Raw genomic sequence first — 288358 nt, forward strand, 5'->3', positions numbered from 1 at the left:
TGAGAAATACCAGAGGAAATATGAAACTCTCTAGCACAGAAATGTAAAATGTTACTGTAAAGCAGTAACATTTTAGCAACTGGAAAGCTGCTAAAGTGATAACAATGTACATAAAGTGAAATGGACAGGAAACTGACTAACAAACTGGCTAAGGTACTAGAAAAGATAATAAGAAATTAGTTAAGCACCTTATAAGAGGGATATACTGTATAAGAGACGATCAGTATGTGTTTAGAGATGGTTAATCTTGTCTCACTAATCTCCCTAGTTTTATGATGGTGAAGGAAACAGGAGAGAGAAGGTTGGGTAGAATAATCTTCTTTGACTGTTAGAAAGCATCCAACACAGTGCCACATAGAAGGCTACTATACTGATTAAAAAAGCAGGCAGAGGTAGCAAGGAAATTACTCAAGTATATACAGAAGGTTATGGTAAGAGGGGTGTTGAAGTGAGCATAGAGGAGGAATGAAATTCCTGAAGAATATACACAAAACACAACTCCAGAAAAAAGAAGCTGCAGACATAGTTTGAGGAGAAAGATCTCGGAGTGAGCACTACATCCAGCACACCCTCACATGTATGGTACATATGATCCTCATAATTTCAGCAACATACACTAACCTTAGAATTGCTGTGAAGAACCTGAAGATTCATTCATTTGGGATTTAATACATAATGTATGTTAGGCCCAGCTTGTTGCAGCACCAGTATGGAACCTGCACCTGATCAAGCACTTAGAGAAACTACAGAAGTTCCAGAGGTTTGCAATGAGACTGGGTTTAGGAGAGACATGAACTATAAGGAAAACTTTTAGAAATTCAACCCAAGTGCACTATAAAATATGAAGACCCAGGGACAAATGATCATATACAAAATACTCAAAGGTTTAAACAGTGAAAAGAGACAGGCTGAGATATGGAGCCAGGGTACATAGACAGCCACTACAGATGCAGATGAGTGATTGGAATGTTACGATATATACTTTTTCACTCTTAAGTTGGTAAATGGAATGCACTAGAAGTGGTGGAGGCAAACACTACATACAGTTGCAAGAGTAAATAGGACTGGGATATAAAAGCAAGGAATCAATAAGCTGGTCAATAAGACTTGAGAAGCAGGGATAGCAATTATGACTGGACCCCTACAAATATATCTACATGGGTAGAACTAAGCAAGTACATACCTGGCCACCTAACAAACACTGGCTATTAGCACAAATGAACTTGGATGGAGAAAATAAAGCATTAGACATGAAAATTACTGTAGATTTCTGCCTACAACTGTGGCCCTCTTCAGCTGTAGGCCAAAATACACAGTAAACTTCATATCTTCTTTCATTTTCTTCACATGGGTTTATCTGTAGCATTGACCAATGTGCATTACACTGTGTACTGTTTAATAATAAACCATTAGGATCAAATAAAAAAAACTTAGGAAAAGCTGAAACACAGCACAGTGCAAGCCACCCACACTGATCAGATGACTCAAAGACAGCAAACCTGATACTGGTATGACTCCTAAAATAGTAGTAACACAACTGCAAACAAATCACAAGACACATGGCCTGCGAGTTTTAAGACTCACCTGCCATGGGTTCAAGCCCCACCCTTTCTGTCATCTGATACTAGTATTTAGGAAAGGTGACAGGCAGGAAATCATATACTACAAACTCCTATCACTGAGTGTAACATGCAAGATGCAGGAAAAGATCTTAAGGTAAAAACAACTTCTAGAACATAAAGAAAGTAATCCTCACATACTGCCAGCATGGCTTCAGAAATGAAAGGTCATGCCTTACTAAACTTTTAGAAAGAGTTAAGGCAGAAAAGGGAAAGATGGTTGGAGTGTATGTTCATAAACTAAAGCAGTTTTTTATACGATACTACATTAAGAACTCTTAGTAAATTGGAGAAGCAAGCTTAGGTAAAAAAAAAAAAAAAAAAAAAAAGTATTAACATCAATAATGAAATGCTTTAACAACAGAAGACAATCACTATAAGGAATGAAACATCATGATGGGAGTTCCACAGGTATTGATGTTGGGGCCTATGTTGTTCCTGGCATATATATAAATGACCTGGTTACAGGAGTTAACTCTTACATTTTCATGTCTGCAAATAATGGAAAAATAAGGACAATTCAAACTGAAGAGTACAAATGAAAGATACAAGAGGAGCCAAATAGACATAAGGAATGGTCAAATAACTTGCTACTGGAATTTAACCTGAGAAAATGCAGGTTATGAATTTGAGAAATGGAAAAACAAAATACAAAGACACTGTAACATCTGGAGGGAAGGGAAGGAAACTCACAGAAGCAGATTAAGAAAATGACCTTGTAAAAACCATTACTTAAAGACCTTTCCCCAAGACACACACGAAAAAAAGAACATCAGCAGCACAGGCTATGATTGCATTCAGGAATCTAGGCAACACACAATTTACCTCATGTAACTCATTCTTAAGTACAGTGGTCCCTGGAGTTACAGTGGGTTAGAGTTACAATTTACCCTCATAGAGGAATTTTGTTTTGAGACGAGATTTAAAATTGGAGATACGATAATTGTACGATGGTATGACTGTTGTAGGTAGCATCCTGGGGAACAAGATTAACCTAAGTTGCCCAAAATGCTCTGCATAACCAGAGGCTTTCCTGTATTATGTAGTATGCCAATGTCAGCTAGGTCTGTAATAGTTGCATCATGTACTTGTAGAAATATGATTATTATGTTAGGTAAAAGGACACAAGCACAACTAATGTGACATTTTATTGTGGCAACGTTTCGCTCTCCAGAAGCTTTGTTAAGCCGTTACAGCTTGACAAAGCTCGTGGAGAGGAAAATGTTACCACAATAAAATGTCACATTAGTTGCACTTGTGTCCTTTTACCTAACATATTATCAGTAATTCTACCGACATTAATAATATTATGCCTGACACCACAGCTAGGTGCACACATTCACATCTCCCCTGTCGGGGCTCATAGGTTCGAACCTAAAACATTAACGCATACACATTATTATTATCAATATTTTTATTATTTTTTTTAACAAGTCAGCCGTCTCCCACCGAGGCAGGGTGACCCAAAAAGAAAATACTTTCATCATTCAACACTTTCACCTCATTCACACATAATCACTGTTTTTGCAGAGGTGCTCAGAATACAACAGTTTAGAAGCATATACATATAAAGATACACAACATATCCCTCAAAACTGCCAATATTCCAAACCCCTCTTTTAAAGTGCAGGCATTGTACTTCCCATTTCCAGGACTCAAGTCCGGCTATATAAAAATTTCCCTGAATCCCTTCACTAAATATTACCCTGCTCACACTCCAACAGCTCGTCAAGTCCCAAATACCATTTGTCTCCAATCACTACTATCTAACACGCTCACACACGCTTGCTGGAAGTGCAAGCCCCTTGCCCACAAAACCTCCTTTACCCTCTCCCTCCAACCTTTTCGAGGACGACCCCTACCCCACCTTCCTTCCCCTACAGATTTATACGCTCTCCATGTCATTCATTATTATTATGGCTGGCATGCGTGAGCGAGCCTCAGTCAACAAGCTATGTGATAGCATGCCTCTTGTGCAGCATTTGAGCCAATACAAGCAACAGTTCTTGTGTAGGTGGGCCTTTGCCAACCAGCAATGTGGTAGCTTGCCTCTTGGGCAGCATTTGAGTCAATAGGAGTGCAAGTTCTTGTGTGGGTGTGCCTTTGCCAACCAGCAATGTGGTAGCTTGTCTCTTGGAGAGCCTCGAGAACCAATAGGAGTGGAGGTCGATGAAGGTAGCTTAGCAGCCAGTCAGCAATGGAGTAAATGTCTCTATGGTAGACTCTCAGCCAACAGCAGAGTTTGTACTAGTTTGATTGTTTACTCTTCAGTTTGAAGCCACCACAGCTGTTTCATGCAATAACACTAGATCATTTACCCTTCATAACTGCATTTGTGTTATACTAAACCATGTTTTGCTTTAACCAAGTCATTATGCCCCCTAAAGTGCTCAGTAAACAGGCCATTTCTCTGCAGATCAAGCAAGAAATTAGCTCACTGGTGAGTGTGTGTGGCTTTTTACATTCGACCATCTATACTATTATACCTGGAGGGAGTTCCAGGGGTCGACGCTCCCACGGCCTGGTCCATGACCAGGTCTAAAGTGGTTGACAAATCTAAGCTAGTAGAATAAAGGCAGAGATATTATCATAGAGATGGAAAGATTGTTGTTAGTGTGGATAAGAGAGAAGCAGATGAAGGAAGATACAGTGCCTGCAAGTTATATTTGAGCATGCATGTCCAAGGTACTGTAAAAGTCACACTTCCAGGGTTGGAACGAATTACCATAAAACTATGTATTTTAAGGTTGAGGCATGATATGTCTCTTGGAACAGATTAATATCGTAATTCCAGAGACCACCATATACAGTGCCAGTTAGAAGCCCCCGCTCAGTAAAACAAAAATTGAAACTTGAGTACAATAAAAATGTACATAATTAAACTAAGCGCTAAACTCGAAAGGGTCATACAGCAAGGTGGGATGTGCTAGAGAAGGAATATATGATGGTAAGAGACTAATGTAGGGTAGGAGTGTGCAAGAGGTAGGGTTAGCAGGGGTAGAGGAGAGTGGTAGAGGGAAAATATAATCAAAGTTGATGTAATAAGTGTATTTTTGTTAAAAAGTCAAAGAGGGAGTCTGCGTCAAAGGAGACACTTTTAGTGAGGAAGTGTGTTAGGGCGGTGAAGACACTGAAAGCAAATTCTAAGTTCTGTGTGCATGCTGATAAACAGGACAATCGGTTAAGAGATGGTGAACTGATAAAGTAACTTGTCGGTTTTCTCAGAGTTGTGCTGAGCATTTTTCCATGAGATACCTGTGAATGAGATGGGTGTCCAATATGTAGGCAGGAGTGTAGTCTCCTAAACATGACAATGATGATAAGATAGCCAGACCCCCCAAACATGGTTTGACAATGTAATTTATTGTGGCTGAACTCAGATCACTATCGTTGCCATCAGTTGCGAACTTGTCTAGAGATAACTACAAAATAATATGAGAATGGAATACCTCTGTATGAAATGAGGTGGTCAAGAACTAGTACTGGCTGAGCAGCGGAGTCTGAGTGTTCGTTGTACCAAACATGTGTGTGTCCAGGGCCCCAGCAGAAAAACGACATCTTCATGTTACTAGAAATGTAGCATAACCAGTTACGTATATACATAGAGTGACGGAATGAAGGGAGTAATATTTCTGGATAGCCTGCAATGCACTACAGGAGTATGAAACTACTATAACTGATGAAGGAAGCATTGATGCAATACATACACTAGCCATGAGGACTGCATATAACTCAGCTGTGAAAATACTGACCAAGTCTAAAAAATGACCTCATACTCGGTCCAGAAAAACTGCTACATATCTGACACCTTCAGAGGGCTGCAATGGCATAAGAATGAGACAAAGTGATTAAGAGTGAGTGTGAAGCTATAGTAGATAACTTAGCTATCATGCATGGAAGTAGGGAAGAACAGACACGTATCACTGGAACTTCCCTAGGGGGTTGAGGTAAATAAGATGCTGGATGAACATACTGTGATAAGCCTAGAGAGAGTGAATATGGGACGATAAGATGTGTTGTAAAGAGAGGCAGCGATTAACCCTTTCACTGTCCGGACCCCTGATCTGAAACTTGTCCACAGTGTCCAAGAATTTTCAAAAAAACATTTTGTTATTTTTCTCATGAAATGGTAGATAATCTTTTTCTGAAGGTAATAAAACAAAAAGTACGAAATTTGATCGAAAACTGACGAAATTACACTTTTGTGAATTGTGCTGTGTCAGCGATATTTACACATCAGTGATTTTTCCCACCGAGTCTTATTTTAGGTCAATTACATTGTTCCAGGTGACCAAATTCTTAGCTATTTCGCTAGTATGTCTTCCATTTTATCGAATGAGCACAAGAAATTGCCCAATTAACTATTTCAACAACCCAATAAGTGATCAGAAATTGGTAATCTGGCCAATTTCACACAAATATCAAAATATTCCAATTTCAACACAGGGTTCAGAATAAAAAATGCAGGCATTCCTGGCACTAACATCACATTTCCTCTGTTCATTAGTTATGTTTCCAGGCTTTACACATGAATGCCATTTTGATTATTCATTCACACAAAAAATAGAAGGCTTACTGTTATGCAATATTGTAATAATTGTATAAATAATATCAGCGCAACTGTGACACACATTAGACCCCCCACTTGATGTGTACTGGATGTGTGACATGATTTGCTTACTCTTGAACATCGGCAAAATTGAACATTTCCACTACTTTGAGCTCAATTTCAAGGTACAGTGGACCCCCTCCTAATGATCAGCTCCCAACTCGACCAATTATGTAAGTGTATTTTTGTAAGTGCTTTTGTAGGTGTATTTTTGGGGGTCTGAAACGGACTAATCTAATTCACAATATTCCTTATGGGAACAAATTCGGTCTATAATGGCACCCAAACAGACTTCTGGATTAAAATAATATCGTTAGGCGGGGGTCCACTGTATTTTCAGTCCTAAAACCAATCAAAATCATCTCTATTTCTGTATTATTTCTTCCATTCTATCAAATAAAACCAAGAAATTGAGAATGCAACCATAAAACCCATATGAAAATACACCTCAAAGTTGCTTTTTTTAAACCAAAAACATGGTAGCAGGTTTTCTCATTATGCATTGCATGCTGCAGGATTTTTTTTATTTGGAGCACACTTACCACACTGACCCATTCTCTCATATCTAGGCTCAAATTTACCACTCGCAGCTTATCTGAGTGAGCTGAGCTCATCAAGTGGTACTACGGCACAGTCAGCAAAAGTGTTAAACAGAGAAGTTCTACTAGCATCTGTTACCATCCTATATGCAGACAGATCATGAAGCTCATGAGAACAGACAAAAGATTGGAGACAATGGGCATTACACTGACCTTGCAAAGATGAAACATTCGCCTCTGCATATAAGAACAAAAAGCACCTAGACACAAACGTAACTCTTGATAATGAATGACATCAGGTTAGAAAGAGTAGTGGAAGAGGCTGCAAAATACAGATGGCTGCCATAATCCAATTTAGACATGATTAGAGTGAAATGAAAACGAAGGAGAGTTCGTCTATCAGGCCCCCAAGAAAGATCAGCAAGAATTTTAGAGGTTCAGCTGGCTATGGCAAGCTGCTTTTCAGGAAGTCATGTTAGGTTTCCAGGACATCCAGTGATCAAATAGAAGGCTGAGAAATTTGACTGTGTCTTGCTCAGGGATACAGGAACCATACAGGTATAATGCTGTATTAGGAACAACAGGTTATCTTGTAAAAGTAATCTGATGTGTTTTAGTAGCAGAAAATTTAAACCCATGAGAGATACTTCAGTGGGAATCTTGGTTGACAGCATTCTATAGAAAGGCTGCTACCAGGTGATAGTTATCGCCTGCACAAGTTACAGCAAAATCATCGACAAAGTGACGACCAAATATCGGATGGGAGAACAGAGGCAGTCATTGATAGCAAATAGAAAAAGGATGGCACTAAGAACACAACCTTGAGCGACACCAGCCTGGCCAAAGATCAGGGAAAAACGTATCATTAACCCAGACACAGAAGTCTCTCTCCGACAAGAAATTCTTAAGGAAAAGCAGCAAATTGCCTTGAAGGCAGTCTGAGCCTGGGCCAAGATGTTAAAACACCAGGTAGTGTCATACGCTTTTTTGAGATAAGAAAAAGACTGCAATAACCAAGCATTTATTAGCAAAGGCATTACAAACAGGAACATAAGCAGAGTAAGGGGTTGATAGTGGTATGCCCCTATGAAAGCCAAAGTGATGCAGGGAAAGACAATTATGCATTTCCAAATAGGTTAGGTAAGGTCTGTCAAAAAACAGGACAAGCATTTCCTGACACCGATCATAGTCAGATGATGACCTGCCGTTGGAGCTTTTGATCATCTGACTGAGGCCTTCCATTGACTTACTGGTCCACCCCTTTAGAAATTATGGTTATACTTATAACCATTTAGTATTTCCAAATACCACCCCAAATGTTTGTTTACCATGCATTCTAACAACTTAATTTACATATTGCACTAAGAGCAATTTGTCTATAGTGAGAGGTATCATGGCCCAAAGTACCTGGCTTATGAAAGGGCAGAACAATGGCAGTTTTCTAGTGAAGAGAAGAACCCCTTAAGATCAAACAAGATTGAAGAGACGTAAGAGGATGATGAGCATCATAGGATATACCGTATTTCATGGATTAGACGCATTTTTTTTCCCATAAAATGTCTCCAAAAACCACCCTGCATCCTATAAACTGAAGGTCAGTGATGGGAGCTATAAGTTTGGGGTGTGGGGTGGGCTGTAGCTCTCCCAGTTATGTCCAATGCCAAGCCACTGAAACTAAAACAAGTCTTATAAGCCGCGAAATACGGTAAATGTTGAAGCACACAATTATGGATGCCATCAGGCCCAGCTGCAGACAATCGGCAAGTGGAAAGTGCTGACTCAAGTTCATGAAGCATGAAAAGCACATTATAAGATTCCTCTATGCTAGAAATAAAATCTAAAGATCCCAACTCTCTGGCAGTTTTGGAAGGAAGAAATGAAAAGAATAGATGAAGACCTTGAGACATACAAACATGATGATGTCCAATTTCTGCAGCAACCTCAGCAGGGTCTGCTGTACTGATGCCGGCAACTAAGAACAGGAGCTGGGTCTGGAGAGTACTTGCCACTCAATTTCCATACTTTCTTCTAAACTGCTCTCATAAAAATAATTGAATTGACAGCAGAAATATAATCTTGCCAACAAGTACACTTTGCCTCCTGAATTATATGATGGGCAACTGCCCTCATTCTGTGGTTCTGTTGCAGTGGTAGTGACCCCACACAGCATGTCTCAGTTTTACTGCATGAACACAAGCAGGAATCCACCAGGGTACACATTTCTGAAAATGTCTACTTGAGGTTATGCAGGACTGCAAGTGAGGCTGCGGTTAAAACAATGACGTAAATATTGGTAACAGTTCATCTGAGGAAGATGAAGGAGAATCCTAAAAACAAAAAGGCATGGCATGAGTAAAAGGTCAATGAACACAGTCATGTAGATCTGGTATTGCACTACAGAAGAAGAGCAAACAGAAAGATCTATGCAAGAAAGAGTACGAGTCCATAGGCTGAAATGAGTAGGAGTGCTGGTATTTAAAACAGAACAGCAAAAATATGAGGGAATATGATCAAGACATACAAAATACTATAGGGCATAGATATAGCAGACAACAGTAGCAACTATATGGAATAAGCTGACCAATGACAAAGTAGAGCAAACTCCATATTGAAGGTTAAAAATAACTGATAGTGCTCAATCATATCAGCTGAAAATTAAGAGATAGGACCAAGAGTTGGAGCCTGCTCTGCTTCCTCCCCCCCCCCCCACTCCAGGCTCAAATAGGAAATTTCAATTAGACAATTGCATACACAAACACACACACACAGTGTGGAAAGGAGGTTTTAAAATTTGATTCTTGCTAGGAGTTCTGGTGACTCAATCTCCCAACTGCCTTAGCCAAGTAGTGAGAGTCACTACTCTGATACTCTCGTCATGCCATCTAGGTTATGAGTCGTCGTCCTTTTTTTTTTTTTTTTAAAGCCACTGTGGATGGGTCCCCCCAACAACAGTAGCAGTACAGAAATGCTGTGCCTGACTCACGAAATCGTAATGACATAATTGCAAACAAACCATACCACGGGGTTCAAACCCCACCCGTGGTATGGTTTTTTTTTATGCTGTGCCTGATTAAGAAGTTAGTAACCTTTCCTTTCAGGTTTACCACCTCCCCTTCAATATAAACTGCAAAATCTCAAAAAGATCCAAAGGTCTGCAGCGTGAGTAGTACCAAAACTAAGAGCAATGTATTGAGGAGAGGTTAAAGTAACTGAAGCTTATTAAGAAAGAGGAACTAAGATAGATATGATTGGGACATAAAAGGGGTTGACAGGGCTGATAAGAAAAATTGAATTAGGAAGACCAAGATCAAAAGGACACGGATGGAAGTTGAAGACACAGACGAGTCATAAGTATACAAAGAGGTATTTCTTGAGTAGCAAGGTAGTTGAAAAGCGGATTTACTTACATGAGGTTGTGGTTGAAGCAATCTCAATACACAGCTTCAAAAGTAGATGTAATAAGGCCAAAGAGGGTAGGTGGCACCAGGAGTTAAGCCTTGGCCTTTGTAAACAATAGAGTATTGTTATGTACATGTGTAAGTGCAGGTGCTTGCACATATGTACTCACACACACAACACATACAAAGTACTCAGGGAAACTGATTGGGCAGTTAGGAACAGGACATTTGAGAGGCAAGAAATGGGAGCTCAAGGATACAGCTGGAAGTTAACCCTTTTACTCTCCAGACCCCCAAAATTAATATTGCCCTCAGTGTTTATAAGCCAATTCCAATGCTCCATTCGACCAAACTCTTGGCTATTTCTAAAATAACAAAAAGGCACAATACCGTGACTGGAACGATACACAAATAACCCGCACATAAAAGACAGAAGCTTACGACGACGTTTCGGTGTGACTTTGTCAATGGTCCAAGTCGGACCGAAACGTCGTCGTAAGCTTCTGTCTTTTATGTGCGGGTTATTTGTGTATCTTGGCTATTTCACTAGTATGCTTTTTTTTCTATCGAATGAGCACAAAAAATTATCAGAATCCTATAAAGTTAATGGAAGTTAGTAATTTGGCCAATTTTACTCAAAATTAAAAATTTCTAATTTGAAAATAGAGTCCAAGATAAACACTAGATATTCCAGGCACTAAAACAACATTTCCTCTGTTTATTAATCACATCTTCAGGCCTCTCCACTTGCCTTCCATTTTGAATTAATCACCACATAAAAAATTGAATATTTACCCTACTTCTCAAATAATAAAATATAACAAAGAATGATTGGTCATGATTTATGGTGTTCTAATAATTGAATCAGACCTATTAAAAACCTATAAAGCAGACCAGGAGATGTAGGGGAACCTTACCTGTCCTCAGGAAAATTGGTAAATTCAAATATTTCTGCTATTTTGAGCTAGATTTCAAGCTACTTTTGGTCCTGAAACCAGCCAAAATCATTCTATTTCAGTAGTATACCTTCCATTCAATCATCTGATACCAAAAAATATCCAGTTAAACCATCTTAGAAAATGCCTGAAACTTACTGTTTTAAACCAAACACAAGGTCAGAATTTTGCTTTTCCCATCATGGGGTAGGATTTTTTTTTTATACTCTGCACACTCACTGGAAAGACCCATTCTCTCACATCTAGGCCAAAATTTACTGCTTTCAGCTTATCTGAGGGAGTTGTGCTCAAAACAGATCTACACAAGGGATCCTGGCATCAATAATGTAGATCTACATGATGGCTAACGAAAGACTTACAAGACAGATGAGCCACAAGGATGTCAGGTAGTATTTCTTCAGTCTCTGGGTAGATGGAAAGTAGAATGCTCTTGGTGAGGAAGCAGTTGAGGCAGTTTTCACATATAGTTTTAAGAATGGGGAAGAGTAACTAGTGGAGTTATGCAAGGATCGTTATTAGGACCTGTACTGTTTCTGGTTTATGTGAAAGATATTCCAGATGGAAATGATTCGGATATGTCCCAGTTTGATAACTGATGTGCAGAATCAAAATAGACGAGGAAAAGCTCCGAAGAGATCTGGACAAACTGCAAGAGTGGTCAGATAAGCGGCTGCTTGAATTCAACCCTAGTAAATGCAAGGTAATGAAGATTGAGGAAGAAAAAAAAAAATGCTGCAGAAACTGGGTACAGACCATGGGGGACAGAGGCTGCAGACTTTAACTCGATACACTGCCAGAGGCTCACATCAGCTGAATAATCTCTGTTGCCAATGTTTGTTTGTCAAATCTAAGAGTAGCTTTCAGAAATCTTAATCATTCTGGGTCCTTTAAACAACATACATCAGTCCCATCTTGGGGTATGCAGTACTAGTATGGAATCCACACTTCAAAAAAGCACGTTAAGAAACTCGATAAAGTGCAGAAGTATGCAACAGGGACTTATTCCTGAGGTAAAAGCATGATCTATGAGGAGAGGGTAATGGTACTGGGACTAAAGACAATGGAGGGCATAGGAAATCAAGGAGAACATGATAACATACAAAATACAAAATACTCAAAAGAATTGATAAGGTAGACAGGGATAGGTTCTTTGGGAGGTGAGAAACAGGAACTCGGGACAGTGCTGGAAGTTAAAAGTCACAGATGAGCCACAGAGTTATTAGGAAGTATTTATTCAGTCTCAAAGTAGTTGGAAAGTTGAATGATCTTGACAAGAAAGTGGTGGAGGCAGGCCCCATACATAGTTTTAATATCAGATATTATAGACCCCATGAGACTAAGAGGGAGTGCATCTGAAGAGTGGCAAGTAAAGAGGCAGGGCCAGGATCTGAAAATAGACCTCTACAACCAAACAGGCAAGCATGCACACACACGTGCGTGCATTCACAAACTTACACCTACACTCACATACACTCTCTCACACACTCACACATGCACTCTCTCTCTCTCTCTCACACACACACACACACACACACACACACACACAAAGCACTTTCTCACACAAGCACTCTCACACACACACAAGCACTTTCTCACACTCACACATGCACTTATACACACACACACTTGCTCACTCACTCACATACACACATTTAGGCAGGGCCAGGAGCTGTGATTTGACCCCCCCACAACCACAAACAGGTGAAAACACACACACACACACTGTAATGTTTACATGTTATCACTCCACAATGATGCCAGGTTTGTTTAATGTTCTTGCAGTCTCACAGGAAAACAAAAGCTTACAAGTTTTGTCTATTTCAAAACATTTTTAAGGGAATGTCTAGTTTTTGTTGACCTGTGAGCTTATAAAACTTTGTACAGTATACTGTTTATAATAAAGGGTACACATAAGATATGAGCTACATGGCAATATAAATTAGATTCAATCAAAGAATTCAGTCAAACTTTATAAAGTACCTTCTGTCTAATATCTTAGGCACAGAAGTTATAACATTAAAAAACTAAAAAAATGCAAGTTTCACACTATACTCATTCAATGATGGTGCTAATCAAACCTGTTTGACAGTGAAATTAATGCTAGAACTCCCTTAGTATCCAGCACTCCAGACACTTGCATAAAAAGCGTAATTATCATCACTCCTGTAGATATCAAACTTAACCATGTGCTAGAGATTTTTTTTTAATTTTTGGTTTAATGCCAAAAAATTGTTGGGAACATGCAATAACGTCTGCCACAAGTCTAGTTGCAATTCTAGACAAGAGTGGACACCACATTAACAGGATTCCAGTGAAAAATAAATCCAATTGAAAATGCCTGACTAGTCTTGCAGAAACATTAGCTAGAGGCAATAAGACAAGTCCCATCTGCCAAGTGCAATTGGATTATAACAGTAATAAATAATAGGACTTTCAATGCATGCAACAAGTTAAAAAGGCTGCCAAAAACAGTAAAGGGAAAGTCTGGTAAAGCTCTGCATGTTATAAATAAAAATTATAACAATTTAACTCCATTTTATTACTTCCAATAGACTATAAACTCACCGAACCAAGATAAGTATATCACGATGCTTGAACTACCCAGTTAAAGAAAAAAAAAAAAAGGAAAAAAAACATGTCCACTTTCCTTCTACCATTTTTTTTTTTTGTCTAAACAATGCATCAGTAAGTGGCTATACGACTGGCAGGCTGTTCCCCTAAATGGTTTCCAATAGGTTGACAAGGGTTTGGAGCTCAATATAATAAATTCTTCTATAATTCTTCCTCTTCATTTATACACGATATAAAATTCTCCATTTACTGCTATTAGAGATCTGAAATGAAGAAACAATAATTAAAACCACATGGCTAATACCTTAAAGAAAAAACATGGAATCTTTAATATAATTATTTTAAAATAAAGTAATTCAATTCCAATTAGCCAAATATATCTACGCACCATTTATCCAATAGTGCAACTCACAATAAATAGCAGGGTGGCAGTCTGCTGTAAGCACTGTTAACCTTATGTCACTCCATACACTCTACCATGACACCCACTCATGTGCTGCAGCCTCCTGCATAGCCATTCTAGTTTCATTCTTCCACATTCTCCTATTTCTTTTCCCAAGTTAAGCACATTTAGTGTTATTCTAAATAAACCAAACTCTTCTGCTGTCTTACCAATACAAGTGTCATCACTTCAACAGTAATAGCATGTTCTATACCAGTCCTTTCTTCATCTCTCTTCTCTACCTTGTTTCCAAACCAAGACCTAACTAACTGCCCTATCTATAAAAATATTAAACCACCACACAGTGACACTGATGTATCCTCTACCCATTTCGACACAATTTCACATGATCCCATTAATTTTGTTATTAGTTATCAAATATTGTTGCAAGTTTGAAAATACAGGTAATATCTATTTTCAGTTTCTCAATCATTTCCACATCTATTTTTTGTTAATGTACAGGCCATCTTCCACCGAGGCAGGGTGACCCAGAAAAGAACAAACAAAACCTTTTCTTCTTTCTACATTTAGTAATTTATGCAGGGAATGGGATTACTAGCCCCCCTTTCTCCCAGCATTTTAGTCACCTCTTATGACATGCATACGGAAGAAGAATTCTCCACTTCCCCATGGATTTCTCTTTTTTTTTTTTTGTTTTGGTAAATACTTAATTGTACATTGTGTTATTAACATTGCATCAGATAAATACAGTATCAAAATATTACTTCATTATGTTCAATCTTGGCATATTTGCCATAAAAAAATTCTTCAGATAATCCTTCAATACCTTACCCTCCATGCTATGAAGCATGTTGCACTACATTTATTTAGTTGTAAGGGACATACAGCACCTACAGAATGGAAGATAATCAGATCTGATCCAAAGAAGGGAAGGGTAGTTTCAATTCCTTGAATGAGGAGCCCTTCACCATTACTGCTTCATACAGGAGGGCCCTGCTTATACAACAAGTTATGTTCCAGACTACTGCTGTAAGTGAAACAGACCTTTTTTTATTTTCAAATGCATATAAAAGCCTGATAACATGTTTATTAAGTGAGCAACAGAGCTAAGTCTTAAAAAAAAATTATGCTTATTCACCATCATTCACTCCATCACTGTCTTGCCAGAAGGGTGCTTTACACTACAGTTTTTAAACTGCAACATTAACACCCCTCCTTCAGAGTGCAGGCACTGTACTTCCCATCTCCAGGACTCAAGTCCGGCCTGCCGGTTTCCCTGAATCCCTTCATAAATGTTACTTTGCTCACACTCCAACAGCACGTCAAGTATTAAAAAACCATTTGTCTCCATTCACTCCTATCAAACACGCTCACGCATGCCTGCTGGAAGTCCAAGCCCCTCGCACACAAAACCTCCTTTACCCCCTCCCTCCAACCCTTCCTAGGCCGACCCCTACCCCGCCTTCCTTCCACTACAGACTGATACACTCTTGAAGTCATTCTGTTTCGCTCCATTCTCTCTACATGTCCGAACCACCTCAACAACCCTTCCTCAGCCCTCTGGACAACAGTTTTGGTAATCCCGCACCTCCTCCTAACTTCCAAACTACGAATTCTCTGCATTATATTCACACCACACATTGCCCTCAGACATGACATCTCCACTGCCTCCAGCCTTCTCCTCGCTGCAACATTCATCACCCACGCTTCACACCCATATAAGAGCGTTGGTAAAACTATACTCTCATACATTCCCCTCTTTGCCTCCAAGGACAAAGTTCTTTGTCTCCACAGACTCCTAAGTGCACCACTCACTCTTTTTCCCTCATCAATTCTATGATTCACCTCATCTTTCATAGACCCATCCGCTGACACGTCCACTCCCAAATATCTGAATACGTTCACCTCCTCCATACTCTCTCCCTCCAATCTGATATTCAATCTTTCATCACCTAATCTTTTTGTTATCCTCATAACCTTACTCTTTCCTGTATTCACCTTTAATTTTCTTCTTTTGCACACCCTACCAAATTCATCCACCAATCTCTGCAACTTCTCTTCAGAATCTCCCAAGAGCACAGTGTCATCGGCAAAGAGCAGCTGTGACAACTCCCACTTTGTGTGTGATTCTTTATCTTTTAACTCCACGCCTCTTGCCAAGACCCTCGCATTTACTTCTCTTACAACCCCATCTATAAATATATTAAACAACCACGGTGACATCACACATCCTTGTCTAAGGCCTACTTTTACTGGGAAAAAATTTCCCTCTTTCCTACATACTCTAACTTGAGCCTCACTATCCTCGTAAAAACTCTTCACTGCTTTCAGTAACCTACCTCCTACACCATACACTTGCAACATCTGCCACATTGCCCCCCTATCCACCCTGTCATACGCCTTTTCCAAATCCATGAATGCCACAAAGACCTCTTTAGCCTTATCTAAATACTGTTCACTTATATGTTTCACTGTAAACACCTGGTCCACACACCCCCTACCTTTCCTAAAGCCTCCTTGTTCATCTGCTATCCTATTCTCCGTCTTACTCTTAATTCTTTCAATTATAACTCTACCATACACTTTACCAGGTACACTCAGCAGACTTATCCCCCTATAATTTTTGCACTCTCTTTTATCCCCTTTGCCTTTATACAAAGGAACTATGCATGCTCTCTGCCAATCCCTAGGTACCTTACCCTCTTCCATACATTTATTAAATAATTGCACCAACCACTCCAAAACTATATCCCCACCTGCTTTTAACATTTCTATCTTTATCCCATCAATCCCGGCTGCCTTACCCCCTTTCATTTTACCTACTGCCTCACGAACTTCCCCCACACTCACAACTGGCTCTTCCTCACTCCTACAAGATGTTATTCCTCCTTGCCCTATACACGAAATCACAGCTTCCCTATCTTCATCAACATTTAACAATTCCTCAAAATATTCCTTCCATCTTCCCAATACCTCTACCTCTCCATTTAATAACTCTCCTCTCCTATTTTTAACTGACAAATCCATTTGTTCTCTAGGCTTTCTTAACTTGTTAATCTCACTCCAAAACTTTTTCTTATTTTCAACAAAATTTGTTGATAACATCTCACCCACTCTCTCATTTGCTCTCTTTTTACATTGCTTCACCACTCTCTTAACTTCTCTCTTTTTCTCCATATACTCTTCCCTCCTTGCATCACTTCTACTTTGTAAAAACTTCTCATATGCTAACTTTTTCTCCCTTACTACTCTCTTTACATCATCATTCCACCAATCGCTCCTCTTCCCTCCTGCACCCACTTTCCTGTAACCACAAACTTCTGCTGAACACTCTAACACTACATTTTTAAACCTACCCCATACCTCTTCGACCCCATTGCCTATGCTCTCATTAGCCCATCTATCCTCCAATAGCTGTTTATATCTTACCCTAACTGCCTCCTCTTTTAGTTTATAAACCTTCACCTCTCTCTTCCCTGATGCTTCTATTCTCCTTGTATCCCATCTACCTTTTACTCTCAGTGTAGCTACAACTAGAAAGTGATCTGATATATCTGTGGCCCCTCTATAAACATGTACATCCTGAAGTCTACTCAACAGTCTTTTATCTACCAATACATAATCCAACAAACTACTGTCATTTCGCCCTACATCATATCGTGTATACTTATTTATCCTCTTTTTCTTAAAATATGTATTACCTATAACTAAACCCCTTTCTATACAAAGTTCAATCAAAGGGCTCCCATTATCATTTACACCTGGCACCCCAAACTTACCTACCACACCCTCTCTAAAAGTTTCTCCTACTTTAGCATTCAAGTCCCCTACCACAATTACTCTCTCACTTGGTTCAAAGGCTCCTATACATTCACTTAACATCTCCCAAAATCTCTCTCTCTCCTCTGCATTCCTCTCTTCTCCAGGTGCATACACGCTTATTATGACCCACTTCTCGCATCCAACCTTTACTTTAATCCACATAATTCTTGAATTTACACATTCATATTCTCTTTTCTCCTTCCATAACTGATCATTTAACATTACTGCTACCCCTTCCTTTGCTCTAACTCTCTCAGATACTCCAGATTTAATCCCATTTATTTCCCCCCACTGAAACTCTCCTACCCCCTTCAGCTTTGTTTCGCTTAGGGCCAGGACATCCAACTTCTTTTCATTCATAACATCAGCAATCATCTGTTTCTTGTCATCCGCACTACATCCACGCACAGTACACAAATTACTTACCCTAAAATATTTTCATCCTTAGCGTATAGTGAGTGGTGAATATATTTATTGTAGGAAGTCTGAATAAATGAAGAATGGGTGTAAATGAGAACTTTTACATTAGCAAAACACTGTAAAACAAAACACCGTACAGTAGGGCCTGCTTGTATTTTGGACATTAATATTATCCCTTCTCTTTTCTATTTATCTCTGAATTTGACACTAGCTCAATGTCATTTTCACTCCATTTCTGCTGTTTCTCACTAGCCTCTTGATTAACTACTAGGGTGTGCCAAAGTATCGGTATCAGTGGGTATCGACTAATTTTTATGGCACTTGATATCAACTTAAAACTGGGTATCTGTATTGACCTGGAATTGAATATCAGTATAAGTCTAAAACTGGGAATTGGTATCAGGCTAAAACTGGGTATGGGTACCAGCCTAGAACTCAGTATTGGTATCAGTCTCAAATTTTGCATTAGTATTGGTAAAACTTTCCATCCCTAGTAACCACATCATAATATTGTATTGACCAGTAATTTCCTCTGTCACAACTATAGCATTATTTATAAATCATTTAAAACCTTACATTATTTCCATAATAGTATTACAGTTAAAGTAATTATATATTCTCGAGAAAAGGGACTCGTCTAGTTATAGCAGGTATTGGACATGTTTTTAAAATGATGCTTAACCATGTGTCTTGCATTTAAGTCCTCACTAAACTCAAATGGATAAAAATACTTAAGATATACTGAATGCTAATGAACTACACAAAAAACATCAAATATCTTGCCGTTTCTTTTCCTCCTCACACCCAAAATAATAAAGAGGTTCTACCTTTTCCTGCTAAGAATTCTGTGAAATAAATATGCTTGGTATAAGGATTCAGTAGTAATGATTGCTTCATTCATGAAAAGCATAGTAGTATGTGGAATTTTGTAAAATGTTTGAATATGTTCCTTCAAAACTTAAAACTTTCAAATCATTAATAATGTCTTCATATTGTGCTGAGGCTACTCCTTAATGAATTTTCCCAAAGGAAATAAGGCATTGTTATAACCGAATATGTTATGTATATTTTCAGTTACACACATGAAAATATAGGTGCACTTATAGCAAGATGGCTACTGAGTTAATAAATAATGTATTTCCTTTTTTTGATCACACTACACATTGAAATGGCTCATGTTGATAAAATATAAAAAAAAAAAAATACATTTGGGTATGGCAACAGGCCACACTACAAGATTAAAGCAACTCTCTAAAGTGTTCATAGGTAACAGTATACTGTGTCTTTATTAAAATCATACAATTATGCTTAAACAGCTTTAATATTGCTATCAAAGGTTCTGTAAAACTCAACCCTAATTGCTAACATCATGAACCCAAATTTTAATGTAAAAGTTGCCATTATTTTGAAGCAAACCATTGTTTGCCTTAATCGTAATCCATCCATAAGCAGATCCCCATATATGCCAACTTGCTCAGGAAATTCTTATACAGTGGACCCTCGACCAACGTTGGCATCGTCTAACGTTAAATCCGACTAGCGATACATTTTAATGTAAAAATTTTGCCTCGACTAGCGCTAAAAAACCCAACCAACGCTATTCGTTCCGTTCGAGACGCGTCCACTTGTGGCCTGAGGGCGCCTCACTTAGTTCCGTGGGTGCCAGTGTTTACAAGCCAGCCAGCCACCGTGGTCCCATCCAAACATTCAATCGGAACATTTCATATTATCACAGCGTTTGTAGTGATTGCACCTGCAAAATAAGTCACCATGGGCCCCAAGAAAGCTTCTAGTGCCAACCCTACAGCAAAAAGGGTGAGAATTACTATGGATATGAAGAAAGAGATCATTGCTAAGTATGAAGGTGGAGTGAGTGTCTCCGAGCTGGCCAGGTTCTACACAAAACCCAAATCAACCATCGCTACTATTGTGGGCAAGAAAACGGCAATCAGGGAAGCTGTTCTTGCCAAAGGTGCAACTATGTTTTCGAAACTGAGATCGCAAGTGATGGAAGATGTTGACTGTTATTGGTGTGGATAAACGAAAAACAGATAGCAGGAGATAGCATCTCTCAAGCGATCGTATGTGAAAAGGCTAGGAAGTTGCATGACGATTTAATTAAAAAATGCCAGCAACTAGTGGTGATGTGAGTGAATTTAAGGCCAGCAAAGGTTGGTTTGAGAGATTTAAGAATCGTAGTGGCATACATAGTGTGATAAGGCATGGTGAGGCTGCCAGTTCGGACCACAAAGCGGCTGAAAAATATGTGCAGGAATTCAAGGAGTACATAGACAGTGAAGGACTGAAACCTGAACAAGTGTTTAATTGTGACGAAACAGGCCTGTTTTGGAAGAAAATGCCAAGCAGGACCTACATTACTCAGGAGGAAAAGGCACTCCCAGGACATAAGCCTATGGAAGACAGGCTTACTCTGTTGATGTGTGCCAATGCTAGTGGTGAGTGCAAAGTGAAGCCTTTATTGGTGTATCACTCTGAAACTCCCAGTGTGTTCAGGAAAAACAATGTCCTTAAGGCTAATCTGTGTGTGCTGTGGAGGGCAAACAGTAAGGCATGGGTCACTAGGGACTTTTTCTATGACTGGTTACACCATGCATTTGCCCCCAATGTGAAAAATTACCTCCTGGAAAATAAGTTGGACCTTAAGTGCCTCCTGGTATTAGACAATGCTCCTGGTCATCCTTCAGACTTGGCAGAGCGACTTTCTGCGGACATGAGCTTCATTAAGGTGAAGTTTTTGCCTCTTAATACCACTCCTCTCCTGCAGCCCATAGACCAGCAGGTCATTGCAAACTTCAAGAAACTGTACACAAAAGCTGTTTGAAAGGTGCTTTGTAGTGACCTCAGAAACTCAACTGACTCTAAGAGAGTTTTGGAGAGATCACTTTAGCATCCTCAATTGTGTAAACATTATAGGTAAGGCTTGGGAGGAAGTGATTAAGAGGACCTTGAACTCTGCTTGGAAAAAGCTGTGGCCAGAATGTGTAAACAACAAAAGGGATTTTGAAGGGTTTGAGGCTAACCCTGGGAATCCTATGCCAGTTGAGGAATCCATTGTGGCATTGGGGAAGTCCTTGGGGTTAGAGGTTATCGGGGAGGATGTGGAAGAGTTGGTGGAGGAGGACAATGAAGAACTAACCACTGATGAGCTGCTAGATCATCTTCAACAGCAAGAGGCCACACCTGAGGAAACTGCTTCAGAGGAGGGGATAGAGAAAGTGAAGAAGTTGCCTACTTCAAAGATTAAGGAAATGTGTGCAATGTGGCTTAAAGTGCAAACCTTTTTTGATGAAAATCACCCTGACACAGCTACTGCAAGCCGTGTTGGCAACCTGTACACTGACAATGTTGTGAAACACTTTAGGAATGTCATAAAGGAACGGGAGGTACAGGCCTCTAAGGACAGATATGTTGTGCGACAGAGGTCCAGTGACTCTGAAGCTGGTCCTAGTGGCATTAAAAGAAGAAGGGAAGTAACCCCGGAAAAGGACTTGCCACCTCAAGTCCTAATGGAAGGGGATTCCCCTTCTAAACACTAACACCATCAACACTCTCCCCTCCTCCCATCCCATCAATCATCACCAGATCTTCAATAAAGGTAAGTGTCATGTAACTGTGCATGTCTTCTTCAGTTTGTGTGTATTAAAATTAATATTTCATGTGGTAAAAATTTTTTTTTTTCAGTACTTTGGGGTGTCAGGAATGGATTAATTTGATTTCCATTACGTATTTCTTATGGGGAAAATTAACTTGACTGACGATAATTTCGATTAACGATGAGCTCTCAGGAACAGATTAATATTGTTGGTCAAGGGTCCACTGTATATAGGATCCTAAAAAGCTGACTGCTGTTTGTGACTGAAACTAAAGATTTAAAACTCTAGGCCACTACTTTGATGCTAAACTTGACGTAAGAATCCTCAAAGAATACCAACCATGTTGACTGAGTGTTGGTACTTACATAATCCTAGGAATCATGACCTTTATGTCAGCAGATTATAAAAGCAGTCGACCTTGGTACAAAAATTATTTTGTTAACAACAAAGCTAAAATTTTAGAGCAGAAGCTTACTGTCTTCATTATTATATTCATGGGGAGCACAAAACCTACAGGGATCATACAGTGCCTGCAGAATGAGAAGCAATAGGATTCAATCTAAGGAAAGGGAGGGTAGCTCCAATTCTAAAGAGCAAGTCCTTCACCTACATGATTATTATTATTATAATCAAAAAAGAAGCGCTAAGCCACAAGGACTATACAGCTTCACCTACATGAAAGAACCTCCCTTTACGGAATTTTATCTTAGTACAGTGGACCCCCGCATAACGATTACCTCCGAATGCGACCAATTATGTAAGTGTATTTATGTAAGTGCGTTTGTACGTGTATGTTTGGGGGTCTGAAATGGACTAATCTACTTCACAATATTTCTTATGGGAACAAATTCGGTCAGTACTGGCACCTGAACACACTTCTGGAGTGAAAAAATATCGTTAACCGGGGGTCCACTGTATATCGTATCCATGGGGAAACACTAAACCAGTAAGAGTCATACCACCACCTGGGGAATGGCTGGCACATTTATCATCCAATTATTATAATCAAGGGAAAGTGTGAAACCCTCAGGGGACATACTTCATCTGAGGTTTTATCTGAGGAATAGCACAGTAACTCCAATTCCTTGGACCAAAAGTCCTTCACCAATATCAATGTTAAGTAAATGGACACAGATGCAAATAATGTAACATTTTATTGTGGCAACCTCCTTGAAGAAGTCTGCAGTATTAACTGACCTCAATCATATTCCCTATGAGCCTTTTTGGACTAATGGGATATAAATGCAGAGCATGATTCTGGACAACTTGGTTCAATGAAGGTATTCCTGGTGTTGCTTTACACATCCAAGTTGAAGTCAAAGTAGGTGCCTGTGTCTTCATACAATGCACAGCTTTGGATAATAAGTGATTTAATAACAGTAGTTTCTGAACTGAAAGAATAATTAAGAGCTCTTGTGTGTAAAAAAATGTGCTTCTTTAACCCCTTGACTGTTTTGGTCGTATATATATGTCTTACGAGCCACCGTATTTGACGTATCTATACGCATAAATTCTAGCGGCTTCAAATCAAGCAGAAGGGTGGTAGGCCTACATGAGAGAGAATGGGTCCGAGTGGTGGGTGTGCACCCTGTGCACTTTTTTTTCAACTACACTTTTTTCACTTTTTTTCAACTACACTTTTTACACTTTTTTTCAATCTGGGACTCAGTGGTGTATTGTGGGAACGCCATCTTGGTAGTCCATTTTCACCATGCCTCGCGGTAAGTACTTCACTCCTCAGCGGATTGGAGGTCTTTTGTTCCGAAGTGATAGCTCTAACAGCGATGTAAGTGTCAGTGAAAGTGAATTCCATGGTTTTCAAGTGGGTGTGACCGAAAACAGTGCCCAGGATAACATAATTAGTGATGAAAACCCAGATGACCCACGACCTTCCACCTCTGGTGCTGGGCCGGCTCATTCACATTCACCTGTACCAGGACGAAAGAAGAAACTATCTGCCCATGTACAAGACTCGGATGTGAGCAGTGAAAGTGATAGTGATAGTGATTTCAAAGCTATTGAAAGCAGTTCTAGTTGCGACAGTGAGGGTGAATATTCCCCAGTGAAGTGGCAGTATATACGACGCAGCATGCAGTCTGGTAGTGTGTCATATGCTGTTCCAAGGGGAAGGAGTAAATCTCGGAGCACATCCTGTGGCCCTACACCACGAACTGATAGTGAAGATGACAATATTGTTATGATGGGTATGAATGATGTGAGTGAGGCAGCAGGTGGTGGTGGCGATAGTGATGGTGGCATGAGTCATGTGGCACCAGCAGTGGGCCACGCTACTACCGATGCTGCTGACTCTGCACAACCACAACTAGCCTCACCCAACCCGACACTCCCACAACATCCACAACCACAACTATGTTTCAATATCCAGAACCCACCAGCTGACCACATCTGGGATTGGCAGCAAGGTGACGAGTTTGTTCCCAGTCCCCATGACTTTGATGAAACACAAAGTGGAATACGGCCATCATGTACACTTGGGAACAATGCCTCTGAACTGGAATTATTATTATTATTATTTTTTATTATCACACTGGCCGATTCCCACCAAGGCAGGGTGGCCTGAAAAAGAAAAACTTTCACCATCATTCACTCCATCACTGTCTTGCCAGAAGGGTGCGTTACACTAAAGTTTTTAAACTGCAACATTAGCACCCCTCCTTCAGAGTGCAGGCACTGTACTTCCCATCTCCAGGACTCAAGTCCGGCCTGCCGGTTTCCCTGAACCCCTTCATAAATGTTGTTTTGCTCACACTCCAACAGCACGTCAAGTATTAAAAACCATTTGTCTCCATTCACTCCTATCAAACATGCTCACGCATGCCTGCTGGAAGTCCAAGCCCCTCGCACACAAAGCCTCCTTTACCCCCTCCCTCCAACCTTTCCTAGGCCGATCCCTACCCCGCCTTCCTTCCACTACAGACTGATACACTCTTGAAGTCACTCTGTTTTGCTCCATTCTCTCTACATGTCCGAACCACCTCAACAACCCTTCCTCAGCCCTCTGGACAACAGTTTTGGTAATCCCGCACCTCCTCCTAACTTCCAAACTACGAATTCTCTGCATTATATTCACACCACACATTGCCCTCAGACATGACATCTCCGCTGCCTCCAGCCTTCTCCTCGCTGCAACATTCATCACCCATGCTTCGCACCCATATAAGAGCGTTTGTAAAACTATACTCTCATACATTCCCCTCTTTGCCTCCAAGGACAAAGTTCTTTGTCTCCACAGTCTCCTAAGTGCACCACTCACCCTTTTCCCCTCATCAATTCTATGATTCACCTCATCTTTCATAGACCCATCCGCTGACACGTCCACTCCCAAATATCTGAATACATTCACCTCCTCCATGCTTTCAGTTATTCTTCGATGAACCCCTGATGGACATTATTGTCAGGGAAAGCAATACATACTGTGAGTACACCATGGCAAACACAATTCTTTCACCAAGATCACGCCTACATCAGTGGAAGGACACAACTCTGGCAGAGATGTATCTGTTCTTTGCCACAATAATGCTTATGCCACATGTGTATAAGCAGTGTCAACACATACTGGTGGACAGACCACCTGATTTCAACCCCAGCTTTCAGTGACATCATACCAGTGAACAGATTTGTGCTACTGTTATGTATGCTACACTTTTCAGACAAAACAAGGCCTGACAGAAGTGACAGGTTATATAAGATCATAAATATGTTTATGTACCCGAAATAAAAGTGCTGTATTTTTATCCCTTCAGGAAGCTTGTTATTGATGAGTCTTTGATTTTGTTCAAAGGAAGAGTCTCATTCAAGTAGTTCATACCAAGCAAGAGGAAACACTTTGGTATAAAGTTATTTGTACTGTGCGATTGGAAAAGTGGTCTGGTTTTGGATATAATTGTGTACACTGGCAGTAAAACATTGCAAGATACCAGGAAGTTACTGGGTATCTCTGGTGATGTGGTTAGAACAATGATGGAACCATATCTTGGTGGTAAGAGGCATATTTTATATACTGACAACTGGTACACAAGCCCTTTACTCGGTGATGTCTTGTGAGTGAACATGACAGATGTGTGTGGCACAGTGCGTGGAAATCATAAGCATATGCCTAGGTTCGACACTGGCACCCGTAGATTTGATGTTCAGGCGTTTGCTGCCAATGACATCATGGCATTTCAGTGGCATGACAAACATGATGTCACACTGATGACATCAGTTCACCAACATGAAATGGTAGACAGTGGCAAGCAGAATAGAGACCAATGAACCCATTGTAAAACCTGCAGTTGTGATGGATTACAACCTCAATATGCAGTTAGTGGACAAATGTGACATGCAGATTGGGTTTGCTGATTGTGTTCGCAAGAGTTATAAGTGGTACATAAAACTCTTTTTCCATCTTCTTGACATTTCCGTGCTGAATGCTTATAATATATATAAGTTGAAGACCAATAACAGACCCAAATATGGTGAATTTTGTTTGTCGGTCATCAGACAATTAATATTCAAGTACACAAATAACCCGCACATAAAAGAGAGAAGCTCACGACGACGTTTCGGTCCGACTTGGACCGTTATTTGTGTATCGTTCCAGTCACGATATTGTGCCTTTTTTTGTTAAATATTCAAGTACCAAGGAACAACACTTTCGACAGACCAGCGCCCACGAAATTATCAACACATGTCCTCTCGTCTGAGGCCTGGTGATCACTACCCCATACCACTGCCTGCTACTGCTCTCAAGAAAAATACTCAGAAGAGGTGTTTTGTCTGTGGACATACCACAAAACGCCCACAAAAATGCAGAGACACTCGTTTTATGTGCGAGGAGTGTAAAACACCATTGTGCTTATACCCATGTTTCAAAGAATTCCACAAGCTGCAGCAGTTCTAGAAAAGTGTCCAGTGATTGTAGAACAACCATAATAAACATTTTTTATATTGATTGTTTGTGTAAACAAGTTTTGTAAACATTATGATGCCACTAGTGTTTTTGCTATAATTGTGTTACATTCAACGAGTGTATAGATGAACATTGCATCATACTTTGGTCTCACAGGCCACAAAAGTTATGTGAAAAAAATAAAATAGAGAAAAAAACAAGAAACCTTTGAATAAAAGTAAACAAGTTTACCGGGTGAGCGGCAGTCGCCGCTGATGCCATATGCGACTCATTTTCTGCAAACTTCACACCTCAATATCTCGGTAAGTACTGATGGCAAAAAAAAATTTTTTTTTTGACTAAAACAATCAGAGGAATAATCTTAACATTTTCATAAGAAATTTTTTTTTTTTTCAAATATTTTGCGACACCAGGAGACACTTCAGGATTGGGGCTTGCGACAGTCAAAGGATTAAGAAACTGTTAATCTCACACATTATTTCCAATAAACTTTTACACACACAAAAAAAAAAAAAGCTAAACAAAGGAAAGAAGTACTCTTAAACAAGCTTTAATTACTTTAAGAATAGTAATTCACAAATTTTGTTGCATTATTATCCCACTTTCAACAACAACCTGAGGGATGCAAAAGTCTCTTCAGAGATGGCAAAGATAAATTTAACTTTGCATCCCTAGAATCTCTGAAGTTGAAGTATGCAGAAACATTTCTAGAAAATTAAGTTTTTCGCAAGCATTGTCAGCTGAGAAAGATACTGTAACTTTTTCTGTTAAAGTATACAAATTCAGAGCACAGGATAAAATTCAAATTTTATCCTTGACAAAGAGAACTTGTCACTCATTAAATAGCCAGAAAACACATTTGCATAGCAAATACTGTCTCCATCCACATACGTGTTAGGTGGCGCATTGACGAGTAGTGCGGTCAAGATTTGCGGAAATGAAGTTTGACCTCATCGTCAGGAGTGGTCAAGGCCAAGATGCATATCTACCACTTCACAGGCGCCTGTGCTAAGGACATCACCCTAAGCCAAGTAGAGCAGGAGAAATAGCTGAAAGACAAAAATAAAAACTTCCCCACTATGACTGTGGAAAGTTAGCAAATGATCAGCTGAAAGGGAATATTAATACTGTAGTACTGTGTATCTTAGCTATTTATCATTATTATATTCAAGGAAAAGTGCTGAAACCATAGAGGTCATATAATGCCATTAGCTATTAAGTTCCTATCTCAACCAGCTATTTACCACATTGGCTTAAAATTGGTCAGGATGATTATAAAAACTATCTTCAGTATCAAACACTGACACTGTAATGGACAACCAAGTGTATGTACAGACCAAATGCTTAGCACAAATAAACCAATTGATGGGATAATTCGAGTGATTACTTGCCAAAGCAGAGGATGAACATGTTCCATTTCCATTTATCCGTCTACCTGTATTAACTGCTAATCTACACTCACCCAACTGCTTATGATAAATAAAAACACTATTAATTATAATACAGTAAACCCTTGATTTAACATACTATTTATTTTATTAACACATCGGCCAATTCCCACCAAGGCAGGGTGGCCTGAAAAAGAAAAAGTTTCATCATCATTCACTCCATCACTGTCTTGCCAGAGGGGTGCTTTACACTACAGTTATAAAACTGCAGCATTAGCACCCCTCCTTCAGAGTGTAGACACTGTACTTTCCATCTCCAGGACTCAAGTCTGGCCTGCCGGTTTCCCTGAATCCCTTCATAAATGTTACTTTGCTCACACTCCAACAGCACATCAAGTATTAAAAACCATTTGTCTCCATTCACTCCTATCAAATACGCTCATGCATGATTTCTGGAAGTCCAAGTCCCTCGCACACAAAACCTCCTTTATCCCCTCCCTCCAACCCTTCCTAGGCCGACTCCTACCCTGCCTTCCCTCCTCTACAGATTTATACACTCTCTAAATCATTCTGTTTTGTTCCATTCTCTCTACATGTCTGAACCACCTCAACAACCCCTCCTCAGCCCTCTGGATAATAGTTTTGGTAATCCCACACCTTGTAATCTGCAAACTATGAATTCTCTGCATTATATTCACACCACACATTGCCCTCAGACATGACATCTCCACTGACTCCAGCCTTCTCCTCGTTGCAACATTCATCACCCATGCTTCAAACCCATACAAGTGTTGGTACAACTATACTCTCATATTCCCCTCTTTGCTTTCATGGACAAAGTTGTCTCCACAGACTCCTAAGTGCACCACTCACCCTTTTTCCCTCATCAGTTCTGTGATTCACCTCATCCTTCATAGACCCATCTGCTGACATGTCCACTCCCAAATATCCGAATACATTCACCCCCTCCATATTCTCTCCCTCCAATCTGATATCCAATCTTTCGTCACCTAATCTTTTTATCCTCATAACCTTACTATTTCCTATATTCACTTTTAATTTTCTTCTTTTACATACCCTACCAAATTCATCCACCAACCTCTGCAACTTCTCTTCAGAAACTCCAAAATACTGTGTTATCAGCAAAGAGCAACTGTGACAATTCCCACTTTATGTGTGATTCTTTATCTTTTAACTCCACACCTCTTGCCAAGACCCTAGCATTCACTTCTCTTACAATCCCATCTATAAATATATTGAACAACCACGGTGACATCACACATCCTTGTCTAAGGCCTACTTTTACTGGGAAATAATCTCCCTCTCTCCTACATACTCTAACCTGAGCCTCACTATCCTCGTAAAAACTCTTCACTGCTTTCAGTAACCTACCTCCTATACCATACACCTGCAACATCTGCCACATTGCCTCCCTATCCACCCTGTCATATGCCTTTTGTAAATCCATAAATGCCACAAAAACCTCTTTACTCTTATCTAAATACTGTTCACCTATATGTTTCACTGTAAACACTTGGTCCACACACCCCTACCTTTCCCAAAGCCTCCTTGTTCATCTGCTATCCTACTCTGTCTTACTCTTAATTCTTTCAACAATAACTAACATACACTTTACCAGGTATACTCAACAGACTTATTCCCCTATAATTTTTGCACTCTCTTTTATCCCCTTTGCCTTTATACAAAGGAACTATGCATGCTCTCTGCCAATCCCTAGGTACCTTACCCTCTTCCATACTAATAAGAGGAAAAGCATGGCTAGTAATAGCAACTGTAGTAGAGATGAGATTGTTTTGCTGCAAATGTAACAGCAAAAAAGTTGTAACCAACAGCTCTGTTCACTTTCTCAGTCAAATGACCCAGCAAAATTTTTCCATATTCCCGAAGTCCATTAAACTGTGGGGTTACCATAAAACTACACAAATAAAAATCTTAAATCTTGTTCTCGTAAAAAAAATGATGACAAGACACTAAGTAGAGCTTCACTAATTACTGTACTTTTAATTAAGGAGCAACAAAGTAGAATGCCAGCCGGAGGGTGTAAAAAAAAAAAAAAAAATATCAAACAAATTTATCCCCATCTTACATCCATGGAGACCCTAAGAGAAAAAGACACATTTAATAATCACCCTCTTCCAATCATAACCAGTAGACAGACATCAATCACTGGAAATCCCCAGTTTCCCCCTCCCTCCATGATTATTATAACATTCATGTTAGAGTGTTCAGCAGAAGTTTGTGGTTACAGGAAAGTGGGTGTGGGAGGGAAGAGGAGCGATTGGTGGAATGATGATGTAAAGAGAGTAGTAAGGGAGAAAAAGTTAGCATATGAGAAGTTTTTACAAAGTAGAAGTGATGCAAGGAAGGAAGAGTATATGGAGAAAAAGAGAGAGGTTAAGAGAGTGGTGAAGCAATGTAAACAGAGAGCAAATGAGAGAGTGGGTGAGATGTTATCAACAAATTTTGTTGAAAATAAGAAAAAGTTTTGGAGTGAGATTAACAAGTTAAGGAAGCCTAGAGAACAAATGGATTTGTCAGTTAAAAATAGGAGAGGAGAGTTATTAAATGGAGAGTTAGAGGTATTGGGAAGATGGAGGGAATATTTTGAGGAATTGTTAAATGTTGATGAAGATAGGGAAGCTGTGATTTTGTGTATAGGACAAGGAGGAATAACATCTTGTAGGAGTGAGGAAGAGCCAGTTGTGAGTGTGGGGGAAGTTCATGAGGCAGTAGGTAAAATGAAAGGGGGTAAGGCAGCCGGGATTGATGGGATAAAGATAGAAATGTTAAAAGCAGATGGGGATATAGTTTTGGAGTGGTTGGTGCAATTATTTAATAAATGTATGGAAGAGGGTAAGGTACCTAGGGATTGGCAGAGAGCATGCATAGTTCCTTTGTATAAAGGCAAAGGGGATAAAAGAGAGTGTAAAAATTATAGGGGGATAAGTCTGCTGAGTATACCTGGTAAAGTGTATGGTAGAGTTATTATTGAAAGAATTAAGAGTAAGACGGAGAATAGGATAGCAAATGAACAAGGAGGCTTTAGGAACGGTAGGGGGTGTGTGGACCAGGTGTTTACAGTGAAACATATAAGTGAACAGTATTTAGGTAAGGCTAAAGAGGTCTTTGTGGCATTTATGGATTTGGAAAAGGCGTATGACAAGGTGGATAGGGGGGCGATGTGGCAGATGTTGCAAGTGTATGGTGTAGGAGGTAGGTTACTGAAAGCAGTGAAGAGTTTTTACGAGGATAGTGAGGCTCAAGTTAGAGTATGTAGGAAAGAGGGAAATTTTTTCCCAGTAAAAGTAGGCCTTAGACAAGGATGTGTGATGTCACCGTGGTTGTTTAATATATTTATAGATGGGGTTGTAAGAGAAGTAAATGCGAGGGTCTTGGCAAGAGGCGTGGAGTTAAAAGATAAAGAATCACACAAAGTGGGAGTTGTCACAGCTGCTCTTTGCTGATGACACTGTGCTCTTGGGAGATTCTGAAGAGAAGTTGCAGAGATTGGTGGATGAATTTGGTAGGGTGTGCAAAAGAAGAAAATTAAAGGTGAATACAGGAAAGAGTAAGGTTATGAGGATAACAAAAAGATTAGGTGATGAAAGATTGAATATCAGATTGGAGGGAGAGAGTATGGAGGAGATGAATGTATTCAGATATTTGGGAGTGGACGTGTCAGCGGATGGGTCTATGAAAGATGAGGTGAATCATAGAATTGATGAGGGGAAAAGAGTGAGTGGTGCACTTAGGAGTCTGTGGAGACAAAGAACTTTGTCCTTGGAGGCAAAGAGGGGAATGTATGAGAGTATAGTTTTACCAACGCTCTTATATGGGTGTGAAGCATGGGTGATGAATGTTGCAGCGAGGAGAAAGCTGGAGGCAGTGGAGATGTCATGTCTGAGGGCAATGTGTGGTGTGAATATAATGCAGAGAATTTGTAGTTTGGAAGTTAGGAGGAGGTGCGGGATTACCAAAACTGTTGTCCAGAGGGCTGAGGAAGGGTTGTTGAGGTGGTTCGGACATGTAGAGAGAATGGAGCGAAACAGAATGACTTCAAGAGTGTATCAGTCTGTAGTGGAAGGAAGGCAGGGTAGGGGTCGGCCTAGGAAAGGTTGGAGAGAGGGGGTAAAGGAGGTTTTGTGTGCGAGGGACTTGGACTTCCAGCAGGCATGCGTGAGCGTGTTTGATAGGAGTGAATGGAGACAAATGGTTTTTAATACTTGACGTGCTGTTGGAGTGTGAGCAAAGTAACATTTATGAAGGGGTTCAGGGAAACCGGCAGGCCGGACTTGAGTCCTGGAGATGGGAAGTACAGTGCCTGCACTCTGAAGGAGGGGTGTTAATGTTGCAGTTTAAAAACTGTAGTGTAAAGCACCCTTCTGGCAAGACAGTGATGGAGTGAATGATGGTGAAAGTTTTTCTTTTTCGGGCCACCCTGCCTTGGTGGGAATCGGCCAGTGTGATAATAATAATAAAAAAATCATGGGGAAGCACTAAACCCACAGGGCTCACACAGCACCTGGGTGTAATGGGAAGAATTCAGGTTCAATATAAGAATGAAAGGGCAGGTCCAAAACCTTGAATCAAGAGCCCTTCAGGAATCAAGGAACCTCCTTTGAGGGGGGGTTATCCCCCCCCCAAAAAAAAAAAAAAGAGCAGAGCCAATGGCCTCCCAAATTCTACATCCCCAATAGGAAGACAAAGAATACTGAGAGCCCTCCTCTTCTCTTCTCTCCTCTCCAAGAAAATGGTCTGAGCCACTGATTACTGCCAACTGCCACCACCTCTCAACAGCAGTACATATGTACTGTCCCCAGAAATCACTGTGGTGTTACTTTCTAATCACACACTTCTGACCAGTTTTGAGAGCTTTTCTACCCTCACAGTTATTCTTTTTCAGCTGATTAACCTGCTACACCAGGCTGTTGATGCTAATAGCCAGCAGACCCACATACCATAACAACCTTGCTGATCAGGCACTTGTAAGATACAGTTGCCCAGTTTCCAATTTAAAATTTCTACTTTAGCTCTAGCAATATTTTTTGTATCTGCTGGTAACAGACTGAGGTCTTGGACTATGTATATTGGCACACCTCAGTATCACATCAATTAAAAGATATTCTATAGCGGTAAAGTACATACTGTCATACATATCCATGGCACAACTTGACATACTTCATTACCATTCCAGAATAAAACAGCATCACACCCAGCAATACCACCTCTACATGCAGTGACAACTCACCAATAATGACCATCCCCAAAATTAGATATAGAGTAGGCAGACAGACGCATCAATTAAAGTACTGCATACAAACAGATGGAGAAGGAGAAAGATGTAACGAACAGACTGTAGACCACTTATCCAAGTAGATGCAGGCTGCAGTGAAGTATGGACAAGGACCCAAGAATGTGGAATACCATGGCACACAAGATGCACACTTTCATTAACCCTTTGACTGTTTTCGACATATAAATACGTCTTACGAGCCAATGTTTCTGACGTATATATACTCAATAATTCTAGCGGCTTCAAATCAAGCGGGAGAAAGCTGGTAGGCCCACATGTGAGAGAATGGGTCTGTGTGGTCAGTGTGCACCACATAAAAAAAATCCTGCAGCACACATTGCGTAATGAGAAAAAAAAAAAAAACGTTTTTTTTGGAATAAAACGCCGACTTTGAGGTGTATTTTCGTATAGTATTTATCGTTGTATTCGCGTTTTCATGGTCTTAGGTGATAAAATGGAAAACATATTACAGAATTAGAGATGATTTTCATTACTTTGACAATGAAAACTACCTTGAAACTGAGCTCAAAATAGCGGAAATGTTCGATTTTTACCAATGTTCACGAGTAAATAAATCACACCACACGTCCAATACACGTCAACTGGGGAGTCTAATATTCTTTCACTAGTGCACTGATATTATTTATACCATTTTTACAATAATGCAGTAGTCTGCATAACAGTAAATTTTGTATTTTTTTGTATGAATAAAAAATCAAAATAGAAAGCAATAATAATATAAGAGGGGCCTAGAGATGTGACTAATGAACAGAGCATATGTTATTTTAGTGCCACGAATGTCTACCTTGTTTATTCTGGACCCTATTTTGAAATTGGCATCTTTTTTAGTTTGCATGAAATTGGCCAAATTGCCAATTTCTGACCACCATATTGGGTAGTCCAAATTAGTAAATGGGAGGTTTCTTGTACTCAGCTGATAGATAAAATGGAGTTCTAAAGAAATAGCTATGAGTTTGGTCAACTGGAACAATGAAATTGGCTGAAAATAAGGCTCAAAGTCGGCGAAATCGCCGATACGCATATGTCGCCGAGACCGCTAACTTCACGGGAGCATAATTCCATGAGTTTTCGACCAAATTTCGAACTTTTGGTGTCATTACCATCAGGAAAAGATTCTCTATCATTTCATAAGAAATTTTTTTTTTTTTTTTTTTTCAAAAATTGAGCGACATAGAATGACAGTTTCAGAAAGCGGCCTGAAACAGTCAAAGGGTTAAAAGTTTCATCAGGAAAATAACAATAAATGCATTAAGATGTAGCCTGCGATGAGACAGAAAACAGCAAAGTGCATTTTGGTTCTAGAAGATGCACAATTTTGGTTCTTGTAAACAAGACTCATAATTTTGGTTCTTGCAAACATGACGCACAATTTTGGCTCTTGCAAACATGACGCACAATTTTGGCTCTTGCCAACAAGACGCACAATTTTGGCTCTTGCCAACAAGACGCACAATTTTGGCTCTTGCCAACAAGACGCACAATTTTGGCTCTTGCCAACAAGAGGCACAATTTTGGCTCTTGCCAACAAGAGGCACAATTTTGGCTCTTGCCAACAAGAGGCACAATTTTGGCTCTTGCCAACAAGAGGCACAATTTTGGCTCTTGCCAACAAGAGGCACAATTTTGGCTCTTGCCAACAAGAGGCACAATTTTGGCTCTTGCCAACAAGAGGCACAATTTTGGCTCTTGCCAACAAGAGGCACAATTTTGGTTCTTGCCAACAAGAGGCACAATTTTGGTTCTTGCCAACAAGAGGCACAATTTTGGTTCTTGCCAACAAGAGGCACAATTTTGGTTCTTGCCAACAAGAGGCACAATTTTGGTTCTTGCCAACAAGAGGCACAATTTTGGTTCTTGCCAACAAGAGGCACAATTTTGGTTCTTGCCAACAAGAGGCACAATTTTGGTTCTTGCCAACAAGAGGCACAATTTTGGTTCTTGCCAACAAGAGGCACAATTTTGGTTCTTGCCAACAAGAGGCACAATTTTGGTTCTTGCCAACAAGAGGCACAATTTTGGTTCTTGCCAACAAGAGGCACAATTTTGGTTCTTGCCAACAAGAGGCACAATTTTGGTTCTTGCCAACAAGAGGCACAATTTTGGTTCTTGCCAACAAGAGGCACAATTTTGGTTCTTGCCAACAAGAGGCACAATTTTGGTTCTTGCCAACAAGAGGCACAATTTTGGTTCTTGCCAACAAGAGGCACAATTTTGGTTCTTGCCAACAAGAGGCACAATTTTGGTTCTTGCCAACAAGAGGCACAATTTTGGTTCTTGCCAACAAGAGGCACAATTTTGGTTCTTGCCAACAAGAGGCACAATTTTGGTTCTTGCCAACAAGAGGCACAATTTTGGTTCTTGCCAACAAGAGGCACAATTTTGGTTCTTGCCAACAAGAGGCACAATTTTGGTTCTTGCCAACAAGAGGCACAATTTTGGTTCTTGCCAACAAGAGGCACAATTTTGGTTCTTGCCAACAAGAGGCACAATTTTGGTTCTTGCCAACAAGAGGCACAATTTTGGTTCTTGCCAACAAGAGGCACAATTTTGGTTCTTGCCAACAAGAGGCACAATTTTGGTTCTTGCCAACAAGAGGCACAATTTTGGTTCTTGCCAACAAGAGGCACAATTTTGGTTCTTGCCAACAAGAGGCACAATTTTGGTTCTTGCCAACAAGAGGCACAATTTTGGTTCTTGCCAACAAGAGGCACAATTTTGGTTCTTGCCAACAAGAGGCACAATTTTGGTTCTTGCCAACAAGAGGCACAATTTTGGTTCTTGCCAACAAGAGGCACAATTTTGGTTCTTGCCAACAAGAGGCACAATTTTGGTTCTTGCCAACAAGAGGCACAATTTTGGTTCTTGCCAACAAGAGGCACAATTTTGGTTCTTGCCAACAAGAGGCACAATTTTGGTTCTTGCCAACAAGAGGCACAATTTTGGTTCTTGCCAACAAGAGGCACAATTTTGGTTCTTGCCAACAAGAGGCACAATTTTGGTTCTTGCCAACAAGAGGCACAATTTTGGTTCTTGCCAACAAGAGGCACAATTTTGGCTCTTGCCAACAAGAGGCACAATTTTGGCTCTTGCCAACAAGAGGCACAATTTTGGCTCTTGCCAACAAGAGGCACAATTTTGGCTCTTGCCAACAAGAGGCACAATTTTGGCTCTTGCCAACAAGAGGCACAATTTTGGCTCTTGCCAACAAGAGGCACAATTTTGGCTCTTGCCAACAAGATGCACAATTTTGGCTCTTGCCAACAAGATGCACAATTTTGGTTCTTGCCAACAAGATGCACAATTTTGGCTCTTGCCAACAAGATGCACAATTTTGGTTCTTGCCAACAAGATGCACAATTTTGGTTCTTGCCAACAAGATGCACAATTTTGGTTCTTGCCAACAAGATGCACAATTTTGGTTCTTGCCAACAAGATGCACAATTTTGGTTCTTGCCAACAAGATGCACAATTTTGGTTCTTGCCAACAAGATGCACAATTTTGGTTCTTGCCAACAAGATGCACAATTTTGGTTCTTGCCAACAAGATGCACAATTTTGGTTCTTGCCAACAAGATGCACAATTTTGGTTCTTGCCAACAAGATGCACAATTTTGGTTCTTGCCAACAAGATGCACAATTTTGGTTCTTGCCAACAAGATGCACAATTTTGGTTCTTGCCAACAAGATGCACAATTTTGGTTCTTGCCAACAAGATGCACAATTTTGGTTCTTGCCAACAAGATGCACAATTTTGGTTCTTGCCAACAAGATGCACAATTTTGGTTCTTGCCAACAAGATGCACAATTTTGGTTCTTGCCAACAAGATGCACAATTTTGGTTCTTGCCAACAAGATGCACAATTTTGGTTCTTGCCAACAAGATGCACAATTTTGGTTCTTGCCAACAAGACGTACAATAGGTGTTGTCTCTTCAGTAAGTACACAGATGACTTCAGTAGTTTCAGGAGAGACAAGGCACAGAGAGCATGGCAGCTGAGGGAGATGTAGTTGGGTAAAAAAAAAAAGGGTAGAGGTGTCTTGGCAGGCAGAAATTTCTGGAGGGACAGGTGAGGGAGCAACTGTACTTGGGGGTGGCTGAACCTCCACAACAGTATCAGATGCATTTCAAAGTAAAGATTTAGACTTAGAGATAGGAAAGGATAATGTTTAGGAATGTCTTGTGGTTTGGGGGTTGAAGGAGACTTGGACGTAAATGACGTCAATTTAGAAAGGAGGGGGCATGGAGACATAGAAACATGCGAGTGGGAAGGTGAAGTAGGGACAGCAAGAGTTAATGAGGTTGGAACCTCAGAGCATGATGAGGGAGTGCCTTACTAATGCTTTGGTCAGAAAAATAGTAGAAGTTGGAGTGTAAAGAATTTTGTCCAAGAAGACTTTGAAACCAAGCGTAAGGTGATAAATTGCTTAGTTGGATGTTTCTTAGAAGCGTGAGAGGAAACTGAAATAGGGTCATCAGTGACCTGTTGAGGTCATTTGGACGGAAGGTTAGAGGCAGGCCATCCCGAGTTAGGTGTATGATCCGAAAATCAATGCAATGTATGTGGAGAATCCGGGATCATAGTCAAAGCCACAAGGAGGTCAGAAGTGTCTAAGTTGGAACTGCGGTACCAGAGGAGAGTAATGAAACGTTACCCGGAGAAGGTACCGGGTTGTAGGGGATGCTGCAGGAAAGGGTCTGGGAGGAGGCAGGTCATGGGTATGGGTCTTCATGATAAGTTTCCCCCTCTATTTAAAACATAGGGAAGGGAAAAAACAGGAAGGGGGTGGGCAGAGAGAGCAAGCTCTCAAGAGGAATGAAAGGAATCATATATCCCCCTCTGTGCCTAAAAGGGCCCTTATTGCAACCAGTAGTGCAGATGCGGTGTGTAACTACTGCCCTACCCTACCCTTCATGCCGGTAAACCAGCAATCCTGGATAACAACCTCACATCTAGGTCACCTCGGTGGACAAGAGAGAGGGCAGCCAGAAACCTGCCACAAAGTCATACCTCCTCCAGCCAGCACCTCCCGGAACCTACAGGCACCCTTCAGAGATACACCCATAACCTGGAGGACACCGTAAGCCATATCCCCCCCCCCCCGCAGAAATCTGGAGGGGGATCAGAACATCCCCAGATCCAAATTTCACGTCAACCACCACCACCAAGGACCTCAACGGAATGGGACGGACAACGACACCCTTTCCCCAACCTAGAAACTAGAATTTTGGAGGGGCAGACCCCAAAGGCCAAAAGCAGGAAAGGAAGGAGAGGGGAGGGATGGAGAAAGGAGGCATGGGAAAGGAGGCATGGGAAAGGAGGCATGGGAAAGGAGGCATGGGAAAGGAGGCATGGGAAAGGAGGCATGGGAAAGGGAAAGGAGGAGTTGGGGGTATTTAGGCTTAGTTGGAGAAGTCCATTATTATTATTATAATCAAAAAGAAGCGCTAAGCCACAAGGGCTATACAGCACTGCAGGGTAGGGAAGGAAGCAAGGGAATTGGATGGCAGAAGGGAGGGGGGATGATCAGCAGGTTACAGAAAACAGCGGGGCAGGGGATAGTACGGGGGTAGAGGGTAGCAAGAGATTGAAGTAGAAAGGGCTGAAGGTATCAGAATTTGTGAAGTAAGTCAGTCGTTGTCAAAAAGTCAATGAGAGAGTCCGGATGAAAGGTGGGTCCATCAGCGAGAAGGGAAGGTAAAGAGAGAGCAGCGGAGCGAAGATGACGACAGAGGTAAATTCTGCGTGCTCGTTGATAAAGTGGGCAGTCCAACAGAATGTGGCTGACTGATAATGGAGCTTGGCAATTCTCACAGAGAGGAGCAAGACGCCTCTCCATGAGATATCCACGAGTAAGACGAGTATGGCCAATGCGAAGACGGGAGAGAGTAGTCTCCCAACCTCGACACTGGTGATAAGAAGACGGCCAGTAACCTATACTCGGTTTAATAGACTGAAGTTTGTTGCCGAGCATAGTAGACCAACGTTGTTGCCAACGGGTGTGAAGGTGGGAAGATATTGCAGCAAAATAGTCCGTAAATGGAATACCTCTATAAGAAACTGGCAGGTCATGTACTGCTGACCGCGCAGCAGTGTCTGCCTGTTCATTGCCCTGTACGTCAACATGACCAGGGACCCAACAAAAAACAATATCTTTATGCTTGGTAAAGATGCGGCATAGCCAAAGTTGGATACGGAGGACTAAGGGGTGAGGTGTATCAAATTTTTGTATAGCCTGTAAAGCACTAAGGGAGTCTGAGACAACCACAAATGATGACACAGGCATAGATGCAATACGGATAAGTGCTGTAAGGATGGCATATAATTCAGCAGTAAAAATACTAGCCGAAGATAGTAAATGCCCTTGTACGACGCTGTCCGGAAACACTGCTGTGAATCCTACGCCGTCAGAAGACTTAGAGCCATCTGTGTACACAGCAATGGCATGAGAATGAGAGTGAAAGTGGTCAAGAAAAAGAGAGCGGGAAGCGACCGTAGACAGTTGGGCTTTCGAGCAAGGGAGGGAGAAAGAACAGACTCGAACAGCTGGAACTTCCCAGGGGGGTAGGGAAAAGTGAGATGCTACATGTACACCTGGTTTGCGGAAAGGGAGAACAATGGCGGATTTCCACAGCTGAGGAAGAACTCCTTGTGACCAAATAAGATTGTAAAGGCGTAATAGGACTGCAAGGGCTGACTGATGTAAATGTTGTAGCATACGAATATGAATGTCGTCGGGCCCAGCTGCCGATGATCGACAAGCTGAGAGTGTTGCCTCCAGTTCTTGAAGTGTAAAAGGCACATTATACTGTTCTTCTCTGAGAGAAGAAAAGTCCAAGGGTGCTAACTCTCTGGCAGACTTTGAGGAAAGAAATGAGGGGCATAGATGGAGTCCCTGAGAAATACGGACCAGATGATTGCCAATTTCATTGGCAACATCTAGTGGGTTTGCTATATCAACACCGGCAACCCGCAGAACAGGAGCCGGGTCAGGAGAATATTTACCACTCAGTTTTCGTACTTTTTTCCAGACTGCGCTCATAGAGGAAGCAGAGGTGATGGTGGAGACAATCTCGCCAGCAAGTGCATTTAGCGTCACGGATGACACGGCGAACGATCGCACGCTTCTGTTTAAAATCACGGAGTCGCTCTGTGGTTCTATTGTACCGGTACCTGCCCCATGCAGCGCGTTTCAAACGTACTGCACGAGCACAAGCAGGAGACCACCAAGGCACGCATTTCTGAGAATGCCTGCCCGAAGTTTGGGGTATAGAATGAGAAGCTGCGGTGAAAACGGAGGACAAGAAGAGGTGTAAAAGCTCATCGATGGAGGACGAAGAAGGAACCTCTTTAAAAACAGTTAGGTGTGAGTAAAGGTTCCAATTTGCCCGATTAAATTGCCAGCGTGGGGTGCGAAGAGGTGGCGAATATGAAGGGGAAGTAAGAATGATTGGGAAATGATCACTGTCATGTAAGTCCGGGAGAACAGACCAAGTGAAGTCTAATGCAGCGGAGGAAGAGCAAACTGAGAGATCAATGCAAGAGAGAGTATGAGTCCGAGGATCAAAATGGGTGTGAGTACCTGTATTTAAAACATGGAGGGGGTGGGTGGCAAGAAAAGCCTCTAACTGAATTCCACAGGAATCACAGTGAGACCCCCCCCCAGAGGAAATGGTGGGCATTAAAATCACCAAGTAACAGAATCGGTGGTGGTAATGACGAAACAAGGAAGGCAAAATCCGGAATAGATAATGCCCGAGAAGGAGAGAGATATAAAGAACAGAGCGTATACCACCTATGTAAGTGGATACGGGCTGCTGTGTAATGCAGCGAAGTATGAACAAATAGCTGATGGTACGGAATATCAGTGCGGAGAAGAAGGGCACTTTCATTAAAGGTCCCATCAGGAAAAGGATCTGAAGAATACAATAAATTATAGCCTGAGAAGTGAGAAATAACAGCAGAGTGTAATTTTGGTTCCTGTAAGCAAACACCAACAGGGGCAAACTGGGAACGTAACATCTGAAGCTCACCCCGATTACCCCTGAGGCCGCGTATATTCCACTGTAAATAGGCCATGAATGGCAATGATAAAGATACTTGAAATCCACAGGTAAGGGTTCCTACGGACTAGAAGGGTTAGAAAAGTCCACATGCGGAGGCAGTGGAAAATGTTCAAGCAGCGAAGGAACGGTGCGCTGTGAAGAAAGGAGTTGCGCAGATGGAGCAGAGGAGAGAGAAAGAGCGGAAGGTGGATCAGTGTCCATTGATGGTTTAGTCTCTGCAATATATTCAGAGATTGCTTCAAGTGTTTCGGAATTCAGAGATGTCGTATGGGAGATAATATTGGGAATGGTAGGGGGAGGATGAGTAAAGAGTGGAACTGTATTGGACTGTACCAAGGTAGGGGGGGGGCGAAAGGGTGGAGGGAACTGGAGAAGCGTGGCAGGGGACAGAAGAGGCAGGAACCTGGGAGGTGGCAGAAGAAGAAGAAACTTGGGAGGGAACAGGGGAGGAAGGTACATTACGAGGAGGAGGGTGAACCTCTGCACTTGTAACCGAGTCAGTGAGAGGGGAAGAACTAGGGACAGAGACAGGGAGGGCAAAATGAGGAGGTGGAAGATGGGTAGGAGGTGTTACCGGACCTTTTTTTGACTTTTGAGAAGTAGAGGGACGATTGGGAGGAGGTGTCGTACGAGGTCTCGTCGATACTGAGGTTTGTGAGAGAGAACTCGAAGAAGCGAGATTAGACTGAGGCGTTGAAGTAGGGACGTCTGAGCCGAGGACAGCAAAAGGATTAGATACAGGAGTGATTATGGGAGAGGTAACCACAGAGGTGGATGTAGAAGATGGGATACTAGAAGTGGGGGGACGTTTTGAAACACGGGAATAAGAAACACGTGGGAGTCTCCCTTGGAGGCGGAGATGAGAAACTGCCATGGCATAAGGGAGACCTTCTGTCTCTTTGAGGTAACGGATTTCCCGCTCGTTTAAATAGACCTGACAACGGCGAGAGTACGAAGGGTGAGCCTCATGACAGTTAAGGCAAGAGGGAGATCGATTGCAAGACGTATTAGAATGGTCATCGGCACCACAGACTGGGCATTCGGCGATAGATCTGGAATATTTCGCTGGATGGCCAAATCGCCAGCAATTTCTACACTGTTGTGGTGTAGGGATCACCTTTCGAACTTGTAACCGATGTCCTGCTATATAAACTGAGGATGGGAGTTCTCGGCTGTCAAGAGTTAAACGAGCCACATTGCTAGGGTATCGTCTCCGCCCACGGGCAGGAAGAACGTAAGTGTCTACCTTGAGGATTGGGAGATCTTGGAGTTCCAGCTGTTCTAGAATGTCAGTGCCACATGTCTGGAAATTTTGTTGAACTATGGTATGGGGCAGAATGACGGTACCACTACAAGAATTGAGGGAATGATGTTTTTCAAGAGTGACAGGAACAGTATCGATATGGGAAAGACGAGAGAGCTCATGAGCCTGGGTAGCATTCTGTATGGTAATGATGCGCGTACCACTCTTAAGAGCATGAAAAGAAATATCTTTACCAACATGGCGTTGGAGTGCCTTGCCAATACTATGGTCAGAAAGATAGGCAGTAGAGGAAGTTGGTCGTAAAGTGAAGAATTTAGTCCACTGTTCAGTCTGAAACTGAGCGTGGAAAGGTAGTGAAGGACGTGTCGATCGTTTCTGAGAAGAACGAGAAGGTGGAGAAGTATCATCAGCAGGTAATTGTCGTTGGCGTTTAGGCATGGGACCAGAGTTGGTCCGACGTGGAATGGGTCGGCGATTTGAAAATTGCCGCACCGTAGAGGGAGAGGCCGGAAGCAGTCAGAGGAGAGCGAAGGTCCGATAAATCGAAGGAGTCAGTCGAGGCCTCAGTACCTGAAGCGGGTGAGGAAACAGCACCGGCAATAGGTACAGAGGCATGAGGAATGTCTGAAGAGTGGTCCAAAGACGAGGCGGGGTCAGAACGGGGTGCGGTATCAAGAAGGGGCCCGGGGGTACCAGGTTCATGGACTAGGGCTGCCATGGTTAGGTTACTTCTTTCTTTTTGTTTTTAAGAAAAAAAAAGAAAGAAAAGAAAAGAAAAATAAAAAAAAGATAAAAAAAAGGGGGGACCGGGGAGGGATAGGTCCTAGGAGGAATGAAAGGGCCAGAAATCTCCCTCCGCGCCCAAGAGGACCTCAGCACCGCAAGTAGCGCAGATGCAGCATGGAACCCGTGCCATACCCTACCCATCATGCTAGTAAACTAACAATCCGGGATAGCAACCTCACATCTGCCGAGCTACCTCGGTGGACAAAAGAGAGGGCGGCCGGATATCCGCCACAAAGCATACCTCCTTCGGCCACCACCCCCGGAATCCGAAAGGTGGCTTCCAGAGATACACTCGTCGCCCGAAAGACACCCAAAGCTACTCCGGGATACCGGAGAGGGATCGGGACATCCCCAGGCGATCCAGATTCCACGGCAAACTACGCCACCGCTAAGAACCTCAACGGAATGGGATGGACCCTGGTATCCTTTCTCCTACCTAGGAACTAGCGCGCCTGTGGGAGAAATCCCAAAGGACAAAAAGAGGAAGGGCAAAAGGGAGGAGTGGGGAGGAGGAGGAGGAAAGGAAAAAGGGGAGGATGGGATAGGGGAGGGGAGATTGGGGGGTAATTAGGTTCGGTCTGAGGAAGAAGACCGATAGGTCTAATTCCTCAGACCAAGAGCCTCTTCACCATGCCAAGGAGCCCCCCTTGAAGAGGTGGAGAAGTCCAAAAGGTCCAATTCCTCAGACCGAAAGCCTCTTTGCCTCGGCAAGAAGCCCCCCCTCAATGATGCTTATTACTCGGAAAGCCCCAGTGCATTTAAACAACTAAGTATCCAAGGACAGGTTGGGTATTCTGGCATCTTGGAACAAATTACCATAGAGCCATGCATTTTAGGGTTTGAGTTTCAATAGTTTTGAATTACGATACATCTTCCAGAACAGATTCAAATCATTACTTGAGGGACCACTGTATTTATGCATTTAGCTAAGGATGACTGTTCTGTGGGTTTTCCTTGTTTAAGATTAGCTTTATCAAGGTCCATTTTTGAACTCGACTCAACCTCTCTCTCTCTCTCTCTCTCTCCCTACCCCCCTCTCTCTCTACCTCAGATATGCTGATGTGGTCTCACTTGTCTCACAGGTTAAAGAATCTGAAGACTGCTGCAAAGGGGTAAAGATTAAGTGGTAGGTATACTGGGGGTTGTTAAAGAAAGAGGTAGCTGTGAGGGGACTGTTTTGAGAGATGAAGTTTGTACAAGTAGTACTGACTCTGGGAATGGTAGGAGAGGAGTGCAAGGAAGCGTGCATTTCCACGACAGTCCTAAATATACAATGGGTCAGTCTGGAGTAGTCAAAGAATATACATACAAGAACTGTAGGAAAGAGGTCCTGGGGTAGAATTTTCTCTAGGCCTTTGAGGTTGTGGTGAGTGCTATAGAAGTGGCTAGATAAGACTTTGTAGCCCGGGATGTAGTGAAAGTGACAAAGGGTTTAGAAGTAGGCAAATTGGAGATAAGAACTTCATAATAGTTATACACAGGAAAGAAGGGGCATCAGTAGGCAATGAAGGGTGTCGTGTTGTCCTTGAGTAAGAGACGCATGGTGTTTTAGCTTGCTGATGTAGCCATGTCACAGCTTAACCCTTTGAGGGTTTTGGTCGTACTAGTACGTCTTACGCGTAGGGGTTTTTGACGTACTAGTACTCATAAATTCTAGCGGCCTCAAATCTAGTGGGAGAAAGCTGGTAGGCCTTCACATGAAAGAATGGGTCTATGTGGTCAGTGTGCACAGTCTAAAAAAAAATCCTGCAGCACACAGTGCATAATGAGAAAAAAAAAACTGACCATTTTTTTTTTAATAAATCGGCGACTTTGCAGTGTATTTTCGTATGGTATTTATTGTTGTATTCTAGTTTTCTTGGTCTCATTTTATAGAATGGAAGACATATTACAGAAATTGAGATGATTTTGACTGGTTTTACAATGAAAGGTGCCTTGAAATTGAGCTCAAAGTAGCAGAAATGTTCGATTTTTACCAAACTTCAAAAGTAAACAAATCGTGCCAAGCGTGCAATACACGTCAACTGGTGAGTCTAATATTCTTTCACAAGTGCACCAATAATATTTATACCATTTTTTACACTAATGCAGTAGTCTGCATAACAGTAAATCTTATATTTTTTGTGAAAATAAAAATTCAAAGTGGAAAGCAAAAGAATATAAGAGGGGCCTTGAGACGTGACTAATGACTAGAGGAAATGTCATTTTAGTGCCAGGAATGTCATTCTTGTTTATTCTGGACCCTATTCGGAAATTGGCATCTTTTGAAATTTGTGTGAAATTGGCAAAATTGCTAAATTCTGACCACTGTACTGGATAGTTGAATTTCATAAATGGGTGGTTTCTTGCACTCATTCGATAGAAAAAATGGAGTTCTAGCGAAATATTCATGTTTTTTGTCGACTAGTACGGTGAAATTGGCCGAAAATGGGGCTCAAAGTGGGCAAAATCGCCGATGCGTAAACATCGCCGAGACCGCTAACTTTGCGAGAGCATAATTCCGTAAGTTTTCTATCAAATTTCAAACTTTTGGTGTCTTTATGATCGGGAAAAGATTCTCTATCTTTTCATAAGAGAAAATAATTTTTTTTTTTTTTTAAATTTGGCCGACCCTGAGAACGAGTTTCGGAGAGGGCCTGTCAACCCTCAAAGGGTTAATGGTATGATAAGCTTTCTTTCTCTCAAATATTGCATCTCTTACAGGAAAACTGCATACTGACAAGAAAATGTGGGTTATGTTAATGTAGTTTATGCAAGATGAGAAGCAACTGCAAGATGGATTACTATGATACAGCTCTCCACAGACTGGGCATGCTTTGTGATAGACAATACTTTGCTAGAGACCCATAGCACAAACACAAAGTGATGACCAGCTGTATAGATTGAGGTCTGAAGTACAATGTGATCAAGTGCTAATTTCACTTTGATCAGATGTCTTCTCCCTCAGATAGGTAAGAACTTACTTCTCCACCTTTGTGACTGGAAGCTGTTGGACTTTCAAGTTGTATTTGGATATCTGAGGCACAATAAAATCTTTTACCGTCTCTCATGCGTGCGTGCGTGTATGAGTGTGTGGGGAAAGGGGGTGGGGGGAGAATAACATCAGTCCCACAGTCCACATTGAGGGTGGCATGTCAGGATGTATGAAATTCAGTGTTGCCAACAGCATTAAGGTGTAACAGTTTCTCAGCCTGGTTAATGTCATTCCCTTTAAAAAGTGCAATGTGCATAATCAATGTATGGAAATAGAAGTCTTGGGTGATGGATGTCAAAAGTTCTTGTCCAATGTGAATCTTTCAGTCATTTTGCTCTCGTGTAGATCTATATCACTGATGCCAGCATTGCTCTTGTAAAGCTGTTTTCAGCTCAGCTCCCTCAAATAAGCTGTGAGCACTAAATTACGACCTAGACATGAGAGAATGGGTCTGTATGGAGAGCATGCAAAGTATAAATAAAAATTCTGCCCCCCCCCCCCAAAGTAAAAGAAGCGAAAGGCAAGCCTCTGAACTTGTGCTTGGTTTAACCTTTCAACAACATCCAACATACCTGTACACAGGTAATGTCAATGTGTCAAACATACTGCCACTTGTCCAAATTTTTGACCTCAGTACAACCCTCTGGGTCTTCCTCAATCTTTTCATACCTCTGAAAAAAACTAAGGCCAGGCAGGTTCTCACAGTGCATCATGGTTAGCTACAAAAGTGATGACTATCAGATGAGCTAGTACACCTAACTAGCATAAGAATACAATGAAATCAGGACCTATTATTCCACTACCAGCTTCTCTACCAGTAAACAGGGTGTGAAACTGGCACATTTATTCCATATTTACTACAATTTTATGTATGTAAATTAACCCAGTAAAGCCAAACAATGTTACTTATTTTCAGGTTTTGATGAAACAATTGTAATATCATAATATTTTCTTATATTTTATGGTAGCCTTGAAGAAACACAGGTGTTATGGACATAGAAATTACATTATATTTATATAACCCACGATATTCCCTCAAACTTAATTTGCTTTTTGTTTTTTAACAAACAGGCCATCTCCCACCTAGGCAGGATGAACTGATATAGAAACTTTTTCTCCTTTTTACATTTAGTAATTTATGCACAGGAGAAGGGGTTATTAAACCCATGCTCACGACATTTTAGTTGCCTCTTATGACAGATGACTTACGGAGGAAGGATTCTTCTCAACCCCATGGAGCTCAACTTAAATATAAAGAATTAACCTAGGATACCCAAATACTGTACACAATATTCAAACAATGACTTATTTACATGTTTTGAGGAGTATTACACCTTGAATATCATGTGTATTCATTGTACATAATAGTTTTAGAACATCAAAGCAGTAAATAGAAAAAAAATTATTTCACTAATTTATACTGTATATTCCAAATGGAGCAATGCCGGGCTAACATTTCCCTATGTTTGAATTACTAAAACATCTTTAAACACATCTACCATCATAAACTATTGTACATGGTGTTGAACATTAAAAAAAATGAATAAAAAAATCATAATTTGGCATCAATAAATTGCAAAATGAAAATATTGCTGGCACATTTATGCTGCTGTTGCTGAGTGATCATTTTTTCGCAAACTTCAACACACGATAAAATCTTAAATTTATCAGAGTCCACTCTTTAATATTATTCATATCATAAAAATTTTTTTTTTATCTTACCCAAAAGAAATTTTTTCCAGGGAATCCCACACTTAAGATTGTTTCTTGATAGAATGAAAAACACTACTAAATTAGAGATGATTTAGGGCAGTTTCAGACCAGAAGCAGGTTTATATAGATCTCAAAGTAGCAGAAATATTAAATTTCTGACGATTTTCTCAAGGAAGGACAGCCCCCCCCCAAGCCCTCCTCAGACTGTCTTACGAGTTTTTCTTAGGTCATCTTCAAATATTGAGATGCCCTAAATCATGACCAATAATTCCTGGTTATATTTTATTAATCTGAGAAATATGTAAAATTTAGATTTTTTTGAGACTGGGTTTAAAATGGAGGGCAAGTGTAATATAGGAGACGCATAAGGACATGATTAGAGAACAGAGGAAAAGTTGTTTTAGTGACTGGAATGCCTAGTATTCAAATATTTTGTACCTGTTAAATTTGAATTTTAAAATGCATAAATTGGTCAAATTACCAGTTTCTGTGCATAACACTGGCTAGTTCTGATAGTTGAATGGTCATACCAGCAAAATAAACCAGAATTGGGTCAAATTGAGCATTAGCTTAAAATAAGACTTGGTCTGCAAAAAATCAATGATGCTTAAATTGCACCCAAACCTCCAAGTATTTTGTTACTAGACAGTAATCTTAGCACCTATATATACCCCGTATGAATTGTGTAAACTATTTTGTATGAAATGAATAAATAACAAATATAATTATAAATCATCATAAAAATTCATTGGTACTTAGCACCAGTAGGTTAATTTGCTTGTTCACCACTCGGTAATAACATTTTTACCCACTTCAAACAATCCTGATATTAAGGGAACATTATCAGATATAAAAAGCAAAAGTAAAATACAGTAGTTTGTTTTAGGCAAGAGTCTAGCACTATTTGAAAATTTCATTTGGCACCCCTGCCAGCCAGCTGCATCTGTGGTAAACAACTGCAGAATGAAAAATCAAAACCCATATTTACATGTAATGACTCAGGCTTAACATAACGTTATTACCATGGATACTATATCTTTTTTCCCAAAATTTAGCCAGTCAGAGCATTGTCTTTGCTCTAAAATGCAGTATGTAATTCTGCGTTTTCCATCATATTTTACATTTTTTTGGTGTAATTACCTTCAGAAATTGATTCTCTACCAGTCTAAATTTTTTAAAATTGGACAGTCAGCACTTTTAGAATTTAACCTTTTTAAAAAACTGTCGGTCCCATAATTTTTTTTTTTTTTTTCAACAAGTTGGTCGTCTCCCACCGAGGCAGGGTGACCCAAAAAAGAAAGAAAATCCCCAAAAAGAAAATACTTTCATCATCATTCAACACTTTCACCACACTCACACATTATCACTGCTTTTGCAGAGGTGCTCAGAATACAACAGTTTAGAAGCATACACATATATAGATACACAACATATCCCTCCAAACTGCCAATATTATTAATATTACACCAAAATTCTAGTGGCTTCAAATCTTGCAGAAGAAAGATGGCAAGCCTACATATGAGAGAATGGGTCTGAGTGGTCAGTGTGTGCAGTATAAAAAAAAATCCTGCAGCATGCAGAGCACGAGAAAAAAAATCCGTGTTTCTGGCTTAAAATAACGACTTTGCTGTGTATTTTCATATGGTTTTTATGGCTATTCTTGTTTCCTTGGTCTCATTTGATAGAATTGAAGATATAATACAGAAATAGACAATTTTGATTGATTTAACAATGAAAAGTACCTTGAAATTGAGCTCAAATTAGTACAAATGTTCAATTTTTGCCGATGTTCAAGAGTAAACAAATGATGTCACTGTCCAATACGTGTCCAACTGGCCAGTCTAATATGCAGTCACAAGTGGGTTGACATTATTTATACATTACAATACTGCAGTAGTCTGCATAACAGTAAATCTTCTGTTTTTTTTGTGTAAATAAAAATTCAAAATGGAAAGCAAGTGTAATATAAGAGGGGACTGGAGATGTGACTAATGAACAGAAAATGTTATTTTAGTGCCAGGAATGTCTGCATTGTTTATTCTGGACCCAATTTTGAAATTGGCATCTTTTGAAATTTGTGTGAAATTGGCCAAATTGCCAATTTCTGACCACTTTATTAGGTAGTTGAAATCAGTAAATGGGCGGTTTCTTGTACTCAATCGATAGAACAAATGGAGTTCAAGTGAAAGAGCTAAGAGTGGTTGACTAGAACAATGGAATTGGCTGAAAATAGGGCTCAAAGTGGGCGAAATTGCCAATGCATATAAATCGCCGAGACCACTAACTTCACGAGGGCGTAATTCCGTAAGTTTTCCATCAAATTTCATTCTTTTGGTGTCATTACCATCGGGAAAAGATTCTCTATCACATCATAAGAATTTTTTTTTTTTTTAATTCTTCGACATGAGAGCAAGTTTGTAAGCAGAGGTCTCGTCAGTGAAAGGGTTAACTTCACCTTGGAATATGGACCTGTTCAGGGTAGGAGAAATATCAGAACTGGAACAAATACAAAGATCATTTACAGTCTGCCCAGAGCCAATAAAGCATTTAAATTACTGGGAATGCCTTAAAGTCTTCAATATGTACTCACTGGAGCAGAGGAGAGAGATGCATAATATATACCTGTTAAGTACTTGGAGGGCCTCGTCTCAAATCTGCATTCTGTCATAATATACTGGAGCAAGAGATATGGGAGGAAGTGCAAACAAACCCAGTGAAAGGCAGGGGGGGGGGCAATAAGACAAACACTCAATATCTGTGGCCCCAGACTATTCAACATCCTACCAGACACTGCTGGAACAAGCGTACAAGTCTTCAAGAAGAAACTGGACAAATGTCTTGACCAAGTGCCAGATCAACCAGGCTGTGATGGATATGTGGGTCAGTGGGCCACCAGCAGCAACAGTCTGGTTGACCAGGAAAACACCAGACAAGCCTGGCCCATAGCTGGGCTCTAGAAGTAAAAAAAACAAAAAAAAAAAAAAAAAAAAACTCTTGATATTCATCTAAAGGTAAAGGACCCCTACCCCTACTTCCCTTCATCCCAGATTTCTACACCCTTCCAATCATCATACTTTCCTTCATCCTCTCTAAATGTCTAAACCACCTTAACCCCTTCTCAGCCCTTTGAATAATATCTTTAGTAACTACACACCACCTATATATTTATTTTTAGTGGATGAAGTTTCCATGGTCTTGAATGCACCAGAGGACAATCAGAATGCAGATGTAATATTGACAGACTGTGAAAGCCTTTGACAAGTGCAATCATGGTGCAATAACACAATATAAGCACTAAAGGAACTTGAAAAGTTGGCACATCTAACTCTTTCATACACACCATCCATACCAACACCCGCCACACACACACTACCCATCCCAGCACCCGCCATGCACTCCCCAACCCCCATAAGATTGGAGGAGGGAAGAACAGAGGGAGAAAGAGAATATAAAGGGACCCATTCACTGAATATGATATTTTCAATTTATTTCATTAATGGAACTGGATATGGAATATTATTGCACCTGGAGAAAGGAAGGTAATCAGGTTTGATCTGAGGAGAGGTTAGCTTTAATTCCTTGGATCAAAATCCCTTCAACAGCATCAAGGTAATTCTTGGATGGGACTGTAATGTATAACAAATTTAACAGAGCACTTAATTAGCTACTGTGACAAACTGATCTAATCAGTAAGTAGCAAGGACTCAATATTTCCAAACTATTGGAGAGGCCTAAGAACCTACAGTAATGCCTATTTCTCATGGATATAACTGCCTCAGTTACATAAGCACTTCCTTGACACAGCAATATTGCAAACTAACAATAAAAAGCAAAACATGGACATCTGAAAAACAATGATTTGTAGTCACTTAAATTTGAAATTATGACACTGGGATTTGATGTGCTGTTGGAGTGAGGGTAGGGTAACATTTACAAAGGATTTCAGGGAAACTAGTTAATTAACTGAACATAGTCCTAGAGATGAGAAATACAAAAACTGAACTATGAAGAATGGACAGTGTGAAAGGTCATTTGAATTCACATCCATGCACTATTATTATTATAATAAAAAAGAAGCGCTAAACCACAAGGGCTATACAGCGCTGCAGGGTAGGGAAGGAAGCGAGGGTATTGGATGGCAGAAGGGAGGACGGATGATCAGTAGGTTAAAGAAAACAGCGGGGCAGGGGATAGTACGGGGGTAGAGGGTAGCAAGAGATTGAAGTAGAAAGGGCTGAAGGTATCAGAATTTATGAAGCAAGTCAGTTGTTGTCAAAAAGTCAATGAGAGAGTCTGGATGAAAGGTGGGTCCATCAGCGAGAAGGGAAGGTAAAGAGAGAGCAGCAGAGCGAAGATGACGACGGAGGTAAATTCTGAGTGCTCGTTGATAAAGTGGGCAGTCCAACAGAATGTGGCTGACTGATAATGGAACTTGGCAATTCTCACAGAGAGGAGCAGGGCACCTCTCCACGAGATATCCATGAGTAAGACAAGTATGGCCAATGCGAAGACAGGAGAGAGTAGTCTCCCAACCTCGACGCTGGTGATAAGAAGACGGCCAGTAACCTATACTCGGTTTAATAGATTGAAGTTTGTTGCCGAGCATAGTAGACCAACGTTGTTGCCAACGGGTGTGAAGTTGGGAAGATATTGCAGCAAAATAGTCCATAAATGGAATACCTCTACATGAAACTGGTAGGTCATGTACTGCTGACCGCGCAGCAGTGTCTGCCTGTTCATTGCCCTGTACGTCAACATGACCAGGGACCCAACAAAAAACAATATCTTTATGCTTGGTAAAGATACGGCGTAGCCAAAGTTGGATACGGAGGACTAAGGGGTGAGGTGTATCAAATTTCTGTATAGCCTGTAAAGCACTAAGGGAGTCTGAGACAACCACAAATGATGACACAGGCATAGATGCAATACAGATAAGTGCTGTAAGGATGGCATACAATTCAGCAGTAAAAATACTAGCCGAAGATAGTAAATGCCCTTGTAAAACGCTGTCTGGAAACACTGCTGCGAATCCTACACAGCAATGGCATGAGAATGAGAGTGAAAGTGGTCAAGAAAAAGAGCGGGAAGCGGCCGTAGACAGTTGGGCTTTCGAGCAAGGGAGAGAGAAAGAACAGACTCGAACAGCTGGAACTTCCCAGGGGGGTAGGGAAAAGTGAGATGCTACATGTACATAGAAAGGTGGTAATTGAAGAGAAGACAAGAGCGAATGAAGGCGAAGAGAGAAGGGACGGAGTAAACAGGGGCGGCGAACAAATAAAGAATGTCTACTAATATCAGTGACCATTCTATAAATGGAAGGATTGCGGAGATCATGAGAGCGTACATAGTAGCGAAGGCAATGGGCATCACGGCAATCGGATAAGGATGGAACGTTCGCTTCTGCATAGAGGCTCTCGACAGGGGAAGAGCGAAAAGCACCAAGGCATAAACGTAATCCTTGGTGATGAATGGGGTTAAGGCTAGAGAGAGTAGCAGGAGATGCCGCTGAATAGATCTGGTCACCATAATCAAGTTTCAATAAGATAAGGGTGGAATGTAGGCGAAGGAGGGTTCAACGATCAGCTCCCCATGAAAGATGAGCAAGGGTTTTATGAAGGTTCAGCCGGCTGTGACAAGTTGCCTTCAGAGAGGTAATGTGAGGTTTCCAGGATAACCTACGATCAAAGAGGAGGCCCAGAAACTTGACTATCACGTTCAGGGATACGGGAGCCATAGAGGTACAAAGGACGATTGGAGATGACAGAGCGTCTAGTGAAAGTAATTTGGTGGGTTTTAGTGCTGGAAAATTTAAACCCACGTGTGGTGGCCCAATTGGAAACACGGTCGACTGCATGCTGGAGAGAAACTGTAATAAGGTAACAGTCAGCGCCTGCACAGGCAATAGCGAAGTCATCAACATAGAGTGATGACCAAATATTTAATGGAAGACTAGAGGCCAAATCATTAATAGCAAGGAGAAAAAGTGTTGTGCTCAGAACACATCCCTGGGGGACACCTTCAGCTTGGATAAAGTCCAGGGAGAGCACATTATTAACCCGAACACGGAAATGCCTGTCAGTTAAAAAGTTCTTAAGGAAGGATGGTAGATTGCCTCGAAGGCCTAAGGAGTGGGCTTGGGCTAAAATATTATACCTCCAAGTTGTGTCATATGCCTTCTCAAGGTCAAAAAATATGGCAATAACTGAGTGGTTATTCGCAAAGGCATTATGAACATACGTATCCAAGCGTAGTAAGGGGTCTATGGTAGAACGTCCCTTACGAAAGCCATATTGACGAGTGGAGAGACTGTCGTGTCTCTCTAAATACCACACTAAACGTCTATTTACTAGGCGTTCCATCACTTTGCAAACTGCACTGGTAAGAGCAATGGGACGATAGTGGGAGGTTTCATGTCCCGTAGTGCCTGGTTTGCGGAAAGGGAGAACAATGGCGGATTTCCACAGCTGTGGAAGAACTCCTTGTGACCAAATAAGATTGTAAAGGCGTAATAGGACTGCAAGGGTTGACTGATGTAAATGTTGTAGCATACGAATATGAATGTCGTCGGGCCCAGCTGCCGATGATCGGCAAGCTGAGTGTTGCCTCCAGTTCTTGAAGTGTAAAAGGCACATTATACTGTTCTTCTCTGAGAGAAGAAAAGTCCAAGGGTGCTAACTCTCTGGCAGACTTTGAGGAAAGAAATGAGGGGCATAGATGGAGTCCCTGAGAAATACGGACCAGATGATTGCCAATTTCATTGGCAACATCTAGTGGGTTTGCTATATCAACACCAGCAACCCACAGAACAGGAGCCGGGTCAGGAGAATATTTACCACTCAGTTTTCGTACTTTTTTCCAGACTGCACTCAGAGGAAGCAGAGGTGATGGTGGAGACAATCTCGCCAGCACGTGCGTTTAGCATCATGGATGACACGGCGAGCGATCGCACGCTTCTGCTTAAAATCAAGAAGTCTCTGTGGTTCTATTGTACCGGTACCTGCCCCATGCAGCGCGTTTCAAACGTACTGCACGAGCACAAGCAGGAGACCACCAAGGCACGCATTTCTGAGAATGCCTGCCCGAAGTTTGGGGTATAGAACGAGAAGCTGCGGTTAAAACGGAGGACGAGAAGAGGTGTAAAAGCTCATCGATGGAGGACGAAGAAGGAACCTCTCTAAAAACAATTAGGTGTGAGTAAAGGTTCCAATTTGACTGATCAAATTGCCAGCGTGGGATGCGAAGAGGTGGTGAATATGAAGGGGAAGTAAGAATGATTAGGAAATGATCGCTGTCATGTAAGTCCGGAAGAACAGACCAAGTGAAGTCTAATGCGGCGGAAGAAGAGCAAACTGAGAGATCGATGCAAGAGAGAGTGCGAGTCCGAGGATCAAAATGGGTGAGAGTGCCTGTATTTAAAACATGGAGGGGGTGGGTGGCAAGAAAAGCCTCTAACTGAATGCCACGGGAATCACAGTGAGACCCCCCCCCCAGAGGAAATGGTGGGCATTAAAATCACCAAGTAACAGAATCAGTGGTGGTAATGACGAAACAAGAAAGGCAATATCCGGAATAGATAATGCCCGAGAAGGAGAGAGATATAAAGAACAGAGCGTATACCACCTATGCAAGTGGATACGGGCTGCTGTGTAATGCAGCGAAGTACGAACAAATAGCTGATGGTACGGAATATCAGTGCGCAGAAGGGCACTTTCATTAAAGGTCCCATCAGGAAAAGGATCGGAAGAATACAATAAATTATAGCCTGAGATGGGAGAGATAACAGCAGAGTGTAATTTTGGTTCCTGTAAGCAAACACCAACAGGGGAAAACTGCGAGAGTAACATCTGAAGCTCACCCCGATTACCCCTGAGGCCGCGTATATTCCACTGTAAATAGGCCATGATTGGCAATGATAAAGATACCTGAAATCCGCAGGTAAGGGTTCCTACGGACTAGAGGGGTTAGAAAATTCCACATGCGGAGGCAGTGGAAAACGTTCAAGCAGTGAAGGAACGGTGCGCTGTGAAGAAAGGAGTTGCGCAGATGGAGTAGAGGAGAGAGAAGGAGCGGAGGGTGGATCAGTGTCCATTGATGGTTTGGTCTCTGCAATATATTCAGAGATTGCTTCAAGTGTTTCAGAATTCAGAGACGTCGTATGGGAGACAATATTTGAAATGGTAGGGGGAGGATGAGTAAAGATTGGGACTGTAATGGACTGTACCAAGGTAGGGGGGGGGGGAGCGGAAGGGTGGAGGGAACTGGAGAAGCGTGGAAGGGGACAGAAGAGGCAGAAACCTGGGAGGTGGCAGAAGAGGAAGAAACTTGGGAGGGAACAGGGGAGGAAGGTACAGTACGAGGAGGAGGGTGAACCTCTACACTTGTAACAGAGCCAGTGAGAGGGGGAGAACCAGGTACAGAGACAGGGAAGGGAAAATGAGGAGGTGGAAGATGGGTAGGAGGTGTTAACGGACCTTTTTTTGACTTTTGAGAAGTAGAGGGACGATTGGGAGGAGGTGTCATACGAGATCTCGTCGCTACTGAGGCTTGTGAGAGAACACAAAGAAGCAAGATCAGACTGAGACGTTGAAGTAGGGACGTCTGAGCCGAGGACAGCAAAAGAATTAGCTACAGGAGTGACTATGGGAGAGTTAACCACAGAGGTGGGTGCAGAAGATGGGATACCAGAAGTGGGGGGACGTTTTGAAACACGGGAATAAGAAACACGAGGTGGTCTCCCTTGGAGGCGGAGATGAGAAACTGCCATGGCATAAGGGAGACCTTCTGCCTCTTTGAGGTAACGGATTTCCCGCTCGTTTAAGTAGACTTGACAACGGCGAGAGTACGAAGGGCGAGCCTCATGACAATTAAGGCAAGAGGGAGGTCGATTGCAAGACGTATTAGAATGGTCATCAGCACCACAGACTGGGCATTCGGCGATAGATCTGCAATATTTCGCTGGATGGCCAAATCGCCAGCAATTTCTACACTGTTGCGGTGTAGGGATCACCTTTCGAACTTGTAACCGATGTCCTGCTACATAAACTGAGGATGGGAGTTCACGGCTGTCAAAAGTTAAACGAGCCACATTGCTAGGGTATCGTCTCCGCCCGCGGGCAGGAAGAACGTAAGTGTCTACCTTGAGGATTGGGAGATCTTGGAGTTCCAGCTGTTCAAGAATGTCAGTGCCACATGTCTGGAAATTTTGTTGAACTATGGTATGGGGAAGAATGACGGTACCACTACAAGAATTGAGGGAATGATGCTTTTCAATAGTTACAGGAACAGTATCGATATGGGAAAGACGAGAAAGCTCATGAGCCTGGGTAGCATTCTGTACGGTGACTATGCGCGTACCGCTCTTAAGAGCATGAAAAGAAATATCTTTACCAACATGGTGTAGGAGTGCCTTGCCAATACTGTGGTCAGAAAGATAGGCAGTAGAGGAAGTCGGTCGTAAAGTGAAGAATTTAGTCCACTGTGCAGTCTGAAACTGAGCGTGGAAAGGTAGTGAAGGACGTGTCGATCTTTTCTGAGAAGAACGAGAAGGTGGAGAAGTATCATCAGCAGGTAATTGTCGTTGTCGTTTAGGCGTGGGACCAGAGTTGGTCCAACGTGGAACGGGCCGGCAATTCGAAAATTGCCGCACCGTAGAGGGAGAGGCCGGAAGCATAGTCAGAGGAGAGCGAAGGTCAGATAAATCGAAGGAGTCAGTCGAGGCCTCAGTACCTGAAGCGGGTGAGGAAACAGCACCGGCAAGAGGTACAGAGGCATGAGGAGTGTCCGAAGAGTGGTCCAAAGACGAGGCGGGGTCAGAACGGGGTGCGTTATCAAGAAGGGGCCCGGGGGTAGCAGGTTCATGAACTAGGGCTGCCATGGTTAGGTTACTTCTTTCTTTTTGTTTTTAAGAAAAAAAAAGAAAGAAAAGAAAATAAAAATAAAAAAAAGAATAAAAAAAGGGGGGACCGGGGAGGGATAGTTCCTAGGAGGAATGAAAGGGCCAGAAATCTCCCTCAGCGCCCAAGAGGACCTCAGCACCGCAAGTAGCGCAGATGCAGCATGGAACCCGTGCCATACCCTACCCATCCCATCATGCCAGTAAACCGGCAATCCGGGATAGCAACCTCACATCTGCCGAGCTACCTCGGTGGACAAAAGAGAGGGCGGCCGGAAATCCGCCACAAAGCATACCTCCTTCGGCCACCACCCCCGGAATCCGAAAGGTAGCTTCCAGAGATACACCCGTCGTCCGAGAGACACCCAAAGCCACCCTCCGGGATACCGGAGAGGGATCAGGATATCCCCAGGCAATCCAGATTCCATGGCAAACTACGCCACCGCCAAGAACCTCAACGGAATGGGATGGACCCCGGTACCCTTTCCCCTACCTAGGAACTAGCGTGCCTGTGGGAAAAAAAAAAAAAAAAAAAAAAAAAAAAAAAAAAAAAAAAAAAAAAAAAAAAAAAAAAAAAACAAAAAAAAAAGGAAGGGCAAAAGAGAGGGGTGGGGAGGAGGAGGAGGAAAGGAAAAAGGGGAGGATGGGATAGGGAACGGGGGATTGGGGGGTAATTAGGTTCGGTCTGAGGAAGTAGACAGATAGGTCTAATTCCTCAGACCAAGAGCCTCTTCACCACACCAAGGAGCCCCCCTTGAAGAGGCATCCATGCACTTCTGGCTAGACAGCTACTGAATAAAAAAAAAATGGCAAATGCATTTCCAGGGGGGGGGGTCTACCTTGGTGGAAGACTGGCAGTGAGGTTAACAATATAAACAATTCTACTAAATGTAACCCTTTCAGGGTCCGTGCCGTAGCTCTACGACTTTATGTTGAGGGTCCAAACCGTAGATCTACACCATGAGCTCAGCTCACTCTCATAAGCTGTGAGCGGTAAATTTGGGCCTAGATATGAGAGAATACATTATGTGGTGTATGTGCACCACATAAAACAAATCCTGCAGCACACAATGAATAATGAGAGAAAAAAAAAAGAAATTTCGATTAAAACCACAAATTTGCAGTGTTCTGTCGTATGTTTTTTTATAGTTGTATTTGTGATTTCTTCGTCTCACTTGATACAATGGAAGATATATTACAGAAATAGAGATGATTTTGATTGGTTTTAGTACTGGAAATGGCTTGAAACTGAGCTCAAAGTAGCGGAAATGTTAAATTTTTGCTGATGTTCAATGACCTCACACGTCTAATACATGCCTGTTGGCGAGTCTAATATACACTCACAAATGTGGTGATATTATTTATACAATTATTACAATATTGCATAACAGTAAATCTTCTATTTCTTGGTTTGAATAAAAATTCATCATGTGAATAAAAAATCAAAATTGAATTCATTTGTAAAGCCTGAAAACGTAACTAATGAACAGAGGAAATGTTAGTTTAGTGCCAGGAATGCCTGCATTGTTTATTCTGGACCCTATTTTGAAATTGGAATATTTTGAACTTTGCATTAAATTAGCCAAATTACCAATTTCCGATCACCATTTTGTAGTTGAAACAGTTGACCTGACGATTTCTTGTGCTCACTCTATAGAATAGAAGTAATACTAGTGAAATAGCTAAGAATTTGGTCGACTGGAATAATGTAATTAGCCTAAAATAGGAGTCTAAGTCTGCAAAATCACCGATGCATAAACATCGCTGATGCATCAAAATTCGCGAGAGCATAATTTCGTCAATTTTCCATTTAATTTCGTACTTTTTGTTTTATTGCCTTCAGAAAAAGATTCTCTACCATTTCATAAGCAAAAATAAAATTATTCTTTGAAAATTCTTGGACACTGGTGCACACTGAAATTTGGCCTCTGGACCCTGAAAGGGTTAACGTTGCATACACAAAGATTAAAGATAAACTTACTTTTTTCTTTTATTTCTATCATATCCATTTAGAACAAAAATATAAAAGCTTTCCTTACATATACAAAAATTAGTTCACAATCACCTTTGATATAGTTTTTATTTTTTGACCTTAGCACAGTACGTGCAAAAACCTAAAATTTTGCTATCCAGAATGATAAATCAATTAAGTTGACTTATAGCACTGGTTAGTCTGAGTGCCTGCTTTATAGAGGCTCATATATTTCTTGTCTTTACAATATTATCTATCATGCCTTATTTCCTCTGGGAATTCCATTTTCTTGAGATATATGCCATCTACACAACATTCTACAGACATTTAAAATGCCTTCAACTTATCTGAATCACCGGAATCGCTTGCTGAAAAATTGTGTGTGTTGGTTTTGCTATCGTAAGTGAGGCAACCACAATGATGCAAACAAAAATTAAAATTCCTTGCTGCAAAAACCATGCAAGTGATAAAGTATTTACTGGAGACATGGTGATGAGGATAAAAATCCTCATTCAGTTGCAAAGGCTAGCACGTAAAAAATAGACAGGCATACCTTGAGAATTGACAATTTTTTCCCCTAATAGTTCTTGCCTTTTGTATCAAACATCTTTCAGGGTACAATACTTCTTCCCTAGTGTCTGATTTTTGAAGAAAAATATTCTGAAATTATGTTCATAGACATCAAAATCTGATCCATGAAGAAAAAAGAAATTTAAGTGATTATGGTTTTAAAACTTGAGAAATAAGAATATGTAAACTTTATTCATAAATACTGTATTAAAATCTACAGTGTAGTATACTTTAATGTCTTAAATAGGCTCATAACTTCACATAGGAAAAATTCTCTAAATACTTCTTACACCTTGACTTCCATATTAATAGAGATAATCCAAAAAGGGTCAAGAATGTATCAAAATTATTCATAAAGCTGGATTAACTGGTCATAAGAGACCCTCAAATGATATGCAACTGATTAGGAGCTGATCTATGAATTTAGTCGGATTGCCCATCAATTACCTAGTTGCACTGTGTAAGACACCTTACTGAAGTCAGTATCCATTCATTTTACAAAAATTCAAGCAAAATCTTTAAAACTAAAATGAACAGCTACCTCATGGTAAGGTACTAACACACACATGTAATGTAATGGGTATGATACACAAAAAAAAAAAAATGGTTGGTTGCAGTAGAAAAATATAAGCTAGAGCAAAAATAGATTGTTCATGCTATTCAAATGGAGGCAATGTATGTGTGCCTCTGTCCCATGGATGTTTAAGACAAACATAAGACGTACTTTCAATTTTGTGTGGTTCGTGTTGCTTGGGATGATGTAGGGGCGAGATGGAGTTAAAACCCGGCGGTGGTGAAGTTGGGGGCCACATGGGTGCCACGGAGCGCTGTGTGGGAGCCGTAGGACCCGAGGGGCTAGTATGAGGACCCAAACCAGTTGGCAAGCCAGGAGTTAGGTTGTATGGCATTAGATTATTCCAGAGTGGGTGGGGTGGCCCACCCTCTGTGAGCTGTTCCATTGTTTTCATCCAGTGGGGAGGAGAATCTGACCGTGAATCTGTCAGCTGCCCTGATGAGACAATTGCTGGGTCGATAACTGTCAGATCAGGACCAACACTGGTATTCCAACCTGAAAATAATTATAAACTAAGCATCCTTGTTAGGAAGCCTGGAGTGAGGAAAACATGTCTATGATGGGTTTATTTGGTAGTCTCTGTCCTCTTGTGGGCCCTACTATTCAAGTTATTTTTGAAAACTCAGACCAATAAAAGCCCTAACTGTAATACAAGAAAAAGTACAGCAAGTTATAGTGACAATGACAATGTTATAAACTGGACAAGTTTTATCCATAGTAGAAAAAGCAACAAAAGAATACAGAAAAAAACTAAGAGGAGCCTTACCCTCCTTTTTAATGGCATCTTTATAAAACTAACAGATAGCAATCAAAACAGGAAAAAGATGAAAATTAAAAACTATATTATATATACAGACAGAACTCTCATAACACTGTTACAGGTAGCACAATGGGAGAGAGTGCAACAAAATAAGATGACTTGGATGGTGTATAAATCTGTAAAGGAGGAAAGTCAGGGTAGGAGTTGCCCTAGTTAAGGTTAGAGAGGGGGGTGAAGGTTTTTTATGAAAGGGGCCTGGACATTCAGCAAGCATGTGTGAGCATGTTAGATAAGAGTGGAGACAAGTGGGTTTTTATGACAGACATGGTGTTGTAGTGTAGCAAGATAACATTTATGAAGGGATTCATGGAAACCAGGTAGCTGGACTCAAATCCTACAGGCATTAAGTACAGTGCCTGTACTCTGAAAGAGGGGTGGAGATAATGGAGAGAGATACAGGAGTGACAATTAGAAGCAATTCATTGCCAAAGAGTTATATAACTTCCCTCCAGTGCTTGACCACAGCCAAATGCACCACCACACTGCAAATCAAGTGCCACCTCACTCAATTTTTTTTTTTTTTTTTTTTTTTAAAACACGTCAGCCGTTTCCCAATGAGGCAGGGTGACCCAAAAAGAAAAAAAACTCATCATTCAACACTTTCACCATCACTCATACATAATAACTCTTTGCAGAGGCGCTCTGATACAACAGCGTAGACATCCCTCCAAACTGCCAATATCCCAAACCTCTCCTTTAAAATACAGGCATTGTACTCCCCATTCCCTTCACAAAATATTACCCTGCTCACACTCCAACAGCTTGTCTGATACTATCCTTACTCAATTCACAAGGGTACATGATCCACAAAGAGAAGACACACTCATGAGTTGAATCTCTCGGCTGCCAACAGATCAAAATGCAACTCAACACTACTGCAAAGGAGCAATGCAGGAACAGCTGATCGAGGCAGGCAGGGTATACACTCGTCAAAGAAGCAAAATTGCCCACACAGTGAAAACTATGAATACATGGGTCTCCATGCATAAACACACAGAGCAGCATTTAGTTAAACCACTGAAGGCTGCTGCAACCCCAGTGACTAAAACCTCTTCAGTGCAAATCCAGTGCAAACAGGCACATTATTAAATTCATAGAGCACTAAATCTATAGGTCATGAAGAACCTACAAAACAGGAGGCAATCAGCTATGATGAATGGAAGGGGATGGGAGCTCTCTTGAATCAAAGTAACATCCTAGAAATGGCAGCACAGGCACATTGATGACTGTAATCCCCTCACCACTAAAATTAACTGCCATCAGAGGGGTATACAAGAAAACCAATAAAATAATTATCCCTTCAAGAAGACCCAGATGCTAGGTGTGCCAAAGTATCGGACGATATGTTAATTTTTATGATACTGACCTAAAATTGAATATTAGAAAATATTTTGGCATCATCCCATCACTACTGGATGCTACAATAACTTTACAATAGCCTATAGATATATGGCAGGTGAGGTGTTCAAACTGTTTACAATGTATGTTAGACCAAAAACAATGCTGTGGTGGTACAGTCAATCAGAATAAAAAAAAGAGAAGCTACAAAATGTCAACATGAGATAAAAAGTTACACACATTAAAAGAGTTAGATATACTCTCACTGGCTGATAGGAGAAAAAGACATAACCACATAAGAGATTATAAAAGATACAAAACAATATGCTGTACAAGGAAAATTTTGCAATATCAATAAGACCAAGCCATAGTAGTAAACTAAAACCTCAAAAGAATAAGAACATAAGAAAGAAGGAACACTGCACCAGGCCTACTGACCCATCCAAAGCAGGTCCATGTCACCCCTGGCTTGGACCAATGACCCACCTAGTCAGGTCACTTCCACTTAAGGAAGGAGCATGGCATCAGACCTAGTAGCACAAGCTAGTCAGGTCCAACTCGCACCCACTCGTGTATTTATCAAACCTATTTTGAAAACTACAACGTTTTTGCTTCTATGATGGTACTCGGGAGTTTGTTCCACTCATCCACAAAGCTATTACCAAATCAGTGCTTTCCTATATCCTTCCTGAATCTGAATTTTTCCAACTTGAAACCATTGCTACGAGTCCTGTCTTGGCTGGATATTTTCAGCACACTATTTACATTATTTATTCCTTTTTTTCTTTTATACACCTCAATCATATCCCCCCTAATTCTATGCCTTTCTAGAGAATGCAAATTCAGGGCCCTCAGTTTATCCTCATAAGGAAGATTTCTGATACATGGGATCAACTTTGTCATCCTCTTTTGTACGTTTTCCAGTGCATTTACATCCATTCTGTAATGTGATGACCAGAACTGTGCAGCATAATCTAAATGAGGCCTAACCAAGGATATACTTCTTGATATGAAGCCAAGGATTCTGTTAGCTTTATTGCAAACACTAATGCACTGTCTTGGTTTTAAATTACTGTAAAGCAGAACTCCTAAATCCTTTTTGCAATCAGTAGTAAGATCTACATTTAGTTTATTTGTGGCATGGTTATTTTCCTGTCCAACATTTAGAACTTTGCATTTGTCTATATTAAACCTCATCTACCACTTCTCCGACCATTGCATCAGTATATTCAAATCATCCTAGAGTGCTCTAATGTCCTCATTAGAATGAATTGGACAGCCTATTTTGGTGTCAACAGCAAATTTGCTTATGTCACTATTTATTCCCTCATCTACATCGTTTATATAAATTGTGAACAATGGGCACAACATTGACCCCTGCGGAACACCACTTGTGACGTGCCCCCATTCTGATTTCTCCCCATTTATGCAAACTCTCTGCTGCCTATTTGTCAACCATGCATCTACCCAGAAAAAAATTTCTCCTATTCAGTGTGCCTTAAGTTTCCTCAATTGCCTCTGATGCGGAACTATTGAAAGCCTTACTGAAGTCCATATACACTATCATATTCATTACCATGATCCTCCTCCTCCTCCTCCTCCTCCTCAAACACCTTATTGAAAAAAGTTAGTAAATTCGTAAGACAGGACTGCCCCTTTGTAAAACCGTGTTGAGATTCATTAATCAATTTATGCCTCTCAAGATGGCTACAAATTGTTTCAGCAATTAATGATTCCATAAATTTTCCCCACTATGGAGGCAAGGCTTATAGGTCCATAGCTCAAAGCTAAGGACCTGTCACCTGCCTTGTAAATAGGTATTACATTTGCCATTTTCTACTAATCAGGCACTATGCCAGTTTGTATTGATATGCTGAAAAGATTAGCCAAAGGTTTGCTAAGTTCCTCTTTACATTCCTTGAAAACTCTTGCAAACAATTCATCAGGACCTGGGGATTTGTTAGGTTTTAATTTCTCTATTTGTCTGAGAACCTTGTCATTAGTTACCCCAATCGTGCACAGTTTATTATCTTTCTGTTCTACATAATTTACTATTTCTTGAATTTCGCTAGTATCTTCCTGGGTAAAAACAGAGGAAGTAAGTATTGAAAATTTCACACATTTCCTTATCACTGTCAGTGATCTGACCTGAGTTACTCTTAAGTGGGCCTATCTTGTCCCTAATCTTACTTCTGTATACCTGAAAGAACCCTTTCGAGTTAGTCTTCGAATTCCTTGCATCCTTAGCCTCAATCTCTTTTTGCTCTTCTTATTCCTTTTTATTTTTTATTTCTCTTTAATTGAATATATTGATTTCTTAACTGCCCATCCCCTCTTTTGATACACCTATATATGCCTCTCTTTTGACCAATGAGATGTTTTAATCTATTGTTCATCCATTTGGGATCATTTTTGTTAGATCTAATTTCCCTACTTGGAACAAAAGTTGTCTGGGCAGCTGAACTATGATCTGAAAAACATCATATTGGCAACCACCACCACCTACCTGACCCAGAGTCAGGTCATCCCAATTTAGCCAACCCAGGTAATTTCTCAGTCCCATGAAATTGGCCAAGCAAAAGTCTGAGACAGATATATAGATAGCAGTTATCTGGGTAATTCCACGATATACTGAAACTAAGTGATTTGTGATCGCTTTCCCCAAGCTCATCATTAACCTCAAGATTATTAATTAGTGATTTTTTGTTGGCAAAAACCAAGTCAAGCAGATTGTTTCCTCTAGTTGGTTCTGTCACAAACTGTTTTAACCCTTTGACTGTTTTGGTCGTATATATACGTCTTACGAGGTACCGTGTTTGACGTATATATACTCAAATTCTAGCGGCTTCAAATCAAGCAGGAGAAAGCTGGTAGGCCCACATGCAAGAGAATGGGTCTGTGTGGTAAGTGTGCACCACATAAGAAAAATCCTGGAGCACGCAGTGCATAATGAGAAAAAAAAACTCCAACTTTTTTTTTTTTCTTTTTTAATTAAAATGCCAACTTTGTGGTCTATTTTTGTATAGTATTTATGGTTGTTTTCTTGTTTTCATGGTCTCATTTGATAGAATGGAAAACATATTATAGAAATAGAGGTGATTTTGATTGGTTTAACTATAAAAAGAACCTGGAAATGGAGCTCAAAGTAGGGGACATGTTTGACTTTTGCCGATGTTCAAAAGTAAACAAATGATGTCATTGTCCAATAAATGTCCAACTAGCCATTCTAATATGCAGTCATGAATGGGTTGACATTATTTGTACAATTATTACAGTATTGGAGTAGTCTGCATAACAGTAAATCTTCTATTTTTTTATTTGAATAAAAATTCAAAATAGAAAGCAAGAGTAATATCAGAGGGGCCTGGAGATGTGACTGATGAACACAGAAAATGTTATTTTAGAGCCAGGATTGTCTGCATTGTTCATTCTGGACCCTATTTTGAAATTGTCATTTTTTAATTTTCGTGAAATTGGCCAAATTGCAAATTTCTGACCACATTATTGGGTAGTTAAAATTGGTAAATGGGCAGTTTCTTGTACTCAATCGATAGAAAAAATGGAGTTCTAAAGAAATAGCTACGAGTTTGGTCGACTGAATAATGGAATTAGCCGAAAACAGGGCTCAAATTGGGCAAAATCGCCAATTTGTAAATATCACTGATGTTGCTAATTTCACAAGTGCGCAATTCCGTCAGTTTTCCATTAAGTTTCGTTTTTTTTTTTTTTTTGGTGTCATTACAATCGGGAAAAGATTCTCTATCATTTCATAAGATTTTTTTTTTTTTTTTGAAATTTTGCGACACCTCAAGATTAGGGGTTGCGACAGTCAAGGGGTTAAAAAGCAATCCTGAAATGTATCAAGAAAGTCACTAGACTTAAGATTTCCTGTCACACAGTTCCAATCAATTTGTCTTAATTTAAAATATGTTTGCAAACTAAAAGATTAACAAAATGGATTACAAGTAGTGAAATGCTAAACTCGCTAGAAAATCAAAGACAACAGATTAAACATCACAATCAAGACAACACAAATGTAGCTCTGCTTCTGCAGCTACAAATAGGTAACTACATTAAAATTAAAATACGTATCATGTATTAATACTGAAGCATTAACTTGTAGTGTCCAATTAAGGTATTCCTAAGACTAGACTAAAATAAGCTAGGTAAAGGTAAGAGTTCCAGTTATAAAATATATGCAAAAACTCTGCCTAACATCTGCAGAGAAAGTCAATACAAACGGTATTACCTTAAAATAGAACATTGACAAGCAATTTAAGCTTAAAAATTCAAGTACCGTATAGTAATAGTATACCTTTGTGAGAATTTGCAAGAGAGCTCATTGTTAGTTGGTGTAGAAGAGACTGCTGTGAAGAATGCTGCTGCTGCTGCTGCTGCTGCTGCTGCTGCTGCTGGTGGTGGTGGTGGTGATGGTGGTGGTGTTGCTGCTGCTGCTGATGGTGGTGCTGTTGATGGGCCATATTTAGGAAATTTGTTAATGGGTTGTTTTGCGAGGTTGGGTTATTAGTTCCTCCAGCAAGTGAATTTAATGTGTTCACTGTATTAAGTGTGTTCATAGTGCTCACTGAGCTGATGGCTGGGAATATATTGCGGAGGCCGTTTTCTAAGTCTTTGAGGAGGAACGCATCGCCTTTGGGCAACTCTATACCTGGCGGACCTTGTGAGGCACTAAGAGGTGTGTCCATACTTAAGAGGGAGGCAGTTGATAGCAAGTGAGGGGGTAAACCATTACTGAGTCCCCCTGGTAAACCACCACTACCAAGCCCATTAGTGGTGCTATTACTAAGTAGACTTCCACCCAAACCTGGAGGTACACCTAAACCACTAGATCCCACCAAGCCATTGAGCGTTGGAGGTACAGAAGAGGTGGAACCAAGTCCAGGAGTGCCCAGGTTGGGAGTCCCTGTTATCCCACCTAAGAATGGTGGCAGCAGTTTACTGGGCTCGGTCTGATTTTGTCTCGGCATACTATATGAATTAAAACTGTTTAAACCATTAAAGCCTGGTGGTGGCAATCTAGCTCGAGACTGTCCACTAGGCGTTGAATAGTCCATCAATGCTTTTAGACCAGCTCTTAATTGCTGCTGTTGATGTTGTTGATGATTATGATGATTGTGGTGATGCTGCTGTTGCTGGTGATGGTGGTGGTGGTGATGGTGGTGGTGGTGAGACTGTAGCTGGGTTTGATGTTGGTGTTGACTGAACTGTTGCTGATGCCGCTGAAGCTGCTGCTGCTTTTGTTCAATTTTTATATCTTCGGCTAATGCTTTGTTTGTTTCTTCGAATGGGTCAAAACCTAACTCATCATCAGCTAAATTAACTCCTGTCATGTCTTCACTCTTTTCAAAATCAAATATGCAATTCCAAGTACTATGCGAGTGATTTTGAGAGGGAAACATATCCATATCAAATACTTCAGATGGTTTGCTGGCCCAATCTGTAAAAAGTTAAAAGTAATTTTAAAACCACTGTACATACATCACTTCCTCCTCTTGATATTTCAAAACTATGAAAAGTTTTTTCCCAGCACAATGGCTGAAAAAAAAAAAATATAAATTTATCCAACACTCTGGAATAGTACTTTTTTGAGCTATACAAGTTTTAAAGGATCTAGTATACAATATCAAAAAATTTTCATTTTTTTGTAAGTAGATCAGTCTGAGTATATTCAATTTACTATTTTTCTATGAAAAAAACTGCCATCAGTGGATGTCTCATACACAAGAAAACAGACTTCAAGCATAAATGCACTAGATTCCTACCAGAGGTGGTGTCATGTGAATTCTGATGACTGTTATGATTGTTGTGAAGTTGACAATTCTGTTGTGAAAATGCTGGTGGAAGGGGTGGTGGTGTTCGCTGGAGAGGAAGTGATGGCCCAGAAGAGAAGAAACTGTTACTGTTATCCGAGAAGAGGGAGGCAGCAGCAGCAGCAGAACAGGAAAACTGTTGCGGTAGTGGGAGTGATGACGACGGTTCGGAGGAAGACGATAACGAGGAGGGGGGAGTGGGTAATGGAGAGTTCTCTTCTTGACATAAATCCTGTACACATGACACTGGTACAGGTGATGAAGAACAAGGTGGAGGAGAGGGTGGAAGAAGAGGGTTATCAAAGGATGGGGGTGGGGTAGTAGAAGCAGAAGACGTGCAGCTCTCATGACCTGATGATGGTGATGTGGCCACAGGGCTAACACTGTGACTCATCATATCTACACTCAAGCCATTACTACAGCTGCTACTGCTTCCACTTGAGCTACCATTGCTGTTGCTGCTGCTGCTACTACTGCTGCTGCTGCTGGTATTGCAAGATCGATCTCTCTCTTTACTCCCTCTGTAATATAAAATTGCTTTCATCAATGCAAAATATTTGCTTTATCGTCATAATTCTACAATCTAATACAAGCCCAATACATAAGTCTTTTACTAGGTAGAATAAAACCATTCATTAAAACCTTCCTATGAAAGGGTAAAGATTAAAACCTATTTAAGAAACAGTGCTCAAAGGACCAACTTTGTTGTACCGTCTCAAAATAGTTTCTTTAAATTAATCCCTTTTCCATCAAGGCTGGGTGACACAATAAAGGAAACACTCCCCACCACTCACTTTAGCAATCATGCCAGAAGTGCAAAGATATCACAATTTAAATGACCCTCTAAAGTTCTAAACCACAATGTCCCCACCCATTCTTCAGTGCAGACACTATGTACTTAGCACCTGCACTAGTCCTACACTGTTTAACCCCTTCATAGAAGTTAACTTGCCCACAGGTCAAACCCAGAAAACCTTTCCTGTGTTATTGTGGGGTAATTAAATAATCTTGATACACCCTGCCTTGGTGGGAGACGGCCGACTTGTTGAGAAAGAGGAAAGGAAAAAAAAAAAAGCATTTTATTTGGATCCAGGCAATAGTTCTGAAGTTTTTATTTGAATTTTCCAAAATGCTGCATATTAATATTTTTTTTTTTAACAGGAAACATCTCAACTGGTTGAAGTTCACACGATTCAGTAAGCCAATATTTTCTCGTCACTGCCTTGGTTGAAGTGGAGGAGGACAAAATTCATGTAGACATCTATCACTTCAACCATTACCACAAGGAACAAATTAAAATGTAATGGTCATAAAAAAATAAAAATATCAATGATACTTGCTAATAAAGGGATTCCCTTGATAAAAATGAAAAAATCAGTTAAATGAAATACCAAAAACTTACCTTTTATTATTGTTAATATTACTGTTATTATTGGGTTCGTCTATCGGCGTGTGTCTTGCCGAGCAGTTACTTCTATCAGATTTACTGCCTTTCGATTTTTTACTCTCTTTAGTAGCTACAGCACTGAGCGATGGCCAAGCCTCACCAGAGTTAGTATTCGGATTATTTGTATCTTGATTTTTGGGGGCAGTATTTTCTTTACCCCCTCCTGATGTTCTTTTATTCGAATTGGAATTTCCTGCGGTGGTTGCTTGAGGTGGAGATACAGTCGTGCTGAAAAATAAAAAAAACATTCTTGGTGGGAAGTGGTCAGTAATAAAAATTAAATTAACAGTAGGCTTTTCAAAAGCCACAACCACTAAACATTTCCACATACTCCTTGATAGAGTATATGGAAGCTATTAAATTGAATTACAACTGACCACCTGAGAAGTAAGGAGGTAAAAGATCAAGTGCACACACAACCCCACCCTACATCAACATCTACATAAACACTTCGTCTATTTGAAGTTCTCCCATACATACACTTCCAATCATGTCTTGTTTTATTACTTAAATTCAACCTACCTCATTATTCTCTACCACTTTAATGGCCACTCCACCCTACAGACCAATACATCAATGCACTAACTATCCACTTACCTAACTCTACATCCATTAGTACTAAAGAAATCCATCTGAGTTGCTTCCCCTCTCTAAATTTGTTCTCTTACAGAATTATGTTTCATTAAAACATAATACCACAGGGCTGCTATACTCACTCCAATATTCACCACACCTGCAAGCATACAGTTGTCTCCTTTAATATGCAAGCACACAATTTAAGTGTAGTGCTTTTATTTAATAAACAGGCTTTCCATGAACACATGCAAGTTTTTCAAATCATGTTTGACTACGTAAAATGTCAGATAAAAGATTTACGTATAGTGGCCTCCATTTGATAATGTCTAATAAAACCAAATCTGAATACAGCAGTAGAAAGCTGTAGTAAACAAATGTGCAACAAACTGTTTTCCTCAAAAATATGAAGAAATCTACAGCAATTTCTTTGTCTAAGCTTAGCCAATGGTTCCATATTATAATGTCCTAACTAATGCACACTGAAAGTCTTAAAATCTGTAATCCTAATCTTTTCTTTTATACAAACTTACTTTTATTTAAGGTAGTGAGTAATGGCATTACAAAGGATATCCTAAATACTGTACTTACTTGCTTGCTTGCTTTTAGATTTAATGAGTAATGTACATAACACCATAAATTACTTTATGAACAAATCTCACCTATTTTTTTCCGATGCTGGATTGCCTAAATATTGATCTTGAAGTTTCTTTTCAAATTCTTGGTGTTTTCCTTGTTGCATTTCTTCTTTAGTAAAACTTGCAGATTCATCTCCTGAATAAGAATGACAATTATTGTAGATTTTTGTATTTGTTGCAATAATCGTTATTATACAGGGGTACCATATTCGAAAAGTAAATAACCCTTTCAGTGGCTATCATGTAGAATTAAGTCATTGAAGCCAGGGTCCCTTACATGGTTATACGTCACGAGTTCATCTCGCTCGGATAAGCTACAAGCAATAAATTTTGGCCTAGATACGAGAGAATGGGTCTGCGAGGCAAGTGTGCATAATAAAAAAAAAAAATCCTGCCCCCATGCAGTGCATGATGGTGAAAAGCAAAAATCTTGACTGTTTTAAAACAGCAACCAAGGTGTTTTCTCAAACAATTTCATTGGCAATTTCATGGTGTCTTAGTAGAATGGAAGACATACTACAGAGATGGTTTTGGTTGGTTTCAGGACCAGAAATGGCTTGAAACTGACCTCAAAGTAGCAGATATATTTTTGCTGATGAAATATAACCAGGAATGATTGGTCATGGTTTACAGCATCCCAATAATTAAATTATACCTACTAAAAACCCATAAAACAGACAGGGGGTGTAGAGGGCCTGAATCTTTCTCAGGAAAAAATCTGCAAAAATATTTCCAATCCTTTGAGTCCAATTTCGAGCTACTCCTGATCCTGAAACCAACCAAAATCATTATTTCAGTAGTATGTCTTCTATTGTATAAAACGACACTGAGAAAGACACTAAAACCACAAAAAAATCCTACAACACCTCAAAGTCGCTATATTAAACCAAATACATGGTCAGGTTTGTTTTTCCCCATCATGCACCGCATAGGGAAAGGATTATTTTTTATACTGTGTACACTCACTGCGCAGACCCACTCTCATACGCAAGGCAAAATTTATTGCTCACAGTTTATCCAAGTAAGCTGAACTCATGATGTAAAACTACGCAAGGGGACCCTAGCCTCAATAACATTGTTCTACATGACAGTTATTGAAAGGGTTAGCTGAAAAATAATAATCTCTATCCTACATCCTAACCTGAACCTCACTATGCTTAAAAAATCTTAACTCCTTTCAGTAACCTACCACCTATTCCATACACTTGCAACATCTGCCATATTGCTCCCATATTCACATTATCACATTTTTCTTATTTTTTTTTTAACACATCAGCCATTTCCCACTGAGGCAGAGTGACTCAAAAAGAAAGAATAAATCTTCCATCATCAATCAATACTTTCACCATCACTTTCCAGAGGTGCTCAGATACAACAGTTTAGATGTCCCTCCAAACTGCCAACATTCCAAACCCCTCCTTCAAAGTGCAAACATTGTACTTCACATTTCCAGGAATCAAGTCTGGCTAACCAGTTTTCCTGTATCCCTTCACTAAATATTACCCTGCTCTCACTCCACCAGCTCGTCAAGTCCGAAAAACCATTATTCTCCATTCACTAACACGCTCACACACGCTTGCTGTAAGTCTTATCCCCTCCCTCCAACCTTTTCGAGGACGACCCCTACCCCTCCTTCCTTTCCCTACAGATTTATTCACTCTAAGTCATTCTACTTTGATCCATTCTCTCTAAATGACCAAACCACCTCAACAACACCTCTTCAGCCCTTTGACTAATATTTTTATTAACTCCACACCTTCTCCTAATTTCCACACTTCGAATTCTCTGCCTATTTACACCACACATTACCCTTAGACAAGACATCTCCACTGCCTCCAACCGCGTCCTCACTGCAGCATTTACAACCCAAACTTCACACCCATACAAGAATGTTGGTACCACTATACTTTCATATATTTCCTTCTTTGCCTCCATAGATAGTGTGTTTTTTTTTTCTCCACATATACCTCAATGCACCACTCGCCTTTTTTCCTTTTATCAATTCTATGGTTAACCTCATCCTTCATACATCCATCTGCTGACACGTCAACTCCCAAATATCTGAAAACATTCACTTCTTCCATACTACTCATCTCCAATTTGATATTCAATTTTTCTTTATCTAAATCATTTGATATCCTCATCACCTTACTCTTTTCTATGCTATATTTATTTTTTAACAAGTCGGCCGTCTCCCACCGAGGCAGGGTGACCCAAAAAGAAAAAATCCCCAAAATGAAAATACTTTCATCATTCAACACTTTCACCTCACTCACACATAATCACTGTTTTTGGAGAGGTGCTCAGAATACAACAGCTTAGAAGCATATACTGTACGTATAAAGATACACAGTATATTCCTCCAAACTGCCAATATTCAAAATCCCTCCTTTAAAGTGCAGGCATTGTACTTCCCATTTCCAGGACTCAAGTCCGGCTATATAAAAATAACCTGTTTCCCTGAATCCCTTCACTAAATATTACCCTGCTCACACTCCAACAGCTCGTCAAGTCCCAAATACCATTCGTCTCCATTCACTCCTATCTAACACGCTCAGGCATGCTTGCTGAAAGTCCAAGCCCCTTGCCCACAAAACCTCCTTTACGCCCCACCAGGCGAATTTTCCAGGATACGAACTGTCGTTTGGTTGATTTTTTGCTTGTAGATATGAACAAAATTTCAGGATGTGAACTCTCCCCTCAAGGGAGGTTCCTTAAATAAATGAAATATTTATTTCTTTGCCAAGGTTACAATGTATCTTTACATATAATATGAGTGGGGCAAAGGGAGCCACTATCATGCCGAGGCATTTCAGGGAGACTTAACCTAATACTAATAAACTACTTGAGTCTAGACAGATGAAAAGTGTACTAGTAGTGGTTACCAATGTTTTGTTGATGGTGGTGCCAACTACTGGCAGCCTTTTGAAGTTTCTCCTTAGTTATTATTATTATTATTACTAATACATTGTATTATCATGATTGTTATAATTATTATTAGTATGTACGTGATGATGGGCTCTTGATCTAGGGAACTGGATCTGTGCTCCAGTTCCCTAAATTAAAAATAATAATAATAATAATAATAATAATTCTCAATGGGGAAGTGGAACAGAATTCTTCCTCCGTAAGCCATGCGTGTAGTAAGAGGTGACTAAAATGCCGGGAGCAAAGGGCTAGTAACCCCTTCTCCTGTATACATTAGTGGAGTTAAAAAGAGAAACTTTTGTTTTTCTTTTATGGTCACCCTGCTTCTGTGGGATATGGCCAGTTTGAAAGAATAATAATAGTAATAATAATAATAATATGTACGTACTAATGTAAATGGGGAGCCTTTAATTGAGCTATGTGTAGAAAGAGATTTGGTAATAAGTAATACATATTTTATGAAAAAGAGGATAAATAAATATACAAGGTATGATGTAGCACGTAATGAAAGTAGTTTATTAGATTATGTATTGGTGGATAAAAGGTTGATGGGTAGGCTCCAGGATGTACATGTTAATAGTGGGGCAACTGATATATCGGATCATTATTTACTTGTAGCTACAGTTAGAATAAGAGGTAGATGGGAAAAGAGGAAGGTGGCAACAACAAGTAAGAGGGAGGTGAAAGTGTATAAACTAAGGGAGGAGGAAGTTCGGGTGAGATATAAGCGACTATTGGCAGAAAGGTGGGCTAGTGCAAAGATGAGTAGTGGGGGGGTTGAAGAGGGTTGGAATAGTTTTAAAAATGCAGTATTAGAATGTGGGGCAGAAGGTTGTGGTTATAGGAGGGTGGGGGCAGGAGGAAAGAGGAGTGATTGGTGGAATGATGAAGTAAAGGGTGTGATAAAAGAGAAAAAGGTAGCTTATGAGAGGTTTTTACAAAGCAGAAGTGTTATAAGAAGAGCAGAGTATATGGAGAGTAAAAGAAAGGTAAAGAGTGGTGAGAGAGTGCAAAAGGAGAGCAGATGATAGAGTGGTAGAGGCACTGTCAAGAAATTTTAATGAAAATAAGAAAAAATTTTGGAGCGAGTTAAACAAGTTAAGAAAGCCTAGGGAAAATATGGATTTGTCAGTTAAAAACAGAGTAGGGGAGTTAGTAGATGGGGAGATGGAGGTATTGGGTAGATGGCGAGAATATTTTGAGGAACTTTTAAATGTTAAGGAAGAAACAGAGGCAGTAATTTCATGCACTGGTCAGGGAGGTATACCATCTTTTAGGAGTGAAGAAGAGCAGAATGTAAGTGTGGGGGAGGTACGTGAGGCATTACGTAAAATGAAAGGGGGTAAAGCAGCTGGAACTGATGGGATCATGACAGAAATGTTAAAAGCAGGGGGGGATATAGTGTTGGAGTGGTTGGTACTTTTGTTTAATAAATGTATGAAAGAGGGGAAGGTACCTAGGGATTGGCAGAGAGCATGTATAGTCCCTTTATATAAAGGGAAAGGGGACAAAAGAGACTGTAAAAATTATAGAGGAATAAGCTTACTGAGTATACCAGGAAAAGTGTACGGTAGGGTTATAATTGAAAGAATTAGAGGTAAGACAGAATGTAGGATTGCGGATGAGCAAGGAGGTTTTAGAGTGGGTAGGGGATGTGTAGATCAAGTGTTTACATTGAAGCATATATGTGAACAGTATTTAGATAAAGGTAGGGAAGTTTTTATTGCATTTATGGATTTAGAAAAGGCATATGATAGAGTGGATAGAGGAGCAATGTGGCAGATGTTGCAAGTATATGGAATAGGTGGTAAGTTATTAAATGCTGTAAAGAGTTTTTATGAGGATAGTGAGGCTCAGGTTAGGGTGTGTAGAAGAGAGGGAGACTACTTCCCGGTAAAAGTAGGTCTTAGACAGGGATGTGTAATGTCACCATGGTTGTTTAATATATTTATAGATGGGGTTGTAAAGGAAGTAAATGCTAGGGTGTTTGGGAGAGGGGTGGGATTAAATTATGGGGAATCAAATTCAAAATGGGAATTGACACAGTTACTTTTTGCTGATGATACTGTGCTTATGGGAGATTCTAAAGAAAAATTGCAAAGGTTAGTGGATGAGTTTAGGAATGTGTGTAAAGGTAGAAAGTTGAAAGTGAACATAGAAAAGAGTAAGGTGATGAGGGTGTCAAATGATTTAGATAAAGAAAAATTGGATATCAAATTGGGGAGGAGGAGTATGGAAGAAGTGAATGTTTTCAGATACTTGGGAGTTGACGTGTCGGCGGATGGATTTATGAAGGATGAGGTTAATCATAGAATTGATGAGGGAAAAAAGGTGAGTGGTGCGTTGAGGTATATGTGGAGTCAAAAAACGTTATCTATGGAGGCAAAGAAGGGAATGTATGAAAGTATAGTAGTACCAACACTCTTATATGGGTGTGAAGCTTGGATGGTAAATGCAGCAGCGAGGAGACGGTTGGAGGCAGTGGAGATGTCCTGTTTAAGGGCAATGTGTGGTGTAAATATTATGCAGAAAATTCGGAGTGTGGAAATTAGGAGAAGGTGTGGAGTTAATAAAAGTATTAGTCAGAGGGCAGAAGAGGGGTTGTTGAGGTGGTTTGGTCATTTAGAGAGAATGGATCAAAGTAGAATGACATGGAAAGTATATAAATCTATAGGGGAAGGAAGGCCGGGTAGGGGTCGTCCTCGAAAGGGTTGGAGAGAGGGGGTAAAGGAGGTTTTGTGGGCAAGGGGCTTGGACTTCCAGCAAGCGTGCGTGAGCGTGTTAGATAGGAGTGAATGGAGACGAATGGTACTTGGGACCTGACGATCTGTTGGAGTGTGAGCAGGGTAATATTTAGTGAAGGGATTCAGGGAAACCGGTTTTCATATAGTCGGACTTGAGTCCTGGAAATGGGAAGTACAATGCCTGCACTTTAAAGGAGGGGTTTGGGATATTGGCAGTTTGGAGGGATATGTTGTGTATCTTTATATGTGTATGCTTCTGGACTGTTGTATTCTGAGCACCTCTGCAAAAACAGTGATAATGTGCGAGTGTGGTGAAAGTGTTGAATGATGATGAAAGTATTTTCTTTTTGGGGATTTTCTTTCTTTTTTGGGTCACCCTGCCTCGGTGGGAGACGGCCGACTTGTTGAGAAAAAAAAAACACACACACACACACACACACACCCCTCTGGGTTTTCTTCCATTTTCTTTCTAGTTCTTGTTCTTGTTTATTTCCTCTCATCTCCATGGGGAAGGGGAACAGAATTCTTCCTCCGTAAGCCATGCGTGTTGTAAGAGGCAACTAAAATGCCGGGAGCAAGGGGCTAGTAACCCCTTCTGTATATATTACTAAATGTAAAAGGAGAAGCTTTTGTTTTTCCTTTTGGGCCACCCCGCCTCAGTGGGATACGGCCGGTGTGTTGAAAGAAAGAATATATACATGTATATATAAATAAGATTTACCCTACATAACCAGGAACAGCTGGTCATGGTTTACAGCATCCTAATAAATGAATCAAGACCTAGTAAAAACCCATAAAACAAACCCGGAGTGCATGGGGTCCTTACTCGTCCTCAGGGAAAGATCGGCAAAAATCTACTATTTCCAATACTTTGAACCCAACTTTAAACTACTTCCAGTCCTGAAACCAGCCAAAATCATCTGTCAGTACCATATCTTATACTCTAACAAATTATACCTAGTCAATAAAGCCATAAAATTAATTCTAGAAAAACAACTCAAATTTTTTACTTTAAACAAAACAATGTCAATTTTGCTTTTATCATGCTCAGCGGCAGGTTTTTTTTTTTTTTTAAATTCTGTGCCCACACACTGCACCGACCCATTTTCCCATATCTAGGCCAAAATTCACTGCTCATAGCTTATTTGAGGGACCCAAGCTCAAAACTTACATCAAAGCAAAGACCCTTGATGTCAATGCGAGATTTACACGACTGACAGGAAAAAGGTTAACAATCTTTCACCAACAAGTACAGTATAATATTTCTTTTTATAATTATATATTTCAACAATGAGCATATAGTAAATAACACTTATTTTTCTAAATCTCAAATAACAGAAGCAGCCAGTTGTATTTTTACCTCCCACTACTTTCTAACAATGGAGTGCAAGTTTTCATTTTACCTAATTCATGAAGATACATGCAGTCAGGTTTGGGACACTGCTGGTTCTTCATGAAGTGGGAGCAATACTTGGTGGTTCCCAAGGAGGCCTTCAATGTCCGCCCATCTACATGAATGTTATTTACCGCTTGAATGGCTCTAAGTGCATCCTCCGCTCTCTGGTAAGTCACGTATGCTGATGCACTTGGACCCTAGCAATGTATTTAAAAAGGTTTATTCATGTGAAAAAACTAGCACTATTTCTTATTTAAAAACTACATGGAAACATTTATTAATACAGTGAATTTAAAAATGTAACATGTGGTTTTGTTCACACATCCACATTTCACATTAATCTGAACTTTATTACTTAACATTCTTCAACCTTTTAAAAGGCAATGCTTACCTGAGACCCAGCATAACTAGTGCTATGATTAATAACAACTTTATGTATTTTTCCAAATTTTCCAAAGTATTCTGGTTTCTTTAATGTCTGGAAAGAAAGAGAATTTCAATTACATAAAAAGGACTATAAAATATGTAGCTGAAATATACATAATTGACAGGGATTCATGTTCTGACATATTCACTCCCGAATGTCTAAATACATTCACTTCCTCCATGCACCATCCCTCAAATCTGATATCCAATCTTTCATTGACTAGTCTCCTAATTACTCTCATCCCTGTTCACTTGTAATTTCCTCCTTTTACACATCCAAACCCATCCACCCACTCAACTTCTCTTCAGATTTTCTGAAAAGGTGTTATTGGCAAAATGCAACTGTGGCAACTCTCACTTTCTATGAGACTCGTTATCTTATAATCTCGCACCTGTCCAACACTAGAATTCACTGTTTTACAACACCATCCACAAATATGTTAACTATGGTAATATCACACATCCTTGTCTATAGCCCACTTTTACTGGTAAAATGGTCCTTGCATACCCTAACCCGAGTCAAATTCCAAACAAAAAGAATCTTTATTCCTATTAGTAACTTACCTATTTATACATTTGCAACACTGCCACATTACTACCCCTATCTACCCTACTATATGCCTTTTTCTAAATCAATGTCACACACAGGTCCTAACCCCTATTAAAGTATTTTTCACTTTTATGTCTCAATGTTAACTTTATCTACACATCCCCTACCCTTTTTAAGGCCTCCTTGATACTGCCATGGATACTGAAACTGCAGATAGTAGCAAACCCTATATTTAAGTCTATACATACCTATTATAAAGTTTGATAAATTATACACAGTAAGTGGAGAATTATCACTTTTCATTGATGAGAAGCACTTCATGGCTTCTCTTAGGCTTTGAAGAACTACCAGCTTCTCTTACTTTTGCACTTTGGGGCCATTATGTAAAATTAAGATATTTTTGGGCCACAACATACCATGGATAACAAACTGCAGATACCAAATCAGTAGATATGGGGGTTCTACTATATATTGAACAAATACACCAACTGCCCCAAAACTACATCTCAAGTCAATCTCACACTATTTTACCACTTTTATTCCACCCACTGCTTCATACACTTTTCCTGCATTTACCTCTGGCTCTTCTTTATTTCATGAGCACATTTGCTATGAGCAGGGAATACATTACAAGAGAAAGTTCAGCAAATTTATTTACAGCAAATCAGACTACCCTAGCACATGAGGGTAAGGTACTTGGAGACTCAGAATTCCATTAAGTATTCTCAGTTAACAAGACATGCTAAAAACCATGTGGTAAAGGCAATTATCAACAAATTCTTTATTAATATCATTTCATCCACTGGGGGGCTTTACTGTACTTGATACAGCCCCCAGTCTGAGAAGTACTATATTAAGTTTTCTATGCTAAATGTGTTTTTGCTCATTTTCTCATTAGATATCTCTAATTTTTTGAAACAGATAAAAAGTACATTAAAAGCTTAAAGATTAGGCACCTTTACTCCAAGTTAATATTTTTAAACTAAGAATTTCTTACCCCTTTCTTAAGCCAAAGAGTATCCTATAGATATATAACTGGAACTTCATGAACCTAAAGGTCTTGACATTTCAAAAACTAAACGAGTTATACCAATAATCCAAGATGCATTGTCTCAACCTCCAGGTACAGTCATTTTTCATTTTTTAGCAACTGGATACCTGGTTTGTAAGCAGTGGAGATCATATTATATAACATAAGAACATAAGAAGGAGTTGCAATAATGTTGAAGGATAAGCTATGGCAGGAAAAGAGGGACTATAAATGTATTAATTCAAGGATTATGTGGAGTAAAATAAAGATTGGATGTGAAAAGTGGGTTATAATAAGCGTGTATGCACCTGGAGAAGAGAGAAGTGTAGAGGAGAGAGAGAGATTTTGGGAAATGTTGAGTGAATGCGTGGGGAGTTTTGAATCAAGTGTGAGTAATGGTGGTTGGGGATTTCAATGCTAAAGTGGGTAAAAATGTTATGCAGGAGGCCTGCTGGCCCATATTAGGCAGGTCCTTTACAATTCATCCCACTAACAAAACATTTGCCCAACCCAATTTTCAATGCCACCCAAGAAATAAGCTCTGATGTGAAAGTCCCACTCAAATCCAACCCCTCCCACTCGTGTACTTATCCAACCTAGATTTGAAACTACCCAAAGTCCCAGCCTCAATAACCCAACTAGGTAGACTGTTCCACTCATCAACTACCCTATTTCCAAACCAATACTTTCCTATGTCCTTTCTAAATCTAAACTTATCTAATTTAAATCCATTACTGCAGGTTCTCTTGGAGAGACATCCTCAAGACCTTATTAATATCCCCTTTATTAATACCTATCTTCCACTTATACACTTCGATCAGGTCTCCCCTCATTCTTCGTCTAACAAGTGAATGTAACTTAAGTCTTCAATCTTTCTTCATAAGGAAGATTTCTAATGCTATGTATTAATTTAGTCATCCTACGCTGAATGTTTTCTAACGAATTTATGTCCATTTTGTAATACGGAGACCAGAACTGAGCTGCATAATCTAGGTGAGGCCTTACTAATGATGTATAAAGCTGCAGTATGACCTCTGGACTTCTGTTGCTTACACTTCTTGATATAAATCCCAGTAATCTATTTGCCTTATTACGTACGCTTAGGCATTGCTGTCTTGGTTTAAGGTTGCTGCTCACCATAACCCCCAAGTCCTTTTCGCAATCTGTATGGCTAAGTTCTACATCATTTAACTTATAAGTACTAGGGTTATGGGCACTCCCAAGCTTCAGAACCTTGCATTTATCTACATTGAACTGCATCTGCCACTTTTCTGACCAAGAATAGAGTTTGTTTAAATCCTCCTGAAGTGCCATAACATCTACGTTTGAATCAATTATCCTACCTATCTTTGTGTCGTCGGCGAATTTGCTCATATCACTAGTAATTCCCTCATCAAGATCATTGATATATATTATAAACAACAACGGGCCCAAGACTGATCCCTGTGGAACGCCACTTGTTACAGATCCCACTCGGATTTAACCCCATTTATGGACACTCTCTGCTTCCTGTCAGTGAGCCATGACTCGATCCACGAGAGCACTTTTCCCCCAATGCCATGAGCTGCCACTTTCTTTAACAGTCTATGGTGCAGAACTCTATCAAAAGCCTTACTAAAATCTAAGTAAATAATATCAAATTCTTTATTGTGGTCAACAGCCTCAAAAGCTTTACTGAAGAAAGTTAATAAATTAGTTAGACAAGACCGAGTATCATTAATCAAGCTATGCTTATCGAGATGGCTTCTTATAATCTCAGCTATAATTGACTATAATGACCATGCTCTTTCAATAAAGCATCATACTCTCATCATGATCCCCACTGCATTACTAAAACTCTCCTGCTGGTACATAAAACACATTAGATGTTTTTCTATATACAAGTTTACAGCACAAGACACGGGGTATGCAACCAACGTGCATGACATCACGCCTCAACCCCTTAGTGTCCAAGGCCCCATTTGGGGCCCACATCATGAAATATTCCAGAGCCCAAAGTGAACATTTGAAAAAGTTGAAACTGCCTCAAGCAACCAATCAGATAGCCACAACTCCTCCCCAAAAAGAGCGAGACGAGATGCGAAACTACAGTTTGAGTAATGACTGCTTGGACCCCTTTTTCAACAAATCATGAAAACAATGGGCCAGTCTATAACAAACTAGAAGCACATCCAAATCACTAGTACTTCTATGATGGAACTGGAGGAATGTGGATGTTAATTTATAGCCACATAGATCAACTAATTCATTGTCACATACAATTCTCCCCTCCCCCTGCACACACACACGCGCGCGCACACGCGCACGCACGCGCGCACGCGCGCACGCGCGCACGCACGCACGCACGCACGCACGCACGCACGCACGCACACACGCACGCACACACACACACACACACACACACACACACACACACACACACACACACACACACACACACACACACACACACACACACACACACACACACACACACACACACACACACACACACACACAGAGCCAGAGAACTAATGTACATGATGCAACTTTAAACTAAAATAGTGATGGAGGCCAACTGGTTCAAAGTGCTGTTTCCACATCTGTCCAACCTACTTCAAATTTCTGATCAAACATTTTGTTTGGTCTTCCTAACTACCAATGAAATGTTTACATTTATAACCAAAAAGAAGCACTAAGCCACAAGGGCTACACAGCTGAAATGTTTACAGAATGTAACTCACCTCTGCATCAGCTAACCGTGTAGAGAGGCCAACCACAAACACAAGATTTTTCTGCACAACACGAACATTAGCCAAATGCTTCCGGTTTTCAGTTACTTTTTGTTTACGTTGTGCATCCTTTTGACGTTTTTCCTGCTTTATTCGCTGTAAACTGGAATAATGGAAATTCTGTTACAATGTTTGCTCTTAAAAAATAATTAAGCAACAAATTATGCTTAAGCATGCATACCAATTACTAGCAAGACAAGGGGTTAGTCAATGTATTGTAAACAGTCATTATACAGCACAAAATATAGTAATGTACCTAGTACAAAATATCCTCAAATTACTCTGTGGTTGTCAACTTTAATAGTTGAACAAATTGAAATGGAAGCAGTAGCAGTGAAAGAGGCAGAAGTGAAAGAGGTGGCAATAGTAGTGGAAGTAGGAAGTTTTACCATACTGAATACTGAAGTACCATAAAGTACCTGAAGTGAATGCTTAAAAAGGATTTGGAGTACAAAAAAGATTAAAAAGGGGGGAAGCATCAAAGAGTCCACTTCCCCCCCAAAAATGAAGTCAATAGCACCAGTTACAGAAGAAGGGCAGGAATGCCTGAAAGCAGGGTGCTACAGGCAAGACATACAAATCCTATCTTCAATTTAAAATTCTTAGTGATGATTTTTAATGAAAGAGCAGAACCATACAACTGTCATTTCAAATCTTTAACACCTTGCTTGGCTGTAGGGCCTGACCACTAGGCCTAATAATTCATATTGACATACATATATATGGATGTGGCCCAACGTGCTGCATAACGAGGCAATGGTTGAAGAAGTGATGTACAGCAATTTACACCTGGATTTGAGGCTGGCTGTGACCAATACAATAATAGAAGAGGTCTCGCACTAAACTGGGTGATCAATCATACAGATGCTTGCTGTCAAGTTATTAAAGAAAAAAAAAAGAAAACAGAAAAAAAGAAAAAAAAAGAAAAAAAAAAGAAAAGGGAAAAAAGAAAAAGGAAAAAAGGAAAAAAGAAAAAAAGAAAAAGAAAAAAGAAAAAAAATAGAAAAAGAAAAGAAAAATAGAAAAAGAAAAAAGAAAAAAAAAAGAAAAAAGAAAAAGAAAAATAGAAAAAGAAAAATAGAAAAAGAAAAAAAAAAGAAAAAAAAAGAAAGAAAAAAAGAAGCTGGATGTCCTGGCTTTAAGTGAAACAAAGGTAGGGGGGCAGGGGGGGGGGGAGAGTTTCAGTGGAGAGGAATAAATGAGATTAGGTCAGGGGTTTCAAATAGAGTTAGAGCTAAAGAAGGAGTAGCAATAATGTTGAAGGATAAGATATGGCAGGAAATGAGGGACTATAAATGTATTAATTCTAGGATTATGTGGAGTAAAATAAAGGTTGGATGTGAAAAGTGGGTTGTGGTAAGCGTATATGCACCTGGAGAAGAGAGAAGTGTAGAGGAGAGAGAGATTTTGGGAAATGTTGAGTGAATGCGTGGGGAGTTTTGAACCAAGTGTGAGACTACTTGTGGTTGGGGATTTCAATGCTAAAGTGGGTAAAAATGTTGTGGAGGGAGTAGTAGGTAAATTTGGGGTGCCAGGGGTAAATGGAAATGGGGAGCCTTTAATTGAGCTATGTGTAGAAAGAGATTTGGTAATAAGTAATACATATTTTATGAAAAAGAGGATAAATAAATATACAAGGTATGATGTAGCACGTAATGAAAGTAGTTTATTAGATCATGTATTGGTGGATAAAAGGTTGATGGGTAGGCTCCAGGATGTACATGTTTATAGAGGGGCAACTGATATATCGGATCATTATTTAGTTGTAGATACAGTTAGAATAAGAGATAGATGGGACAAGAGGAAGGTGGCAACAACAAGTAGGAGGGAAGTGAAAGTGTATAAACTAAGGGAGGAGGAAGTTCGGTTGAGATATAAGTGATTATTGGCAGAAAGGTGGGCTAGTGCAAAGATGAGTAGTGGGGGGGTGGGGGGGTTGAAGAGGGTTGGACGAGTTTTAAAAATGCAGTATTAGAATGTGGGACAGAAGTTTGGTTATAGGAGGGTGGGGGCAGGAGGAGAGAGGAGGGATTGGTGGAATGATGAAGTAAAGGGTGTGATAAAAGAAAAAGTTAGCTTATGAGAGGTTTTTACCAGAAGTGTTATAAGAAGAGCAGAGTATATGGAGAGTAAAAGAAAGGTGAAGAGAGTGGTGAGAGTGGAAAAGGAGAGCAGATGATGGAGTGGGAGAGGCGCAGTCAAGAAATTTTAATTTCTTTTAAGAAAAAATTTTGGAACGAGTTAAACAAGTTAAGAAAGCCTAGGGAACGTATGGTTTTGTCAGTTAAAAACAGAGTAAGGGAGTTAGTAGATGGGGAGAGGGAGGTATTAGGTAGATGGTGAGAATATTTTGAGGAACTTTTAAATGTTGAGGAAGAAAGGGAGGCAGTAATTTCATCCACTGGCCAGGGAGGTATATCATCTTTTAGGAGTGAAGAAGAGCAGAATGTAAGTGTGGGGGAGGTACATGAGGCATTACGTAGAATGAAAGGGGGTAAAGTAGCTGGAACTGATGGGATCATGACAGAAATGTTAAAAGCAGGGGGGGATATAATGTTGGAGTGGTTGGTACTTTTGTTAAATAAATGTATGAAAGAGGGGAAGGTACCTAGGGACTGGCAGAGAGCATGTATAGTCCCTTTATATAAAGGAAAGGGGGACAAAAGAGATAGTAAAAATTATAGAGGAATAAGTTTACTGAGTATACCTGGAAAAGTGTACGGTAGGGTCATAACTGAAAGAATTAGAGGTAAGACAGAATGTAGGATTGCAGATGAGCAAGGTTGTTTCAGAGTAGGGGATGTGTAGATCAAGTGTTTACATTGAAGTATATATGTGAACAGTATTTAGATAAAGGTAGGGAAGTTTTTATTGCATTTATGGATTTAGAACAGGCATATGAAAGAGTGGATAAGGGAGCAATGTGGCAGATGTTGCAAGTATATGGAATAGGTGGTAAGTTGCTAAATGCTGTAAAGAGTTTTTATGAGGATAGCGAGGCTCAGGTTAGGGTGTGTAGAAGAGAGGGAGACTACTTCCCAGTAAAAGTAGGTCTTAGACAGGGATGTGTGATGTCACCATGGTTGTTTAATATATTTATAGATGGGGTTATAAAAGAAGTAAATGCTAGGGTGTTTGGGAGAGGGGTGGGATTAAATTTTGGGGAATCAAATACAAAATGGGAATTGACACAGTTACTTTTTGCTGATGATACTGTGCTTATGGGAGATTCTAAAGAAAAACGGCAAAGGTTAGTGGACGAATTTGGGTGTGTGTGTAAAGGAAGAAAGTTGAAAGTGAACATAGAAAAGAGTAAGGTGATGAGGGTATCAAATGATTTAGATAAAGAAAAATTGGATATCAAATTGGGGAGGAGTATGGAAAAAGTGAATGTTTTCAGATATTTCTGAGTTGAAGTGTCAGCGGATGGATTTATGAAGGACGAGGTTAATCATAGAATTGATGACGGCAAAAAGGCGAGTGGTGCGTTGAGGTATATGTCGAGACAAACGTTATCTATGGAGGCAAAGAAGAGAATGTATGAAAGTATAGTAGTACCAACACTCTTATATGGGTGTGAAGCTTGTGTTGTAAATGTGGCAGCGAGGAGGTGGTTGGAGGCAGTGGAGATGTCCTGTATAAGGGCAATGTGTGGTGTAAATATTATGCAGAAAATTAGGAGTGTGGAAATTAAAAGAAGGTGTGGAGTTAATAAAATTTAGAGGGCAGAAGAGATTTTGTTGATGTGGTTTGGTCATTTAGAGAGAATGGATCAAAGTATAACAACATGGAGAGCATATAAATCTGTAGGGGAAGGAAGGCAGGGTAGGGGTTGTCCTTGAAAAGGTTGGAGAGACGGGGTAAAAGAGGTTTTGTTGGCGAGGGGCTTGGACTTCCAGCAAGCACGGGTGAGCGTGTTACATAGGAGTAAATGGAGACGAATGGTATTTGGGACCTGACGAGATGTTGGAGTGTGAGCAGGGTAATATTTAGTGAAGGGATTCAGGGAAACTGGTTGTTTTTATACAGCCGGACTCAAGTCCTGGAAATGGGAAGTACAATACCTGCACTTTCACCCCTTGACTGTTGCAACCCCAAATCCTGAGGTGTCTCCTCGAGTTGCAAAATTTCCAAAAAATTATAAAAAATTATTTTTTCTTATGAAATAAGAGAATCTTTTCCCGATCGTAATGAGACCAAAAGAACGAAATTTGATGGAAAACTGACAGAATTATGCTCTCATAAATTTAGCGACGTCGGCAATATTTATGAATCTGCAATTTTGCCCACTTTGAGCCCTATTTTCAGCCAATTCCTTTGTTCCAGTCAACCAAACTCACAGCTATTTCTTTATAACTCCATTTTTTCATCGATAGAGTGCAAGTAACTGCCCATTTACTGATTTCAACTACCCAATAATGTGGTCAGAAATTTGCAATTTGGCTAATTTCACGAAAATTAAAAAATATGACAATTTCAAAATAGGGTCCAGAATGAACAATGCAGTTATTCCTGGCTCTAAAGTAACATTTTCTATGTTTATCAGTCATGTCTCCAGGCCCCTCTGATATTACTCTTGCTTTTTATTTTGAATTTTTATTCAAACAAAAAAATAAAAGATTTACTGTTATGCAGACTACTGCAATATTGCAATAACTGTATAAATAATGTCAACCCATTCATGAATGCATATTAGAATGGCTACTTGGACATTTATTGGAAAATGACAATTTTTCTACTTCCAAACATTGGCAATAATCAAACATTTCCCCTACTTTGAGCTCCATTTCAAGGTTCTTTTCATAGTAAAACCAACCAAAATCACCTCTATTTCTATAATATTTTTCCATTCTATCAAACAAGAAAGAAAACGAGAATACAACCATAAATACTATACGAAAATGGACCATAAATTCTGCATTTTAATGGAAAAAAAAAACCACGGTCGGAGTTTTTTTCTCATTATGCACTGCGTGCTGCAGGATTTTTTATGTGGTGCACAGTGACCACACAGACCCATTCTCTCACATGTGGGCCTAGCAGCTTTCTCCTGCTTGATTTGAAGCAGCTAGAATTTATGAGTATATATGTCAAAAACGGTGGCTCGTAAGACGTATATATACGACAAACAGTCAAAGGGTTAAAGGAGGGGTTTGGGATATTGGCAGTTTGGAGGGATATGTTGTGTATCTTTATACGTATATGCTTCTAAACTGTTGTATCCTGAGCACCTCTGCAAAAACAGTGTTTGTGTGTGAGTGAGGTGAAAGTGTTGAATGATGAAAGTATTTTTTGGGGGGGATTTTCTTTCTTTTTGAGTCACCCTGCCTTGGTGGGAGACGGCCAACTTCTTAAAAAAAAAAAAAATTATATGCATGTAAATAAAACAAGGCTGAGTACACTGCCTTGCAGCACCCTTATGTCAATAGGTCATGTTAACTAGGTAATGGCTTTGGTGAAGATGTATTGGTGTCTGCTGTTAAGTTAGAACTTTGGATACACAAGTGCAGGACCTTTGATACCATAATGTTCAAGTTTAAGATGCAGGATGTTGTGGCCTACTTTATTGAAGGCTTTCCAAAAGTCTATAAAGAGGACTAGTGGATATTCATTGTTCTCAAGAGCTGCATATATGAAATCCAGCATTTTTATAATTTAATCATTTGTCCTTCTATTTGCTCCAAAACCAAACTGGCAGGGGTTGAGCATGCATGATGCTAGAAAAGAGCATAATCTCTTGGATTAATTTTTCAAAGGTTTTTGGTAACAATGGCAAGTTAGAAATAGGTCTATAGTTATGTCAGTTAGGTCTCTTCTGTGTATTGGAGTAATCCTTGCTATTTTAATTAAGCATTGCTGCAGGTGTATGGTATAGGAGGAAGGTTACTGAAAGCAGTGAAGAGTTTTTACGAGGATAGTGAGGCTCAGGTTAGAGTATGTAGGAGAGAGGGAGATTATTTCCCATTAAAAGTAGGCCTTAGACAAGAATGTGTGATGTCACCATGGTTGTTCAATATATTTATAGATGGGCTTGTAAGAGGAGTGAATGCGAGGGTCTTGGCAAGAGATGTGGAGTTAAAAGATAAATCAAACACAAAGTGGGAGTTGTCACAGTTGCTCTTTGCTGATGACACTGCTTTTGGGAGAGACTAAAGAGAAGTTGCAGAGGTTGGTGGATGAATTTGGTAGGGTATGTAATAGAAGGAAATTAAAAGTGAATATAGGAAAGAGCAAGGTGATGAGGGTAACAAAGATTAGGTGATGAAAGATTGGACATCAGATTGGAGGGAAAGAGTACAGAGGAGGTGAATGTATTCAGATATTTAGGAGTGGACATGTCAGCAGATAGGTCTATGAAGGATGAGGTGAATCATAGAACTGATGAGGGGAAAAGGGCGAGTGGTGCACTTAGGAGCCTGTGGAGACAAAGAACTTTGTCTGTGGAAGCAAAAAGGAGAATGTATGAGAGTACAGTTATGTCAACACTTATGTGAGTGTGAAGCATGGGTAATGAATGTTGCAACAGGGAGAAGGTTGGAGGCAGTGGAGATGTCATGTCTGAGGGCAATGTGTGATGTGAATATAATGCAGAGAATTCATAGTATGGAAATTAGGAAGAGGTGTGGGATTACCAAAACTATTATCCAGAGGGCTGAGGAGGGGTTGTCAAGGTGGTTCGGACATGCAGAGAGAATGGAACAAAACAGAATGACTCCACGAGTGTATAAATCTGTAGTGGAGGGAAGGCGGGATAGGAATCGGCCTAGGAAAGGTTGTAGGGAGGGGGTAAAGGAGGTTTTGTGTGCGAGGGGCTTGGACTTCCAGCAAGCATGCGCGAGAGTATTTGATAGGAGTGAATGGAGACAAATGGTTTTTAATATTTGACGTGCTGTTGAGTGTGAGCAAAGTAACATTTATGAAGGGATTTAGGGAAACCGGCAGGCCAAACTCGAGTCCTGGAGATAGGAAGTACAGTGTCTGCACTCTGAAGGAGGGGTGTTAATGTTGCAGTTTTATAACTGTAGTGTAATGCACCCCTCTGGCAAGACAGTGATGGAGTGAATGATGATGAAAGTTTTTCTTTTTCAGGCCACCCTGCCATGGTGGGAACGGGCTGATGTGTTAATAAAATAAATTGTTGAGACTGTGTTGGTTTCTAATGATTTTTTGAATAGTAATGCAATGGTTGGGTGAAAGCACATGAGCTGATCTCTTGAACAATATCAGTGGTACTTGTGCTCAGTAGGATTAGTTACAACCAGATAGAGGGAGTTCGGAAAACTTCCAAAAAAGGTAGACACTTGCTCGAGCATTGGTACTTGAGATTTTGCTAGCTAGATTTGATCCTATGGCAGAGGAGAAATCATTTAATGTACTGGTTGTTTCAGAGGACCTAGGATGAGTACAGTAACGAGCATTTCACCAAAGGCGCACAATGACTAAACTGCTGACATGAGCTTTTCAGGACTTGCCTGCCACGGGTTTGACCCTCACCTGGTCTGACTGTGTGGGTTATTACAATTCTGTGAATCCTGCTTAAGTAAATGTCACTCAAATGTATTACAAGTATGTACTGCCAGTGTGGAACTTGCATGTGGTGAATGGCATCAAGAATAAAAGAGAGTAAGTGAAGAGGTTTGCATCGAGACCATTCGTGACGCAGAGGGATGGGGGTTAGGAGAATGCTAAAAAATTAAACAATGTAAAATGGAGAACTTTATAGTGGAGACATGAAAAAAGACTGCTTAGTAGGCAAGTCAGGTATACAGTATAGCAACAGGGGCATAGATAGCAGTTTAGAGAAATGAGCAATAAGAAATGTCAGGAAATATTTCTACAGCTTCAGAGTGATTTAGGTGAAGGAAGTAGACTATACACAACTAAGAATAAATAACAAGGCTTGTGAGATTCACAGGGAATGAACCCAGTAATTGCCAGTTAAGAAGTGGGTCCAGGAGCTAAGACTAAAAATGCAAGCACATATATAGACATTTAACAGTAAATCAATGTTCAAGTTACAATTAATTCAGTATACATGACATACGAGAAACAGTGTTTAAACAATTTTGATTAATAAAAAAGGAAGATGGAAGACCCATGGGAGAGAGGACAATTACAGACAAAATAACTCAAAATACATACTCTTCATGCGATAAAGGCTTGAAATCTGCAGGATTTTCAGGGTAAGCCTTCCTACAGGCCGGGCAAAGACCATTTTCATCTGTACGGATCCGATGCCAACAGAACCGACATATTTGGTAACCACAAGTACAAGGGAAGAAATTTAAATCGTCCATCTCCAGTGGCTCCATACACAGCGGGCATTCTACCATATCCTCGCTTAGGTTTAGCACCGACATTTTTAGTGATCCTATGTCTGATAGTGGATCACCTGAAAGAAAAATTAATCAATAACACTGGTTTTTCTAAAACTTAACCTTTTATATGGAGACCATCTAGGTATCTAATACCTACAGTACAGCCTCTCCTCACTTAGGAATTGAGTTCCGTTCCTAAGACCACGTTAAACGAATTTGTCACTAAGTGAGGAGCATACTATAATGGTAGCGAGTTTATGTCGACCATCTTTGATATTGTTTTAATGTCACCTTTGCACCATTTAGAACATTTCTGGTATATTTTTAAATGTTTATACAGTAGTGTACTGTATATTGAAAAACAGAACAGAGGAAATCATCTCTAATATTTAGGTATGAATACATATTGGTCAGAGAGCCTGTTGCGAGTCTGAGGCATTGGTAAACGAGTACATCACTAAGTGAGGAGAGGCTATATATACTTTAGCATGAGACTTTAAAAATTTGGATTTTTACTGGAATATTCTTGCATTACTTGTGTAATTTTCAATGATACACTATTTAAGAGAGAACTGTACATAATTACATTGAGGTTTAACAGTATAATGAGACCAAATACCACAAGTTATTTATAAATTTCTAGAAGTCAACACAAGATGGACTTCAAGAACAGTAACAGTACACATTCTGTAAATATTTGCCATACAAAAAACCTGCATCCTTCTTAAAATAGTGACTATCAGAGGAAAGAAAAATATATTCTTGCCTAGAACATCATGCTAAGTTAGTCAAATCTACACTTCATAATTTCTTACACATGCAGCATTTTAAATAACACACTTCAAACAAATATTACCTTCTTTAAACGGGAGGTAGCAGCTGACCGAGGGTTTATGAAAATTTGTTACGACAATATTTTGAAACTGCTCTAAGAACGTGCCTGTCACTTAATTACAGGGAGCAGAGTAGAAGGCCTGTAAAACAATAAATCTGAATCACTTTAATAGAAGGCCACACAAAGTAAAGTTCCTACTATCAGTGTTGAGCTAAAATGAAAAGTGCCATAGAAGACAGGGTTATAATGTATGGGTTATGAGAGCATCACCCCACAGCATGGACTTTTACTAAACCTTCTAAACTGGAAAGAAAACATAATACGAATTACAAACATAAGAATTTGCACACGGTTAAATAGAGACTGTAGAGTACAATATATGAAACATCAGGGTGGTAGTTTCACAAAATGGGTGTTGAAATATCCTGTACAGCATAGGATTCTACTCAAGAATTTATATTAAACATGCAACAAGTACATGCATTGGAAACCTCATGATTTAACATGAGGTTATATAATGCTGCTCCAAAACTGAAATGGATAGCAAGTGGCAAGGTTCAGCAAACTGCAAAAGAACACACATTACTAAAGTACGAAGAGTGCCAAGTTAATGCCTTAGAATAATCGTATACAGCCTCTCATCACTTAACGACGGAGTTCCGTTCCTAAGTGTCTCAATCTTCATCTCCTAAGACCACGCCAGTAAACGAATTTGTTGCTAAGTGAGGAGCATACTATAATGGTAGTGGGTTTGAGTCAACCATCTCTGATATTGTTTTAATGTCACCTTTGCACCATTTATAACATTTCTGGGATATTTTTTACTTGTTTTTTATTTATTTAAAAAATATCCCAGAAATGTTATAAATGGTGCAAAGGTGACATTAAAACAATATCAAAGGTGAATGACACAAACCAACTACCATTATAGTATGCTCCTCACTTAGCAACAAATTCGTTTACTGGCGTGGTCTTAGGAACAGAACGCCGACGTTAAGTGAAGAAAGGCTGTACACAGCCTCTCCTCACTTAGCAATGTACTCGTTTACCGACGCCTCAGACTTACGGTGGGGTCTTTGACCAGTGTGCATTGTAATAAACAGAATAGAGGAAATCGGCTCTAGTATGCATTATTTACGTATGCATACTGGTCAGAGCAGATCGTAATTTCAAGGCGTCAGTGAACGAGTATGTCACAAAGTGAGGAGAGGATGGATGGATAGATATTTTTTTTTTTTTTTTAAACTAGCCATATCCCACCAAGGAAGGGTGACCTAAAAGTAAAAAAGAAAGTTTCTCTTTTCAAATTTAGTAATGTATAGGGGAGAATGGGTTACTAGCCCCTTGCTCCTGGCATTTTAGTCACCATTGCTTACAGAGGAAGAATTCTGTTCCACTTCCCCATTGAGGCTAGAGGAAATAAACAAGAACTAGAAAGAAAATAGAAAAACCTAGAGGGGTGTGTGTATATCTATATATATGCTTGTACATGCATGCGTGTGTGACCTAGTGTAAGTAAAAGTAGCAAGATGTACCTGAAATCTTGCATGTTTATGGGAAAAAAAAAAAAAAAGACTAACAATCCTACTACAATGTAAAACAATGACAGGTTTCCATTTTACATTCACGTGGCAGGATGGTAGTACCTCCCTGGGTGGTTGCTGTTTACCAACCTACTACCTAGGTTACCAACCTATTTTGTATATATATGTACTGTACATAAGGTAATGAACATTGGGGGGGAGGGTTATCAGCAAGTCAAATAGTTTACAGAGGTGGAAATCTGGAAGCTAGCAGTATGAAGAGTTAAAGCTCATGCCATGTTATCAGAATGAAATTGAGCAAATGTCATGAAGGTTTAACCCTTTCAGGGTCGAGAGGCCCTCTCCTAAACTTGTTCTCGGGGTCAAAAGTTTTCAGAAAAAAAAAAAAAAAAAATCTTATGAAAAGATAAGAGAATCTTTTCCCAATCATAATGACACCAAAAGTATGAAATTTGATGGAAAACTTATGGAATTATGCTCTCGCGAAATTAGCGGTCTCGACGATGTTTACGCATCGGCGATTTCACCGACTGAGCCCTATTTTCGGCCAATTCCAGTGCACTAGTCGACAAAAATCGTAACTATTTTGCTAGAACTCTATTTTTTCTATCGAATGAGTACAAGAAACCACCCATTTACCAATTTCAACTATCCAATAAAGCAGTCAGAAATTAGCAATTTTGCCAATTTCACACAAACTTCAAAAGATGCCAATTTTCAAATAGGGTCCAGAATAAACAAGACAGACATTCCTGGCACTAAAATAACATTTCCTCTGTTCATTAGTCACGTCCTCAGGCCCCTCTTACATTTCGTTTGCTTTCCACTTTGAATTTTTATTCTCACAAAAAACAGATTTACTGTTATGTAGACTACTGCATTAGTGTTGATGTGTATTGGACGCGTGGCATGATTTGTTAACTTTTGAACTTTGGCAAAAATTTAACATTTCTGCTACTCTGAGCTCAATTTCAAGGTACCTTTCATTGTGAAACCAATCAAAGTCATCTCAATTTCTGTAATATGTCTTCCATTCTATAAAATGAGATCAGGAAAACTAGAATACAACCATAAATACCACACGAAAATACAGTGCAAATTCACCATTTTAAACCAAAAACACGGTCAAAGTTTTTTTTTTCTCATTACACACTGTGCTGCAGGATTTTTTTTATACTGTGCACACAGACCACATAGACCCATTCTTTCATATGTAGGCCTACCAGCTTTCTCTCGCTAGATTTGAAGGCACTAGAATTTAGGCATACTAGCACGTCAATAACCCTGGTGCGTAAGCCGTACTAGTACGTCGGAAACCCTGAAAGGGTTAATGTTCTGTATATATAGTAGACACAATAACACGAGTATGTCTCATATATTTAGCAAGTTCAGACTTTTGGAAAGTGGTGAGGTGTGCTGTCTAGCACAGGAGCTAGTAATCATCCACACAACTGCTTTTTGTTGGGTTATTAAAGGTTTAAGGTGGTTGGCTGTGGTTGATCCTCAGGCACAAATACCATAGGTGAGGTAGGGATATATTAACCCTTTGAGGGTTTCGGACGTACTAGTACGTCTTACGCGCAGGGGTTTTTGACGTACTAGTACGCATAAATTCTAGCACCGTCAAATCTCGCGGGAAAAGGCTGGTAGGCCTCCATATGAAAGAATGGGTCTATGTGGTCATTGTGCACAGTATAAAAAAAATCCTGCAGCACACAGTGCATAATGAGAAAAAAAAAAATGTCACCATTTTTTTGGCATAAAACAGCGACTTTGCACTGTATTTTCGTATGGTATTTATTGTTGTATTCTAGTTTTCTTGGTCTCATTTTATAGAATGGAATGCATATCACAGAAATTGAGATGATTTTCACTGGTTTTACAATGAAAAGTACCTTGAAATTGAGCTCAAAGTAGCAGAAATGTTCGATTTTTACCAAAGTTCAAAAGTAAACAAATTATGCCAAGCGTCCAATACACGTCAACTGGTGAGTCTAACATTCTTTTGCAAGTGCGCCAATATGATTTATACCATTTTTTACACTAATGCAGTAGTCTGCATAACAGTAAATCTTCTATTTTTCGTGAGAATAAAAACTCAAAGTGGAAAGCAAAAGAATGTAAGAGGGGCCTTGAGACGTGACTAATGAACAGAAGAAATGTCATTTTATTGCCAGGAATGTATTTCTTGTTTGTTCTGGACCCTATTCGGAAATTGGCATTTTTTGAAATTTGTGTGAAATTGGCAAAATTGCTAAATTCTGACCACTGTATTGGATAGTTGAAAATGGTAAATGGGTGGTTTCTTGCACTCATTCAATAGAAAAAATGTAGTTCTAGCGAAATATTTATGTTTTTTGTAGACTAGTACAGAGGAATTAGCCGAAAATGGGGCTCAAATTGGGCAAAATCGCCGATGCATAAGCATCGCAGAGACTGCTAACTTCGCGAGAGCATAATTCCGTAAGTTTTCCATCAAATCTCATAATTTTGGCGTCATTATGATCGGGAAAAGACTTTTTTTTTTTTTAATTTGGCCGACCCTGAGAAAGTGTTTCTGAGAGGGCCTGTCGACCCTCAAAGGGTTAAAGAGTGGTATAGGGTAAGGTATACTTATCTTACTCCATTTTATAGAAATAAAGTTTTTGTTTGATTTGTTTGTATACAAGCAAACATAAGAACAGCCCAAACTGATAATAGAAACTGTCCAACACAGGAAGTCACAACAACCTGATGAGATTTACCTATAAGCAAGCTTATTCAGGTATACACAAATACAGTTGCATAGATTATCATACACATCAGCATGTGTGTAGAGAACCCAAAATTACACAATCAAAGCTGCTCTTCCAATTGGTAAAACCTTTAGCTACAGATATATTGAATCCAGTATATCACTGAGAAGTGCCCACCACCCCCACTACTATTACAAGAACTATTAAAAATACTAATCAACACTGCAATGTGTGGGTACCAGTAGACATACTGCAGTGTTTTTCTATTTGCTAATATCTTGTGTGAACACTTGCCAAAGTTTTTCTCTACTAACAATAAATTGATCTACCACTAAGTATACTTTGTCAAACTTAATAAAGTATATTGTAGTGCAGGTGAAATGTTTAAATAAAAGGGTGTAATTAGTGGTCGTCTTCATCAAATACAATTATGTTCCCATACCATATAGTATTACAACACACACAGTAAATTGTCTTCCTTATTGTAATAAATTGTAATCGAGCGAGTAGCAAGATTTATTAACAATAAGAGTATAAATTATTGGTGTTTGATGCAGGAACTAAGAGCTTTCACCAGTAATATTAACAAGAATCTATAACCACCATTACAATAAACAAACCAATATCTTATATAATATAAACACACTTTTATCTTTCACAAATATAGCAAGAAGAGAAGACAGTAGCAGTCTAGTAGAATAATATTTCTAACCATCTTAAAAAGTTAGACAGCCCAGCCTAGGTGACCTTCACTAATGGTTGAAATGTTATTTAAAACCCTCTTCTGTGGCTTTTTTGGAGGTATATAAACCCTGCACGATTATTTGGGTCAATGCTAATGTAATAAAGGCCGTGGGTGCCCCGGTAGGCCTGATTTCCTACTAAAGACATGTTAACCGGAGCCAAACAGGGATCTAGATTAGACAGTTAGCCAGTTCTAACATATTTACCTTTAAACATAACAATACAATACTTTAGAGCCTTCTTACTATTTTTTAATGATAGCCAGTGATTAGCAGTAGAAGCCAAAACACCGCTAGCTCTGAGAATTACCTACGAGGATCGTAAGAAAAACACTCACCAGTAAAATAGGCAGAATATTTGCTGGCAAAATTAAGGTTGAGGAAACACACAAGATGTGCGCCTGCGCGAGCCTCCACCTCCCGGATGTTGACAACAAGTGAACAACGTTACTCACTAACTTGCTAACAAATACACTCACTCACTAACAAACTCACTAACTTGCTAACACACTCACTGACTAACTTGCTAAAAAACTCACTAACAAACTCACTAACTTGCCAACAAACTCACTAACTTGCTAACAAACTCACTAACAAACTCAATCACTTGCTAACACACTCCTCACTAACTTGCTAACAAACTCACTAACAAATTCACTAACTTGCTAACAAACTCACTTGCTAACACACTAAGTTGCTAACAAACTTACTCATTTGCTAACAAACTCACTTGCTAACAAACCAACTAACTCACTTGCTGACAAACTCACTAATTAACTCCTTGCTAATGATGAGTGTAGCTACAGAAAGAGAAGAGAGTGATTTCTTGTGTATCTAACATACATGTAATCTGATCCTATCTTTAATATTAATGTATCTTTAATATTGATTTACATAACTTAATGTACCTTATCCCTAGTATATCTCTTTTTTTCCTTTTATTGAAACTGCTTTTCACATAGTTAAATCACTTGCCTGTTATTACTTTAAAGTTTAAACGACAATTACTACAAGAACCCCAGTTAAAATAAATCACTTTGTCTGACTTTTTGGTTTATCGTGGTGGGTAATGTACACATATGCTGCTGTGTATGATAATTTATGTAACTATTTATTTGTACCCATACCTGAATAAAAACTTACTCACTTGCTAACTAGCTCACTTGCTAACTAACCAGCTCACAGGTTAACTAACCAATGAACTCACTTGCTAACTAACCAACTGACTTGCTAACTAATCAACTAACTCACTTGCTAACTAACCAAGTAACTCGCTAACTCAACTAATTCATTTGCTGACCAACTCACTTGCTAAATCGCTCACTAGCTAACTAACCAACTTACTTGCTAACTAGCCAACTAACTCACTTGCTAATTAATTCACTTGTTAACTAACCAACTCACTTATTAACTCATTCACATGCTAATTAACTTGCTAACTAACTCACTTCTTAACTTGCTAACTCAATCACTTGCTAACTCACTTGCTAACTATTTAACTCACTTTCTAGCTACTAACTTGCTAACTACTAACTTGCTAACTAACTCACTTGCTAACTAAACAACTAACTCACTTGCTAATCAACTAGCTCATTTGCTAATTAACTTATTCACTTGCTAACTAGCTAACTCACTTGCTAATTAACCAACTGTCTCACTTGCTAACCAGCTAACTCATTTGCTAATTAATTTATTCACTTGTTAACGCACTTGCTAACTAACTCCCTTGCTAACTAACTTGCTAATTCACTTGCTAACTCACTTCCTAACCAACTCACTTGCTAACTTCCTAACTCACTTCCTAACTCGTTAACTAGCACACTCACTTGCTAACTCACTTGCTAATTAACTTGCTGGCTAACTAACCAACTAACTCACTTGCTAACTAACTCACTCACTTGCTAACTCATTCACTTGCTAACTCATCCACTTGCTAACTAACTTATTTGCTAACTAACTTGCTAACTCACTTGCTAACTTGCACTCTCACTTGCTAGCTAACTCGCTAAATAACTCACTTGCTAACTTACTAGCATGCTAACCCACTTGCTAACTAACTTCTTGCTGACTCATTCACTTGCTAACTTACCTGTTAACTAACTCGCTAGCAAACTCATTTGCTAACTCACTTGCTAACTAACTCACTTCCTAACTCACTTATTAAAGAATTTACTTGCTAACTAGCTCACTACCTCACTCACTTGCTAACTAGCTCACTCACCAACTCACTTGCTAACTTACACATTCACATGCTAGCTAACTCACTTTGCTAAATAACTCACTTGCTAACTACTTGCTGACTCATTCACTTGCTAATTAACTCATTTGCTAACTTACCCGCTAACTAACTCGCTAGCAAACTCATTTCCTAACTCACTTCCTAACTAACTCACTTTTTAAAGAACTTTCTTGCTAACTAGCTCACTAACTCACTCGTTAACTAACTCACTTGCTAACTTGCTCACTCACCAACTCACTTGCGAACTCACTTTCTAACTAATTCATTAATTTATTGGCGACTCTGGTTGCCTGGTGGTTAAAGCTCTCGCTTCGCACGGCGAGGGCGTGGGTTCGATTCCCAGCCAGAGTAGAAAGATTGGGCGTGTTTTTTTTCCACGTGTTGTCTATGTTCCCCATCAGTAAAATGGGTACCTGGGTGTTAGTCGACTGGTGTGGGTCGCATCCTGGGACACTGACCTAATATACAAGTACAGTTAGAAACAGAAATACAAATAGCCAGATCTTCACTTTAAGGAGGTTATTATTAGAATATTCAATGGGTTACTAGTAGAATTACAGTAAATCAACCATTCAAATCACTTGAAATTCTGTGTAGTCTGCAGTAAATCAAGCAAACGGGCTTCCACATGGATTGCTTGCCATTTTTGTGAAAATTGGTGTCACGCCCTTTGTGCAGATATCCAAGAATTATCTACAAGCAGTATTAAATCAGGAAAGTGTTTTTGGGTATGCCCAAATGAGATTAATCTGTGGACTAAAATCACATTGGTATTAAAAGAGGATAACATCAAAGCAGCCTTCATAGAAAACCTGGAATCATTCTATAACAGATGGGAAAATAAAGTCTGGGCTGGATGGTATCGCCCTTGGTGCTGGCCATGTAGTCAGAAACGGTAAGGCTGGAAGTGCTGTCCTGGTAGACAGTAATGGTGAAGTTGGAGGTGATGTCCTGGGAGACAGTAACTGTATGCATGAGGGAATGCATATAAATGGCCTCGAGGGAGACAGGAGCTGTAGTGGGGAAACAAGTGTAGTCAAGGACAAGATAAAACCAATATTACAAACTAGTAATACCACAGGAGATAGCAAACAAGGGGACTCCACTAGCAATAGTGAGGATATATTAGAAACAACTGGTGAAAGCTCCATTGTTAGTACTAGTGAGGATGGGAATGAGACAGGTAAACATGCACCAACAGGGAATACAGTCACAAAAACCCAAGGCAAACGGAAACCAAGCCTGTGCACATACTATGCACTTGGTATCTGCAGGCATGGGAAATCTGGAAAAACAGATGGGACGTGCAACTTTGACCACCCTAGAAAATGCTGTGCCCATATGACAACAGGAAAATGTAAACTCCCTTCCTGTAAGCTTTTTCACCCTGAAATGTGTCCCTCTTCAGTACAGGAAAGACTGTGCTATAACTTAAATTGCCAGGCACACCATCTAAAGGGGACAAAAAGATACAAAATATCCAGGCCATGGGAAAACCTGGTTAGCCACAGCCACTCAAGAGGGAGAGGTTTTTTAGTGCCAAGATGGAAAAAAAACTGGCAGGAAATGGCAGAAATCATACGCCAAATCCAGTCATTTCTGGAGTGGAACCACAGTCGATGGCCTCCACTCCAAACCAACAGATACAGATACTAGTGCCGGAAAAAATAGAGTCCCCCAGTACCACCAATACCACCAGTCCGATGACACTCTTCTTTGCAAATATACAGGGTCTAAAGCCAGGAACGAACAACAAAATACCTTTCATCCGTGGACTGCTTGCAGAGTACTAACAGTACCAACAATACCACCAGTCCGATGACATTCTTCTTGGCAAATATACAGGGTCTAAAGCCAGCAACAAACAACAAAATACCTTTCATCCGTGGACTGCTTGCAGAGGCAAAGGCAATGTTCGCGGCTTTCACTGAGACCCACATAAAGGATCACTTAGACAACGAAATATGGATCCCAGGTTACAACCTATACAGATGTGACAGAGTGAACAGGCAAAAGGAGGGGGGGCGGGCCTATACATTGCAGAGTCACTTGTTTGCACAGAACTGCTTAATGCCTCAAATGATGTAGTGGAAGTTTTAGCAGTAAAGGTCGAGAACCAAAACCTAGTTATTGTGGTAGTCTACAAGCCTCCGGATGCAACATCCCAGCAATTCCAGGAACAGCTGTTAAAAATTGACCACTGTCTGGAAAATCTTCCAGCTCCTGCACCCAGCATCTTGCTCCTGGGGGATTTCAACTTAAGGCACCTAAAATGGAGGAATATAGCAAATAATATTGTTGCAGTAATAACACCAGGAGGCAGCTCTGATGAAAACTCACACTCACACGAGCTTTTAAATCTCTGCACAAAATTCAATTTAAACCAGCAAATAATAGAGCCTACTAGAATGGAGAATACACTAGACCTCATCTTCACTAACAATGATGATCTGATAAGAAAATGTCACCATGTCAAAAACAATATACTCAGATCACAACATAATTGAGGTTCAGACATGTATGCGCAGAGCCCCAGACCGACAAAATGAGATTAGTCACGAGGGAGCATTCACCAAATTCAACTTCAATAACAAAAACATAAAGTGGGACCAAGTAAACCAAGTCCTAACCGATATAAGCTGGGAAGATATACTAAGCAACGCGGACCCCAACTTATGCCTAGAACAGATTAACTTGGTGGCACTCGATGTATGCACAAGACTTATTCCTCTAAGAAAAAGGAGGAGTAGATGTAAAATAGAAAGAGACAGGCGCTCTCTTTACAGGCGACGGAAAAGAATAACAGAGCGGCTAAAAGAGGTCAATCTATCTGAAATGCGTAGGGAGACACTGGTCAGAGAAATAGCAAACATCGAACTTAAGCTAAAGGAATCTTATAGGAGTCAGGAATCGCGGGAAGAACTAAAAGCCATAAATGAAATCGAAAGAAACCCAAAGTATTTCTTCTCCTATGCCAAATCAAAGTCGAGAACAACGTCCAGTATTGGGCCCTTACTTAAACAAGATGGGTCCTACACAGATGACAGCAAGGAAATGAGTGAGCTACTCAAGTCCCAATATGACTCAGTTTTTAGCAAGCCACTAACCAGACTGAGAGTCGAAGCCCCCGCGGCCCGGTCTGTGACCAGGCCTCCTGGTGGATCAGCGCCTGATCAACCAGGCTGTTGCTGCTGGCTGCACGCAAACCAACGTACGAGCCACAGCCCGGCTGATCAGGAACTGACTTTAGGTGCTTGTCCAGTGCCAGCTTGAAGACTGCCAGGGGTCTGTTGGTAATCCCCCTTATGTGTGCTGGGAGGCAGTTGAACAGTCTCGGTCCCCTGACACTTATTGTATGGTCTCTTAACGTGCTAGTGACACCCCTGCTTTTCATTGGGGGGATGGTGCATCGTCTGCCAAGTCTTTTGCTTTCGTAGTGAGTGATTTTCGTGTGCAAGTTCGGTACTAGTCCCTCTAGGATTTTCCAGGTGTATATAATCATGTATCTCTCCCTCCTGCGTTCCAGGGAATACAGGTTTAGAAACCTCAAGCGCTCCCAGTAATTGAGGTGTTTTATCTCCGTTATGCGCGCCGTGAAAGTTCTCTGTACATTTTCTAGGTCGGCAATTTCACCTGCCTTGAAAGGTGCTGTTAGAGTGCAGCAATATTCCAGCCTAGATAGAACAAGTGACCTGAAGAGTGTCATCATGGGCTTGGCCTCCCTAGTTTTGAAGGTTCTCATTATCCATCCTGTCATTTTTCTAGCAGATGCGATTGATACAATGTTATGGTCCTTGAAGGTGAGATCCTCCGACATAATCACTCCCAGGTCTTTGACGTTGGTGTTTCGCTCTATTTTGTGGCCAGAATTTGTTTTGTACTCTGATGAAGATTTAATTTCCTCATGTTTACCATATCTGAGTAATTGAAATTTCTCATCGTTGAACTTCATATTGTTTTCTGCAGCCCACTGAAAGATTTGGTTGATGTCCGCCTGGAGCCTTGCAGTGTCTGCAATGGAAGACACTGTCATGCAGATTCGGGTGTCATCTGCAAAGGAAGACACGGTGCTGTGGCTGACATCCTTGTCTATGTCGGATATGAGGATGAGGAACAAGATGGGAGCTAGTACTGTGCCTTGTGGAACAGAGCTTTTCACCGTAGCTGCCTCGGACTTTACTCTGTTGACGACTACTCTCTGTGTTCTGTTAGTGAGGAAATTATAGATCCATCGACCAACTTTTCCTGTTATTCCTTTAGCGCGCATTTTGTGCGCTATTACGCCATGGTCACACTTGTCGAAGGCTTTTGCAAAGTCTGTATATATTACATCTGCATTCTTTTTGTCTTCTAGTGCATTTAGGACCTTGTCGTAGTGATCCAGTAGTTGAGACAGACAGGAGCGACCTGTTCTAAACCCATGTTGCCCTGGGTTGTGTAACTGATGGGTTTCTAGATGGGTGGTGATCTTGCTTCTTAGGACCCTTTCAAAGATTTTTATGATATGGGATGTTAGTGCTATTGGTCTGTAGTTCTTTGCTGTTGCTTTACTGCCCCCTTTGTGGAGTGGGGCTATGTCTGTTGTTTTTAGTAACTGAGGGACGACCCCCGTGTCCATGCTCCCTCTCCATAGGATGGAAAAGGCTCGTGATAGGGGCTTCTTGCAGTTCTTGATGAACACAGAGTTCCATGAGTCTGGCCCTGGGGCAGAGTGCATGGGCATGTCATTTATCGCCTGTTCGAAGTCATTTGGCGTCAGGATAACATCGGATAGGCTTGTGTTAATCAAATTTTGTGGCTCTCTCATAAAAAATTCATTTTGATCTTCGACTCTCAGTCTGGTTAGCGGCTTGCTAAAAACTGAGTCATATTGGGACTTGAGTAGCTCACTCATTTCCTTGCTGTCATCTGTGTAGGACCCATCTTGTTTAAGTAGGGGCCCAATACTGGACGTTGTTCTCGATTTTGATTTGGCATAGGAGAAGAAATACTTTGGGTTTCTTTCGATTTCATTTATGGCTTTTAGTTCTTCCCGCGATTCCTGACTCCTAAAGGATTCTTTTAGCTTAAGTTCGATGCTTGCTATTTCTCTGACCAGTGTCTCCCTGCGCATTTCTGATATATTGACCTCTTTTAGCCGCTCTGTTATTCTTTTCCGTCGCCTGTAAAGGGAGCGCCTGTCTCTTTCTATTTTACATCTACTCCTCCTTTTTCTTAGAGGAATAAGCCTTGTGCATACATCGAGTGCCACCGAGTTAATCTGTTCTAGGCATAAGTTTGGGTCTGTGTTGCTTAGTATATCTTCCCAGCTTATATCGGTTAGGACTTGGTTTACTTGGTCCCACTTTATGTTTTTGTTATTGAAGTTGAATTTGGTGAATGCTCCCTCGTGACTAGTCTCATTTTGTCGGTCTGGGGCTCCACGCATACATGTCTGAACCTCAATTATGTTGTGATCTGAGTATATTGTTTTTGATATGGTGACATTTCTTATCAGATCATCATTGTTAGTGAAGATGAGGTCTAGTGTATTCTCCAGTCTAGTAGGCTCTATTATTTGCTGGTTTAAATTGAATTTTGTGCAGAGATTTAAAAGCTCGTGTGAGTGTGAGTTTTCATCAGAGCTGCCTCCTGGTGTTATTACTGCAACAATATTTTTTGCTATATTCCTCCATTTTAGGTGCCTTAAGTTGAAATCCCCCAGGAGCAAGATGTTGGGTGCAGGAGCTGGAAGATTTTCCAGACAGTGGTCAATTTTTAACAGCTGTTCCTGGAATTGCTGGGATGTTGCATCCGGAGGCTTGTAGACTACCACAATGACTAGGTTTTGGTTCTCGACCTTTACTGCTAAAACTTCCACTACGTCATTTGAGGCATTAAGCAGTTCTGTGCAAACAAGTGACTCTGCAATGTACAGGCCAACCCCCCCCTTTTGCCTGTTCACTCTGTCACATCTGTATAGGTTGTAACCTGGGATCCATATTTCGTTGTCCAAGTGATCCTTTATGTGGGTCTCAGTGAAAGCCGCGAACATTGCCTTTGCCTCTGCAAGCAGTCCACGGATGAAAGGTATTTTGTTGTTTATTGCTGGCTTTAGACCCTGTATATTTGCAAAGAAGAATGTTATCGGACTGGTGGTATTGTTGGTACTGGGGGGGGATTTTTTTTCCGGCATTAGTATCTGTATCTGTTGGTTTGGAGTGGAGGCCATCGACTGTGGTTCCACTCCAGGAATGACTGGATTTGGTGTACGATTTCTGCCATTTCCTGCCAGTTTTTTTTCCTTCCTGGCACTAAAAAACCTCTCCCTCTTGAGTGGCTGTGGCTACCCAGGTTTTCCCATGGCCTGGATGTTTTGTATCTTTTTGTCCCCTTTAGATGGTATGCCTGGCAATTTAAGTTATAGCACAGTCTTTCCTGTACTGAAGAGGTACACATTTCAGGGTGAAAAAGCTTACAGGAAGGGAGTTTGCATTTTCCTGTTGTCATATGGGCATGACATTTTCTAGGGTGGTCATAGTTGCATGTCCCATCTGTTTTTCCAGATTTCCCATGCCAGCAGATACCAAGTGCATAGTATGTGCACAGGCTTGGTTTCCGTTTGCCTTGGGTTTCTGTGACTGTATTCCCTGTTGGTGCATGTTTCCCTGTCTTATTCCTATCCTCCTTAGCACCAACAATGGAGCTCCCACCAGTTGTTTTTGGTAATTTATCCTCACTATTGCTATTGGAGTCCTCTTGTTTGCTATTTCCTGCGGTATTTCTGGTTTGCAATATTGGTTTTATCTTATCTTTGACTACACTTGTTTCCCTACTATGGCTCCTGTCCTCTATGAGGTCATTTATATGTATTCCTTCCTGCGTATAATTCCCGACTACCTGGACAAAATCTCCAGCTTCACCATTACTGTCTCCCAGGACAGCACCTCCAGCTTCACCATTACTGTCTCCCAGGACAGCACTATCAGCCCCACATTTACTGACTACCAGGACATCACCTCCAGCCTTACAGTTTGTGACTACATGGCCAGTATCAAGGGCAGTACCATTCAGCCCGGACTTTTTATGTTCCCATCTGTTGTAGAAAGCTTCCAGGTTTTCTATGAAAGCAGCTTTGATGTTATCCTCTTTTAATACCCTTGTGATTTTAGTCCACAGATTTTCCTCATTTGGGCATACCCAAAAACACTTCTCTGTTTTAATACTGCTTGTAGCTAGTTCTGGGATATCTGCACAAGGGGCGTGACACCAATTTCCACAAAAATGACAATTTATCCATGTGGTAGCCCGTTTGTTTGACTGACCACAGACTACACACAGCTTCATAATGATTTGAATGGTTGATTTACTGCAAGTCTACTAGCAACCTCTTGAATATTATATTAATAACCTTAAATGAAGCTCTAGCTATTTGTATTTCTGTTTCTAACTCTTTTTGTATATTGGACACTTACCGTCACGTTCCTGATTTTTAATGTTTGTGTTTATAAGGGCGCCTACAAACCCATCCGTTTACAGTCTGCTTTATTGTCCAACGAAACTGTTTGAAACCAGTCCCGGGTTCGGACCAGTCAAGGGTTCGGACCAGTCGATCTGCTCTGATCAGTGGGTCACTTATTTAAAACATACTGGTCGGTGATTTGAGCTAACACATGAAGGATCTACTGGAAATTATCTACCCGAGTAATATGTGATTTGACTGATACAAAAGTATAACTTGCGTGTTGAAGAGCCGGTGATATCTGGCAGCTCCTACAATGACGTACAGTCGACCTCTTTGTTTATCAATCGCTGTATCTGGCTTTTCTATTTTTGTTTTTCCACAAAATTTGATTAACACAAGCCTTTCTGATGTTATCCTGACGCCAAATGACTTCGAACAGGCGATAAATGACACGCCCATGCACTCTGCCCCAGGGCCAGACTCATGGAACTCCGTGTTCATCAAGAACTGCAAGAAGCCCCTATCACGAGCCTTTACCATCCTATGGAGAGGGAGCATGGACACGGGGGTCGTCCCACAGTTACTAAAAACAACAGACATAGCCCCACTCCACAAAGGGGGCAGTAAAGCAACAGCAAAGAACTACAGACCAATAGCACTAACATCCCATATCATAAAAATCTTTGAAAGAGTCCTAAGAAGCAAGATCACCACCCATCTAGAAACCCATCAGTTACACAACCCAGGGCAACATGGGTTTAGAACAGGTCGCCCCTGTCTGTCTCAACTATTGGATCACTACGACAAGGTCCTAGATGCACTAGCAGACAAAAAGAATGCAGATGTAATATATACAGACTTTGCAAAAGCCTTCGACAAGTGTGACCATGGCGTAATAGCGCACAAAATGCGTGCTAAAGGAATAACAGGAAAAGTCGGTCGATGGATCTATAATTTCCTCACTAACAGAACACAGAGAGTAGTAGTCAACAGAGTAAAGTCCGAGGCAGGCACGGTGAAAAGCTCTGTTCCACAAGGCACAGTACTCGCTCCCATCTTGTTCCTCATCCTCATATCTGACATAGACAAGGATGTCAGCCACAGCACCGTGTCTTCCTTTGCAGATGACACCCGAATCTGCATGACAGTGTCTTCCATTGCAGACACTGCAAGGCTCCAGGCGGACATCAACCAAATCTTTCAGTGGGCTGCAGAAAACAATATGAAGTTCAACGATGAGAAATTTCAATTACTCAGATATGGTGAACACGAGGAAATTAAATCTTCATCAGAGTACAAAACAAATTCTGGCCACAAAATAGAGCTAAACACCAACGTCAAAGACCTGGGAGTGATCATGTCGGAGGATCTCACCTTCAAGGACCATAACATTGTGTCGATCGCATCTGCTAGAAAAATGACAGGATGGATAATGAGAACCTTCAAAACTAGGGATGCCAAGCCCATGATGACACTCTTCAGGTCACTTGTTCTATCTAGGCTGGAATATTGCTGCACACTAACAGCACCTTTCAAGGCAGGTAATACTCCAGGTAATACTCCAGGTAGAAAATGTACAGAGAACCTTCACGGCGCGCATAACGGAGATAAAACACCTCAATTACTGGGAGCGCTTGAGGTTCCTGAACCTGTATTCCCTGGAACGCAGGCGGGAGAGATACATGATTATATACACCTGGAAAATCCTAGAGGGACTAGTACCGAACTTGCATACGGAAATCACTCACTACGAAAGCAAAAGACTTGGCAGACGATGCACCATCCCCCCAATGAAAAGCAGGGGTGTCACTAGCACGTTAAGAGACCATACAATAAGTGTCAGGGGCCCGAGACTGTTCAACTGCCTCCCAGCATACATAAGGGGGATTACCAACAGACCCCTGGCAGTCTTCAAGCTGGCACTGGACAAGCACCTAAAGTCGGTTCCTGATCAGCCGGGCTGTGGCTCGTACGTTGGTTTGCGTGCAGCCAGCAGTAACAGCCTGGTTGATCAGGCTCTGATCCACCAGGAGACCTGGTCACAGACCGGGCCGCGGGGGCGTTGACCCCCGGAACTCTCTCCAGGTAAACTCCAGAGGCAAATGCAATGTTCGCGGCTTTCACAGAGACCCACATAAAGGATCACTTGGACAATGAGATATGGATCCCAGGTTACAACCTAAACAGATACCTGACCAGCCCGGCTAGTCAGGTACCGACTTTAGGTGCTTGTCCAGTGCCTGCTTGAAGACAGTCAGGGGTCTATTGGTAATCCCCCTTATGTATGCTGGGAGGCAGTTGATCAGTCTTGGGCTCCCTCACACTTATTGTGTTGTCTCTTAACGTGCTAGTGACACCCCTGCTTTTCATTGGGGGTATGTTGCATCGTCTGCCGAGTCTTTTGCTTTGGTAGTGAGTGATTTTCGTGTGCAAGTTCGGTACTAGTCCCTCTAGGATTTTCCAGGTCTATATAATCATGTATCTCTCCCACCTGCATTCCAGGGAGTACAGCTTCAGGATCTTCAAGCGCTCCCAGTAATTGAGGAGTTTTATCCCTGTTATGCGTGCCTTGAAGGTTCTCTGTACATTTTAAGATAAGATAAGATGAGATTTCGTTCAGATTTTTAACCCTGGAGGGTTAGCCACCCAGGATAACCCAAGAAAGTCAGTGCGCCATTGAGGACTGTCTAACTTATTTCCATTGGGGTCCTTAATCTTGTCCCCCAGGATGCGACCCACACCAGTCGACTAACACCCAGGTACCTAAGAAGAGAAGGCATATCAACCAAGTTTTCATGGTAAGGGAGAACCAACATATTTTTAGTTGAATAAAGCTGGTTGTCCCTATATGTTGGTTCTATATGTTGGTTCTCCCTTACCATGAAAACTAGGTTGATATGCCTTCTCTTCTTAAGACTTTTAATGTTAAAGTTGTATTCAAAAATCTTGATACAGTAAAAAAAACTTTTGATAAAGAATTCCCCCCAAAATGCTGATGGATGTGTCTATAAGATTCCTTGTAAAATTTGCGATAAAGTTTATTACGGTCAAACTGGTAAAAATCTCGAACTAAGATTAAAACAACATAAATATAGCATTAGAAGTGGACAAGATTCCAATGCTCTATTTATTCATGTAAGAGATTTTAACCATCCAATTGATTTTCAAAAAGTTGAGAAAGTAGTATCAAGCAAGTCCATGGTCGACAGGAATATAATTGAATCTTGTTTCATAAAAAGCAGTTTTGACAATAATATGAATATTTCCTTTGGTTTATATAAATTAGATCCATTTATAATTAATAGAATTTGGGAAGAATTTAATAATACACTGGACAAATAATTTTTAATTTTTCTTGGGTAGAATAGTTTGTGGGGTGAGTTGTGCAAAGGACCTATCCAAGTTGGGTCGGCGCGCGTCAGGTGTTTAACCGTTGTGGGATCTGATAGTGAGGTGCTGGCCTGACCCCTTATATAGCTTCCTTGGATGCTTTACTTTCATAGTTCCTTGATAATGTGAGTAGTCACGAAAGCGCTTGGAATTTCTCTATTTTTTCAGAGTGGTTGTTTTGCATATTCCGAAATCACCTGTTTACTGTGATCTTATTGCATACACACACACACACACACACACACACACACACACACACACACACACAGATATATATATATATATATATATATATATATATATATATATATATATATATATATATATATATATATACATATATACATATTTAATATTTCATAATTTTATGCACTGACCTAGGAGGTTTAATATCTTTGAAGAGTGAAGAAGAGCATGATGTGAGTGTGGGGGAGGTGCGTGAGGCATTACCTAGAATGAAAGGGGGTAAAGCAGCTGGAACTGATGGGATCATGACATAAATGTTAATAGGGAGGGGAGATATAGTGTTAGAGTGGTTGGTATTTTTTTTAATAAATGTACGAAAGAGGGGAAGGTACCTAGGGATTGGCAGAGAGCATGTGTAATTCCTTTATGTGAACGGAAGGGGGACAAAAGAGATTGTAAAAGTTATATTCAATTCAATTCAATTCAAAGTTTATTCTCTATAAGGATTGCAATGCTGAGTTTACAGAATTTGGTTATTGTGTGGTTTACATGTAGTAAAATAATAATTACAGAGTGTACCACTAGAACACCTAGCATGGCTAGGCATTTCGGGCAGACTTAAATTAAATCTTTAGTTTAAAATATTACAAAATTATGAGGTAAGTTGGTAATATGGCTAAGTGACTAAATACTAGTTTGTGAGTTTAGCAATGTGAATGCTTTTGTTTTGGCACTATACATAGTTTCAGTATTGGAGTATCACAGGCCAACTTATGACTAGTTAAGATCCATTATTTTGAGATTGAGATTGATATTTCTGTTTATGGTCAAATGGGTGAGTGAGTGTAAGTGTTAACCACCAGGTGGTATTCGTGTAATTAGTTGACAGGCGCTCCCTTTACAGGCGACGGAAAAGAATAACAGAGGGGCTAAAAGAGGTCAATATATCTGAAATGCGTAGGGAGACACTGGTCAGAGAAATAGCAAGCATCGAACTTAAGCTAAAAGAATCCTTTAGGAGTCAGGAATCGCGGGAAGAACTAAAAGCCATAAATGAAATCGAAAGAAACCCAAAGTATTTCTTCTCCTATGCCAAATCAAAATCGAGAACAACGTCCAGTATTGGGCCCCTACTTAAACAAGATGGGTCCTACACAGATGACAGCAAGGAAATGAGTGAGCTACTCAAGTCCCAATATGACTCAGTTTTTAGCAAGCCGCTAACCAGACTGAGAGTCGAAGATCAAAATGAATTTTTTATGAGAGAGCCACAAAATTTGATTAACACAAGCCTATCCGATGTTATCCTGACGCCAAATGACTTCGAACAGGCGATAAATGACATGCCCATGCACTCTGCCCCAAGGCCAGACTCAAGGAACTCTGTGTTCATCAAGAACTGCAAGAAGCCCCTATCACGAGCCTTTTCCATCCTATGGAGAGGGAGCATGGACACGGGGGTCGTCCCACAGTTACTAAAAACAACAGACATAGCCCCACTCCACAAAGGGGACAGTAAAGCAACAGCAAAGAACTACAGACCAATAGCACTAACATCCCATATCATAAAAATCTTTGAAAGGGTCCTAAGAAGCAAGATCACCACCCATCTAGAAACCCATCAGTTACATAACCCAGGGCAACATGGGTTTAGAACAGGTCGCTCCTGTCTGTCTCAACTATTGGATCACTACGACAAGGTCCTAAATGCACTAGAAGACAAAAAGAATGCAGATGTAATATATACAGACTTTGCAAAAGCCTTCGACAAGTGTGACCATGGCGTAATAGCGCACAAAATGCGTGCTAAAGGAATAACAGGAAAAGTCGGTCGATGGATCTATAATTTCCTCACTAACAGAACACAGAGAGTAGTCGTCAACAGAGTAAAGTCCGAGGCAGCTACGGTGAAAAGCTCTGTTCCACAAGGCACAGTACTCGCTCCCATCTTGTTCCTCATCCTCATATCCGACATAGACAAGGATGTCAGCCACAGCACCGTGTCTTCCTTTGCAGATGACACCCGAATCTGCATGACAGTGTCTTCCATTGCAGACACTGCAAGGCTCCAGGCGGACATCAACCAAATCTTTCAGTGGGCTGCAGAAAACAATATGAAGTTCAACGATGAGAAATTTCAATTACTCAGATATGGTAAACATGAGGAAATTAAATCTTCATCAGAGTACAAAACAAATTCTGGCCACAAAATAGAGCGAAACACCAACGTCAAAGACCTGGGAGTGATTATGTCGGAGGATCTCACCTTCAAGGACCATAACATTGTATCGATCGCATCTGCTAGAAAAATGACAGGATGGATAATGAGAACCTTCAAAACTAGGGAGGCCAAGCCCATGATGACACTCTTCAGGTCACTTGTTCTATCTAGGCTGGAATATTGCTGCACACTAACAGCACCTTTCAAGGCAGGTGAAATTGCCGACCTAGAAAATGTACAGAGAACTTTCATGGCACGCATAACGGAGATAAAACACCTCAATTACTGGGAGCGCTTGAGGTTCCTAAACCTGTATTCCCTGGAACGCAGGAGGGAGAGAGATATATGATATATCCAGGGAATACACCTGGAAAATCCTAGAGGGACTAGTACCGAACTTGCACACGAAAATCACTCACTACGAAAGCAAAAGACTTGGCAGACGATGCACCATCCCCCCAATGAAAAGCAGGGGTGTCACTAGCACGTTAAGAGACCATACAATAAGTGTCAGGGGCCCGAGACTGTTCAACTGCCTCCCAGCACACATTAAGGGGATTACCAACAGACCCCTGGCAGTCTTCAAGCTGGCACTGGACAAGCACCTAAAGTCAGTTCCTGATCAGCCGGGCTGTGGCTCGTACGTTGGTTTGCGTGCAGCCAGCAGCAACAGCTTGGTTGATCAGGCTCTGATGAATAAATAAATAACAAAAAGGCACAATACCGTGACTGGAACGATACACAAATAACCCGCACATAAAAGACAGAAGCTTACGACGACGTTTCGGTCCGACTTGGACCATTGACAAAGTCACCAGGAGGCCTGGTCATAGACCGGGCCGCGGGGGCGTTGACCCCCGGAACTCTCTCCAGGTAAACTTCAGGTAAACAGGGTGTATCAGGGAGATAAGATGTTTTCTGATGGTAGTTTTGAAGGTGATGAATGTGTCTGCAGTTTTAGAATTTTCAGGTAGGGTGTTCCAGATTTTAGGGCTTTTGACATACATTGAATTTTTGTAAAGGTTTAGTCGGACACGGGGAATGTCATAGAGATGTTTGTGTCTGGTATTGTGCCTGTGGGTTCTGTCGCAACTATCAAGAAAGCGTTTTAGGTCAAGGTTAATATTGGAATTTAAGGTCCTGTAGATGTAGATTGCACAGTAGTAAGTGTGGATGTACTGAACAGGGAGTAAGTTTAGATCTATGAAGAGTGGGGGGGGGGGTGTTGCCAGGGATGGGATTTAGTGATTATTCTTACTGCGGCTTTTTGTTGGGTTATTATTGGCTTTAGGTGTGTTGCTGCAGTTGAACCCCAAGCACGTATAGCATAGGTGAGGTATGGATATATAAGTGAATGGTATAGTGTGAGAAGGGCAGTTTGCGGCACGTAGTATCGTATCTTGGAGAGGATCCCAACCGTTTTGGATACTTTTTTGGTTATGTGTTGGATATGGGTGCTGAAGTTCAGGTGTTTTCCAGGTCTTTTTTTATATCTCCTCTTGTGTCAGTGAATCTACTGGAGTAGTATAGTTGTTTGGCTTTCTTTATTACTTTGGTGAGGACTGATGAATAGTGTTTAAGAATAGGGGACTAAGTTGACTGAGTATACCAAGTAAAGTGTATGATAGGGTAATTATTGAAAGAATTAGAGGTAAGACAGAGAGCAGGATTGAAGACGAGCAAGGAGGCTTTAGAATGTGTAGGGGATGTGTAGTTCAGGTGTTTACATTGAAGCATATATGTAAACAATATTTAGATAAAGGTAGGGAAGTTTTCTTTGCATTTATGGATTTAGAAAAGGCATATGAAAGAGTGGATAAGGGAGCAATGTGGCAGATGCTGCAAGTATATGGAATAATTAGAACGTTACTAAATGCTGTAAAGAGCTTTTATGAGGATAGTGAGGCTCAGGTTAGGGTGTGTAGGAGAGAGGGAGTTTACTTCCTAGCAAAAGTAGGTCTTAGACAGGAATGTGTAATGTCACCATGGTTGTTTAACGTATTTATAGGTGGGGATGTAAGAGAAATAAATGCTAGGGTGTTGGGGAGAGGGGTGGAATTAAATTATGAGGAATCAAATATAAAAAGGGAGTTGACACAGTTACTTTTTGCTGATGATACTGTGCTTTTGGGGGATTCTAAAGAAATGTTGCAAAGGTTAGTGGACGAATTTGGGAGGGTGTGTAAAGGTAGAAAGATGAAAGTGAATATAGATATGAGTAAGGTGATGATGGTATCAAATGATTTAGATAAAGAAAAACTGGATATCACATTGGAGAGAGGGAGTATGGAAGAAGTGAATGTTGTCAGATATTTGGGAGTTGACTTGTCAGCGGTTAGGTTTATGAAGGACGAGGTTAACCATAGAATTAATGAAGGAAAACAGGCGAGTGGTGCGTTGAGGTATGTGTGGAGACAAAAAACGTTGGCCATGGAGGCAAACAAGGGAATGTACAAAAGTATGGTGGTACCAACACTCTTATGTCGGAGGATCTTAACTTCAAGGACCATAACATTGTATCAATCGCATCTGCTAGAAAAATGACAGGATGGATAATGAGAACCTTCAAAACTAGGGAGGCCAAGCCCATGATGACACTCTTCAGGTCACTTGTTCTATCTAGGCTGGAATATTGCTGCACTCTGACAGCAGCTTTCAAGGCAGGTGAAATTGCCGACCTAGAAAATGTACAGAGAACTTTCACGGCGCGCATAACGGAGATAAAACACCTCAATTACTGGGAGCGCTTGAGGTTTCTAAACCTGTATTCCCTGGAACGCAGGAGGGAGAGATACATGATTATATACACCTGGAAAATCCTAGAGGGACTAGTACCGAACTTGCACACGAAAATCACTCACTACGAAAGCAAAAGACTTGGCAGACGATGCACCATCCCCCCAATGAAAAGCAGGGGTGTCACTAGCACGTTAAGAGACCATACAATAAGTGTCAGGGGCCCGAGACTGTTCAACTGCCTCCCAGCACACATAAGGGGGATTACCAACAGACCCCTGGCAGTCTTCAAGCTGGCACTGGACAAGCACCTAAAGTCAGTTCCTGATCAGCCGGGCTGTGGCTCGTACGTTGGTTTGCGTGCAGCCAGCAGCAACAGCCTGTTTGATCAGGCGCTGATCCACCAGGAGGCCTGGTCACAGACCGGGCCGCGGGGGCGTTGACCCCCGAAACTCTCTCCAGGTAAACTCCAGGTTATATATGGGTGTGAAGCTTGGGTTGTAAATGCTGCAGCGAGGAGGCGGCTGGTATATATACATCTCAGTGCATATACATTTCTCAAAAAAAGGAAACTTATGCTTTCCTTGTCTATCTTCGTGTTCTAGAACTTGCATTCAGAAACATTTCATGACATTTTTATTATTAATGCCAACATATATACATATTATCATTTAGATCTGGTTTTTCTTCATAAATTCCAATAGTTTTATAATAAAGTAGGAAACCATAATAATAGGCAGATGTATATATATGAAGAAAGACCCTTAAGTTAGTTGATGGCAGAATGTACTACGACTCAGCTTGGAGATGAATCCATTATTATAGCGAATAAGATCTTTCATATAAAGATTTAATACTACTAATACTAGTTGCTTTTGTTATTACATGAAGGTTATTATTTCTTGAAATATTTTAGTCAGCCGTTTATAGTCATTGATAAAGACGCTAGGGAAGCTGAGTTCAATGTACATTCGGGTGAAATTATCGTAGTGTGCTTAGCTGATGGTTGTTAGCCACCATGACTGCTTAATTATAAAGCAGAAGGTTGTAGTAACAGCAGTCATGGCGTCTATGGAAGAAGAGGAGCTAGACCCCAGGGTGCAGGTACGACCCAAGCTTGATGGGAGATTGATGATTTTTATTCATACTGCTCAGTGACTTGAAATATATTTTCTGTTGGTTAGATACGAGTTAGGCGCGTCTTAATGGGGTGTTTGAGAGCTGAGCTAAGATTTACGAGTACTCTGTGAACTTTGTGGGTTTAGCGCTTAGTTTTAGTTATAATTACTTCTCTTTAGATTAGATTTAGATTATTTCCAATCACTACTTAACGAAATATACAATAATCAGGAAGCTCATAGGATACACAGTATTTTGGGCAAAACTTAGTCAAGTTTTTAAAACTAAGTTTATTAGTTAGAGGATATAACATAATTCATTAAAGAACATTTAATTGTCTATTTATAAAAGGGTGAGCAAATCTAATTTATAAACTTGCAATACAAGAATCATAGAGCTTCACATACTGAGGGTCTGGGTTCGATTCCTGGAGGGGTGGAAGCGTTCAGCGCGTTTCCTTACACTTGTCCTGTTCACCTAGCAAGTAGGTACCTGGGTGGTAGTCGACTGGTGTGGGTCACATCCTAGGGGCAAGATTGTGGACCCCAATAGAAATAAGATGGACAGTCCCTCAATGATGCATTGCCTTTCTTGGGTTTTTCCTCCAGGGTTAAAAATCCAAACAAACTTTTATCTCTTATCTTGCTGAAAGGGGCTGGTATATCTGAAATATGAAAGGAGGCACTGGTCAGAGAAATAGCAAACATCGAAATTAAGCTTAAGGAATCATACAGGAGACAACACAGGAAGGACTTAAAGCTATAAATGAAGTTAAAAAAAAAATACTTCTTTTCTTATGCCAAATCTAGGACAAAAGCAACATCCAGTCTTGGGCCCCTGCTTAAATGAGATGGGACTTCCACAGATGACAGCAAAGAAATGAGTGAGATACTGAAGTCCCAATATGACGCAGTGTCCAGTGAGAAATTAACCAGACTTAGGGTTGACAGTCTAAATTCATTTTCTATGACCTAGACTCAAAATTTGGTTAATTAAAAAATTTTTGATATTATCCTAACACCACAAGACTTTGAAAAAGTAATAAATGACATGCCCATGCACTCTCCTCCAGGCCCAGACTTGTGGAACTCTGTGTTCATCAAGAACTGTAAAAAAAAACCCTTTCATGTGCCTTAAGTATTCTGTGGAGAGGGAGCATGAACACGGGTCATCCCACACTCGATAAAAACAACAGATATAGCCCCACTCCACAGGTGGCAATAAAGCAATTGCAAAGAATTGCAGACCAATAGCACTAACGTCCCAAATCATAAAAACCTTTGATAGGGTTCTAAGAAGCAATATTGCCACCCACTTAGATACCTATCAGTTACACAACCTAAGGAAGCATGAGTTTACAGCAGGTCGCTCCTGCCTATCCCAACTACTGGACTACTATAACATGGTCTTGGATGCTTTGGAGGACAAACAAAATGCAGATGTAGCATACATAGACTTTGCAAAATCTTTCAACAAGCGTGATCATGATGTAATAGCACAGAAAATGCATGATAAAGGAACAGCAGGAAAAGTTGGTAGATGGATGTGTAACTTCCTAAGAAATAGAACACAAAGAGTAATAGTAAACAGAATAAAGTCAGAGGTGGATACAGTGGAAAGCCGTGTTCCACAAGGTACATTACTTGTTCCCATCCTGTTCCTCATCCTCATATCTAACATAGACAGAGATGTAACCCACAGCACAGTGTCCTCCTTTGCAGAAGACACTCGAATTTGCATGACAGTGTCAACCATTGAAGACACTGCAAGTCTCCAAGTGGATGTCAACCAAATCTTTAAATGGGCCACAGACAACAATGTGAAATTCAGTGAAGACAAATTTCATTTACTTCACCATGGAAAACTCGAGGAAATTAAAATTGTATTGGAGCATAAAACAAATTCCAACCACACAGTAGATCAAAAAAACTAATGTAAAGAACCTGGGAGTGATAATGTCAATGAATCTCACTTTCAGAGATCACAACAGTGTATGTACCTCATCTAGGAATATGATAAGATGGATAATGAGAACCTTCAAAACTAGGGATGCTAAGCCCATGATGATTCTCCTCAAATTGCTTGTTCTCTCTAGTCTGGAATATTGTTGTACACTAAGGGACCCTTTGAAGGCAGGTGAAATTGCAAACCTGGAGAATATGCAAAGAACTTTCATGGCACATATAAGTACACTAAAGCATCTGAATTACTGGGAATGGGTGAAGTATCTTGATTTGTACTCCCTGGAACACGGACAAGAAAGATGCATGATAATACATACTTTGAAAATCCTAGAGGGACTAGTCCCAAATCTGCCCACGAAAATCATTCTCTACAAAAGCAAAAGACTTGGCAGGAGATCCACATCCCCCTATGAAAAGCAGGGGTGTAACGAGCACGCTAAGAGACAACACAGTAAGCGTCAGGAGCCCAAGACTGTTCAACTGCCTCCCAGCATACATATGGGGGATTACCAATAGACCCCTGGCTGTCTTCAAGAAGGCATTGGACAGGCACCTTAAGTTAATACCTGACCTGCCGGGCTGTGGTTTGCATGTTGGTTTTGTGTGGCCAGCAGTAACAGCCTGGTTGATGAGGCCCTGGTCCACCACAAGGCCTGGTCATGGACTGGGCTGTGGGGGCATTAACCCCCAGAAACTCCTTCCAGGTAATATAATCAGGGCCAGAGTTAGACATGGTGAGAACCTATTAGGCAAGGTGTTAACAGAGAATAAGATCTTGGCAAGAATGACGGGAAGATACATTAACCCATGCAGGGGAGGGTTGGGTTACTCCGTTACTACTTTAAAAATGTACCTTTAAAATTAAAATTGAAATTGCAATTAAAATTCCTTATGAGACTTACAGGAGTTACAGTAAATATATGTAATTTAACCCTTTGACTGTCGCAACCCAAATCCTGAGGTGACTTCTGGTGTCGAAAAATGTTAGAGAAAAAAAAAATTCTTATGAAATGATAGACAATCTTTTCCCGGTGGTAATGACACCAAAAGAATGAAATTTGATGGGAAACTTATGGAATTATGTTCTCATGAAGTTAGCAACCTCGGCAATATTTACGAATTGGCGGTTTTGCCCACTTTGAGCCCTATTTTTGGCTAATTCCATTGTTCCAGTCGACCAGACTGATAGCTATTTCTTTAGAACTCCATTTGTTCTATCGATTGAATGCAAGAAACTGCCCATTTACCGATTTCAACTACCCAATAATGTGGTCAGAAATTTGCAATTTGGCCAATTTCACGCAAATTAAAAAATATGCCAATTTCAAAATAGGGTTCAGAATGAACAATGCAGACATTCCTGGCTCTAAAATAAAATTTTCTTTGTTGATCAGTCCCATCTCCAGGCCCCTCTGATATTAGTCTTGCTTTCTGTTTTGAATTTTTATTCAAACAAAAAATAGAAGATTTACTGTTATGCAGACTACTGCAATATTGTAATAACTGTATAAATAGTCATCCCATTCATGACTGCATATTAGAATGGCTAGTTGGACATTTATTGAACAATGACATCATTTTTTTACTTTTGAACATCGGCAAAAATCAAGCATTTCCCCTACTTTGAGCTCCATTTCAAGGTTCTTTTCATACTAAAACCAATCAAAATCACTTCTTTTTCCATAATATGTTTTCCATTCTATCAAATGAGACCAAGAAAATGAGAATACAACCATAAATACTATGTGAAAATACATCACATATTCGGCATTTTAATCCAAAAACACGGACGGAGTTTTTTTTTCTCATTATGCACTGCGTGCTGCAGGATTTTTTTATATGGTGCACACTGACCACACAGACCCATTCTCTCACATGTGGGCCTACCAGCTTTCTCCTGCTTGATTTGAAGCCACTAGAATTTTTTAGTATATATATGTCAAACATGGTGGCTCGTAAGACGTATATATACGACCGAAACAGTCAAAGGGTTAATACATAATGTGATACAAAGGAAAGCATTGAAGAAAGCCACTTATGCAATGTATTTTAGGAGGCTAATCATAAGGTTTACGTAAATTACTGGGAAAGGTTGAAGTCCCTTGATTTGTACTCCCTGGAATGCAGGCGAGAAAGATACATGATAATATACACTTGGAAAATCCTCAAGGGAATAGTCCCAAATTTGCACACAAAAATCACTCCCTACAAAAGCAAAAGACTGGGCATGAGATGCAACATCCCCCCAATGAAAAGCAGGGGCACCACAAGTACAGGAGGCCCTCCACATTCACGAGGGTTGGGGGATCAAGAGCCTTGCGATTCTTGAAAATTTGTGAATGTTTGGTGCGCAAATATGATGTTGGGAAATATATTAATACTGTACTGTAGCGTCTGCGTATGTTTTGATGCACAAATATATTGTAGGGAAAAATAATAGCATTTACTTAGCCTAACAGTAATGCTTCCTTAACCTGTTGAACTATGAACAATCATAAAACACATGAAAACATCATAAAATATTGTATATACATGCTATGGTTTAATAACAAATAATGAACAAACAGAATGCTCACCACTCGTAAGGTTAGGCAGACGAATTCTAACGACTTTTGATGATGATGACAATGACGACGATGATGGTGATGATAGCCATGCAGTTACTGTTGACAGTTGAATGGAGGTGATTATATGGAGTGTAATTGCATGGCATGATGAGTCTAGTGTATGGATTTTAACTCTTCACTGCCAGCGTCACTACCGACATTACTAGAGTCAGAATTAGCAATGGAGTCAGATTTTGCCACAGGTTGAGGGTCAGATGAGGTGGTAGGGGTAGCAGCAGGCTTCCTTGTGAAGAACATTGTGATGGGCAACTGAGACCACGGTGGGAAGCAGTTTTCCATACTTTTTTCCCCACATTTGTTTGGTAAATATGATTGGGTGACTGGGCATTCGTGAATGTTTGAAGCTCACGAAAGTGGAGGGCTAGCTGTACACTAAGAGACAACACAGTAAGTGTCAGGGGCCCAAGACTGCTCAGCTGTCTCTCAGCATACATAAGGGGGATTGCAAATAGGCCCCTGGCTGTCTTCAAGAAGGCACTGGACAGGTACCTAAATTCAGTACCTGACCACCTGGGCTGTGGTTCATACGTCAGCTTGCGTGTGGCAAACAGTAACAGTCTGGTTGATCAGGCTCTGATTCACCACAAGGCCTGGTCACATACTGGGCCGCAGGGGCGTTGCTTCCCGAAACCCTCTCCAGGTATACTCCAGGTATACTAATAAATGCAGACCTAGCAAAATATGCAAGACATTAAGTATTATTACAGCTTGTGTAAATCACTACAGTCACAAATATGAGACAGGTTGCAAATGACAGATTGGTCAAGTGCAAATAAATTACCCAGTATGTAGAATTTACATCTGTTCCATGATTCCAATGGAAATAAGTTACTGTCTGACTTTTTTGGGTTATCCTAGGTACTTTACACACATGCTGCTATGTATGATAATCTTTGTAACTGTATTTGTGTATACCTGAATAAACTTACTTACTTACTAATCTGCATGCTATGGAGTGATTGAATTGAGGTGGTGAAATCAAAGCTTCAGAGCTTTAGTTGAAAAGCATCTCATCTCCTTAATGTTATCTAGACAGCAATATGCTTTCAAACAATACCTTTCTTCATCTAAATATGACCCTGTTATTCTTCCAGCCTTCCATCAAATTTATAATATTATAGTATTACTGATTAAGAGTACTATAGGTACGACACCAGTTTACTGGCAACAGATCATCTGCTACCTCTTTTATTCCTGACAAAATTATGAGACTACTTTTTTGTCAAAATAGTTTACCTGGCAGCCACAGATGGTGTTGTATGTAGTGTGTTTTCACTTATATTGTTTACATAGCAGTTGACTTTCTGTGATTCTTAGTATATTTTGCTAAGAATTAACCCTAGCTATGACTTTAATTAGCTCTGCAGCTACAGTAAAATTCTAAAATTTACCACCTTGGGAGTGGTAGTACTGCAACATCCTTTGTAAGTACAGTAATAAATAAACCTGTTTCACTTATGCTAATGCTTAAGTTTCCAGCAATCCATGGTGGGTCAAAGGTGTATTGTTGAAATATTATTATATGACCTCTGTTGGTCTGACAAGATTGACATACTACTGGCAAAACCTAGGAACCAAGGGTACTGCAAAATTGTTGTTGTATACTTATATTGCTGTTTATTACTGTTAAGAATAAGAAGTTTATTTCAGCATAATACATGTTTGTACAAAGGAGTATAACAATTTGGTGTACATGCTGAAAGCCCCATTATATGCAGAGCATTTCGGGCAAACTTAAAACTAACTTAAGATTAATCAGGCTATAACAGTATGAGTAATTTTGTACATATGGTCACATAGGTTTACCTGGAGTTTACCCGGAGAGGGTTTTGGGGGTCAATGCCCCCGTGGCCCAGTCTGAGACCAGGCCTCATGGTGGATCAGGGTCTGATCAGCCAGGCTGTTATCATAGGGGTTCTTAATGGAGATATCGAGGGTTGAAGGTAGACACACTTGTTGGATGGTAACATATATTGTCAGACTGTGATGATGAACGTGGAGCCCAGCTTCTGCCTGTCTTCGCCTGTCTAGGTCTACACGCCGTCTGAGGCCGGGGCAGAGGTACGAACGTACACATGCGCATCCCGTGACGTCACACAACAGTCACAGGCCTAAAAGGGATCTCCTATCTAAAGCACATGGATGATACTATATGCTATACAACACAGGGATAAGCAACTATGCTGACAGCTCGGTCATGTTACGTATGTCGTCTCGACATACACTACTATCTATAGGCTGAACAGGCAGGTGGTTCTGGGCTGATTCTATACAATAACAAATTCATATATAACTTAGAATTAATGGATGGTATCATAATGGATGTTAACAAAATGAATTTTATGTAATGGGTGTTAACGTAATCACTTTTAACGTAATGCAAGCTGACATACGAACCACAGCTCGGTTGGTCAGGTACTGACTTTAGGTGCCTGTCCAGTGCCTTCTTGAAGATAGGGGTCTATTGGTAATCCCCCTTATGTATGCTGGGAGGCAATTGAACAGTCTTGGGCCCCTGACACTTATTGTGTTGTCTCTCAGTGTCCCCGGGGAATGTTGTATCTCCTGCCGAGTGTTTTGCTTTCATAGGGAGTGATTTTCGTGTGCAGGTTTGGTACCAATCCCTCCAGGACCTTCCAAGTGTATATTATCATGTATCTCTCTCGCCTGCATTCGAAGGAATACAGATCAAGGACCTTCAACCGTTCCCAGTAGTTTAGGTGCCTTATTGTATGTATTTGTGCCGTGAAAGTTCTTTGTACACTCTCCAGGTCTGCAATGTCGCCAGCCTTGAAGGGGGCCGTTAGTGTACAGCAGTATTCCAGCCTAGAGAGTAAAAGCGATTTGAAGAGAATCATCATGGGCTTGGCGTCCCTAGTTTTGAAGGTTCTCGTTATCCATCCTATCATTTTCCTAGCGGATGAGGTAGATACATTGTTGTGGTCTCTGAAGGTGAGATCCTCTAACATTATCACTCCCAGGTTCTTTACATTGCTTTTCCGCTCTGTTGTATGGTTAGAATTTGTTGTATACCCTGACACATTTTTAATTTCTTCAAGTTTCCCATATCTGAGTAGTTGAAATTTCTCCTCGTTGAACTTTGTATTGTTTTGAGTGGCCCATTCGAAGATTTCGTTGATGTCCACTTGGAGTCTCATGGTGTCTTCGATGGAGGTCACTGCCGTGGTAATCTGGGTGTCATCCGCAAAGGAAGACACGGAGCTATGGCTTACATCTCTGTCTGTCAAAAATGAGGATGAGGAATAGAATGGGAGTGAGTACTGTGCCTTGTGGAACAGAGCTTTTTACCGTGGCTGCCTGGGACTTTACTCTGTTTACTATTACTCTTTGTGTTCTGTTTGTCAGGAAGTTGTAGATCCATCTACCAACTTTTCCCGTTATTCCTTTATCACACATTTTGTGTGCTACTACATCATGGTTACACTTGTCAATAGCTTCTGCAAAGTCTGTGTATACCACATCTGTATTTTGTTTATCCTCTACAGCATCCAGGACCTTGTCATAGTGGTCCAGTAGCTGGGACAGGCAGGAATGACCTGCTCTAAACCCATGTTGCTCTGAGTTGCATAATTGATGGGTATCTAAGTGGTTGGCGATCTTACTTCTTAGAACCCACTTAAAGATTTTTATGATATGGGATGTTAGTGCTATCAGTCTGTAGTTCTTTGCAATTGCTTTACTGCCACCTTTGTGGAGTGGGGCTATGTCTGTTGTTTTTAGTGTGTGTGGGATGACCCCTGTGTCCATGCTCCCTCTCCATAAAATGCTGAAGGCATGCGATAGGGGCTTCTTGCAATTCTTGATGAACACGGAATTCCACAAGTCTGGGCCTGGGACAGAGTGCATGGGCCTGTCATTAATTGCCTCTTCAAAGTCTTGTGCAGTTAGAATAATATCCAAGATTTTTGTGATGACCAGATTTTGGGTTTCGTTCATAAAGAATTCATTTGGATTGTCGACCCTTAGTCTGGGCAGTGGCTCGCTGAACACTTAGTCATATTGGGACTTTAGTATCTCACTCATTTCTTGGCTATCATCTGTGTATGTCCCATCCTGCCTAAGCAGAGGTCCAATACTGGATGTTGTTTTTCCCTTAGATTTGGCATAAGAGAAGAAGTATTTTTTTTTCAATTTCCTTTATGGCTTTTAGTTCTTCCTGTGATTCTTGTCTCCTATAAGATTCCTTCAGCTTAAATTCGATATTTGCAATTTCATTGACTAGTGCCTCCCTTCGTATTTCAGATATACTGGCCCCACTCAGCAGCTCTGTGACTTTTCGCCTACAGACGTAGGCGAAAAGTCACACAGTCTTTCTTTTTCTTAATGGAATGTGTCTTGAGCAGATCTCAAGAACCACAGAACTTATTTTTTCAAGGCAAATGTTTGGATCCATGTTGTTTAGGATATCTTCCCAGCTTGTTTCATTTAGGACATGGTTTACTTGATCCCATTGTATGTTTTTGTTGTTGAAATTGAATTTCATGAAGAGACCTTCATGACTCACATTCTGCTGGTTCGGAGCCCTGTGCATACATGTTTGTACCTATATTATGTCGTGATCTGAGTGTATTGTCTTTGATACAGTTATACATATTACATATCAGATTGTCATTGTTAGTGAAGATGAGGTCCAGTGTATTTTCTAGTCTTGTAGGCTCTACTATTTACTGACTTTAGGTGAATTTGGTGCAGAGATTGAATAGTTCATGTGTGTGTGAATTTTCAGCTGAGCTGCCTCCTAGGGTGATCTCTGCTAAAACATTGCTATACTCTTCCATTTTAGGTGTCTCAAGTTGAAATCTCCTTGTAGTAAGATGTTTGGGGCAGGAGTTCGGAGATTTTCCAGAGAGTGGTCAATTTTCTCAAGCTGCTCTTGGAATTGCTGGGAAGTTGCATCTGGAGGCTTGTATACTTCCACAATGGCAAGGTTTTAGTTTTCAGTCTTTACCACCAAAACTTCAACTACATCATTTGAGGTGTTTAGTAGTTCTGTGCAAATGAGCGACTCTGTGACATACAGGCCAACCTCCCCTTGTTGCCTGTTTAGTCTGTCACATCGGAATAGGTTATAACCTGGGATCCATATTTTGTTGTCATAATGATCCTTTATGTGGGTCTCTGTGAATGTTGCAAACATTGCATTTGACTCCATGAGCAGTCCCTTGATGTAAGGAATTTTGTTGTTTTTTGATGGCTTTAGACCCTGTATGTTTGCAAAGACAAATGTCATTGTATTGGTGGAATTTAGGGGTTTTTTATTTGCTGGCTCTAATATCTGTTGTTCTAGAGTAGAGGCCAGTGTCCGTGCCTCTGATCCAGAAGTGTTTTCAGGTGGTGTAGGATTATTGTCATTTCTTGCCAGTCTTTTTTTCCTCCCTGGAGAGGTTGTGGCTCCTCTCTTTTGTTTCCCATAGTCTGGTTGGTCTGTGTCTTCTAGTCCCCTTTAGATGATGTGCCTGGCAGTATGCATTGTACCATTTTCTTTCATGGATTGATGAGTGACATATTTCTGGGTGAAATAAGTTACAAGAAAGGAAGTTGCACTCTCCTGTTGTCATGTGGGTGCGGCATTTTTTGGGATGGTCAAAAGTGCATGTCCCACCTGTTTTACCAGATATACCGTGCCTGCAGATACCCAAGGCATAGTATTTACATAGATTGTAATTCTGTTTGCTAGGATTTATTGTAGCTGCATTCGCTGCTGGTGCATTTATTTTTCCTGTTTCCTCTCTATCTCTCACCCCTGTATGGACATCAGTGCTTCCACCAGGTTTTGCAGGTAGTGTGTCAGCACTATTCTCCTAGGCATCATCCCATTTTGATCCATCTCCAGCTTTATCTCTATTTTGAACCTCTGTGGACTGAATAACGTTGTCTTCAGTGTTCTCCAAGACAAAACTAATACCCTCACGAGCACTGTCTTCTAAGACATCACTAAGACCCTCTGGAGCACTTTCCTCCAGGACAACACTAGCGCCCTCAGCACTGTCCTCCAGAACAGCACTAGCAACCTCAGGAGCACTGTCCAAGATAGCCCCATCCCTACCACCCATCTTATTTTCCCAGCTGTCATACCATGCTGACATATCTTTCAAGAAGGATGTTTTATTGGTGTTCTTATCTTTTAATATAGATGTCATTTCCTCATACAGGTGTATCTTGTTTGGGCAGACCCAAAAACATCTCTCTGAGTTTATGTCAAGTGTGGTCACTGGTTTAACCCTTCGACTGTTTCGGTAGTATATAAACGACTTACGAGCCACTGTGTTTGACGTATATATACTCAAAAATTCTAGCGGCTTCAAATCAAGCAGGAGAAAGCTGGTAGGCCTACATGTGAGAGAATGGGTCTGTGTGGTCAGTGTGCACCATATAAAAAAAAATCCTGCAGCATGCACTGCATGAGAAAAAAAAAACTCCAACCGTGTTTTTGGATTAAAACGCCAACTTTGTGGTGTATTTTTGTATAGTATTTATGGTTGTATTCTTGTTTCCTTGGTCTCATTTGATAGAATGGAAAACATTTTATAGAAACAGAGGTGATTTTGATTGGTTTTACTATGAAAAGAACCTTGAAATGGAGCTCAAAGTAGGGGAAATGTTTGATTTTTTGCCGATGTTCAAAAGTAAACAAATGATGTCATTGTCCAATAAATGTCCAACTAGCCATTCTAATATGCAGTCATGAATGGGTTGACATTATTTATACAATTTTTACAATATTGCAGTAGTTTGCATAACAGTAAATCTTCTATTTTTTGTTTGAATAAAAATTCAAAATAGAAAGCAAGAGTAATATCAGAGGGGCCTGGAGATGTGACTGATGAACAAAGAAAATGTTAGTTTAGAGCCAGGAATGTCTGCATTGTTCATTCTGGACTCTGTTTTGAAATTGGCATATTTTTTAATTTGCATGAAATTGGCCAAGTTGCAAATTTCTGACCACGTTATTGGGTAGTTGAAATTGGTAAATGGCCAGTTTCTTGTACTCAGTGGATAGAACAAATGGAGTTCTAAAGAAATAGCTATGAGTTTGCTCGACTGGAACAATGGAATTAGCTGAAAATAGGGCTCAAAGTGGGCGAAATCGCCGATTCGTAAATATCGCTGAGGTCGCTAACTTCACGAGAGTGTAATTCCGTAAGTTTCCCATCAAATTTCATTCTTTTGGTGTCATTACCATCGGGAAAAGATTCTCTATCATTTCAAAAGAAAATTTTTTTGCTTTTTTTTTTTTTTTTTTTTTTTTTTTTTTTTTTTTTTTTTTTTCAAAAAATTTTTGACACCAGGAGACGCCTCAGGATTTGGGGTTACAACAATCATAGGGTTAAAGTCCCTGCATATACCATGGGACCACTGACCACAGAGATGGCAAGCAATCCAGGCCTGTTTTTGTCCCTTACCCTTTCTGCAGACTACACAGATCTTCATGGTGGTGGTCAACTTATAAATTTAGGAGTTTACAATGAATATAAGAGAACTGAATATTCTGTTAGTTCATGCTATATGGCTTTAATAAGTTAGAGAGGAATTACAGTTTTTATTATTAACCTAAAGCTGACACAATGGATTGATTAACGTTTGAGAGGATTACAGATATTGAGAGAAGTATATATTGATTACAGCCTCTCCTCACTTACCGACGTACTCGTTTACCGACAGCTCGGACTTACGACGGGCTCTGACCAGTATGCATACCTAAATAATGTATAGAAGAGCTGATTTCTTCTATTCTGTTTATTACAATATACAGTACACTACTGTATAAACATTTAAAAATACAGTGGAACCTCTACTTGCGAGCGCATCCATGTGCGAGTTTTTCCAAATTCGTATGAGCAATTGATGGGTCAGTTTTTTACTTCCATACGTGAGCAAAATTTCAATAAGCGAGCAGACCTCAAGGCAGGTTCCCTGACGCTGGTGAGGGGCTCTTGCTCTTGAGCTAGGGAATTGTATCTCATTTGTTTGTTGGACTATCTTATTGAAACTTGGGCAATGTTTGATGGAAAGATGCTTCTTAACATACACCAAAAATGAAAGAAATCTAAGCATAAATAATGGAGTTCACTTTTCAGCAATTAGCCACCCCTTAGCGGTATTTTTGTATGGTTTTCATGGTTGTATTCTCATATTTTTTGGTCTCATTTGATAGAATGGAAGATATATTACAGAAATAGATGTGATTTTGATTGCTTTCACGACAAAAAGTACCTTGAAATTGAGCTCAACTTTGGAGAAATGTTCGATTGTTTTGGCTATGTTCAAGAGTAAACAAATGACATCACTGTTTATTCCAATATGCAATCATGAATGGGTTGACATTATTTTTACAATTATTGCAATAAGGCATAACAGTAAATCTTATATTTTTTGTGTGAATAAAAATTACAAATTACAGTGTATTTATATTATAATAATAATATGTATAATAATAATAGTATAATAATGTAATACAGTAATAATAATATAATACGTATAATAATAATACATATACTATAATAATAATGTACTATTACATAATAATTATAATAATGGACGGCTTCAAAAGGCCATCACTAGACGGCAGTGTTTACCACAACAAAGAGGGAGCGGTTGTGGCCGCCTCCACCTGTTACATAATGACACATTTTATTCATTCTAGAGTATATATCAGGTTTCTATGTTATTTATACTGTTTATTATTTCATGTTAGATGAACTGTGATAGATAAGCCATAGAGTTGATGGTAGCGAAATATTCAAGGAGTATTTTGTCCTGTCTTCAGACAAACACTTGTTGTCTGCCGCCGATGCCACATATACATGTATAATGACATATTTTATTCATTCTAGAGTATATATCAGGTTCCTATGTTATTTATATTGTTTTTTATATCATATTAGATGAAGTAAGATAGATAAATAAGCCATAGAGTTGATATTAGTGAAATTATTAAGGTACAAAATTTCACTGGAACGGATTAATTGCATTTCAGTTAATTTAATGAGGAAAATTTACTCTGCAAACGAGCAAATCCAGTTGCGAGCAAGGTCATGGAACGGATTAAACTTGCAAGTAGAGGTTCCACTGTATACCAGAAATGTTATAAATGGTGCAAAGGTGATGTTAAAATAATATCAGATGGTTGACACATACTCGCTTCCATTATAGTATGCTCCTCATTTAGTGATGAATTCGTTTACTGATGTGGTCTTGGGAACGGAACTCTGTCGTTAAGTGAGGAGAGGCTGTATAATGTTTTACCTATTTTCATGATATTGAGCAAATGTATGTATAGTTTTTACATATGTATTTATGATGGGCTGGGATAGGTTAAGGCATTTTTTAATGGTAGTTTTGAAAATGCTAGCCAAGTCAGTGGTTCTGGAGATTTCTGGCAGAGAGTTCCATATTATGGTACCTTTGATGTACATTGAATTTTAGACGAGATTTAGCCTGACACTGGGAGTGTCAGAGATTTTTATGCCTAGTAGCATGTCTATGGGTCCTATTGCAACTGTCAAGAAAGCGCTTCAGGTCGGGATTTATATTAGTATTGATTGTTCCATAAATGTAGTTTGTACAGTAGTACGAGTGAATGTTTTGTATGGTGAGTAGGTTTAGGTCTTTGTAGAGTTGTTGGGGGGGGGGATGTTGTCTAGCAGTGGATTGTGTGATCATTTGCACTGCAGCTTTTTGTTGCGTGATTATACCTACCATCCGACTTAGGACCTGCACGACATATGACCACTCGACTTACTACCGTGTTTTTTATGCCAAATTTCTGGGAAATAAACAACTGTTTGTGTTGTACACAGTGTTTATCCTAAACCTTACAGTATAAAATACAGTACTAACAGCATAAAAAGTAAAGTAAAAAACGAAATTCCAAAATAAAACCATAAAATAAAGCCATTACAAAAATGGGAATTTTGATATTCAGTAGTAAAGTTCAACTTCCGTCCATTTTGACTTACGACCGGTTGGTCGGAACCAAGCTCGGTTGTAAGTCAGATGGTAGGTGTATTTGCATTATGTGATTTGCTGCTGTGGATCTCCAGGCACAAATAGCATAGGTGAGGTAAGGGTAGATCACTGAATAGTACAGTATAGTGTAAATAATGCTGTTTGTGGTACATAGTAATGTATCTCTGAGAGGATGCCAACTGTTTTAGATATTATTTTTATGTGTTGGATATGGGTGTTGAATTTCAAGTTGCTGTCAAGGTGCAAACCCAGATATTTTCCCTCATTATGTTTAGCATAATAGGGGTGTTGTTAAGCATACTGTTAAGCTGGGCCTCTCCTGCTGTACTCTCATACATAATGTAGAATGTTTTGTCAATATTAAGTGTAAGTTTATCGAGTCATTCTGGTTGATATTTTTACAAGCTCTTCATTAACAGTAGTGTTGAGCAAGGCAAGAATAGGGTGGGAGATGACAAAAGTCGTGTCATCAGCATATAGAATAGGTCTAAGTTGTTGTGATAACTTGTTTTTTATAACTTTTTTAACCCTTTGACTGTCGCGGCCGTATATATACGTTTGCGAGGTACCGTGTTTGACGTATATATACTCATAAATTCTAGCGGCTTCAAATCAGGCAGGAGAAAGCTAGTAGGCCCACATGTGAGAGAATGGGTCTGTGTGGTCAGTGTGCACCACATAAAAAAAATCCTGGAGCACGCAGTGCATAATGAGAAAAAAAAAACTCCGACCGTTTTTTTTAATTAAAATGCCGACTTTGTGGTCTATTTTCGTATAGTATTTGTGGTTGTATTCTCGTTTTCTTGGTCTCATTTGATAGAATGGAAACTATATTATAGAAATGGATGTGATTTTGATTAATTTTACTATAAAAAGAACCTGGAAATGGAGCACAAAGTACAGGAAATGTTTGATTTTTGCCGATGTTCAAAAGTGAACAAATGATGTCATTGTCCAATAAATGTCCAAATAGCCATTCTAATATGCAGTCATGAATGGGTTGATGTAATTTTTACAATTATTACAGTATTGCAGTAGTCTGCATAACAGTAAATCTTCTATTTTTTGTTTGAATAAAATTTCAAAATAAAAAGCAAGAGTAATATCACAGAGGCCTGGAGACATGATTGATGAACAAAGAAAATGTTATTTTAGAGCCAGGAATGTCTGCATTGTTCATTCTGGACCTTATTTTGAAATTGTCATATTTTTTAATTTTCGTGAAATTGGCCAAATTGCAAATTTCTGACCATGTTATTGGGTAGTTGAAATCGGTAAATGGGCAGTTTCTTGTACTCAATCGATAGAAAAAATAGAGTTCTGAAGAAATAGTTATGAGTTTGGTTGACTGGAATAACGGAATTAGCCGAAAATAGGGCTCAAAGTGGGCGAAATTGCCGATTTTTAAATATCGCCGAAGTCGCTAACTTCGCGAGAGCGTAATTCCGTCAGTTTTCCATCAAATTTCGTTTTTTTGGTGTCTTTACAATCGGGAAAAGATTCTCTATCATTTCATAAGAAAAAATAATTTTTTTTTTTTCGAATATTTTGCGACACCAGAAGCAACTTCAGGATTTGGCCCTTCGACAGTCAAAGGGTTAAAAGCACAGCAAAAGATAATTTTCTGTAACCACAGAATAAACCATTATAGTGGCTTACTAATTTGTATTACCTGTTTTCCAAATTGTTATAGCTCCTTATGTAGTATATTAGAACAATACAGTGGAACCTTGGTTTTCATCATTAATTCGCTCCAGAAAGTCTGACAAAAACCAAATTCAATGAATATTGAAGCAATATTTCCCATAAGAAATAATGTAAATCCAATTAATCCATTCCAGACACCCAAAAGTATTAACAAAAAATACATTTTACAGAGAATGACTAGTTTTACATACAGAAAACAATGAGAAATAAATATAAAGGACTACTGAAATGGATAAATGAATATTTAACATCACTTTTACCTTTATTGAAGACTTGTTGGCGTATGGAAGATGGCGAGGAGGGGAGAGAGAGGAGAGTTTATCTCTACCACCATCACTACCACCCTCTACCACAGTCACTACCACCATCACTACCACCCTCTACCACCATCACTATCACCCTCTACCATCATCACTACCACCCTCTACCATCATCACTACCACCCTCTACCACCATCACTACCACCCTCTACCACCATCACTACCACCCTCTACCACCATCTCTACCACCATCTCTACCACCCTCTACCACCATCACTACAACCCTCTACCGACGAGAAACAAAGCCAGACTGACTCGGAGCGTGTGGGATGCTTTGTGTGGGCACGGTTGGACATGTTCGGTATGGAGGACCACTGCCAACTCAATGAAAACCGAGGTGATGAACGAATACTGAGACAAAATATTGACCACAAAAGTCATCAAAAACCGAATTTGATGAAAACCAGGACAAACGAATACCGAGATTCCACTGTACTTTTTCTGAATTTGTATCATCTGATAGCCAATTTTATCCTAGAATAGTACTGCAGTATTATTAATTTATTATTTTTACCATTATTGCTAATGCTCATGTAATTAAGAAATCGTATCTCTTGTTATAGAAATGTGTTAGATTTCTGTGAGTACAAGAAGCCTTTAGTACGACGTTTCATCAAGTACAGTGGACCCCCGGTTAACGATATTTTTTCACTCCTGAAGTATGTACAGGTGCCATTACTGACCGAATTTGTTCCCATAAGAAATATTGTGAAGTAGATTAGTCCATTTCAGACTCCCAAACATACACGTACAAACGCACTTACATAAATACACTTACATAATTGGTCGCATTCTGAGGTAATCGTTATGCGGGGGTCCACTGTACTGGACTTCATCAAGTCCATATAAAAAACACGAAGGTTCTCAGCCATAAAGACTGTGTCAGGCTCGGGAAATATCCAAAGTGAGAAAATGTTAGGTTATGAGATGCAGCTTTTTTATTTTTCTGAATAAATATTAATCCTTAAACTGTCCCAACGTAGATCTACGTTTGCTTGTGTATCGCTCCGAACATAGATCTACGTCTTTTTACATGCTTTCAAATGGAGGAAATCAAGGTCGGAGTGCTACGCGCTTTAGTGTAGTTCTTACATAGAGAGGACTAATTCATAGTCTTTTATTTTATATAATTAAAGGAAAGGTTTACTTACAGTGTTGGCCTATTATATTGCAGATTGAACTGGAGAAATTAAACACAGCAACAGATGATATAAACAAGCTTGAGGCCAAATTAGAAGTAAGTACTCTGCTGAAATGTTTATTTGATTGTAGCTTTTCCTGGTCAAAACATATACTGTACAGTACATAAACAACAAAAATAAAATGAAAACAGTAACAATAACACAGTTAATGAGGCACTCATAAAGATAGCTACTTGATGACTACCAATAAACTCGCTCGGTCAATGTTGACAAGACCTTCTTCATGATGTCGGGAAGAGCTGTAAATGTCCAGCTAAATATAATGATTCACAAATAACCCGCACATAAAAGACAGAAGCTTACGACTTGACTTTGTCAATGGTCCAAGTCGGACCGAAACGTCGTCGTAAGCTTCTGTCTTTTATGTGCGGGTTATTTGTGTATCGTTCCAGTCACGGTATTGTGCCTTTTTGTTATTTATGGACCCCGCAGTTAAGCGTCATATTCTCTCCAACTTTTTTAATGTTCTTCCCTCTTTTAAACCCCTCTTTCGATCTTATGAGGCTGCTCTTATTGCTACCCGGCGTCGTAAGAATCAGCTTCGCTTCCTACGTGACTGTCTTGCTGAACAAGTTCTGCCACCTTCCTTCTCCCACTTCCTGAAAACCAACCCACTGGGCACTCCCTTTCCTGATCATGCCCGTCTCCTACTTCAACAGCTCATTCTTTCTACTAAATCACAGGTTGAAGATGCCTTCTTTACTCTCCGTCAACGTCAACGTGCTCTCTTTGCGGCTCTACCACAGGATCTCTGTAACCTTCTCTCTACCATTGCCTTTGACACTGCTCGCCTGAATGCGCAAATTCATTCTTCCAAACTACAAAATAAACTTCAACGTCTCATCTCAGCTAGCCCTTGGTCTAAATTCTCCCTCACTGACTGTGTTACTAATCTGTCTTCTGTCTCACTCTCTCAGTATGAGCTTGAACTTCTTGGTTTTGGTCTTTCCTTTGCCACTTCGCCTACTCCTCGCGCTGGTATTTCCCTGATTAGCTCTTTTGATTCCTTTCGTCAATCTCGCTTCCGTAATCTTCCTGACTTGTCCACTTTTCGTGGTGCTCTCCTTCCTGCTCTTGTTAGTCTGTTTTCCAAGAATCACCACCTTCCACGCCGTTACCAACTTGCCCTTTCTTCTCTTAAATCTAACACTAACATTGTCATACTATCTTCTGACAAAGGTAATTCGGTAGTTATCCTTGATCGCGAGGATTACCTCCGTAAAGCTGATGTCTTGCTCTCTGACTCACGCACCTACACTCCTCTCGCTTCCAACCCTCTTGATCGCATCAAGAGAACTTTCAACAAAAAACTAAGGACTCTCTCCGACCTCTGTCCTCCTGACTTTGACCTTGTTCAACGGTTTCGTGTCATCTGTCCCTCTCTTCCCTATTTCTATGGCCTTCCCAAAACTCATAAACCTGATATTCCTCTTCGTCCTATCATATCCTCTAGAGGTTCTGTCTCTTATTCTCTTGCTTCTTGGCTGGCCAAAACCCTCACTCCCTTTCTTGGTACTTTTTCTCCTGCCCACCTCCGTCACTCTCAAGACTTCATTGAACGGGTTCGCTCTCTCCCAACCTGTAAGATGCTTAGTCTTGACGTTGAGTCCCTCTTCACCAATGTCCCTCTTGATGATGTCCTTGATTTCCTTAGAGAGAAGGCCCATGAAGGGTTTCTTCATCTCCCTATCCCCACTGATGTCTTTCTTGATCTGATCCGCCTCTGTGTGGACTCTAACTCCTTTTCCTTCCAAGGGAAATATTATTCCCAAACCTTCGGTGTCGCTATGGGCTCTCCTCTCTCTCCTGTCCTTGCTAATCTTTACATGGAATACTTCGAGACTGTTCTTCTTCCTACCCTCGATGTGCAACCTTCACTCTGGCTCCGCTATGTGGATGACATCTTTGCTCTGTGGCCTCATGACTCCAGTCTCTTCCAACCTTTTCTTGAAGCTCTTAACAATCTTGCCCCTTCCATTAAGTTTAAAGCTGAATGGGAATCTAATTCCTTACTTCCTTTCCTTGATATCCATGTCCACCGCTCAGATACAGGTTTTTCCTTTTCCGTTTACCGTAAACCTATGCACAGTGGCATGTACATTCACTACTTTTCCTATCATGCTTCCCCTGTCAAGAAAAGTGTTCTTATCTCCCTCTTTCTCCGTGCCCTCCGCATCTGTGATCCTCAGTTCCTTCCAGCAGAAATTTCCACTCTTTATAATTCGTTCTCCCGTCTTGGCTACCCTTCCCATTTCATAGACTCTGCCCTCTCACATGCTAAACGCAATTTCTTCTCTCCCAAACTCTCTACTCATGGGAACTCTTCTATCCTCTGCCTTCCCTACATTTCCGGTCTTTCTAATCTCAACAATTCTCTCCGTCCCTTAGACATCAAGCTTACCTTCCGCCAGACTAACACTCTTCGCACTAATCTCGTTCATACCTCTCCTCCCTCTACAGATGTTCCTGGTGTCTACTCTATTTCTTGTTCCTCCTGTCCTCTTCAATACTTTGGAGAAACTGGTCGATCTCTTTCTGACAGACTTAGGGAGCACAAAAATAGTGTTAGGCTTGCCGACACTAACAATGCTCTTTTCTGTCACGTCAGAGATCATAGCCATCCTATTGACTGGTCTTCTGCTAAAACTGTCTTCCCTACTTCCAACTCGAACAGTCGCCGTTTAGTTGAATCCTCTCTTATACACAACTTTCCTTGTATGAACCTTAGCCCTGGCTTCGTCTCTGTAGATGCCTTCCTCTCCCACTACATTGTAAAATGCTCCAAACTTCAGAACACCCGTGACTTAACCTGAATCCTCAATTTTTCTTCTTCTTCTTCTTTTTCTTCTTCCTCTTCCCCTTTCCTCTCTCCTTTTCTCCTCTGGGTTGTCTTTCTCTCTCCTGTCTCGTGTTTCTGTTCCTTCTTTATTTTATTTCACCACTTCCCCTTTCACGCACCTCGGTGCGCTTGCTCTCCCTCTGTGGGTTTCTAGCTCTCTTGCAGTGCTCCCCTTCCTTTGTATTTGACTGGCTCGTCTTCCTTATTTCCCACTTCTACCACTACCACTACTACTACCTCTTCTTCTTCTACTACATCTACTGATGAAATTAGACACATGTGCGGCGTCTGGTTGTCTTTGTTGTGGACGTTTCACCATCCAGTGGCTGGCTGGATGGCGAAACGTCTACGGTGGGGATGCCCGGGTGTTGTGCATGTGTCATTTCATCCTGTCGGTATTATATACAATTCTTGTACTACTACTACTACTACCACTACTACTACCTCCACCTCTTCCTGCCTATATATAGCCGTCCTGCTCCACCTCTGTTAGTGTGACTTTGTCAATGGTCCAAGTCGGACCGAAACGTCGTCGTAAGCTTCTGTCATTTATGTGCGGGTTATTTGTGTATCGTTCCAGTCACGGTATTGTGCCTTTTTGTTATTTATTAAATATAATGATTAACAGTTCTTATGTTTAAGACAAAACCAGAGAAAATTATTAGGTCTGTTTGACAGCAACTTGAAATTGAACACCCACATCCAGCACATAACGAATGTCTCCAAATCAGTAGGCATCCCATCTAAGATCATTTACTATATACCTCAAACAGCACTACTTAGTCTGTACTACTCTGTAATTATCCATACCTCACCTTTGATCTGTGCCTTGTGATCCACTACAACACATCACTTAAAGCTAATAATAACTCAACAAAATGATTCTACAAATGATTACCCATTATGGTGCCAGACAACAGTTTAAAACATCTTCTAGGGGGGCTTCTTGTTGTGGTGAATAGGCTTTTGGTCTGAAGAATTGGACCTTTTGGTCTTCTTCCTCTGACTGAACCTTATTATCCCCCCATCCTCTCTTCCCTACCCCATCCTTCCTATACCTCCTTTCCCCATCTCTCCCCTTTCTGTCCTTTCCTGCTTTTGGCCTTTGGGGGTCTTTCCCTCTGAAATTCTAACTCTTAGGTTGGGGTAAGGGTGTCTTTGTCCATCCCATTTCATTGAGGTCCTTGGTGGTAGTGTCAGTAGTGTTACTGTGTGTCTGCTATGTAAACTTAATGATGTTAAAATATTTTTTTTATGTGTTCACATTCCCTCTGAATTCTGAGAATTAACAGTAAAAGACTTGTGTACACTAATCTGCCTTTTCTGTTATACACTTTCTCCTTTGTAAATATACTTTCTTAGAATCTGTAGATCACATGAATACAGACTGATCGATCTTCTCTTTCTCTCTGTTGATCTCTTTTGTTAATCTGTACCACCATTGATTCTATCATTTACAATGATTTGTGATGTATCATAATTCATAATGAATTACAGTCAATTATCATCCTTATGTATAGTTCTTTATGCCTACAGTCTATAGTTATGCCTACAGTCTTTAGTGTGTATAAGTTAGCTGTATTTTGGGATGCCATACTTTAGCATCGCTGAGCTGTCAGTTGTGTTACTGTGTACTGTGTTGTATACTTAAATAATCCCAGCTACTTTATAGATAGGCTCCCTTGCTAGCTGTGACGTCACAAGATCCTCACATGTGAGCTGTAGGCCAGAGTGTTCATCCTCAGTCACTGGCAGTCTCTCTTGGTAGGATTAGACTCGATAGCAGGCTCCTGGGTTTCTCCTTAAGACTCTCTAATTATTTATTTATTTTTTTTTTTTATGTCTTTGCAAACAGTACATCTCTAAGACATCCAGCGTGTGTATTTCTTACTCCAGTATCTTCTCACAAACCCCCACGACAGTGGTGTAATTTGCCGTGGAATCTGGATGATCTGGGGACGTCCCGACCTCCCCTCTGGAGTTCCAGGGGTGATTTATGATGTCCTTTGGGTGACAGGTACATCTCTGGAGGCTGCTTGTCAGTTCTGGGAGGTGATGGCTGAAGGAGGTATGCCTCGTGGCAGTTTTGTGACTGCTCTCTCTTTTGTCTGCCAAGGTGGCTTGGTAGATATGAGGTTGCTGTCCTGGATCACCGGTTTACAGGCATGAACGGTAGGGTAGGGCATGGGTTCCGTGCTGCATCTGCACTACTGGCGACATGGAGGGGGATATACAATCCCTTTCATTCCTTCTAGGTGCTATCCCTCCACATACCCCCTCTTTTCTTTAAACAACAAAAAAAAGACCTAACCAGGACACCCCATTCCCATGAAATGCCTCCTCACAAACCCCCTGTGGCACCTTCTCATGACCCTGCCTTGTTATTAGACCATTCTTCAGACCTCTCTCACACCTCAGTACCTTCTGCAAGTAACATTTCATTGCCTGCCTTTGGTACTGATGTTCTGCCAGACTTTAGATATGTCCAATCTCTGCACATCTTTGACCATGCTTCTGGCTTCTCCCCCATACAGTGCAACAATTTTCAAATCACCCGCCCATCTCAGAACTCCACGTGGCTCCAGTCCCACACCTAAATGACCATTAACAGATGACGCTGTCTTGGTTACCTCTTGCCCTTTCCAGAGAAAGACCAGCATGACACTTACTTCCCTTACGCTCTACATTTTATGGTACACAATGGACTAAGTTTTTCACTCTACAACCGACATCTCTATCTGATTATCTTTCTGATCATAGTATCAGCAAGGCACTCCTATACCATGTTGGTCAAAATATTTAATTTCTTGCTGTTAAGAGTGGTGCACACATTGTCATTGTACAAAATGTGACAAGGCTCACACTCTCTCCCCCTTAACAATAACAAGTTTATTTTAGCATGATACTTGTTTGTACAAAGGACTGTAACAATTTGGTGAACATGACAAAAGTCTCCACTGATGATACTCCAGTCACTATTCATAAACACTTCTCTCAGTTTGTGCAGGTGAACTGTAGTTCTTCTACGTGAAATTGTTCAACATAATTTCTGAACATGTGATGGTGACATTTTGGAACAACTAGAGCTCCAAGACCTCCCAATCCTTAAAGTGGACACTTATGTGCTACCTGCCTGAAGGTGGAGATCCTTTCCCTGCAATATAGCTCGGTTAACTCTTGACTGCTGTGAGCCTCTGTCTTCTGTATATATTGCAGGACATCATTTACTGGCATTTCAACCACCTAGCAAAATACAGTGGACCCCCGCTTAACGATCACCTCCACATGCGACCAATTATGTAAGTGTATTTATGTAAGTGCGTTTGTATGTGTATGTTTGGGGGTCTGAAATGGACTAATCTACTTCACAATATTCCTTATGGGAAAAAATTCGGTCAGTACTGGCACCTGAACATACTACTGGAATGAAAAAAGTTCGTTAACCGGGGGTCCACTGTATTGCAGGTCCATGGCAGAATGCCCAGTCTGTGGTGCAGCTGACCATAATAATGCATCCTGCAGCTGACGTCCCTCTTGCCTTAATTGTAATGAGGCTCACCCGGCTTATTCTTGCTGTTGCTAAGTTTTCTTAAAGGAACAAGAAATTATGTATCTGTCTCAGAGAGAAAGGTTTCTCTTAGGCCATGGCAGTCTCCTGTCTCTGCCGCTGAGGGGGACATCCACTGCTTTCTTGTTCTAGAGTTACTCTACGACCTCCATCCTCTGTGGTATCTACTTCCTCAATCTCCTCTGTCGTCCCAACTTCCACAGCCACCTCTGTGTCTAACTTTTGCGGCCCTGGGCTCCGAGGTCCCTACCTTTTCGACTCCCACTATCCTTATGTCTTCATCTTCTTGCTCGCATGTGCTGTCTTCACAACCTCCTACAACTACACCATCACCTTGCATCCCTACTTCTCCAAAGTCTAAAACATCACCAAAGTTCAGATCTCCTTTAACCCCTCCATCCCATATCCTCCCCCAGAATTTTCCTTTTCCAGTCTCTGAACCTAGTATGTACTTTACCTCTTATTGAATCTGTTACAGGTGTGGAGGTTCAGTTTTTTGGCAAGTCGTGGCTGGTTTTACAACTTCAAAAAAGCACATGGGACTCTGTAATGTTCGAATTACTACTGGTCAAAGTGCCAGTGCAGACAATGAAGTAACTGCAAGATTTCCTAATGATCTAAAAAAAAAATTGATTGAAAAAATGGCTACAAAGATGAACAAATTTTTAATGTTGATGAAATGAGTTTGTTTTGGAGGAAGTTGCCATCACACACTTACTTGGTGGAAAAAGAATCAACACAAGCAGGATATAAAGTCTCTAAAGACTGTTTAATGCTTTTATTAGGTGGGAATGCTTATAATATGTATAAGTTGAAGACCAAGAAGAAACCCAAATATGGTGAGTTATTTGAAGATTGCTTTACAAATTACTTTTTCCCTGCAGTTGAATGTTATTGCAAAGATAATGACATGGATTTTAAAATTTTGTTATTGAACAATGCACCAGGTCATTCTACTTCTCTTTCTGCCTTGAATGAAAAAGTCAATGTAATTTTCCTGCCACTGAATGCTACATCATTATTGCAGCCAGTGGATCAAGGTGCCATTGTTACATTTAAGGCCTATTATTTAAGATGTGCCTTTGTGCAAGCCATAAAAGTAACAATGGGAGAAAATTCCATGAGTTTCAACGAATTTTTGGGAAGGTTACACTATCGAAAATGCACTTGAAAACATACGTGAATCATGGCTTTAAGTAATTGCAGGCTACATGATAGCCGTTTGGTAATTTCTCTTACCGTATAGTTCCAATTATTTTTCCTGTTTTTAATCCCATATTGAAACTTGGTGAAAACGTTGTGTGCTTGGGAAAGATCATTCCATATTAGAAGTTTTGCATTGTGAAAATGTGCGTTAGTGCATTGACTTGCATTCTGATGACATTGATGGTGCAACACTTGTGGAAGTGGATCAGCAGGATTTGTGTGAAGAGACAGAGGAAAATCAGGTAGGAGAAAATGCCATGTCCACAAAAGAATTCACATTGGATGAACTGTCAGCGTTAATTGCAAAAGTAGAAGATGCTTGTGACTTCATAATGAATGCAGATCCAAACATTGAATGAGGCATTAGAGTTAGGCAGGCATTACAAAATGATATTTGATGCTATAAAGATATGTATGCTGATAAAAATTAAAAGAAAAACTGTGCAAACTATGTTGTTCAACTATTTTTCAAAATAAAAATTAGATTTGTCTTTACCATATGTATGGTACATTGTTTATTTACAACTGTAATAAAAGTTTTTAGTACTACTATTTTTTTCATATTTATCTCTTGTAATTTCTTTGTTTGCAAGTGTATGCAAGAGTTTCATGTGCAGTGATTTGTACTAAGCAAATGGTTAAAGATTTTTGTAATCCAATGCATTTAATTGTATTGTTGGGACTCATTACATTAAAACACATTATGATAATACCTTGATCAATACGGTATTGCATAATATGGTATATTTTTGACACTCATTAACTGTACTATGCAAGGTATTGCTGTGTCTGGTTTCAATCCAAAACTATATCCCCACCTGTTTAATATTTCTCTCTTGATTCCATCAGTCCCAGCTACTGTCTCCCCTTTCCTTTTACTCATTGCCTCATGCACCTTCACCACTCTCACATCTAGCTCTTCCTCACTCTTAAAGGATGTTATACCTCTGGTCAATGCATGAAATAATACAAAACACAAAAATCTCTGATATCCCCCATGTTCAATTCAACCTGTTTAAACAATGTATATTAACCCTTTGACTGTCGCGGTCGTATATATACGTCATGGGAGATACCGTGTTTGACGTATCTATACGCATGAATTCTAGCGGCTTCAAATCAAGCGGGAGAGGGCTGGTAGGCCTACACGAGAGAGAATGGGTCTCAGTGGTCGGTGTGCACCCTGTGAAAAAAATCTGGGACTCAGCGGTGCATTTGGGAACGCCATCTTGGTAGTCCATTTTCACCATGCCTCGCGGTAAGAAGTTCCTCACTCCTCGGTGGATTGGAGGTCTTTTGTTCCCAAGTGATAGCTCAAACAGTGATGATAGTGTCAGTGAAAGTGAATTCCCTGGTTTTGAAGCGGGTGTGACCGAAAAAATTACCCAGGATAACATAATTAGTGATGAAAACCCAGATGACCCACAACCTTCCACCTCTGGTGCTGGGCCGGCTCCTTCATGTTCACCTGTACCAGGACGAAAGAGGAAACTATTTGCCCGTGTACAAGACTCAGATGTGAGCAGTGCAAGTGATAGTGATAGTGATTTCAAGGTTATTGAAAGCAATTCTAGTTGTGACAGTGAGGGTGAATATTCCCAAGTGAAGCGGCAGTATATACGACGTCGCATGCGGTCTGGTAGTGTGCCATATGCTCTTCCAAGAGGAAGGAGTACATCTCGGAGCACATCCCGTGGCCCTACACCATGTCCTGATAGTGAAGATGACGATATTGTTATGATGGGTATCAATGATGCAAGTGAGGCAGCAGGCGGTGGTGGTGATAGTGATGGTGGCATGAGTCATGTGACACCAGCAGCAGGCCACGCTACTACCCGCACTGCTGACTCTGCACAACTACAACCAGCCTCACCTGACCCCACACTCCCACAACCACAACCACATTACAATATCCAGAACGCACCAGCTGACCGCATCTGGGATTGGCAGCAAGATGACGAGTTTGTTCCCAATCCCCATGACTTTGATGGAGGACAAAGTGGAATACGGCCATCATGTACACTTGGGAACAATCCCACTGAACTGGAATGCTTTCAGTTGTTCTTCGATGAACCCCTGATGGACATTATTGTCAGGGAAAGCAATACATACTATGAGTACACCATGGCAAACACTATTCTGCCACCAAGATCACGCCTACACCAGTGGAAGGACACAACTGTGGCATAGATGTATCTGTTCTTTGCCACAATAATGCTTATGCCACATGTGTATAAGCATAGTGTCAACACATACTGGGCAACAGACCGCCTGATTTCAACCCCTGCTTTCAGTGACATTATACCAGTGAATAGATTTGTGTTACTGTTACGTATGTTACACTTTTCAGACAAAACCAGGCCTGACAGAAGCGACAGGTTATATAAGATCAGACGTGTGTTTATGTACCTGAAACAAAAGTGCTGTATGTATTTTTATCCCTTCAGGAAGCTTGTTATTGACGAGTCTTTGATTTTGTTCAAAGGAAGACTCTCATTCAAGCAGTATATACCAAGCAAGAGGAAATGCTTTGGTATAAAGTTATTTGTTCTGTGTGATTGCAAAACTGGTCTGGTTTTGGATATAATTGTGTACACTGGCGGTAAAAGAATGGAAGATACCAGAAAGTTACTGGGTATCTCTGGTGATGTGGTTAGAACAATGATGGAGCCATATCTTGGTAAGGGGCATATTTTATATACTGACAACTGGTACACAAGCCCTATACTCAGTGATTTCTTGCGAGTGAACATGACAGATGTGTGTGGCACAGTGCGTGGAAATCGTAAACATATGCCTAGGTTTGATGCTGGCAGTCGTAGAGGTGAAGTGCAGGTGTTAGCTGCCAATGACATCATGGCATTTCGGTGGCATGACAAACGTGATGTCACACTGCTGACATCAGTTCACCGACACGAAATGGTAGAAACTGGCAAGCAGAATAGAGAGACCAATGAACCCATTGTAAAACCTGCAGCTGTGATGGATTACAACCTCAATATGCGCTTAGTGAACAAATGTGACATGCAGATTGGGTTTGCTGACTGTGTTCGCAAGAGTTATAAGTGGTACATAAAACTGTTTTTCCATCTTCTTGACATTTCCATGCTGAATGCTTATAATATGTATAAGTTGAAGACCAAGAAGAAACCCAAATATGTTGAGTTTTGTTTGTCAGTCATCAGACAAATAATATTCAAGTACCAAGAAACAACACCTGCAATAGACCAGTGCCCACGAAATTATCAACACATGTCCTCTCGTCTGAGGCCTGGTGATCACTACCCCATACCACTGCCTGCTACTACTGCCAAGAAAAATGCTCAGAAGAGGTGTTTTGTCTGTGGACATACCACAAAACGCCCACAAAAACGCAGAGACACTCGTTTTATGTGTGAGGAGTGTAAGACACCATTGTGTTTATACCCATGTTTCAAAGAATTCCACAAGCTGCAGCAGTTCTAGAAAAGTGTCCAGTGATTGTACATATGTATATGTATTATAAAACAATCGTAATAAACATTTGTTTACATTGTTTTTGTAAACAAGTTGTAGCAACATTATAATGATACGAGTGTTTTTGCTATAATTGTGTTACATTCAACGAGTGTATACATGTATTTGAACATTGCACAATAATTTGGTCTCGCAGGCCACAAAAGTTATATGAAAAATAAAATAGTGAAAAAAACAAGAAACCATTGAATACAAGTAAATCAAAGTTTACCGGGTGAGCGGCAGTCGCCGCTGTTGCCACTCACAGATCAATTTCAGCAAACTTCAGGACTCTATATCTCGGTAAGTACTGATGGGAATTTTTTTTTTGGGGACTAAAACAATCAGAAAAATAATCTTAACATTTTCATAAGAAAAAATAATTTTTTTTTTTTTCAAATATTTTGCGACACCACGAGACACTTCAGGATTGGGCCTTTTGACAGTCAAAGGGTTAAAGCCCTTAAAATCTGGAACTCTTCCTGAAGATTCCAAAAGATGCCTTGCCTGTCTATCAACCACTTAAAAGCTACTGTTAAAAGTGCCTTTTTATCTTAATGTGATCTTGACAGCACTATACTATGTCAAATAAATCCTGAAACCTGCTCTTTTCATCCATTACTGTCCCTGTTCATGTTTCAGCTTTCCTTCAGATCCCATGAATTGTTAGATAGACTTTTTTTTTTCAACAAGTCAGCTGTCTCCCACCGAGGCAGGGTGACCCAATAAGAAAGAAAATCCCCCAAAAGAAAATACAGTGGACCCCCGCTTAACGATCACCTCCAAATGCGACCAATTATGTAAGTGTATTTATGTAAGTGCGTTTGTACGTGTATGTTTGGGGGTCTGAAATGGACTAATCTACTTCACAATATTCCTTATGGGAAAAAATTCGGTCAGTACTGCCACCTGAACATACTACTGGAATGAAAAAAGTTCGTTAACCGGGGGTCCACTGTACTTCCATCATCAGTCAGCACTTTCACCTCGCTCATACATAATCACTGTCTTTGCAGAGGTGCTCAGATATGACAGTTTAGAAGTCCCTTCAAACTGTCAATATCTAAGACCCCTCCTTAACCCGTTCAGGGCCGCCAGGTCCTCTCCGAGACTTGTTTTCAGGGTCGCCAAATTTAAAAAAAAAAAAAATTTTCTTATGAAAAGATAGAGAATATTTTCCCGATCATAATGACACTAAAAGTATGAAATTTGATGGAAAACTTACGGAATTATGCAATCACGAAGTTGGCGGTCTTGACGATGTTTACGCATCAGTGATTTCGCTTAGTTTGAGCCCTATTTTTGGCCAATTCCAGTGCACTAGTTGACAAAAATCATAGCTATTTTGCTAGAACTCCATTTTCTCTATTGAATGAGTACAAGAAACCACCCATTTACCGATTTTAGCTATCCAGTAAAGTGGTCAGGAATTAGCAATTTTGCCAATTTCACACAAATTTCAAAAGATGCCAATTTCCAAATAGGGTCCAGAATAAACAAGACAGACATTCCTGGCACTAAAATAACATTTTCTCTGTTCATTAGTCACGTCCCTAGGCCCCCCTCCCATTTCTTTTGCTTTCCACTTTGAATTTTTATTCTCACAAAAAATAGAAGATTTACTGTTATGCAGACTACTGCATTAGTGTAGATATGGTATAAGTAATATCAGCGCACTTGTGAAAGAATATTAGACTCACCAGTTGACGTGTATTGGACGTGTGGCATGATTTGTTTACTTTTGAACTTTGTCAAAAATTGAACATTCCTGCTACTTTGAGCTCAATTTCAAGGTACTTTTCATTGTGAAACCAATCAAAATCATCTCTACTTCTGTAACATGTTTTCCATGTCTTCCATTCTATAAAATGAGACCAGGAAAACTAGAATGCAACCATAAATACCATACAAAAATACAGTGCAAAGTCACTGTTTTAAACCAAAATCATGGTCAAATTTTTTTTTTCTTATTACGCACTGTGTGCTGCAGGATTTTTTTTATACTGTGCACACTGACCACATAGACCCATTCTTTCATATGTAGGTCTACCAGCTTTCTCTCGCTAGATTTGAAGGCGCTAGAATTTAGGTGTACTAGTACGTCAATAACACTGGTGCGTAAGCCGTACTAGTACATCAGAAACCCTCAGGGTCCAGAGGCCAAATTTCAAAGTGCGCACCAGGGTCCAAGAATTTTCAAAAAATAATTTTCTTATTTTTTCTTTTGAAATGGTAAAGAATCTTTTTCTGAAGGCAATAAAACAAAGACTATGAAATTTGATGGAAAATTGACAAAATTATGCTCTCGCAAATTTTGATGTGTCAGCGATATTTACGCATCAGCGATTTTGCCGACTTTGACTCCCATTTTAGGCCAATTATATTATTCCAGTCGACCAAATTCTTAGCTATTTCACTAGTATTACTTCTATTCTATCGATTGAACACAAGAAATCGCCAAGTCAACTGTTTCAACTACAAAATAAAGTGATTGGAAATTGGTAATTTGGCCAATTTAATGCAAAATTCAAAATATTCTAATTTCAAAATAGGGTCCAGAATAAACAATGCAGGCATTCCTGGCACTAAACTAACATTTCCTCTGTTCATTAGTTACGTTTTCAGGCTTTACAAATTATGTCCATTTTTATTTTATTCACATAATGAATTTTTATTCAAACCAAAAAATAGAAGATTTACTGTTATGCAATACTGTAATAATTGTATAAATAATATCACCACATTTGTGAATGTATATTAGACCCACCAGCTGGCGTGTATTAGACGTGTAGGATCATTTGTTTACTCTTGAACATCGGCAAAAATTTAACATTTCTGTTATTTTGAGCTCAGTTTCAACCCATTTCCATTACTAAAACCAATAAAAATCATCTCTATTTCTGTAATATATCTTCCATTCTATCAAATGAGACCAAGAAATCGCAAATACAACTACGTATAAAAAACATATGAAAAAACACTGCAAAGTCGCTGTTTTAATCGAAAATTACGGTCTCAGTTTTTTCTCATTATGCACTGTGTGCTGCAGGATTTGTTTTATGTGGTGCACACATACCACATAGATATATTCTCTCATATCTAGGCCAAAATTTGCCACTCACAGCTTATCAGAGTGAGCTGAGCTCATGGCGTAGATCTACGGTTTGGACCCTCAACATATAGCTGTAGATCTACGGCACGGACTCTCAAAGGGTTAAGATAAAATCAAAGAAAACTCAGATGAGTGTGTATACATAAACATGTACATGTATATGTAGTGTGACCTAAGCGTATGAAGTAGCAAGACGTACCTGAAATCTTGCATGTTTATGAGACAGAAAAAAGACACCAGCAATCCTACCATCATGTAAAACAAACACAAAAAAGACACCAGCAATCCTACCATCATGTAAAACAAACACAGGCTTCCTTTTTACATTCACTTGGTAGGATGGTAGTACCTCCCCGAATGCTTGCTGTCTACCAGCCTACTACCTACATACACATATATGTATTATTTCAGTATATTTTGTATTGTACTTTAAATAACTAGTACTACTCACCCTGCTAAACTAGACAATTATATTTTCGTATTGTGTGTTTTTTATGAATTAGTAAATTTTAAGTATAGTACAGGAAGGCCCCACTTATACGGCGGGTTAGGTTCCAGGCTACCGCCGTAAAGCGGAAATCGCCGTAAAGTGGAACACCCTTTTTTTCCACTTATAAATGCATACAAACACTAGATAACAAGTTTACACTAACATATATTAAGTTAGCAATAGAACCAGGCATCAAAAAACAATAAAAAGGTACAATACACACATAGTGCACTCATTACTTACCTTAAAATATTTATAGTCTTAATCTAGGGTGAGACAAGTAGTATTTATTGTAAGAAATCAAGTGTGGTATGTATTGTAATAGCCAGGCTATCTTACCAGGCCACCCCACCCACACATACTGTTCTATGATATTTAAGCATCCCAGAGCGATAAAATGTATATACAGTTCACTCATTACTTACCTTAAAATATTTGTAGTCTTAATGTAGGGTCAGGAGTAAGTAAATGAGATAAAACGAATAAATGAGAGAGAGAAAGAATGAGTACATGAGGTAACAGAAGCAGAGTTATGTAAACAAACCAGGCTCCCACATCTTATATTTATGTTTATTTATTCTATTGTGGGGTGTATTTATCATCTTTTTATGTTATGTATCGTGTTTATTATATAATTTTGAAAAAAATATCATGGCTGGATTAATGAAAATGTGTATATTACCGTAATATACGACATTTAATGAGACTCCGTGACTATTGTTATTATGGCGTCACTTGTGGAAGTCGTCTGCTTCCACAGCTCACATTTATGTTTATTTATTCTACTGTGGGGTGTATTTATCTTATTTATATGTTATGCATCGTGTTTATTATATAATTTTGAAAAAAATATCATGGCTGGATTAATGAAAATGTGTATATTACCGTAATATACAACATTTAATGAGACTCAGTATTGTTATTATCACCACTTGTGCAAGTCGTCTGCTCACATCTCACATTTGTTTATTTATTCTACTGTGGGGTGTATTTATCTTATTTATATGTTATGCATCGTGTTTATTATATAATTTTGAAAAAAATATCATGGATGGATTAATGAAAATGTGTATATTACCGTAATATACGACATTTAATGAGACTCAGTATTGTTATTATCACCACTTGTGCAAGTCGTCTGCTCACATCTCACATTTGTTTATTTATTCTACTGTGGGGTGTATTTATCTTATTTATATGTTATGCATCTTGTTTATTATATAATTTTGAAAAAAATATCATGGATGGATTAATGAAAATGTGTATATTAACGTAATATACGACATTTAAATGACTCGATGTATGTAAGTTTATTTAGGTACAGGTATACATAAGTATAATTATCAGAGTATATATAAAATATGAAATAACTTTTAAAAACATTTGAAATTTTGGAGTTTCCAGACAAAATGGAGAGACTTAGTGCTTACTGAGCTCATGGAGAATGTAAACAAACAGGGTGGGGCACGGTGACCGTATTAGAAAGTCAGGTGGGGGGAGCCGTATAGTGAGTTTTGGTCATAATTTGAAATGTCCGTATTAGCGGAACGCCGTAAAGTGAAACGCCGTAAAGCGGGGCCTTCCTGTATAATATAGTCTTAAGTTTTGCCTTAGATGCTGTGCATTCTGTGGATTTTTAGTTTATTGTATGTCCTGCATGGTAATGCTGAAATTTAGGTTAGGATTTACATTTGTATTTGACTAATGTATGTGAAAACCACTACAAATGTTACAGTGAGTTGTTTAATAGTATCACCTTTTCCTGAATTAATTATAAATTATACTTTTTAGAAATAAAGTGTATCATTTATTACTTTTATTCATTTTTGCAGGAAGCTAACAACTTATTTCGAGCAACCCTTACTGAATCTACTGCAGTTCTGAAAAGCCTGGCCAAAAAGTTAGGGAGCTGCATAGAGAAGGCCCGCCCATATTATGAAGCTCAGGAGTTAGCAAGGACTTCTCAGCTTGACTGTCAGAGAGCAGCAGTTCAGTACCAGAGGGCTAATGGTAACTCATTAAGCTCTGGCTGTTGAAAAGTATTTTATGAAGTTGATTAAAGATATTCAGTAGCACCCTCCACTCAAAAATATCTTTGAAAAAACTGTTCCATTACACATCACTAATAAATCATATCCCTTAAATGCCTTGATGCTGGTGAGGAGCTCTTGATCCAAGGAATTTGAGCTACCATCCCCATCCATGAATCAAACCTGATTACCTCCCATTCCTCAGGTACTGTATGATCTCTTCCTTTCAAGGCTCTCGATCTATCCTCATATGAGAGATTCCTTAGAGTAGATTAATTTTGTCATCCTTTGCTATGTTCTCCACTCCAATGCATTTATAACCATTCTGTAGTATGAAGACCAAAACTGAGCTGCATAATGTGAGACCTTACTAGTGATGTATAGAGCTGTAAAATAACTTTTTAACTCCTGTTACTCATACTTCTTGATATAAAGCCAAGTAATCTGTTAGCCTTATTTTGCACACTTAGGTACTGTCGTTGTGGCTTCAGATTTCTGCTTACTATGACTCCCAAGTTTTTTTTCACATTTTATATAATTCATCTCTATATCACTTAGTTTATAAGTATGAGGGTTGTTTTCATTCCCAAGGTTTAGGACTTCATATTTGTCCACATTGAACTGCATCAGCACCTCTGGGTTTTACTTCACATTAAACAACTTTATAACATGCCCTTCAAGCTCCACGAACTTGTGTCAACACTTTTTGTGTGCCAACCAACAGCAGCTGGGCCTGATGACATCTTTGTCCATATGCTTCAGCACTTGCACCTTTAAAGTATTTTGTCCTTTTATGCCTTTTAATCTTGTTTGGTAAGCCAGGTACTTCATGCTATGACACTTTGTTAAAAGACTCATTAAACTTAATAACAAAATTTATAAGTTTTTAGAATGCTTGGCTAACAAACATTTAGTAATGACCTTGCCTCTGTTCTCCCTTTTGATATTTGGTAATCTCTTATGGCAACAATTCTGCCATAGCTTTTGTAGGTTGTGACTATGACCTTATAGAGGCCTGTCTCCAGAATGCTATTTATTGTGCTTCCCACATGGCCATCTCTCATGGGTTTAAATTTTCTGTTGCTTAAACATTTCAGATTTCTTTCACAAGATGTCATATCCATCATACCTTAGTATCTCTTTATGGTTCCTGTATCCCTGAGCAAAATATGGTCAAATTATTTGGTCTTCTGTTTGATTGCTGACTGTCCTGGCAACCTCACGTAACATCCCAGAAAGTTGCTTGTCATAGCTGCCTGACCCTCCTCGAAATTCTAGCCCATCATTCTTGAACGGCAGGTAGATGAATTCTTCTTCATTTTTCCTCTGTCCTAATCTTATCTAAACTGGACTATGGTGATCATCTCTATTCTTCAGCCATCCCCTGCACCAACTTTGATGAAGCTTTTTTACTCTTGTACTCTTCCCTAGCCCTGCTAGCCCTTACCCTTGCTCACTCCACTCCCTATCTCCCTCCTACCCTTTGCACATTCCTTCTTTTTCACATACCTCCCTGCATTGCTGCTTAATTTGATATTATTAAGAAAATCTGTAAAACAGTTGGAATAATCATGTACCTCAAGCATCATTTCTTGTTCTGTACCATTCTCTAATCTATCCTAACCTAACTTATTGCGTATGTGCTTTGGGCTTTACAACAGCAAATCACCTAAAATTTATTGTAACTTGACAAAAATCTGTTAGAATAATCAGTTAGGTTCCTGACACCCCCCTCTATTAAAAAGTTGAAATTCACTTTGCATATAAAATCTACATGTTACTGTGCAAACTATTTATGAAGGACACTTAACATGAATACAAACCCTATCCTAAAGCTCATCTTAGAAAGCTACAGCCCATGAGTTTCACTAGATTTGCTTTGAAACTACATGCATCTAAAAGTTCCCTATCTGCCAATTGCTTCAAAAATTTTGTAAAAAAAAAAAAAAAAAAAATGAATTTTATGTTCAGTAATTCATATGCCTATCCATATTCTAATGAGCAGTCATACTAATACACTTCTTGTCTCAACTATATTCTACATGAAGGATGTTTTAGGAGTCACCATCTTGCAGGCAGGTCCCAGACCAGGCATCCTGGAAGGTCAAGCTGTTACTGCTGGCCACATGTAGTCCAGTGTATGAGCTACAGCCTTGTTGATTAGGAACTGCTTATCAAATTTTCACATTCTCTTTGTTACTGTCCTCTCATGTTAACATTGTTGTTGTAAATAGTTAGTTTTGTTACCTAGAACAACTGTTGTAGTACTGTATTAATAATCTTATCCTCAGACAAACTAGTTATGCCAATGTTATCATTCACATAACAGTTGTCAAGTAATTTTAAATTAGGTCTAACTTAGTCTTAATCTGTCCCAAGTGTACTGCAAAATTAGGAATTTTCCCATGTAAATTTTTATCATTGTAAAACATTATCTGTAATCTTATGTACCTTCATGGAGAACAATGAAAGTCTGTAGGGAGGGAGTAAATGAGGTTTTGAGTGCTAGGGACTTTGACATCCAACAGGTTTGTGTGAGCATATTATATAGGGAGGAATGGAGGCAAATGGTTTTTATGATATGACGTGCTGTTGGAGTGTGAGCAAGGCAACACTAAGTCCTGGAGGTGAGAATTAGTGTCTGTACTCTGAAGTAGGGGTAGGGGTGTTGTATTTCAGATGATCATCCAAACTATGATGTCAGTGCCCTTCTGGCAAGACAGTGATTGAATAACAGTAAAAGTGCTTCTCATTTTTGGGTGGGATATTGTAATCTTAGAAATACATATTCCCCTTTCTTCTTTCAACAAACCAGCCATATCCCACTGAGGCAGGGTGGCCAAAAAAGAAAAACAAAAGTTTCTTTTTTTAAATTTAGTAATAAATACAGGAGAAGGGGTTACTAGCCCCTTGCTTCTGGCATTTTAGTTGCCTCTTTTGACATGCATGGCTTATGGAGGAAGAATTCTGTTCACTTTCCCATGGAGATTTTTTTTTTTTTAACATGTCGGCTGTTTCCCACTGAGGCAGGGTGACCCAAAAAGAAATAAAACCCCTAAAAGAAAGAAAAAACTTTCATCACTCAGCACTTTCACCATCATTCATTCATAATCACTGTCTTTGCAGATGCGCTTGGATACAACAGTTTAGATGTCACTCCAAACAGCCAATATCCCCTCCTTTAAAGTCCAGGGATTGTACTTCCCACCTCCAGGACTCAAGTCCAGCTAACCGGTTTCCCTGAATCCCTTCACAAAATATTACCCTGCTCACACTCCAACAGTTCGTCAGGTCCCAAAAACCATTTGTTTCCATTCACTCCTTTCTGGCACATTCACATACACTTGCTGGAAATCCAAGCCTCTCGTCAACAAAACCTCCTTTGCCCCCTCCCTCAAACCTTTCCTAGGACGACCCCTACCCTGCCTTCCTTCCACTACAGATTTATACGCTCTCCTAACCATTCTACTTTGTTCCTATCTCTCTGAATGACCAAACCACCTCAACAACCCGTCTTCAGCCCTCTGACTAAAAATTTTAGTAACTTCACACCTAATTTCCAGACAATGAATTCTCTGCATAATATTTACACCACACATTGCCCTTAACCCTTTCAGGGTCCCCAGGCCCTCTCCGAGACTTGTTCTTAGGGTCCTCAAATTTAACCCTTAAATGGTCCAAACGTATATATACGTTTTTTCAACATCTGAAAGTATGTAAAAAAAATGTAGATTTTCTTTTTTGTTTTACATTTGAAAACATGTAAAAAAATTTTTTATCTACATTTTTTTTTATATTTGAAAATATGTAAAAAAAAAGTAGATCTACTTTTGGAGCACTACGAATTTGAACGTCGATCTGTTTGGACCGTTTAACTCCTTCAGGGTCCAAGGCCCAAATCTGAAGTGGTGCCCCAGTGTCCAAGAATTTAAAAAAAAAAAAATTTGTTATTTTTTCTGATGAAATGGTAGAGAATCTTTTTGCGAAGGTAATAAAACAAAAAGTACGAAATTTGATGGAAAATTGACGAAATTATGCTCTCGCGAATTTTGATGTGTCAGCGATATTTACGAATCGGCGATTTTGCTGACTTTGACTCCCATTTTAGGCCAATTACATTATTCCAGTCAACCAAATTCTTAGCTATTTCACTAGTATTACTTCTATTCTATCGATTGAGCACAAGAAATCGCTAAGTCAGCTGTTTCAACTACAAATTAAAGTGATCGGAAATTATTAATTTGGCCAATTTAACACAAAGTTCAGAATATTCCAATTTCAAAATAGGGTCCAGAATAAACAATGTAGGTATTCCTGGAACTAAACTAACATTTCCTCTGTTCATTAGTTACGTTTTGAGGCTCTACAAATAAATTCCATTTTGATTTATAATTCACATAATGAATTTTTATTCACACCAAAAAATAGAAGATTTACTGTTATGCAATACTGTAATAATTGTATAAATATCATCATCATATTTGTGAATGCATATTAGATCCACCAGCTGGCGTGTATTAGACGTGTGAGGTCGTTTGTTTACTCTTGAATATCGGCAAAAATTTAACATTTCTGCTACTTTGAGCTCAGTTTCAAGCCATTTCCAGTGCTAAAACCAATCAAAATCATCTCTATTTCTGTAATATGTCTTACATTCTATCAAATGAGACCAAGAAATCGCAAATACAACTATAAAAAACATACGAAAAACCACTGCAAATTCGCAGTTTTAATCGAAAAATCATGATTTCAGTTTTTTTTTCTCTCATTATACACAGTGTGCTGCAGGATCTGTTTTATGTGGTGCACACATACTACATAGATGTATTCTCTCATATCTAGGCCCAAATGTACCACTCACAGTTTATCAGAGTGAGCTGAGCTCATGACGTAGATCTACGGTTTGGATCCTGAACGTGAAGCCGTAGATCTACGGGACGGACCCTGAAAGGGTTAAGGGTTAAAAAAAAAAATTTTTTTTTTCTTATGAAAAGGTAGAGAATCTTTTCCCGATCATAATGACACCAAAAGTATGAAATTTGATGGAAAATTTACAGAATTATGCTCTCGCAAAGTTAGCGGTCTCGACGATGTTTACGCATTGGTGATTTTGCCCACTTTGAGCCCTATTTTCGGCCAATTCCAGTGTACTAGTCGACAGAAATCATAACTATTTCACTAGAACTCCATTTTTTTCTATCGAATGAGTACAAGAAACCACCAATTTACTGATTTCAACTATCCAGTAAAGTGGTCAGAATTTAGCAATTTTGCCAATTTCACACAAATTTCGAAAGATGCCAATTTCCGAATAGGGTCCAGAATAAACAAGAAAGACATTTCTGGCACTAAAATAACAAGTTCTCTGTTCGTTAGTCACATCCCCAGGCTCCTCTTATATTTCTTTGGCTTTCCACTTTCAATTTTTATTCTTACAAAAAATAGAAGATTTACTGTTATGCAGACTACTGCATTAGTGTAGAAATGATATAAATAATATCAGCGCACTTGTGAAAGAATTTTTATACTCACCAGTTGACGTGTATTGGACGCTTGGCATGATTTGTCTACTTTTGAACTTTGGTAAAAATCGAACATTTCTGCTACTTTGAGCTCAGTTTCAAGGTACTTTTCATTGTAAAACCAATCAAAATCATCTCAATTTCTGTAATATGTCTTCCATTCTATAAAATGAGACCAGGAAAACTAGAATACAACAATAAATACCATACAAAAATATGTAGACCCATTCTTTCATATGTAGGCCTACCAGCTTTCTCTCGCTAGATTTGAGGGCGCTAGAATTTAGGCGTACTAGTACGTCAAAAACCCTGGGGCGTAAGCTGTACTAGTACATCCGAAACCCTGAAAGGGTTAAACATGACATCTCCACTGCCTCCAGCCTCCTCCTTGCTGCAGCATTTACAATCCATGCTTCACACCCATTTAAGAGTGTTGGTACCACTATACTCTTGTACATTCCCTTCTTTGCTTCAGTGGATAACATTTGTCTCCACAAATACATCAAGCACCATTCATCTTTTTTTCCTTCATCAATTCTATGGTTAACTTTGCCCTTCATAAACCCATCTCCTGACAAGTCCACTCTCAAATGTCTGAACACATTCACTTCTTCCATACTGTACACAGATAACCCGCACGTAGAAGAGAGGAGCTTACGATGGCATTTCGGTCCGACATGGACCATTTACAAAGTGACTTTGTAAGTGATCCAAGTCAGACCGAATTGTCATTGTAAGCTCCTCTCTTCTACATGCGGGTTATTTGTGTATTGTTCCAGTCGTGTTATTGTGCCTTTTTTTGTTATTCTTCCATACTCCCTCCCTCCTGTGTGATTTCCAATTTTTCTTTATCTAAATTGTTTGATACCCTCATCATCTTCCTCTGATCTATGTTCACTTTCAACTTTCTTCCTTTACACACCCTACCAATCTCATCCACTAATCTTTTCTTTAGAATCTCCCAAAAGCACAGTATCACCAGCAAAAAGTAACTATGTCAACTCCAATTTTGTACATGTATTTGATTCCCCATAATTTAATCCCACCCCTCTCCCCATCATCCTAGCATTTACTTCTTTTACAACCACAGCTATAAATATGTTAAACAACCATGGTGACATTACACATCCCTGTCTAAAGCCTACTTTTACTGGGAAGTGATCTCCCTCTCTCCTACACACCCTATCCTGAGCTTCACTATCCTCATAAAAACTCTTTACAGCATTTAGTAACTTACTACTGATTCTATATTCTTGCAACATCTGCCACATTGCTCCCCTATCCACCCTATCACATGCCTTTTCTAAATCCATAAATGCAATGAAAACTTCCTTACCTTTATCTAAATATTGTTCACATGATTCAGTGTAAACGCTTGATCTACACATCCTGTACTCGTTCTAAAGCCTCCTTGTTCATCTTCAGTCCTTCTCTCTGTCTTGCCTCTAATTCTTTCAATAATAACCTAAACATACACTGTACTGGTATACTCAGTAAGCTTATTCCTGTATAATTTTTACAATCTCTTTTGTCCCCATTCCCTTTATATAAAGGAACTCTACACACTCTCTGCCATTCCCTAGGTACCTTTCCCTCTTTCATGCATTACTTGAAGAAAAATACTAAACACTCCAACAGTATATCTCCCCCCTTCTTTTAATATTTCTGTCATGATCCCATCAGTTCCAGCTGCTTTATCCCCTTTCATTCTATGTAATGCCTCACACACCTCCCCCACACTCACATCTGGCTCGTTCTTGAAACTACTGCCTCCCTATCTTCATCAACATTTAAAAGTTCCTCAAAATATTCCTGTCATCTTGCAAATACCTCCAACTCCCCATCTGCTAACTCCTCTACTCTGTTTTTAACTGACAAATCCATTCGTTCTCTTGGCTTTCTTAACGTGTTTATCTCCAAAAAATTTTCTTATTCTCGGGAAAATTTGTTGACAGTGCCTCACCCGCTTTATCATTTTCTCTCATTTTGCACTCTCACCACTCTCTTCACCTTTCTTTTACTCTCCATATACTCCACCCTTCTTACATCACTTCTTATATCCTTTTTCTCTTTTATCACACCCTTTACCTCATCATTCCACCAGTCACTTCTCTTTCCTCCTGCACCCACCCTCCTATAGCCACAAATTTCAGCTCTGCATTCTAACACTGTATTTTTAAAACTATCCCACCCCTCTTCAACCTTCACACTACCTATATTTGCTCTAGCCCACCTTTCTGCCAATAGTTGCTTATATCTTACCCTAACTTCCTCCTCCCTTAGTTTATAAACTTTCACCTCTCTCTTACTTGCTGTTGCCATTACCTGTTTGTCCCATCTACCCCTTACTCTAGCTGTAGCTACAGGTAAATAATAATCTGACATATCTGTTGCCCCTCTATAAACGTGGAGATAAGAGGAAATAAAGACCCAGTAAGAAAATAGGAGAAAATCCAGTGAGATGTCTGTATGTAATATGTCTGTATGTAATACCATAGTACCTCCCTGGGCAGCTGCTGTCTTACCAACCTATTACCTATATGAAATACATATCTTCTTTCAACAAACCAGCCATATCCCACTGAATCATGGTGGCCCAAAAAAGAAAAACAAAAGCTTCTCTCTTTAACTTTAGTAATGTATACAGGAGAAGGGGTTACTAGCCCCTTGCTCTCAGCATTTTAGTCGCCTCTTCTGACACGCATGGCTTACGGAGGAAGCATTTTGTTTCACTTCCCCATGGAGAATAAAGTACATATACATTATATTCATATACAGTGGAACTTCGATTTTTATTTGCCCTGGTTTTCGTCGAATTCAGTTTTCGATGAGTTTTTTCATCAAAATTTTGTCCCAGTTTTCATTCATCACCTCAGTTTTCATCCGCCATACTGAATGTGTCTGCCTGCCCGTGCCCACACAAAGCATCCCACACGCGTTCTGAGTCAGTCTGGCTTTGTTTCTCGTCTAGTGAACATTACCCTACGCTTTCATACGAAACATTTCATAATAATCCATTGTTTATTGTGTTAGCTTATTGAGTGCGACTGCTAAATGAGCCATTATGGGGCCAAAGAAAGTTCTGAGAAATACAGTAGAATTGCTTCAGAGGAGGAGGAGGAAGAGAAAAGTGAGAATGTGTCTACTTCAGTGATTAAAGTGAGTGAGTTGCAAAGTTTTGTGGAGAAATTTCACCTTAACAAAACTGTTGCAAGCTGTGTCTGCAACATGTTCGGTGACAATGCCTTGTCCCATTTTAGGCAAATCTTAAGAGATGCCAGAAACAGACCTCTCTGGACAGATTTTTTGTGCGACAGGGGTACAGTGACTCTCAAGCTGGTTCTAGTGCCAGTAAAAGCAAAGAAGGGAAGTAACCCCGGATAGGGCCTTGATACCTGAAGTCCATATGGAAGGGGATTTCTCTTCAAAACAATAACCTCTACTCCCTCTCCCCTCCTCGCTATCTTCCATACACAAACAAGTCTTCAGTGAAGGTATAAGTTATGTTAAATGTTCATTTATCCATTTCATTAGTCCTTTATATTTATTTCTCAATTGTTTTCTGTATGTACAACTATAGTTATTCTCTATATAAATGTATTTTTTGTTAATACTTTTGGGTGTCTGGAATGGATTAATTAGATTTACATTATTTCTTATGGGAAATATTGCTTCAGTTTTCATTGAATTTAATTTTTGTCAGACTTTCTGGAATGAATTTAAGATGAAAACTGAAGTTCCACTGTACAGTAGGGCCCCACTTATTCGGCAGGTTAGGTTCCAGGCTACTGCCGTAAAGCAGACTCCGCCGGAAAGCAGAGCTCCATTTTTTCCATTTATAAATGCATATAAATGCCAGATAACAAGTTTACACTAACATATATTAAGTTAGCAATAGAACTAGGCATTAAAAAGTAAAATACACACACAGTACACTCATTATTTACCTTAAAATATTTGTAGTCTTAATGTAGGGCGAAAAGTGAGTAGTAGTTACTCTAAGAAGTCAGGTGTGGTAGCCCTCCTGGCCACCCCACCCACACATACTATACTACGATGCTTAAAGCTCCCTAGAGCGATAAAATGCATGTACAGTACACGCATTACTTACCTTAAAATATTTGTAGTCTTAATGGTCTTAATGTAAGGTTAGAGGTGAAAAGTATTGATTTGTAGAAAGTTGTGTGGGAGGTATGGCATCCTGCCTGGCCTCTTATACCTACTACGACATTAAGCTCCCTAGAGCGATAAAATGCATATATAGTACACTCAGTAATTACCTTAACCCTTAAACTGTCCAAACGTAGATCTACGTTTGCATGCGTAGCTCTCCAAACGTAGATCAGTGTTTAATTTTTCATTCCTTCAAATTTGGCACAATAGGCTTGAGTCGCCTAGACATTAAAGAATGGGTCTGTGCACTGTTAAAAAAATCTGGGAGCACTTAGTACCTTGTGGGACCACCAGTTCAATTGAGTGCCAGCTAGAGCAAATAGAGTGGCAAACACCAGGGATTCACTGATGCCATGTCGCATTAACACTCCCATTTGAAGAGGAAAGTAAAAACAGGTTAGATAAATACATGAGTGAGTGTGGGTGGGTGTGAGTTGGACCTGACTAGCTTGTGCTACTAGGTCTGATGTCAATCTCCTTCCTTCAGTGGATGTGACCTGACTAGGTGGGTCATGGGTCTTAGCTGGGGGGGGGGGGGTGACATGTACCTGCCTTGCATGGGCCAGTAGACCTGCTGCAGTGTTCCTTCTTTCTTATGTTCTTATGTATTCGGCAGGCTGGCTGGCTGGCTGTCTTGCTTTGGCTGTCTCTGGCTGTTTCTCTGTCTATATCTCTATCTGTCTATATCTCTGCCTATCTATATCTCTGTCTATCTATATATCTGTTTCACATGTACACATACCTGGAGGTTATTCTGGGGATCAACGCCCCCATGGCCCGGTCCATGACCAGGCCTCCCGGTGGATCAGGGCCTGATCAACCAGGCTGTTACTGCTGGCTGCACGCAGTCCAACGTACGAGCCACAGCCCGGCTGATCTGGCACTGACTTTAGGTATCTGTCCAGCTCTCTCTTGAAGGCAGCCAGGGGTTTATTGGCAATTTCCCTATTGCTTGATGGGAGGCTGTTGAACAGTCTTGGGCCCCGGACACTTATGGTGTTTTCCCTTAGTGTACCAATGGCACCCCTACTTTTAATTGGGGGCATTTTGCATCACCTGCCCAGTCTTTTACTTTCGTAGGGAGTGATTTCTGTGTGCAGATTTGGGACCATAAGTACAGTTATTATACATAGTGTAAATTACCTAGGATAACCCAAAAATTCCAGGCAAAGATAGACAGACAGAGAGATAGATAGACAGACAGATAGACAGAAACATGTTTGTGTGTATCAGTGAAAACAAATGAAGCCAGGGTTACCCGAGCACCCATTTATCAAATGTCACCGAGCTGATAACAGATGCCATAACACGATTTCTTCAAGGAGTGTGATATGCATATAATCCAGGCAGACAGAAAGACAGATAAGCAGAGACAGACAGATACAGACAGGCAGATAAATAGACAGAGAGACAAGACATGTTTGTGTGTAACAGTGATAAATACAGTGAGGGTTAGCTGGAGCAGTGGGCATTTATCAGATGTCACTAGGCTGTCAACAGTATAGGGATGCCTTTCATAACACCATGCTTCAAGGTATATGCCAGGGTATCTAAAACATTGCTGGGACCTATAAATACTTTGTATATATTTCTAGACAATAGTAAATAAATACACTGAGAGTAAAAGGTAGATGGGATACAAGGAGAATAGAAGCATCAGGGAAGAGAGAGGTGAAGGTTTATAAACTAAAAGAGGAGGAAGTTAGGGTAAGATATAAACAGCTATTGGAGGATAGATGGGCTAATGAGAGCATAGGCAATGGGGTCGAAGAGGTATGGGGTAGGTTTAAAAATGTAGTGTTAGAGTGTTCAGCAGAAGTTTGTGGTTACAGGAAAGTGGGTGCAGGAGGGAAGAGGAGCGATTGGTGGAATGATGATGTAAAGAGAGTAGTAAGGGAGAAAAAGTTAGCATATGAGAAGTTTTTACAAAGTAGAAGTGATGCAAGGAGGGAAGAGTATATGGAGAAAAAGAGAGAGGTTAAGAGAGTGGTGAAGCAATGTAAAAAGAGAGCAAATGAGAGAGTGGGTGAGATGTTATCAACAAATTTTGTTGAAAATAAGAAAAAGTTTTGGAGTGAGATTAACAAGTTAAGAAAGCCTAGAGAACAAATTAATTTGTCAGTTAAAAATAGGAGAGGAGAGTTATTAAATGGAGAGTTAGAGGTATTGGGAAGATGGAAGGAATATTTTGAGGAATTGTTAAATGTTGATGAAGATAGGGAAGCTGTGATTTCGTGTATAGGGCAAGGAGGAATAACATCTTGTAGGAGTGAGGAAGAGCCAGTTGTGAGTGTGGGGGAAGTTCGTGAGGCAGTAGGTAAAATGAAAGGGGGTAAGGCAGCCGGGATTGATGGGATAAAGATAGAAATGTTAAAAGCAGGTGGGGATATAGTTTTGGAGTGGTTGGTGCAATTATTTAATAAATGTATGGAAGAGGGTAAGGTACCTAGGGATTGGCAGAGAGCATGCATAGTTCCTTTGTATAAAGGCAAAGGGGATAAAAGAGAGTGCAAAAATTATAGGGGGATAAGTCTGTTGAGTGTACCTGGTAAAGTGTATGGTAGAGTTATAATTGAAAGAATTAAGAGTAAGACGGAGAATAGGATAGCAGATGAACAAGGAGGCTTTAGGAAAGGTAGGGGGTGTGTGGACCAGGTGTTTACAGTGAAACATATAAGTGAACAGTATTTAGATAAGGCTAAAGAGGTCTTTGTGGCATTTATGGATTTGGAAAAGGCGTATGACAGGGTGGATAGGGGGGCAATGTGGCAGATGTTGCAAGTGTATGGTGTAGGAGGTAGGTTACTGAAAGCAGTGAAGAGTTTTTACGAGGATAGTGAGGCTCAAGTTAGAGTATGTAGGAAAGAGGGAAATTTTTTCCCAGTAAAAGTAGGCCTTAGACAAGGATGTGTGATGTCACCGTGGTTGTTTAATATATTTATAGATGGGGTTGTAAGAGAAGTAAATGCGAGGGTCTTGGCAAGAGGCGTGGAGTTAAAAGATAAAGAATCACACACAAAGTGGGAGTTGTCACAGCTGCTCTTTGCTGATGACACTGTGCTCTTGGGAGATTCTGAAGAGAAGTTGCAGAGATTGGTGGATGAATTTGGTAGGGTGTGCAAAAGAAGAAAATTAAAGGTGAATACAGGAAAGAGTAAGGTTATGAGGATAACAAAAAGATTAGGTGATGAAAGATTGAATATCAGATTGGAGGGAGAGAGTATGGAGGAGGTGAACGTATTCAGATATTTGGGAGTGGACGTGTCAGCGGATGGGTCTATGAAAGATGAGGTGAATCATAGAATTGATGAGGGAAAAAGAGTGAGTGGTGCACTTAGGAGTCTGTGGAGACAAAGAACTTTGTCCTTGGAGGCAAAGAGGGGAATGTATGAGAGTATAGTTTTACCAACGCTCTTATATGGGTGTGAAGCGTGGGTGATGAATGTTGCAGCGAGGAGAAGGCTGGAGGCAGTGGAGATGTCATGTCTGAGGGCAATGTGTGGTGTGAATATAATGCAGAGAATTAGTAGTTTGGAAGTTAGGAGGAGGTGCGGGATTACCAAAACTGTTGTCCAGAGGGCTGAGGAAGGGTTGTTGAGGTGGTTCGGACATGTAGAGAGAATGGAGCGAAACAGAATGACTTCAAGAGTGTATCAGTCTGTAGTGGAAGGAAGGCGGGGTAGGGGTCGGCCTAGGAAGGGTTGGAGGGAGGGGGTAAAGGAGGTTTTGTGTGCGAGGGGCTTGGACTTCCAGCAGGCATGCGTGAGCGTGTTTGATAGGAGTGAATGGAGACAAATGGTTTTTAATACTTGACGTGCTGTTGGAGTGTGAGCAAAGTAACATTTATGAAGGGATTCAGGGAAACCGGCAGGCCGGACTTGAGTTCTGGAGATGGGAAGTACAGTGCCTGCACTCTGAAGGAGGGGTGTTAATGTTGCAGTTTAAAAACTGTAGTGTAAAGCACCCTTCTGGCAAGACAGTGATGGAGTGAATGATGGTGAAAGTTTTTCTTTTTCGGGCCACCCTGCCTTGGTGGGAATCGGCCGGTGTGATAATAAATAAAAAAAAAAAGTAAATAACCCAGGCAGGTGTAAATGTTCACCTGTCAATGTGATTGTGGCTATTGGAGCACTATTTCAGTACCTAATATTAGTGTCAGAACAAAGATTGGCTATGAAATTACAAGAGCTATTATGAATTGTAATTATCAGAGCATAAAAAATATATAAATTAAAATGAGAAAAAAAGGTATATTGGCAACACTTCTGCAAGTGGCAGGAGTCGATGTTGCCGACAGATGAGTATCCAAAGCCAACTTCATGGCCTTATATCTCGGTAAGTACTGACCCTAATTTTTTTTTTATCCTATAACGTGTAGAAAAATGAGCTCTTCATTTTAAAAGAAAAAATGATTTTTTTATTTTTCAAGATATTTGGAGCGCCACGCAAGTGAACGTAGATCTACGTTTGGACAGTTTAAGGGTTAAAATATTTGTAGTCTTAATGTAGGGTGAGAAGTGTGTTTTATTTGTATGAAGTAAAGTTGGAAAGCATGGGTAGCCAGGAAGGGCAGCCCTCCCCACCCCACTCACACACAATGTAAACAAACCGGATGAACGTGTCTGGTTATCGTCAGAAGTCCTACAAGTTGCCTGGTTACCACAGGTCCTACAAGTTGCCTGGCTACCACAAGTCCTACAAGTTGCCTGGTTACCACAAGTCCTACAAGTTGCCTGGTTACCACAAGTCGTACAAGTTGCCTGGCTACCACAAGTCGTACAAGTTGCCTGGTTACCACAAGTCCTACAAGTTGCCTGGCTACCACAAGTCCTACGAGTTGCCTGGCTACCACAAGTCCTACAAGTTGCCTGGTTACCACAAGTCCTACAAGTTGCCTGGCTACCACAAGTCCTACAAGTTGCCTGGCTACCACAAGTCCTACAAGTTGCATGGCTACCACAAGTCCTACAAGTTGCCTGGCTACCACAAGTCCTACAAGTTGCCTGGCTACCACAAGTCTTACAAGTTGCCTGGTTACCACAAGTCCTACAAGTTGCCTGGCTACCACAAGTCCTACAAGTTGCCTGGTTACCACAAGTCCTACAAGTTGCCTGGCTACCACAAGTCCTACAAGTTGCCTGGCTACCACAAGTCCTACAAGTTGCATGGCTACCACAAGTCCTACAAGTTGCCTGGCTATCCCAAGTCCTACAAGTCACCTGGCTACCACATCTCATTATTATGTTAATTTATTCTACTGTGGAGTGTATTTAGATGGATTAAGCAAAATGTCTATATTAACGTTTTATACGATATTTAATGCTCCTTAGAGTAATTATTAGTATTGTGTTATTATTATCATTATTATTATGGCATCTTTAAGACTAATAAGACACTCTTAGTGATTTTAATGTGTACCTGCATGCCAGCACAGTGTGAAAGTTTACTTAGGTACAGGTACACATATGTATAATTATCACTTATAATAATAATGTAGGTATGTAGTCTGCCTGGGCTACATACCTACATAGTTACACGATATTTAATGTGGCCCAGAGCCATATTATTACCATCGACATACCATGTTCACTGAGTTTAATAGTTTAAAACAACTACCTTTAGATGCATCATAAACAAATGGAGAAGTAATGAATAATTCATGCTGAGAATTGTAAACAAAAGTGTTATGTATTAAGGGGAGTGACGGACTGTTTTCCCCTCTGCCTGGCATCCTTAGTATATAAACATAAAATGTTTATAAGTTATGTAATGTGTTTCTTATATAATATTGAAGAAAATATAATAGATGGATTAATGAAAATGTCTATATTAACGTAAAATAACATTTAATGTGCCCAAGAGTAATTATTATTAGTACAGTGGACCCTCAACCAACAGCATTAACCCTTTCAGGGTCCCCAAGCCCTCTGAGAGACTTGTTCTCAGGGTCGCCAAAATTTCAAAAAAAAAAAAAAAAATTATTTTTTCTTATGAAAAGTTTTTTTTTTTTCTAAACATTATAGGTTAAAAAAAATTTTTTTACCATCAATACTTACCGAGATATGGAGGCATGAATTTGACAGAAAATGCCCGGTATATGGTAACATCGCCGACTGCCATCACCTGGTATTACTTTATTTAGTTTTTTATGTACTATTTTTCTATTATTTTTTAATTTTTTTTCCAAGTAACTTTTATGGCCTGTGGACCAATATGAGCACTATTTTGTAAGTTATTTCTTTTTCTATACTACACAATAACTGCATAAACACTATTGTCACTGTTTTGTTTACAGAAAATATTTACACAAACGATATGAAATGTTGTTTATTACTATTTTTCTATATTTTATACACACATATACAGTCACAGGACATGTTTCTAGAAGTTCTGCAGGCTGTGGAAGTCTTTGAAACATGGTGTTATGAACAGTGGTGTTTTACACTCATCACACATAAAACGAGTGTCTCTGCATTGTTGTGGGCTTTTTTTGTATGTGCACAGACGTAACACCTCTTCTGAGCCTTTTTCTTGAAAGCAGTTGCAGGCAGTTTTACTAGGAAGTGATCACCATGCTTCAGACAAGAAGGTAGTTGTTGATAATTTAGTGGGCAGTCTATTGCAGGTGTTGTTCCTTGGTACTTGAATACTATTTGTCTGATGACAGACAAACAGAATTCACCATATGGTGGTTTGTTTCTGGTCCTCATCTTATACATATAAGCATTGAGCATGGAAATGTCCAGACTCCAGAAGATGGAAAAAGAGTTTTATGTACCACTTATAACTCTTGCAAACACAATCAGCAAACCCAATATGCATGTCACATTTGTCCACTGAGTGCATATTGAGGGTGTAATCAATCACAGCTACAGGTTTTAGAATGGGTTCATTGCTTTCTCTATGCTGCCTGCCAGTGTTTGTCATTTCGTTAGGGTGAACTGATGACAACAGTGTGACATCTTGTTTGTCATGCCACCGAAATACCATGATGTCATTGGCAGCAGACACCTGCACCTCACCTCTATGAGTGCCAGTGTCAAACCTGGGCATATGTTTACGATTTGCATGCACTGTGCCACACACTTCTGTCATGTTCACTCGCAAAAAATCACCGAGTGAGAGGCTTGTGTACCAGTTGTCAGTATATAAAATATGCCCCTTACGGTATGCCCCTTACGGTAAACAATATGATGTTCAATGAGGACAAATTCCAGTTACTCCGTTATGGAAAACTGGAGGAGATAATAACTAGAACAGAGTATACTACAGACTCTGGCCATACAATAGAGTGGAAAAATAATGTAAGGGACCTGGGAGTAGTAATGTCTGAGGATCTCACTTTTAAGGATCACAACAGTGCCACGATCGCACGTGCAAAGAAAATGATAGGATGGATAATGAGAATGTTCAAAATGAGAGATGCCAAGCCAATGATGATTCTTTTCAAATCACTTGTTCTCTCTAGGCTGGAATACTGCTGTACATTAACATCTCCATTCAAAGCAGGTGAAATCGCAGATCTAGAGAGTGTACAGAGATCCTTTACTGCACGTATAAGTTCTGTCAAGCACCTTAACTACTGGGAACGCTTGGAAGCACTTGACTTGTACTCGTTGGAACGCAGGAGGGAGAGATATATCATAATCTACACTTGGAAAATCTTGGAAGGAATGGTCCCAAATCTGCACACAGAAATCACTCCCTACGAAAGTAAAAGACTGGACAGGCAATGCAAAATGCCCCCAATAAAAAGTAGGGGTGCCATTGGTACACTAAGGGAAAACACCATAAGTGTCCGGGGCCCAAGACTGTTCAACAGCCTCCCATCAAGCATTAGGGGAATTGCCAATAAACCCCTGGCTGCCTTCAAGAGAGCTGGACAGATACCTAAAGTCAGTGCCGGATCAGCCGGGCTGTGGCTCGTACGTTGGACTGTGTGCGGCCAGCAGTAACAGCCTGGTTGATCAGGCCCTGATCCATCGGGAGGGATGGTCATGGACCGGGCCGCGGGGGCGTTGATCCCCAGAATAACCTCCAGGTAACCAGGTACCAAGGTATGGTTCTATCATTGTTCTAACCACATCACCAGAGATGCCCAATAACTTCCTGGTATTTTGCAATGTATAACTTCCAGTGTACACAATAATATCCAATACCAGACCACTGTAACAGTCACAAAGCACAAACAACTTTATACCAAAATGTTTCCTCTTGCTTGGTATGTACTGCTTGAAAGAGAGTCTTCCTTTGAACAGAATCAAAGACTCATCAATTACAAGCTTCCTGAAGGGATAAAAATACATATTGAATTTCTCGTTCAGATACACAAACACATTCCTAAACTTATATAACCTGTCGTTTCTATCAGGCCTGGTTTTGTCTGAGAAGTGAAGCACACGTAATACTAGCACAAATCGATTCACTCCCATTATATCACTGAAACCTGGGGTTGCAATCAGGCTGTCTGTTGACCAGTATGATTTCACACTCTGCTTATACACATGTGGCATAAGCATTATTGTGGCAAAGAAAAGATACATCTCAGCCACAGTTGTCTCCTTCCACTTGTGTAGGCATGAGCTTGGTGAAAGTATTGTGTGTGCCATGGTGTACTCGTAGTATCTGTTGCTTTCCCTGACAATAATTTCCATCAAGGGTTCGTCAAAGAATAACTCGAAACATTTCAGTTCAGTGGCATTGTTCCCCAGTGTACAACATGGCCGTATTCCACTTTGGCTTTCATCAAACTGGTGGGGATTTGGAACAAAATTGACAGCTTCCTGCCAATCCCAGGTGCGGTCTGCTGGTGGGTACTGCACATTGACAGGTGGTTGTGGTTGTGGAGGCTGGTGTGGTGGGTGGGTGGGGGATGGTGGCCTTTGTTGTAGATCAGCTGAGGCAGCGGCGTGGGTGGCAGCATGGGTGGCAGCATGGCTCACTGCTGGTGCTTCACGGCCAGCACCACCACCACCACCACCACCAAGCACATTTTCCATCCCAATTGCAACACTCATCGTCATTTTAACTGTCTGTTCCTGTTGTACAGCCATGGGATGTACTCCGAGATGTACTCCTTTCCCTTGGAATAGCATATGGCACACTACCAGAGAGCATATATCGTCGTATATACTGACGCTTCACTGGAGAATATTCCACTTCACTATCACCACTGGAACTGTTTTCAAGAACTTGTAGTTCATATTCACTATCACTATCATCACCAATGTTCACATCTGAGTGCGGGATTTGGGAAAATAGGAGTTTCCTCTTTGATTCTGGTACAACTGAACGTGAACAAGACGGCCCAGCAGCAGAGGTGGAAGGCTGAAGGTCGTCTGGGTTTTCCTCACTATTACCGATATTATGGTCATTAGTTTTGGTCACAACCTCACCAAAACCTTGAAACTCATCTTCACTGGCACTTCCATCTGTATTAGAACTGTCACTGGGGAACAAAAGTGTCCCAATTCGCCGAGGAGTGAGGAACTTCTTATCGCAAGGCAAGGTGAACAAGGTCTGCTAAAATGGTGTTCCCACAATGCGCCACTGGGTCCCAGATTTTTTTTCTACCATGCACACCGACCACACACACCCATTCTCACATCTAGGCCTACCAGCCTTTTCCCGTGAGATCTGAAGGCACTAGAATTTATGCGTACTAGTACGTCAAAAACCCTGGCGCGTAGGCCGTACTAGTACGGCTGAAACCCTGAAAGGGTTAATCCGTTCCAGAGGGCTTGCCGTTGGTCGAGTTAATTTTCCCCATAAGAAATAATAGAAATAGAATTAATCCGTTCCTGACACCATAAAGTCTGAAAGTTTTTTTTTTTTTACATGACATATACATTTCTTTATATGGAAAGGAATGGGACATGCAAAATAAACAATAATTAAATGCCACTTACCTTTATTGTGGAGTTGTTGATGAGTGATGTGCCAGCAGCAGGGGAAATTCAGAATTGTCTATTGGTTGGAAGGAGAATCCCCTTCCAGAAGGACTTCATTTCCATCGTAATTCTCACCCTTTTTAACACAGGCTTGGCACTAGAAGCTTTCTTGGGACACATGGTGGCTTATTTAGCAGTTACAAGCACTAGAAATAGTGGAATTATCCAAAATATATGGGAGGCACACGTGGAAACCGACTGCAACAGCTTGTAAACAATGGCACACTGACTCTTGGAGTGGCTGGGCCCGCTCAGGCCTCGCTTTAGGCACATCGACACGTTCTGGACAAATGTCGTTGGTTAAGTTTTTCGCCGTTGGTTAAGGCATTTTTTCTATGGCAAAAAGCACCGTTAGATGAAATTGCCGTTAATTAATGCCGCCGTTAGTTGAGGGTCGACTGTATTATGTAATGTTTTCCCTCCACCCGGCAACCACACCTCCATAGCATATAAACAGCATGTTTATATGCTATGTAACATGTTTCTTATATAATTTAGAAGAAAATATCATAGATGGATTAATGAAAATGTCAATATTGACATAAAATTAGACATTTAATGTGCCCAAGAGTGATTATTATTACATAATAGAGAAGTGCTCATGGAGAATGTAAACAAACTGGGTAAGATAAGATAAGATAAGATTTTGTTCGAATTTTCAACCCCGGAGGGTTAGCCACCCAGGATAACCCAAGAAAGTCAGTGCGTCATCGAGGACTGTCTAACTTATTTCCATTGGGGTCCTTAATCTTGTCCCCCAGGATGCGACCCACACCAGTCGACTAACACCCAGGTACCTATTTGCTGCTAGGTGAACAGGACAACAGGTGTAAGGAAACGTGTCGAAATGTTTCCACCCGCCGGGAATCGAACCTGGGCCCTCCGTGTGTGAAGCGGGAGCTTTAGCCACCAGGCCACCGGGCCTGGCACCACTTGCTGTATAGAAAGTTTTGGTCATAATTTGAGATCGCTGTATTAGCTTAATGCCGTAAGGCGAAATGCCGAAAAGCGGGGCCCTGCTGTATGTATTTCTATGGGTGAGAAATGTCACCATGGTTGTTTAACATATTTATAGATGGAATTGTAAAAGAAGTACAGTGGACCCCAGAGTTTCGTGATTAATCAGTTCCAGAGAGTCTGCCGAATGTCAAAATTGCCGAATGGCGAAACCATTTTCCCCATAAGAAATAATGGAAATAAAATTAATTCGTTCCTGACACCCAAAAATATTAAAATATAATATTTTTTTCAAATTAAATAAAGATTTACATACTGAAAACAATGAGAAATCAAGTACATACATATAAAAAATAATAATAACATTACACTTACTGAAGACTTCTGGGTGGGTGGAAGACGGGAGGAGGGGATAGGAGGAAGGTGTACACTATTGTTTGGAAGGAGAATCTCCTTCCATTAGGACTTCAGGTACGAAGTCCTTATCTGGGGGTTGCTTCCCTTCTTTGCTTTTTTAAAGACACTGGGAGCAACTTGAGTCACTGGACCTCTGTAGCACAAAATATCTGTCCAGAGAGCTCTGTTTCTGGCGTTTCTTTAAGATTTGTCTGAAGTGGGACACAACACTGTCATTGTACATGTTGCCAATATGGCCTGCAACAGCTTTGTCAGGGTGAAGTTCATCCATAAATGTTTGCACTTCAGTCCACTTTGCACAAATGTCCTTAATCTTTGAAGAAGGTACCTTCCTCCATCTCACTTCCTCCTCCTCTGCAGCAATTTCCTGAGCTGCGATCTCTTGCTGTTGCAGATGAAGCTCTTGCAGCTCTTCAGTGGTTAGCTCTTCCCTGTGGTCCTCCACCAACTCTTCCACATCCTCGCCACTCACCTCCAACCCCAGGGACTTCCACAATGCCACAATAGATTCCACAACTGGCATAGGCTCCTTAGGGTCAGCCCCAAACCCTTCAAAATCCCTCTCTTGTGCACATTCTGGTCAAAATTTTCTCCAAGCAGAATTCAAAGTTCTGCAAGTCACTCCTTACCAAGCCTTACCTATAAGGTTTATGCAACTGAGGATATTGAAGTGATCTTTCCAGAACTCTCTTAGGGTCAATTCAGTCTCTGAGGTCACTTCAAAGCACTTTTGAAACACTGCTTTGGTGTACAGTTTTTTGAAGTTTGAAATGACCTGTTGGTCCATGAGCTGGATGAGAGGAGTTGTATTAGGGGGCAAGAGCTTCACAGTGATGAAACTAAACTCCTCCACTATTTGCTCTTCCAAGTCTGGAGGATGAGCAGGAGCATTGTCCATTACCAGGAGGCACTTGAGTGGCAGTTTATTTTCCAGGAGGTATTTCTTCACACTGGGGCCAAACACTTCATTAAACCAGTCTAGGAAAATTCCCCTTGTGACCCATGCCTTATTGTTAGCCTTCCACATCACACACAAATTACTCTTGGCGACACTTTTTCTTGAACGCTCTGGGATTTTCAGAGTGATACACCAGTAAAGGCTTCACTTTGCAATCCCCACTAGCATTACTACAAAACATGACAGTAAGCCTATCCTTCATAGGCTTGTGTCCTGGGAGTGCCGTTTCATCCTGCGTGATGTAGGTTCTCTTTGGCATTTTCTTCCAAAAGAGGCCTGTTTCGTCACAATTAAACACTTGTTGGGGTTTGAATTCTCCAGTGTCTACATACTCCTTAAACTCCTGTACAAACTTTTCAGCTGCATTTTTGTCAGAACTGGCAGCCTCACCATGCCTTATCACACTGTGAATGCCACTACGCTTCTTAAATCTCTCAAACTAACCTTTGCTGACCTTAAAATCACAAGCTTCACCACTTGTTGCAGGCTTTGTCTTTACGAGATCGTCATGCAACTGCCTTGCCTTTTCACATATTATCGACTGCATAATACTATTTCCTGCTAACTGTTTTTGGGTAATCCACATCAGCAACAACCTTTCCACTTCTTCAAGGATTTGCAATCTCTTTTTTGTCAGCATATCAACCCCTTTTGCAGCAACAGCACACTTTATTTCCTTTCCCTTCGCCACAATCGAAGTGATGGTTGAATGGGGTTTGCCATACATCCTGGCAAGTTCTGTAACACGCACTCCGCTCTCACATTTTTCAATGATTTCCTTCTTGAATTCGATCGTGTTCCTCACTTTCTTTACCAAAGGGCTTGCACTAGCTTTCCTTGGGCCCATGGTGACTTATTTAGCAGTTGCAAACACAAAAAACAATGGATTATTATGAAATGTATTGTATGAACCCGCGGGGTGATGGTCACGTGCTGGTAAACAATGGCACACTGAGTGTGAATGGTGTGGGAGACTGGCTTTGTGTGCGTGGTGACGGGCGGACAGGTACCGGACGGTTGCTGAATCACGAGTCCAATCACGAACCGCGAGGCTAAATTTTGCCAAAAAAATTTGCCGAAAGTTGGATTTCACGAAAGTCGATGCCGACGAAACTTGGGGGTCCACTGTAAATGCTAGAGTGTTGGGGAGAGGGGTGAGATTAAATTATGGGGAATCAAATGCAAAATAGGAGTTGTTACAGTTACTTTTTGTTGATATTGTGCTTATGGGAGATTCTAAAGAAAAATTGCAAAGGTTAGTGGACGAGTTGGGGAGTGTGTGTAAAGGTAGAAAGTTGAAAGTGAACATAGAAAAGAGTAAGGTGATGAGGTATCAAATGGCTTAGATAAAGAAAAATTGGATATCAAATTGGGGAGGAGGAGTATGGAAGAAGTGAATGTTTTCAGATACTTGGGAGTTGATGTGTCGGCAAATGGATTTATGAAAGATGAGGCTAATCATAGAATTGATGAGGGAAAAAAGGTGAGTGGTGCATTGAGGTATATGTGGTAGTAGGTTGGTAGACAGCAACCACCCAGGTAAGTACTACCGTTCTGCCAGATGACTGTGAAACAGAAACCTGTAACTGTTTTGCATGATGGTAGGATTGCTGGTGTCTTATTCTGTCTCATAAACATGCTAGATAACAGGGATATCTTGCTACTCCTACTTACAGTTTGGTCACACTTCACAGACATGCACATGCATATATATATATATATACATACATCTAGGTTTTTCTCCTTTTTCTAAATAGCTCTTGTTCTTCTTTATTTCTTCTATTGTCCATGGGGAAGTGGAAAAGAATCTTTCCTCCGTAAGCCATGAGTGTCGTATGAGGCGACTAAAATGCCGGGAGCGATGGGCTAGTAACCCCTTCTCCTGTAGACATTTACTAAAAAAAAGAAGAAGAAAAACTTTATAAAACTGGGATGCTTGAATGTGCGTGGATGTAGTGCTGATGACAAGAAACAGATGATTGCTGATGTTATGAATGAAAAGAAGTTGGATGTCCTAGCCCTAAGCGAAACAAAGCTGAAGGGGGTAGGGGAGTTTCGGTGGGGGGAAATAAATGGGATTAAATCTGGAGTATCTGAGAGAGTTAGAGCTAAGGAAGGGGTAGCAGTAATGTTGAAGGATCTGTTATGGAAGGAGAAAAGAGAATATGAATGTGTAAATTCAAGGATTATGTGGATTAAAGTAAAGGTTGGATGCGAAAAGTGGGTCATAATAAGCGTGTATGCACCTGGAGAAGAGAAGAATGTAGAGGAGAGAGAGAGATTTTGGGAGATGTTAAGTGAATGTATAGGAACCTTTGAACCAAGTGAGAGAGTAATTGTGGTAGGGGACCTGAATGCTAAAGTAGGAGAAACTTTTAGAGAGGGTGTGGTAGGTAAGTTTTGGGGTGCCAGGTGTAAATGATAATGGGAGCCCTTTGATTGAACTTTGTATAGAAAGGGGTTTAGTTATAGGTAATACATATTTTAAGAAAAAGAGGATAAATAAGTATACAAGATATGATGTAGGGCGAAATGACAGTAGTTTGTTGGATTATGTATTGGTAGATAAAAGACTGTTGAGTAGACTTCAGGATGTACATGTTTATAGAGGGGCCACAGATATATCAGATCACTTTTTAGTTGTAGCTACACTGAGAGTAAAAGGTAGATGGGATACAAGGAGAATAGAAACATCAGGAAGAGAGAAGTGAAGGTTTATAAACTAAAAGAGGAGGCAGTTAGGGTAAGATATAAACAGCTATTGGAGGATAGATGGGCTAATGAGAGCATAGGCAATGGGGTCGAAGAGGTATGGGGTAGGTTTAAAAATGTAGCGTTAGAGTGTTCAGCAGAAGTTTGTGGTTACAGGAAAGTGGGTGCGGGAGGGAAGAGGAGCGATTGGTGGAATGATGATGTAAAGAGAATAGTAAGGGAGAAAAAGTTAGCATATGAGAAGTTTTTACAAAGTAGAAGTGATGCAAGGAGGGAAGAGTATATGGAGAAAAAGAGAGAGGTTAAAAGAGTGGTGAAGCAATGTAAAAAGAGAGCAAATGAGAGAGTGGGTGAGATGTTATCAACAAATTTTGTTGAAAATAAGAAAAAGTTTTGGAGTGAGATTAACAAGTTAAGGAAGCCTAGAGAACAAATGGATTTGTCAGTTAAAAATAGGAGAGGAGAGTTATTAAATGGAGAGTTAGAGGTATTGGGAAGATGGAGGGAATATTTTGAGGAATTGTTAAATGTTGATGAAAATAGGGAAGCTGTGATTTCGTGTATAGGGCAAGGAGGAATAACATCTTGTAGGAGTGAGGAAGAGCCAGTTGTGAGTGTGGGGGAAGTTTGTGAGGCAGTAGGTAAAATGAAAGGGGTAAGGCAGCCGGGATTGATGGTATAAAGATAATGTTAAAAGCAGGTGGGGATATAGTTTTGGAGTGGTTGGTGCAATTATTTAATAAATGTATGGAAGAGGGTAAGGTACCTAGGGATTGGCAGAGAGCATGCATAGTTCCTTTGTATAAAGGCAAAGGGGACAAAAGAGAGTGCAAAAATTATAGGGGGATAAGTCTGTCGAGTATACCTGGTAAAGTGTATGGTAGAGTTATTATTGAAAGAATTAAGAGTAAGACGGAGAATAGGATAGCAGATGAACAAGGAGGCTTTACGAAAGGTAGGGGTGTGTGGACCAGGTGTTTACAGTGAAACATATAAGTGAACAGTATTTAGATAAGGCTAAAGAGGTTTTTGTGGCATTTATGGATTTGGAAAAGGCGTATGACAGGGTGCATAGGGGGGCAATGTGGCAGATGTTGCAGGTGTATGGTGTAGGAGGTAGGTTACTGAAAGCAGTGAAAGAGTTTTTATGAAGATAGTGAGTATGTAGGAAAGAGGGAGATTATTTCCCAGTAAAAGTAGGCCTTAGACAAGGATGTGTGATGTCACCGTGGTTGTTTAATATATTTATAGATGGGGTTGTAAGAGAAGTAAATGCGAGGGTCTTGGCAAGATGCGTGGAGTTAAAAGATGAAGAATCACACATAAAGTGGGAGTTGACACAGTTGCTCTTTGCTGATGACACTGTGCTCTTGGGAGATTCTGAAGAGAAGTTGCAGAGGTTGGTGGATGAATTTGGTAGGGTATGCAAAAGAAGAAAATTAAAAGTGAATACAGGAAAGAGTAAGGTTATGAGGATAACAAAAAGATTAGGTGATGAAAGATTGGATATCAGATTGGAGGGAGAGAGTATGGAGGAGGTGAATGTATTCAGATATTTGGGAGTGGACATGTCAGCGGATGGATCTATGAAAGATGAGGTGAATCATAGAATTGATGAGGGGAAAAGGGTGAGCGGTGCACTTAGGAGTCTGTGGAGACAAAAAACTTTGTCCTTGGAGGCAAAGAGGGGAATGTATGAGAGTATAGTTTTACCAATGCTCTTATATGGGTGTGAAGCATGGGTGATGAATGTTGCAGCGAGGAGAAGGCTGTTGTCCAGAGGGCTGAGGAAGGGTTGTTGAGGTGGTTCAGACATGTAGAGAGAATGGAGCGAAACAGAATAACTTCAAGAGTGTATCACTGTAGTGGAAGGAAGGCGGGGTAGGGGTCAGCCTAGGAAAGGTTGGAGGGAGGGGGTAAAGGAGGTTTTGTGTGCGAGGGGCTTGGACTTCCAGAGGGCATGCATGAGCGTGTTTGGTAGGAGTGAATGGAGACAAATGGTTTTTAATACTTGACGTGTTGTTGGAGTGTGAGCAAAGTAACATTTATGAAGGGATTCAGGGAAACCGGCAGGCCGGACTTGAGTCCTGGAGATAGGAAGTACAGTGCCTGCACTCTGAAGGAGGGGTGTTAATGTTGCAGTTTAAAAACTGTAGTGTAAAGTACCCTTCTGGCAAGACAGTGATGGAGTGAATGATGGTGAAAGTTTTTCTTTTTCGGGCCACCCTGCCTTGGTGGGAATCGGCCAGTGTGTTAATAAAATAAATAATAAAAACAAAGTTATCTATGGAGGCAAAGAAAGGAATGTATGAAAGTATAGTAATACCAACACTCTTATAGGGGTGTGAAGCTTGGGTTGTGAATGCAGCAGCAAGGAGGCAGTTGGAGGCAGTGGAGATGTCCTGTCTAAGGGCAATGTGTGGTGTAAATATTATGCAGAAAATTTGGAGTGTGGATATTAGGAGAAGGTGTGGAGTTAATAAAAGTATTAGTCAGAGGGCTGAAGAGGGTTTGTTGTAGTGGTTTGGTCATTTAGAGAGAATGGATCAAAGTAGAATGCCATGGAGAGCATTTAAATCTGTAGGGGAAGGAAGGCGGGGTAGGGGTCATCCTCGAAAAGGTTGGAAGGAAGGGGTAAGGGAGGTTTTGTGGGTGAGGGGCTTGGACTTCCAGCAGGCGTGCATGAGCGTGTTAGATAGGATTGAATGGAGACAAATGGTATTTGGGACCTGACAATCTGTTGGAGTGTGAGCAGGGTAATATTTAGCGAAGGGATTCAGGGAATCCCTTCACTTTATACATATGTGCTTCTAAACTGTTGTATTCTGAGCACCTCTGCAAAAACGGTGATTGTGTGAGTGAGGTGAAAGTGTTGAATGATGATGAAAGTATTTTCTTTTGGGGGATTTTCTTTATTTTTGGGTCACCCTGCCTCGGTGGGAGACGGCTGACTTGTTAAAAAAAAAAAAAAAAAATTGTGATTTTTGGGATATTTTAAAGAGAAGTTGCAAAGGTTAGTGGATGAGTTTGGGAGGGTATGTAAAGAAAGAAAGTTGAAAGTGAACATAGATAAGAGTAAGGTGATGAGGTATCAAATGAGTTAGGTAAAGAAAAATTGGATATCACATTGGAGGGAGGGAGTATGGAAGAAGTGAATGTGTTCAGATATTTGGGAGTAGATTTGTCAGCAGATGGGCTTATGAAGGACAATGCTAACCATAGAACTGATGAAGGAAAATAGGTGAATGGTTCATTGATGTGTCTGTGTAGCAAAAATCATTATCCATGGAGGCAAAGAAGGGAATGTATGAAAGTATAATGGTATCAACACGTTTATATGGGTGTGAAGCATGGGTTGTGGATGCTGCAGCAAGGAGGAGGCTGGAGGCACTGAAGATGTGTCTAAGGGCAATGTGTGGTGTAAACATTATGCAGAGAAATTAGGAGGTGTGGAGTCACAAAAATATTATTCAGAGGGCTGAAGAGGGGTTATTGATTTGGTTTGGTCATTTAGAGAGGATGGAACAAAATAGAATGACTTGGAGGGTTTGTAGATGAATGGTTCAGAGAACTGACATGTTGATAAATTAGACACAAGTGCAACTCTTGGGTATCTTTATTGAGGAAACGTTTCGCCACACAGTGGCTTCATCAGTCCATACGTAGGAGAAACTTGAAGAATAGGAGGAGAATGAGGTAATCAGTCCCTCAACCTTGAGTCGATGTGTTCAGTCCATCAATCTTGAGTAGAATACGGCATATGAGCGGAGAAGCAGCTTATAAACCGTATGGTAGGAGAGGTGCAGCAGTCATAGGTGGTGTCACATTTGTTCAATGTGGAAGTAGGTCGTGCCCAAGAATTAGGCAAGCAAAGAATTCCTAAGTATTAAGATCCCAAGAAGTTGCAGTGTCTGACAGGTTTGTAGATGAATGGTTGAGAGAACCGACATGTTGATAAATTAGACACAAGTGCAACTCTTGGGTATCTTTTCACCACTGTGTGGTGAAACGTTTCCTCAATAAAGATACCCAAGAGTTGCACTTGTGTCTAATTTATCAACATGTCGGTTCTCTGAACCATTCATGTACAAACCTGTCAGACACTGCAACTTCTTGGGATCTTAATACTTAGGAATTCTTCGCTTGCCTAATTCTTGGGCACGACCTACTTCCACATTGAACAAATGTGACACCACCTATGACTGCTGCACCTCTCCTACCATACGGTTTATAAGCTGCTTCTCCGCTCATATGCCGTATTCTACTCAAGATTGATGGACTGAACACATTGACTCAAGGTTGAGGGACTGATTACCTCATTCTCCTCCTATTCTTCAAGTTTCTCCTACGTATGGACTGATGAAGCCACTGTGTGGCGAAACGTTTCCTCAATAAAGATACCCAAGAGTTGCACTTGTGTCTAATTTATCGACTTGGAGGGTGTATGAATCTGTAGTGCAGGAGAGGAGGGGCAAGGGTAGGGAAAGGATTGAGGGAGGGGGTAAAAGAGGTTTTGTGTGCAAGGGTCCTGGACATGAAGCAAGCATGTGTGAGCTTGTTAGATAGGAGTGAATGGAGACAAATGGTTTTTGGGACCTGATGAACTGTTGGAGTGTGAGCAGGGTAATATTTTGTGAAAGGATTCAGGGAAACCAGTTAGCTGGACTTGAGTCCTGGAGATGGGAACTACAATGCCTACACTTTAAAGGAGGGGTTTGAGATATTGACTGTTTGGAGTGACATCTAAACTGTCAAATCTGGGCACCTCTGCAGTGATTGTGTGAATGATGGTGAAAGTGTTGAATGATTGTGAAAGTATTTCTTTTATGGGTCACCCTGTTTTGCTGGAAGATGGCTGGTGTGTTGCAAGAAAAAATGTTTTTCTAAGATTACAATATTCTTTATGATCTACTTTAAGGTTGTAAAATATTTATTTTGTTTTACTATAATATGAAAAATAAATTTGTAAATAAAAATTGAGTGAAGAAAGCATTTTGTGCTAGAAAATTAAACCAAATACAATTTCATATTTGTTCTGCAGAGTGCCATATTAGTTCATCACTGTGGTTAAAATATCTTTTATCTTGCAGCACTTCATCAAGCTGCAAAAGAAACTATTGCTCTTGCCGAGGAAAGATTTGTCAATTGTCGTCATGAGCAGTGGCAGTTTGATTCAGCCTGGCAGGAGATGCTAAACCATGCCACAATTAAGGTAACCATCTGCCTATATTATTCTTGCATTTACTCTGTCTTATTAATTCGGTATATTTCAGGGAAGGAGGGTTAGGGGTCGTCCTAGGAAAGGATGGAGGGAGGGGGTAAAAGATGTTTTGTGGGCGAGGGGCTTGGACTTCCAGCAAGCATGCGTGAGCATGTTACATAGGAGTGAATGGAGACGAATGGTTTTTGGACCTGACGAGCTGTTGAAGTGTGAGCAGGATATTTTGTGAAGGTATTCAGGGAAACTGGTTAGCCAGATTTGAGTCCTGGAGGTGGGAAGTACAATGCCTGCACTTTAAAAAGGAGGGGTTTGGGATATTGGCTGTTTGGAATGACATCTAAACTGTCATATCTGAGTGCCTCTGCAAAGACAGTGATTATGTGTAAGTGATGGTGAAAGTGTTGAAAAATGTTGAAAGTTTTTTCTTTTTGGGTTTTTCTTTCTTTTTGGGTCACCCTGCTTTGGTGGGAGACTGCCGACGCATTGAAAAAATATATATATATTATCCATCTACTTTTTTCAACAAACTGGCTGTACCCCACCAAGATAGGGTGATCAAAAAAAGAAGAAACACTTCTATCATCATTCACTTCATCACTATCTTGCCAGAGGCATGCCTACACTACAGTAAAAAAAAACTGCAACATATCAACACCTCTCTTTCAGAGTACAGACACTACTTCCCACCTCCAGGACTCTAGTCCAGTTTCCCTAAACCCCTTCGTAAATATTACTTTCCTCACACTCCAACAGTACATTTTTTTTTTTTCAACAAGTTGGCCGTCTCCCACCGAGGCAGGGTGACCCAAAAAAGAAAAATCCCCAAAAAGAAAATATTTTCATCATCATTCAACGCTTTCACCACACTCATACATTATCACTGTTTTTGCAGAGGTGCTCAGAATACAACAGTTTAGAAGCATATACGTATAAAGATACACAACATATCCCTCCAAACTGCCAATATCCCAAACATCAAGTCATAAAAACCATTTGCTTCTGTTTGCTCCTATCTAACATGCTCATGCATGCCCACTGGAAATCTAAGCCCCTCACACACATTTTTTTTTTTTTTTCAACAAACCGGCCGTATCCCACCAAGGCAGGGTGGCCCAAAAAGAAAAACGAAAGTTTATCTTTTTAAATTTAGTAATTTATACGGGAGAAGGGGTTACTAGCCCCTTGCTTCCGGCATTTTAGTCACCTCTTACAACACGCATGGCTTGCGGAGGAAGAATTCTGTTCCACTTCCCCATGGAGGTAAGAGGAAATAAACAACAACAAGAACTAGAAAGAAAATAGAAGAAAACCCAGAGGGATGTGTATATATATGCTTGTACATGTATGTGCAGTGTGACCTAAGTGTAAGTAGAAGTAGCAAGACGTACCTGAAATCTTGCATGTTTATGAGACAGAAAAAAAGGACACCAGCAATCCTACCATCATGTAAAACAATTACAGGCTTTCGTTTTACACTCACTTGGCAGGACGGTAGTACCTCCCTGGACGGTTGCTGTTTACCAACCTACTATCTATCCTCACACACATAACCTCCTTTATTCCTTTCCTCCAACCTTTCCTAGGATGATCCCTACCATGCCTTCCACTTCAGATTTATATGCCCTTCAAGTCATTCTATCTCATTTCATCCTTTCTAAACATCCAAACCACCTCAACAACCCCTCATCAGCCTCTGGATAATTTTTAGAAGCCCTGCACTTCCTTCTAATCTCCAAGCTTCGGATTCTCTGCATAATATTCACACCATACATTGCCCTTGGACATGACGTCTCCACTCCCTCCAGCCTTCTCCTTGTTGCAACATCACCACGCATGCTTCACACCCATATAAGTGCGTTGTAACCAATATATGTACTCTCATACATTACCCTCTTTGTATACATGGATAATGTTTGTCTTCACAGACTTCTCAGTGCACCATTTGCCTTCTTTTTCCTCATCAGTTCTATGGTTCACCTCATATATTGGCTTATCTTAATGTTTTATATTAAGTTCAAGGGAATATCCTGGGCTTTACAGACATAATGCAATTTGTGTGTGTTCATAGCACCAGTGTGCCTTCAAGACCACTGGAAAATGTGTACATATTTACAAGGAAATGTGATATTACAGTTGTTTCAAGGTACAGAATTCATTGAAACAGAAATAAGTCACATTGGCTATATTGGGTTATCCAAGGTTAAATGTAAATAGTGTGCTTTTTGGATGAATTCCACTTTTAGTATCATGAAATTGTTATAAATTTGGAAATGACAAGTCATCTTCCTGCCAGTTCCACACCCTATTTGCTGATAGGGAAGCTGGTGTTGGAACAATAGGCACTGGTTTCATTGTTTACTTATGCTAGTTAGGAAGTGTTAACCATGATGCATAATGCACTACTTGGATATGTCTGGTCTTAGATATTTTCAAAGGCATAAAGAGGTTGTAGGAGACCCAAAAAGTTGTGCTGAGGTAAAAAATATTGGCAGGAGGCATTTTTGAAGCTTCAAACAGTGTGAAGGTTAGAAGGTGATGTGGAGGGTCACCAAGGGTATAATGTAGAGGGCTGAGGCGGCATTGTTGATGTGATCTGGGCATGTAGAGGATGGAGAGGAATAGGTTGACAGAGATGATGTATAACTTGGGGTGGAAGGCAGAAGGGAAAAGAGCCATTCTAGGAATGGTTGGAGGAAGGTGTGTAAGAGGCCTTGAGTTTTAAGGGCTTGAGCATCCAGCAGGCTTTTGCGAGTGTTATTGAATGGAGACAAATAGGTTTTTAATAGATGTGCTGTTGGAGTGTGAGTAAGGTAACTTGAAGAGATTCAGGAAAACAAGTTAGCTGGATTTTAGTCTTGGAAGTGGGAAGGGTAGTGCCTACATTCTCAAGGAAGGGAGGGGATGTTGCAGTTGGAGGGTAATCTGATTATTATGTCATTACACTTTTGGAAAGACAGCAGTTGAATAAATGATAATGAATGTGTTTCCTTTGTGTCACCCTACCTTAGCAGGAGACAGTCATTGAGTTCAGTTTTTTTTTTATTAATGAATAGAGTAGGGAGTTTTGTTGAGCATTTCTGTAATTTATGAGTGTGATATCCTAGCGATTGACGATAGATTTCCAGCCCATTTCTCTCCTCTACCTAATTTAGATTTATTCCATGATATTTAGAGCAGTGTGCACAAAGAAATAATTGATGCATTGTATCATAGAGCCTTAATACCTACCTTACTTTCCATTTAACAAAGCATTCTGTATTTTATTATTATTATTGGGACTGATGGTTTGCAGGTAATGGAAGCAGAGGCTCAGAAAGCTGCTAGTGAACGTGAACACATGCGACGTGCTTCAGTCTTCCAGCAGGCTGAACAACGAGTCCAACAGTTACAGCGGGGCCTTAGATCCTCCATAAATAAATCCCTTATCTACTTTGAAGAAAAAGCAAAAGTTCAAGCCCAGTTAGAGAGTCAGAAGGAAAGAGTTCAGCAGCTTCAGAGAGCAGTAGCTGCTTCAAAGTTATCATATGCTCAGTCCTTAAGGAGTTTGGAACAGGTTTGGTGTTTGGAACTGTTTTTTCTTGCATGTTAAAATATTACAGCCGAGACTTAACCCGTAAACAGTCCAAACATATATATATACATTCTTACAGCTAGCGCCCCAAACGTGTATATACATTTTATTTTTCCTGCTTCCAAATTTGGTACGATTGGTCTGAGATGCCTGGTCACCATAGAATGGGTCTTAACACTTGGTGTGCACCATATTAAAATAATCTGGGACTTCTTAGTACCTTGTGGGAGCACCAGTTAAAGTAAGTGCCAGCTAGAGCAAACAGTGTGGCAAACACCAAGGATTCACTGATATAATGTCATATTAACACTCCCCTTTTAAGTGGAAAGTGATGTTGACCTCAAGTTTAGTGTCTGTCTATCTGTAGCTGTCACTGTCTATTTGTCTCTGTCTATCTGTGTCTATCTGTCTCTGCCTGTCTGTCTTTCTGTCTCTACCTGTCTCTGCCTGTCTCTGTCTGTCTCTGTGTACCTGTCTGTCTGTCTGTCTGTCTCTGCCTATCTATTTTTATCTCTGTCTCAGAGGTACATATACAATTATACATAGTGTAAATGACCTAGGATAACCTAAAAAATCCAAAGTGCTATACTGTGCTTGTAGATATAATGCATAAGAATACCTGTTGGTTCACAGTGGCTCTCTCTGAGACAGAGAGACAGACAAGACAGAGAGACAGATAAGCAGAGACAGAGATGCTGATGCTCATCAAATGTCATCCCTTATTAACTTTTATCACTGCCCTCCCGGATGCTTGTCACTGACATCATGCTTCAAGGGAACTTTTTCGTCGTCGTCTTCCTTCTTCTTCCTTTTTCTTCCTTTTTCTTCCTTTTTCTTCCTTCTTCCTTCTCCCTTCTTCTCCCTTCTCCCTTCTTCTCCCTTCTCCCTTCTTCTCCCTTCTTCCTCCTTCCTCCTTCTCCCTTCTCCCTTCTTCCTCCTTCCTCCTTCTTCCTTCTTCCTCCTTCTTCCTTCTTCCTCCTTCTTCCTTCTTCTTCTTCCTCCTACCTTGAAATATTCGTAGTCTTAATGTAGGGCAAAAGGTGAGTAGCATTTACTATAAGAAGTTAGGTGTGGTAGCCCTTCTGGCCACCCCTACCCACACATAATATACTACGAAGATGCTTAAATAGAGTGATAAAATGCATATACAGTACACTCATTACTTACCTTAAAATATTTGTAGTCTTAATGTAGGGTGAAAGATGAAAAGTATTTATTTGTAGAAAGTGGTGTGGTAGGTAAGGCAGTATAAGGAAGCCAGCCTGGCTACCCCACCCACTATGTAAACAAACAGACGATGAGTCTGGTTGTGGTTCATAAAAATTCATACAAACACCTTACATTGTGTACAAGTTGTCTCCACAGTGGTACAGTAGAATAAATAAAGACCAACACTTCCATTCTCATGCAGTTTTTAGAAGGAATGATGCTCTGACAAATTATTATTATTATTTTTTTTTAACATGTCGGCCATCTCCCACTGAGGCAGGATGACCCAAAAAAAAAAGATCCCCAAAAAGAAAATACTTACATCATTCAACACTTTCACCTCACTCACACATAATCACTGTTTTTGCAGAGGTGCTCAGAATACAGCAGTTTAGAAGCATATACGTATAAAAATACACAACATATCCCTCCAAACTGCCAATGTCCCAAACCCCTCCTTTAGAGTGCAGGCATTGTACTTCCCATTTATAGGACTCAAGTCTGGCTATATAAAAATAACCGGTTTCCCTGAATCCCTTCACTAAATGTTACCCTGCTCACACTCCAACAGCTCGTTAGGTCCCAAATACCATTTGTCTCCATTCACTCCTATCTAACACGCTCACGCACGCTTGCTGGAAGTACAAGCTCCTCGCCCACAAAACCTTCTTTACCCCCTCCCTCCAACCTTTTTGAGGACGACCCCTACCCCGTTTTCCTTCCCCTACAGATTTATATGCTCTCCATGCCATTCTACTTTGATCCATTCTCTCTAAATGACCAGACCACCTCAACAACCCCTCTTCAGCCCTCTGACTAATACTTTTATTAACTCCACACCTTCTCCTAATTTCCACTCTCCGAATTTTCTGCATAATATTCACACCACACATTGCCCTTAGACAGGACATCCCCACTGCCTCCAACCGCCTCCTTGCTGCAGCATTTACAACCCAAGCTTCACACATATAAGAGTGTTGGTACTACTATACTTTCATACATTACCTTCTTTGCCTCCATAGATAACATTTTTTGTCTCCACATATACCTCAAAACACCACTCGCCTTGTTTCCTTCATCAATTCTATGATTAACCTCATCCTTCATAAGTCCATCCGCTGACACGTCAACTCCCAAATATCTGAAAACATTCACGTCTTCTATACTCCTCCTCCCCAATTTGATATCCAATTTTTCTTTATCTAAATCATTTGATACCCTCATCACCTTACTCTTTTCTATGTTCACTTTCAGCTTTCTACCTTTACACACACTCCCAAACTCGTCTACTAACCTTCGCAATTTTTCTTTAGAATCTCCCATAAGCACAGTATCATCAGCAAAAAGTAACTGTGTCAATTCCCGTTTTGTATTTGATTCCTCATAATTTAATCCCACCCCTCTCCCAAACACCCTAGCATTTACTTCTTTTACAACCCCATCTATAAATATATTAAACAACCATGGTGACATTACACATCCCTGTCTAAGACCTACTTTTACCGGGAAGTAGTCTCCCTCTCTTCTACACACCTTAACCTGAGCCTCACTATCCTCATAAAAACTCTTTGCAGCATTTAGTAACTTACCTCCTATCCCATATACTTGGAACATCTGCCACATTGCTCCCCTATCCACACTATCATATGCCTTTTCTAAATCCATAAATGCAATAAAAACTTCTCTACCTTTATCTAAATACTGTTCACATATATGCTTCAATGTAAACACTTGATCTACACATCCCCTACCCACTCTAAAACCTCCTTGCTCATTGCAATCCTACATTCTGTCTTACCTCTAATTCTTTCAATAATAACCCTACCATACACTTTTCCTGGTATACTCAGTGTTACAAAAAACGCGATTCTAAAAGCTTAGAGATCTCCAGTGAATACTAGAAAGGACTGCCCTTCTAGCATCCAGCCTGTTACTGGGTTTTCGTAACAATTAGTCAGTATCCTTGTCCAATTATCCATTAGAATTCAGGATGATTCAATAGTGCTTCAGGATTACAACTGGTAGGCTACTAACTAGAGAAAATAAAATTTAATAAATTTATTAAGTATCGTCTAGAGGTATATCATCAAATTAAATTAATCAATTCAAACAAATTAATAATAATCACTTCTCTCGTGTACAGTATTATTGTGCTGAAAGCACATATCACATTTATAATTCTTAAGTACCGTCTGGTACATTAACATTTAATTAGATATTACAAATATGTACAAGTAAGTTTGTGTGTATGTGCTCTAAGTAGTTCGCTATGTCTCACGACTCGACTAGACTTAAACAAGTGACTGACAAAGTCCTCAAATAAACTAACTTCTTAACCAACTGGCAATCAGAACAGTCTACTTGAACAATAAAAAGAACGCTAAGCCCAATAGCAATATAACAAGCAACTGCGACACAGAATCAGGAACAAGGAGATTATATAACGACACTAAGTAGGGATCATCAGCAGATCCTCCACAAAAGTCACAAAACTCCCATACTACTGAATCTAAGTTCAGCATAAGAAAATCCCCGACTGTGATAGTACACAGATACCAGTACAAGTTAGGTCAGAAGCTACAGCTCAGGACCTGAGTTGCTCAGAGTGTCTATGTGACACACAACCTCAGTGCAATGTCGAAAATCACTAAGTCTATACAATGTTCTGTGAGCAGAGTCTCCAGAACTAACAATAATAATGAGACAAGAGACGATCTTCCAACAAGGGCCAACAAGGGAGATTTAGCCACTTGTCAAGAATACGTCCAACCACCAAGAGAGTCTAGACCAGACTGAATTCTTCAGGCGATGTGAGGACACCCCTCCCCTCGATCACGTGATAGCTCCGTTGACAGCTGTCGCCCAGCAACAGAAGCCGGCAGAGTAACGAGCCACAAGCGATAATTACAGTAGTTAGACAATCAAGACTTGAACTTTGAGAACATAATATGTGTTGTTAGGTAAGACACATATGCAACAGTTAGACAACTTTATTCTGAAACGTTTCGCCTACACAGTAGGCTTCTTCAGTCGAATACAGAAAGTAGGCTTTAACAGTAGAGATGTGAAGACGATGTAATCAGTCCATCACCCTTGTAGTCGTAGAATTTGAGGTTGTCAGTCCCTCGGCCTGGAGAAGTTCAGTTCCTGACTATGGAACTGAACTTCTCCAGGCCGAGGGACTGACAACCTCAAATTCTACGACTACAAGGGTGATGGACTGATTACATCGTCTTCACATCTCTACTGTTCCTGCCTACTTTCTGTATTCGACTGAAGAAGCCTACTGTGTAGGCGAAACGTTTTGGAATAAAGTTGTCTAACTGTTGCATATGTGTCTTACCTAACAACCTGTCGGTATTGTATACCATTTTGATGTTCATAATATGTGTTACATCCTACCTAACAAAAGGAAACTAAGTCAAATAATAATATATTATTTTATTGTTATTATCACACTGGCCGATTCCCACCAAGGTAGGGTGGCCTGAAAAAGAAAAGCTTTCACCACCATTCACTCCATCACTGTCTTGCCAGAAGGGTGCTTTACACTAGTTTTTAAACTGCAACATTAACACCTCTCCTTCAGAGTGCAGGCACTGTACTTCCCATCTCCAGGACTCAAGTCTGGCCTGCCGGTTTCCCTGAACCCCTTCATAAATGTTACTTTGCTCACACTCCAACAGCACCTCAAGTATTAAAAACCATTTGTCTCCATTCACTCCTATCAAACATGCTCACGCATGCCTGCTGGAAGTCCAAGCCCCTCGCACACAAAACCTCCTTTACCCCCTCCCTCCAACCTTTCCTAGGCCGACCCCTACCCCGCCTTCCTTCCACTACAGACTGATACACTCTTGAAGTCACTCTGTTTCGCTCCATTCTCTCTACATGTCCGAACCACCTCAACAACCCTTCCTCAGCCCTCTGGACAACAGTTTTGGCAATCCCGCACCTCCTCCTAACTTCCAAACTACGAATTCTCTGCATTATATTCACACCACACATTGCCCTCAGACATGACATCTCCACTGCCTCCAGCCTTCTCCTCGCTGCAACATTCATCACCCATGCTTCACACCCATATAAGAGCGTTGGTTAAACTATACTCTTATACATTCCCCTCTTTGCCTCCAAGGACAAAGTTCTTTGTCTCCACAGACTCCTAAGTGCACCACTCACCCTTTTCCCCTCATCAACTCTATGATTCACCTCATCTTTCATAGACCCATCCGCTGACACGTCCACTCCCAAATAATAATTATAATAATATAAAGAAATATATTTACGGTTTAGCTATTACCGCAAATATAAGCAATATAAAATTATATGAAAAGGTAATATACATGTAATATATGTATATAATATACATTGTAACCCATTCAGGGGTTGCAACACCCCCCCAACACGGCAAACAGTCGCACTAGGAGTTGCATTAACCCCTTCAGGGTCCAAGGCCCAAATCTGGTGTCCAAGAATTTTAAAAAAAAAAAAAGTTATTTTTTCTTATGAAATGGTAGAGAATCTTTTTGTGAAGGTAATAAAACAAAAAACATGAAATTTGATGGAAAATTGACGAAATTATGCTCTCGCGAATTTTGATGTGTCAGCGATATTTACGAATTGGCGATTTTGCCAACTTTGACTCCCATTTTAGGCCAATTACATTATTCAAGTCAACCAAATTCTTAGCTATTTCACTAGTATTACTTCTATTCTATCGATTGAGCACAAGAAATCGCCAAGTCAACTGTTTCAACTACAAATTAAAGTGATCAGAAATTGTTAATTTGGCCAATTTAACACAAAGTTCAAAACATTCCAATTTCAAAATAGGGTACAGAATAAACAATGTAGGTATTCCTGGAACTAAACTAACATTTCCTCTGTTCATTAGTTATGTTTTGAGGCTTTACAAATAAATTCCATTTTGATTTTTTATTCACATAATGAATTTTTATTCACACCAAAAAATAGAAGATTTACTGTTATGCAATACTGTAATAATTGTATAAATATCATCACCATATTTGTGAATGCATATTAGACCCACCAGCTGGCGTGTATTAGATGTGTGAGGTCGTTTGCTTACTCTTGAATATCGGCAAAAATTTAAGTGTGAGGTCGTTTGCTTACTCTTGAATATCGGCAAAAATTTAACATTTCTGCTACTTTGAGCTCAGTTTCAAGCCATTTCCAGTGTTAAAACCAATCAAAATCATCTCTATTTCTGTAATATGTCTTCCATTCTATCAAATGAGACCAAGAAATCGCAAATAGAACTATAAAAAACATGCGAAAAAACACTGCAAAGTCGCTGTTTTAATCGAAAAATCATGATTTCAGTTTTTTCTCTCATTATACACAGCGTGCTGCAGGATCTGTTTTATGTGGTGCACATATACCACATAGATGTATTCTCTCATATCTAGGCCCAAATGTACCACTCACAGTTTATCAGAGTGAGCTGAGCTCATGACGTAGATCTACGGTTTGGACCCTGAACGTAAAGCCGTAGATCCACGGAACGGACCCTCAAAGGGTTAATTTCTTTCACATTATTACTGATTACTCATGATACTTTAATAACAATGTAATATAAACATTAATCAGAGTCACTCTTGTACCAAGCACCTCTATAATTTCAGTGTCTATCACTAGGATATGCCCCTAGTACTAGGGCAGTACACAGTATCGTATCTCTGCATACTCGTGGTTATGTACATCAGTGTAGAGACAGGATAGCGTAGACAAGCATGGCACGTTGAGGCTCGATCTTAGTAGTGGAGACAGCATAATAGTCTTGTGCTATAGACAGGAGACAGCATTCCACTCTTAAGTAGTGGTTGTGGAATGCGAGGCAGTATGGACATCTGAGTATGAAACAGCTTAAGGTGTGTAGTGAGAGGGGGGGGGTCTGTGGCAGGACAGTGTTCCGTCACGCAGTACATCGCCCACACCACACTACCCACTCAACACTCAGCTTCTGTCTTCTCCCACATATCATCACTACTGTGAATATATAAATATAATAATTAGACATGAATATATATATAGTTAATATGGGCTCGAGGGATTAAGTTACTCTACTGAATTTGACATAGCAAGTAACAAAAGGTATTTGGGCATAAAATTACGTTAATTTAATGTAACTGATAATTATTAACCCTTTCAGGGTCCGTCCCGTAGATCTACGGCTTTACGTTCAGGGTCCAAACCGTAGATCTACGCCATGAGCTCAGCTCACTCTGATAAACTGTGAGTTTTACATTTGGGCCTAGATATGAGAGAATACATCTATGTGGTATGTGTGCACCACATAAAACAGATCCTGCAGCACACTGTGCATAATGACAGAAAAAAAATGAAATCATGATTTTTCGATTAAAACAGCAACTTTGCAGTGTTTTTTCGTATGTTTTTTATAGTTGTATTTGCGATTTCTTGGTCTCATTTGATAGAATGGAAGACATATTACAGAAATAGAGATGATTTTGATTGGTTTTAGCATTGGAAATGGCTTGAAACTGAGCTCAAAGTAGCGGAAATGTTAAATTTTTGCCGATATTCAAGAGTAAACAAACGACCTCACACGTCTAATACACATCAGCTGGTGGGTCTAATATACATTCACAAATATGGTGATTATATTTATATAATTATTACAGTATTGCATAACAGTAAATCTTCTATTTTTTGGTGTGAATAAAAATTCATTATGTGAATAAAAAATCAAAATGGAATTTATTTGTAAAGCCTCAAAACATAACTAATGAACAGAGGAAATGTTAGTTTAGTGCCAGGAATGCCTACATTGTTCATTCTGGACCCTATTTTGAAATTGGAATATTTTGAACTTTGTGTTAAATTGGCCAAATTAACAATTTCCGATCACTTTATTTTGTAGTTGAAACAGTTGACTTGGCGATTTCTTGTGCTCAATCGATAGAATAGAAGTAATACTAGTGAAATAGCTAAGAATTTGGTTGATTGGAATAATGTAATTGGCCTAAAATGGGAGTCAAAGTCGGCAAAATCGCCGATTCGTAAATATCGCTGACACATCAAAATTCGCGAGAGCATAATTTCGTCAATTTTCCACCAATTTTCGTACTTTTTGTTTTATTACCTTCACAAAAAGATTCTCTACGATTTCATAAGAAAAAATAACAAATTTTTTTTTTGAAATATCTTGGACACTGGTGCGTGACTCCAGATTTGGGCCTTGGACCCTGAAAGGGTTAAGGACGTGACAGAGCGTCAGCAATTACATTACAGTGGACCCCCGCATAGCGACTTTAATCCGTGCAAGAGGGCTGGTTGTTATAAGAAATGTTCGGTATGCGAATGAATTTTCCCCATAAGAAATAATGGAAATCAAATTAATCCATGCAAGACACCCAAAAGTATGAAAAAATAAATTTTTTACCACATGAAATGTTAATTTTAATACACACGAACTGAAAAAGGCATGCACAATTACATGACACTTACTTTTATTGAAGATCTGGTGATGATTGATGGGATGGGAGGAGGGGAGAGAGAGTGTTAGTGTTTAGAAGGGGAATCCCCTTCCATTAAGACTTGAGGTGTCGAGTCCTTTTCTGGGGTTACTTCCCTTCTTCTTTTAATGCCACTAGGACCAGCTTCAGAGTCACTGGACTTCTGTCGCACAACATATCTGTCCATAGTGGCCTGTACCTCTCGTTCCTTTATGACTTCCCTAAAGTGTTTCACAACATTGTCAGTGTACAGGTTGCCAACACGGCTTGCAATAGCTGTGTGAGGGTGATTTTCATCCATGAAGGTTTGCACTTCAAGCCACTTTGCACAGATTTCCTTAATCTTTGTAGTAGGCAACTTCTTCAATTTCTCTCTCCCCTCCTCTGAACCAGTTTCCTCAGGTCTGGCCTCTTGCTGTTGAAGTTGATCTATCAGCTCATCAGTGGTTAGTTCTTCATTGTCCTCCTCCACCAACTCTTCCACATCATCCCCACTAACCTCCAACCCTAAGGACTTTCCCAATGCCACAATGGATTCCTCAACTGGCATAATCCTCTCAGGGTTAGCCTCAAACCCTTCAAAATCCCTTTTGTCTACACATTCTGGCCACAGTTTCTTCCAAGCAGAGTTCAAGGTCTTCTTAGTCACTCCCTCCCAAGCCTTACCTATAAGGTTTACACAATTGAGGATATTAAAGTGCTCTCTCCAAAACTCTCTTAGAGTCAGTTGAGTTTCTGAGGTCACTACAAAGCACCTTTCAAACAGAGCTTTTGTGTACAGTTTTTTGAAGTTTGCAATAACCTGCTGGTCCATGGGCTGCAGGAGAGGAGTGGTATTAGGAGGCAAAAACTTCACCTTAATGAATTTCATGTCCCCATAAAGTCGCTCTGCCACGTCTGTAGGATGACCAGGGGTATTGTCTAACACCAGGAGGCACTTAAGTTCTAATTTCTTTTCAGTTAGGTAATCTTTCACATTGGGGGCAAATGCATGGTGTAACCAGTCATAGAAAAAGTCCCTAGTGACCCATGCCTTACTGTTTGCCCTCCACAGCACACACAAATTCTCCTTGAGGACATTCTTTTGCCTGAACGGTCTGGGAGTTTCAGAGTGATACACTAATAAAGGCTTCACTTTGCAATCACCAGTAGCATTGGAACACATCAACAAAGTAAGCCTGTCTTTCATAGGCTTATGTCCTGGGAGTGCCTTTTCCTCCTGAGTAATGTAGGTCCTGCTTGGTATTTTCTTCTAAAACAGGCCTGTTTCATCACAATTAAACACTTGTTCAGGTTTCAATCCTTCACTGTCTATGTACTTCTTGAATTCCTGCACATATTTTTCAGCTGCTTTGTGGTCCGAACTGGCAGCCTCACCATGCCTTATCACACTATGTATGCCACTACGCTTCTTAAATCTCTCAAACCAACCTTTGCTGGCCTTAAATTCACTCACATCATCACTAGTTGCAGGCATTTTTTTAATTAAATCCTCATGCAACTTCCTAGCCTTTTCGCTTATGATCGCTTGAGAGACGCTATCTCCTGCTAGCTGTTTTTCATTTATCCACACCAATAAGAGTCTCTCAACATCTTCCATCACTTGCGATCTCTGTTTCGAAAACACAGTTAAACCTTTGGCAAGAACAGCTTCCTTGATTGCCTTTCTGTTGCCCACAATAGTAGAGATGGTTGATTTGGGTTTCTTGTACAACCTGACCAGGTCGGCGACACGCACTCCACTTTCATACTTATCAATGATCTCTTTCTTCATCTCTATAGGAATTCTCACCCTTATTCCTGTAGGGTTGGCACTAGAAGTTTTCTTGGGGCCCATGGTCACTTATTTTCCAGATAAAGCACCGAAAACACTGTAATAATACGAAATATTCCGATTGTATGCTTGGATGTTACCGCGGAGGCTGGCTGGTAAACAATGCCACTGGCGGAACATGTGAGGCTGGCTGAGGGCGCACATTAGACGCGTCTCGGACGAAGAGCGGTGAGCGGGTTTTTGGGTGGTATGCGAGGCAAAATTTTTGCGATCAAAGCGAGCGGTATGCGGATTGTACGGTATGCGATGCGTACGGTATGCGGGGGGTCCACTGTACAATGACCACTTATGTGTTTTATACTAATAGAATAAGGTTGGATTCTGAGGGCCCACCTCATGATCCTAGCATTTTTACTCTTCATAGTGTTTATATAGGTGAGTGGATTGTGGTCTGAAAAAATGTTAATTTTAAATGGGGAAATGGCCAAATACACGTCAAAATGTTCCAAGGACACCACAAGAGTTAGAGCCTCTTTCTCAATAGTGGCATAATTTTTCTGGTGTCGTTTAAGCTTAGATGAATAGTAACATATAGGATGGAGAATGTCAGTGGATGTTGACTGTTGGAGCAGCACAGCACCCACTGCATAGCCACTGGCATCTATATGTAAAAAGGGAAGATTGAAATTAGGACTCTTCACAAGAACAGAGGAAAGCAGATGCTTCAACCTTGTGAACAAATCTGACCAATCACTAGTCCAGATGAACTGAACTTTGCTACTAGTGAACACAGTGAGAGGTGTAGGTGGAGGCGTGTGTGCTGGCTTGCCTGTTACTTGACACACGTGGCAACGTCGCACATGATCAGCTACTGTTTCCTTCACTTTAGGCCAAGTAAAATGTTTTGCCAGTTTACCGAGTGTCTTCTTGACACCCAAATGTCCTCCAATGGGACTATTGTGAGCAAAATCAATAGTTTGTTCACGAAATGTAACTGGTAACACTACGAGATGTTTGACTGTGGTGGAAACACTATCAGCTGTCAACTTCCATGTATTTTTCTCCATCAGTACACCGTTACTATAATAGTAACAATTATCGAGATCCTTTGCTTCACTCTCAGTAACTGCTATATCTCTCAGTCTTTCCAGTGACTGATCAACAAACTGATCCTTGATTAAATCATCATGAGTTAGAAATTTAACGTCAGTAGTGTCCTGACTAGGTTGAAGACACGGGGGAGTCGATGTTAATGACCCTGGGCGCAGAGCGTCACTGAACAACATATTCAAGCCAAAATCATTGTCATCCACTAACTCAACAGGAGACAAGGATGGTTGTTGTATCTTTGACATAGCTCTAGTAATTGCACTGAGAGGAAATAAAATAGGCTTCTCTCTACAAGCTTCAATGGCATAATTATCATCAGTGTTATTATCAATCACAAGTGGTTCTTTACATATACCAGCATGAAGGATATCGTTCGCTATCAACAAGTCCACTGACCTGATGGGAAATACACCACTGGATATACCCACTGAAATATAACCAGTATAATAGCTTGTTTCAACGTAAACTTTATGAAGAGGTACTTTTATAACAGCCCCAGCCTGGTGGCTAAAGCTCCCGCTTCACACACGGAAGGCCCGGGTTCGATTCCCGGCGGGTGGAAACATTTCGACACGTTTCCTTACACCTATTGTCCTGTTCACCTAGCAGCAAATAGGTACCTGGGTGTTAGTCGACTGGTGTGGGTCGCATCCTGGGGGACAAGATTAAGGACCCCAATGGAAATAAGTTAGACAGTCCTCGATGACGCACTGACTTTCTTGGGTTATCCTGGGTGGCTAACCCTCCGGGGTTAAAAATCCGAACGAAATCTTATCTTACATCTATCTTGCAATAGGTAGCAGTTATGGGCAGTACATCTTCTCTTAATAACGTGAGATAACTGCCAGTGTCTCTGAAAGTAATTATCTCAGATGTGATTCGTCAAATCCTACTTTACCTCTCGAAAAGTAAGGACTCATCGCTGAACGAATCTTTTCGTCAGATACACTTTCTGACGCTAGTCATCTGTTCTGAGTAATATTATCAAAACCAGTAGGATCAGAGGTATTACTAGGATTTTGGTGCCTTTGTTGCTTGGAAGAAGATGCGACTTGAGTGGGGGCGCCAGCCGCACGACTGCTTCTCGTATCTCTTTCTAACTTATAGCAATACTCTCTAGCATGTCCTTTTCTGTTACAATAAGTACATTTTACTTTCTTCTTCTCGATATCAGCTTTCTGTCTAGCCACAGAGACAGATTCAGGATTGTGAGTTTTCCTGGTAAAGGTACGAGAAGATACAGTAGCAGGTACATCAGGCCGGCAATCAGCAGCTGATTTAGGATGCCAACTTCTAGGACAATTTTTAGTTACCTTGTTTCTCTGTGTTTTAGTACATACAAGTTTGTGAGAAATCTCGTAATTGTCTGCTAATGCTGCAGTTTCCAGAATATCCGAGGTAGTATGATCGATCAGATATTCTTGTATGTCAGCAGACATACAGTTGTTAAACTCTTCGTGTAGTAACAACTGAACAAGGCTGTTGTAGTTGTTACACTTGGCAGATCTACACCATCTCTCAAATGCAACTTTTTTCTCACGAGCAAACTCTACACAAGTTTGATCTTGTCGTCGTTGTATCATACAAAATGCGCTTTGATAACTTACAGGTAACAAGTTGTATGTCTCTAGAATAGTTCGTTTGACAGCGTTATAACTAATGTACTTGGCAAATGGTAAAGCAGCAGTACAAGTTTGAGCTCTTCCTGTCAAAGCTGTGTGCAACAAAGTAGCCCAGTGCTTACATGGCCAGTTCATAGCACGTGCCTGGTTCTCAAACGCATCAAAATAGGTGTCTAAGTCACTCTCAAAAAACTTAGGAACCATGGATGCGGCTTTCTGCACATTAAATGTGTCCTGTGATCTATCAGTCTGTTGTCTTCCCAGACGAACATTTTCTCTCTGGAAATCTTCTTCGTTCAATTTCCTCTGTGCCTCTTATTTGTGCAGTCTGCAACATAATGAGGCGTTCAAACCTCTCAAACTGTTCCTGAGAGATAGGACCAGTGGGTAATGGAGGAGTAAGGAATCTAACGTGGTCTGGACGGTCCTTAGGTTGGACACCTCGTCCAGGCGTCTCAAGAGAGTCTAGATCTGGTCTAGGATAAGTAGATACAGGTGTAGCATACACGGTACTAGTATGAGGCTGCGTCAAACTAACAGTTAGGAGGGAAGGCGTGAGCGAGAGCTGAGCTACACTAGGCTCAGACACTAGGCTCACTTCTGCCTTAGTTGCTCTTTCTTCTTAGTAATCAAATAGTCATACTTCCTAATTGTGACACTAGGCTTTCTGAATCTGAATCATAATCAGACAACTCTGCAAGAGCAGGAAACAATGTATCTTTAATTAACGCTCTGACAGTTTCTGCGGTGTAATTCCTGTTATACGCCACACCGAGATATTTGGCTACTTGCCAACAAGTCTGAAGTTTTAATGTACTCAACTTAGACAAAGTCAGGGTATCAATTAACTGTTTCACTTTGGCATACATCACGAAAATAAATGTACTACGAGAGAGTGATTATGGGAAACTATAATCCTAATAGGAATTTTAGTGTTGGTTGTCATAGAGCTAGAGCTCATTAAAAGTATTTCCATCTCTTTGGATCAAGAGACTCAGTCAAGTACATACATCCACCTAGTATGTTGTACAAGACTAAACTCAAAGTCTTCAGATTAGGAAAGTACTCAAAGTGTTTGATCATAGAGTTACTAGTATGTCAAACTGGACAATTTCTGCAACACCTTGGATCAAGAGCATCCCGGACAGGCCCCCCATTTGTTACAAAAAACGCGATTCTAAAAGCTTAGAGATCTCCAGTGAATACTAGAAAGAACTGCCCTTCTAGCATCCAGCCTGTTACTGGGTTTTCGTAACAATTAGTCAGTATCCTTGTCCAATTATCCATTAGAATTCAGTATGATTCAATAGTGCTTCAGGATTACAACTGGTACGCTACTAACTAGAGAAAATAAAATTTAATAAATTTATTAAGTATTGTCTAGAGGTATATCATCAAATTAAATTAAATTAATCAATTCAAACAAAATAATAATCACTTCTCTCATGTACAGTATTATTGTGCTGAAAGCACATATCACATTTATAATTCTTAAGTACCGTCTGGTACATTAACATTTAATAAGATATTACAAATATGTACAAGTAAGTTTGTGTGTATGTGTGTAAGCGCTCTAAGTACAGTGGACCCCCGCATAACGATATTAATCCGTTCCTGAGAGCTCATTGTTATGTGAAATTATCGTTATGTGAATGAATTTTCCCCATAAGAAATAATGGAAATCAAATTAATCCATGCAAGACACCCCAAAGTATGAAAAAAAAAATTTTTACCACATGAAATATTAATTTTAATACACACAAACTGAAAAAGGCATGCACAGTTACATGACACTTACCTTTATTGAAGATCTGGTGATGATTGATGGGATGGGAGGAGGAGAGAGTCTTTGCATTTAGAAGGGGAATCCCCTTCCATTAAGACTTGAGGTGTCAAGTCCTTTTCTGGGGTTACTTCCCTTCTTCTTTTAATGCCACTAGGACCAGCTTCAGAGTCACTGGACTTCTGTCGCACAACATATCTGTCCATAGTGGCCTGTACCTCTCGTTCCTTTATGACTTTCCTAAAGTGTTTCACAACAGTGTCAGTGTAATAGTCACCAGCACGGCTTGCAATAGCTGTGTTAGGGTGATTGTCATCAAAAAAGGTTTGCACTTTAAGCCACATCCCACACATTTCCTTAATCTTTGAAGTAGGCAACTTCTTCAATTTCTCTCTCCCCTCCTCCAAAGCAGTTTCCTCAGGTCTGGCCTCTTGCTGTTGAAGTTGATCTAGCAGCTCATCAGTGGTTAGTTCTTCATTGTCCTTCTCCACCAACTCTTCCACATCATCCCCACTAACCTCCAACCCCAAGGACTTTCCCAATGCCACAATGGATTCCTCAACTGGCATAGGATTCCCAGGGTTAGCCTCAAACCCTTCAAAATCCCTTTGGTCTACACATTCTGGCCACAGTTTCTTCCAAGCAGAGTTCAAGGTCCTCTTAGTCACTCCCTCCCAAGCCTTACCTATAAGGTTTACACAATTGAGAATATTAAAGTGATCTCTCCAAAACTCTCTTAGTAGTCAATTGAGTTTCTGAGGTCACTACAAAGCACCTTTCAAACAGAGCTTTTGTGTACAGTTTTTTGAAGTTTGCAATAACCTGCTGGTCCATGGGCTGCAGGAGAGGAGTGGTATTAGGAGGCAAAAACTTCACCTTAATGAAGCTCATGTCCCCATAAAGTCGCTCTGCCACGTCTGTAGGATGACCATGGGCATTGTCTAACACCAGGAGGCACTTAAGGTCTAATTTCTTTTCAGTTAGGTAATCTTTCACATTGGGGGCAAATGCATGGTGTAACCAGTAATAGAAGAAGTCCCTAGTGACCCATGCCTTACTGTTTGCCCTCCACAGCACACACAAATTAGCCTTGAGGATATTCTTTTGCCTGAACGTTTTGGGAGTTTCTGAGTGATACACTAATAAAGGCTTCACTTTGCAATCACCACTAGCATTGGAACACATCAACAGAGTAAGCCTGTCTTTCATAGGCTTATGTCCTGGGAGTGCCTTTTCCTCCTGAGTAATGTACGTCTTGCTTGGCATTTTCTTCCAAAACAGGCCTGTTTCATCACAATTAAACACTTGTTCAGGTTTCAGTCCTTCACTGTCTATGTACTCCTTGAATTCATGCACATATTTTTCAGCTGCTTTGTGGTCCGAACTGGCAGCCTTACCATGCCTTATCACACTACGCTTCTTAAATCTCTCAAACCAACCTTTGCTGGCCTTAAATTCACTCACATCATCACTAGTTGCAGGCATTTTTTTAATTAAATCCTCATGCAACTTCCTAGCCTTTTCACTTATGATCACTTGAGAGATGCTATCTCCTGCTATCTGTTTTTCATTTATCCATACCAATAAGAGTCTCTCAACATCTTCCATCACTTGCGATCTCTGTTTCGAAAACACAGTTGAACCTTTGGCAAGAACAGCTTCCTTGATTGCCGTTTTGTTGGACACAATAGTAGCGATGGTTGATTAGGGTTTATTATACAACCTGGCCAGCTCGGAGACACGCACTCCACTTTCATACTTAGCAATGATCTCTTTCTTCATCTCTATAGTAATTCTCACCCTTATTGCTGTAGGGTTGGCACTAGAAGCTTTCTTGGGGCCCATGGTCACTTATTTTGCCGATAAAATCACCAAAAACACTGTAATAATACGAAATGTTCTGATTGTATGCTTGGATGTTACTGCGGAGGCTGGCTGGTAAACAATGCCACCGGCGGAACATGTGAGGCTGGCTCAGGCCGCACATTAGACGCGTCTCAGACGAATAGTGTTGAGCAGGTTTTTTAGCGGTATGCGAGGCAAAATCTTAGTGATAAAATGTATCGGTATGCGGATTTAACGTTATGTAATGCCAATGGTATGCGGGGGTCCACTGTAGTTCGCTATGTCTCACGACTCGACTAGACTTAAACAAGTGACTGACAAAGTCCTCAAATAAACTAACTTCTTAACCAACTGGCAATCAGAACAGTCTGCTTGAACAATAAAAAGAATGCTAAGCCCAATAGCAATATAACAAGCAACTGCGACACAGAATCAGGAACAAGGAGATTATATAATGACACTAAGTAGGGATCATCAGCAGATCCTCCACAAAAGTCGCAAAACTCCCATACTACTGAATCTAAGTTCAGCATAAGAAAATCCCCGACTGTGATAGTACACAGATACCAGTACAAGTTAGGTCAGAAGCTACAGCTCAGGACCTGAGTTGCTCAGAGTGTCTATGTGGCACACAACCTCAGTGCAACATCAAAAATCACTAAGTCTATACAATGTTCTGTGAGCAGTCTCTCCAGAACTAACAATAATAATGAGACAAGAGACGATCTTCCAACAAGGGCCAATAAGGGAGATTTAGGCACTTGTCATGAATACGTCCAACCACCAAGAGAGTCTAGACCAGACTGAATACTTCAGGCGAGGTGAGGACACCCCCCCCTCGATCACGTGATAGCTCTGTGGACAGCTGTCGCCCAGCAACAGAAGCCGGCAGAGTAACGAGCCACAAGCGATAATTACAGTAGTTAGACAATCAAGACTTGAACTTTGAGCACATAATATGTGTTACATCCTACCTAACAAAAGGAAACTAAGTCAAATAATAATATAAAGCAATATATTTACGATTTAGCTATTACTGCAAATATAAGCAATATAAAATTATATGAAAAGGTAATATACATGTAAGATATATATATATAATATACATTGTAACCCATTCAGGGGTTGCAACACTCAGTAACCTTATTCCTTTATAGTTTTTACAATCTCTTTTGTCCCCCTTCCCTTTATATAAAGGAACTATACATGCTCTCTGCCAATCCCTAGGTACCTTCCCCTCTTTCATACATTTATGAAACCAAAATACTATCTACTCCAACACCATATCCTCCCATGCTTTTAACATTTCTGTCATGATCGTGTCAGTTCCAGCTGCTTTACCCCTTTTCATTCTACGTAATGCCTCGCGTACCTCCACCACACTTACATTCTGCTCTTCTTCACTCTTAAAAGATGGTATACCTCCCTGGCCAGTGCATGAAATTACCGCCTCCCTTTCTTCCTCAACATTTAAAAGTTCCTCAAAATATTCTCGCCATCTACCTAATACCTCCCTCTCCCCATCTGCTAACTCCCCTACTCTGTTTTTAACTGACAAATCCATACTTTCCCTAGGCTTTCTTAACTTGTTTAACTCCAAAATTTTTTCTTATTTTCATTAAAATTTCTTGACAGTGCCTCTCCCACTCTTTCATCTGCTCTCCTTTTGCACTCTCTCACCACTCTTTTCACCTTTCTTTTACTCTCCATATACTCTGCTCTTCTTATAACACTTCTGCTTTGTAAAAACCTCTCGTAAGCTACCTTTTTCTCTTTTATCACACCCTTTACTTCTTCATTCCACCAATCACTCCTCTTTCCTCCTGCCCCCACCCTCCTTTAACCACAAACTTCTGCCCCACATTCTAATACTGCATTTTTAAAACTATTCCAACCCTCTTCAACCCCCCCACTACTCATCTTTGCACTAGCCCACCTTTCTGCCAATAGTCGCTTATATCTCGCCCGAACTTCCTCCTCCCTTAGTTTATACACTTTTATACACTTTATACTACTCTTACTTGTTGTTGCCACCTTCCTCTTTTCCCATCTACCTCTTACTCTAACTGTAGCTACAACTAAATAATGATCCGATATATCAGTTGCCCCTCTATAAACATGTACATCCTGGAGCCTACCCATCAACCTTTTATCCACCAATACATAATCTAACAAACTACTTTCATTACGTGCTACATCATACCTTGTATATTTATTTATCCTCTTTTTCATAAAATATGTATTACTTATTACCAAATTTCTTTCTACACATATCTACACGTATTTATACAGCATAAACAGTCAAAGGGTTAACCCTTAAACGGTCCAAACGTATATATACGTTTTCTTTATCATTCATTCAGCATTGCCACGATAAGCCTGAGTCACCTAGACATGAGAGAATGGGTGTGCGCACTCACTGTGCGCCATATTAAAATAATTGGGGACGCCTGGGTACCATATGCTCTTTTTTCCTATTAAAAAAAAACATTTTTTCCTCTCAAAAAATTTGGGGCGCTACGCACGTGGACGTATATATACGTTTGGACCGTTTAAGGGTTAAAGGAATCTATCCCCTGTTCTTTAACCCTTTGACTGTTTCGGTTGTATATGTACATCTTACGAGCCAGTGCTTCGGACGTATGTATACTCAATAATTCTAGCGGCTTCAAATCAAGCAGGAGAAAGCAGGTAGGCCTACATGTGAGAGAATGGGTCTGTGTGGTCAGTGTGCACTGTATAAAAAAGTCCTGCAGCGCACAGTGCATGAGAAAAAAAAACTCCGATCATGTTTTTTTATTAAAACGCCGACTTTGAGATGTATTTTCGTATAGTATTTATGGTTGTATTCTCATTTTCTTGGTCTCATTTGATAGAATGGAAAACATGTTACAGAAGTAGAGATGATTTTGATTAGTTTCACGATGAAAACTACCTTGAAATTGAGCTCAAAGTAGCAGAAATATTAGATTTTTACCAATGTTCAAGAGTAAGCAAATTACACCTCATGTCCAATACACGTCAGTTGGGGAGTCTAATATTCTTTCACTAGTGCACTGATATTATTTATATCATTTTTACAATAATGCAGTAGTCTGCATAACAGTAAATCTTCTATTTTTTGTGTGAATAAAAAATCAAAATAGAAAGGAAGAGTAATATAAGACGGACCTGGAGACGTGACTAATGAACAGAGGATATGTTATTTTAGTGCCAAGAATGTCTGCATTGTTTATTCTGGACCCTGTTTTGAAATTGGCATCTTTTTTAATTTGCATGAAACTGGCCAAATTGCCAATTTCTGACCACTTTATTGGGTAGTTGAAATTGGTAAATGGGTGGTTCTTGATAGAAAAAATGGAGCTTTAAAGAAATAGCTATGTGTTTGGTCGACTGGAATAATGGAGCTCGCCAAAAAATAGGGCTCAAAGTGGGCAATATCGCCGATGCGTATATATCGCCGATATATATCGCCGATGCTTATATATCGCCGAGATTGCTAACTTTGCCGGAGTGTAATTCCATAAGTTTTTGATCAAATTTCGTACTTTTGGTGCCATTACCATTGGGAAAAGATTCTCTATCATTTCATAAGATTTTTTTTTTTTCCAAAAATTTTTCGACATAGAATGACAGTTTCAGAAAGGGGTTTGCGACAGTCAAAGGGGTAACCACCCCCCATGCCTCTCTCGAGTATAACACTTGTCCTTCATTTTGAATGTCATCACAAAAAAATCAAAGTTTTACCCTATTTCTCAGATTAATAAAATGTAACTAAGAAAAACTGGTCCTGGTTTAGGCTGTCTCAATAATTGGAGCAGACCTAGTAAAAACTCATAAAACAGACTGGGTGGGTGGAGGGGGGTGTAGGAGGAGACCCTACATATCAAATATTTTTGCCACTCTGAGGCCTATTTCAAGCTACATGTGGTCTGAAACTAACCAAAAGTAATCTCTTTTACTAGTATATCTTATTTCCTATCAGTTGATGCCAAGAGGCAGCCTGGCATTTTAAACCAAATGCCAGGTCAAGAGGTTTGCTTTTTCCCCATCATGCACTGCATTGGGTCTAATATTTTTATACTGTGCACACCCACTGCACTGGCCCATACTCATGTCTAGGTCAAAATTTACTGCTCACCAGTAATGTGTAGGTTATAATTTATAATAACCACCCAGGGAGGTACTAATGTCCTGCAATTGTTTTAGATGATGGTAGGATTGCTTGTGTCTTTTTTTCTGTCTCATAAACACACGGGATAACATATCTTGCTACTTCTTCTTACACTTAGGTCTCACCACACATGCATGTACTTTCTTCTTTCTTTCAACACACCGGCCGTGTCCCACTGAGGCGGGGTGGCCCAAAAGGAAAAATGAAAGTTTCTCCTTTTACATTTAGTAATATATACAGGAGAAGGGGTTACTAGCCCCTTGCTCCCAGCATTTTAGTTGCCTCTTACAACACACATGGCTTACGGAGGAAGAATTCTGTTCTACTTCCCCTTCTCCCGTATATATTACCAAATTTAAAAGAAGAAACTCTTGTTTTTTCTTTTGGGCCACTCTGCTTCGGTGAGATGCAGGCGATTTGTTGAAAGATGATTTATTTGTGTATTGCACACAGGCATTAAAGTCATCCTGTCTGCAGGAGTTTGTGTTCCTGAGGTGTGATAATAATCTAGCAGTTTATCCTATACTTATTGTTGCATTCACCACATTGAATTATGTATACTTCTGCTCTGGTGAAAGGCTCTTTCTTACATATCTGCACAAGTCTTTGATCAAAGACTAATTATCTTTGTATTTTATGTATCAACAGATTTCAGAAGAAATCCATGAACAGCGCAGGTGCCATTTACCTAGAGAACCAGGTGTGGGTGCTGAGCTCACTCCACCTGAAGCTGTTGATGCTCTCGTTAATGACCAGGGTGCAAAACCATTTTCCCCACTTGAAGAAATGACTTCTAAGGAGGAGGAGGTATGTATGTGTTATACTTACTACTGTAGGTTTTGAAACAAAGATTAAAGATTCTTTATTTCAGCATGATTCAATGTTTGTACAAGGGTGAATGACATTTAGGTGGGCATTCAGAAAGCCCCTTAACCCTTTCAGGGTTTGATCCTCTGATATGACAATTGCTCTCAGGGTCTAAGAATTTAACCCTTTCAGAGTTTCCGACATACTAGTAGGTAGTAGGTTGGTAGACAGCAACCACCCAGGGAAGTACTACCGTCCTGCCAGATGACTGTGAAACAAAAACCTGTAACTGTTTTGCATGATGGTAGGATTGCTGGTTTCTTTTTCTGTCTCATAAACACGCTAAGATAACAGGGATATCTTGCTACTCCTACTTACACTTTGGTCACACTTCACAGACACGCACATGCATATATATATATACATACATCTAGGTTTTTCTCCTTTTTCTAAATAGCTCTTGTTCTTTTTTATTTCTTCTATTGTCCATGGGGAAGTGGAAAAGAATCTTTCCTCCGTAAGCCATGCGTGTCGTATGAGGCGACTAAAATGCCGGGAGCAATGGGCTAGTAACCCCTTCTCCTGTATACAATTACTAAAAAAGAGAAGAAGAAAAACTTTATAAAACTGGGTTGCTTAAATGTGCGTGGATGTAGTGCGGATGACAAGAAACAGATGATTGCTGATGTTATGAATGAAAAGAAGTTGGATGTCCTGGCCCTAAGCGAAACAAAGCTGAAGGGGGTAGGAGAGTTTCAGTGGGGGGAAATAAATGGGATTAAATCTGGAGTATCTGAGAGAGTTAGAGCAAAGGAAGGGGTAGCAGTAATGTTAAATGATCAGTTATGGAAGGAGAAAAGAGAATATGAATGTGTAAATTCAAGAATTATGTGGATTAAAGTAAAGGTTGGATGCGAGAAGTGGGTCATAATAAGCGTGTATGCACCTGGAGAAGAGAGGAATGCAGAGGAGAGAGAGAGATTTTGGGAGATGTTAAGTGAATGTATAGGAGCCTTTGAACCAAGTGAGAGAGTAATTGTGGTAGGGGACTTGAATGCTAAAGTAGGAGAAACTTTTAGAGAGGGTGTGGTAGGTAAGTTTGGGGTGCCAGGTGTAAATGATAATGGGAGCCCTTTGATTGAACTTTGTATAGAAAGGGGTTTAGTTATAGGTAATACATATTTTAAGAAAAAGAGGATAAATAAGTATACACGATATGATGTAGGGCGAAATGACAGTAGTTTGTTGGATTATGTATTGGTAGATAAAAGACTGTTGAGTAGACTTCAGGATGTACATGTTTATAGAGGGGCCACAGATATATCAGATCACTTTCTAGTTGTAGCTACACTGAGAGTAAAAGGTAGATGGGATACAAGGAGAATAGAAGCATCAGGGAAGAGAGAGGTGAAGGTTTATAAACTAAAAGAGGAGGCAGTTAGGGTAAGATATAAACAGCTATTGGAGGATAGATGGGCTAATGAGAGCATAGGCAATGGGGTCGAAGAGGTATGGGGTAGGTTTAAAAATGTAGTGTTAGAGTGTTCAGCAGAAGTTTGTGGTTACAGGAAAGTGGGTGCAGGAGGGAAGAGGAGCGATTGGTGGAATGATGATGTAAAGAGAGTAGTAAGGGAGAAAAAGTTAGCATATGAGAAGTTTTTACAAAGTAGAAGTGATGCAAGGAGGGAAGAGTATATGGAGAAAAAGAGAGAGGTTAAGAGAGTGGTGAAGCAATGTAAAAAGAGAGCAAATGAGAGAGTGGGTGAGATGTTATCAACAAATTTTGTTGAAAATAAGAAAAAGTTTTGGAGTGAGATTAACAAGTTAAGAAAGCCTAGAGAACAAATTGATTTGTCAGTTAAAAATAGGAGAGGAGAGTTATTAAATGGAGAGTTAGAGGTATTGGGAAGATGGAAGGAATATTTTGAGGAATTGTTAAATGTTGATGAAGATAGGGAAGCTGTGATTTCGTGTATAGGGCAAGGAGGAATAACATCTTGTAGGAGTGAGGAAGAGCCAGTTGTGAGTGTGGGGGAAGTTCGTGAGGCAGTAGGTGAAATGAAAGGGGGTAAGGCAGCCGGGATTGATGGGATAAAGATAGAAATGTTAAAAGCAGGTGGGGATATAGTTTTGGAGTGGTTGGTGCAATTATTTAATAAATGTATGGAAGAGGGTAAGGTACCTAGGGATTGGCAGAGAGCATGCATAGTTCCTTTGTATAAAGGCAAAGGGGATAAAAGAGAGTGCAAAAATTATAGGGGGATAAGTCTGTTGAGTGTACCTGGTAAAGTGTATGGTAGAGTTATAATTGAAAGAATTAAGAGTAAGACGGAGAATAGGATAGCAGATGAGCAAGGAGGCTTTAGGAAAGGTAGGGGGTGTGTGGACCAGGTGTTTACAGTGAAACATATAAGTGAACAGTATTTAGATAAGGCTAAAGAGGTCTTTGTGGCATTTATGGATTTGGAAAAGGCGTATGACAGGGTGGATAGGGGGGCAATGTGGCAGATGTTGCAAGTGTATGGTGTAGGAGGTAGGTTACTGAAAGCAGTGAAGAGTTTTTACGAGGATAGTGAGGCTCAAGTTAGAGTATGTAGGAAAGAGGGAAATTTTTTCCCAGTAAAAGTAGGCCTTAGACAAGGATGTGTGATGTCACCGTGGTTGTTTAATATATTTATAGATGGGGTTGTAAGAGAAGTAAATGCGAGGGTCTTGGCAAGAGGCGTGGAGTTAAAAGATAAAGAATCACACACAAAGTGGGAGTTGTCACAGCTGCTCTTTGCTGATGACACTGTGCTCTTGGGAGATTCTGAAGAGAAGTTGCAGAGATTGGTGGATGAATTTGGTAGGGTGTGCAAAAGAAGAAAATTAAAGGTGAATACAGGAAAGAGTAAGGTTATGAGGATAACAAAAAGATTAGGTGATGAAAGATTGAATATCAGATTGGAGGGAGAGAGTATGGAGGAGGTGAACGTATTCAGATATTTGGGAGTGGACGTGTCAGCGGATGGGTCTATGAAAGATGAGGTGAATCATAGAATTGATGAGGGAAAAAGAGTGAGTGGTGCACTTAGGAGTCTGTGGAGACAAAGAACTTTGTCCTTGGAGGCAAAGAGGGGAATGTATGAGAGTATAGTTTTACCAACGCTCTTATATGGGTGTGAAGCGTGGGTGATGAATGTTGCAGCGAGGAGAAGGCTGGAGGCAGTGGAGATGTCATGTCTGAGGGCAATGTGTGGTGTGAATATAATGCAGAGAATTCGTAGTTTGGAAGTTAGGAGGAGGTGCGGGATTACCAAAACTGTTGTCCAGAGGGCTGAGGAAGGGTTGTTGAGGTGGTTCGGACATGTAGAGAGAATGGAGCGAAACAGAATGACTTCAAGAGTGTATCAGTCTGTAGTGGAAGGAAGGCGGGGTAGGGGTCGGCCTAGGAAGGGTTGGAGGGAGGGGGTAAAGGAGGTTTTGTGTGCGAGGGGCTTGGACTTCCAGCAGGCATGCGTGAGCGTGTTTGATAGGAGTGAATGGAGACAAATGGTTTTTAATACTTGACGTGCTGTTGGAGTGTGAGCAAAGTAACATTTATGAAGGGATTCAGGGAAACCGGCAGGCCGGACTTGAGTTCTGGAGATGGGAAGTACAGTGCCTGCACTCTGAAGGAGGGGTGTTAATGTTGCAGTTTTAAAAACTGTAGTGTAAAGCACCCTTCTGGCAAGACAGTGATGGAGTGAATGATGGTGAAAGTTTTTCTTTTTCGGGCCACCCTGCCTTGGTGGGAATCGGCCGGTGTGATAATAAAAAAAAAAAAAAAATAATAGTACGTCTTACGCACTAGGGTTATTGACATACTGGTACGCGTAAATTCTAGCACCTTCAAATCTAGCAAGAGAAAGCTGGTAGGTCTACATATGAGAGAATGGGTCTATGTGGTCAGTGTGCACAGTATAAAAAAACACAATGCGTAATGAGAAAAAAAAAACTTTGACAGTGTTTTTGGTTTAAAACAGCGACTTTGCACTGTATTTTTGTATGGTATTTATGGTTGTATCCTAGTTTTCCTGGTCTCATTTTATAGAATGGAAGACATATTACAGAAATTGAGATGATTTTGATTGGTTTCACAATGAAAAGTACCTTGAAATTGAGCTCAAATTAGCAGAAATGTTCGATTTTTGCCAAAATTCAAAAGTAAACAAATCATGCCACGTGTCCAATACACATCAACTGGCGAGTCTAATATTCTTTCACAAGTGTGCTGATATTATTTATACCATTTCTACACTAATGCAGTAGTCTGTATAACAGTAAATCTTCTATTTTTTGTGAGAATAAATATTCAAAGTGGAAAGCAAAAGAAATGTAAGAGGGGCCTGGGGATGTGACTGATGAACAGAGGAAATGTTATTTTAGTGCCAGGAATGTCTGTCTTGTTTATTCTGGACCCTATTTGGAAATTGGCATCTTTTGAAATTTGTGTGAAATTAGCAAAAATTGCCAATTTCTGACCACTTTACTGGATAGTTGAAATTGGTAAATGGGTGGTTTCTTGTACTCATTCGATAGAAAAAATGGAGTTCTAGGAAATAGTTATGATTTTTGTTGACTAGTACAATGGAATTGGCTGAAAATAGGGCTCAAAGTGGGTGAAATCGCCGATGCGTAAACATCGTCGAGACCGCTAACTTTGTGAGAGCATAATTCCATAAGTTTTCTATCACATTTCATACTTTTGGTGTCATTATGATCGGGAAAAGATTCTCTATCATTTCATAAGAAAAAATTATTTTTTTTTCTCCGAAAAATTTTCGACCCTGAGAACAAGTTTAGGAGAGGGCCTCTCAACCCTGACAGGGTTAAAAAAAGAAAGTCTTGCAGAATTAGAGTATATTCCCATCAGTACTTAATGAGATATAGAGGCATGAAGTTAACGTCAGATGACCTGTGCACTCTCTATTAGTTTTTTTAATTTTCATGTTTTTCTTCTTTACTTTTCTAATATTTTATTTATTCCATTGACCTGTGTGGCCTGTAAGACTAATATAATACACAGTGTGTGTATATCACTCATTGTATGCAACACAATAACTGCACTAATATTGTCATCATTACTTTGTTTACAAAATTATATTGTTTACTAATTTTCTATCATATATGTACATATATACCCTCACTGGACATGTTCTGGAACTGTTGCAGTTTGTGGAACTCTTTGAAACATGGTGTCATGCATGGTGGTGTTTTATACTCTTCGCACATGAAATGAGTGTCTGTGTTTTTTGGGCGTTTGGTTGTATGTGCACATTCAAAACATCTCTTCTGAGCCCATTTCTTCTTAGTGGGAGGAAGTGTTGCTAAGTAGTGATCACCATGCCTCACACAAGAGGGTATTTCATATACAGGAAGGCCCCGCTTTACGGCGTTTCACTTTACGGCGTTCCGCTAATACGGACATTTCAAATTATGACCAAAACTCACTATACGGCTCCCCCCACCTGACTTTCTAATACGGTCACCGTGCCCCACCCTGTTTGTTTACATTCTCCATGAGCTCAGTAAGCACTAAGTCTCTCCATTTTGTCTGGAAACTCCAAAATTTCAAATGTTTTTAAAAGTTATTTCATATTTTATATATACTCTGATAATTATACTTATGTATACCTGTACCTAAATAAACTTACATACATCGAGTCATTTAAATGTCGTATATTACGTTAATATACACATTTTGATTAATCCATCCATGATATTTTTTTCAAAATTATATAATAAACACGATGCATAACATATAAATAAGATAAATACACCCCACAGTAGAATAAATAAACAAATGTGAGATGTGAGCAGACGACTTGCACAAGTGGTGATAATAACAATACTCGCCGAGTCTCATTAAATGTCGTATATTACGGTAATATACACATTTTCATTAATCCATCCATGATATTTTTTTCAAAATTATATAATAAACACGATGCATAACATATAAATAAGATAAATACACCCCACAGTAGAATAAATAAACATAAATGTGAGATGTGGTAGCAGACGACTTGCACAAGTGGTGATAATAACAATACTCACCGAGTCTCATTAAATGTCGTATATTGCGGTAATATACACATTTTCATTAATCCAGCCATGATATTTTTTTTCAAAATTATATAATAAACACGATACATAACATAAAAAGATGATAAATACACCCCACAATAGAATAAATAAACATAAATATAAGATGTGGGAGCCTGGTTTGTTTACATAACTCTGCGCCTGTTACCTCTCATGTACTCATTCTTTCTCTCTCTCATTTATTCGTTTTATCTCATTTACTTACTCCTGACCCTACATTAAGACTACAAATATTTTAAGGTAAGTAATGAGTGAACTGTATATACATTTTATCGCTCTGGGATGCTTAAATATCATAGAATAGTATGTGTGGGTGGGGTGGCCTGGTGAGGTAGCCTGGCTATTACAATACATACCACACTTGATTTCTTACAATAAATACTACTTGTCTCACCCTAGATTAAGACTATAAATATTTTAAGGTAAGTAATGAGTGCACTATGTGTGTATTGTACCTTTTTATTGTTTTTTGATGCCTGGTTCTATTGCTAACTTAATATATGTTAGTGTAAACTTGTTATCTAGTGTTTGTATGCATTTATAAGTGGAAAAAAAGGGTGTTCCACTTTACGGCGATTTCCGCTTTACGGCGGTAGCCTGGAACCTAACCTGCCGTATAAGTGGGGCCCTCCTGTACATATTATAAGTGGAATAAGAATCTTTCCTCCGTAAGCCATGCGTGTTGTAAAAGTCAACTAAAATGCCGGGAACAATGGGCTAGTAACCCCTTTTCCTGTAAAGATTACTAAAAAGAATAAGAAGAAGAAAATTGTCAAAGTGGGAAGTCTGAATGTGCGTGGATGTTGTGCAGATGATAAGAAAGAGATGATTGTGGATGTTATGAATGAGAAGAAGCTGGATGTCCTGGCTTTAAGTGAAACAAAGCTGAAGGGGGTGGGAGAGTTTCAGTGGAGAGGAATAAATGGGATTAGGTCAGGGGTTTCAAATAGAGTTAGAGCTAAAGAAGGAGTAGCAATAATGTTGAAGGATAAGCTATGGCAGGAAAAGAGGGACTATAAATGTATTAATTCAAGGATTATGTGGAGTAAAATAAAGATTGGATGTGAAAAGTGGGTTATAATAAGCGTGTATGCACCTGGAGAAGAGAGAAGTGTAGAGGAGAGAGAGAGATTTTGGGAAATGTTGAGTGAATGCGTGGGGAGTTTTGAATCAAGTGTGAGAGTAATGGTGGTTGGGGATTTCAATGCTAAAGTGGGTAAAAATGTTATGGAAGGAGTAGTAGGTAAATTTGGGGTGCCAGGGGTAAATGTAAATGGGGAGCCTTTAATTGAGCTATGTGTAGAAAGAAATTTGGTAATAAGTAATACATATTTTATGAAAAGGAGGATAAATAAATATACAAGGTATGATGTAGCACGTAATGAAAGTAGTTTATTAGATTATGTATTGGTGGATAAAAGGTTGATGGGTAGGCTCCAGGATGTACATGTTTATAGAGGGGCAACTGATATATCGGATCATTATTTAGTTGTAGCTACAGTTAGAGTAAGAGGTAGATGGGAAAAGAGGAAGGTGGCAACAACAAGTAAGAGGGAGGTGAAAGTGTATAAACTAAGGGAGGAGGAAGTTCGGGTGAGATATAAGCGACTATTGGCAGAAAGGTGGGCTAGTGCAAAGATGAGTAGTGGGGGGGTTGAAGAGGGTTGGAATAGTTTTAAAAATGCAGTATTAGAATGTGGGGCAGAAGTTTGTGGTTATAGGAGGGTGGGGGCAGGAGGAAAGAGGAGTGATTGGTGGAATGATGAAGTAAAGGGTGTGATAAAAGAGAAAAAGGTAGCTTATGAGAGGTTTTTACAAAGCAGAAGTGTTATAAGAAGAGCAGAGTATATGGAGAGTAAAAGAAAGGTAAAGAGAGTGGTGAGAGAGTGCAAAAGGAGAGCAGATGATAGAGTGGGAGAGGCACTGTCAAGAAATTTTAATGAAAATAAGAAAAAATTTTGGAGTGAGTTAAACAAGTTAAGAAAGCCTAGGGAAAATATGGATTTGTCAGTTAAAAACAGAGTAGGGGAGTTAGTAGATGGGGAGATGGAGGTATTGGGTAGATGGCGAGAATATTTTGAGGAACTTTTAAATGTTAAGGAAGAAACAGAGGCAGTAATTTCATGCACTGGTCAGGGAGGTATACCATCTTTTAGGAGTGAAGAAGAGCAGAATGTAAGTGTGGGGGAGGTACGTGAGGCATTACGTAAAATGAAAGGGGGTAAAGCAGCTGGAACTGATGGGATCATGACAGAAATGTTAAAAGCAGGGGGGGATATAGTGTTGGAGTGGTTGGTACTTTTGTTTAATAAATGTATGAAAGAGGGGAAGGTACCTAGGGATTGGCAGAGAGCATGTATAGTCCCTTTATATAAAGGGAAAGGGGACAAAAGAGACTGTAAAAATTATAGAGGAATAAGCTTACTGAGTATACCAGGAAAAGTGTACGGTAGGGTTATAATTGAAAGAATTAGAGGTAAGACAGAATGTAGGATTGCGGATGAGCAAGGAGGTTTTAGAGTGGGTAGGGGATGTGTAGATCAGGTGTTTACATTGAAGCATATATGTGAACAGTATTTAGATAAAGATAGGGAAGTTTTTATTGCATTTATGGATTTAGAAAAGGCATATGATAGAGTGGATAGAGGAGCAATGTGGCAGATGTTGCAAGTATATGGAATAGGTGGTAAGTTATTAAATGCTGTAAAGAGTTTTTATGAGGATAATGAGGCTCAGGTTAGGGTGTGTAGAAGAGAGGGAGACTACTTCCCGGTAAAAGTAGGTCTTAGACAGGGATGTGTAATGTCACCATGGTTGTTTAATATATTTATAGATGGGGTTGTAAAGGAAGTAAATGCTAGGGTGTTTGGGAGAGGGGTGGGATTAAATTATGGGGAATCAAATTCAAAATGGGAATTGACACAGTTACTTTTTGCTGATGATACTGTGCTTATGGGAGATTCTAAAGAAAAATTGCAAAGGTTAGTGGATGAGTTTGGGAATGTGTGTAAAGGTAGAAAGTTGAAAGTGAACATAGAAAAGAGTAAGGTGATGAGGGTGTCAAATGATTTGGATAAAGAAAAATTGGATATCAAATTGGGGAGGAGGAGTATGGAAGAAGTGAATGTTTTCAGATACTTGGGAGTTGACGTGTCGGCGGATGGATTTATGAAGGATGAGGTTAATCATAGAATTGATGAGGGAAAAAAGGTGAGTGGTGCGTTGAGGTATATGTGGAGTCAAAAAACGTTATCTATGGAGGCAAAGAAGGGTATGTATGAAAGTATAGTAGTACCAACACTCTTATATGGGTGTGAAGCTTGGGTGGTAAATGCAGCAGCGAGGAGACGGTTGGAGGCAGTGGAGATGTCCTGTTTAAGGGCAATGTGTGGTGTAAATATTATGCAGAAAATTCGGAGTGTGGAAATTAGGAGAAGGTGTGGAGTTAATAAAAGTATTAGTCAGAGGGCAGAGGAGGGGTTGTTGAGGTGGTTTGGTCATTTAGAGAGAATGGATCAAAGTAGAATGACATGGAAAGCATATAAATCTATAGGGGAAGGAAGGCGGGGTAGGGGTTGTCCTCGAAAGGGTTGGAGAGAGGGGGTAAAGGAGGTTTTGTGGGTAAGGGGCTTGGACTTCCAGCAAGCGTGCGTGAGCGTGTTAGATAGGAGTGAATGGAGACGAATGGTATTTGGGACCTGACGATCTGTTGGAGTGTGAGCAGGGTAATATTTAGTGAAGGGATTCAGGGAAACCGGTTATTTTCATATAGTCGGACTTGAGTCCTGGAAATGGGAAGTACAATGCCTGCACTTTAAAGGAGGGGTTTGGGATATTGGCAGTTTGGAGGGATATGTTGTGTATCTTTATATGTGTATGCTTCTAGACTGTTGTATTCTGAGCACCTCTGCAAAAACAGTGATAATGTGCGAGTGTGGTGAAAGTGTTGAATGATGATGAAAGTATTTTCTTTTTGGGGATTTTCTTTCTTTTTTGGGTCACCCTGCCTCGGTGGGAGACGGCCGACTTGTTGAAAAAAAAAAAAAAAAAAAATTATAAGCATTGAGCATGGAAATGTAAACAAGATGGAAAAAGAGTTTCAAGTGCCTGTAATTCTTGCGAACACAATCGGTATACCCAATTTGCATGTCACATTTGTCCACTAAATGCATATGAGGGTGTAATCAATCACAGCCACAGGTTTTGCAATGGGTTCATTGGTCTCTATATTCTGCCTGTCATTGTCTGACATTTCGTTTTGGTGAATTGATGTCAACAATGTGACATATCATTTGTCATGCCACCATAATGCCATGATGACACTGGTAGCAAACGCATGCACCTCACCACTACGAGTGCCTCCAATGAACCTGGGCATATGCTTAAGATTTGCACACACTGTACTGCACACATCTGTCGTGTACACTTGCAAGAAATCACTGAGTAAGGGACTTTTGTACCAGTTATCAATATGTATGTATGCCCCTTACCAAGATATGGTTCCATCATTGTTCTAACCATATAACTTGAGATACCAGTAACTTCCTAGTATCTTTCAATGTACAGTGGACCCCCGCATAGCGACCTTAATCCGTGCAAGAGGGCTGGCTGTTATGCGAAATGTTCGGTATGTGAATGAATTTTCCCCATAAGAAATAATGGAAATAAAATTAATCCGTGCAAGACACCCAAAAGTATGAAAAAAAAATTTTTTTTACCACATGAAATGTTAATTTTAGTACACACAAACTGAAAAAGGCATGCACAATTACATGACACTTACTTTTATTGAAGATCTGGTGATGATTGATGGGATGGGAGGAGGGGAGAGAGAGTGTTAGTGTTTAGAAGGGGAATCCCCTTCCATTAAGACTTGAGGTGGCAAGTCTTTTTCTGGGGTTACTTCCCTTCTTCTTTTAATGCCACTAGGACCAGCTTCAGAGTCACTGGACTTCTTTCGCACAACATATCTGTCCATAGTGGCCTGTACCTCTCGTTCCTTTATGATTTGTCTAAAGTGGTTCACAACATTGTCATTGTAACAGTCACCAGCACGGCTTGCAATAGCTGTGTGAGGGTGATTTTCATCAAAAAAGGTTTGCACTTCAAGCCATTTTGCACACATTTCCTTAATCTTTGAAGTAGGCAATTCCTTCAATTTCTCTCTCCCCTCCTTTGAACCAGTTTCCCCAGGTCTGGCCTCTTGCTCTTGAAGTTGATCTATCAGCTCATCAGTGGTTAGTTCTTCATTGTCCTCCTCCACCAACTCTTCCACATCCTCCCCACTAACCTCCAACCCCAAGGACTTCCCCAATGCCACAATTGATTCCTCAACTGGTATACTCCTCTCAGGGTTAGCCTCAAACCCTTCAAAATCCCTTTTGTCTACACATTCTGGCCACAGTTTCTTCCAAGCAGAGTTCAAGGTTCTCTTAGTCACTCCCTCCCAAGCCTTACCTATAAGGTTTACACAATTGAGGATATTAAAGTGATCCTTCCAAAACTCTTTTAGTCAATCGAGTGTCTGTGGTCACTTCAAAGCACTTTTGAAACATAGCTTTTGTGTACAGTTTCTTGAAGTTGGAAATGACCTGCTGGTCCATGGGCTGCAGGAGAGGAGTGGTATTAGGAGGCAAAAACTTCACCTTAATGAAGCTCATGTCCCCATAAAGTCGCTCTGCCACGTCTGTAGGATGACCAGGGGCATTGTCTAACACCAGGAGGCACTTAAGTTCTAATTTCTTTTCAGTTAGGTAATCTTTGACATTGGGGGCAAATGCATGGTGTAACCAGTTATAGAAAAAGTCCCTAGTGACCCATGCCTTACTGTTTGATCTCCACAGCACACACAAATTATCCTTGAGGACATTCTTTTGCCTGAACGCTCTGGGAGTTTCAGAGTGATACACTAATAAAGGCTTAACTTTGCAATCACCAGTAGCATTGGCACACATCAACAAAGTAAGCCTGTCTTTCATAGGCTTATGTCCTGGGAGTGCCTTTTCCTCCTGAGTAATGTAGGTCCTGCTTGGCATTTTCTTCCAGAACAGGCCTGTTTCATCACAAACACTTGTTCAGGTTTCAGTCCTTCAGTTTCTATGTACTCCTTGAATTCCTGCACATATTTTTCAGCCGCTTTGTGGTCCGAACTGGCAGCCTCACCATGCCGTATCACACTATGTATGCCACTACGCTTCTTAAATCTCTCAAACCAACCTTTGCTGGCCTTAAATTCACTCACATCATCACTAGTTGCAGGCCTTTTTTTAATTAAATCCTCATGCAACTTCCTAGCCTTTTCGCTTATGATCGCTTGAGAGACGCTATCTCCTGCTAGCTGTTTCTCATTTATCCACACCAATAAGAGTCTCTCAACATCTTCCATCACTTGCGATCTTTGTTTCGAAAACACAGTTAAACCTTTGGCAAGAACAGCTTCCTTGATTGCCTTTCTGTTGCCCACAATAGTAGAGATGGTTCATTTGGGTTTCTTGTACAACCTGACCAGGTCGGTGATACGCACTCCACTTTCATACTTATCAATGATCTCTTTCTTCATTTCTATAGGAATTCTAACCCTTATTGCTGTAGGGTTGGAACTAGAAGCTTTCTTGGGGCCCATGGTCACTTATTTTCCAGAAACAGCACCGAAAACACTGTAATAATACGAAATATTCCGATTGTATGCTTGAATGTTACCGCGGAGGCTGGCTGGTAAACAATGCCACCGGCGGAACATATGAGGCTGGCTCAGGCCGCACATTGGACGCGTCTCGGACGAAGGGCGCTGAGCGGGTTTTTGGGCGGTATGCGGGGCAAAATTTTAGCGATCAAAGCGTCCGGTATGCGGATTGTCCGTTATGCAAGGCGTCCGGTATGCGGGGGTCCACTGTACTTATTTCTGCTGTACACAGATATGTCTAATACAAGACCATTTTCACAATCACAGTGCACAAACAGCTTAATACCAAAGCGTTTCCTCTTGCTTAGTATATATTACTTGAATGACAGTCTACCTTTGAAGAGAATCAAAAACTCATCAATCACAAACTTCCTGAAGGGAAGATACATAAACACATTCCTAATCTTGTATACCCTGTTGTTTCTGTCAGGCCTTGTTTTGTCTGAGAAGAGTAGCATATATAAGAGTAGGATAAATTATTTCACTGGCATAATATCACTAAAGGCTGGGGTTGAAATTAGGTGACCTGTAAACCAGTATGATTGTATATTGTGCTTATACACATGTGGCATAAGCATAAAAAACCATACCACGGGCGGGGTTAGAGTCAATTTTTCTCATTTAAATTAAGTGAAATGCAATTAATCCGTTCCAGTGGAATTTTGTACTTCAATAATTTCGCTAATATCAACTCTACGGCTTAATTATCTATCTCACTTCATCTAATATGACATAAACAATATAAATGACATAGAAACCTGATATATACTCTAAAATGAATGAAATATGTAATTCATGTAGTGATATGGGCAGTGTCAGCGGTGGACAAGTGTTTGTCTGGAGACAGGACAAAATACTTCTTGAATAATTTCGCTAATATCATCTATAGGGCTCATTTATCTATCAAAGTTCATCTAATATGACATAACAAAAAATATAAATAACATAGAAACCTGATACGTACTCTAGAATGAATAAAATACTATGTCATTATATATGTGGTGGCGGCAGTGGGAGCCGACGAGCGTTTGTCTGGAGGCAGGACAAAATACTCCTTGAATATTTCACTATCATCAACTCTACGGCTTATTTATCTATCACAGTTCATCTAATATGAAATAATAAACAATATAAATAACATAGAAACCTGATAAATACTCTAGAATGAATAAAATATGTCATTATGTAACAGGTGGAGGTGTCCACAACCGCTTCCTATTTGTTGTGGTAAACACTGCCATCTAGTGATGGCCTTTTGAAGCTGTCTATTATTATGATTATTATTATGTAGTACATTATTGTTATATATGTGTTATTATTATAAAAATTATAGAGGAATAAGTTTACTGAGTATACCAGGAAAAGTGTACGGTAGAGTTATTATTGAAAGAATTAGAGGTAAGACAGAATGTAGGATTGCAGATGAGCAAGAAGGTTTTAGAGTGGGTAGGGGATGTGTAGATCAAGTGTTTACATTGAAGCATATATGTGAACAGTATTTAGATAAAGGTAGGGAAGTTTTTATTGAATTTATGGATTTAGAAAAGTCATATGATAGTGGATAGGGGAGCAATGTGGCAGATGTTGCAAGTATATGGAATAGGTGGTAAGTTACTAAATGCTGTAAAGAGTTTTTAAGAGGATAGAGAGGCTCAGGTTAAGGTGTGTAGAAGAGAGGGAGACTACTTCCCGGTAAAAGTAAGTCTTAGACAGGGATGTGTAATGTCACCATGGTTGTTTAACCCCTTCAGGGTCCAAGACCCAAATCTGAAGTGGTGGTGCTCCAGTGTCCAAGAATTTTCAAAAAAAAAATTTGTTATTTTTTCTTATGAAATGGTAGAGAATCGTCTTGTGAAGGTAATAAAACAAAAAGTACGAAATTTGATGGAAAATTGACGAAATTATGCTCTCGCGAATTTTGATATGTCAGCAATATTTATGAATCGGCGATTTTGCCAACTTTGACTCCCATTTTAGGCCAGTTACATTATTCCAGTCAACCAAATTCTTAGCTATTTCACTAGTATTACTTCTATTCTATCGATTGAGCACAAGAAATCGCCAAGTCAACTGTTTCAACTACAAATTAAAGTGATCGGAAATTGTTAATTTGGCCAATTTAACACAAAGTTCAAAATATTTCAATTTCAAAATAGGGTCCAGAATAAACAATGTAGGTATTCCTGGAACTAAACTAACATTTCCTCTGTTCATTAGTTACGTTTTGAGGCTTTACAAATAAATTCCATTTTTATTTTTTATTCACATAATGAATTTTTATTCACACCAAAAAAGAGAAGATTTACTGCTATGCAATACTGTAATAATTGTATAAATATCATCACCATATTTGTGAATGCATATTAGACCCACCAGCTGGCGTGTATTAGACGTGTGAGGTCGTTTGTTTACTCTTGAATATCGGCAAAAATTTAACATTTCTGCTACTTTGAGCTCAGTTTCAAGCCATTTCCAGTGCTAAAACCAATCAAAATCATCTCTATTTCTGTAATATGTCTTCCATTCTATCAAATGTGACCAAGAAATCGCAAATAGAACTATAAAAAACATGCGAAAAAACACTGCAAAGTCGCTGTTTTAATCGAAAAATCATGATTTCAGTTTTTTTTCTCTCATTATACACAGTGTGCTGCAGGACCTGTTTTATGTGGTGCACACATACCACATAGATGTATTCTCTCATATTTAGGCCCAAATGTACCACTCAAAGTTTATCAGAGTAAGCTGAGCTCATGACGTAGATGTACGGCTTGGACCCTGAACGTAAAGCCATAGATCTACGGGACGGACCCTGAAAGGGTTAATATACGTACATGTATTTATTGATGGGGTTGTAAAAGAAGTAAATGCTAGGGTGTTCGGTAGAGGGGTGGGATTAAATTATGGGGAATCAAATACAAAATGGGAATTGACACAGTTACTTTTTGCTGATGATACTGTGCCTATGGGAGATTCTAAAGAAAAATTGCAAAGGTTAGTGGATGAGTTTCGGAGTGTGTATAAGGGTAGAAAGTTGAAAGTGAACATGGAAAAGAGTAAGGTGATGAGAGTATCAAATGAGTTACATAAAGAAAAATTAGATATCAAATTGGGGAGGAGGAGTATGGAAGAAGTGAATTTTTTTTTTTTCTTAACAAGTCGGCCGTCTCCCACCAAGGCAGGGTGACCCAAAAAAGAAAGAAAATCCTTAAAAAAGAAAATGCTTTCATCATCATTCAACACTTTCACCACACTCACACATTATCACTGTTTTTGCAGAGGTGTTCAGAATACAACAGTTTAGAAGCATATACATATAAAGATACACTACATATCTCTCCAAACTGCCAATATCCCAAACCCCTCCTTTAAAGTGCAGGCATTGTACTTCCCATTTCCAGGACTCAAGTCCGACTATATGAAAATAACCGGTTTCCCTGAATTTTTTTTTTTTTTTTTTTCAACAAGTTGGTCGTTTCCCACCGAGGCAGGGTGACCCAAAAAAGAAAGAAAATCCCCAAAAAGAAAATACTTTCATCATCATTCAACACTTTCACCACACTCACACATTATCACTGCTTTTGCAGAGGTGCTCAGAATACAACAGTTTAGAAGCATATACGTATAAAGATACACAACATACCCCTCCAAACTGCCAATATCCCAAACCCCTCCTTTAAAGTGCAGGCATTGTACTTCCCATTTCCAGGACTCAAGTCCGACTATAAGAAAATACATATATTTTTTTTTTTTTTTTTTTTTCAACAAGTCGGCCGTCTCCCACCGAGGCAGGGTGACCCAAAAAAGAAAGAAAATCCCCAAAAAGAAAATACTTTCATCATCATTCAACACTTTCATCACACTCGCACATTATCACTATTTTTGCAGAGGTGCTCAGAATACAACAGTCTAGAAGCATACACATATAAAGATACACAACATATCCCTCCAAACTGCCAATATCCCAAACCCCTCCTTTAAAGTGCAGGCATTGTACTTCCCATTTCCAGGACTCAAGTCCGACTATATGAAAATAACCGGTTTCCCTGAATCCCTTCACTAAATATTACCCTGCTCACACTCCAACAGATCGTCAGGTCCCAAGTACCATTCGTCTCCATTCACTCCTATCTAACACGCTCACGCACACTTGCTGGAAGTCCAAGCCCGTCGCCCACAAAACCTTCTTCTTTACCCCCTCTCTCCAACCCTTTCGAGGACGACCCCTACCCCGCCTTCCTTCCCCTATAGATTTATATGCTTTCCATGTCATTCTACTTTGATCCATTCTCTCTAAATGACCAAACCACCTCAACAACCCCTCTTCTGCCCTCTGACTAATACTTTTATTAACTCCACACCTTTTCTGAATTTTCTGCATAATATTTACACCACACACATTGCCCTTAGACAGGACATCTCCACTGCCTCCAACCGTCTCCTCGCTGCTGCATTTACCACCCAAGCTTCATACCCATGTAAGAGTGTTGGTACTACTATACTTTCATACATTCCCTTCTTTGCCTCCATAGATAACGTTTTTTGACTCCACATATACCTCAATGCACCACTCACCTTTTTTCCGTCATCAATTCTATGATTAACCTCATCCTTCATAAATCCGTCCGCCGACACGTCAACTCCCAAGTATCTGAAAACATTCACTTCTTCCATACTCCTCCTCCCCAATTTGATATCCAATTTTTCTTTTTCTAAATCATTTGATACCCTCATCACCTTACTCTTTTCTATGTTCACTTTCAACTTTCTACCTTTACACACCTTCCCAAACTCATCCACTAACCTTCGCAATTTTTCTTTAGAATCTCCCATAAGCACAGTATCATCAGCAAAAAGTAACTGTGTTAATTCCCATTTTGAATTTGATTGCCCATAATTTAATCCCACCCCTCTCCCGAACACCCTAGCATTTACTTCTTTTACAACCCCATCTATAAATATATTAAACAACCATGGTGACATAACACATCCCTGTCTAAGACCTACTTTTACCGGGAAGTAGTCTCCCTCTCTTCTACACACCCTAACCTGAGCCTCACTATCCTCATAAAAACTCTTTACAGCATTTAGTAACTTACCACCTATTCCATATACTTGGAACATCCGCCACATTGCTCCTCTATCCACTTTATCATATGCTTTTTCTAAATCCATAAATGCAATAAAAACTTCCCTACCTTTAAATACTGTTCACATATATGCTTCAATGTAAACACTTGATCTACACATCCCCTACCCACTCTGAATCCTCCTTGCTCATCCGCAATCCTACATTCTGTCTTACCTCTAATTCTTTCAGTTATAACCCTACTGTACACTTTTCCTGGTATACTCAATAAACTTATTCCTCTATAATTTTCACAATCTCTTTTGTCCCCTTTCCCTTTATATAAAGGGACTATACATGCTCTCCGCCAATCCCTAGGTACCTTCCCCTCTTTCATACATTTGTTAAACAAAAGTACCAACCACTCCAACACTATATCCCCCCCTGCTTTTAACATTTCTGTCATGATCCCATCAGTTTCAGCTGCTTTACCCCCTTTCATTCTACGTAATGCCTCACGTACCTCCACCACACTTGCATTCTGCTCTTCTTCACTCATAAAAGATGGTATACCTCCCTGACCAGTGCATGAAATTACCGCCTCCCTTTCTTCCTCATCATTTAAAAGTTCCTCAAAATATTCTCGTCATCTACCTAATACCTCCATCTCCCCATCTAATAACTCCCCTACTCTGTTCTTAACTGACAAATCCATACTTTCCCTAGGCTTTCTTAACTTGTTTAACTCGCTCCAAAATTTTTTCTTATTTTCATTAAAATTTCTTGACAGTGCCTCTCCCATTCTATCATCTGCTCTCCTTTTGCACTCTCTCACCACTCTCTTCACCTTTCTTTTACTCTGCATATACTCTGCTCTTCTTATAACACTTTTGCTTTGTAAAAACCCCTCATAAGCTAACTTTTTCTCTTTTATCACACCCTTTACTTCATCATTCCACCAATCACTCCTCTTTCCTCCTGCCCCCACCCTCCTATAACCACAAACTTCTGCCTCACATTCTAATACTGCACTTTTAAAACTATTCCAACCCTCTTCAACCCCCCCACTACTCATCTTTGCACTAGCCCACCTTTCTGCCAATAGTCGCTTATATCTCACCCGAACTTCCTCCTCCCTTAGTTTATACACTTTTACCTCCCTCTTACTTGTTGTTGCCACCTTCCTCTTTTCCCATCTACCTCTTACTCTAACTGTAGCTACAACTAAATAATGATCCGATATATCAGTTGCCCCTCTATAAACATGTACATCCTGGAGCCTACCCATCAACCTTTTATCCACCAATACATAATCTAACAAACTACTTTCATTACGTGCTACATCATACCTGGCAGGAAATGGCAGAAATCGTACACCAAATCCAGTCATTCCTGGAGTGGAACCACAGTCGATGGCCTCCACTCCAAACCAACAGATACAGATACTAATGCCGGAAAAAAATCCCCCCCCCCAGTACCAACAATACCACCAATCCGATAACTCTCTTCTTTGCAAATATACAGGGTCTAAAGCCAGCAACAAACAACAAAATACCTTTCATCCGTGGACTGCTTGCAGAGGCAAAGGCAATGTTCGCGGCTTTCACTGAGACCCACATAAAGGATCACTTGGACAACGAAATATGGATCCCAGGTTACAACCTATACTGATGTGACAGAGTGAACAGGCAAAAGGGGGGGGGGGTTGGCCTGTACATTGCAGAGTCACTTGTTTGCACAGAACTGCTTAATGCCTCAAATGATGTAGTGGAAGTTTTAGCAGTAAAGGTCGAGAACCAAAACCTAGTCATTGTGGTAGTCTACAAGCCTCCGGATGCAACATCCCAGCAATTCCAGGAACAGCTGTTAAAAATTGACCACTGTCTGGAAAATCTTCCAGCTCCTGCACCCAACATCTTGCTCCTGGGGGATTTCAACTTAAGGCACCTAAAATGGAGGAATATAGCAAATAATATTGTTGCAGTAATAACACCAGGAGGCAGCTCTGATGAAAACTCACACTCACACGAGCTTTTAAATCTCTGCACAAAATTCAATTTAAACCAGCAAATAATAGAGCCTACTAGACTGGAGAATACACTAGACCTCATCTTCACTAACAATGATGATCTGATAAGAAATGTCACCATATCAAAAACAATATACTCAGATCACAACATAATTGAGGTTCAGACATGTATGCGTGGAGCCCCAGACCGACATAATGAGACTAGTCACGAGGGAGCATTCACCAAATTCAACTTCAATAACAAAAACATAAAGTGGGACCAAGTAAACCAAGTCCTAACTGATATAAGCTGGGAAGATATACTAAGCAACACAGACCCCAACTTATGCCTAGAACAGATTAACTCGGTGGCACTCGATGTATGCACAAGGCTTATTCCTCTAAGAAAAAGGAGGAGTAGATGTAAAATAGAAAGAGACAGGCGCTCCCTTTACAGGCAACGGAAAAGAATAACAGAGCGGCTAAAAGAGGTCAATATATCTGAAATGCGTAGGGAGACACTGGTCAGAGAAATAGCAAGAATCGAACTTAAGCTAAAAGAATCCTTTAGGAGTCAGGAATCGCGGGAAGAACTAAAAGCCATAAATGAAATCGAAAGAAACCCAAAGTATTTCTTCTCCTATGCCAAATCAAAATCGAGAACAACGTCCAGTATTGGGCCCCTACTTAAACAAGATGGGTCCTACACAGATGACAGCAAGGAAATGAGTGAGCTACTCAAGTCCCAATATGACTCAGTTTTTAGCAAGCCGCTAACCAGACTGAGAGTCGAAGATCAAAATGAATTTTTTATGAGAGAGCCACAAAATTTGATTAACACAAGCCTATCCGATGTTATCCTGACGCCAAATGACTTTGAACAGGCGATAAATGACATGCCCATGCACTCTGCCCCAGGGCCAGACTCATGGAACTCTGTGTTCATCAAGAACTGCAAGAAGCCCCTATCACGAGCCTTTTCCATCCAATGGAGAGGGAGCATGGACACGGGAGGGTCCCACAGTTACTAAAAACAACAGACATAGCCCCACTCCAAGGCAGGCACGGTGAAAAGCTCTGTTCCACAAGGCACAGTACTCGCTCCCATCTTGTTCCTCATCCTCATATCCGACATAGACAAGGATGTCAGCCACAGCACCGTGTCTTCCTTTGCAGATGACACCCGAATCTGCATGACAGTGTCTTCCATTGCAGACACTGCAAGGCTCCAGGCTGCAGAAAACAATATGAAGTTCAACGATGAGAAATTTCAATTACTCAGATATAGTAAACATGAGGAAATTAAATCTTCATCAGAGTACAAAACAAATTCTGGCCACAAAATAGAGCGAAACACCAACGTCAAAGACCTGGGAGTGATCATGTCGGAGGATCTCACCTTCAATGACCATAACATTGTATCAATCGCATCTGCTAGAAAAATGACAGGATGGATAATGAGAACCTTCAAAACTAGGGAGGCCAAACCCATGATGACACTCTTCAGGTCACTTGTTCTATCTAGGCTGGAGTATTGCTGCACACTAACAGCACCTTTCAAGGCAGGTGAAATTGCCGACCTAGAGAATGTACAGAGAACTTTCTCGGCGCGCATAACGGAGATAAAACACCTCAATTACTGGGAGCGCTTGAGGTTCCTAAACCTGTATTCCCTGGAACGCAGGAGGGAGAGATACATGATTATATACACCTGGAAAATCCTAGAGGGACTAGTACCGAACTTGCACACGAAAATCACTCACTACGAAAGCAAAAGACTTGGCAGACGATGCACCATCCCCCCAATGAAAAGCAGGGGTGTCACTAACACGTTAAGAGACCATACAATAAGTGTCAGGGGCCCGAGACTGTTCAACTGCCTCCCAGCACACATAAGGGGGATTACCAACAGACCCCTGGCAGTCTTCAAGCTGGCACGTGACAAGCACCTAAAGTCAGTTCCTGATCAGCCGGGCTGTGGCTCGTACGTTGGTTTGCATGCAGCCAGCAGCAACAGCCTGGCTGATCAGGCTCTGATCCACCAGGAGGCCTGGTCACAGACCGGGCCGCGGGGGCGTTGACCCCCGGAACTCTCTCCAGGTAAACTCCAGGTATATTTATTTATCCTCTTTTTCATAAAATATGTATTACTTATTACCAAATCTCTTTCTACACATAGCTCAATTAAAGGCTCCCCATTTACATTTTCCCCTGGCACCCCAAATTTACGTACTACTCCCTCCATAACATTTTTACCCACTTTAGCATTGAAATCCCCAACTACCATTACTCTCACACTTGATTCAAAACTCCCCATGCATTCACTCAACATTTCCCAAAATCTCTCTCTCCTCTACACTTCTCTCTTCTCCAGGTGCATACACGCTTACTATAACCCACTTTTCACATCCAATCTTTATTTTACTCCACATAATCCTTGAATTAATACATTTATAGTCCCTCTTTTCCTGCCATAGCTTATCCTTCAACATTATTGCTACTCCTTCTTTAGCTCTAACTCTATTTGAAACCCCTGACCTAATCCCATTTATTCCTCTCCACTGAAACTCTCCCACCCCCTTCAGCTTTGTTTCACTTAAAGCAAGGACATCCAGCTTCTTCTCATTCATAACATCCACAATCATCTCTTTCTTATCATCTGCACAACATCCACGCACATTCAGACTTCCCACTTTGACAATTTTCTTCTTATTATTCTTTTTAGTAATCTTTACAGGAAAAGGGGTTACTAGCCCATTGTTCCCGGCATTTTAGTTGACTTACAACACGCATGGCTTACAGAGGAAAGATTCTTATTCCACTTTCCCATGGATATAAAAGGAAAAGTAATAAGACCAAGAACTATTAAGATAAAATCAAAGAAAACTCAGATGAGTGTGTATAAATAAATGTGCACATGTATGTGTAGTGTGACCTAAGTGTAATTAGAAGTAGCAAGACATACCTGTAATCTTGCATATTTATGAGACAGACAAAAGATATCAGCAATCCTACCATCATGTAAAACAATTACAGGCTTTCATTTTACACTCACTTGGCAGGACGGTAGTACCTCCCTGGGTGGTTGCTGTCTACCAACCTACTACTATTACTATTATTATTATTATTATTATTATTATTATTATTATTACCTGGCTAAAGCCTGATAGTACAGATATCTATGCCATTCCTGGTTACACAGCCATACACAACTGTAGGCCAGACCAACAAGGGGGTGGCACAGCTATATACTACTCAGACCAACTAGAATGTATCACTAATACTTGCACAAGGGATGAACATGGGGAATATATAATATTTTTTTTTTTTATTATCACACTGGCCGATTCCCACCAAGGCAGGGTGGCCCGAAAAAGAAAAACTTTCACCATCATTCACTCCATCACTGTCTTGCCAGAAGGGTGCTTTACACTACAGTTTTTAAACTGCAACATTAACACCCCTCCTTCAGAGTGCAGGCACTGTACTTCCCATCTCCAGGACTCAAGTCCGGCCTGCCGGTTTCCCTGAATCCCTTCATAAATGTTACTTTGCTCACACTCCAACAGCACGTCAAGTATTAAAAACCATTTGTCTCCATTCACTCCTATCAAACACGCTCACGCATGCCTGCTGGAAGTCCAAGCCCCTCGCACACAAAACCTCCTTTACCCCCTCCCTCCAACCCTTCCTAGGCCGACCCCTACCCCGCCTTCCTTCCACTACAGACTGATACACTCTTGAAGTTATTCTGTTTCGCTCCATTCTCTCTACATGTCCGAACCACCTCAACAACCCTTCCTCAGCCCTCTGGACAACAGTTTTGGTAATCCCGCACCTCCTCCTAACTTCCAAACTACGAATTCTCTGCATTATATTCACACCACACAATGCCCTCAGACATGACATCTCCACTGCCTCCAGCCTTCTCCTCGCTGCAACATTCATCACCCATGCTTCACACCCATATAAGAGCGTTGGTAAAACTATACTCTCATACATTCCCCTCTTTGCCTCCAAGGACAAAGTTCTCTGTCTCCACAGACTCCTAAGTGCACCACTCACTCTTTTTCCCTCATCAATTCTATGATTCACCTCATCTTTCATAGACCCATCCGCTGACACGTCCACTCCCAAATATCTGAATACGTTCACCTCCTCCATACTCTCTCCCTCCAATCTGATATTCAATCTTTCATCACCTAATCTTTTTGTTATCCTCATAACCTTACTCTTTCCTGTATTCACCTTTAATTTTCTTCTTTTGCACACCCTACCAAATTCATCTACCAATCTCTGCAGCTTCTCTTCAGAATCTCCCAAGAGCACAGTGTCATCAGCAAAGAGCAGCTGTGACAACTCCCACCCTGTGTGTGATTCTTTATCTTTTAACTCCACGCCTCTTGCCAAGACCCTCGCATTTACTTCTCTTACAACCCCATCTATAAATATATTAAACAACCACGGTGACATCACACATCCTTGTCTAAGGCCTACTTTTACTGGGAAAAAATTTCCCTCTTTTCTACATACTCTAACTTGAGCCTCACTATCCTCGTAAAAACTCTTCACTGCTTTCAGTAACCTACCTCCTACACCATACACTTGCAACATCTGCCACATTGCCCCCCTATCCACCCTGTCATACGCCTTTTCCAAATCCATAAATGCCACAAAGACCTCTTTAGCCTTATCTAAATACTGTTCACTTATATGTTTCACTGTAAACACCTGGTCCACACACCCCCTACCTTTCCTAAAGCCTCCTTGTTCATCTGCTATCCTATTCTCCGTCTTACTCTTAATTCTTTCAATTATAACTCTACCATACACTTTACCAGGTACACTCAACAGACTTATCCCCCTATAATTTTTGCACTCTCTTTTATCCCCTTTGCCTTTATACAAAGGAACTATGCATGCTCTCTGCCAATCCCTAGGTACCTTACCCTCTTCCATACATTTATTAAATAATTGCACCAACCACTCCAAAACTATATCCCCACCTGCTTTTAACATTTCTATCTTTATCCCATCAATCCCGGCTGCCTTACCCCCTTTCATTTTACCTACTGCCTCACGAACTTCCCCCACACTCACAACTGGCTCTTCCTCACTCCTACAAGATGTTATTCCTCCTTGCCCTATACACGAAATCACAGCTTCCCTATCTTCATCAACATTTAACAATTCCTCAAAATATTCCCTCCATCTTCCCAATACCTCTAACTCTCCATTTAATAACTCTCCTCTCCTATTTTTAACTGACAAATCCATTTGTTCTCTAGGCTTCCTTAACTTGTTAATCTCACTCCAAAACTTTTTCTTATTTTCAACAAAATTTGTTGATAACAGCTCACCCACTCTCTCATTTGCTCTCTTTTTACATTGCTTCACCACTCTCTTAACCTCTCTCTTTTTCTCCATATACTCTTCCCTCCTTGCATCACTTCTACTTTGTAAAAACTAAATTCAAATCCAAATACCTACAAAAACCTCTCACAGTGATAAACATCTACAGAGTTCCACAGTCAAACATTAGCCAATTTAGTCAAAACCTAGGAAGTATGATAACTGATGCACGCATGAACAAAGATCACTTACTACTCTCAGGTGACTTCAATATAAATCTCCTGCAAGACCAGGACCCACACGTTACTGAATTCACAAACACAAAGAGTAACTGTATGTTACTACCAACAGTAACAAAACCTACAAGAGTTACAGAGACTAGTGTTTCCCTACTTGACCACATCTGGACCAACACCATATCCCCTTTAAAATCAGGCATAATTACAGATAATACCACAGATCACTACCCTACTTTCCTCATAACAACTCTTGGTAAACTACCCCAAGACACTACTAAAGTCACCTTCAGACTTCACAATGAGGCAGCCATTAATAACTTCACAACAGCAATAGCAAACATTGATTGGCACACTGAGATAGAAACCTATACGGATATTGACGAATGTATTAATAATTTTCTAAAAAAAACCCAATACCTCTATAACAAGCACTGCCCTAAAAAAACTAAACAGATGACAGCAAAGAGACTGAACAGTCCCTGGCTAACATCCAGCATTCTCAAATCCATAAATACAAAACACCAATATGAAAAACAGTACAGAATGGGTCACATAACCAGAGACCAAACAAAACGTTACTCGTCAATCCTAACCAGCCTGATAAGAAGGGCAAAAAAATTGTATTATGAGAACAGATTATCCAACTTACGAAGTGATATAAAAAAGACCTGGAAAACCCTATCAGAAATTCTGGGAACAAAAAAGATATCACGAAATAGCGAAATAAAATTAGCAAAATCAGATGAACCCCAACTCCCACCAACAGAAACAGCAAACAGACTCAATGATTTCTTCTCCACTATAGGACAAAACCTTGCCAATAAAATCCCAAGCTCAGATACCCCACCAAATGACTACCTCACCGGCAACTACCCGAACACTCTGTTCCTAGTTCCGACTAACCCATACGAAGTCTCCCTTATTATCAACGCACTAAAAAACAAGGCAGGAGATTTAAATACCTTACCACCCTTTATATACAAAAAAGTGTCACAAGTGCTATCACCAATCATTGCAACACTCTTTAACAAATCCATTGAATCCTCCACCTTCCCTACAGTACTCAAAATAGCAAGGGTCACCCCAATCCACAAAGGAGGAGACCAAACAGAGTTGAATAACTATAGGCCAATATCCAACTTACACCCTCTCTCAAAAATCTTTGAAAAATTAATTCATAAACGAATCTACTCCTACCTTATCTCCCAAAACATACTCAACCCCTGCCAATTTGGATTCAGGCCTAATAAAAATACTAATGATGCTATTATACACATGCTAGAACATATATACACTGCAATAGAGAAAAAAGAAGTCCCACTGGGGATCTTCATTGACTTACGTAAAGCTTTTGATACAGTTGACCATGACTTGCTCCACGTAAAATTGTCACACTATGGTATAAGAGGGCACTCCCTCAACTACCTCAAGTCATACCTCAGCAACAGAAGCCAATATGTGTACGCAAATGGGGCAAACTCTTCTGCGCAACCAATTACAGTTGGTGTCCCACAGGGAAGTGTCCTTGGCCCTCTTCTCTTTCTCCTATACATAAATGACCTTCCAAATGCTTCGCAATTACTCAAACCCACACTATTTGCAGATGACACTACATACGTCTTCTCTCACCCGAGCCCAGTCACGCTAGCCAATACTGTAAATACCGAATTACAGAAAATATCTACCTGGATGAGGACTAACAAACTTACACTAAACATTGACAAAACCTACTTCATTCAGTTTGGTAACAGAGCTACAGATGTCCCTCTTAACATAATGATAAATGGATCACCTATCACAAAACTAACAGAGGGAAAATTCTTAGGAATCCACCTTGATAATAGACTCAAATTTCATACACATATACAACAAATTTCTAAGAAAATTTCCAAGACTGTAGGCATACTATCGAAGATACGGTACTATGTTCCACAGTCAGCCCTCCTGGCCCTTTATCACTCTCTTATTTACCCCTATCTCACCTATGGAATTTGTGCATGGGGCTCAACAACAATTAACCATCTCAGACCACTAATTACTCAACAAAAGGCTGCAGTTAGAATGATAACAAATTCTCACTACAGGCAGCACACTCCACCAATATTCAATACACTAAACCTACTCACCATACAAAACATCCATACTTATTACTGCACCTATTACATACATAGAACACTTAACTCTGATATTAACCCTCCCCTCAAACATCTCCTTACCAACCTCAACAGAACACATGACCATAACACAAGGCACAGATCACTCTTTGATGTTCCTCGTGTCCATCTCACACTATGCAAAAACTCAATGCACATAAAAGGCCCTAAAATCTGGAATTCATTACCTGTAAATATAAAAGAAACACTACCTGTTTATAAATTCAAGTCTCTTCTCAAAGATCACTTACTCACCCAAAACCAAATAAATACTGAATAACTGAACCTTATAAATTGTATATCTTAAATGTTTCTCACAATTATATCACATAAATGTTAAACCTAAAACAGAATCTAACTTTATTATTTTTTTTAAATGCACTACCTAATAGAATCACTACCTAACTGAATGCAACCATATGACCTGTCTTTGTAATACTCACTTGTGCTTTATAGTAATCTGTTTACATTAATGTTTTATCACTGATTTCATCATTGCTTAGTTAATCTTAAGTTAATTTTAAGCCAGCCCGTAATGCTATGCATAGTATAAGTGGCTTTGGCATGCTGCTCTTATCTGTATTTTTTTGTACCTCTGTATGTGTGCTCAAATTAAAATAAATAAATAAATAAATAAATTATTATTACAATATAAATAATTTGTAATTTTTATTCACACAAAAAAATATAAAATTTACTGTTATGCCTCATTGCAATAATTGTATAAATAATATCAACCCATTCACGACTGCATATTGGAATGGACAGTGACGTCATTTGTTTACTCTTGAACATAGCCAAAACAATTGAACATTTCTCTTACGTTGAGCTCAGTTTCAAGGTACTTTTCATCGTGAAAGCAATCAAAATCATATCTATTTCTGTAATGTATCTTTCATTCTATCAAATGAGACCAAAGAAACGAGAGTACAACCATAAAAACCATACAAAAATACCGCTAAGGGTGGCTACTTACTGAGAAGTGAACTCCATTATTTATGCTTAGATTTCTTTCATTTTTGGTGTACATTAAGAAGCATCTTTCCATCATACATTGCCCAAGTTTCAATAAGATAGTCCAATAAACAAATGAGATACAATTCCCTAGATCAAGAGCAAGAGCCCCTCACCAGCGTCAAGGAGCCTGCCTTGAGGTCTCCTCGCTTATGGAAATTTTGCTCATGTATTGAAGCAAAAAATCGACCCATTGACTGCTTGTATTTGGAAAAACTCGCACGTGGATGCGCTCACAAGTAAAGGTTCTGCTGTACTCTGATAATTATACTTATGTGTACCTGTACCTAAATAAACGTACACATAGTGCTGGCATGCAGGTACACATTAAAATCACTAAAAGTGTCTCACTCATCTTGACGCCATAATAATACATAATGATAATAATACTCGTACTGGGGTACATTAAATATCATATATTACGTTAATACAGACATTTTCATTAATCCATCTATGATATGTTTTTCAAAAATACATAAGAAACATGCTACATAACATAAAAACATGATATATACAACCAGAGTAGAATAAATTTACATAAATGAGATGTGGTTACCAAGTGGCTTGTAGGAGGGACAGAAAGAATTTGGTTTTGTCTAGTTCTACACCAGAGAAAATGTGTACAAAATGGTATTACTGGGGGTAACTGGAGAAAATTATTCCTTTTGTATTCCTTCACTGGTAACTATTTATTCTACTGCACTAACATGAATACAACTTGTACACAATGTAACTGTGTTTGTATTGTGGGGTAAACGCTTTGCAGACTCGTGCCACTGTATGTGTTCGAACTAAAACTGAACAGGTATTAATACATGTTTTGTCTGACCCAGTGACTGCTTCCAGTTGTCTGACCTCCATGTTAGTAAGTTTATTTAGGTACAGGTACACAAAAATACAGTTACCTAAATTATCTGTTAAACCTAAATTATCATACCAAAATTATCTGTTAAACCCATACTGAACAGAAGTACCAACCACTCCAACACTATATCCCCCTCCCCCTGCTTTTAACATTTCTGTCATGATCCCAGTACCTCCAACTCCTTATCTACTTACTCCCCTATTTTGTTTTTAACTGTCAAATCCATTCATTCCCTAGGCTTTCTTAACCTATTTATCTCCAAATTTTTTTCTTGTTCACTGCAAAATTTGACAGTGTCTCACTCACTCTATCATTTGCTCTCCTTTCGCACTCCCTCACCACCCTCTTCACTTCCTTTACTCTATATACCCACCCTTCTTATATCACTAATGTAATAATCTCTCATATGCAACCTTTTTCTGTTTTATTTTACCCTTTGTCTCATCATTCCACCAATCACTTATTATTATTATATGTTGCTTATCAAGTGTTTCTTTTCAGTATTGGGAATGTTTACGAGAAAAATTGGAGAAGCTTCAAGTTTGTAATCCACAACTTGTGACAGCAAATAATGAGGTTGCATCAGACTGTGAGTATCCAGATGGTCAGGAGTGCACTGTGACAAACAGCAACTGCACCTTCAGGAGTTGCTTAGAGAAAGTGGTAGGAATGGAAAGAGTTGTGAGCGGAGAGAGTCATCATGGGTCAGAGAGTGAAGAAGTTCATGGCCCCGTAAAGAGAAAGGAATTGTCTCTAGAGGATGTGTTCGTGCATGTAACATTTTATGCCAGTGATATGCATGAAAGAAATAAAACTCTGGTAAAAGAGGAGCTGCAGTGTTTGCCAAATAATTGCTATGATAATAGTACAAAGTCATGGGATAATATTAACAAAGAACCTTCGTTATCCCGCAGACTTCCTGTTGGTAGTCATACTTTCAAAATTTCAGATAATTTACATATGGTTTATGATAATGGACAAAGTGCAACAGTGGGTGAGAGAACTACAGTTTCTTCAGGAATAAGTAAAGAATTTAATCATAGCTCTTTGACAAAGAAAGTAGTAGGTAAAATGTATGATGAAGATAAGAGTGCTGCACTGGAGAGCACTGTCAGTGATATTAAAATGGAAATTAATGAATGCAAATTTGACAGAGGAAATAATGATGCACATAATGAAGAGTACACTGATGATGTAATAATTTCAGAAACTATTGAAGGAATCAAAAAAAGTAATGAATATGAAGAAAAAATATATGTGAATGAGAGTAATGGAAAGTTAGGAGAAAAGGAAGAAGGAGATGGTTCATCATCTCCGCCTCCTGCCATGTGCCAACCCTGTAGAGTTTTGAGTGTTATTCCTGAGGGGGTAGAAAGCTATTCCTGAAGATGCACTCTGTCATTTAAGATATTACTTCCTTATTAACATTGCTTGTGTTTTTACGAGTAGATGATAGAAGATGAGCATATTTTTCTAGGGCTTGATAAGAAGTAGAAGTCAGTTTGTTCTTGAAAGGAAGGCATACAAAAAAAAAATTCCTGTTGCGTGTTTCTTGCTAAAAATAAGTTTCTTTGTCCAGATATGGTAAACACTGTAAAATATTTTACACTTTTATTTAGTAAGACACTGTAAATTTATATTTCTGGCTTCTCTGCTCAAGCTCATGCATTTTATCTAACTGGGTTACCTAACTTGCAGAGTGGTGCCCATATTTGTTTTGTAGCCGTGTTCATTATAAAGTGGATAATTAATTCTCTTGATTTATCTTGAATTTAGACAAGCTGATTTTCAGCATTACTTACCAGATGTTTTTAAGTAACAAAGAGCAGGAGAGAGAACTTGCTATAAATTAGTTACTTGGAGAACCAATAATTGCTACTCAAGACGTAAAACTGAATTCATGAACATAGGAAGAGTCATTCACTGCTGCTTTTTGTGAAAATATGCAATTATGAGATTGTGGTGTTATTTACCTGGACAAACATTGTTGTACACATGACAAAAAAATGATTAAATTGGGAGCAACAGCTTACCATTCCTTTCACCGGAGAGCAAAGCTGTGTGAGTGTATATGTGGCGGTGATTTCACACATTGACCGGGGAAATATAACGTCCTTTAGGAATCAGGAAGAGCCAGATGGGAGAGTGGTGGAGGTGTATGAGGCACTAGGTAAAATGAAGGACAGTAAAGCAAATGGGATTGATGAGATCATGAGAGAAATGTTTAAAGAAGGTGGAGATATAATTTTGGAGTGCTTGGTATTTTTGTTCAGTAAATGTATGAAAGAGGGGATGGTACCAAGGGATTGGCAGAGAGCATGCATAGTTCTTTTGTATAAAGGGAAAGGAGACAAAAGAGATTGTAAAAATTATAGGGGAATAAGTTTACCGAGTATACCAGGTAAAGTGTATGGTAGGGTTATTATTGAAAGAATTAAGAGGTAAGACAGAGCAGGATTGCAGATGAGCAAGGAGGCTTTAGAGTGGGTAGGGGATTTGTAGATCAAGTGTTTACATTGAAGCATATATGTGAACAGTATTTGGATAAAGGTAGGGAAGTTTTCATTGCATTTACAGATTTAGAAAAGGCATATAATAAAGTGGATAGGGGAGCAATGTGGCATCAATAAATATATTAAGCAACCATGGTTAATATTTTTATTTATATTTACATTTACAACCCATCAATAAATATATTAAACAACCATGGTTGTTTAATATATTTATTGATGGGTTGTAAAAGAAGTAAATGCTAGGGTATTGGGGAGAGGGGTGGGATTAAATTATGGGGAATCAAGTACAAATTGGGAGTTGACACAGTTACTTTTTGCTGATGATACTGTGCTTATGGGTGATTCTAAAGAAAAATTGCAAAGGTTAGTGGACGAGTTTGGGAGGGTATGTAAAAGTAGAAAGTTGAAAGTGAACGTAGATAAGAGTAAGGTGATGAGGGTATGAAATGATTTAAATAAAGAAAAATTGGATATCACATTGGAGAGGAGTATGGAAGAAGTGAATGTTTTCAGATATTTGGGAGTTGACGTGTCAGCGGATGGTTTTATGAATGATGAGGTTAACCATAGAATTGATGAGGGAAAAAAGGTGAGTGGTGCGTTGAGGTGTATGTGGAGACAAAAAACGTTATCATTGGAGGCAAAGAAGGGAATGTATGAAAGTATAGTGGTACCAACACTCTTATATGGGTGTGAAGCTTGGGTTGTAAATGCTTGGAGGCAGTGGAGATGTTGTGTCTAAGGGCAATGTGTGGTGTAAATATTAGGAAGAGAATTTAAAGTGTGGAAATTAGGAGAAGGTGTGAAGTTAATAAAAGTATTTGCAAGAGGGCTGAAGAGGGGTTGTTGAGGTGGTTTGGTCATTTAGAGAGAATGGATCAAAATAGAATGACACGGAGAGCGTATAAATCTGTAGGGTAAGGAAGGCGGGGTAGGGGTCATCTTTGAAAAGGTTGGAGAGAGGGGGTAAAGGAGGTTTTGTGGGTGAGAGGCTTGGACTTCCAGCAAGCGTGCATGAGTGTGTTAGGAGTGAATGGAGATGAATGGATTTTGGGACTGATGAGCTGTTGGAGTGTGAGCAGGGTAATATTTAGTGAAGGGATTCAGGGAAACCGATTATTTTTATATAGCCAGACTTGAGTACTGGAAATGGAAAGTACAATTCCTGCACTTTAAAGGAGGGTTTTGGGATATTGACAGTTCGGAGGGATGTGCAATAGGACGGTACAGAGCCACACTGTGAGATCCATCATTGGGGCCCTGATGGTCACTTTTTATATTATATCTTTATATATGCTTCTAAACTGTCGTATAATGAAAAAAACTAGGCGTCTCTGGAAAAACAGTGATTAGGTATGAGTGAGGTGAAAGTGTTGAATGATGATGAAAGTATTTTCGTTTTGGGGATTTTCTTTCTTTTTGGATCACCCTGTCTAAGTGGGAGATAGCCGACCACAGAAAATGTAATGTAATGTCCCTCCGCCCGGCTACCACGTGAGTCCACAAGTATTATTATCAGACCATGTATAAAATATGCAATAAATGCCAGACATCAAGTTTACACTAACTTATATTAAGTTAGCAATAGAAATAGCCATTAAAAACACAATAAAATGTAAGATACACACAGAGTACACTTATTACTTACCTTAAAATATTAATATTAATGTGTGAGAGGTGAGTGTCAGGGTGTTTATTGAATAAAATCAGAATGGCACACCATCATCCTCTAACTTGGCACTAAAGAGGGGCCTGACACTTCGCCGCGCGGAGTAAAAAAAAAATTGAAAAAATACGAAAATTGAGTTAGTTACCAAAAAATAGCTGAACTTTCTGGCTACACTCTGGTATAATTATTATCTTTATACGATGTTTCTAAAAGGAATTATAGTCATTTATAACAGGCATGGTGACTGCCTTGCGTAACAAGCGCTGACGCGGCATCCCCCCCCCCCCCGTGTTATTTTTATTGTTTTCTTATGTCTTTATGTCTAATATAATACAAATTCACCGTCTGAGATCATGGCAGAGTGGGCGGAGCTAATATGGTCAAGGGACCAATCAGGATCCTCCCCTGGGAATAGTGCCCAAGATGGCCGACACCACCAGCCAACAAAATATTCCATACCCACACTAATATCAATTATAAGGCTTATTTACCTATCACAATTGATCTAATATGACATAGGGCGATGTAATAATAACATAGAAACATAAAAAGTACACCAGAAGAAAATAATATACATGTATAGCATAATATGACGGCCGAGAAGCGAAAAAATTCTAGCGATATATCCCATGAAGGTGAAAGACCGATTCTCCCGTCACTGTGATGAGAGAAAACGGAGATTTACAATGGTTAACTGTAATAAACACTCGTAGGTCACGGAAAGTGTAAACCAAAGCGAATTTTTCGGGGAAAAAAAAATTCCCCGGGCACCTGGGGTGCCATGCGCTGTGGCCTATATCTCGGAAGTAAGTTATTTACCTATTTATGGACCCACCATCCTTATTTATGAATGAATTGACTTGATTTTCACAACAAACATAGAAGAATGATTGCTTTACAAAAAACTTATGTTCCTTTCTGAAGTATCCCAAATATTTTTAGATTTGTGTGGGCAACAAGACCGACATCTTCAACAATATCAAAAAAGTTATGAAACTTTATTTTTTTTTAGCATGAAGGTAAGATTTATTTTAGAATTCGAACATGATTTTTGATGGAATTAGAAGTGTTCTATCAGCAGCAAGTGTCAAAACCACTTTTCCAAGTACCACTGAGTAATTGAATACTGCCAAATGTAATTTTTCGTAAATTTTGCATATTTCATTTCCTTTTTGGCCGATATGTTTGAAACTTCAGCACAGCATGCTCGATATAAGCTTCTAATAGTACACCAAAAATGAATGTAATCAGTTGAAAAATAAAGACGTCGAGATCAAAGGGTTACCATCCTCTTTTTATCACAGCTAAGCTTAGACGCCATTGTCAATGAGAGCCAACAAGTTAACGAAAGAGTAAACGAGAGCAGGTAGTGGGTGATCACTTGGTCAGGCAATATAAATGCATATTAATATGTGTATACTTTTAGCTCATTCACATACATTTGTAAGAGTTTGTAAAACTTTTACCTCAAAATATTTTTTTTTTATTTTTTTTTTTATCACACTGGCCGATTCCCACCAAGGCAGGGTGGCCCGAAAAAGAAAAACTTTCACCATCATTCACTCCATCACTGTCTTGCCAGAAGGGTGCTTTACACTACAGTTTTTAAACTGCAACATTAACACCCCTCCTTCAGAGTGCAGGCACTGTACTTCCCATCTCCAGGACTCAAGTCCGGCCTGCCGGTTTCCCTGAACCCCTTCATAAATGTTACACACTCACGCATGCCTGCTGGAAGTCCAAGCCCCTCGCACACAAAACCTCCTTTACCCCCTCCCTCCAATCTTTCCTAGGCCGACCCCTACCCCGCCTTCCTTCCACTACAGACTGATACACTCTTGAAGTCATACTGTTTCGCTCCATTCTCTCCACATGTCCGAACCACCTCAACAACCCTTCCTCAGCCCTCTGGACAACAGTTTTGGTAATCCCGCACCTCCTCCTAACTTCCAAACTACGAATTCTCTGCATTATATTCACACCACACATTGCTCTCAGACATGACATCTCCATTGCCTCCAGCCTTCTCCTCGCTGCAACATTCATCTCCCATGCTTCACACCCATATAAGAGCGTTGGTAAAACTATACTCTCATACATTCCCCTCTTTGCCTCCAAGGACAAAGTTCTTTGTCTCCACAAACTCCTAAGTGCACCACTCACCCTTTTCCCCTCATCAATTCTATGATTCACCTCATCTTTCATAGACCCATCCGCTGACACGTCCACTCCCAAATATCTGAATACATTCACCTCCTCCATACTCTCTCCCTCCAATCTGATATCCAATCTTTCATCACCTAATCTTTTTGTTATCCTCATAACCTTACTCTTTCCTGTATTCACTTTCAATTTTCTTCTTTTGCACACCCTACCAAATTCATCCACCAATCTCTGCAACTTCTCTTCAGAATCTCCCAAGAGCACAGTGTCATCAGCAAAGAGCAACTGTGACAACTCCCACTTTATGTGTGATTCTTTATCTTTTAACTCCACGCCTCTTGCCAAGACCCTCGCATTTACTTCTCTTACAACCCCATCTATAAATATATTAAACAACCACGGTGACATCACACATCCTTGTCTAAGGCCTACTTTTACTGGGAAATAATTTCCCTCTTTCCTACATACTCTAACTTGAGCCTCACTATCCTCGTAAAAACTCTTCACTGCTTTCAGTAACCTACCTCCTACACCATACACCTGCAACATCTGCCACATTGCCCCCCTATCCACCCTGTCATATGCCTTTTCCAAATCCATAAATGCCACAAAGACCTCTTTAGCCTTATCTAAATACTGTTCACTTATATGTCTCACTGTAAACACCTGGTCCACACACCCCCTACCTTTCCTAAAGCCTCCTTGTTCATCTGCTATCCTATTCTCCGTCTGACTCTTAATTCTTTCAATAATAACTACCATACACTTTACCAGGTATACTCAACAGACTTATCCCCCTATAATTTTTGCACTCTCTTTTATCCCCTTTGCCTTTATGCAAAGGAACTATGCATGCTCTCTGCTAATCCCTAGGTACCTTACCCTTTTCCATACATTTATTAAATAATTGCACCAACCACTCCAAAACTATATTCCCACCTGCTTTTAACATTTCTATCTATCCCATCAATCCCGGCTGCCTTACCCCCTTTCATTTTACCTACTGCCTCACGAACTTCCCCCACACTCACAACTGGCTCTTCCTCACTCCTACAAGATGTTGTTCCTCCTTGCCCTATACACGAAATCACAGCTTCCCTATCTTCATCATAGTAATAATTATCTCACAATACAAATACTCTTACATTATGTACAAGTTGTGCAAGTTAGTACAGAATAAATAAACAGCAAAACTCCCATTCTCTTGCAGCACATGTTTAGAGTGAATGAAAATGATATTATTATTATTATCATAATAAAAAAAGTGCTAAACCCACAAGGGTCATGAATTGCTATATATAAAGTGAAGGCATACGAAAGGAATATTTTTGTACAATTATCCCCCAGTGTTTGACTAGAGAAAACGTAATTCTTCCGACACTACCTATACAGCCTCTATGTAAACAATCTCATATTTACGTAAATTTTTATTTTGAGTGTATGTATCACATTTATGTGCTATGTAACGTGTTTCTTATATAATTTTGAGGAAAATATCATAGATGGATTAATGAAAATGTGTATATTAATGTAAAATAAGACATTTAATGTGCCCAAGGGTGATTATCATTACGTAGTATTGGCGTCATGAGTAGAGAGACTCTTAGTGATTTTAATATATACATGCACACCAGCACAGTGTGTAAGTATATATAGGTACAGGTACACATAAATATAATTATCAAAGTACATATAAATATGCAATAACTTTAAAACACTTGAAATTTTGGAAAGTTTCCAGACATAATAGATGTGCTTACGGAGAATGTAAAGACACCGGGTGGGACGCACCATATTTGAAAGACTGCTTGCTGTATAGCATATTTTGGTCACAATTTGACATTGCCGTATTAGCAGAATGCCGTAAGGCGAAACGCCGTAAAGCGGGGAGTATGGAAGAAGTGAATGTTTTCAGATATTTGGGAGTTGACGTGTCAGCGGATGGATTTATGAAGGATGAGGTTAACCATAGAATTGATGAGGAAAAAAAGGTGAGTGGTGCAGTGAGGTATATGTGGAGACAAGAAAATGTTATCTATGGAGGCAAAGAAGGGAATGTATGAAAGTATAGTAGTACCAACACTCTTATATGGGTGTGAAGCTTGGGTGGTAAATGCAACAGCGAGGAGACGGTTGGAGGCAGTGGAGATGTCCTGTCTAAGGGCAATGTGTGGTGTAAATATTATGCAGAAAATTCGGAGTGTGGAAATTAGGAAAAGGTGTGGAGTTAATAAAAGTATTAGTCAGAGAGCAGAAGAGGGGTTGTTGAGGTGGTTTGGTCATTTAGAGAGAATGGATCAAAGTAGAATGACATGGAAAGCATATAAATCTATAGGGGAAGGAAGGCGAGGTAGGGGTCGTCCTCGAAAGGGTTGGAGAGAGGGGGTAAAGGAGGTTTTGTGGGCGAGGGGCTTGGACTCCCAGCAAGCGTGCATGAGCGTGTTAGATAGGAGTGAATGGAGATGAATGGTACTTGGGACCTAACGATCTGTTGGAGTGTGAGCAGGGTAATATTTAGTGAAGGGATTCAGGGAAACCGGTTATTTTCATATAGTCGGACTTGAGTCATGGAAGTGGGAAGTACAGTGCCTGCACTTTAAAGGAGGGGTTTGGGATATTGGCAGTTTGGAAGGATATGTTGTGTATCTTTATACATATATGCTTCTAAACTGTTGTATTCTGAGCACCTCTGCAAAAACAGTGATAATGTGTAAGTGTGGTGAAAGTGTTGAATGATGATGAAAGCATTTTCTTTTTGGGGATTTTCTTTCTTTTTTGGGTCACCCTGCCTCGGTTGGAGATGGCCGACTTGTTGAAAAAAAAAAAAAATTATATATATATATATATATATATATATATATACACACACACACACACACACACACACACACACACACACACACACACACACACACACACACACACACACACACACACACACACACACACACACACACACACACACACACACACACACACACACACACACACACACACACACACACACCTACACCTACCTACCATCCGACTTACGACCAAGTTCGGCTCCGAGAAACCGGTCGTAAGTCGAAATGGTCGTAAGTCGAACTTTACTACTAAATATCAACAAAACATTTTTGTAATGACTTTATTTTATTGTTTTATTTTGGTATTTCATGTTTTACTTTACTTTTTATGCAGTAAGTACTGTATTTTATACTGTAAGGTTTAGGATAAACACTGTGTACAACACAAATAGTTGTTTATTTCACAGAAATTTGGCATAAAAAACACGGTCGTAAGTCGAGTGGTCGTAAGTTGAGCAGGTCGTAAGTCGGATGGTAGGTGTATACGTATATATATTTTTTTTTTTTTATTATCACACTGGCCGATTCCCACCAAGGCAGGGTGGCCCGAAAAAGAAAAACTTTCACCATCATTCACTCCATCACTGTCTTGCCAGAAGGGTGCTTTACACTACAGTTTTTAAACTGCAACATTAACACCCCTCCTTCAGAGTGCAGGCACTGTACTTCCCATCTCCAGGACTCAAGTCCGGCCTGCCGGTTTCCCTGAATCCCTTCATAAATGTTACTTTGCTCACACTCCAACAGCACGTCAAGTATTAAAAACCATTTGTCTCCATTCACTCCTATCAAACACGCTCACGCATGCCTGCTGGAAGTCCAAGCCCCTCGCACACAAAACCTCCTTTACCCCCTCCCTCCAACCCTTCCTAGGCCGACCCCTACCCCGCCTTCCTTCCACTACAGACTGATACACTCTTGAAGTCATTCTGTTTCGCTCCATTCTCTCTACATGTCCGAACCACCTCAACAACCCTTCCTCAGCCCTCTGGACAACAGTTTTGGTAATCCCGCACCTCCTCCTAACTTCCAAACTACGAATTCTCTGCATTATATTCACACCACACATTTCCCTCAGACATGACATCTCCACTGCCTCCAGCCTTCTCCTCGACTAACGCTATTAATCCGTTCCTGAGAGCTCATCGTTAGTCAAAATTATCGTTAGTCAAGTTAATTTTCCCCATAAGAAATAATGGAAATCAAATTAATCCGTGCAGGACACCCCAAAGTATGAAAAAAAAAAATTGTTTTTACCACATGAAATATTAATTTTAATACACACAAACTGAAGAAGACACGCACAGTTACACGACACTTACCTTTATTGAAGATCTGGTGATGATTGATGGGATGGGAGGACATTGTTTTTCCTGAACACACTGGGAGTTTCAGAGTGATACACCAATACAGGCTTCACTTTGCAATCACCACTAGCGTTAGCACAGAATAAAAGAGTAAGCCTGTCTTTCATAGGCTTATGTCCTGGGAGTGCCTTTTCCTCCTGAGTAATGTAGGTCCTGCTTGGCATTTTCTTCCAAAACAGGCCTGTTTGTATGTTTGGATGGGACCGTGGTGGCTGGCTGGCTTGTAAACACTGGCACCCATGGGACGAGTGAGGCGCGCTCAGGCCAAAGTGGACGTGTCTCGAACGGAACGAATAGCGTTGGTCGGGTTTTTTAGCGCTAGTCGAGGCAAATTTTTGCGTTAAAATGTATCGCTATTCGGATTTAACGTACAGCTGCTGCTGTACCATGGTCAGCTGCTGCTGCACCACCATCAGCTGCTGCTACACCACCATCAGTGCTGCTGCACCACCGTCAGCTGTACTACTTGAAGATGTGGAGAGACTGTTGTTGGTGTGGCTTAACGAGAAACAATTACCGAGAAACAACCCCAGAGGGTTAACCACCCAGGATAACCCAAGAAAGTCTGTGCATCATCGTGGACTGTCTAACTTATTTCCATTGGGGTCCTTAACCCCTTGACTGTCGCAACCCCAAATCCTGAGGTGTCTCCTGGTGTTGCAAAAATCCCCCCCCCCCCCCCCCCCCCCCCAAAAAAAAAAAAAATCTTGTGAAATGATAGAGAATCTTTTCCTGATTGTACTGACACCAAAAGAACGAAATTTGATGGAAAACTGACGGAATTACGCTCTCGCAAAGTTAGCGACCTTGGCAATATTTACGAATCGGCTATTTCGCCCACTTTGAGCCCTATTTTCAGCTGATTCCATTGTTCCAGTCGACCAAACTCATAGCTATTTCTTTAGAACTCCATTTTTTCTATCAATTGAGTACAAGAAACTGCCCATTTACCGATTTCAACTACCCAATAACATGGCCAGAAATTTGCAATTTGGCCAGTTTCATGAAAATTAAAAAATATGACAATTTCAAAATAGTCCAGAGTGAACAGTGCAGACATTCCTGGCTCTAAAATAACATTTTCTATGTTCATCAGTCACGTTTCCAGGCCCCTCTGATATTACTCTTGCTTTCCATTCTGAATTTTTATTCAAACAAAAAATAAAAGATTTACTGTTATGCAGACTAGTGTAATATTGTAATAATTGTATAAATAATGTCAGCCCATTCATGATTGCATATTAGAATGGCTACTTGAACATTTATTGGAAAATGACATCATTTGTTTGTTTTTGAACATCGGCAAGAATCAAACATTTCCCCTAATTTTTTTTCCTCATTATGCACTGCGTGCAGGATTTTTTTTATATGGTGCACACTGACCACACATTCCCATTCTCTCACATGTGGGCCTACCAGCTTTCCCCTGCTTGATTTGAAGCCGCTAGAATTTATGAGTATATATACGTAAAAAATGGTGGCTCGTAAGACGTATATATACGACCAAAACAGTCAAAGAGTTAATCTTGTCCCCCAGGATGCGACCCACACTAGTCGACTAACACCCAGGTGAACAGGAAAAAATGCCTGGAACTAGTGCTCATATTGGTGAATTTAGGGCCAGCAAAGGTTGGTTTGAGAGATTTAAGAATCGCAGTGGCATACACAGAGTGATAATGCATGGTGAAGCTGAAAAATTCCAACCCCTACAAGTGTTCAATTGTGATGAAACAGGCCTGTTCTGGAAGAAAATGCCAAACAGGACCTACATTACTCAGGAGGAAAAGGCACTCCCAGGACACAAGCCTATGAAAAACAGGCTAACTCTCATGTTTTGTTGTAATGCTAGTGGGGATTACAAAGTGAAGCCTTTACTCATGTGTCACTCTGAAAATCCCAGAGTGTTCAAGAAAAACAGTGTCTCATCACTCATCACTACATCTTCAATAAAGGTGTCATTTATTTTTCATTTAGTACAGTATATTGTGCATGTATCCTTCTTTTTCTGTGTAGACAAATGTACAGGTCCTCCATCACAAATCCGGCATCATTGGGACCTCTAGTATACCGGATTACTGAGTTTGCCGAATTACAGAGTGGTTAGGTTAGAATACACTTAATAAAATTAACCAACTTGACTTGCACAGTTCATTGAACATCGGCAAAAATCGAACATTTCCGCTACTTTGAGCTCAATTTCAAGGTACTTTTCATCATGAAAGCAATCAAAATCATGTCGTTTTCTGTAATATATCTTCCATTCTATCAAATGAGTCCAAAAAAATGAGAATACAATCATAAAAACCATATGAAAATATACTGCAAAGAGGCGGCTAATGGCTGAGAAGTTAACTCCCTTATTTATCGTATGTCTTTTTATTTTTGTTGTACGTTAAGAAGCATCTTTCCATCATACATTGCCCAAGTTTCAATGAGATAGCCCAACAAACAACCGAGAAAAAAAAATATTTACCAAAAATCATATATGGCAAGCCCAAGCCAGGTACTGGAAATAAGTCACTTTGTCTGACTTTTCTGGGTTATCCTAGGTTCTCTATACATATACTGCTATGTATGATAATCTATGTAGTAACTGTATTTGTGTATACCTGAATAAACTTATTTACTTTTAGTCTGTCAACTGAATACAAGAAACCGCCCATTCACTTATTTCAACTACCCAATAAAGTGGTCAGAAATTGGCGATTTGGCCGATTTCACACAAATTTCAACAGATGCCAATTTCAAAATAGGATCCAGAATAAACAATGCAGACATTCCTGGCACTAAAATAACATTTTCTCTGTTCATTAGTCACGGCTACAGGCCCCTCTTATATTACTCTTGCTTTTCATTTGGAATTTTTATTCACAAAAAAAGAGAAGATTTACTGTTATGCAGACTGCTGCATTATTGTAATAATTGTATAAATAACGTCAAGCCATTCTTGACTCCGTACTGGAATTTAGACTGGCAGGCGGACAGGTATTGGACGGTGACGTCATTTGTTTACTCTTGAGCTTCGCTAAAGAATAGAACATTTTCGCTACTGTGAGCGCAATTTCAAGGTACTTTTTGTCATGAAAGCAATCAAAATCATATCTATTTCTGTAATATATCTTTCATTCTATCAAATGAGACTGAAAAAATGAGAATATAACCATAACAACTATACAAAAATATACCGCTAAGCGGCCGCTAATGGCTGAGAGGTGAACTCCGCTATTTATGGTCTGATTTCTTTCATTTTTGGTGTACGTGAAGAATTATCTTTCCATCATACATTGCCCAAGTTTGAATAAGATAACCCAACAAACAACTGAGAAAATAATATAATAATAATACATGTAATAATTTCCTTATTTACTACACGTACATGTACAAGGTATACAGGCCTAGCTGACGTAAGTGACATACTACTGTATAGAAAGCCGCTTGTTATGCAGAGTATTTCAAGAAAATTAGGTCAGTGTCCCAGGATAACACCCACACTAGTCGGCTAACACCCACATACCCATTTACTGATGGGTGAACATAGACAACAGGTGTAAAGAAACACGCCTAATGTTTCTACCCTGGCTGGGAATCGAATATTTACCAAAAATCTCGTATGGCTAACCCAAGCCAGGTACTAAAAATAAGCCACGTTGACTTTTTTGGGGGTTATCCTAGGTTCTCTATACATATGCTGCTATGTGTGATAATCTATAGAGAGAAAATAACTTTTTTGTTTCATGTTTATGGTGCAGTACGAGTGTATATCACAGTTAGCCCTGTGCTACACTCCGTTTTTTCTAATATAAGCCCCCAAGACAGGGATAGGAGAATGGTATTTGTATACCATATATCCTCTTCATACCTTCGTCGAACTGCTCGGTGTTATGCCAAATATTATTCATTCTGGAGTATTTAACATGTTTTATGTTATTTATATTGTTTCTTATGTCATATTAGATCAATTGTGATAGACAAATAAGCTGTAGTGTTGATATTAGTGTAATAATAAAGCATATTCTCCTGCTTCATGAGACTGAGTTCATGACAACCGACAGTGGCTTCAAAGCCACCTTATCTTTAATGGATAATGTACTGTGTAGGTGCTTTACATAATGAGAAGCATTTCTTTTATTCATTGGAACCATGGCTAGGGCTAAAAGTAAGCAGGTTAAAACAATAAATGGAGAAAAAGAAATTGGAATGACTTATGCAGCAAGTAGCACCACCAAACAGTACCAGCAGGTTGGTGTGGCAACCCTGGAAATTTGAAATTATGCTAGCCAAAATTAGTGCCGAATAACTGAAAGAACCGAATAACTGATTGCCGGATTTGTGATGGCGGACCTGTATATTTCATGTGGTAAAAAAAAAAAAAATTCATAATTTTTGGGTGTCTGGAATAGATTAATTGGATTTCCATTATTTCTTATGGGGAAAATTAATTCAAGTAATGATAATTTCATCTAACGATGAGCTTTCTGGAATGGATTAATGTCGTAAGTCAAGGGTCCACTGTAATTTGCTTTCCCAAGACTTTGTCCAAGATGAAGGTGTGCCTCAAGCACCACTCTTTTTCTACTTGCTATAAATGATCTGGCCTCTGTTCTCCTATCTAATATTTGATCATCACTTCATGTTGACGATTTTACTATAGCTTGTGCTGGCGCTGTCACCTGGTAGCAGCCTCACTCCAGAATGCCGTCATCTGTGTTTCCCTTTGGGCCACTACTTGTGGGTTTAAATTTTCTGGTGCTAAAACACACCAGATTACTTTCACCAGACATTCTGTTGACTCTGATACTCTGTTGTACTTGTTTGGCTCCTGTATCCCTGAATTTCTTGACCTTTGAACATTCCTTTGACTGCATTCAGCCCAAATTTGATCAAAACTAGATTATGGCATCCATATATATTCAGCAGCCTCTCCCACAACTCTTTCTAAACTTGATCGCATCCATCATCGTGGATTACATTTATGTCTAGGTGCTTTTTTGCTCCTTCCCTGTCGAAGCCTAGATGCAGAGGTGAATGCTCCATCCTTGAACAATTGCCGTAATGCCCATTGCCTTTTTTATTTTGTCAGCTCTCATGATCTTCATGATCCCTCTACATATAGGATAGTAACAGATGTTAGTAGAGGTCCATTGTTTGTTTGCCACCCCTGTTTGCTCCCTCCCTTTTCTCTTCGTGTTCACGCGCTTTTGACTTCTCTTCACTTGGCCCCTTCATATGTACATCTGACATCTAACTTTTCTCTTACCCCTTGGGAGATTCTGACAGTTCATGTCTGTTCTTCCCCACTGCCATGCTTGAAAGCTCAAATACCTACAGTGACTTCTTGCTCTCTTTTTCTTAACCACCTCCAGTCTCATTCTCATGCTGTTGCAGTTTACACTGATGGTTCTAAATCCTCTGATGGTATCGGGTTTGCAGCAGTGTTCTCAGACAGTGTTGTACACGGTCATTAGACTTGGCTAGTATCTTCACAGTTGAACCATATGCAATTCTCATAGCAATTATCCGTATTGCATTCATGCCAACCTCATCATTTGTGGTAGTCTCGGTGTTTTGCAAGCTATCAAAAAATTTAATTCATCTCATCCCCTAGTTCTTTGTATAGAACTTTGGTTGTTCTGCATTTCTAGCAAAAACAAAGAAATAGTTTTCTGCTAGGTACCTGGGTGCATTGATGTTCAGGGCAACGAGTAGGTGGACTCTCCTGCGTGGTCAGCAGTACATGACCTTCCCGTTTCATATAGAGATACAGTAGGGCCCCCATATCCACAGATTCGATATCTGTGGTTTAAGTTATCCATGGTTTACTTTAGCCCAAAAATAACCCTTAATTTTGCTTAATAATGGCCCTAAAGTGCAAAAATAGAGAAGCTGTCAGTTCTTCAAAACCTAAGAGAAGCATAATTTATCAATTAAACTTTGTCATAGGTATGTATGTAAATTAAAAATGACTTACATATGTATAAGTCAGGTATCCACAGTAGGTCTTGGAACGTATCTCTTGTGGATCTGCGGGGACTACTGTATTCCATTCTCAGATTATTTTGCTGTAATCTCTAGCCACCTTCGCAAGCATTGACAACAACATTGGTTTGAATTGATTCATAGCAAATTACACTCTATGAGGGTGTGTTTAAGATCCTGGTCTTCTACTTATTGTCAGTATCGTGGTTGGGAGACTACGCTTTCCTGTCTTTTCATCAGACACACATCTCACTCGTGAGTATCTCATGGAGAGGTGCCCAGTTGCACACTGTGTGAATTGTCAGGTTCCACTTTCAGTTTCACATATTCTGTTGTACTCTCCTGTCTATCAGTGAGCATATGAAATTTACCTCTGATGTCGTCTCTTCTTTAACAGATTTATTACACTACCTTTGATTATACTTCCCTTAGCACTCATCACTGCCCTTACAACCTCTACCCTGTAGTGCTGTATGACCCCAGTGCTTAATTTTGATTATAATAATAATAACCTAGGAACATAACTCTTGCTAATTTGGGAGTTAGATTGTATATAATATGCAGTATAATCATATGTCTTTTCAATACGTACAGCTGTATTCAATTATAAAAATGATAGTTATATTTTATTTAATAGAAAGATTGAGATTTACAGTAAATCCTTGATAAAATGGACCTCCATAAAGTGGATATCAGCTAAAACAAACAAAAGATTTGGCTGGACAAAGGCTCAACATGTACATTTAATGGAGTGTCTAATTAAAATAACCATGAAGCAGACTACACCCTCTATATTAAATGGCTGCCTGGTCTGGTCGTACACTCGATAAAATGGAACAACTTTTCTTAATCACAAGTTTGTATGGTCTGGGGTTCATCCTGGATGCTTCCATTTTCATTATTCCTGGGCAACAGGGCTAGTGACTTAGGGCATGTCCATTTGTTATTGTCTATGAGTGAGCTCACACCATTGTTATTTTGTCTCCAATTTTCCCTGAATTAAGTGTTTTTAATAATTTTATTAAGGTACCATGTACAATGTTATTAACAATGGCCTCTAAAGCATGTGATGGTACACACAAGAAACGTTAGACCTAAACTGTTATGCAGGAGCTTCAATTAATAAGGAAACTGGAGGATAGCATTTCAAAGGCCTGTGTATGAGGAGTAAAGCATAGCAAGAGAGTTTCTAACATTTGTAGCAGCAAGGAAAAGCTTACAGAATATTCTATGAAGTACAGTGTAGACCCTAGCCTAAAATGTTCTTCATTTATTCCTAGGAAGCATATGGAAGTGGCCCAAGATACAAGGATTGAAACAGCAGTGCATAAATGGTATGCTCATCATCATGCTGTTGTTGATATTCATTCTGTTGAACTTTGCTCTGCTGGTAAGAGGCTAGCAAGCTATATAGGCATAGAATTTGGCTTTGGCATTTTTGTAAATGCTTGATTAACAGGAAAACTTATGATGAGGCCAGCATTGTACCCACAGAAAAAATTGAGCCCTTCAGATTATTACTAAATAATCTGATGGAAAGTGAAAGGCTCCTTCTGTCTCAGTTCTACAATGCTGATGAAACTGGCCTATTTTGGTGATTATTACCTTCCCACACTAGCCTTTCATAATGAGAAAAAGACACCAAGCTGTAGGCTCAGCAAAGACTGCTTCTCAGTATTATGTTGTGGTAATGCTGACAGTATGCATCACTTAAAACTGGCAGTCACTAGCAAATCAGCACATCCAAGATCTCTCAACGATTGTATAAAAGAGTTACTAGGTAATTATTACAAGGATAAAGGCTGGTTTGACAAGGATATATTTTCTGACTGGTTTCATAAACATTTTGACCCTGAAGTACCTAAGTACCAGCTAGATACCTCTTCATCCATGGGCTGAATATGCAGTCAGTAGTGATTGAATTAATGCCTTGTGTCTACCCTATAATACCACTTCCCTGATTCAGTCTGTAGATCAGGTGATTATTGCAGCCTGCAAGAGGTTGTATCAGTCAAGATATTTAGACAAAATATTAAGAACATAAGAAAGAAGGAACACTGCAACAGGCATCTACTGACCCATGCGGAACAGGTCCATGTCCCCCCCCCCGGACTAACCCAATGAACCCCCCCCCCCCTGGATTAACCCAATGACCCACCCAGTCTGGTCACCTCCACTCAAGGAAGGAGCACGACGCCAGACCCAGCAGCACAAGCTAGTCAGGTCCAACTCACACCCACCCACACCCACTCATGTATTTATCTAACCTATTTTTAAAACTACACAACGTTTTAGCCTGAATAACTGTACTCGGAAGTTTATTCCACTCATCCACAACTCTATACCAAACCAGTGCTTTCCTATATCATTCCTGAATCTGAATTTTTCCAGCTTGAAACCATTGTTGCGAGTCCTGTCTTGGCTGGAAATTTTCAGCACGCTATTTACATTCCCTTTATTTATTCCTGTTTTCCATTTATACACCTCGATCATATCCCCCCAATTCTACGCCTTTCGAGAGAGTGCAGATTCAGGGCCCTCAATCTATCCTCATAGGGAAGATTTCTGATAAATGGGATCATCTTTGTCATCCTCCTCTGTACGTTTTCCAGAGCATTTATATCCATTCTGTAATACGGTGACCAGAACTGAGAAGCATAGTCTAAATGAGGCCAAACCAAGGATATATAGAGTTGAGGAACAACCTGAGGACTTCTGTTATTTATACTTCTAGATATGAAGCCAAGAATTCTGTTAGCTTTATTGCGAACACTAATGCACTATTGTCTTGGTTTTAGATTACTGCTAACCAGAACTCCTAAATCGTTTTTGCAAGCAGTAGTATTAAGATATACATTATTTAGTTTATATGTGGCATGGTTATTTACCTGTCCAACTTTTAGAACTTTGCATTTGTCAATATTAAACTGCATCTGCCACTTCTCCGACCATTGCATCAGTCTATTCAGATCATCCTGGAGTGCTCTAGTGTCCTCATTAGAATGAATTGAACGGCCTATTTTGATGTCATCAGCAAATTTGCTTATGTCGCTATTTATTCCCTCATCTATGTTGTTTATGTAAATTGTGAACAACAACGGGCACAACACTGATCCCTGAGGAACACCGCTTGTGACGTGCCCCCATTCTGATTTCTCCCCATTTATGCAAACTCTCTGCTGCCTATTTGTCAGCCATGCCTCTCCCCAGGAAAAAATTTCTCCTCCTATTCCGTGTGCCTTAAGTTTCCTCAATAGCCTCTGGTGTGGAACTCCATCGAAAGCCTTACTGAAGTCCATATACACAATATCATATTCATTACCATGATCTACCTCCTCAAACACCTTAGTGAAAAAAGTTAGTAAATTCGTAAGACAGGAATGCCCCTTTGTAAAACCTTGTTGAGATTCATTAATCAATATGTACCTATCAAGATGGCTACGAATTGCTTCGGCAATTATTGATTCCATAAATTTTCCCACTATGAAGTAAGGCTTATTGGTCTATAGTTCGAAGCCAAGGACCTGTCACATGCCTTGTAAATAGGTATTACATTTGCCATTTTCCACTTATCAGGCACTATGCCAGTTTGTTGTGATATGTTAAAAAGATTAGCCAAAGGTATGCTGAGTTCCTCTTTACATTCCTTTAACCCTTTGACTGTTTTCGACGTATAAATACGTCTTACGAGCCAATGTTTCTGACGTATATATACTCAATAATTCTAGCGGCTTCAAATCAAGTGGGAGAAAGCTGGTAGGCCCACATGTGAGAGAATGGGTCTGTGTGGTCAGTGTGCACCACATAAAAAAAATCCTGCAGCACACATTGCGTAATGAGAAAAAAAAAACTCTGATCGTTTTTTTGGAATAAAACGCCGACTTTGAGGTGTATTTTCGTATAGTATTTATCGTTGTATTCGCGTTTTCATGGTCTTAGGTGATAAAATGGAAAACATATTACAGAAATAGAGATGATTTTCATTACTTTTACGATGAAAACGACCTTGAAACTGAGCTCAAAGTAGCGGAAATGTTCGATTTTTACCAATGTTCAAGAGTACATAAATCACACCACACGTCCAATACACGCCAACTGGGGAGTCTAATATTCTTTCACTAGTGCACTGATATTATTTATACCATTTTTACAATAATGCAGTCGTCTGCATAACAGTAAATTTTGTATTTTTTTGTATGAATAAAAAATCAAAATAGAAAGCAATAATAATATAAGAGGGGCCTAGAGATGTGACTAATGAACAGAGCATATGTTATTTTAGTGCCACGAATGTCTACCTTGTTTATTCTGGACCCTATTTTGAAATTGGCATCTTTTTTATTTTGCGTGAAATTGGCCAAATTGCCAATTTCTGACCACCATATTGGGTAGTCCAAATTAGTAAATGGGAGGTTTCTTGTACTCAGCTGATAGATAAAATGGAGTTCTAAAGAAATAGCTATGAGTTTGGTCAACTGGAACAATGGAATTGGCTGAAAATTGGGCTCAAAGTCGGCGAAATCGCCGATACGCATATGTCGCAGAGACCGCTAACTTCGCGGGAGCATAATTCCACGAGTTTTCGACCAAATTTCGAACTTTTGGTGTCATTACCATCGGGAAAAGATTCTCTATCATTTCATAAGAAAAAATAATTTTTTTTTTTTTCAAAAATTGAGCGACATAGAATGACAGTTTCAGAGAGGGGCCTGAAACAGTCAAAGGGTTAACACCCTTGCAAAGATTTGGAAAAAGCAGAGGTCATCATATGTTGGAAAACAAGAAGTCTGCAGGGTACAACATTGTGGCATCATGGAAGATGCTAAAAAAGACAAAATTAGCACATGGTTGGAAGCTGTTAAATAATGTTGATGTTGAGTTGTAATTTGAGGGGTTGGAAGTCACTGATTTTCATCAAACACTTCAGAGGGCAGGAGAAGCAAACATTATGGAGGAAGATGTGATTGAATATTTGGAAGAAAATGATGGAGAACCTGATTCCCAGGTGTTTAGTGATGCAGAAATTGCAGCCAAAGCTATTAAGTACCCCCTGTAAATGAAGAGGATAGTGATGATGAAGATGAGACTGAGAAGATACCAAAATTGTCAACAGTGTGAGATGTGATCGATGTTCTCATTGCATACACTGACCTGTCAGACAAGAGACATAAAGCCCTGTTATCCCAACTTTTGCACTTTTAGGGAACTTGTCAAAAGGGAGCCGCATCATTGTGCCAAACAATGAATCCGGATTCATTCTTTGAAACTGTCTCAGCCATTTACATCTGCTGAACCATCAACATTTTCCTTACCATCTGCCATAATACATCTAGAGCATTACAGCTCCACTAGACCACATGGGAGTATTGTATATGTGTAAGCTTATTTATCCATCAGAAAAGATAAAAAAAAATACTGTACTGCACTGTGCTTTTAACTAATTTTCTTTTCAGGTACAGTTATATTGTACTGTAGTGTAATATTGTATTGCACTCTAGTTTATTCTTAGTATGTCCAGTAATCCATCAGTACAGTGGACTAAGCCTGTTTTATTTGGTATGTATTTATCCATGTCCAGTAGTTGGTCAAATAAGCAAACTACATCCATATAATCGAAACTTTTGTTATAATGGATCTTTGCTAAAGTGGACACCCCTTACCCCTGTTAGTCCTTTTTATGGAGGATTCACTGTATGTTAATTTTCTGTAAAAGTTTCATATCAAATAAGTTTTCTATTTTGCATGAATAATATTTTTCCAATGTTCACACCTACACTATTAGGTTATCACAAATGTTTAGTCATGTTGCATTTCAGTTTGGTAAACTTTGAATCATTTGTAAAATCTTAAAGGTGTTGTGTACTATATGTCTTTGCTAAGATGGTGAATTTTGTATAATGTGGGAGATGTAATGCCTTTGTAGCCTTATTAAACTATTCAAGCAAATACAGTGGAACCCCGGATTTCATCTGGTGCGGATATCGTACAATTTGGATTTTGACCACTCACACGTACGTGATTCAGTCTGTCTCTGTCAGTGATGGTGGTAGAGGGTGGTAGTGATAGTGGTAGAGATGGTGGTAGAGGGTGGCAGTGATGGTGGTAGAGGGTAGTAGTGATGATGGTAGAGGGTGGTAGTGATGGTGGTAGAGGGTGGGAGTGATTGTGGTAGATCAAATCAAATCAAAAGTTTATTCTCTATAAAGATTACATGTGGGGGTTTACATATTATAAAATGTTGGTTACAGTGTGTGGGTTTACATATTACAAAATAATAATTACAGAGAGGGCCACTATCATGCCTAGCATGACTAGGCATTTCGGTGGTAGTGGTTGTGATTGTGGTAGAGGGTGGTAGTGATTGTGGTAGAGGGTGGTAGTGATTGTGGTAGAGGGTGGTAGTGATGGCAGTAGAGGGTGGTAGTGATGGCAGTAGAGGGTGGTAGTGATGGCAGTAGAGATAACCTCTCCTCCCTCTTCCCTCCTCGCCATCTTCCATACACCAACAAGAGTCTTCAATAAAGGTATGTAATAGTGATTTAAATATTAATTTATCCATTAAAATTAGTCGTTTATATTTATTTCTCATTGTTTTCTGTATGTAACACTATAGTTATTCTCTATAAAATGTATTCTTTATTAATATTTTTGGGTGTCTGGAACGGATTAATTGGATTTACATTATTTCTTATGGGAAATATTACTTCGGTTTTCGTCCATTTCGGATTTTGACTAACCTTCTGGAATGGATTAAGGACAAAAACTGGGGTTCCACTGTACATGATTCCATCACAAACAGATTTCAATTGCATTCAGTGTAGATATAAAAAAAAATATTCAATTTAGTGTATGAAATTTATGTGCCATATCTCTTTGCTTGATGCTGTCACACTGATGAAATGGCAGTGATGCAGAAGAACCAACCTATGAGATTTTTCTTCACTACCATGGTTTGAATTCAGCATACAAGAAAAGTAAATTGTAAATTAAAATTTACAATTTCATGCTCACTTAAAAATAAAAGGTCAATTCTCATGTGCCATAAGGGTTTTAGTAATGAAATATAATGTTAATGTGATGTATTTATTTTTTTATTTTGATGTAGATTGCAGAGTTCTTTTGTTAATGTGATGTATTTATTTTTTTATTTTGATGTAGATTGCAGAGTTCTTTTGTTAATGTGATGTATTTATTTTTTTATTTTGATGTAGATTGCAGAGTTCTTTGTATGAGTGGCAAGATTTATTTTTTCTATTTTAATATTGTGAGTGCAACAGGTCAAGTCACAGCTCCTGGCCCTGCCTGTGTGTGTGTGTGTGTGTGTGTGTGTACTCGCCTAGTTGTACTCACCTAGTTGAGGTTGCGGGGGTCGAGTCCGAGCTCCTGGCCCTGCCTCTTCACTGATCGCTACTAGGTCACTCTCCCTGAGCCGTGAGCTTTATCATACCTCTGCTTAAAGCTATGTATGGATCCTGCCTCCACTACATCGCTTCCCAAACTATTCCACTTACTGACTACTCTGTGGCTGAAGAAATACTTCCTAACATCCCTGTGATTCATCTGTGTCTTCAGCTTCCAACTGTGTCCCCTTGTTACTGTGTCCAATCTCTGGAACATCCTGTCCTTGTCCACCTTGTCAATTCCTCTCAGTATTTTGTATGTCGTTATCATGTCCCCCCTATCTCCTGTCCTCCAGTGTCGTCAGGTTGATTTCCCTTAACCTCTCCTCGTAGGACATACCTCTTAGCTCTGGGACTAGTCTTGTTGCAAACCTTTGCACTTTCTCTAGTTTCTTTACGTGCTTGGCTAGGTGTGGGTTCCAAATTGGTGCTGCATACTCCAATATGGGCCTAACGTACACGGTGTACAGGGTCCTGAATGATTCCTTATTAAGATGTCGGAATGCTGTTCTGAGGTTTGCTAGGCGCCCATATGCTGCAGCATTGTGTGTGTGTGTGTGTGTGTGTGAGTTACCATTTTGTCCTAAGCACATGTCAGTTAGACACTAGGCCTGTTGAGTATGCGTGCACGTGCGTGTGTGTGTGTGTACTCAACTAGTTGTGGTTGCAGGGGTCGAATCACGGCTCCTGGCCCCACCTCTTCACTGGCCGCTACTAGGTCACTGTTCCTGCTCCATGAGCTTTATCATACCTCTTCTTAAAGCTATGTATGGATCCTGCCTCCACTACATCATTTCCCAGACCATTCTACTTCCTGACAACTCTGTGTCTGAATAAATACTTCCTAACATCCCTGTTATTCATCTGAGTCTTTGACTTCCAACTGTGACCCCATGTTGCTGTGTCCCATCTCTGGAACATCCTGTCTCTATCCACCTTGTCGATTCCACTCAGTATTTTATATGTCGTTATCGTATCCCTCCTCTCTCCTGTCCTCCAGTGTCGTCAGGTCGATTTCCCTTAACCTCTCCTCGTAGGACATTCCCCTTAGCTCCGGGACTAGTCTTGTTGCAAACCTTTGCACTTTCTCTAATTTCCTTACGTGCTTGGCTAGGTGTGGGTTCCAAACTAGTGCTGCATACTCTAATATGGGCCTGACGTACATGGTGTACAGGGTCCTGAACGATTCCTTACTGAGATATTGGAATACTATTCTTAAGTTTGCTAGGCGTCCGTATGCTGCAGCAGTTATTTGGTTGATGTGTGCCTCAGGAGATGTACCCAGTGTTATACTCTCCCTAAGATCCTTTTCCTTGAGTGAGGGTTGTAGTCTCTGGCCTCCCTAGAATGTACTCCATCTGTGGTCTTCTTTGCCCTTCCCCAATCTTCATGACTTTGCATTTGGTGGGGTTGAACTCCAGGAGCCAGTTTCGGGACCAGGCCTGCAGCCTGTCCAGATCCTTTGTAGTTCTTCCTGGTCCTCGTCCGATTGAATTCTTCTCATCAGCTTCACATCATCTGCAAACAGGGACATTTCTGAGTGTGTTCCTTCTGTAATGTCGTTCACATATATCAGAAACAGCACTGGCCCTAGGACTGACCCCTGTGAAATCCCACTCGTTACAGGAGCCTACTCTGACACCTCATCACGTACGACACGTGTGGTAGGCGATGTGTGCATGTGCATGCACACCTAAATGTGGTTACAGGGGTTGAGTCTCATCTCCTGGCCCCTCCTCTTTGTTGGTCGCTGCTGCTTTCACTATCTCCTAGCATTGGGAGCTCTATCATGCCTATTCTTAACCCTTTGACTGTTTTGGTCATATGTATACGTCTTACGAGCCAGTGTTTTTGACATTAATACGCCAAAATTCTAGCGGCTTCAAATCAAGCGGGAGAAAGCTGGTAAGCTCACATGTGAGTGAATGGGTCTGTGTGGTCAGTGTGCGCAGTATAAAAAAAAATTCTGCAGCACGCAGTACATATTGAGAAAAAAAAGTTCGACTGTGTTTTCGGATTAAATTGCAGACTTTGAGGTGTATTTTTGTATAGTATTTATGACTGTATTCTTGTTTTCTTGGTCTCATTTGATAGAATGGAAGACATATTACAGAAATAGAGATGATTTTTATTGGTTTCACGATGAAAAGGACCTTGAAATTGAGCTCAAAGTAGCGGAAATGTTCGATTTTTGCCGATAAGTGTCCAACTAGCTATTCTAATACACAATCACGAATGGGTTGATATTATGTACAATTATTACAATAATGCAGTAGTCTGCATAACAGTAAATCTTCTATTTTTTGTGTGAATAAAAATTCAAAATAGAAAGCAAGAGTAATATAAGAGGGGCCTGGAGACATGACTAATGAACAGACAAAATATTATTTAGTGCCAGGAATGTCTGCATTGTTTATTCTGGACCCTATTTTGATTTAGGCATCTTTTTTAATTTGCATGAAATTAGCCAAATTGCCAGTTTCTGACCACTTTATTGGGTAGTTAAAATTGGTAAATGGGCGGTTTCTTGTACTCAGTCAATAGAACAAATGGAGTTTCCAAGAAATAGCTATGAGTTTGGTCAAGTGGAACAATGGAATTGGCCAAAAATAGGGCTCAAAGTGGGCAAAATTGCCGGTGTATATATTGCCGAGATCACTAACTTCGCAAGAGCGTAATTCCGTAAGTTTTCATCAGATTTCTTATTTTTGGTGTCATTACCATTAGGAAAAGATTCTCTATCATTTCATAAGAAAAAATAATTTTCTTTTTTTTTTTTTGAATATTTCGCAACACACAGACACTTCATGATATGGGGTTTTGACAGTCAAAGGGTTAATTCTTTCCATAACAATTCTTCCATACACTTTACCAGGTATGCTCAACAGACTTTTTCCCCTGTAATTTTTATACACTTTTATCCCTTTTGCCTTTATGCAAAGGAACTCAGCATGCTCTCTGCCAATCCCTAGGTCCTTTACCCTCTTCCATACATTTATTAAATAAATGCATCAACCACTCCAAAAATATATCCCCACCTGCTTTTAACATATCTGTCTTTATCCCATCAATCCCAGCCACTTTACCCCCTTTCATTCTACCCATTGCCTCACGCACTTCCCCACACTTACAACTGGCTCCTCTTCACTCCTACATTATGTTATATTCTCTCCATCTTTCTGATACCACGAATTCTTTATCTAATAACTCTTCTTTCCTATTTTTTACTGTCAAATCCATTCGTTCCTTAGGCTTTCTCAACTTATTAATCTTGCTCCAAAATTTTTCTTATTCTCAACAAAATTTATTGATAACATCTCACCCCTCTTTCATTTGCTCTCCTTTTACATTCCTTCACCCCTCTCTTAACCTATCTCTTTCTCTCCATATATTCCTCTTTCCTTCTATCACTTCTGCTTTGTAAAAACCTCTCATATGCTATCTTTTTTTTCTCTTACTACTCTCTTTACCTCAACATTCCACCAATTGCTCTTCTTCCCTCCCATACACACTTTCCTATAACCATAAACTTCTGCTGAACACTCTTAACACTACATTCTTAAATCACCACATCTAAGGAGGCCTGGTCACAGACCGGGCCGCGGGGGCGTTGACCCCCGGAACTCTCTCCAGATAAACTCCAGATAAACTCCAGAAACCTCTTCAACCTCATTGTCTGTACTCTCACTAGCCCATCTTTCTTCCAGTAGTTGTTTATATCTTACACTAACTACCTCCTCGTCTAGTTTATAAACCTTCACCTTTCTCTTACTGATTCCATTCTCCTTGTAGCCCCTCTACCTTTTACTCTCACTGTACCTACAACTAAAAAATTATCTGATATATCCATGGCCCCTCTTTAAATGTGCACATCTGAAGTCTACCCATCAGTCTTTTAATCTACCAATACCAGTTCCTTATCTACAAGCACAGTGTAGCACTTTGGCCTTTTTTGGGTTATCCTAGGTAATTTACATTTTGTATGATAACTGTACTTATGTGTACCTGTGCCTAAATAAACTTAGTCCTTGATTCTTTTCTGTCATTCAAGCAATTACATTTGCTTGGTATATATTTTTTGAAGGACAGGCATCCCTTCAGCAGAATCAAGGACTAACTTCATTTAGGCACAGGTACACATAAGTACAGTTATCACACATGGTGTTAATAACCTAGGATAACCCAAAAATGCCAGAAAAAGGGTTATACTATACTTGTAGATATGAGGCATAAGCATGACTGTGGTGAGTAATATACACTTTGTCCACAGTTGTATCTTCCCACTTGTGCAGTCGTGACAATTTTGCAACTTGTGTAGTACCTGTTCGAAAGTCTAGCTGACTATCAAGTAATAAATTCTATTTAAAATTATGAACAATATATATGGGTTTGAAAATGCAGTACAGGCAGGCCCTGCTTTACAGCGCTTTGCTGTATGGCATTTCGTTAACGAAGTGGTTTTCAGTTATACCCATTCTTCGTTTATTCAGACTTCTTACAATAAATATATTCACCACTCCTAAGCTAACCATGAAAATATTTTAATGTAAGTAATGTGTGTACTATATGTGCATTTTTTAGGCCTAGCTCTATTGCTCACTTAATATATGATAGTGAAAACATGTTATCAGGCTTTTATATGCACTTAAAAGTGAAAAAAAAAGGCTATGATTCACTTTACAGCGATTTTTGCTTTACAATGGTAACCCAGAACCTAATGTGTTGTATAAGCGGGGCCCTTCTGTACAGTACTTTAACCTTTTGACTGTCGTGGCCGTATATATACATCTTACAAGGTACTGTGTTTGACGTATATATACTTATAAATTCTAGCGGCTTCAAATCAAGCAGGAGAAAGCTGGTAGGCCCACATGTGAGAGAATGGGTCTGTGTGGTCAGTGTGCACCATATAAAAAAGTCCTGGAGCATGCAGTGCATAATGAGAAAAAAAAAACTCCAACCGTTTTTTTTTTAATTAAAATGCCGACTTTGTGGTCTATTTTCGTATAGTATTTATGGTTATATTCTCGTTTTCTTGATCTCATTTGATAGAATGGAAAACATATTATAGAAATGGAGGTGATTTTGATTGATTTTACTATAAAAAGAACCTGGAAATGGAGCTCAAAGTAGGGGAAGTGTTTGATTTTTGCCGATGTTCAAAAGTAAACAAATGATGTCATTGTCCAATAAATGTCCAACTAGCCATTCTAATATGCAGTCATGAATGGGTTGATGTTATTTATACAATTATTACAGTATTGCAGTAGTCTGCATAATAGTAAGTCTTCTATTTTTTGTTTGAATAAAAATTCAAAATAGAAAGCAAGAAGGGCCTGGAGACATGACTGATGAACAAAGAAAATGTTATTTTAGAGCCAGGAATGTCTGCATTGTTCATTCTGGACCTTATTTTGAAATTGTCATATTTTTTAATTTTCATGAAATTGGCCAAATTGCAAATTTCTGACCACATTATTGGGTAGTTGAAATCGGTAAATGGGAAGTTTCTTGGACTCAATCGATAGAAAAAATGGAGTTCTAAAGAAATAGCTATGAGTTTGGTCGACTGGGACAACGGAATTAACCGAAAATAGAGCTCAAAGTGGGTGAAATCGCCGATTTGTAAATATCGCCGAGGTCGCTAACTTCGCGAGAGCATAATTCCGTCAGTTTTCCATCAAATTTCGTTTTTTTGGTGTCATTACAATCGGGAAAAGATTCTCTATCATTTCATAAGAAAAAGACTTGGCAGACGATGCACCATCCCCCCAATGAAAAGCAGGGGTGTCACTAGCACGTTAAGAGACCATACAATAAGTGTCAGGGGCCCGAGACTGTTCAACTGCCTCCCAGCACACATAAGGGGGATTACCAACAGACCCCTGGCAGTCTTCAAGCTGGCACTGGACAAGCACCTAAAGTCAGTTCCGGATCAGCCGGGCTGTGGCTCGTATGTTGGTTTGCGTGCAGCCAGCAGCAACAGCCTGGTTGATCAGGCTCTGATCCACCAGGAGGCCTGGTCTCAGACCGGGCCGCGGGGGCGTTGACCCCCGGAACTCTCTCCAGGTAAACTCCAGGTAAGAAAATTTTTTTTTTTTTTTTTTTTAAATTTTGCAACACCAGGAGACACCTCAGGATTGGGGGTTGCGACAGTCAAGGGGTTAAATTGTATGAGTACAAGCCAGTGCCAGTGCCATATGCAGAGCATGGTAGTAAATAAGCTGTACTAATCCATGTGAGAAGTTAGAATGAGTTTTGCTTTTCACGAGATGCATGAATGTTCATGAAAAGGTGGCAGAATAAGGTAGATTGTGAAGTTGCTTTAAATTTAATAGTGTTTTAGTGTCAATGCTGGGAGGTGAAAATAATTTATGATTTATGCTGATGAACCTTGTTTGATATGAGAATTAACACAAATGAGATGGAAAGAATTCCTCTAGAAAAGTATATAAGCTGTTGATGCAATATAAACAGATAGCAATATTAAAACAAAACTAAAATGGTATACCAAGTTAACACAGACTGTAAGAAAGATATAAAAGGAATTGAATAAGGTAATTTGTGAATATAGCACTCTCACTCACCTGGTTCTCTGTAATGAAGAATAATGTGGAGAGAATCAGCTTTTCTATAAAAGAATGTGAATTACAGTGTTGTAAGAATGAAATACAAGATGTAGATACACAATACTTTTAATCAGAATATAGACTTCATTTACATGAATGTAAATAAGTTTATTTTATGTTAAATAATGTATCTACTGATAGTTGAAACAACGCAGCTATAGAACTCTTAATTTTTGGTCTTTAGTGTTTGTCACTTTGATACCTTTTTATTCATGTATTGTAGTTGAATAGTCAGTAACATAGCATTGTTGCAGAGTCATATCAATACAATAAATATATTCTTTACATCAAATCTTGTATATTCTTTCATTATTACCATCACAATACTTGATTTTGTGTATCTAAACTTCGTCTGTTACTATTGTCTCTTTGAGTAATAGCATTATAATTTTTTTTATTAACACATCGGCCACTTCCCACCAAGGCAGGGTGGCCCAAAAAAGAAAAACTTTCATCATCATTCACTCCAGCACTGTCTTGCCAGAGGCGTGCTTACAGTACAGTTATAAAACTGCAACATTAACACCCCTCCTTCAGAGTGCCAGCACTGTACTTCCCATCTCTAGGAATCAAGTTCGGCCTGCTGGTTTCCCTGAATCCCTTCATAAAGGTTATCTTGCTCACACTCCAACAGCACGTCAATTCCTAAAAACCATTTGTCTCCATTTGTTTCTGTCTAACACGTTTGCGCATACTTGCTGGAAGTCCAGTCCCCTCACACACAAAACTTCCTTTACCCCCTCCCTCCAACCTTTCCTAGGCCGACCCCTTCCCCACCTTCCCTCTGCTACAGATTTATACTCTCTCAAAGTCATTCTATTTTGTTCCATCCTCTCTGTGTATCCAAACCATCTTAATAACCCCTCCTCAGCCCTCTGGATAATAGTTTTGGTAATCCCACACCTCCTCCTAATCTCCAAACTACGGATTCTCTGTATTATATTCACAAGACACAGTGCCCTCAGATATGACATCTCCACTGCCTCCAGCCTTCTTGTTGCAGCATTCACAACCCATGCTTCATACCCATACAAGAGCGTTGGTATAACTATACTCATACATTCCCCTCTGCTTTCATGGATAAAGTTCTTTGTCTCCACAGACTCCCCAGTGCACCACTCACCTTTTTCCCCTCGCCAATTCTATGGTTCACCTCATCCTTCATAGACCCATCTGCTGACACGTCCACTTCCAGATATCTGAACACATTCACCTCCTCCATACTCTCTCCCTCACATCTGATATCTTACCTTCTGTTGCCTATTTTTTTTTTTGTTATCCTCATCACCTTACTCTTTCCTATATTCACTTTTAATTTCCTTCTTTTACACATCCTACCAAACTTAGCAACCACCTCTGTAACTTCTCTTCAGAATCTCCCAAAAGCACAGTGTCATCAGCAAAGAGCAACTGTGACAACTCCCACTTTGTGTTAGATTCTTTATCTTCTAACCCCACACCTCTTGCCAACACCTGAACATTCACTTCTCTTACAGCTCCATCTATAAATATGTTGAACAACCATTGTGACATCACACATCCCTGTCTAAGGCCTACTTTTACTGGGAAATAATCTCTCTTGCCTACATACTCTAACCTGAGCCTCACTATCCTTGTAAAAACTTTCACCATTTTCAATAACCTGCCTCCTATTCCATACATTTGCAACATCTGCCACATTGTACCCCCTATGCATCCTATCATATGCCTTTTCCAAATCCATAAATGCAACAAAACCCTCTTTAGCCTTATCTAAATACTGTTCACCTATATGTTTCACTGCAAACACTTGGTCTACACACCCCCTACCTTTCCTAAAGCCTCCTTGTTCACCTACTATCCTGGTCTCCGTCTTACACTTAATTCTTTCAGTAATAACTCTACCATACACTTTACCAGGTATGCTCAACAGACTTATTTCTCCTATAATTTTTACAGTCTTTTGTCCCCTTTGCCTTTATAGAAAGGAGCTATGCATGCTCTCTGCCAATCCCCAGGTACCTTACCCTCTTCCATACATTTATTAAATAACACTAACCACTCCAAAACTATATCCCCACCTGCTTTTAACATTTCTGTCTTTATCCCATCAATCCCAGCTGCTTTACCCTCTTTCATTCTACTCACTACCCCAAGCACTTCCACCATACTCACAGCTAGTTTTTCCTCACTCCTATAAGATGTTATTCCTCCTTTCCCTATACACAAAATCATAGCTTCCCTATCTTCATCAACATTTAACAATTCTTCAAAATATTCCTTCCATCTTCCCATACCTCTAACTCTCCACTTAATAATTCTCCTCTCCTATTTTTAACTAACAAATCCATTCTTTCCCTAGGCTTTCTCAACTTATTAATCTCACTCCAAAACTTTTTCTTATTTTCAACAAAATTTGTTGATAATACCTCACCCACTCTCTTATTTGTTCTCTTTTTACATTGCTTCACTACTCTTTTAACCTCTCTTATTCTCTGCATATACTCCTCCCTCCTTGCATCACTTCTACTGTGTTAAAACCTCTCATATGCTACCTTTTTCTCTCTTACTACTCTCTCTACATCATTCCACCAATCGCTCTTCTTCCCTCCCACACCCACTTTCCTGTAACCACAAACTTCTGCTGAACACGCTAACACTATATTGTTTAAACTTACCCCATACATCTTCTACCCCATTGCCAGTACTCTCACTAGCCCATCTGTCCTCCAACAGTTGTTTATATCTTACCCTAACTGCCTCCTCCTTTAGTTTATAAACCTTCACTTCTCTTTTACTTGCTGCTTCCATTTTCCTTGTATCCCATCTACCTTTTACTCTCACTGTAGCTACAACTGAAAAGTGATCTGATATATCTGTGGCCCCTCTATAAAACATGTACATCCTGAAGTCTACCCAACAGTCTTTTGACCCCAAGCCTGTACTCCATCTGTAGTCATAACTTTGCACTTGGTGGGGTTAAACTCCAGGAGCCATTGTCAGACCGGGCCTGGAGGCTGTCCAAATCCATTTGTAGTAGGGATAGGACGATAAAAGAAAATTTGGCCGATACCAATAGCTAATTTTTGTCTGATACCGATACCAATACTTAATATTTATTGCACAGTGGATATTAAATAACTGAATTTCTTTGAGATAATAATATCATTACTCATTACTGGCCTGTTCTTCCAGTCTTTCCCCAGCTCCCATAGAAAATTAATTACAGTGGACCCCCAGTTATTGGCCAGTTTGGTTATCAGCCAACTCGGTTATCGGCGGGTTTTTCGGCACCCGGTTATTGGCTGTTCGCTCGGTTATCAGCCATTTTGGACGCGTCCATCCGCTGGCTGGAGCAGCTTGCACTTCAGTTTGGCTTTGTGTCTCAGTGGCTGAGTATTACAACCCAGGAGTCCAAATGGCCTGTTATCCTGGGTGTAAAGGGAGCAAAATAAACACAGCAGAAAACTTTTGACTTATATTATCCTTCACCAATTTAGAACAGAAGTATGTACACTATATACACTATGTACAGTGATAGGTATTAGTGCACTCCACGGTAAGCAAGGCAGAATAGAAGCCACTAGAGAGCAGACCGTGCTTCAACCAGCTCTAGAATGGGAATGACAAGGGCAGACAGGAGAGTGGTACCCACATAACCTCTGCGGTTGCCAAAACCATCTTCTCATTGGCTGGAACCTGGGTACTGGTTGAATGATGGGGCCCCATCGTCAACCCTCAGTCATCTGGTTCGCTGGTTGGGGGAGATAGCCTGTAAATGAGGGTGTGTACATGCACCGAATAAAGGTTACGTACTCTTTGCATGCCGCACTGAGGAAGCTTCTGGTCATACATTCAAACATTTCACTTGTTTACCATTTTTTTAGTGGTTTTTCTTGCAGTGCAACTGTGAAATAAGTAAAGATGGCTCCAAAGAAAGTTCCTAGCAAAGTTCCTGTGGTAAAGAAAGTGAGAAGCACCAAGGAATTTAAGTGTTAAGTGATAGTAAAGTTTGAGAGTGGTATGAAGGTGATGGAACTTGCCAGGATGTACAGCAAGAATTAATCAACAATTACATCCATCCTGGCAAAGAAAACAAATCAAAGATGCTAATGTTGTAAAAGATGTAACGTTTCTAACTAAACAAAGGCCACCAATAATGGAATAATGGAAAAGTTATTATTATTGTGGATTAAGGAAAAAGAATTAGTGGGAGACAGTGTTGTGGAGTTGATCATTTGTGAGAAGGCAAAGCAGTTGCATGAGGATCTTGCAAAGAAAATGCCTGGAACAAGTGCTGCAGTTTGTGAATTTAGGGCCAGCAAAGGATGGTTTGATAGATTTAAGAAGCATAGTGGCATACACAGTGTTATAAGGCATGGTGAGGCTGCAAGTCCTGACAAATGTGCAGCTGAAAAGTATGTTCATGAATTCCAGGACTATGTAAAGGCTGAAGAATTCAAACCCCAACAAGTGTTCAGTTGAAAAGAAAAACTGTCATGAAGAATAGATTGTGTGTGATGTGGAAGGGCAAATTTTCAAAGAGTGGGTTAATGATGTGTTTGGCCCAAGTGTGAAAAAATACCTCCTGGAAAAGAAATTGCTGCTCAAGTGCCTCCTGGTACTGGACAATGCTCCTGCACGTCCTCCAGACGTGCAAGACCTTGGTCTTGCAAGTCTGGACTTAGTTTCATCACAGTGAAGTTCTTGCCTCCTAGCACCACTCCTCTCCTCCAGCCCATGGACCAGCAGGTCATTTCTAACTTCAGAAAACTCTACACAAAAGCAGTGTTTCAGAGGTGCTTTGAAGTGACCTCGGACACTCAGTTGACCCTAAGAGAGTTCTGGAGGAATCACTTCACTATCCTCCATTGCATAAGCCTTATAGGCAAGGCTTGGGAGGGAGTGACTTCCAGGACTTTGAACTCTTCTTGGAGAAAACTGTGGCCAGATTGTGCCCAAGAGAGAGATTCTGAAGAGTTTGAGGCTGACCCTGACCCTGCTGACCCTGTGGACTCTCCTGTGGCACTGGGGAAGTCCCTGGGGTTGGAGGTGAGTGGCGAGGATGTGGAAGAGTTGGTGGAGGACCACAGGGAAGAGCTAACCACTGAAGAGCTGCAAGAGCTTCATCTCGAACAGCAACAGACTGCAGCTGAGGAACTTGCTTCAGAGGAGGAGGAAGAGGGAGTGAAGGAGGTGCCTTCTTCAGAGATTAAAGAGATGTGTGCAGTGTGGACTAGGGTGCAAGCTTTTGTAGAGAAACACCACCCTGACAAAGCTGAAGCAAGCCATATCTGCAACATGTTTAGTGACAAAACCCTGTCCCACTTCAGGAAAATCTTAGAGATGCCAGAAACAGAGCATTCTGGACAGTTATTTTGTGAGATGGGGTCCAGTGACTCTCAAGCTGGTCCTAGTGCCAATAAAAGACAGAGAAGGAAAGTAACCCCAGAGAAGGCTTTGCTACCTAAAGTCTTTATGGAGGGGGTTTCCCCTTCCAAACACTAATTCCTCCCTCTTTCCTCCTCCCTATCTTCCAGAAGCCAGCATTAGCCTTCAATAAAGCAATGTAATACTTACATAAGCGTGCGTGAGCGTGTTAGATAGGAGTGAATGGAGACGAATGGTACTTGGGACCTGACGATCTGTTGGAGTGTGAGCAGGGTAATATTTAGTGAAGGGATTCAGGGAAACCGGTTATTTTCATATAGTCGGACTTGAGTCCTGGAAATGGGAAGTACAATGCCTGCACTTTAAAGGAGGGGTTTGGGATATTGGCAGTTTGGAGGGATATGTTGTGTATCTTTATATGTGTATGCTTCTAGACTGTTGTATTCTGAGCACCTCTGCAAAAACAGTGATAATGTGCGAGTGTGGTGAAAGTGTTGAATGATGATGAAAGTATTTTCTTTTTGGGGATTTTCTTTCTTTTTTGGGTCACCCTGCCTCGGTGGGAGACGGCCAACTTGTTGAAAAAAAAAAAAAAAAAAAAAAAAATTTGTATGGAACAGATTAATTGTAATTACATTAATTCTTATGGGAAATATTAATTCAGTTATTGGCCATTTCGGTTATCAGCCGACCTTCTGGAACGGATTACGGCCAATAACCGGGGGTCCACTGTACTTATCTTGTCCCATTATATTTCTACAGCAAGTAACTTCATGTATCTTCACCATATTTATCCAACCACTCCTCAAAACTGATGATCAATGAATCAGTTTGAAATAATAAATCATACTTTTAAAATTGTACCTTTTATACATTAGCTACCTTTTTTGTTCATATAACTGTAGTTAACTGCTTAACCTTTTAACTCTCAAACTTAGTGGAGAGGTTTAACAACAGATCAGCAGCAGAATGACATTTTCTGAAGCCATATTGACGATAACAAAGAAGTGAGTAGTAGTAGAAAACCTCTTGTCATTTGCCATGAGATTGTTATATCGAGGATCTTGCCAGTGATTGACAGGAGTGACACTGATCTGCAGTTATTGATCTCTGCTCTGCTCTTCTTTTTGTGAACAGGGATTACATTTGCCTCTTTCCACAAAGAAGGCCATTTACACTGTGCTAGGCAGTGCTGATAGATGCGAGTTAGAGGTGCTGCTAGCTGGTCTGCAATCTTGGGCTCAGCTTGTCTGGGCCTACAGCTTTTTCCTAGTCCAGCAGTTTAAGAAGATACACCTCCTCCTGCCTTATTATTACTACTGACAGCTTTGACACAGTTCTTGCAGCTAGCCAAGGAAGGTCCCTTGCTGGATTAAGAACTTGTATCTTGGCAGCAAAGTGTTCGGCAAAGAAGTCAGCTTTCTCCTGCCTTACTAGTAGAGGTGGTCTCATGCTGTCGATTTAAAGGTGGAATAAGTTCATCAGGCAAATAACCTTGTCTGTCCTTGACCAAGGACCACCAGGTTTTGGAGCCCACTCTACTTGATGCCAGTTTTCTTTTTGTGTCAGCCTCCCATTTAGAGATGGCCCGCCTTTGAACTGCACCCATCTGCCTACAGGCTTGCCTGTGCAAGTTCCTGTTATAGTTAGTGGGATATGTCTAGCACATTCTCCAAGTCTTGTACATAGCAGTAGCAGTCTCTCTACAACGCCAACTGATCTGTAGGCTGATCAAGGCTGATCTGTAGGCTTTGTCACATATTGCTTGTGACAGAGGCGTTGCTAGGGTTGGTGTCACCCGGGGCAGCATCTTTGGTGTCACTCCCATGAAATCCAGGGGCGGGGGATGGGGGAAGTAAACTCCAGTTATTTATTTATTTATTTATTTATTTTAAATTTGTGCACACGTACAGAGGTACAAAAAAAAAAAAATACAGATAAGAGCAGTATGCCAAAGCCACTTATACTATGCATAGCATTACGGGCTGGCTTAAAATTAACTTAAGATTAACTAAGCAATGATAAAGTCAGTGATAAAACATTAATGTAAACAGATTACTATAAAGCACAAGTGAGTATTGCAAAGACAGGTCATATGGAGGATTCTGTTAGGTAGTGTATTTAAAAAATAATAAAGTTAGATTCGGTTTTAGGTTTAACATTTATGTGATATAATTGTGAGAAACATTTAAGATATGCAATTTATAAGGTTCAGTTATTCAGTATTTATTTGGTTTTGGGTGAGTAAGTGATCTTTGAGTAGAGACTTGAATTTATAAACAGGTAGTGTTTCTTTTATATTTACAGGTAATGAATTCCAGATTTTAGGGCCTTTTATGTGCATTGAGTTTTTGCATAGTGTGAGATGAACACGAGGAACATCAAAGAGTGATCTGTGCCTTGTGTTATGGTCATGTGTTCTGTTGAGGTTGGCAAGGAGATGTTTGAGGGGAGGGTTAATATCAGAGTTAAGTGTTCTATGTATGTAATAGGTGCAGTAATAAGTATGGATGTTTTGTATGGTGAGTAGGTTTAGTGCATTGAATATTGGTGGAGTGTGCTGCCTGTAGTGAGAATTTGTTATCATTCTAACTGCAGCCTTTTGTTGGGTAATTAGTGGTCTGAGATGGTTAATTGTTGTTGAGCCCCATGCACAAATTCCATAGGTGAGATAGGGGTAAATAAGAGAGTGATATAGGGCCAGGAGGGCTGACTGTGGAACATAGTACCGTATCTTCGATAGTATGCCTACAGTCTTGGAAATTTTCTTAGAAATTTGTTGTATATGTGTATGAAATTTGAGTCTATTGTCAAGGTGGATTCCTAAGAATTTACCCTCTGTTAGCTTTGTGATAGGTGATCCGTTTATCATTATGTTAAGAGGGACATCTGTAGCTCTGTTACCAAACTGAATGAAGTAGGTTTTGTCAATGTTTAGTGTAAGTTTGTTAGTCCTCATCCAGGTAGATATTTTCTGTAATTCGGTATTTACAGTATTGGCTAGTGTGACTGGGCTCAGGTGAGAGAAGACGTATGTAGTGTCATCTGCAAATAGTGTGGGTTTGAGTAATTGCGAAGCATTAGGAAGGTCATTTATGTACAGGAGAAAGAGAAGAGGGCCAAGGACACTTCCCTGTGGGACACCAACTGTAATTGGTTGCGCAGAAGAGTTTGCCCCATTTGCGTACACATATTGGCTTCTGTTGCTGAGGTATGACTTGAGGTAATTGAGGGAGTGCCCTCTTATACCATAGTGTGACAATTTTACGTGGAGCAAGTCATGGTCAACTGTATCAAAAGCTTTACGTAAGTCAATGAAGATCCCCAGTGGGACTTCTTTTTTCTCTATTGAAGTGTATATATGTTCTAGCATGTGTATAATAGCATCATTAGTATTTTTATTAGGCCTGAATCCAAATTGGCAGGGGTTGAGTATGTTTTGGGAGATAAGGTAGGAGTTACGTCACTACAGCATGCCCAATGACTAATGCTTAGCAACGAGAACGTTTAAGGGCCATAAACTAATCAGGAGAATACTTCTCAAGTTTATTAATGATCAAATAAGTAATCGTAGTAATATTGAGGAAACATAAACTCAAATACCACTTTGAGTACAGGCAATAGATCCTACATTTATTCATCTTCAACAATGCCAAAAAAAAAAATCTTGAAAAATAAGGAAAAACATTGCAATATCAGAGAAACACTAGTTCCAATTTGACCTTGAGTACAGGTAACATTGCAATGAATCAGATCTTACATTTCCTTGCCTTAATCCTGCAAAATCATCTATCACATCAAAATCAATGGTGTCAACTGACCCATTTTCTATGGATAACATTGCTAAATCAGAGATTCTGGATTGACTCTCCCCTCAAGGAAGGTTCCTTGATGTTGGTGAGGGGCTCTTGATTTAGGGAATTGGATCTGTGCTCCAGTTCCCTGAATTAAGCCTGAATGCCTTCCACATCCCCCACCCCAGGCGCTGTATAATCCTCCGGGTTTACCGCTTCCCCCTTGATTATAATAATAATAATCTGGATTGACTCATTTTGGACCGTGAATAGTTTTTAATCAGCTTCAACTTCGAGAAACTCCTTTCATAAGAACTCACAGTAGTCATGGTGGTGTTATTTCCACTCCAGCCTCCCTGACAGTAGTCACGGTGGTGGTGTTCCCACTCCAGCCTCTCTGACAGTAGTCATGGTGGTGTTATTCCTACTCCAGCCTTTCCTGTATAGGCTTATTTGTACTCTGTAATCATATAATAGGCTATAAAGGACCCCAATGGAAATAAGTCAGTCTGACTTTTTTGGGTTATCCTAGGTACTTTACACATATGCTGCTATGTATGATAATCTCTGTAACTGTATGTGTATACCTGAATAAACTTACTTATAGAGAAAAAGGATTTTTCTCTCATGTTGGTGCATCACTACCTAGTATGGGCCAACAAGCCTGCTGCAGTGTTCCTCCTTTCTGATGTTTTTGTGTTAGTGTCTCCTTCTTTAGAGGCTCAATGGTGTCACCCCCTAAATGGTGTCACCCCCTAAGTGGTGTCACCCGGGGAGCCCCCCCGCCTCCTTACGACACCACTGGCTGGTGAGGCAGCTCTCTTTCTTTCTCTCTCTCTGGCTGGCTCTCTGGCTCTCTCTGGCTCTCTCTGGTTCGCTCTGGTTCTCTCTGGTTCGTGCTCTCTCGCTGGCTGGCGCTTTCTCTGGCTCGCGCTCTCTCTGACTTAAATCACTTGTTAAAGCAACTGCTCAAGAAGAAATTTCTCGCCTAGCTGGTAGTAATAAATTATCACAAGTTATATACACTGATGGATCTAAAGTCTAAACAAAAGTCTTCTGGCAGGGCTGCATCTGCTCTTGTTGCTACCTCCCTAGTTAACGAAATAACTAAGTAAGTAAGTAAGTTTATTCAGGTATACACAAATACAGTTACATAGAATTATCATACATAGCAGCATATGTGTAGAGAACCTAGGATAACCCAAAAAAGTCAGACAGAGTGACTTATTTCCATTGGGGTCCTTTTACCTTATTATTATAATATAAAGGTTATAATATTTTCTTATTATTCTATAATGAAGGTAACATCTTATTATCATACTAAAAAGACTATCTACTACACGAGGGTCATCAAGACTATCTACAATACGAGGGTCATTACTAGGAATAAGGTAAAATTTACACGTATGTTAGATAAAAAATAGAAAATCATTCCCCTCCCTTTCTGTAGCTACATTCATCAGACACCTTTTGGCACTCTTCTTGAACTGGTTCATGCTATGACTGGCTTTGACATGTGCGGGTAGTCTGTTCCATTCCTTTATTGCTGTACAATAAAAGGTGTTTGAAGCCTGGCCAATGACTGTGGGTACTACAAAGTTGTGCTCTCTCCCCCTAGTACTATGATTGCTTTGGTTCCCAACCTTGACAAAATTGACAGCAAGATATTCTGGACACTGTTTGTGAGCAATTTTATAAACATGATTTAGCTTCAGTTGTTTTACTCTGTCTTCAACATTCAGCATATCCAACTGCTGTAATTCATCCTGGCCTACATGTTCTCTTGGTCCCAGCCCCAGGATGAATCTTACGATTTTGTTCTGGGTGATTTGCAGTCTATCTTTCAGTTTTCTTGTCAAGGCAGAGTACCAAGAAGAGCAAGCGTAATCCATATGGCATTGTATAAGGGCTAGACATAGGGTCCTGCGAACCTCAGTAGGTACACTGTGCTTGTCTATACAGGAACTTCAGTCTGGCATTCGCTTTCTTTACTACACTGTTCCCTATCAATTCTCCTGACATGCATGGGTCAAAGGGGATTCCCAAATATTTTACTGATGAAACCAAAGTGATGGGCTCCCCATTACATTGAACATTAAAGTTATTTACCCTTCTCAGTTTGTTTCGTGTCAAAGAGAATGGCTTCAGTTTTCCCTAGGTGCAATGATAGTTTGTTGTCTACTAACCATTTGCTGCAGGACTCCACCCCTCAAGGAAGGCTCCTTGACGCTGGTGAGGGGCTCTTGATCTAGGGAATTGGATCTGTGCTCCAGTTCCCTGAATTAAGCCTGAATGCCTTCCATCCCCCCATAGGCGCTGTATAATCCTACGGGTTTAGTGCTTCCCCCTTGATTATAATAATAATAATGCAGGACTCCAGTTCCAGTGTTAAAACATTAGCAATATCTTGTGGGTCTTTACCTGACACTAATAGAGCACTGTCATCTGCATACAGTAGGAGTTTGCACTTGACACTGATAGGCATATCATTGACATAACATAAGAATAATAAGGGACCCAGAATACTACCTTGGGGAACTCCACATATTATCGGCAGGGGTTCTGATTCTGTTTTGTTGATTTTGACTATAAGTCACTCTGTCTGACTTTTTTGGGTTATCCTAGGTTCTCTACACATATGCTGCTATGTATGATAATTCTATGTAACTGTATTTGTGTATACCTGAATAAACTTACTTAGTTAGGCATAAGAATTAACTGGGCGTCTACACTGCAAACTAAATTGTTTGCAATCCTAATTGCGCTAAAGCTAACGTATGGCACTGAGCTTGACTCTATCATCATTACTGACTCTGTCATCATTGAAGGCTCTTGACTCATATAACGACTCCAACAACATGCTCATTGGAGAAGCCAGGTATAGATACTCAAAAATCAGGGACAAAGGAGAGGAGTAAATAATGAAAATGATTGTTATAGGAATGCAGTTAGAAGCCTGAGTAGATCTATAACCCACTATGATAACATGAACGTAGTTAAGTATGTTTATGAAGCAACTTGCAATGTGAACAGACTGACTGATATAGTGGTCAGGCTTAAGATAAGATAAGATAAGATTTCGTTCGGATTTTTAACCCCGGAGGGTTAGCCACCCAGGATAACCCGAGAAAGTCAGTGCGTCATCGAGGACTGTCTAACTTATTTCCATTGGGGTCCTTAATCTTGTCCCCCAGGATGCGACCCACACCAGTCGACTAACACCCAGGTACCTATTTGCTGCTAGGTGAACAGGACAACAGGTGTAAGGAAACGTGTCGAATGTTTCCACCCGCCGGGAATCGAACCCGGGCCCTCCGTGTGTGAAGCGAGAGCTTTAGCCGGTAGTTTGGGAGACACACACATGATCAAACTAAATGCAAATTGTGTGATCAGGCATATGGTCACTGTCTTGAACACTATGTGCTTAATTATCCACTTATTGAGGAATACAGAGACAGACAGTATAATAACCTATGTGACATTTCAAGATATCTTATTAATGAAAATAAGATACCAGATATACTAAGCAAATTTAGGAAATTTGCTTAGTAACAGATAAGTGAACTGTTGATATATAGCTAAAAAATAAACCATATGTACACCTGTTAACCCTTTTGTGGCCTAGTTCCCAGGCCTTTTGTGTATCCATATGCTCTTGCGCTACCGTCCACAGGATGGATACGGGGTGCACAATAAACTAGCCACTCGGTGGCAAAATCTAAAATTGCTATTTTTTTTATGTAATTAGATGTGAATGCGTTTACCCCAACATCTCGAAAGTAAGATTTTGGCTTAGTTCTTGACGATACACCATTATTGTTGATTATATTGAAATTATTTTCACAGACAATATAAAACAAGTGTGATTGATATCCATTGTACAGACATTTGGAATATCAAATATTTTTTATTTTATGTAGGGGGGACGAAAAGGCAGATATTTCAGTGAATGTCAAAAACGTACCAAATGTATTTTTTTTTTTGGGGGGGGGGGCATAAAGACAAGGTATATTACATTATAGTATTACACTGGATATTGGGCTACCGTCCACAGGATGGATATGGGGTGCACAATAAATTAGCCACTTCGGTGGCAAAATCTAATCTCTGACTCTCTATCTGGCTTTCTCTCCCATGTAACACACTGTTCCTAGCTCCGACTAACCCATACGAAGTCTCCCTTATTATCAACGCACTGAAAAACAAGGCAGGAGATTTAAATACCTTACCACCCTTTATATACAAAAAAGTGTCACAAGTACTATCACCAATCATTGCAACACTCTTTAACAAATCCACTGAATCCTCCACCTTCCCTACAGCTCTCAAAATAGCAGCTGTATAATCCTCCGGGTTTAGCGCTTCCCCCTTGATTATAATAATAATAATCTCAAAATAGCAAGGGTCACCCCGATCCATAAATGAGGAGACCAAAGAGTTGAATAACTATAGGCCAATATCCAATTTACACCCTCTCTCAAAAATCTTCGAAAAATTAATTCATAAACGAATCTACTCCTACCTCATCTCCCAAAACATTCTCAACCCCTGCCAATTTGGATTCAGGCCTAATAAAAATACTAATGATGCTATTATACACATGCTAGAACATATATACACTGCAATAGAGAAAAAAGAAGTCCCACTGGGGATCTTCATTGACTTACGTAAAGCTTTTGATACAGTTGACCATGACTTGCTCCACGTAAAATTGTCACACTGGTATTAGAGGGCACTCCCTCAACTACCTCAAGTCATACCTCAGCAACAGAAGCCAATATAAGTAAGTAAGTTTATTCAGGTATACACAAATGCAGTTACATAGAATTATCATACATAGCAGCATATGTGTAGAGAACCTAGGATAACCCAAAAAAGTCAGACAGAGTGACTTATTTCCAAATGGGGCAAGCTCTTCCGCTCAACCAATTACAGTTGGTGTCCCACAGGGAAGTGTCCTTGGCCCTCTTCTCTTTCTCCTATACATAAATGACCTACCAAATGCTTCGCAATTACTCAAACCCACACTTTTTGCAGATGACACTATATACGTCTTCTCTCACCCGAGCCCAGTCACGCTAGCCAATACTGTAAACACCGAATTACAAAAAACATCTTCCTGGATGAGGACTAACAAACTTACACTAAACATTGACAAAACCTACTTCATTCAGTTTGGTAACAGAACGATAAACAGATCACCTATCACAAAGCTAACAGAGGGAAAATTCTTAGGAATCCACCTCGATAATAGACTCAAATTTCATACACATATACAACAAATTTCTAAGAAAATTTCCAAGACTGTAGGCATACTATCGAAGATACGGTACTATGTTCCACAGTCAGCCCTCCTGGCCCTTTATCACTCTCTTATTTACCCCTATCTCACCTATGGAATTTGTGCATGGGGCTCAACAACAATTAACCATCTCAGACCACTAATTACCCAACAAAAGGCTGCAGTTAGAATGATAAATTCTCACTACAGGCAGCACACTCCACCAATATTCAAAACACTCAACCTACTCACCATACAAAACATCCATACTTATTATTGCACTTATTACATACATAGAACACTTAACTCTGATATTAACCCTCCCCTCAAACGTCTCCTTACCAACCTCAACAGAACACATGACCATAACACAAGGCACAGATCTCTCTTTGATGTTCCTCGTGTCCATCTCACGCTATGCAAAAACTCAATGCACATAAAAGGTCCTAAAATCTGGAATTCATTACCTGTAAATATAAAAGAAACACTACCTGTTTATAAATTCAAGTCTTCTCAAAGATCACTTACTCACTCAAAACCAAATAAATACTGAATAACTGAACCTTATAAATTGTATATCCTATATGTTACTCACAATTATATCACACAAATGTTAAACCTAGGACCCAATCTAACTTTGTTATTTTTTTAAATACACTACCTAACAGAATACTCCATTCGACTGAATGTACAGCAATGCATGCAACCATATGACCTGTCTTTGTAATACTCATTTGTGCTTTATAGTTATCTGTTTACAATAATGTTTTATCACTGATTTCATCATTGCTTAGTTAATCTTAAGTTAATTTTAAGCCAGCCCGTAATGCTATGCATATAAGTGGCTTTGGCATGGTGCTCTTACCTGTATTTTTTGTACCTCTGTATGTATGCTAAAATTACTAAATAAATAAAATAAAAAAAAATATCTGGAGAGTGAAGTAGTGTATGCATGATCCATACATAGCTTTAACAAGAGGTACTATAACGCTCGTGGACCTAGTAGCTAAAAGTTGGGGCGAAGAGCTGTGATTCGACCCTTTTTTTAGTTAATTTAATATCTTTATTATCCACCCTATACCCATCCTGTGGGCGGTAGTCAAAAGATTACCTGTGCAGCCACATGTACCTGGAGTTTACCTGGAGAGGGTTTCGGGGGTCAGCGCCCCTGCGGCTCGGTCTGAGACCAGGCCTCATGGTGGATCAGGGTCTGACCAAGCTGTTACTGCCGGCCGCACGCAAACTGACGTACGAACCACAGCCCGGTTGGTCAGGTACTGACTTTAGGTGCCTGTCCAGTGCCTTCTTGAAGACAGCCAGGGGTCTATTGGTAATTCCCCTTATGTATGTTGGGAGGCAGTTGAACAGCCTTGGGCCCCGGACATTTATTGTGTTGTCTCTCATTGTACTTGTGGCGCCCCTGCTTTTCATCGGGGGAATGTTGCATCTCCTGCAGTCTTGCTTTCATAGGGAGTGATTTTCGTGTAGGTGACTACGCAGGCACGCTGGGTTCCTGCCAGAACATAAACACTCGGAGACAGTCAAACAGGAATAAAAGGACTCGTTCACTCACCGTACTAGCACATACACACACATGTATGCATGCACGCACACACGCAAGTGCACGCTTACTCAATACAGGCTGTCTATCGACAAGTGTATTTGGAAACTGGTAAGAAACCAAGCATCCTGCCACACGTACACATCACAAAAAATAAGTGTATCCTAAGATAAGAATTTGGGCGATTTATTGATTTCAGTTTTACTCCCTTTAGTTTACTATGTAACTTATGGTCAAAACGGGTTTGATTTTTTTTCAATATTTTATTACTACAACGACTGTATTACTATTATTACAATTATTACTACTATTATTACTGCCACAGACCGGGCCGCGGGGGCGTTGACCCCCGGAACTTTCTCCAGGTAAACTATACAACTACTGTACTATTATAGTAATATTACTATATTGTACTATTACTATACTACAACTACTGTACTATATTACTGTACTATAACACTACTACTACTACTGTACTATATTACTGTACTATACCACTACTACTACTACTGTACTATACCATTAATATACTACTACTGTACTAATATACCACTACTGTACTACCACTGTACTACTACTGTACTATACCACTACTGTACTTCTACTGTACTATACCACTACTATACTACTGTACTATACCACTACTGTACTTCTACTATACTATACCAATACTATACTACTGTACTATACCACTACTGTACTTCTACTGTACTATACCACTACTATACTACTGTACTATACCACTACTATACTACTGTACTATACCACTACTATACTACTGTACTATACCACTACTATACTACTGTACTAAACCACTACTATACTACTGTACTATACCACTACTATACTACTGTACTATACCACTACTATACTACTGTACTATACCACTACTGTACTACTGTACTATACCACTACTATACTACTGTACTATACCACTACTATACTACTGTACTATACCACTACTGTACTACTGTACTACACCACTACTATACTACTGTACTATACCACTACTATACTACTGTACTATACCACTACTGTACTATACCACTACTATACTACTGTACTATACCACTACTATACTACTGTACTATACCACTACTATACTACTGTACTATACCACTACTATACTACTGTACTATACCACTACTACTACACCACTACTATGCTACTACTACACCACTACTATGCTACTACTACACCACTACTATACTACTACTACACCACTACTATACTACTACTACACCACTACTATACTACTACTACACCACTACTATACTACTACTACACCACTACTATACTACTACTACACCACTACTATACTACTACCACTACTATACTACTGTACTATACCACTACTATACTACTGTACTATACCACTACTATACTACTGTACTATACCACTACTATACTACTGTACTATACCACTACTATACTACTGTACTAAACCACTACTATACTACTGTACTATACCACTACTATACTACTGTACTATACCACTACTATACTACTGTACTATACCACTACTGTACTACTGTACTATACCACTACTATACTACTGTACTATACCACTACTATACTACACCACTACTATACTACTACACCACTACTATGCTACTACTACACCACTACTATGCTACTACTACACCACTACTATGCTACTACTACACCACTACTATGCTACTACTACACCACTACTATGCTACTACTACACCACTACTATACTACTACTACACCACTACTGTACTATACCACTACTATACTACTGTACTATACCACTACTATACTACTGTACTATACCACTACTATACTACTGTACTATACCACTACTATACTACTGTACTATACCACTACTATACTACTGTACTATACCACTACTATACTACTGTACTAAACCACTACTATACTACTGTACTATACCACTACTATACTACTGTACTATACCACTACTATACTACTGTACTATACCACTACTGTACTACTGTACTATACCACTACTATACTACTGTACTATACCACTACTATACTACTGTACTATACCACTACTGTACTACTGTACTACACCACTACTATACTACTGTACTATACCACTACTATACTACTGTACTATACCACTACTGTACTATACCACTACTATACTACTGTACTATACCACTACTATACTACTGTACTATACCACTACTGTACTACTGTACTATACCACTACTGTACTACTGTACTATACCACTACTGTACTTCTACTGTACTATACCACTATTGTACTTCTACTGTACTGTACTTCTACTGTACTATACCACTATTGTACTTCTACTGTACTATACCACTACTATACTACTGTACTATACCACTACTGTACTATACCACTACTATACTACTGTACTATACCACTACTATACTACTGTACTATACCACTACTGTACTACTGTACTATACCACTACTATACTACTGTACTATACCACTACTGTACTATACCACTACTGTACTACTGTACTATACCACTACTATACTACTGTACTATACCACTACTGTACTACTGTACTATACCACTACTATACTACTGTACTATACCACTACTATACTACTGTACTATACCACTACTGTACTTCTACTGTACTATACTTCTACTATACTATACCACTACTATACTACTACTGCACTATACCACTACTATACTACCACTGCACTATACCACTACTATACTACTTCTGTACTATGCCACTACTGCTACTGTACTATACTACTACTGCACTATACCACTACTATACTACTACTGTACTATACCACTACTATACTATACCACTACTATACTACTACTGTACTATGCCACTACTGCTACTGTACTATACTACTACTGTACTATACCACTACTATACTACTACTGTACTATACCACTACTATACTCCTTCTGTACTATGTCACTACTGCTACTGTACTATACTACTACTGTACTATACTACTACTGTACTATACCACTACTATACTACTACTGTACTATGCCACTACTGCTACTGTACTATACTACTACTGTACTATACCACTACTATACTACTACTGTACTATACCACTACTGCTACTGTACTATACTACTACTGTCCTATACCACTACTATACTACTACTGTACTATACCACTACTGCTACTGTACTATACTACTACTGTCCTATACCACTACTAAACTACTACTGTACTATACCACTACTGCTACTGTACTATACTACTACTGTACTATACCACTACTGCTACTGTACTATACTACTACTGTCCTATACCACTACTATACTACTACTGTACTATACCACTACTGCTACTGTACTATACTACTACTGTCCTATACCACTACTATACTACTACTGTACTATACCACTACTGCTACTGTACTATACTACTACTGTACTATACCACTACTGCTACTGTACTATACTACTACTGTACTACCACTACTATACTACTACTGTACTACCACTACTATACTACTACTGTACTACCACTACTATACTACTACTGTACTACCACTACTATACTACTACTGTACTATGCCACTACTGCTACTGTACTATACCACTACTATACTACTACTGTACTATGCCACTACTGCTACTGTACTATACTACTACTGTCCTATACCACTACTAATACTGTACTATACCACTACTGTCCTATACCACTACTAATACTGTACTATACCACTACTATACTACTGTACTATACCACTACTATACTACTACTGTACTATACCACTACTATACTACTAATGTACTATACTACTAATGTACTATACCACTACTATACTACTACAGTACTATACCACTACTATACTACTACTGGCTTAGCGCTTCTTTTTGATTATAATAATAATAATATACTACCACTACTATACTACTACTGTACTATACCACTACTATACTACTTCTGTACTATGCCACTACTATACTACTACTGTACTATACCACTACTATACTACTTCTGTACTATGCCACTACTATACTACTTCTGTACTATACCACTACTATACTACTACTGTACTATACCACTACTATACTACTTCTGTACTATACCACTACTATATTACTTCTGTACTATGCCACTACTGCTACTGTACTATACTACTACTATACTACTACTGTACTATACCAATACTACTACTGTACTATACCACTACTATACTACTACTGTACTGTGCCACTACTGCTACTGTACTATACTACTACTGTACTATACCAATACTACTACTGTACTATACCACTACTACTACTGTCCTATACCACTACTAATACTGTACTATACCACTACTATACTACTGTACTATACCACTACTATACTACTACTGTACTATACCACTACTATACTACTACTGTACTATACCATTACTGTACTACTATTGTACCTGGAGTTTACCTGGAGAGAGTTTCGGGGGTCAACGCCACCGCGGCCCGGTCTGTGACCAGGCCTCCTGGTGGATCAGCGCCTGATCAACCAGGCTGTTGCTGCTGGCTGCACGCAAACCAACGTACGAGCCACAGCCCGGCTGATCAGGAACTGACTTTAGGTGCTTGTCCAGTGCCAGCTTGAAGACTGCCAGGGATCTGTTGGTAATCCCCCTTATGTGTGCTGGGAGGCAGTTGAACAGTCTCGGGCCCCTGACACTTATTGTATGGTCTCTTAACGTGCTAGTGACACCCCTGTTTTTCATTGGGGGGATGGTGCATCGTCTGCCAAGTCTTTTGCTTTCGTAGTGAGTGATTTTCGTGTGCAAGTTCGGTACTAGTCCCTCTAGGATTTTCCAGGTGTATATAATCATGTATCTCTCCCTCCTGCGTTCCAGGGAATACAGGTTTAGAAACCTCAAGCGCTCCCAGTAATTGAGGTGTTTTATCTCCGTTATGCGCGCCGTGAAAGTTCTCTGTACATTTTCTAGGTCGGCAATTTCACCTGCCTTGAAAGGTGCTGTTAGAGTGCAGCAATATTCCAGCCTAGATAGAACAAGTGACCTGAAGAGTGTCATCATGGGCTTGGCCTCCCTAGTTTTGAAG

At 40.0% G+C, this 288358-nt stretch overlaps 2 protein-coding genes across 12 annotated transcripts; one reads left to right on the top strand and one right to left on the bottom strand.

Moving 5' to 3' along the window:
* Positions 1–9626: 9626 nt before the first annotated feature.
* Positions 9627–98548, bottom strand: Cnot4 (CCR4-NOT transcription complex subunit 4). Of its 8 annotated transcripts, XR_008407409.2 has the most exons (13): positions 98402–98548; positions 93063–93180; positions 92031–92280; positions 83841–83991; positions 79503–79589; positions 79119–79308; positions 72068–72179; positions 70788–71060; positions 69338–69906; positions 67870–69012; positions 61547–61891; positions 60806–60912; positions 9627–13955 (listed from the first exon to the last, which is right to left on the bottom strand). XR_008407409.2 is itself a non-coding variant. In XM_053779979.2 (12 exons), the coding sequence occupies exons 3-12, from the start codon at positions 92246–92248 to the stop codon at positions 13948–13950; spliced, it is 3096 nt and encodes a 1031-aa protein (XP_053635954.2). In that variant the 5' UTR covers positions 92249–92280; positions 93063–93180; positions 98402–98548; the 3' UTR covers positions 9627–13947. The 8 variants fall into 8 exon arrangements, 7 of the variants coding, with proteins under 7 accessions (XP_053635954.2, XP_053635953.2, XP_053635948.2 ...); XM_053779979.2 differs by lacking the exon at positions 60806–60912; XM_053779978.2 differs by lacking the exon at positions 9627–13955 and having other exon boundaries at positions 60253–60912.
* Positions 98549–106352: 7804 nt separating this feature from the next.
* LOC128691040 (SH3 domain-binding protein 5 homolog) lies at positions 106353–238513 on the top strand. 4 transcript variants are annotated; one of them, XM_070089230.1, is made up of 8 exons: positions 106353–106371; positions 135181–135243; positions 142094–142454; positions 151751–151928; positions 181728–181849; positions 185151–185411; positions 207097–207255; positions 237264–238513. In XM_070089230.1, exons 3-8 carry the CDS (start codon positions 142452–142454, stop codon positions 238146–238148), a joined length of 1608 nt encoding a protein of 535 aa, XP_069945331.1. In that variant the 5' UTR covers positions 106353–106371; positions 135181–135243; positions 142094–142451; the 3' UTR covers positions 238149–238513. The 4 variants fall into 4 exon arrangements, with proteins under 4 accessions (XP_069945331.1, XP_069945330.1, XP_069945328.1 ...); XM_070089229.1 differs by lacking the exon at positions 106353–106371 and adding an exon at positions 117203–117383; XM_070089227.1 differs by lacking the exons at positions 106353–106371; positions 142094–142454 and adding an exon at positions 117203–117383.
* Positions 238514–288358: the final 49845 nt, after the last annotated feature.

Source organism: Cherax quadricarinatus, chromosome 27 (assembly GCF_038502225.1).
Source record: "Cherax quadricarinatus isolate ZL_2023a chromosome 27, ASM3850222v1, whole genome shotgun sequence".
Classification (NCBI taxonomy): domain Eukaryota; kingdom Metazoa; phylum Arthropoda; class Malacostraca; order Decapoda; family Parastacidae; genus Cherax; species Cherax quadricarinatus.

What these genes read in the sequence shown, in the direction of transcription:
- Cnot4 (XM_053779973.2), bottom strand. Translation starts at nt 92,248, where the DNA reads ATGTCGGTGCTAAACCTAAGCGAGGATATGGTAGAATGCCCGCTGTGT. An exon ending in CACGGTTAGCTGATGCAGAG is followed by an intron (nt 79,590 to 83,840) that starts GTGAGTTACATT and finishes CTTTCTTTCCAG; the next exon opens with ACATTAAAGAAACCAGAATA. An exon ending in CCAGCATCGGAAAAAAATAG is followed by an intron (nt 71,061 to 72,067) that starts GTGAGATTTGTT and finishes TTTATTTTTCAG; the next exon opens with CACGACTGTATCTCCACCTC.
- LOC128691040 (XM_070089227.1), top strand. Translation starts at nt 117,282, where the DNA reads ATGGTTGTTAGCCACCATGACTGCTTAATTATAAAGCAGAAGGTTGTA. An exon ending in AGCTAGACCCCAGGGTGCAG is followed by an intron (nt 117,384 to 135,180) that starts GTACGACCCAAG and finishes ATTATATTGCAG; the next exon opens with ATTGAACTGGAGAAATTAAA. An exon ending in TCAGTACCAGAGGGCTAATG is followed by an intron (nt 151,929 to 181,727) that starts GTAACTCATTAA and finishes TTTATCTTGCAG; the next exon opens with CACTTCATCAAGCTGCAAAA.